The following is a 267,872-nucleotide window of genomic DNA, read 5'->3' as shown; positions in this document are numbered from 1 at the left end:
CGTACCGGCCGCCGCACTTTGGTGATGCGCAGGGTGATGATGGTGGGAGGCCGGATGGTGCAGCATACCGTTCATGGCCGCGTGGTACTGCAGCGGCGACCCGGTCCCGGTGGCGTAGTGGGCCCCCGCGTGTACCGGCGCGTGCCAACCGTGCGGCGAGGCCATTCCACCGCCACCGCCTCCAGCCCCGGTGCCTCCGCCTCCGCCTCCTCCTCCTCCGCCGCCGCCGCCTCCTCCACCACCACCGCCCGGGCCGGCTTGTTGGCGGGCTTGCTGGCTCAGGTGCATCTCCTGCTTCACGTCCGCCGGATGCGGATGGGCGTGCGGGTGCGTGTGGGCAGGGTGGGAGTGGGCGACGGCCGCATGGAGCGCCCACGGGTCGCTCGGCTGCAGCGCGGCCCACGGTGTCGCCCCGAGCCCGCCCGTCACCGACCCGAGCCCGGCCGGGTTGGGCGACGGGCTCGAGGGCACGGTCAGCCCGCCGGGATGGTGATGGGTGGCGGCCGCCGCCACCGCTGCCGCCGCCGCCGCCGACTGATGATGATGGTGGTGGTGGTGATGGTGCATGTACTTCATCTCGTTCGCGTCCGCCGCACTGCGCGGCGAGGACGTGTGATGGTAGCCGCCGCCGCCGCCATTACCGCCACCGCCGCCACCGCCGAGCGCCATGTCCAGCTCGGCGCCGGGCGAGATGTACGCGGTGGCGGCCATCCCCACCGCCCGCGGGCTGTTCAGCCCTTCCACGCTGGCGGGGTACGGCTCCAAATTGGGGCTCACTTTTCCTATCTTCCACGCGAACGGATTCCAGCCAACATCAATGCCGAGGCTTCCGGCACCGCCGACGCCGCCGCCGCCACCGTTTATCCTTTGGTGATCGATGGTTTCTGCGTTACGGGACCCGCTGCCCAACACTGTCCGCCCGCCGACGCCTCCGCCTCCGCCGCCCTCTGCCGCTCCACCGAATCCCTCCACGAGGACGAATCTCGCGTCCCGGTGCTCGGACCGCAAAGCCGGAGAGCTCCGTTGATTGGTTTTTTGGGGGGGGCTGAGCAGTTTCGGCAATCCCTCAACACATTAAACGCGGGCGCGGGCACCTCTATCGACCACTACACACACACACGTTATCTCGCAAGTTCCGGCCTACTAACGCACAGACACACGCGCACACAAGACGCAGTTAGCAACCCAAAGGAGAAGGTAACGAAACAATAAAAACAGGAAGAACGCGCACAACACAAACACAAACGCCCGCCTTTGTGGTCAACTACCAACAAACAAAAAAGGCAGCTTTTTTGACAGCTGAGAGCGATGGCGTTGCCGTTTGGTTGCAGCGGCAGCAGCGATGGCTACTACCTGGCCCGATGGCTTTCGGCACTACGGCGATCTCAGCACACACACACGCACACCGCTACTACTACACCATCCAAGTACGCATGTCTACTACCAGCGGGACGCTCGTTCGCACGTTCGCTCGCTCGCTCGTTCACCATTCGCTTGACTTTTTTTCTTGTTTGCTATTTTTTCGCTTTTTTATCTTCTTGTGGTTTAATAATATTTTCACTTGCTCCCGCCGTAAAGAGCTTTCCGGTAGAAAATGAAGGGCAAAATCACAAAACAACACTTTAATTCACACAAAACGGCTTCGCGGATTCACTACCCAGCCTGCTTCGGTTTCACTAGCTCAGATGACTATTGGACCTTGGCTGCCCTTTTGCTGTTCTTCTCGCATATGGCAAAGGATGCAGTTGCTGTGACGTTGGCAAGAGTACAGCTCATACCATTGCACACCGTTGGTATTGGGGTCTTCTGTAAACTAAAGCCTTTCTGGCCTTCGCTATCGTCCTGTGTGACCAGGTCGGAGTTATCATTCGATGGGCCACTGCCTACCGGATAGGGTCTCTGGCTGACTGCTGTGCCCGCGGTTGGGTGTCCCCAGTATGCCGGCCAATCATTTGCGGCTAACAACGAAACCGCCCTCTACTACGGCTCTACCAGTGGTCGTTGCCGCTCAAGCGGGTTGTGCAGATCGCGCCAACCAACCACAACAACAACAACAGCATCCGTAAACATTCGCCGACACCACACGACCCTGGTTCGAAGATCTCAGGCATGCAGGGCTGCTGCTGTAGACCACCACCGGCTGATGGGCAGTGTGGATGTCGATTCACGCACGCACCGGAAAACAATTCGCATCACAAGTTCACACAATCGCACACGCTTGCAATGCACGGTTTTTTGGAGAAGCGATGGGCCCGAGCTGTAACCAATATCTTTGCTTGTGTGGTTTACCCTCACACTCACTTTGCACCTTTGGCGGTTGCTTTCTATTTTATTTTTGCCGATTTTCCCCCAAAACAAATTTTGGGGCTTATTTTCACTTTTCCGAATTTTCACACGATCACACGGCACACAACACAAACGACGGCGGCCCCGACGCACTCGGTAAGCAGCTATTGCCCTCTATATTAGAGCTCGATAGAACGGGGTGTGCATATATTGTGCTACTGCTGCTGCTAACAATACAGCGGCGCCACACAACACACACGGTCGAGCACGAGTTGATGAGTAAAAGCTAGGTCGGCCACCGGAATGTGTGTTTTGTGTACGTAAACGCACGAAATTCCCGCGTGCAATCGCTTCGAGAGGTAAACTGAGACTAACATTCATCCGCAACGTTCATTTTGAACGTTGCCCGTTGACAGCACACGCACACACACCAGTGCGGCGGAGAGACCCGCCGTACTCGGTTGTTGCCGTACACGCTGCGTCTCTTTTCCACCAACCGGCAGTACGTACGCCACGCAGCGGTGGTTAGAGCGAGAGTGCACTAGCGGGCGGTTGTGTAGCGTTCGCTCGCTTGCGCTATCCTTCAACCCCTTTCTGTACGTGTGCGTACGAGTGCGCTAGGGAGCTGCGCTGCCTGCGCGGGAAAGAGACGGCCGGATGGTGTGGGTAAATTTCACCCTCCATTTCCCACTCGTAAGCCACGCCCATTGTCGCTAGCGGAGGGAGACAGCTAGCGGTGTTACGGCGTTTGCGGTTTCTTTCTCTGTACCGGCACGATGTTGACATTTTACAGGGTTGGTAACCGCGTTGCAGGGGTCGCACCACGGTTACGGGAAGCGTACGAGCAGTGGAAAGTTTTGTATTGCGATACTGGCAGAGCGGTTGCAATTTGTTTGCAATTTGCAATGTTTACCTCCCGTAACAATCGGAATGCAATAATTAGCGCCATAATAATCGTTTGTAATGTGTTTTTACTATGAAGTAAATTAATAATTTTAGAGAATTTCAGAAGATTTCAGTTTTCAATGAAGAATTGAACACTTATTAGTCACAGTTTTCAAGACAGTTAAGACACTTTTTAATACAATATTCGAAGCATTCATAAGTAAAACTATAAAGAATAATAATCGTTATAGAAGATTATTAAAGAGCAAATCTCTTTATAGCATCAATTTGTGTTGGTAATGCATACAAAGCAGCTTATTAATTCGTGTCTACTGTCATCGAGCTGTAGCTGATAAAAATGATCAATATTGATTATGAAGCTTAAACACATTTTACAAAACAAATAGACAACATGTCAAATTACTCCATTAACTACGATCCTATAAAAATTGAAATACAATCCATGAAAATACCAATCCAAACACTTTGTTGATACATTCATGGCAGATCCTGTACTGTCTTCCCGTACTACGCGTGTACGGGGTATGCAAATCGCATGCAAGTTTTGCGCAATCAGCTGTTCGCACTCGCCGTGCGGCAGCGACGAAAGGACGCAAAAGGATGGCAACATCCTTTCGGCTATGCAATGGCACAGAAGCGAGAATCGTTTGTGTTATCGTTTCTTATTCTAATCGGTTTTCATGGTTGCTACCTGGCAAAATATAGTGACACGTATTCGTAGAGAGAAAAGGAGAGAGAAAGAGAGAGCTACTGGACAAAGCTTTTCAATGAGCTCCGTTCAGGTCCATTTACAAAACCCGACTTTACTTCATTGTACCGAGCAAACGTAGCAACAACAACAACACCTTCCACCAGGCGGCTCACAACCGCCAGCAGCAGCACGACAGCAAATATTTACAGTAGCACCCCCAGCCCAACCAACGCTCACCCACTCTCCACCGGGCTCAAAAAATGTCTCATTTAATTGAGAAACTTTCCGCACACACACACAAAACCTTCCGATGCACGCAGCGCCGTGTCACACATTCTTGCCAAATTCGGTTCCTCCGCCCGCCAAAAGGCCCCACACACTCGTAATGATATCCTCTCATCAATGAGTCTTCTTCTTTGGGCTGGCGGGCGGATTTTGGCTTTTTCCTCCAGTGACCACATCATCGCTGTTTGTGTGAGTACTCCTTCCTTACCTTCACAACCCTGTGTGTGAGTCCTCCTCTACTGAGTGTGTGTCAGCTTTGTTGCGTGGGCTTGGCTCTTAATTCTACCCGAAAGGGATGAGGGTCGCGCGAACCGTGGCTATAAAATTATCTTAAACTTTATGCATAAATCTTGCACTCCCCCGAAAAAAAGCAAACCGCCAGCCAGACACACAGTGGCCAGACACGCGGCAAGTCCCTCACTCTCCAATCTCCGACTTCCCGACGACTCCAACGTGTGCGTGTGCAGTTGTCCTTGATCCGGGTACCATTTATCACCTAATTCGCGCACCAAATTGAAGATGCTGAAAGTGTCTGCCAGTGTGTGTGTGTGCGAATCCTTTGCTGCTTCATCGTAAAAACGCACACAACATTTAGCTTCCGGACGGAGCCCCACACCGAACACAATCGGCAGCAATCGGGTAGCAGCGGGCTGCAAAACATCGAAAATCGATTTATTTCGTCCGCGCCCCACCGGTCGGTCCACTTTATTGATTTCCTCCCCCTCTCCGGTTCTCTTGGAGGTGCCGTCTTGACATTAGAACAACGGCCAGCGCAGGAAGACGCAGCGTGAAACGTGTCGCCACGTTCGGTTGCCGTTAGCAACCGTGCGTTGTACGCAAAAAAAACCCCGAAAGAAAGAACGCAACCTAACACGCCGACCGACCGTTTGCATCCTTTTCCTTGCATAGAGAGGATTCGCTTTAAAAAAAACATTTGTTTTGTGGCTTGCTTTTTTTGTTATTATTCACATCCATATTAATCCACACCCCCCGAAAAGCACCCCCGCGCACCTTTTGCGGGCGCAAAACTGCCCGTTGTCTGCTTTGCTCAATCTGCATACTACTGGGAGAGCCACTGGGCAAATTATGTCGTCAACGCGTCGTCTTCGGCTGGACGCAGATCACAGACTGTGTAAGGGAGCAAAGAATCAGAAGCATCTTCCATCCCCTAGCCCAAAACCGACTCCTTCCGAATGTGAACACCGAGATAAATGGCCTACCGTTACCGGGTGTCATTAAATAAACGGCTACCAAAGGCATTAAAATAATAAACTGACTCGGCTACTTGGATGCGTTTCTTTCTTTCGCTTTTTTGCGGGGACTGACCAGACTAAAATGCGCATGCCAAAGGTGCGATAGACGGTGTTGGTAGGGATCTTGTTCCGAGATCTCCTGCTGCACTTGCAATTTTAATGTCAAATTTTGTTTGTGGAAATGTAAAGAACAAAAAATAATTCTAAAGCCACCAGAAAAAACATCTACAACATCTAGAATACTTTAAAAATAGAACGAACTACTCCATCAAACAACCATACTATCGTCTTCCGTTGTGTATTTCCAATGCGTATGCCCTCTTGTGAGCAAAACCACCAGACCCCCATCAAACTGTCAAACCGGTGCTTGGGAGCTTCCGGCTGTTTTTTTTTTTTTTTTGCTCCCCTTACCGGCTTTCCACCTCCCATAAGCAATCGACTCCCGCCACTCCCGGCGCTTGGCGCGCAATCGAGACGCGTGTGCAGAGTTCAGGAAAAGCCATAAACTGTCGTCAATTCAACCATTACGGCTCTGTCTGCGGGCAGACACACACACTGCACACACGCGGGGCAAAGGAATAGTTTGTTTGTAGGTTTATTTGTTTATTTGTATCTATTATACCGCCATGCTGCCATCCTACCGGTGGAGCGGGTGGCGATTCGCGACTGACTCCAAACAAAGGCCAAAAGGTACGAAAAACCTTCAGAAGATGCACCCCTCCCCCACACATAGCCAGTTAGTCGGCTTTTGGCGCGATATTTTTCGACAGACGATAACAAAAAAGCAACCGATACCCACACATGCGGGAGAGTACTTTGGACCGGGGGTGGGTTGACAGTGTTTTTTTTTTTTCTTCCGCACCAAAACCTGTGAACTGTTTCCATCCATCATGGGAACACTAGAGCTGTAAACAGTTTACTTTTGAAAAAAAGCATTTTTTTTTTCTTTTGGAACTACAACGCCACTCACAGTGTTACCCACATTACGCACAGAACTAAACCACGATCGGTGGTGGTGGCGATTCGGAAGCATTTGTTTCACTGAGTAGCTGATCAAACTGTCCGCTGAAAGGGAGAGTCAGAAAGGGTAGGGGTAGAGACAGTCAGTGAGCGGTGAGGAAGACGAAAAAAAGCACCTTCAGTGCAGCAGACACTGAAAACAAACTCATTTCACACCAAATACGAATTAGCATAAATTTGGAAACATACACACACACTCGCGGGTACCAAAACAAGGTGGTGTGAATGCATTCTTCACACTGGCTGCCGAGGTCGGCCCTCGGTCCTCGTCCAAATTGTGCTTTTGTTTGGGTGTGTGTATTTCTTTTTTTTTAACTTTATTTTACCTGTATTTGAGGAAAGTTTCATTTGTTGCTCATTGGAGTTAATGTTTTGTGCACAGTGAGAAACATTCTTCGTGTGTTTTTTTCTTCCAATTTAACTATTGATTTAATGTGTTGCTTATTTTCTTTGATTTTAAATAATTTTCAATGTTCTTTTTGGTTGTTTCATTATTTATTTTCACTTTACTATTCTTTTCTTACTTCCTCTTTCGCTTGTTATGTAACTGAATGTTTCTTTTACATAAACAAAACAAACAAAAACACACACTTGCTTCCCATTCCCACTTTCCCAACATCCCAGGTTCATAATAAACATATGACACCGCAGAACAAACCCGAAAAACCAAACATGAAATCCTCCACTTCATACTCACACTCTCCCTCTCTCCCATTCACGTTCTACCGGCAATGCATAAGGGGTGCATAATTATGCATAAATTAGAGCAACATTTGAACCTGCGCCGGAACCTGCCGCCAGCGACGACGACAACAATATGTGTAAGTGGTTTTGGGAGGTTTTTTTTGTGTGCGTGTGTGAGTAGTGTCGTTTGTACCACCACAAACCAGCAAGTGGCAAGTGCAATAATTGCGGAAGCGGTATCGGAATTGGGATTTGTTACCCGGGCACCAGTGCCCCGCAGTTGCAAATAAGCAAATGAAATGGAAAGAAAAATAGGGAAAAAATGAAAATGAGAAGGAAAATAAACAAAACAACACAAATAGAACACAACAATGTTGACAAAGTGGATGTCTAAACAAAGAAGCTGTAATAAATAGACAAAAGAAGCACAAAGCACAAAACAACAAAGAGGCAAAACAAGAGAAAGAGAGATCAACTAATGTTTGACACCTGTTTTTTTGCTTTGATGTGTAAACTTTCCCTACCGACACACTGTGAAGTAGGCTTTGCCTAAAGTCTGACAGTTTAAAGATCAAGATCACACCTCCAGATAGTGATCCTCTTATAGATGCACTTTTTGGACGTTTTTCAGCTAAATAAAACGTGTTTTACAGTCGAAAGGAAAAAAAACAACACTCCACAAATATATCATTAAAAATTTATGAAACTAATATATCTATTAAATTAAATTATCGCTGGACATTGCCAACCAAACAGTCACCAGGCGCTAACGTCCAACAGTTCCAACCGGGCATACAGTGCAAAAGATCAATCTGTGCAAATGTCAGAAAAGAAACTGCATTTTCTGTGTGTGTTTGTGTGCGTTTGGCTGTGCACCTCCTCTTCTTCACCTGCTTCCCCGCGACGGGGAAGGGGTGCTTTCGCGCTTTTTAATTTGGCACTGTCTCACCAACGGTTTTTTTTTTGTTCCTTCTTTGCACCCCCTTCTTTTCCTCTCCTCCTTCCCCTTTCGACAGCGTTGTTCACCCCCCCCCCCCCCGGGAAAAGGGAAAAAGAGGGAGGGTTTGTGTCGCGTCTCGCCCAGCAGCCACCAGGGCAATAAATCCACCTTCTTCCGGTAATTAATTTTCCCGCTTCTCCTTTGACTTTGCGTGTCACGTTCATTCGCTCCATCCCACCCCCGGTGGGGGGGAGAGTTTGCGTTCGTAATTCATATGTTTTGTCAAAACTGTGTGGATCGTTTCGTTGATCTGCGCACTGTTGGAGCGCGTTCCATTCCCTCACCCATCCACCACTACCACCACAAAGAATTAGCCCTTCTGTGTTCTGCTAACCATGCTGCTGTAAATGCTGTATGAAAGTTTCCCTTAACCTTTTTTTTTATAAGTGTAGTTCGGCGTTAGGTACAGTTTCACTCACCGGAAACTTTTCGCTTCCTTTCCCTTCGCGTTAAACAACTAAACAGCAACCCAAAACCGAAAAATGGAAAATCCCAAAATATACCCCTTTCCATGGAACAGCAAACGCCCATGGAACATTCCCTTGCACTCGGACCACCATTACTTCGGTGGTGAATGGGGGTTGAAAACACCAACAAAATTTTTGAAAAATAAAGAAAAAAACTTTTAACTATGTTGTATCAAATGATTTCACTATTTCCTCCCTCAATAGGTTGATAGCAATGGCCGGTTGTGAAAGAAGCCCCCTCGAGTCCCGATGTGTTGGCGGCAGGGTGTACCATTTTCGTAAGCAACCCCCAAACCTTACAACAACAAAAAATGCATGCTTTATGATGCAAGACACTTTTTTTTTTGGTTTCTTGGCCATCCCTTTGCACCGTTTGCACCGTTTTGCTTAAAAAACCACATCTCGCGCCAGTGGACTTTCTTTCCACTTTCGTTCTGCTGCTGCACTCGATTGAACCCATTTGGGAGGGAGGGAGAGTCCTGAAACAACTTGCGACCGAGTACGAGTCGTAAATAACGGGAGCCCTATGTGTGTGTGTGTGCGTGTGTCTGCACTCCAAACGATGTGCTAATGTAACGAAGACCGTGGCTGAACCATGCAATGCATCAGGTTCGTCATCCTCGAACAAACTTTCACGTTTCTTCGTTTTTTTTCTCCGTCTCCCATTCCCAACACAAATGATCGCTAAAATGCACTTCCGCATCGACAGAAGATCACGATCACGGACCACAAACAGGCGGTAGTTCTTATCTTGATGAGTATGTTCTTAAGCGATGTATTAAAAACTAAACCATAGGATATAGGGTAAAGCCAAAATTTATAATGATTGGCTCTAATCCATCCAATAAGCATTTTTTAATAAGAATCCTTAGAAACAGTCGTTTCCTTATGGGATTCATGTACTTCCCCTTTTCGTTTTATGCTGCTTCCATGTCATGGTGGACTCACTATTAGGGCGCTTCTTCAATGCGCAAGGAGGCAGGCAGTGCCGATACAGTGTCCTCGCTAAGTTTCGCCGGCTCCTTTTCGCCCCGGTACCGAGGCTGGCTCATGCGCACAGTCGTTACCTTTTCCCCTATTTCTGTTTTCGCCTGTCAATAATTTTGAATTGAACGGTGTACGTTACTGCGTACTGGAAGCGTTTTTTTTCTAATTAATAAAATTCATATAAATTAGATAAACGTTGAGCGACATTTTTACGTAAATTATTGGCTTTTTAGTCAACATTCTTTCAATTTTTCTTTATGTAATAGTTTTGGCATTAAATGTTTTTTGGTATGATATTATTTATTGACAATTTTAAGTGCTAAAATCGATTTGACCGATGAGGTTCAATACGAAAATTAAACGTTACAATTAGTAAAACAACATAATATTTAATAATAATTAATTGATAAATAATAGAATTAAAACGAATCAAAACAACAGACAGAATACAAATTTAAAGATAAAGATACTAAAATAATTAAGAAATACACACAAAGGAAAAATAATACTAAGAGAAAATAATATGTCATGTAACTAATCATTTTAAAAAATAGAAAAAAGGTAGCAGCCAATAAAAACTTAAATATAAAGTTTCAAAATAGTCTTTCTGACATAATTATGTTAAATAAACATAACAATCAATTAAATAAAAAAATGCCTAATACAACAAAATCGGAAAATGAGTATAAAAAAAAGATTATATCTTATAAAAAAGGAGAAAATAAAAGAAAAATTGTAAAACTAACCCAATACTAACAGCCAACACATCTGCCCACTTGAAGCCACTGCTAATACCATCCTGTGATACAATCCTCCTACCAACACTCACCGAAAACGCACCATTTAAACGCACAGCAACATTACAATGTTGCTGAGGAACCGACCGAGGAAGTAGAAAATCAAACAAAATGTTAGAACCTTTCGAAGGGGAAGGAAGAGAAAACAGGGCAATCGAGGACCCAACCATTCCTCCTTCCCACAACAAGGCGATGTAAGCGTCGCGCAAAATATGTAGCTCACACAGCCAGCAAGTCCAAGTGGTGTTGTGCGCGTTGCGCTGCGCTACTGCTACTGGCCCCCGCCAGTGCCGTTTTCATTTGCGCCCAGTTCAATAAAGCAAAGCCCACAATAAAATTGCCAACACGTTAGTAAAAGGGGTTCGGTTCAGTGTTTCTTCTTGTTCTTCTGTCTCACACACACACACACTGCCAGTACACACTTTCTCCACTTCGACCGACCGAAAACGAACTCGTGCGAGTGTAAATAGTAACCAAATTACTCGTTTTGCCGTTTAACTCGCACCGAAACACACCGCAGCAGCAGCAGCAGCAGCAGCACCGGGCCCCATACATTTCCTTAGGGCCAAGGTTCCGTGTTACCACTGTTACCACTTCTCAGCAAAGGACCTTATGCCCGGAAACATAAAACAAGCCACCATGCTCCGCCAATGTAGCAGCAGTAGCACCAGCAGGACAACATGTTGTGCGAGAGAGAGAGAGAGAGAGAGAGAGAGAGAGAGAGAGAGAGAGAGAGCAAAGGAAGCAAATTAAAATATACAAACTCTTTATCTGCACGGGAGGCAGGGGGAGAATTGCGGGCACGTTTGAGTTGTGCCAACTTTTCGCCAACGAACGGCTCCAAATCCAACGCAACCCATCCACACCAACACACGGCACACGGCACACGGTTTAGTCCTAATGGATAAAATATTAGGACTGGCCGGTCGTGTAAAGTTGACACGTTCAAGAAAACGCAGTTCCCGGAAGCCCGGAACGAGCCCGTTTTGTGGTTGCGGTCTCTGTGTGCGTGTGTAAGGGTAAAGTTAGTTCCCGCACTCATTAGCCGAACCCGACCCGGCAAGATGGAAACCCGGTCCGCTGTGTCCTGAAGGCCACACACTCCACACTCTTGAGCGCTTTATGAGTGTAAACTTTCTGCGACTTCGGGTTGCGAAGGACACATTTGCTGGTGCTACGACGACTACGACTACTACTACTACTACTACTTGTGCAACGGCGGTTGGTGCTAATCAAACGTTTCTAAAAGGAGCGTTTTCGCTCGCATCGACCGGAAGTTGGCCGTAGCTAACTAAACGCGGTGGAGGCGGCTCCTTGCGTTTCTCGCGTGACTACCAGGAAGTGGTGCTCCTTGTGCTGGGTAGTTATTAGGGAAAACCCGCTTCCATATTGTATGTAAAAATAGCCTTTTCTCTGCCAATCCCACATTGGCCGATCGAAAAGAAATTAAAAGAAATTAAACATGTGTAAGTGTTTTGGGGCTTGTTTTGGCGCACAACCACAAGCCTTCTTCCCAATTAATGCGAATCTTTTACCACTCTAAACTCCCCACACACACACACACACACGATTACGTTTATTTGCCATAATTTCTCCCCCTCCCAGCAACAACCTCCTTCATACGCACTTCCTGCTGCGTACTGCCTTTGCTCCTTAATTAGCATCGTATTAAATACGCCAACTGTACGCAAGTACCATACGCCCATAACCCGTAGCGTCTCGCGCTAGAAAAGCAATCCAAGCAGCAAGGTTGTTGTAACCGGAATGGAAAACTTGTAACAATAAATATATTTTCCTTTTTCATTCGCGTAAAAGTGGTACGTGGGAAAAGGGGTAACGAACAAGGGGAGATAAGTAAATGTGTGCAATATTTACGCGTTTCCTTTGCTAAAAATGGAACATAGTGTGGCGCAGTTTTCCTACCTCATGGCTCCTCATTTGCTTTGGGTAGAGAGGAGTTTCATTTAGCACGAAAACCTTGGGCTTGGGCTGCCTTTGCTCAACTCTAATAATAATGTTTGTTTTTATTGTTTTTCCTGCACAAGCAGTTAGTACATCGCCACTACAAGGATTCCTATTTTCAATTGGCGTTGTTCAAGAGCATTCAACGGCCAAAAACGGACCAATTCCACCGCGCAAACAGCAGCCAATTCGTGGGTCCAAAAATTTGCATCCCAAAATCGTATCTTTCAGGGTGTTCTTTTTTCCTTTTTCGGCACGTACTGAGCACATTTCACACCCAACGCGCTCTTATTGCAAACGCTCGCTGCTAAACTCTTTCTTTACAGGGATTAACAGCGTTTTGTTACAGGAAGTGGTGTGTGCTCTACATAACAATTAGTGACATTACATCATGTCGTTGCCCTTTTTGTTTGCTGTACATCGAACGAATTGTTTGGCCAATTAGCTCTGAATCAATACTAAGTATCGAAGGTGATTGTCTCTTTAGTGTCCTTGAAGGCTTTTAAAAGGATTGTACACACCATTTAAATGGGAAGATTTGTATGGCTACACATTGATGTCAAAAGTCTTAAGAATTTTAACATATGAATATGGCTTGATGGTTTGTGGATGAGAATTTCATGGTTTGAGTAGCATTCTTCATACTTTATACATTTATGTGAAGTAAAAATTAGTATTCTTAAATGCAGTCTCATGTTTTATTAGCTCTGTCAGATCCCATCTGCGACACACATAATTGTAATTTACACATTAAAAAGATATTAACGGGTTTAGTCCTTACTTACAAAAATCTAAAGGCTTTAAAAGTAGAGCGAGAAATGGAATCGCTTGAGCGATTGGAAGGGACATTGAAAATTGGTCTTGAACTTGGAGAGACACATCGAGCAGTGGTTGCTCTCTAAATGTTGGACATCCAACTATTGCTAAGGACCAAACAACTCTAAACTAAATGAAGAATGTTTTTATAGTATCGGTTTGTTGTTGAACCCCCAATTAAGCAGTTCAAGCTAGAGAAAGGATGACTGGACTGTGATGTTACGATTAATTTCTATTTCTTCTTCTAGACATACAATAACCACGATGATCGTGCCGTCTTTATGCTGGCTTACTAAACATATTTACAGAGTCTCTCAAGTCCAACCCCAAGAGTTTTTGGAAGCTTAATTTCCAATGTCAATGTCAGAAGTTGAAGATTTCATAACACGAAAAGTACTTTGAACGAGCTCAGATTGAGATTTCACAACAAACTTTTTGGCTTAATAGGCAGGTCAAAACAGAGTTTTAGGATAAATTGAGTACGCCAACTAAAGCACTGGACACATCAGATTCTACACAGAGCATATGAATTTACAAGAATTTGGCGAAAACATTGGTTTACAGCGGTACGTCCGAACTCTTTCAAGAAAAGTAAAGCACACAGTCACAGTTTTTTTTAAAAAGAACATATAACTCCTACATTTAATTTCACAATAAAATGCGTTTCAGCATTATTAAACTTTCCCTCTTGAGATTGTTCTCGGCCTATGCCACCCTCATTCTTTGCCCCTTGTTCTGTGCAATCGTTGCTGCAACCGGCGGGCACCATATCTATCCAGCACCGCACCCTTATCTGAACACCCCAATCAGAACCGCTCCAGTGATCCTCGCACTACAATCCTTTGATGCAAGCCCAAATTTATGATTTTCTCGCTGTCTCTATCCTCCCAAACCCCCCCCCCCCCCTCCGAAACCAGCACGCCAAACGCCACAACGGCGAGCGCATTGCTCGCTCAATTGACCACCATTGAGCGGTGTGGGCCACAATAAAAAGAAATAAACCCGCATCCCATGCAATAAAACTCCCATCCCCAATGGTAACTCCCGGTACACCTGGAGCTTGGCTTGTTTTTTTCTTTCTCTGTTTGATGCGTGCTACGGATCGATAAATATTTATTTCTCCCTCTCGCTCTCTCTCTCTCTCTCTATCTTTCGCACTCACCCGCACACACATACTACCCGCCACAACAAGCTCCAAATAACTTAATTAATTTCTCGCAGCCCCGTTTTGGGGTCGGGGTTTCACGGGATGCTCTCCCCGTGGCCGGTCGGGTGTCCCGCTAGATCCATGGGGCGCGGCGTGGCTTAATGCGTGCGCCATAAAACTCCAAAAACTCTCCATCCCCACCCCGCTGATCTCGACGACGGTCAGCTGTGATCTTCACACCCGAGAAAGAAAGCAAAAAAAACCCCTTCTACAGCGAACCAGTACTTTCGCTCCCCCCCTCACTCATAATGGGTTGCGATGCGTTAAATGTGCGTGCATTAATTTGCTGCCATCGCGGGCCCCGAGCGCCACAAAAAAAGCAACAACAAAATGACGAACGGGGTTGCGGGATTTCTTCATTGTGCGATGTGATTTAACGATTTATTGCTTGTTGTTTTTTCCGTTCTTCGTCTACAGTGCTGCGGCATATACATAGAGGCGCGTATGTGACCGATGATGAATTGCGCGGGATGACATTTGACTTCACGCACCACAAACTACTACCACGGATCGTAGCACGGCGCAACAACGCAGATAACACACAGCGCAACTGTCCCCAACCAGTGAGGAAGGAGGCATATAATAAAACTGTACACACAAGTTGACATTTTACAGTGCACTGTGTGTGTGTGTGTGATCCGATCGGAAAACTCGACAAAACAACCGCAATCCCCCTAGACCCCAATTTTTGATCGCTCAGTTACCGAAAATCATCACCACCATAAAGTTGACTTGATTTATTATAGCTTCCAAGAGGCCAAGAGCAGCGCTGGCGGGGCTTGCCGAACCGGTAACGATTGCCAGATGAAATCGAAACACATTCACCTCCAATTTCCTCCCCGTCTCGAAAGAGTCAGCCTAAAAAACTCACCACACCGAAACGATCCTAGGCACAGTGCAATAAAAAAAGCTCGCTACAAGTCCCACGAGCGTGTGACACGATGTACGCGAAACACATCGTCTGCCTCTCGATGGATCAGCGTCGAACAATTACTGTTGACCGAACAACAGCAGATGGGGAATTAGAAAATTAAAGAGCTGGATTAGAAGCAACAGAGCAACACAAAAATACTAAAGATGTGAAAGCAAACGTCCGAATCAGCACCAATCTTCGATCCGACTGTGCCGCGTTCCGCACCGAAAGAAAAATGTTTTTCTATCCCATTTTTGATGGGTGGATTTGATAAGAGGTGCGACCGCCCGGCAGACAACCAAACCCAGGGCTGGGGAAAGTGCTTGAGGGGGAGATTGTAAACGCACTCGGTTTATGATCGAGAAGGAAGATCCAATCCGATCTTTACCACACACACCAAAAAAAAGCGAACGCGGTTTTTACGATCAATAAAACTTCATAAAACACTTAGTATTTTATGTAAAGTTTCGATTTTTATGGGCAGCGATCGAAGCGATCGATCTCCGATTTCCTCCCCGTGTCGAGTGTGTCCCAGTCAACATAAAACAGGGTTTGGTATCAATATTTTTCCCGTTCCCTTCCGTTCCCGTTCCTCACCCACTTTACCAGCCCTTCCGAGCTGCATGGTTAGTGGCTCAAGCTGTTCGAGCGGCTTGGATGATCGAGGATGATCGATGGAATGTGGGAAATAACGTATGTTTTTTTGTGGATAGAGAAGCGCCTCTTGATAAAGTGATTTAAAAAAAAAATCTCTTCCAGATATGCTCTTTCTCTCTCTTTAAAATTGCATTCTAATTGTCGTTCAATTAAGCAGATTCTCCCTTGTGAATATATTAATAAAATTACGATTCTCCCCTTAACGCAGTGCAAAATCGGAAAGGGACTGTTGTTGCCTGCTACCAACGATCTCGCCTCCTACCGGTGCTAATTCTGGCTAGCTTGGGCTTTGTGGTGTTTGTGTTTTTGTTTTGCTCCTTAGTTGAACATCAAATTGCACGCAGGCACGCGCCGCGGATGCACTTACGCAGCTCTGTTACCGTCGGATTCCAGTGGCCGATGGTGCACCAGCAGGCGGCAATGTGTAAAAGTTGATGTGCATTCTTGGTTGATTTTATGATAGCTTGCACTCACACGACACATCGCACGCACTCACGCAGCGCGGTCTGCGCTGATGATTGGTTCCAGGGTTCAGGATACTGAGCAACGAACACAAACGCACACTTCATGATATGAGGAGAATGAACATAAATGATGGCATTTTTACGGCACCTTTCGATTGGTAATTATGACGCTTCAACGGAACCAGATGTGTGTGTGATAGTTGATGAGAGTAAAAAGGTAATTAATTAGATTTACCTTAAAATCGGGTGTTCATGAAATATCATTTTCATTAATTAAATTGTTTGGTTGAAAATTTATTATGTTCTTCACAATAATGCATGAGAATATAAGTTATATAGTCTAGTAACATATAAGAAGATCAGTTTTGATGGTGTTACATTTCAAAAATATGGATTTTTAGTTAATTTTCGATGAAAAAACCAACAGTGGGGTTCTTCACGATTCTAGTCAGTTTTTTTGTATGGAGTTTGACACTTGGAGGCTAAAATCATGTAAACACTCCATACAAAACCACACACAAAACTAGCCTGCTATTTTCAGTCTAGATTATTCTTGCCTCAAAGATAGAATTAGATTTGAGTAGCTGCTCGAAAACACGGTGTTGTTTACATTTACCTCAAGGTGCATTAAAGATATCACGTGGTGGAATCTAGAATCAAAGTGTATGTAGTCTAGGTGGTCTCATAGCATGTTTTTATAACCCAATTTGAATATCACTTTTTGACAGGACGGGTTGAGCTTTTGCTCAAACAAGCTTTCTGGAGGCTTGACGAACACACAAAACACTCTTAAAATCTTCATTCAGAAGCAGAAGCAATAAAAATCAGTCTTCTAAATTCATAATCACCTTGGGATAAGCCCACCTGTAATTTCAACCTACGAACTTAACACGGAAAGGGCCCCAGTGTCAGTGTGAAGCCGTCGATATAAAGCGCCAAAAAGAACGAAAATATTAGCGTAACTAATAATGCTCAAAATGAATGGCTAAGTTAGGATAATCGTACATAAATGTGCTTACCTTACTTACAAAACACAATCAGAAACATACTCCAGTAAAACGCCATTTATTCGACCTCATCGGGACTCCAATAACACGGATATTGGGTCCAAGCATGTTTTTATCTGAATCTGAATTGGTATTGTATTTTGGTACAATCTAATCAATTTTTATGAACGTCATGTTTTTTTCTATGAAAATATATGAAATTTATCATAAATTTGGGTGATTTTCGTTCGAACTATGTGCTCTGACAACGGGCCTTTCAAATATCCTCGCTGATAGACTATATAATCAGCACGCAATGTCATGTTTGTATTGAACAGTCATACCTCAACAACACGGAGATACCTCAACAGCTGGATAATAGGAGTCCCGAATAAACGGCGTCCCACTGTATGTTTAATCTTCCCGTTTGGTAATTGCTATGTTATGTGATTTTTATTCATAAACAAACAAAAACCAACTATCATTCATAACAGGAAAAAAAGGCTTTTCCACCAGCCAACCAACAGGCGCTTACCACAATCCCTTTACTTCTTTACTTTACTCCCTTCTACGGGTCTGATGATATGAAACGGTTGGTATGAAATTAAAAATTCAAATTAGATCACATCTCCTTTCGCGGGCACAACATCACACACACACACACTCCACACGTGCGTCTGCATGTGCGTGTCTGGGTGTGTACCGTTCCAGAAAAATCGCCAACACAACGAACCACCCGACACGAACAACTACAACACTCTCTGACTCTCCCCACAACCACAACGGTCAACCATCAACACCGGGTGGTCATTTAAAGCTCGATGTCTCTATTAAAAAGACACGGGAATGATTAATACACCTTACTCCCTACCCCATTGGAGCTGTGCGGTGCGGAACCCTAGACGAGAGCTCCGAATGCTGCTTTTGCATTTTCCCGTCAAAGCAGCCCGGAACGATGGACGGGGTTCAGGACGAAGTGATCGCTTCCATCACTCCTCCAAAGGTGAGATGACCAAGTGAAGATGGACACAACGATGCGTTTTTTTATTTATTTACTTTTTTTGCTATATGTACTACCACAATCCCTCGTGATAAGACTCTCCGGCGAGTGCGGCGGGGAAGCGCTGCGCTCCACAAACATGGACAAAAGCCCCAAGAATGGAACAGCTAGGTTGCTCTGTTTGTTCAGCATCGCCATGACAAAATGTCACCGGTTTCCATGGGAAACGGTCAATTAAAATTATTTGTACAATTTAATCGCCGGTGCATACATTACGCCAGATCGGTCCACCAGTAGGCTCCACCGGTCCGATCCGGTCCACCTGCGCCACCGATCCTGCACGCCACATGACATTACGCTAGCCGCCGCCAGCGGGTTTTATCGCCGTAATGAGACCAAATGAGATTTGACCTTCTACGGCACAACGGCACGGCTAATTGGTGTACTGTGGTGCTGGCGATCGGATCGGAGCGATCCGAACCATAAGGAATTGGTGGTTTTGGCGAATTTCAGCTAAAACTAAGCAATGCCGTCTCCAGCCGATCGCGAGCGAAGATCGGAGGACAGTTGGTGGAGGATTTTTAGCCACCACCACCACCAAAACTGTCACCGTCATCATGTGGAATGTGCCAACCGCCCAAAAAAGGGGGTGGTGAGGCTTGGGTGCTCGAGTTTTGTTCGCCGCAAGCCAGACGACTTCAAGTGTCCGTCGGGGATGGTTGTTGCCGCTGAGCGCACAGTGCTGGGTGCAACACACGCAACACACCACGGCAGAACAGGCAGAACAAACGGACACACACACATGCGCCAGTTGCACACTCTGATTTTCCACCTCGATTTCCATTTCCAGCCAAGACCACTCGGATCTCGCTGCAGTGTTTGCGCGTTTTGCGTGGGAAAATTAAGCTTTTGGTGCGTTCGATCCGGGACCGGTTCGGCATCGGAGCTTTCCGCCTCTCTCGGTTTCCGCCACCCGGAGGGCCTTCGCGGCTTTTAAAGAAGGGAATAGTACTGCTGCTGCTACTGCCACACAGCTTCTGCGACACACCCGAACGGGCGGGCTTAATTATGTGGAGCTGCCGCCAGCCGTGCAGCAAAGCAGGCAGGCGAGAGCATGCCGCATCTGACTAATGAGGGTGCATGTAAATGGGCAGGAATGGGCTAATTACTGACAGAGTTGTAGCTGTCAGGATAAATGAATTAATAGAAAATGGTACGTTTTCGCAGCTGAGACAGGCCGCGGCCGGGGGCGATGTGATTGAAACGCGCTGTCGTCGCGGCTGATGCGTGAAAATGAAGAGCAGCGGAATGTGGTCAGTTAGCCTGATGGCGATTGCCGCACCAAGGATGTCCTTATCGTGTTAAGACAGTGGTTATTTCACGGATTGTGTGTGTGTGTGTACAGAAGGTGAATGAGGCAGAAGAAAAGAAGGTGAATGTATGAGGGCAACCGTGTACGGTTGTTTGTTTTCCAACACCGTTAAAAATTGCTAAGATAGCACTGAATTGGGGTCATGTCATCTCCTAATTTGTGAGTTATTTAAGATAATTATTTTAAGAAAACCCCCCAATTCGATAAGCTAACAGTTTGTTAATAAGTTTATAATGCGTAAAAATAAACGCAATACATACCTCGCGAGTAAGGAACTATGCAGGTAACCTACGTCCATGGTGGTCAAACAGTCTTACGAAAAATCTGTTAATTAAATACGTACAAAAACAATACACTGATAAGATAAGACTCTAATAATGAAACCCTGACATGAATTGTTTATGTCAGTATATTCTCTAGAAAGTTGCTTAGCTTAACAAAGATTAATTGTTTTTATATAAAGAGAAATTACCTTGATAATTCAAGTCTGTCAGCGGAACCATATGCATCAACCAGGTTGTATTTCAGACGCCCAATTGACAGTTGCGTTCTGCCATATTGAGATTCGACAACGGTGTTCAAACTAAGATGCAACTCAATTTGTTTTCGTTCTTCGATTTTTTTTTACTAAAACAAACTTATATCTTGGTTCAGGAAAAACATTCAACCATACATTAGCTATCCTTATTGAGTATGCAACCAATTGGCGTTAGTTTTAATGTTGGGTAAATCTGATTCAGATTGATGAGTCTAAATGAATTTTTAAAATGATTCAATTAATCTGAATCTCGGTTGGTAAGATTCGTGAATCTCAATAGATCAAGAGATGCATAAATCTCCAAACATTCATCGAGCTTGAGCTTCTTTTTATTCTTCTTCTTGACGTAACAACCTACGTGGTCACGCCAGTCTATAAATGTTTTCGAGACTTCTTGGGAAGTATCACGCAGCCGTATAGTTAGTTTTGCTACGGGGAGACGGTTCATGCGAGGCTTGAACCCACGACGGACATGTTAGGTGGGATCGCGCAAACTCAATATTAGGAGAATCATACATCATCTAAGGGATGCCTGAATCCCTGAAGATATGTGAATTTAAATGGATTCATTAATCTTTCGATATTCACGAACCCTTGAAGATTCATGGATCTTATGGGATTCATGAATCTATGAAGATTCATGAGTTTTTTAGATTCATGATTCTTTGAAGAGTCGATTCGATATTCGAATCACTCATCACTGAAGATCCATATGAATGAATCTTAACGACAGATTCATGAAACCCAACACTAGTTAGTTTACATAACTTCTGGCTGAAATTAATCTTAACTGAACTGAGCTGAAATTCTGACTAGTGGACATGATGTTGACCAGCCACCAACTGTCAAACTCTACTTTAAAAAAAAACAGGCTAGTTTCGTGAATGTTCCCATTTTAGGAATTTGGTAAACTAGTTCCTTTTTCGGACATTGCGAAGTACACGCTACGTATCCCAGAAATTCGAAACAATTTTAAAATAGGTAACTTAATAATAATAGTTCATGAAGATACGATCATTTTCGTTATGGAATATAAGAAATAAAACAAACTTTAATCTCCGTAAGAAAACAACCCGATTCCGTTGGTACTCACACAATCCGCCCGATCATGCCCGATCGTAGCAAATAAACCATTTACCAGTCAAACTAAATAACAAAACAAATTGATCATCAATTAAGACTTTTGGGCCCTTTTCGCTTCATTTCCGTTACAACTAATCACAAACGCGGACGCCAAACAAAAAAAAAGACGCACCGCACACGAAACCATCACAATCAATCAACCGTATGACCGTCGCAATGAATCAGAGCCTCAAAAAAAACTGCAATCCCGTGCGTGCTTCTCCCGCTGTTCCAAGGAATGCTCCAGCTTTCCGAAAGAAAATCCCGAAAAAAAATCGTTTCCCTTCCATCTAAGCAGATTGACGTTTTTGTTTTCCTCCCCGTCAGGAGATGCGGAAATTTGACGATTAATTTATGGCGGCGGCCAACAAAACTTCGATCCCCCGAAGGGCTCAAACTTACATTTTTTTGACGTCCAATCGAGCCGGTTCTGGCTTCTGTTTGTGCTGATGAACCAATACCAAAAAGTAAAGCAAAAATCAATAATAAATTATGTTCTAGCTCGCCAGTGTCTACCGTGTTGGACAGCAGAGGAAAAAAAAATAACCTACACAGAACCGATCGGTCATCGATCGGAGTCGATCGAAACGGCTTTGTTGATAGCGCATTTGCTGCTGCGGTTGCTGCTGCTGCTACTGCAAAAGATTGCCGGCAGGAATGCGATGGCCCGATTGTCCGCTCTCATCTAACATCGTTCCATCTTTGATCCATTTATGATTACCGAGTTCCGAGTTCCGAGAATTGTGCCGGCCTCAAAACGGTCCAATTTATTTTTTGTACACATTTTTGTCGACATTCGGGGGGGCCTTGACGCGCTTTTCGCTTTCATTCGCGTTTTAAGGAGCTCGATGGAACTTCTTGCTATTACAGCTCACATTTTGTATCGTTATTCTACATCTTTTTTAAATACATTAACCCAGTTTCTATAATAAATCTAAAAATAATCAATGCTATATTTCGTCCTTTAGGAAAGAAAGACTAACTAACCGATCGATGAAACCAACAAAACGAAGCCAATAATTCAAATCCATGCGCCCCATTGATCATGAAACACCGTCCTTCCCCTTTTTAGGCCGCCGGTCGTTCGAAGTAGCAAAACAAAACAAAAAACTGGCCAGATAATGACAATATTCAAATATCCCGTGGCACTGGCCGAAACGAAATTATATGCTTCATTTATTAATTAAAAGTTACCAGCAGAGAGGCAACCAAAAACGGGCGCAATGCAGTCGGCGTGACTCTCCTCGCTCGCGAGTCTCTCGCCTCGAGCGCCATCACGGACACAGGCCCGGACACCAGCTGTTTGCCCGGCCAGGGCTCGGTACCGTACCAGGGCGTTTGCGTAGGTCCGTACGAAATTACAAAACCCCTCCCCCCATAAAGAGGAATAAATACACAGACACACACAGAGCAAGAAACGCGCAACAACCACCTTCCCGGCTGTGTTTTCTGTTGTACCACAGCGCGTATTCCTTCGCTTTTCTCCGCTTGGCGTAATTAATTTCGCGTGTTCTTTACGCTCGCCAAGCGGCCCTGCCAAACCTTCCCATTTTGCCCGCAAAAAAGGCCACAACCAAGGGGTGGGTAACCGGAAATCCGAAGGGGGTGGAGGGCTAAATTTATTGTAAATAGCTGCAAGGAGTTTAGCATTCTCGATTCGTAACGTATTGCTTCTGGAAGAGCACAGGAATGATAGCAAAAGAAAGCTTCCAGCCCGTTGTTTTACCAGCATAAAGAACGTTCTGCATGAAATATGCACTAATAACTATCCAATAAGGAACGGATTCATTCGTTTGCCTCTACACATTTATTAGACCTCTTAGGGTGGATAACTAAAGGGGTTTGTTCTGTAGCTAAGCTCTCGATCGCTAGATAATGCTCGATCATTTGTCATCAGTGATCATCCTCCTTTAAGGAACCCACCCACCGGGTTGTAAGTTGTAATGTGATCATCCATCCGAAAGCCCTCTAGCAGTACCATCCATCGATCCATGCAAACAGCCCTGCTATGGGAAGGACCCACACACACACACACGACCACAGACGGCGGCCATTTTGTATATCCACCAAGGGGACCAAGTCACGTTACCACGATACTATGGGTACCTTCTTCTCCGCTTCTTGTCTTTTTGCGCCTGTTTGCAAAAACTGTCACTCAATCCCGAAACTGATTAGGGATCTGGTTCGTCCACGATCGGCGTCATCCCCAGCAGGGGGGGTGAAGAAGGGTGATCGTATTACGCCGATCTCGCGGCGATCGTCTTGCCAGTCATCGTTGCGGACATCTCACAACACTCACCATCGCCCCCTGCGCGCTCGGCGGAGATGCAAAACGGATGCAGAAAAGGAAAAACCGACGAAAGATCTTTGCTTCTTTGTTTTTGTGTTCATCCGGATCAGGCAGTTCGAGACCGAGAACCAACCAATCGTGGCGATCCGTCAAAGCCGCCAAAATCGTCCCGGCGACTCGGGCCTCGGAACCTCCCGATGTCAATTCAAATAAGCATAGGAAAATTTAAATAAAATGGTATTCATCGCTGCTGCTGCTGAGGCCGCTGCGACATGCCGCTGGATCTGCCGGAGGGAACTGGATCGAATAAGGGAATTGTGTGCCCGCGGAGCGATGAATCAAAATTTTCGAAACAATCCACCATTTCTGGAATGGCAGTGGACAACGACGATGCGCAGCAGTAGCAGCACTCAGATCAATCAGTACGATCGCGCGCAGGATCACCGGTCGGTGGTGGACATTGGAGGACACAGCGTGAGCCATCTCTTACCATAAATGCTTCCCTGGGCCCTTAACGAGCTTCCCGTGGGCACTTTGCGGAATGGAGGCCACCACCCTTGCAACTCCACTTTCTCTCCACCAAGAATAAGTTCTTGATAAGTGGGGTCCAACGAGTGGGAAATAAATACTCGCCAGCTGACCAAAGGGTGTTGCACAATTAAAATAACGCGCTCCTGTGCTGAGCCTGCTCACCCGCACGATCGCTTTACGAGCTAGCTGGGCAGCGATTTTAATTCCAAACGCAATGAAGTCCCGGCGGACCTCTCTACACACACAGTTTGAAGCGGTGCGCCTTTTTAATGTGCCATTGTTGAGCGGGTCAGCTGCGAAGAAGCGTTCAAAGACCCAATGGCAATGCCTGGGAAATGGACTTTGAAGTCATCGGAGTTGGACGGACGTTCGCACACAAACACACATCACAAAAAGGCTGTGCGGGTTCGGTCGGCGGGTGAGAAGATTTGTTTGCATGGCTAATGCGTCTGACCTCTCGCAAAGTGATTGTAGTTTGGGTGTCAAAGGAAGGGTATTAAACAAACAACCTGCTTGCACCCGAAAAGCCCACTGTCTGTCAAATTCTAAGGGCTTCCAACGGGCACTACATCACTTGAATGTGCAAACAGCCGAAGCAAAGGGGCCTGTTGCCGTGTTGTCGTTTATTAAATTTTTCTCACCACCAGGCTCCAGCGATCACTCTCATGCCATCACGCCATCATAACACGTCGTCACATTCCACACGCAACGATCCTTCATTCCGGCCGCCCGCAAGGCAGACACATTCAATTCGCGCTCTATAAAAGGATTCATTCCTCTCCCTCAACCTCCCCGCACCACTTTGTGTCATTTTCCAAGGAGTCAATCATAAAAAAGCAACAGCATCCCGCGTTCGATTCCAACCCGCACGATATGGACACGCACGCATGCACGCACGCGGCCACGAATGCATTGATTACGATCACCTTCCCGTGGCCCTTTCCCGTTGGGGTTGCATCCGTTCCCTCTCCTCCGTGGAAGGCTATCTCTCCTGGCCGTCGGGGCAAGCCAGAAGGCCACGATCGTGATCGGTACCGGGCGATAAGCACACCAACCAACCACACCAGCTCAATAGGAAATATTTAGAATGCTTCTTTCACACCTCCCGGACGGAAAAGGAAACGGCGCGTCAGCCGAGCGCGCGCTTATCGCGATGGAAAACCTTCCTTTTACCTTCCTATCGCAAGCGCGCGCACACACACCTCCCGAAAAGGGTATGTGTGCGAAGGCGAAAAGGATGCAGCAGAGGCAGCAGCAGACAGTGCGGGAGTTTTGTCGTTTCGGTTTTCGAAGAATCACGAGCTGCTGCTGCTGCTGCTATCGAAATTAAAATAAAGCCCACACGAGCCCACTGAAAGAATCGTTACGTTTTATCTGGCTTCGGTAGGAGAGGTAGGACGACTTCCTTCCTTTCCACGCGGGTATACGGACGACGAACCTCGGTCGCTTCGGGTCATCCGCAGAGATCGCGCTGGGGTCCCGCGGTCTCGGTTGACTTCCTTTTTTAGGGCGCTGCAGCAAGAAACAATGTATGAAGCAGAAAGCAGCTCGCTGTATGGACCTGGGTACGTAATAGTTCTTCCTCGCGGTGTGGAAAAGGATGTGGGGAGGAGATTTTGAATAACTTTCGCCCACCCCTAAGCAGAAAAGGGTAGGTTTCGATAGAAGCATCGAAGCAAGTAAGATCAGACCAACAGAGTAAGATGACGCTCCGAATTTCTGAACTCGTTCGCAGCAAACTCCGAGTAAAAGGCAACGTGCCTTCACATTTAATCCCAAACGTCTTGTGGGTATCATCTGTTTGCGATCACCTCTTTCTAGCGATCGAGATTTTTCGGTTCACGCGACATTCTTCGCATCGCAGGGCTGTCCGTGTTCCCGCCTCAACCGGGGAGCATCACATTGTTTCCTAATAAACTCGCCAGCCCAAGACGTCCCCAAAAAAGGGTTCCTTCGTATTTCCCGCTTCAGAGATCCTTGCGCACGCATCGCTGTGTGTGATTGACAGCACCGACAATGATGGCTGCACTGTAAGGCGTGTCAGTGTGTACCCCAAACCGACGATGATGACGACGATGAGCGGAAGCAGCGACATCAAATCCGCGCGCATACGAAACAATAAGAAATTACTGATACTCATGTGTCCCGCTACGCCGCGTTCGTTCTTGTTCGAATGAACGAGTCGAACTAAATATTAAAAAAAAATCTCAAGCGATCTACAACCCCTCTCTCTCTCTCCCAAAACAAACGTTTGGAATTTCAATTTACATCCAGCAAACACGCGAGGACGAAGAACCTACCCAGCGAATCTGTGTGGCTCACTTGCGGACAAGTTCATTCACGGTGGCCCTGCGAGCAGAAGCAATTGAAATGGTTTCACTTTTTTTTACTCCCATTCTCGTTTGCGCTGGTTGGGCTCGCGACCCGAAAAAGCGTGTGCATTTTCGGCGAAAAGAGTTAATTAGTGATTACCCTTAAACACAATCACAGAAACACACACCAACCAACTCCAGCATTTTGCACTGTTTGAAGATCTATGTTTTTTGTTGTTGGCCCAACTTTCTTTAGATGTCACCAGCCGAGTGGAGCATCGCTTGGGGAATCTCCCAGAACCAAAATCCGGGGACCAATTCTTCCAACTTCGATCGTACCTCAGCACACAAGGCCTCGAAATGACAGCGACGACGACGACGACGACGATCACGACTTTGGTTGACGGGCTTGACACGATCTTCTTCTACGCGCGATCTTCTACCCCTCCCTCCCTCCCTTACTTCTTCCATTGTAGGGGGTTGGTGGAAAGCACACCAAAAACTTTGTCCAAACAACAGCTTTCGCTGGGGCTGACAGCTCGCCAAATGAGATAGCTGCACGGAGGATCGCGGAGGACACACACACTCTCCCGCTACCACACGCACGCACACGGCCGGCCCGCACTTCAACGGCATCGCATAACAAAAGAATTTTTTATCGAAAATCTTCAATTGTTTCAATATCTTCTTGCCTTGCCCTTTTGCAGCTATTCTTTCGTTTCAAAGTTGTTTTGTTTTTTTTTGCGATCAGGCGCGCGCGCCCGTGCATTTTTTTTTGATTGTGTTGCCTACTCAACTCGCTTTCTTGCTCGCGTCTCGTACGCGCGGGCCCCCTCCTCACCTTGAAATGCCAAATCGCGAACGTAGGTTTTGTGCTGGCTTGCCAGCTCTCTGCGTTGTCTCGCTGCTGCCACAGCGCGAAGCGTTTCGCCGAGACAGGATGTACCGATCAAGCCGTTTCGGAAGAAGATCCTCTCCCTCCACGCTTTCGAAACAGCATTGGAAGGTGGAAGGTGGAAACCTTGATGGAGACAGCCCGGATCCGGAATTCGTCAACGTCTCGTCAACGGGAGCCCGGTGCAGTCTTCCCTTCCTAACCTGACGGGGGACGCGAAGAGCGAATGCCTCATCAATCTTAGTTTTGATTTTTGCCAACTATGCTTTCCGTTCCGTCAGTCCCGGGGGCCGTCAGTCAGTGTCTGTTGGTGGTTCTGCTACCACCAGATCGATATGCAGGAGACGGGGTTTGCGGAACGGCAGACACGAAAATGTCAACGCAAGTTGCGATTTTCGGTCGGATCGATCCAGCCCGCGATCGTCCTGGAACGATCCCTCTTGTTTTCGGGCGCTCGCTTCACGGCCACGGCAAGACCTGTGGCGAAACATAGTGCGGGAAGAGCAGGGTGGGTAGAGAGTTGCAGAATAAAAATGAAAGAAATGTGCTTGTTTTGTCAACAGCGCTCGATAACGAATAAACATGTTACGGAACGGTTTTGGGGCTCGGACGAACGAACGGTCCGCCGAGACTCCCGTTAGCCTGACTCGCCGGGATGGCGCGACGCATGACCACGGGGCTTGAGAGATGGGGGGGGCAACAACGGATCGAAACCATTGTTACCACCACCTCCCGAAAAAAAATCCGTCCATTGCTACTGCTGCTGCTGGGTTAGGGTTTGGCGACGGAAACTGTCAATCAAACTGACCGATGCTTGCGAGATTGTGAGTGCTTTCTGCATGTGGACATCAAGGGAAAGGGGAGTTTTGGCAGGCAGCGCTGTGAGTTGAAGGAACAGTGAGATGCATCCTGTTTTACACTGTCTTTCACTGGGGGGAAGAAGAGATGCATTTTCACTGCAAACCAAACAAATAAATTGCCTCCAAGGTGGAGGCCCAATCCGATTAGATTAAGGATACGGCTTCCCGACACAGCAGCAGCAACAGCAGCGATCTCTTGCGATCTTCTGCACTGACGTGTCTTTGTAATACGTATCATTGAGAATTGTGTGAAGAAAGATTTACAGAAAGAGGTTATATTGATCAGAATTCTATCAAAGTTCCTGTACTGTTTAAATACAAGTCGGATAATAAGAATTACATGGTTGTCTTCAGATAAGGCATCCTCAGCTAGTCTTTCTTAGTAGCTGGTTTTTTTGTCTAGGCCTAGGACATCAGTCAATCAGTGAGATATGGATTACCCTTAGCAGGATAGTTAGTTCTACGTAAGGGAGAAATGGTCCACACGAAGAATGTTATTAAGTTAAGCGAAGTGACGATTGTACCACGGGATCATTACACAGAAAGTTGCATTCGTTAGAACAATTATTTACTCGCATGATCTGTTTCAAGGTTACCCTAAAGGTTATACACGGCTAGATAAATTTGTACAAACTCTTCATCCTTAAAAACGTCGCCATTGAAGTTATCCATTATTTCATGCTAAAACCAGAATGTTTTGACGAAACTCACTGCTTGTATACAAGCTTAAGACTTATCAGACCTTTATAGAACTAAAATACCTATAACGATGCCACGAATTCAATTGCCCACACTACTATGAGCTATTAAAAACTTATAATTTTATCCAGAAACAGAAAATTGTTTAAACACGCTATAAGACAATTGTAAAACTGTCTGTGTGTGCATCCGTTATGAGCGCTTCCCAACTTGTATTACCATCCTTACCTCCATCGGCTACAATCGGACATAATCCACCCGAACCATACTTCCGGCTTGCTAATCCAAGCTACCAACCACACACAAACCCATGCTCAAATGTCCGGCAAAATAGCTTCATTGAAATCTTGCATCGGATTTTCTGTAAGCAGTACAGTTTACCCCGTTTCCTTGAATAAATAAAATCCTTATCATGGATTTGGCCCTGCTGGAGAAGTAAATCCTTTGCCACTGGCATAGCATTCCAAGCGAGCCGTCTTAGTAGCAAACCAGCATAACACACCCAGGATGATATTGCGTTGCGAAACATGAAATATGAGCTTCTTCTTCCCCCCCCCCCAGCTGCCCCCAAAGCCCTCCCGAGTTCCAAAACCGGCAAAACAATCATCGAGCCGAAACGAAAGCCCCAACCTGTCTCGCATTGTGACAAACTCATTGGCTCGGATTAATTGCTTCTGGAGAGAGAGAGAGGAAGAGATAGGCTCTCGGGTGGAGTGAGCTTCTTGGCTTACTGCGATGCTACTAGCGATGCTTTTCCGGTTCCGTTTCGAGTGGACCGGCGGTTAGAGGTACGGCTAAACTATTCGACTTCGGGAACTTGTGGTAATATTTGCATGGCGCACGGTACGACGCAGAATGTCTTCAAGAAGCTAGCCTCAGAATCCAAAGCGAGACATTCTATGTGTATGTGTGTGTGTGTGCGTAGGTTATGCAAACGAAATCGGAATCTGAAAATCTTCTAAACAGGATAAGGAATGCCCACGACGAGCCGGGGAGAAGAGAAGGGACCCGTTTGCATAAGCTGAAGAAATCCGACTACACTACAAAACAAACGTACCACTGCCAGTCGAAGGCTCCCCGTGCCCGTTCGTTGGTGCTTTCTGTGTTGGCGGGCATTACAACTTCCTTCGCAACTGCGGGAAAAGTTGGCAAACGCACAAAACCGACGGGAATTTCTTGCTCCAGTGAAACACAATGCTACCAAACGATGGGTAGGGAGTTACGCACAGTCGCAGAGGGATCGTCGTATTGTGTGTGTGTGTCTACAATCGTATTATATGTCATAATTGTATTAATTAATTCCTGGGCAAACTCGGCGCGCACCTTCTTGAAAATATCCATTCAGAGAAATCAGCAGAACGGCCCCGAGCGAATGGCATGGCATTGGAAGAAGTCAGTCGGTCGGTTGAAGAAGACATTCTGTAAAGTTTACAGTGTGTGCTATTAGTGAGCTCCAGAATTGTCTGAGGAAGGTGTTTAATACAAACGAAAATAAGTTTATTTTTGAAAGGAAATTTTGATCAGTTCAGATCAGATCAAATCTCCAGTTGAATAGTATTAATGAAAAGATAATCTAATACATTAATTTTATACAAATTTTGTAACATTTTCTAAACATCCTTACAGTTTGTTTAACACAAATAAGACATCATTGCGAAACACGCAAGTCATAACATTTGCATCTTCGTATCAGGAAGTATACCTTACCACTCCGCCAACCTTTGGAGAGATTCTGGAGAAGCCCAACGACTTGCAATTTCTCGAGATGCATCAAAGTTGAATGTGTAATCTGCGGATATGCAATCCCATACACACACACTGCACACTCGCAGCTATTGTTCTGCTTGCCACAAAGACTCGAGAACTTTGCCTTTCCTTAACGATGAGTTTGGGCAGGGGATTCTTCAGGCTCCATCAACATCAAGCCACTTCCCTGAATTCCTTCAGTGGAAATCCGCTTCTGCTACACATTTGTCACACTTCAGTTGATTCGGTTTGGCTTGTGAGGTTAACATTGTTGTTTCTGTTTCCTTCACCAGGCGCTCCCTTGTTCATCTAATCCCCACACTCACTCACTCTCCTTTCAGCAAACCTATTCAAATGTTGATCGATTTCTAGTTACGCTCATATGTGTGCCCTTCTTGGAAGGGTGCCTGGTAGGTAGTTTGATTTATCGCAATCATAGAGAAAAAAGCGAGTAACTCACCGAGACTACATGTAAGACACTTCTACTTACGGACCTCCATTACCATACCAGGGATGGGATTGCCATTGCTAACCGGTATTGATTATTCATTGATTTGATCGAACATGATGCTTCCCGTTCCATCGCCGAAAGACACGTGTCACAGACAAGACGCAACCGAGAGAGAGGGCGCGAGAGCGAGCGCAGGATAGAGGGGAGTTCTTAATGTTCACACCGAGCATTAATGTTCAATCAACACTCCTCCCTTTCCAGGGAAATGATAAGCAGAACCAGAGCCCTGATCACGAGATTGTCCGCCGGTAGCATCCGCACGGGAAGGTGTTACTTCCTGGCGCTTCTCAGAAGTACTTCAACCGTCTGCAATTAACATTTCGATCGTAAACCCACGAACATCTCTGACCCACACACGAGGGACAGGGGATCGCCAATAAAAATGTACCCCGCTTGTTTTTTTTTGTGTGCTTGGTTTACGTTTTGGTTTTTGATAGGGATCTTTCCCTGTGGAAGATAAAGAGCCGTACGTACTTCGTTGTCAAGATGTCCCGTGGCGTATGGGTCTCGACCCCCGGTACAACAGCGTGATCGAGCGCGAGCGCGCGCGCACGGGTTATGAATGAATGTAGCGAATGGGCTGTGCCTTTCAAGAAACAACAAACCCCTAACGTTAGTTTGACAATGTATAGCTGGGGGTTTTTTGTTGTGTTCTTACTTGTTTCCGAAGCCATCCCAAAGCCCGTATGTTGCTTGCGTAAATTTATGGTTTGTTGACGTGCCTTACCTGGAGGAGCGGAAACAACTTCTTGATCGTAGATAGCAGCTCGCAGCTCTATGAAGGTTCAGAATGCGTTAAGCTTCATCGTACGCGATTTATGAATGAAAAAGCTTTTTTTTCCGTGGAAGTAGCTTGTTGTTCAATTGCTTATAATTTTGATTGCATTCCAGTTAGAACAGACCCTCGATAGAGTGATTTTGATGCGCACATTCCATTCTTCTTCCCAAGCACGGACCGAGAAGATGCTTCTGCACCATTCCGCACACTCATTTGCGGAACCAATTTGTATTTACGGAAACATTATCTCTTTTTCCTCACCTCCAACCGAGCTGCTGTTTTAAAATGGGCTTTTCAACCGCAATTTTAAACCTTGAACTCCGTGCCCAGACTTCACAGATCTTCGTCTGGCTGGTTGGTAGTCGATCTTCTTGCCCCTGACGATCACTCGTCCCACTCGACCCACACGGGACGATATAATAATCGTCATAAGCATCGCGTTTATCAACATTTATCATCTCCCGCTTCGCGGACGGCTGCTGTGGACGCTGCCCCTTTCGGCTGGATCGGCAACGGACGGCGTCGGTCGATTTCTTTTTGATCGATTTTCATCCCTCCCAGCGCACCACCATCACACCACCACTGCACTGCAGAGAGCAGATGCAGATTGCAAAAAGATCGCATTTTTTCGTCGTCGATCATGTTTTGCGTATCGCCAGAAGCCAGAACATAATTATCGAACCGATCATTTCATACGATCGGAACCAGTCGATGCATGGCTGGAAACACGCATGGCGGGGAACACAGGGGAGGCAAAGGCATCATAAAGCATCGTGTGCCCGTTTCCGATCGATCGATTTTAATTAAAACATGTCTCACGGTGATTGGGGTAGGTGTGTTCTCCTGGTGGTGAAACCGCGGTCTGCCGAATAGGTCTGGGTCTCCCGGGGGCACTGTGGCGATGCATTCTGGACGAGACCAGAGACGGACATGGGAACACATTCCATGGGGAGATACTGAACGGACACCATCGGCCATTATGTTACACCTATGGTACGGTTTGATGATAGCAATAATGGTGATATTGCAACGGCTTGCAACATGCTGGTAAGTTGGTGTGTTTGAAGTCCCTAATGTTGCGTGCCAGTGTGCATGGTGTAACATTCAAGTTGGGGTCAGAAATTCGAAGAAAGATCAGAAATTTAAGAAATACAAGCAAAAAGTATGTTTGAAGATGTGAAAGGAAGCCTCAGCCATTAAGACATTGTGTGGTTTCTGGTGCTATTGTCTGATCTATGCATAATTTATTGCTGATTGATGAGGTTGATGATTGATAGATATTGATGCAATAGATGAAACTGACCACTCTATACACCAGAAGATCGATTCCTAGTGTTCCCCAAGTTCGAGGAACCTACTACTACTTCTTCTTGGACATTACAGTTCTTAGTTACAACCTCCATACTGCCCGGATGTGAAACGATTCATGCATTGAGGCATGTAAGCCAAGAATTGATCTTCGTCATAGGCCTTGAGACAATTCCTCAGACCTCAGATGGAAACCCTTTTCGGGCGCTTTTCGGAACTGCTGAACGTAATTTTGCGAATTACACCAGTCGATGCATGATCAACTCGACGAAGATCACTCCAATTTAAGATCCTTTGTACAGCACGACGTGTTGCAGTAGTTGAGAGCAAAGCCTACTGACCAGCCTACTTCATTAAATTATGCACTAGAATGATAAACATTCTAAGCTGTCCCGGCCTCGATTGTCGCAACCGGATAGACCACCAACTCAAATAGTGTCTACACCATAATTTATTCCTCCTTCAACTACCATCTCCAATAGACCATCATTGCCCACTGTACCACTACTCTCGATTACCTAAGCAGGCATCTATCGTTTCCGTCTACCGCCACAACATACGATTCGCTTTGAATTGCCAAACAAATAGATGCAGCAGCGAGCCCGATCACCACCATTTCGATACGACACACCACCGCCAACGACGGACGTACAGTTAATTTGTAGCATATGCATCACACCACTCTTACCATACCACGCACGGTAGCAGGACTCTTCATCTCAATGCCTTCCGAATGAAAGGACACACACCCAGAAACGGGAACGGATGGGTGCGGGAACGGGCGAATTGCCTCGATTGCCTGGTCGTTTTACATTTCATCACCTTTCCTCTTCTCTGTCCCTGTGTCCGATCAAACCGAAACCGCTGTGAAGCAACACAATCAATCACTACGAAACAAGATCGGTCCGTGTGTGTGTCTCTTTCTTGGAGGATCCTTGGCTCTTACCTCGGCTGGCGATAAATATTTAAATCAATACCGCACCGAGTAGTGCAAGCTATTTCTTTCTCCTTCTCTTTCTCTTTTTCTCTCTCTCTCACACACACACACAAGCTACACTTTATTATTCATTTGTCCCGTCCGGAAGATGAATATTTAACGGGCAAAAGCTCGCAACATCGCTTAATCGCTCTCGATCCCGATCGATCATGTCATGAACGTTTTCGAATCGCCTCTTCCTCACACACACGCACACATTAGGGAAACGATTCGGGATCTGTTAATTTGCGCCACCGTATCGTGTGCAGAGGGAGGGACCAGCACTGTCTTTTATTTTTATTGTCCCCTCGACGATCACTCTCAGTCGCAGCAGCTTCAGCAGCAGCAGCAGTTCGCGAGAGGGAACAAATTTATTGATTAACCCCTTAGGCGTTGGCCGTCGGCTCAATTATTCCGATCCCTTAACCCGGCGTTCGGATCGTATGGGGAGGAGGAGTTTGCGTTCCGATTGATCGTGGCGGCGGCGGTGGCGGCGGCGGCGCTCGGACTCCTCGGTATAATCGAATCATATAAAATGTATGTTAATCACTTATGCATAATGTAATAGGACCGTGTGTGTGTTGACGGACTGGAATGGAGCCGAGACCGAGGCAACAGACCGATCACCCGAAAGGATGTGTTTGATGCTGAGGACAGCCCGGTTACCGGTTCAAAACGGTAGCAAATATTTTAAACGATTTTTTATTCTAGTTTTCAACATTTCAACAGATCGTTTCTTTTTTTTTTCGACTTTTTTGTGTCGCTTTTTGTGTTTTTTTTTTTGTTTCGTTCCTGTGCCGTTCTGGCTAGAAAAGATCCGAAATTCTTCCCTCCTCCCTTCACCGCTACCCTCCCTCCTGCTGTGCCTTTTCATCCTGCGCAGCTCATTTTATGCACGAAATGCGTTCAATATTTATGTTTGGGGCGTTTCTCTGCGGAACGCATTATTTAAAATTTTTATTAGCCCCCGCCGTCGTACCGATTCGGATCGGGTCGTGTGTGTGTGTGCCTGTGTCACGCATATCCATTTGGGGACAAGAGAAAAGGACATTGTTTTGTCACCATTTGGAATCGTTTCTCTTAGCGCGAGCGCTTTGTTTCCATTTTTTTTTCTGTTTCGGTCCTATTTGAATGTTTGCTGTCGATTTTCCCATCGCATCGTATTTAACCTACTGCTTGACGCATGCGTAATGGGTAATAGATCAATTTGCAATTTGGAATGGTAGGATGTGGTTGAGGCAGAGGCGACCGCATGGGGAGGAGGCTTAATGTTATGTCAACACTTCAAACGGGTGAACATTTTTATTTATCCGTTCTGCCATCCAACCGTATGCCACCCGTAACCCAACGGGTTGGTGTTCCAAATGGTTCAGGCATTTGAACTCGTATGCATGAAATTACAGCCAATGTATCTTTCTTCTTTTCAAAAGAAGAAAGCGTCCTGAGGCAAATGGAAGAACATATAAAATGTTTGTAATTTGTTTGTTTAAAAATAATGAATGGATGTTGAAAAAACCTTAAGTTTCTATTATATGTTTTGTTTTAAGTCCTATTTTTCTAATTTACTTTACCCAACATTTGGGTCCTTATTTTGCATACTGTTTGTATTGTACCTTAAACCTTGATTATCACTTCGGGCTACTAAGGCACGATCAGCATCTGTTACTATCCCCATCCGGCCTAGTACGATCCAGCGTTGTGCCTACTACGTCCAAACCGAAGTTCAATAATTGATTCCACAACCCGATCTACCCAATAAACACAGCCACAGCCCACGAGGACACGTGGCTTACATTATCTACAACGGGTGTATCTTTTCCTCCGCCTCTGTCTTCAATCCCCTCCATCTTACCCCCTTTCGGTATCAAGTCACACCTTCCTAGAAGTTCAGAAACACACACACTTCGCAGAAGATCGGTGTGTTTGTACTTGAGTTTGTGTCCGCGGGGTCCATCAAGCATCACGTTTTTACACCGCTCGAACAACACACAACACGCAACGCTTCACGCACAGCTTGGCCTTTGCTACTGTGGCTGCATTAATCAACCATTGTCAATTTTCCAATTTAAATTGTGTTGATCATTGGGCTATAGGGACCACAAAAGCCCCCAAAAAAGATCAATAACAGTTAAGTGGACACGTTGGTTGGTTGTCTTGGAGGTGTTGTTTGGAGGCACTATACCGATGAATTAGTGACCAGAGAGGACATTAATAAGAAATATCTTTGAACTCATGACGAGATAAAGAAGCGATTCATTCCTTTCGTTGTTTGAACTAGCTTTTTACCCATAATTCTTAAGGATAGATGCTCTCATTAACTATTCCCGTCAAGTAATTGACTTTCGCGGGGCAAAGCTTCTCAGCATTCCCACTATCTGATAACGCTAAATGTGACAAAATGGTAGCACGGCTGTACAGGACATACACAAACACACACCACAAAAAACAACCATGGTCCTTCCCACTCATCCGTAATCTTGCCTTACAAGATTACGGCCTCAACCACAAGCCCAAGGTCTGGCCCGCCGTATCGATGTCACCATCTTGCGCTGATGCCACCACCATCAGCCCCCGTTTCTTGTGCGAAAAGATGCGTGCGTGCACAGAGCGGTACAATTAAGTCAGAAAAGTGTACCTACGTGTGTACCTAGAAGCTCAGTGGGTTTAAGGATTTGCGCGCACAGTAGCACAAACACAGGCACAGTGCACGCATAGGAAGAAAAAAACTCCTTCCCGTTCCCTTCGCCACAAGCAAAACCTCCATCCCACGTAATGTGAAGAATGTAGCTAAATATGTAGATAAATGTCACTGGAAGAAAGAAGCGTTTAATCAAAATTCATCATCTCCCAAGCCGGGTTTTTCATGCTCTGGCCCTTTGCTGGCTGGCGGGTGTGGTATGTACAACCTGGTACACACACACACACACGCACATACACCGGTTATTTTACTTTATCCACGCTGTGCATCATTATTGCAATGGGCTGAGCGATGATGACGATGACGGCGACGCCATCGAGCGACGAGCCGGCAAAGCAAAAGGACATTTGCCGGCGGGCGGACCGGATCTCCCGGTACGGGTAAACCAAAGCGGCACCAATGCGAAGATGATGTCTCGGAGAGGGCCACGGGAGGGTCGCCCTCGTTATGCTGTTTGCAATTGGAGCTTCTCCATTCCAGTCCCCGCCCGGTTCGCCCAGTCACCGGAGGGTCGCGCGTTGCCGATGATAGGCCGAGCGCGATATGCTAATGCCGGTGCTACTGTTTAAGCCACCACAGTCCGGTCCACCACTCCACCCCTGGTGAAAAGATGGAAAGGGAAAGAAGATAGAATGCGAGAAGCCACGGTGCAGCCTCGGTGGCAGAAGCAGTTGGGGCAATTTATCATCCGGTTTTCGCTCGCTGGAAAGATTTCTGGAGCGGATAGTCTGCGTGTCTCTGGCGGTCGACGAGAACGTGTGCAGCGAGAACGAATGCACGCTGCCTTTGGTGTGGAGGAGATTGATGCAGTTTTGTAGCTTGCAGTTTGGCTCCGGAGGAGCTACGCATCTCTTCTTCTTCGGCCGTGAAGAGGAGTGTTTTGCAATGGGTTGGACACCCCCTTTCCAATCTGGTCAACGCATCGCCCATGTAACGCACTACTTTCTGTGGATCGCTTCTCTGATCGATGGCAGCTAGTGAGTGCGCGCGTTACAAAGGAGATGATGAGATGATGTGTTCGGAAGTATTTAGATGGAGGATGGTTGCTTCAGATGATCGAGAAACTCCTCCTTTAGAAAGGGAATTATAATCTTTTGCCAGGTTGAGGATGGAAGCCAGCTAAGATATTTGGGAAGGTCATCTCCCACAAATTTAATTTACTTCATTTGAGGACTTATGTGCATCCTTTAGGTCGTCTGCAATCATAAGAGAATTCAATGAGTTTTCAGATGTTATAAGTAAAAGATGCTTACTGGAATGGGAAATACGACTGACGCTAGAATATGTAGATCTATGATCTATATGATATCTTGTGATTGTTAGATGATCTGATGGGATCTTAGAATATGTGTGTTTGCAAGCAATTTTGAAGATATTTTGACAGTTTTAAGGACTTTAGAAGTTCTATTTCAACATTCTCCTATCTCTAAGATTCGAATTCATCATATCTCTCTTAAACAAGCGGGTGCGATCTAGTGCTAGACGATCCTGAAGACATTAAGAAATTCCGATCTTACTCGCACAATTTTGAAAAATTGAGTCAGTTTCTAATAAGAGTTTCTGAGTTCCACAATAAATCCACATCCACAATAAATATGTTCTAGAACTTATTCAAAATGGTTTAATAAACCTTACCTTCTAAATTAGAAGCTTTCGCATACCTCTTTCTATAGAAATCCTACTACAAAGAAGCAGCCAAGCTGCTATAATGACATCACATTACACACTCATTTAAAGACTCCCCCTGCTTACCGCTCCCATCGACCCACGCGATCCTCCCAGCTCGATCCCGCACACTCCCAACGGAGCGATACAACATAATTAAAATCAAAAACCCTCGTGTTAATTACCCACTATCACTCGGCACCGATCCACAACCAACGAACCACTGCTGCTGACCTCTCCTGAGAGCCCTCGAAAACGGGAAGGGCAGGGATGCATTCGTGGTCCTTTTTGCACCACGATATGCCCGCGTGAGCACGGGTAAGAGATCGCCTCCCGATGATCTTCTCCCTGCTGGACCGGGTGGCGTCACGAAACGGCTCCCAGCTTTCCGGGGCGATGTGAAACTCCCGATTACCACAAATCTCTAATGAGTGAGAACCACCGGCGGTGGGGGTGCCGGTTGGGGGTTTAGGGAAAACACGGTAAACGGTCACCATAGGACACGTTGCGGTCTGCCGCGCTAATGGTAGCGAACAACCGAAATCACGCTTCCCGGCACGACCTTGCGCGCGAACAACGGGCGAACAGCGATCAGCAGGCCCCGCAGTCGCAGTCTCAGTAAAATCTGATAAATTACCAAACTCCAAACATTCTCGTGTGTGTGTGTGTGTGTGTGTGTGTGTCTTCCCCTCCCTGCAGAAACGAAATGTGCGCGCCCAGGCCCCGCAAATCATCGGGCCAACATCTTAATTTCCGACTGCGGCCAATGAAACCTGAGCCCTGTGGTCGTGTTGTGCCAATGTCTCGCGTCGATCAGCACAAGATGATCTGCTGCCGTAAATGCGGAGCGCACGCGCGATCGCCCTTTGCGAGCTGCTAAAAGGCGCAAAGCCTGACCATGCGCATCGTCGTACGTCGTCGTTCCCCACAAACGCCCGGATAATGAGCCCGGGAGGGACAGTTTCGTGTAATTAGTACTACTTACCGGTTGCCACCGGATGCCTGTGAAGCCGTCGTGGTACGGTTTTCACCTTGGAACATGGTTGGAAGCCGTTGGGATTGCTTTTAGGATTTTTGTATTTTGTTTTCCCCTCCCCTGTTTTGGAGGATCTTCTCGTGCTTCTTTGCGAAAGTGTGATTGTGCTCTTGCGCTCTCTAGCTAAACTATTTATTAATCTTCAAGCAAAATCCGGTTCGAAGGACCAGTATTGCAGAATGTTGCTCTCTTTCTCGATTGATCTGCCCCGGAAGTTAATAATAGGTAAACCAACTACTAACTCACTTCACCAGCAAAGATACCTCTCTTCATAGACCTTGGTTCGTGTCTCCGTTTGTGTGTGTGTGTCTATTACCTATTGAGGATGCTCCCCAAAAGCACTTGGAAGCACGCCTCTTCTGGACATTAGTCTGGTCAGTTTCTCGCGCAAAACTACCTTTTGCGCTCCACTTCCAACCACATTCGTGCGCGCAAGCACACGGTGCATCATCCGCTGGAAAGTCGTGACCGAAAAATGCACACACCAGCCTCCCCTCCCCTCCAATAAGCTAAGCCCCCATTTTTGTGTCTCCACTGACATAACTTTCCCGTGTTCATGTCCACTCCTCCTACTTCTCCTATCGTCCTGCTCTTCCCAACAAGAAATCGATCCGATTTCGTTTCATCATTACCCAAAGGGCCGTCCGAACTGACCCGAGAGCCGGCGCAGGAGCCTTCTTCCCGGATCTTTACGTTCCTTCCCAGTTGCCAGTTGCTGACCCAAACCTTTGAATACCTTTACGCTCGCGCGCCACACCAGCCGCGACACGACGCAGTAGTATAAGCGGGGCGTCCGGGGGTGCTCGAGAAAGTTGGAAGACACAATCGTATTCATATTTGGATACTTGTCGACTATTATAAATGTGCTACTGGTATTTTTCTGCCACCGGGTACTGCTGCTGCTGCTGCTTGCGATAATGTTCACGAAATAGCACTGCGTGACCTGTCCCCCCGATCCGGCCTCTGTTCTCGAGACACGCCGCAAGTCGGCAGTTGTTGTTGGCGTTACACTTTATTGTGCTGACCACCGACAACGAGTCGGCCAGTACCGAGAGCGAAGGCTTAACGGGGCTGGTCAGTTGACCGGCAGACCACAGCAGGATAAACAGTTTCGGTGCGTTTCTTGCACTGTTGTTGTACGGGATGAGCTTCGTTCCGTCCGAGCTTGTGGCGCGGTGTGGACTATTGATAATGGCCAATGGGGTGGATATTGGTTACAGTGTTTAGCGTATGTTTTGCCTATCTTAATTCCCATTCAAAATGTATGGTTTTCTTTTAAATTTTTCATCGGTCAAAGTCTCATTCTGTTCTCTTGTTTTAGTTCAAAGAAAGGATAGCTTCCCTCATTTCTTTTTTGCCGTAACTAGTCTTAGTCGTCCGCTATTAGTGTGGCTCACACCAACACAAACAGATGGACACGGAAATTATGATCACAGCGCGCCTGCCAACAAAGCACCCTTCGGGGAGCAGGATACCGCAGCAACGCGGGACATACTCGAGTTGCTCCCGGTGCGCCGGTTTGGACTATTTTCTGCACCACACGATTCGATCGTACTCCAACCACCGCCACCGGGGGACCGTAAACAATCAATTCAACGTGCAAAAGACCGATCGGACAAACAGGAGCTATGGGGCCTGAGGTCTGAGCCACAGGACTACTACACCGAAAGGAAATAATCGTAGCAATTGTTTGTTGCTACCGAATTACAATATCATGTGTTTTATGTCGTTCGTGGCGTTCGTCGTTCTTCTTCTCCGGCGTCGTGTCTCCACCGCGCAAAGAGCGATCGAAACCGCAGCATAATGCTCCTAATATTTACCACCGAAGCCCAGCTCGACGGCTACGACGACAACAACAACGGCGACGACGACGACGGCGACGACTACTGCACGCAGGCGATGAGCGGACAATGTTTAATTCTTATTTGGATTTCGTGCACCCGCGCGCGTTGTATGTTTTTTTTTCCTCCTCGCTCTGTCTTGTTGTGTTTTGTCTTTTCGTTTGTTTGCTCTCCAACAACGCTCCAACGAAAGCGCACCGATTGCTGCTGCACCGCGGTTTGAATATGATATTTCGAAAGTGGAGCTCCCCTGTTGGTTTTTTTTTCGATCGCGTTTTTTTGCTGGTTCATGTTCACTAATGCACACGAGTACGAGTCATGATTTGTGACTGTGGTCGACACTGGCTACCGAATGTGTTTCACGATTGATCTAAAAAGTCACACGTCGTTAAGAGAAGAAGAAAAAATAAGCTGCTGAAAGGTGCGCAGGTTAATGGGGAAAAGGTCACACGTCCCAAAAGGGGTTTCCCTTAAGGATGGCACGAAGTGCACGAAATGTGTGTACACCTCACGGGCGAAAGTGTAAACAGTTTTCTGGTTTTGGTTAGTGTGTGTGCCAGAACTGGATGAAGGATTAAGCAAGACACTTAAAGAGCCTGATTAACTGCTTTTCTGATTGTAGTAGAACATAGTCCAAATTACACTTCTAACAGAGCGAATGGCAAGATGTTGTATTTCATAGATATTAATGGTTAAATGTAAATCACAGAGCGATGCTCGTCTGGATCACTGCAGGTCTTTGAAATATCCCGAGAAATTTAACCAAACGAAACATTTAAAAGTAATTATTAAACCAAAAGAATATACAGCATTAACTCTCAAAAAAAATTATTTAGAGAGAATTCAGAATCTAAAAAAACTGAATTGCCTTCATTGAATAAAATCGAACCTTTTCCGTACATTTTTGTACATTACGTTCGAATCCAACAATGCGATACTAGCGACACCTGCACGTTAACCGTCTAAGCGCCTGGTAGTATGCAATTTTCCCCACAACAGCAAACTCATCAATGTATGCAATCCGCATAGCAAGCGTGGGGAAAGTTGCGTGCAAACCATGCTGCGTGCAAGCAGACCACGCGCGTGGTAGATTAGCACGTTTGCGTATTCACCATTATTTTAGGCGTTGCTCTGTCTGAGGCATCGGACATGATCAACAAACAAAAAATTCTGTTCGATATGTGGCTCAGCAATCACATTCGTTGTACCAAATGATGTTTTAGAAAAGAAAATTAAGGAAATTACTGTGTCTTCAACGGTTTTATGTAGAATAACAATGAAATTGATTTTGGGTTATTATTTTGTCTAAAAAGGATTTTTTTTAGGATTTTGTTAGGAATAGTTATTCTACCAGTTTTATCCTTGTTAAATATCAATGAAATATAATTTAAATAAAACACAACTACTCTCAGTTTTAATCTAATTTATGTTTACCCCTGTAACACGTTCTAAAGCACATCTAGAAGACCAACATCAATCAGATCGCATTATCACACGAGGTTCTACAGCCATACTTCTAGAAACAGTTCAATCCAGTCCAAAACAGACTATGGCAAACGCGTCGCCCTAATTAGCAAGTAATGATACGGAAACGTTCGAGCCCAAAAGGGCACCCCGACAGCACTACCAGAACGGCACTATCAAAAAATGGCGCGAAACCAACCAAACAACTGCGTGTCCCCCTTCGCAACGCAACGCTCACACCTTTTATCAGAGAAAACGCACACAAACGCCTTCAAATGCAGCGCAACACATTTCACTCCCTCCCCCTACACTGTTGCTATGGGTTGCTAATCAAAGGAAGCATAAACAGTTTACAAACAACAACACTACCACGCAGAGCAGAAAATCGCAAAACCGCACACACAGGGCGACACAGTAAGCGGAGACGCACACCACACGGAAACGTTTTCTTCTCCAAAGTTATTCGAGTGTGTGTTTAGAAGCATTTTGCAGCACAACAGAAACGCCTTGAAAGTGATGCAAAATTAAAAGTGTGAGATAGCTCGCGCGCGCGTGAAATATTGTGCCAACCCCCGCTTCAGGTACTTTTCCTAAAGGGTTGTGGGAGTATTGAAGGCGTTTTTTGTGTAGTTTCCGGGTGGCAAAAAGCAAACGAAAGCGCACTGCTGTGAGGTGTGATGTGTTCATTTGCTCGTGTGCAAGCTCGCTGGGCTCGACGAGCATAAAGTCTGCAAAGTAATTTGCATTTTTCGCTCCACGCGACACATTCGGCATAGTTTTCAAGTGTAACAATTATTTATTGCTCCCCAACCAACCAGCCAACCAGCCAACCGACCCGGCGCCCCAAATGCGCCGCCAGCACCGAAAGGGCATGTGCTTGTGCATAGTTTTAATCGAGCAGTTCGGTTGAGCAGGATTTGTGTGTACTTTTTCTGCACTACTCGCTGCACCACCGTGTACCGTCGTGCCGTAGCCTACCACGATGGCCCGATGAGTAGTACTGTTGAAGAAAACTAACGTTGCTTGCTGCTAGTTAATGTGCATTATTGCATCGTTTTCTCTGTTCGTCCTTTCTTTCGCGCAGTGAATTGTGTGACCCTGGATCAACCACAGGCACAACTGATAGAAAGGAGCGGAAACAATAAGCGCCTTGAGACACGGGTTTAAGCCTTGTGTCGTGCCCTTCGCTACCGGCCTGTGTGCCCTGTTCAACCCAGGAAACGAATCGAAGTGAAACTTTGTTGTGTCATCGTATAGTGAATAGTGAAAATAAACCCCCGCTTGTGCGACCCGTGCAACCTGTGACCATGCCAACGGGCCCCGCGCCTCTAGTGGCGCAGAAAAAGTGTGGCCCACCGAGCGGTATCGGCAAGCAGGAAGTGACCCAGCTGCTAGAGCCAAACTTTCCCGACCATTATCACCATCAGCATGCGTCGAAGCAGGACGCCAAATGGAGTAAGCACTCCCGCGCCCAAGCACAACAGCAGCAGCAGCAGCAGCAGCAGCAAGAACAGCCCAACACGCGCAACATTTACACCTGGATCAGCGCACCACGTGCCATCTACAACAACAAAAGACTGATGCGTATGAGCAACGACCGGAAGGGGTATGTTATTTGCAAGTTTTTGGATTAAAATACTTCATTTTTGATGTAGTTCTAATGAAAATTAGCGATAAAATTGTCCCTAAAACGGGAAACTTATTTCAATTTGGTACGTCTAAAGCTTAAACCAAGGAATCCAAAAGACTAATTTCCTGTATAATATTAAGATGAAAGATGATAGTAATGCAAAATTTCTTCAGACCTATAAATACAAAATATTACCAAATTAATCCAATGTTTGCTGACAGCGTTTATCCTAATTGTGGTAAACATTTCTACCATATTTTTCCTATGAATATGTCAATTAATTGATTGGGGACAATGCCACTTGCATACAAATATCTTGGATTTTAGTCAATTTTTAAAACTGCTCGTTAAGCATTCTGAAATACAACCGGTTTAGTACTTTACTCTTCTACCATTTTAACCTTGTTGGCAAAGAACAAATACTGTTGAGCTTTGTATCATGAGTTTTCTAATCCATTTCTAAATATGGCTTTTGATTGACTCATGTTGAAGTATTCATTGTGTTTGTTAAAGCAACCCCTTCTAGCCCAGGTTGAAATTGTTATAATTGTCCAAGCGACAACTTGGAGCGACAAAACATGACCTATTTCTAAATGCTATTATCGACAGCATACATATTTAATCTGAATCATATGTTTGGGTTTCATGAAAACTTAACCACAGATAGGCATTATAAATATCGATCCTGCCAAGCCTATAGTCAAGTCATAATGATAATTTGGAAGAATTGGGACAGTCTTTCGTAAGTCTGAAAGGATGTAAGTTTATGTACAAATCTGGCGACTGATTTTGTAGTGATTTAAAACGAAAAGTATTTAACATTTAAATAGACGGTACTTTCCACTAATTTATGCATTTCATTAAAAATACTATTAAATTACTTGTTTGCTTGAGCGTTGACCGTAGCTCAATCAAACTCACTTTCAAGCCTAACTAACGTTAGCCCATATCGAACCATGTCCATGCCCTCCGCCCTGCTGTGTAGTTTCCAACCATCAGCAGCAACCGTATAGTTAACGTCAACGGCCCGGGATCCACTGCTCGTCGAGCTCAATAATTCATCAGGAACCAAAAATTACCCCTAACAAACTAATTGCGTGGTTCCACCATAAAAAAAGAGAATAAATTAAATGCCGTACAATGACCCAAACACGACAACTCGTGTGGTCGCTTATCTGAAAAAGGCCTGCCCTGGTACATCTTCGATCTTTGGATCAATACTTGGCACGCAGCCTTTTGACGCACTTTTTTCCCTCCAGCTATAAAGGACTGGGCTATCCTCACATTGTTGCTACTTTGGCAAGACTTGTACGACACAAAACGCAACAACACAGTTCCTTAAATAGTTCCTCTTTCCAGCAATAGAAACGAAGTTGCAGGAAATAGTACAAACACATCCCAAATACACACACACATACAACCCAAAATGTCACACAGCGCTGGTCATTAGAATGTAACCTTTTGCGGTTAAAAATGGCCTGGCCACTTTTCAAGACCTCGGCCCACCTCGGGAGAACCTAGTTTTGCGAAAAATAGTCCCTACAAAGCCGGAACACAACCTTTATGCTCTGCTCCGGACCGAGAATTTACTGGTGCGCCTATTTCAGGTCAGGCGAAAAATGTCACCACCAACAGTAGCAGGAAGGGCAAAACATTTGTAAAGCGGACACGCCGATGCTTGTTGTTCCTTGTACGACGAATTTGCATCCTGCGCCCCTGAAAAGTTGCCCACAGGCCGGCCGGCCGGCCAGCAGTGCGGCAGTGATGGGTGGCTGCAGCTCGGGTGTTGGGACCCTGAAATGGCCGGCTTCCGGTTGCAGTCAATCAGCTTTTTGCGAAAACCCTGGCGATGTCCGCGGCTGTACTTTAGTAGACGGTTTTGCTAGACGACTCTTAGCAGTATGTTTGGCGTTTTTGTTCTTGGTACATTGGAATAATTACAATGATGTTGGAATGTCTTATTGCGGATAGGAATCTAGATCAAGATTGCTGTTTCTGTAGGCCATTGGTAAGGATTTTAAAGAACGTGTCAAATTGAAGAAATTGATACAAATGAGGTCCACTTAGGGGCGATCCCGTGGTACTGTCGTCAACTCGAACAACTTAATAACATGCCCGTCATGTGTTCAAGCCTAGAATGGACCGTCCCCCCGTAGCAAGGATTAACTATCCGGCTGCGTGGTAAGGAATAAAGTCTCGTAAGCCTGTAATAGGACGGGCATGTCCGCGTAGGATGTTACGCTAAATAGAAGAAGAAGAGAAGAAGAAGGAAGAGGTCCACTTGTCTGGATATAGATTCAATTTTATAATAGAATGATAACCATTGGTAAAGAAAATTGTTTCCCAAGTGAATGTTTTCATACTTTCCACTGAAGTGAAGAAGTGTTTGGAATTGAAATATACAATCCCAGGATCTTGAGGTATATCTGAGTACCTAAAGTTGTAGAAAATGGGACACTTCAAAACTTTAAGCTTCTTTTCATCATTCTTAAGCTGTTATTATTAACATGACTGACTTGGATAGAAAGTTCCCCCAAAATTCTTGGACATCGGACTTCTGTTGTAGATTATTGCAACTTATTAATACCTAAAACGCATATAAATACAACCAGATTCTACCGAAGCTTAGTTAATGTCTTAGTTATAGATCTTTGATCTCATACAGCAGGATATTCTGTCAACACTACTAAGGCCTCTTTGCGGTCTATGCAGGATTTGAACTCATAACGGACTTTTTGTTCTCTCGTGCGACTAGCGACCGTCCCTTAGAAACAATCGCTTCTAGGAAAAGCCCATCATAATAGTGGCGTTTGTTGAAGTTGCTTGTCGGAATATAAATATAACATCAAATCCATCATCACACGCGCCACCAAGTGTTTTACATGATACACCCATTCGACAACATGCCCATTTGCCACGAACAGGTCAGAGCCCATTTCACAGTTGTGTGTCCCCTTGAAGGTCAAGGGTTTATTCCACCAGCAGGGTTCGGCTGTGTGTGGCGCTAGTGAATCTACTCCACTACCTAACGAGCTAAGACGGAGTTTCGGAGTTCAAAGCACTTCTTGCCGGGCGGGTTTGTAAAGCAAATCTCACTCCCCATTTATTGGTAGGCGGCGGTCGCAAGCACATTCCACTTTCGATTTCCATTTTCACCGGAAGCGAGCAGCAAATAAGAAAACTCATCGTATAGTAAGAGCAACGGCTCTCAGCACCGTGTGTCTGGATGAATCATTCACCAGCGCCGGATCCAGCGGTCATTTGCGGTCATCTTAGACCGACCCCAGGCCCAGGTTAAACGACCTCCCCTGGGGGTGTATGGCTAACCTTGAAATTAATGATATCCTGTCGTGAGATAAAACGACCCGGCCGAAAAAAGGCAAATGCAAACAAAGCCAATATCCCGTCGCTATTGGATGGGGGAGGCGTGAATCACCTTTTGAGTTGTTTTATCGGATTTGCCGAATCTTCACGTAATACACACATAGAACCCTTTGGAATGGAGCGTTCCCGTTGGTCATGAACTTGAATTCCTTCCACTGTACGATCCCGAGCTGGTACGATCGTTGCACGCACCTCTCCGGTCAGGCAAGTAACTTCCATTAAGGAACCGACCGGAAAGGATGCAAAGGAAGGAAGTGGCCACGGTACACTAGAGCTGACGAGAGCTAGATTGCGTGTCCATCGCCAACTGTCGCCTTTTTTGGTACCAAGTGCCTGCCGGGTCGTCGCGACGAATTTATAATTGCCCCGCGGTTAGATATGCAGACTGGCTTATGTGAGCTTCGTCGAACTCATTGTCGACTCATTTCCGTTTCCCGTTTTGTCCACAAACTAGCTTGGGCAATTCGAAGTTATTGAAGTAACCGTAACAACGTACATTGAGCTAACGATTTGGTGCTATGTTCTTTAATTAATATCTGAACTGCACGATCACCTTAGTTAATCTCCGCTCTACAGCATGATTTAGTGTTTGGATTGCCGGATTATGAAGCAATATTCTTGTCGTTCTACAGGTTCTCTTATGTACTTGGATCGATACAGCTTCTAACCAGGCACGGTGGTTCCTAATCCTTCCAAACTTCTTTTAATCCGTTCTGCTTCTTCGGCGTGACAGGGCTGTCGGATGACAGCAGAGAGTTCCTAATTATATAGCGAGCTGCCCATATAAACATTCGTTGACCGCTACAAAACGCCGGTCCTTTTGGGAGCTGTTCTACAGCACTGGGAGAGGGGAAGCGGTTTATCGTTGCGGACCGACAAACGGACACACGCGAACTTGCCATTCGGAGCGGAGCGAAGTGGTCGGAAGACGCGAACTCCAGCGCACGAACACACATACGCACGAGAGTATGTGGCCATCGTTCGGCTTCGGGGAACCTCTAATGGACTACTACTGCTACTCCACTAGCCTGACCCAACCTCTTCCCTGCTGAAGCCTGCTGCGCCAACAGATCGTGAAGTGCTGATGAAAAGCGAAAGCATACGATGGAGAGCAAATAATAGCACTAGCCAGAAAGGGAAAAGCCTCCACAATTTCCCTGGTGGACCGAAGAGTGGACGAAAGAAAACCCATGGGAAAGGGAAATTCCAGAACGTTTGGCTATGTACAACACCACACACACACTGACCACATAGTGCCTTTTGGAGCGAATAGCGTAAAGTTCGCTCTCTTCCGTGGGTCATTCGTACTCGAATCGTTGGCCAGTGCGGTTGGATTTTTGTGTCGTGGACCATTTGTTGAGGACCCACACCCCAAAGAGCTAATGCTACACAGCAATGGCGTGCAGTGATTATTGGTGAAGTAACTCTACCAAGCGTCGGTGGCAGCAGCCGTACCGCGAAAACATGTTGTGAATCCTTGGAGCAAGTCCTCCGTTCGTTCGCTTTCAAGTGATAAGTTATTTAAACATCGGCTGCCTTAATTTACCCTCCCAGAAGGAACTAGATATAGGTCAGTCGTGAAAAAGGTCTCCTTCACTTCCTTTTAGTGACCGCGTGTGTATCTGTATGTGATGTTCAATGGGTGTAGTGAATAATTTTCGTGAAATTAACCTCCGCGATTAAGCGTAATCATGTGTGCCCAAGTGTTAGTCACTCCTTCTTAAATAATGAAGCTCCAGACCCGCTCCCGTACCTCCCGGATGTGTTAAATTATGCAAACAAAGCGGAACTCAAATCATGGCAAATCAAGTTAACTAGGCACCTGGTACAGTAATTGCGCTAATACAGCGGTTCCAGTTTAATAAACCAAAAGATGCCTACACTGTCGGCCCGCCACCAGCCGCCGGAACAGCAGGAACTAGTCGAGCTGGAGAGTCCCGCGTTTGCGATCGTCTCGAGCGACCACCATTCGTACCGGGCGAGCAGCCTCGGCAAACCGAACGCGATCGTACGCCCGCTGCGACACGGCCGCGACCAGCGCGAGGTGATCGAGGGCCAGCACATTGTGCACAACCTGCACCCGGACTACAAGCTGCTGCACGAGATCGAAACACAGCTGAGTCGGCAGAACGGTCGAAATAAGGAAAATAACGCACAGAACAACAACAACAGCAACGGTAAAAGTGATCGTGGTGGTGATCCGGCGAAACAGGAGCAGGCAGTACGCGGCAACGGCCACTACGCACCGGGTGGTGCGATCGAGATCGAAAAGACGACGCATCAGCAACAGCAGCCTCATGCACATCATCGTGGTCAGCAGCATGAGTTTAGCCGCGAGCTGGACGCCAAGCTGAGAAAGCTGCAGAACGACTCGTCGAAGCGATCGTCCAAAAATGTAGGTTTTTTCCAAGATTTGTAGATCTCCAAAATTGCACTTTAATATGTCCCTGCCCTGTCACAAACTTCAAAAAAGACCCCTAAAAAATGTCATTCAATTGTCTAGCAATGACGTGGTCCATCGCTTGCTTAATCAACGCCATTGCTCCATCACGTCACGTCTCTCTCTCTCTTTTTGTGGTCGCTATTAGTAGTGGTACTGCCGGCGTGAAAATGCTTTTGTCCTGTATTTCAAGGACTCTTGGCCAGTTTCACACACACACACCAACATGGACGGTGTTGGTGGGGAAATAAATATGAAATTTATCACCCCGGTTCCATCGGAACTAATGGTAGGATATTACGCAAAACAGGAAGTCGATATTTTGTCGACCTACGTCGTCACCGTCCCCCAAGACCTCCACCATGCCTGCCGGGAATTGTTCAAGGAGACACACGGCTGTGTGTGCACCACTTTAAATGTTTTAAAAGCTCCAAAGCTCCCGTTGGAAAATAATGATTTGCCCAGCAGTGCTGACCTACTGACCGGATGGTGTCTGTGTTTGTGTTAGTCACCATTGCAAGTCGTCCTTTGCATGCGGTTAATTGCAGGGGATGTTAAGGGGGACCCCCCCCCCTCCCTCCTTCTATGACTAGATCACTTTCGGGTGACGATAATGATACTTGAACACCCTTTTGGAGAGACACATCAAGGAATGAACCTGTCAACCTGTCGGAAAATAAAAAACAAAAACCTCCACCGCTGGCTTTCTTCAATCTTCACTCACTTCACAGGGCAGCACGCAGGAGGTAAACACCAGAAAGCGTCCCCTCTTCATCACAACCGTCCCGAAGGGGGTGTTCCTGCAGCCGACCAAAGAGCTGCCGGCCCTGCTGCCCGGCTCCAGCCAGCGACGGCTGTACGCGTTCGAGAGCCGTCCCCGGATCCTGACGGCACCCAGCCTCAGTAGCAACCACCACCCACATCACCAGCACAACAACAACAACAACAACAACAACAACAACGACATCAATCATCCGAACCACAACCATCCGGGCGAGTACGTCTGCAAGCATGGCAGCCACCATTACGGGAAACCGATTGCGCCAAGGATATCCCATCTGCCGCCCGGGGAGGCGGAAACCGTCCGGAAGGTGACGGTGGCGGACCTGCAATCGATTGTGGCCAACAGTGGCCACCAGCAGCAGCAGCAGCGGCCACACCAACGCCCGGCAAGGTAAATTGGCTTGAGGTTGGGTGAGGTTGGATCCTGTAAATAGAGGAGAAGGCGTAGTATTCCACCTGCCCAAGGTTAACCACTTCCACCGAGTTGGTTCGTTAATGATTTAAGGAACTTTCTCACTACTCCACACACACACACACCTCTTACCTTAAACGTTTGATATTTAAGGACCGAAAACAACAGGGAAAATAAACAATAAACAAACACACTACCACACAACACTAGGCTGCGTGTCACTCTCTCTTACTCTCACACTAGAAACTCCTTGGTACTATTTCCTGTATAGAATTACGTGCGGTGGCCGCAAGAGAATAGGTACCAAAGAGGGGAAAGGGTTTGAAGTTGTTTAAAAATTTGCATAAATTTTCATTCTACATTAAAAAATATGCCATCATAACAGGGAGGGAGGGTGAGGTTTGGACAGGTTGGTCATATGGCGTGACCTGTATGGCACATATAGAGAAGCCTCTATGCAGTAGTATAGTATTTCAGTACCTTTACCATCAACAATTTCTTGCCACTTGAAAAACAAAACACGTTTTAGACGTAACAATTCAATATTTTTGAGTCCCAAGTCTCTCAGGTACTCTCAAATCTTACTTCAACTATGATTCCCACTTCTAAGGGTCATACGCAAGAGATGTCCTTGAACGACAGGAATTCAATTTCGATTTACTACAGCTCAAGCTGTTATGGTAAAATATTCAAATCTCTCAATCCATCGATCGGCCGCGCGCCAACATGCTGTACCTCTGTCGACCTTCAGTTGCATTCGGAGTTTGCCGCTGGCAAGCCCTGGACGTGGCCCTTCTCCAGACTAGTTCTTCAGAGTTGTATACGCACCATCACACCACACTACAGCAGTGGAGCTAAAAATGTAACCAATTAAATCGTCAGAGCTCCGCAGTACCAGGTACAGCACACGATCCCGAAATAGGTCACCCTTTTTTTGCTATAAGGACCTACGAGCGGAATTTCCAATCCCTTCAATCCCCCACCAATCGATAGCTAGTGGATTAAGCATTCAATAATTAATCACCCATCGATGCACCAAACACCAACCCCTCTAACAGGGAGCCTCCTTTAGATATTGAAACTCTGGAATCGATTCCTTTTCCAATGGCTTGGCGCTTGGAAGCTAGACGTGCCACAAACAAATAGGCTTGCTGAAAGCAGTCTTTCGTTGCGGAGATCTTTCCTGCTAGATATGGACAGTGTTCTCAACTTCACTTCCATAGCTCTGGGGAAAAACGAGGAGAGTGCAACATCGTGGAATCGGCTCCCGCTTTCTGGGTCAAGCGACTAGAGGCTAGAGGAGTGATAAAAAAGGATGTTCCAAACAGTCTGAACGCCGGCCGCCGCATGCAACAAAACCGACGAGGTAATGTGGCAAGCAAGCACTGTTAGCACTGTTGGGACCTAAACTTCCAAGCAAATGCGGTATTCTAAAGCCTTTAAAGTCTAGCCTTTTGTAAAACACCAGCAGCATTATTGTCTGAACACACACTGAAGGAAAACCCCCGAAAGATAACGATTTATCTATGATGTTCAACCACTTTCCTCCGATATGCAATGCACCCCCTTTAGCACCTTCCTTTTAGTAGGTCAGTTGAGCGATTCAGGAAATCGGGTCGAACGAATGGTCGTTGGTTTGGGAAGGGGACTCGCTATATGATATCTTCCCAGGGAAGGGTGACTAATGGTCATTAAACCCTGTTGGCGCTCCAACACTGTTAGCGAAAGGTCGATAGTTTCTGGTGACAACGTTGAGTTACACAGGCCCATAGGCCCAGTGAATCTAGAACCTACCATATCGCTGAACCGTTAACGGCCTAATCAAACCAAACCAATCCCGAACGTACGATGACTCCATCGTACTTCAGCAGAAATACTGGAAATTAAAAAGAAAATCATTTGGTTAAGGTACCTAATTGGAACCCTCTTGTTATACCGCAAGTAATGCGAAAAGTGGGCAAATGTGTGGGCTTATTGCGGAGTGGGAAGTCTGATTAGAACTCATTTTGTTGTGAAGCAATTAACGCAACCTTAGGTGAGTACACACATACGAAGTGGAACGATTTGCTTCTCTAATTGCTTCATGTTTAATGTGGCTAATTACACGTACCGTGGTTTTTCTGCTCCAATATATGATGTGATGTAATTTATGGTAGAACTCGCTTCAAACTCTCCTTTATTAGGTCCTCACAAGTTCTGTGGATTTATAAGAATGCTCTGCCATTCTTTTGCGTTAATTAACGCAAAAGGTACATGGAAGAAACTGTAATTTTAATTTAATATTTGGCAAAAAACATTCTCCACAGCACCACGTCTTATCGATTGGCTAGCTGGCAGGGCGCACCACCCGGGCACTCGTATGATGACTTTTCTCCCCCCAAAAAAAAAGGCCTCAACTCCTACTCCCAAGCTCAATGTCCCCGCGCGTATCGCGTGTCTATATATTGTACATTTACCGCGCTGAAAACCATATCTTTCTCTCTCCCAAATAAGCTCCAGCTCAAGTTCTTGCCACTGCCGTTATATGTAAATCGGTAGCGAACGAACGAGCGCGTCTTCTCCGTCCGCTTGTGACCGTACGCGGGTCATTCGGGACGATGGACTCCAAACTGCCCCAAACCCATCCCCCCTACACTAATTGAGTCCCCCCCCCCTCGCACACACACACACATATAAAAATCTCCTCACGTAATGCCCAACCAACGGGGAGCATTCACCTTTCGAGTGGTTGTTTTGCGTAGGCGCACACTAACGTGATGCGTAATCGTTTGCGTAAAGAAAATAACCCCTACAAAGGAAGGCGAAAAGGCCATGAGGGGGTGGAAAAATAGAAGAAAAAAGGGAATGTAAAAGCAATGATTTTCATAACTGTTTCACTTCTTCTACAGAGACCAACAGCAGCAACAGCAGCAGCAACAAAATGGAGCCTATCAGAATGTGATGCATGATCGACGTGTCGTCCGGGGCAGCAATTATACCTCAACGAGCAATTTGCAAGTGGTAAGTCCACCTTCCCCCACCCCCTCATGATTCCATTTTTGTTCCAAAGCAAACCGCAACACACGTAAAGTTTGTGTTTGAAGCCTTGTTTTGAAGCGCGTTCCATATTCTATAGAGTATTGCTTTATATTGTGTCCTTACGAGTAGATTTCTAATACTAAAAACCCTCTTTTGCTAAAAATTCATCCTCCTTTCTCTATCTCTTTCTCTCTCTCTCTCTTTTTCTATTTCCCCTTTATATTGTTTTGTCTCTGTTTGTCTGTCTTTTGTTACTTTCTTCTATCTTTTTTCTCTTTTCTGGCGTATCCTTTCCCCTTATGTCCCTTTTTTTCCTTTCTTTCGTCTCTTAAAACCACCCGTACGGGTCGTTACTTGTTATCTCATTTCCTTCCCCCGCTCAGGGCCATGTTAACAACTCCCCTAACATGCCCCGGTGGAATCCGTATTTCGGTTACGCTGGTCTTCTATCAGGAAAGGTGAGTGTGTGCGCCATCGTCACCGATTGAACGATCGGCCGCAACAACAACAAAAAAAACACCGGCCTGATCGTGATCGGTCGCAGTTTAACGTTTATTCTGCTCGCCCCTGTTCACTTTCTTTACAAGACGTTTTGCTTTCATCTCACCGTTTCTTCGTCTTCCTCTACTTGTACTTCTTAATCTTGTACAGTTTCGCGTAGTGGAAAATCGAATCGTTTTTTCACGCTTCAAGCCTGTTTTTTTTAAATAGTTGAACTTTTTTCCGTTGCGCCTTGCAAAAACTGCAAACGATGTTCGCCACTGAATGCTGCCAGCAAGAGCCCACCTGATACAAGAGTTAGCCACCTGTCACATCTACTAGTTCCGCTGTGTTCAAAATGCTCTCATGCTACACTGCTTTGTGTATTCTTTTGCTCTCATTCCATTCGAATCGACCCTTTTTCGTTAAGAAAATAAGTACATTGTATAAAATCGGACACCTTAAGATTCAAATGTCCCCTTGTTTCATACAAATAATGACTCCGAAAGATGCCTTGGACATATGTTAAATATGTAAATAATCCATGTACAATACCCAACAACTCGTTTAGTTGTTTGTCCGTCCTCCCTTTCCTCCCAAACTCCTAATCCTTTTTCTTGTTTTTTATCTTTTTCGTTTTTAAAATCCTTTTAGTTAGACGTCCTTCCAACTTACTTCCCATAATAAATTGATTATAGTAAATAATTTACTTCTCAACATTCTGATCCATTTAGTGATAGAGTAAAAGTGAACATTGAAATGTAGTTTTCCTTGCAAAATAATAAATAAAGTCTTGATAAAAGATGAAAGGATATTATTTTTAGAAACAATTTGCGACATGTTTTACAATAAAATATTGCCTTTAACTCTGATCTTTGTCATTCCCTGACAAACTTCAAGAATTAGCCAGGACCGCACCGGGACGCAAAGGGTTTTCCAAGTCTATTTCGAATGTAAACGTTGTTATTCATCGCGTGCAACATGTTAAACCGCATTAATCTTATAATTCATTTCCATCACAATAATTTTTAATTCCATCAGCATGATTTTCAATACAACTCAAGCTGGATAGAGTTTGACAGTTCTTTGTTATGTGTTGAAAATCTTGTGTTGAAACTGAAATTTCTTTTTGAAGCAAATACACCATTTGACAGCTGTTGGAAAACATTTTAGATGCGTTGAATAATTATGTACATATTCGAAAGTGACTTGGAAGAACCTTAATACACTTTTTTCTGGCTCAATGTTTTCAATTTGAACAGCATTATTCAAAACTTGCAAGATGTTTTTCAACTGCTGTCATTATTTGGGAAAGCTGGGCTGTTAAGAAAAAAATCTCGCGCGATTGTTGAATAATGTCGTTCACTTTAGAAACTGACCCGGAATACAGTGTAATAATATATAAATTTAGTGTAAAAACTTCTATAATGAGATATTACTTCTTTTGACGCTATATTTTCATTTAAAACGTATTCAATTGAACTTATTTAAAACTAAAAAAACCCATTCAAAGACACTCGATCACTAAAAGGACCTTTTTAAATAAGCACACTTATTGCTAACGCTCTAATCAACCCATTTTCATGTAAAATAAAGGTACTCTTATCAAGCACTTTGACACCTTCTTTTCATCACAGATCTTCATCGAATAATTTGCAATAATCTTCTTTATATACTTTCCTACTATTACCCTTCTCCCGGTTGAATTCACTCACCTGACTGTTTGCTTCACCGTGTTCCGCAGGGCGATGGCGACGGTACGCAGAAGGAGGCCGAAGCGCGTCGCCGCCAGCTGCTGCGCAAGAAGTACGTTTCGCGCAACCAGCGTGGCATCATCGGTACACCGCCACCGGTTCGCGGCCGGCGGCACGAAACCGTCCAGACCGAGAAGTATCTTGAGGAGGTATTGCACCCTGCAAATATGTATAAAAAGAAACAATGTATAATTAAGTTGTTTTATCCAAACAGCTCTTCCTGCATCCGCCCGAGCTGGATGCCGGCTGCCAGACTGACCTGTTCCTGCACCGCGCCCCATCGCCCCCGTACGTGCCGGCCAAGACGGGCTGTGACGCGGCGACCGAAATCCTTGACGGCGAGCTGTTCGATTTCGACACCGAGGTGCAGCCGATCATCGAGGTGCTGGTCAGCCGGACACTCGAACAAGCGCTGGTGGAGGTGCTGCACGAGGAAGAGATTGCCGAGATGAAGCAGCAGCAGCAGAAGATACTGGCGCTGCGCGAAGCCGAACTGGCCGAGCTGCGCCGGCTCGAGCAGGAGGAACAGAAGCGCCAAACCGAGCGAGACCGGCGCTTCCTGCAGGACAAGATCGCGGCCGATCTGGACCGCGAGATGCAGGAGCGCATTACGGCGGCGAAGCTGCTGCAGGGCCGGCTGGACGAGATCGTGCCCGAGGTGCTGGCCGCCGTCGACCGGATCGAGACGGAGAAGGATCGGGCCGAGTTCGAGCGGCAGATTACGCCCTGGCTGGCGAAGGAGGTGGCGCACGAGATTGGCCAGTGGATCGATGCGAACGCGCTGCTAGAGGGTATGATGATGACCGTTTGGGCCTTCCAACGTGGCTTTATCCATTCCCCCCCTCTTTCTTTGTGCTCATTTCAGACATTATTCGAGAGATTTTACTGCACAAAAAGAAGCTCCTGCAGGGCGACACTGCAGGCGACACTGCCGAACAGCCACAGTACGATGAGGTCGATCCGGACGAGGAGGTGGAAGACGAACCGGAGGCTACCGGGGCGGTTGACGAGGAAGCGGGCGAAGATCCGGAACAGGTAGAAGCGGTGCCGGAAGAGGTAGCGGCGCCGGCAGAGCAGGAAGCTCAAAACGGTGATTCCGAGAAAGTAATGTGATATGGTGTTTGGTGTGCGCTGGCCGTTGGTTGCGGCATGGATGGTGTAACGATTTGTCTGTAAAAAGAAGAGAAAATGTTCACAATGCTAGAAAAAGCAGTTGCAGTGGTGTGTGGTAAATTCTGACTTGGCATCGGACCACAAAGCAATGCAACGACAAAGCCCATTACTTGTTAGTTGACGAATCTTTGGAAATGTGTAATAAACTACTTCTTTGTTTCAGTCCATCCTACCCGTACCGTGTGTGGCCGGTTGATTTAAATTACTTACCCTTCATCGGCAACCGGGACCTGGACCGGATTATCTTCCGTCGTTCCTCCGGCTTTTGTTCGATGACGATAGAAGTGATGACATTTGTAACACATAAAACGACAATTATAAGTTATGATATGATAAACAATTATGCTAACCATATCCACAATTTAACAACAAAACACAGCCCACATCCTACACAATACGAAATAAAACGTTATTTTTCACATTACCACAAACATAAACACACGCACACTGGTCGTTTCCGTTCAGCTCAGCAATGACGTTTGCTTGACAACGCTTTATATGTTGATAATTTTCTTGCTTCCTTGACGTCACTAGCCACATACATGCCATGTATGAGCAGGAGATTGAACGGCCTATCAGCAGAAAAGTGTGGTTAGGGGTTCCGGTACGGCCTGCTGATTCCATGTATGACGTGCCCTATTCATGTCATGTATGAATGAGAAAATATTATAATTTTTTTGAAATTATTATTTTTTGTTTTTTTTTTTTGTTGTGTACTTTCTCTATTTGTTTGTAATTAGAATGCTTTAAAAGAAAATTAAAAAAAAAATCAGCACATTTTAATTCCAATTACAGTGTGTTTCTCCAGCACTGTCTCATGAAAACAGAACTCAATTATGAAGTTTAATATTTAAGGCCTCTTAATTAGCAGGAATTTACCAAATTACCGGCTTATTCAGCTAGATGATTCCTTTCATTATTTCATCGGATGTCATTCATTCCCTCACTCAATAGTCTACTTTCGATTCATACATGGAGGCGTTAAGAAGAATGGCACAAAGAAAAGATGAAGACATCTCCAAGATTCTGCCTTTTTCCTGCCATGTATGAATGCTGCCATGCCATGTATTAACTGCAACCGGACTTACGAACATGATAAACAAACCGGCTTTCTGGGTAGTTTTCACAAAGGGTGCGAGTAGTTTATTATTAACAAAATTTTATTTCCATTTATCGTAGTGCCTACACGCTACAGAGAGGGTAATTCACATAATTCAGCGCTAGTGCATACTCGATAAAATTGTATTGGGTTTTACTACCACGTACGTAAATCTAAGGTTATTCACATGTATTAAGCTCTAACGGATCGGCACGCAAGCACGACCGACTCTCGCGGGAAACGTTATCCCCGTTCACCCTAACCTCAACTGCTTCACGCCTAGACTAAAACCTGACATCTGCCAGAAATTACCAGAACTAAACAGGGCCCTTTCCGCAAACCGCACTCCTCCTCCTTCTTCCCTACAAGGGAGCGAATGAAGCGATCACAACAAAATCCGAAAACGACTCATACATGACACGGCGAAGTGTGTGTGTCATTGCAGCCTTGTTTCACAGCTGTTTTCTTGTGCCTGTGGGAGTTTTCTTTTCGCACTATTTGCCTGTTTAAATCAAACAACAACAAAAAACTAACGACCAACATTATAAAGAAAAATTATAAGAGTTCGAGACAGTGGCAAAAAAGCGAAACAAAAAACTAAATTGAAAAAGGTAAATGAATATTATCTCTAAATGCTACTACATATCTTAAGATTCCACCACGTCATCTTGTTCGTATCTCAGCATATTTTCTCTTTTATATTGAATTGAAATTTACTTGCATTACGTTATACTGCAGCACACACATTTTGTGCCACCGAGCTTTATCACTGATGCTGCACTTTTAACTTCGAATATCAATAGTAATATGTACTGGTGTAGTAGTAGTGTAGTAGCAATGGTAGTTCTAGGAGTAGTAGTAGTAGTGATAGTAACTCGCTGAGTAGTTTTATTCGCCGTTCTCAGCCGGCTGGCGTTATAGCTGTGTCGTTACCACCTTGCTCGCACTACTATCGTTGCTGAGACGGGGTATCTTTTGCCGCACGCTACCGTCCTGCTGGCTGCCCGCCAGCTTGCTGCCATTCCCATCCAGCAGCCGTTTCGTATTCCCCGTCCCACTATTACTATTATTGTTACTACTGCTGCTGTTGCTGCTGCTGGAAGTGGTCGTGGAGGTGGAGGAGGAGGAGGAGGAAGTTGCTGCTTTAGTTGTTCCTCCCTCCGTGGAGCTGGTACCACCATCCTGCAGGTTGTTGCCGCTGGACGACGACCGGTTTATCAGCGACTGGCCGCCTAAGCGCTTAAAGTTAATGATTTTCTTCGAACCGATCGGTTTGACGGTCGGGCTGCTGGTAATGATAGTTTCGGCGGCCTTTCCGTCGGTGCCCTTGGCCGGCGAGGAAAGCTGCTCATCCGTGTCGGGCGTCATGTCGAACGCACTGACAAACTCTTCATCGTGTTCCATCTCCTCCTCCTCGAACTCGGCATCGTTTAGGCTGTCGTCGGGATCGATTATCAATTTACCTATAGTGAGGGCGAGATAATTCGATTCAATTCATTCACAAATCACACACACACACACACACCCTTACCATTTAGTGTAGGTAGCTCGATCGATGGCAACGGCGGCGCACTGGGGTCATGTTTATCGATCAACTCTTTGATGAGGTTGGAAATGTCTTCGCGCTTTTTCGTCACCGTGATGGTTTCGAACCAATCCTGCAGCTGCTTTATCGGAAGATGGTAGTCCAGAATTGGATCCTGGGGGGAGAAGCGAGTGAAGACAGCAAACAATAGTTAAGTGGCTTGCTGCAATCGTAGCTATCGCACTTCCGCTCTAACTTACCAGGAAAAAGTGCTCCACGTACTGTAACAGATACAGGCCGCAGTCGGTGTAGTTGTTCTGCTGCGGTACCTTCACGCAATGGCCGGGCATGTTGAGCTTGTTGAACTGCTTTGCTGGCTTGTCCGGCATCTTGGCCCGGTACTCGCACGTTAGGTAGTCGCGCAGTGTGGCCACCACCCGGCTCCTGGACGCTCCGGTCAGCGAATCGAAAATTAAAATGCACGGTCTGTAAACAACAACAAACGGTCAGTTTTTGCCATAAAACAAAAATGCCATTTTCGGCAACGGTCCACCCTCCCCACACTTACTGCTTAATCGGTGGTCGACCATCGTCGGACGGTTCGTCGTCGCTGTCCTCCGCATCGGTCGCCAGCTCGCTCTCGTCCCCGTCCGCTTCGTCCCGCTCGCACATGTCATCGTCCGCCAGGTGGATCGATTCGATCTCGCGCTTCGACACGGGCGTTATCGTCGTGCTGCCGATCTGCATCGTCAGATTGCGCTTCGAGCGTGGTGCACTTTTCGGCTTCGGTTTCGCCACGGTCGACAGGCTCGGTGCCGGTGTGTTGTTGCTCGCCGTGACCGGGCAGTCAAGCCCGGGGAAGCAGATGATGGCGAGGAACCAGTGCGACTGCTCGTTGATTGGAATGACGATGAACTTCTTGTCGAAGATGTTATCCTTCTTCGTCCAGTTGGCGACGCGCGCGTGCCGCTTCTGGGCCGCCGACAACCGCACGTCGCCCCTGTCACCGGGCGGCCCCCGCTGCCGGGTCGTGAGCGTGGTGAGCCGGTTGTAGAAGAACGTGCTGAAGATGTGCACACTCTGGCGCTCCCCGTCGTCGAGCATTTCCAGCTTTAGGTAGTTCAGGTAGAAGTCGATGATGATGTCGTTCAAGTACTGATCCTTCGCCAGGCACAGGTAATCCTCCGTGTTGATCGTAATGCCGCCCGGGCCGGGCGGATAGATCAGTATCGTGCGAATTTCCAGCGAATCGTTCGTATCGTTCGAACCGGACCCGTTCGCATCGACGAGCGCGTTCGCGGCGCTGGACGTGTTGGACGAGCGGCTCGATGAACAGCGCAGGATCAGCTCCTTCGCATCGCGAATACTGATCTCCTCGAGCAGATCCGGGTGGAAGATGTTCTTTATGATGGACTTTGCTTCCTCGCTAATGCTGTCCACCAGCAGGATGATGCGCTTGGTTAGATCGTTTGAAGCAATTTCGGGGCGGAAACAGGGCACTGGAAGCGCAACCAAGCGTATGTAGGAATGAGTGGATGATTTTACTTCTTACCCTCTTTCCGGAACTTACGTTTATCCGAGCTGGGATCCATCTCGAGATGCTTGCGCACGTACGCACCGCCGGAAATGTTCGTGTATAGAAATATCACGTTCAATCCCTTAGAGAAGTGTGTGAGCACCTTCTTCATCTCGTTCATTTGCAGATCCAAGCTGACGAACTCGGTCGGGCGCTTCACATTCGGTGCCACAATGCGGACGCCCTTGGAGGAGATCGTAACCTGCAGCGGCACAGCAATAGAACAGCAAGAAACAAAAGGGGTAAAAACGACGTTACAGTGGCTCAGCCAGCAGAGGGAAACAGACTGAATGTTTACCTTTTCATTCGCCTCATACTTGAGTGTGCCCACCCGTATGGTGCTGCAATCTATTTGTGTTATCTGCCCATCGGGCAGGTTCTTCACGTCCGTGATGTCCAACCGAGGCTTGTCTGCGGAAGAAAAAGAGAACACAGAGTCGAACACATTTACAAATCGATCCATTGGCAGTAGCCGAAAATGAACATTTTTTGTTCAAAGCCGCGGCAGTTTTCCGTGACCCCATGCGTGTGTCTGTTGATTCCGCTACTGTTTCTATCAACATACGCCCAGCTCGGACAGGCTTACATCTATCCACCATGTCGATCCAGCTAGGCGAGGCTTTCCCGTTGTACAGACCAATCGTGCCGTGGGTTTTCACCGTACAACAAACCACAAAAAGCAACCAATGTTCAACGCGGCGCGTCTATGCCTTTTTGTTCCGAGCAACACCGACCGACAGAGCGAAACAAAATTGCGGACGGTAACTGCTGCGTATGTGGGGAGTGCTGTACGCTCACTACAATACGGTGCGATACACGTTAAATTTTACTTTGTTTCACGCGACGGCTGAAACAATCTTCATTATCGTGCACTTGTGCAGCAATCTCGAAAACGTGAGTTTTTCTTCCCTTTCGCTGTCTAGCCTAGCTCAGCCGGACACGCCATTACGGCTTTCATTGCTCGCTGTCAGATTTTCATCCATCGCACTTGACAACTGTGGGGAGGTGAGTTTTTTCATCGGGCTCTACGAAACAGCTTACCAAAACGTCTACTAGATGGCGCTCGAAGCAGCCACTTTTAAAATTAACCGCTCACCGGGCAAGGGTTTGGTTTTTCGGGAAAAGGGTTTTAAAAAATATGTTTTCTACATTTTAATTTCAGAAAAAATGCCAGTAATTTGAATTTAAGAAAAGCATGTATTATACACTTACCATTTACGACGGCGCTCGTGTCAGCCTCGTTGTGTGTTGGTTCACATGGCAACGGATCCCGTTTAATGGACTGTGACGAAGCATTTGCCTAATGAAGATTGAAGAGCACCAAAGAGAACAATGCAAAATTAGGTAAGAACTCAAAAACCGTCCATTATATCATACCCCACACCCCTGATTGTAACGAACCCGTACCTTCGAGGAACTATTCACCGCTGTTTTGTAGAGTGTTTTCGAGCGCTCGCTCGTCGACGTCTCCTCGTCGTCACTGCTCAGCGTAAACACGGGCGGATCGACGTCCGGATACTTGGTCGCCACGCTTGCCCGGCCGCCTCGGCCCCGCCCGGACCGTGCCGAGCCGCCCCGGCCGGACCGCAACAGTATCGTGTTCATCGCTTGCTTCTTCGCGTAGATATCGTACTTGTTCCGCATCGATCCGCTCATGGGCGTGGACGTTACGAGCGGCGGTGGATGGGTGCCACCCGGCGTCAGGGCGGCACCCGGCGTCTTGTCCGGCTCCGGAATGCGGCGCGGTGACTCGGTAAAGATCCGCTTACACCGCTGGCATTTGGCATGATCCAGCCCGGTGTAGCCGCAGGAGGCACACACCGCCAGGAAGCCTTTGATCAGCTTTTGCTTCACCTCTGGGCCCGCGGTTTCCGGCGTGGTCGTTTGCAGCAGCGATTGCATCGTGCCGGACGAGGTAGCGATCGATACCGGTGTGCCGAGCGATATCGTTTGCCGGTACGAGTCGGCAAACCGTGATATCACATGCTGCTGCTGCTGCTGCTGTTGCTGCTGTGGTTGCTGTGATTGCAAGGTAATCATCATTGTTTGCGGCTGCTGAATAACGCATGCTTGAGGAATCATCGTCTGTTGCTGCTGCTGCTGCTGCTGTTGCAACTGTTGTTGCTGCTGCTGTTGCTGCTGCTGCTGTTGCTGCTGTTGTTGTTGTTGCTGTTGCTGATGCTGCTGCTGCAACATAGGTTGCGACTGATGCGAATGATTGTTCAGCTGGAACTGGCTGCGCAGCGTAATTTCCGCCTGCCGGATCACTTCCGCCGTTTCCGATTCGCCAATGCCAACCGTGACGATGTAGTCGACGTCACCGCCCGGGTTCGAGATGCACTGTATGTTGCTGTCTGGCGAGTACTGCACCTGCACCTGCTCGAGCAGATCCTGCACGGTGCAGCTTTCCTTCGGCAGGGTGAACGTGATCAACCGCTGCTCGCCACTCTGCAGGATAACCAGCATCCGGGCGCTCTCGCGAAACTCCGTCTCGCCCGTCTGCGGCCCGATCGTTTGCACCTGCCGGAGGGTAGTGGTGGGCGTCACCTGCTGCAGCGTGCCGGTTTGCAGCTGCAGCTGGGTGGCCGGCTGCACCATGCCCTGATTCTGCAGCACCTGCGCGGCGGAAATGTGAATCGGGCCCTGCGGAAGCGTGATCTGCGGCGCGGACGTTGCCATCATTGTCGGCTGCGCTTGGGGCGCCTGTATCGCTACCATCTGGCGGCCGACGGCTCCACCCCGCTGGCGGATCATCATGCCACGCTGCGGGGCACGGCCGCGACCCTGCTGGCTGAAGCCGCCCCGGAAGGCTTCCTGCTGCCGCTGTTGCTGCTTCTCTTGGAATGTGCGAAACTGGGCCGACGTCACCGTTTGACCGTTGGCGAGGTGAATCAGACTGTTCGGATCGTTCGTAACAAAGGACAGACCGTTGGTGGTGGCGACCCGTTGCTGCTGCTGCTGCTGGTGCTGCATTGTCGGCTGCTGGGTGTGAATGGTGTAGATCGGCCCGGACGTTCCGGCAATGGAGAGAGTTCCGGTGCCGCTCGAACCCACCTCATCGGTGCCGGACCGCCGGGGCAGTACAGCAGCCTTAATGCTATCCTCCAGGTCGATCATCTCACCCGAGCCGGTCTCAGATGTAGCAGCTTCCGGTTCCGTTTTCACCACCACCGCCGGTTTGCCCACATTGTACGGATGGACGACCGCAGTGGCTGTCCCGCCCGTTGCCGGTGCTGTGCCGGTCGCGGTCGACACTGTTGTCACTGGCGAGCCAGTTGCACTGTTCGGTTGCTGCACGATCGATGCTAAGCTGACCTGTAGCAATTGCGGTTGCATTTGTTGCTGCTGAGGCTGCTGCTGCTGTTGCTGCTGTTGCTGTTGAGAAATGGGAATAGAAGTTTGTCCCGACGTTGGACCCGCGTTGGTACGATGCATGACCGTTAGCCGTGGCGGTGGGTTTTGGTACGTGGCAAGGCCCCCCGCCTGCGGTGTTCGGTTAATCGTCAGGAGCTTGGCGCGCGTATTCCCAACCATTACGTTCCGTGCGGTGATGCCTTGATAAACGGCGGTTTGCTGTGCCGACTGCTGTGCGTTCACTGCCCCACCGCTAACCGACGTCGCGACCTGGGCCGGTGCGCGTATCTGTGTCGTGATGATCTGGGTCGTCGTCGGTGGTCGTGGACCGCGCATCTGTACCGCGTTCACCGTGGCCATGTTGGCGCGCGGTTGCCGTGGGGCAGCCGATTTCACCCCACGTGGACGCGTCAATCGGGGGCGAAGCAGCGTGTCGGCAGTGCCCGCTTTCGGCACCGCGGATTGGGCCAGCTGTACTGCCGCGACCGTGGTTTGCGTCTGCTGCTGCTGTTGCTGTCCATCCTGTTTCAGCGCCTGCTGCTGCTGCTGCTGCTGCTGAACGGGTTGTTGCTGCTGGGTAGTAAGCATGGCCGATTGCTGTACCACGTTGCTTTGCATCTGAATCGGTTGCTGCTGCTGCTGCTGCTGCTGCTGCTGCTGCTGCTGCTGCTGATTGAGCACAATCTGTGTACCGCCAATGTGTTGCTGATTGGCCGTTTTCGTTACTAGGATACAGTGACGGGATGCACCTGGATGGAGCTGCTGCTGCGAGAACAGCTGCTGATGTTGCTGCGCAGTGAGCGTTAAAGCGCCCTTGCTAAACACACGTTGCTGCTGCTGTTGGGGTAGTTGTTGCAGTTGAATCTGTGTAATTTGTGGCTGGGAAGGCTTCGGCTGCTGCTGATGATGCTGCTGCTGCTGCTGCTGTGCCTGTTGCTGCTGTTGCTGCTGAACGGGACCACCTCCTGTTTGATGAATCGTCGACAGTGAAACGATCTGCTGCTGCTGCTGCTGCTGCTGCTGCTGCTGCTGCTGTGGCTGCTGTTGGGATTGCAAAGAAATCTGATCGTATATAATGTGCTGCGCGTTGGACTGGTCAGTTTGTTGCTGCTGTTGTGGCTGCTGCTGCTGCTGCCGTTGGATCAGCTGTGACGTGCCCTGGGACTGAAGTATCACCTGTGTCGGCTGCTGGTGGGTGAGTATGTGCTGCTGCTGGGTCTGCTGCAAGCCCCCTTGCAGGGCCTTTGATTGATCCGTTTGCCGGATTATGATGTGCTGCTGGCCGTGGCGCTGTATTCCCTGCACAACCTGCACCACTGGATGGTGCGTGATTTGCTGTTGCTGTACAGGCGATTGATGTTGTTGCTGCTGTTGCTGCTGCTGGGGCGGCGGCGTCAACTGTTGGTGCAGAATTTGCTGCTGCTGTGGTTGATGTAGCTGCTGTTCCGAAGCGGTTTGCATCACATGCAGCGTTTGCTGCGGATCGAGCAAGGGTTCTTGCGGTAAAATATTCGACGCCTGGACAAGCTGCCCGGTGCTTTCGTCAGTGTAGTAAATTTGCTGCTGCTGCTGCTGCTGTTGGAGAGGGGGTTGCTGCTGTTGCTGCTGCTGCTGATGCTGGAGCTGTGTTTGCTGGGTGGCCATAGGCGACTGCATGTACGTGTCTGCAACCATGGACGTGTTCGCCTGTCCAAGATAGTTTGCGTCCTGTATATGCTGCTGGTGATGCTGCTGCTGTTGCTGCTGCTGCTGTGGAATTTGGTGCGCTGTTTGATAGACACCACCGATCAGCTGCACTTCATTCGGTTGCTCCTGCGAAAGAATCACTTGCTGCGAGCCAAACTGTACATCGTCGCCCATCACCAGCTGGATTCCGTTGTCAATATTTATCTGCTGATAGGCATTCTTTAGTTCGTCCTGCTGTACAATCTCATAGTATTGTGCCATCTTACGAACGCCAACAGCGACCAACAGCTGGCCTTTATCGAACTGCTGCTCGCCACAATTCCGTTTTCACGCAACACAACAATCTCGTCGATGGCGGCTCCCCTTTCGCCCCGCCACACAATCACGCTCTAAAATGTTCCATTGTTTCGGTGGTGCTCTTACACTGCTACACTTCAACTCACAAACTATCTAACAATCGGGTATGGTAAAACAAACTTTTTTTTTTCTTTACAAAATCGTTGGCAGCATAAAACGTTGGAAGGGTGATTTCCAATTCAAAAACAATTCACCCGGCTGATGTAGGCCTAAAACTACTTGCGACACCGCTTTTTTTTCTTCTCTCTATCACAGCCAACAAATCCTCATTCTTCTACGAACGACGGACGTGCGACGGGAGCCAGCAAACGGGACAACACGCAAACTGACAGCTCCACGCCACGATGCCCTCTGGCGGCCGAACCAGCAACTAGCAGCTCCGCCATTCGCGATGACGCTCTGGAATGGAGTGATTGACACACACACACACACACACGCACGCATGCAGGCACACACAAAGAAGGGAAAGGAGTCGAGCAAATTCTGCGAAGCAATCGTTTTTCTTCCCTTTTATTGTTGCACTTTACTAATCACAATCGGTTTAATGTTCATATGTACACTCACACGCACAACACTTCACACATTCGGGACAAGGAAGGAGAGCATAGCAATCTTTTCAACGCAAATTATGAGAACTGCCCTCAGAAAAAAGGCGTGAACAGGAGCTCCCTTTCCCCGAGCGTTGTTCCACCTTACTTCCTCGAGCCCTATGGCAGCTTTTCCACGACGCTCAATTACGCACTTTTCACGCTTTACCCCAGCCCCTTTATTTGTTTGTATACACAATTTGCTATCATTCCATCACAAAAGGGATCACTGGTGATGGTGGTGGAGGGGAGAGGGGGAACGCTAGTGGGACCACTAACTGTAGAGGGACCACCACGGCTACCAAGGGACCACTGGCAAACACACATTCACTCACACTTGGCAAGTAAAAGCAACATTTAACTTGTATTTCATCACCGTCTGGTGGTATTTACACTTTTCAGCCCAAATCACCCGAATTAAACACTACCAAGTAAGCATACGCATGAATATTCACAATTTTTTCCGCAGAATCAAGCAATTGTGGCTTTCACTTGGCTTGCAAGACGTGCGTTCTTGCGTACGTGTGTACGTATGTGTGTGCGTGTGGGCGCTTTTTGTGTAGCTGTCACTTTGTTTCGAGCAGGATGCGTGAAAACCATTCGAGCTCGAATGCTGGTCAAAGTTTTCTAAGTCAATTTTGAATTGACCGTTGGTTAAATATCATGGAATGAACTTTGTTTTCATAGTAAGACGTACACAAAGTAAAGTATCGAATTGAATGTAGCATTTTAAGTTAAATTACTTAATCTTTTAGCTGAAATCGTTGCATCTGTTATGTCATTTTGTAATGGACAAAAGCACCAACACGCATTTTATAAAGGCATATTTAAAAAAAAACGCGTACTGTATAGGGATGGTTAGTGTGTAAACGTGTCTTATCAAAGAATTGAAATAAAATCAGTTCATTTCATGTTGGGTTCATTGGTTATAAATTTAACCCTGAATTAAACTTTCTCCTTACGAGTCCTTTATTCATGCTTATAATTAATACATAATTTCTGTTCACATTTGATTAGAGCATATAAATGAGGGGAGGAAAACAATACAGACAAAATTATATAGCATCTAAAAAAAAACAAAACGGGTACGGTAACTTCCTGATGCGCGTACCAACGTTTCCAGCATACATTTGCCCTTTGCGATCCGATCGAGCGGTAAAGCTATGAGACACACTCAGCCGTGCCCAACGCTAAGCTGTTGGCACAGCCACAAACTCTCTATAAAGAGCTTTACTTCTTCCGTTTCAGCTCCTCAAACCGGCGCGACAGATCGTCGAAATCGATCTCATCGTTATCGTTCTTGTTTTCGTCACCGTCCGGTATGTCCGGCAGATCCAGCGGCACGTTCGGCAAGGGCGGGAAGTTTAGCTCTGGCGAGAACTTCGACCGGGGTTGAGGTTTCGGTTTGGTCGAGTTCTGAAAAGTGAAAGAAAAACCAATTAAAGCAGTGTTTAGATGAACTATTTCCCAAAACAAAACGTATGAAACTTACCTGCATGTTATCATCCGGACTGAGCGAGGAATAGGACGGTGGTGGTCCGCTAGAATCGCCTGTTGCGCCTCGCTCTTCGTTCAGAAAGTTGGAATTTATGTTCAAATCCTTAATCTCTTCCTTCTCCGACGAGTTGGGCGGTATGTTGTAATTGAACGGTGGTGGTGCGGAAGCCGCACCGAAATGTTGACCGCTCGGGCCAGCCTGCAATTGATTCAAAAGAAGATAAGCATCATTATCATGTTAGCTCATGCGATGAATCATCCCTCCAATCTTACCGGATACTGAAACGGAACGGTCGGCGGTACGACGGGTAGCTGTGGAATGGCTGGCGGATACGCGACAAAGCCTACGTTCGGTGGCGAGGTCACTGCACCACCTCCGCTGCCACCACTGCCACCACCACCACCACCGCCTCGGTTTCCCGATCCATTGCCACCGGAAGCACCACCGGAACCGCCGTCCAGATTGTTCTTGTCCGCCAGATCGATCAGCACACCGCCGCCGCCGCCAGCACCGTCAATCTCCCCATCCATAATGCTCGAATGGTCGTCCTTCATCACGAGCGGGTCCGGCTCGTACTCGACGTTAAAGATCTTCGCTATCTCGATCAGATACTTCTCCACCAGCAGCTTCGGCGGGGCCTGTATCGCCAGCTTGTGCATCAGCTTGTCCGACACCTTGTGGGGCGGGATGGCGGCGCGCACCTGCTCCGCGTACGGTTTGCCGTACTTCAGCGTGAATATGTCCGAGCACAGCTTCAGCTCCTGCACGTCCGCCTGCAGGCGCGGCGCCACCCAGATGATGCTGCTCACCGCTTCCTCGATGCCCTCGTCCAGCTCCTTCATCTGCGTGACCAGCCCGAACCGGGCCAGTATCAAATCGCAGTACATTTCCACGATCTCCATCGCCTCCACCAGGTAGTCCTCGCGGATGATGTGCTCGACCCGGATGCGGGCCCGTTCGGGCTTGCCCGCGACCAGATAGTCCGCGATCTCCTTCCGCGCCTTCTGGGCCAGTTCCGTTTTTTTCTTCTCCAGCAGCTTGAGCCGATTCAGCGCCAGCCGCAGGTTCGTCTTCAGCTTCGTGTAGTTGGGCGCGCTGGAGAACATGGTCGAGGAAATGCAACAGCCACAGACACTTTAATTAGTAACTTTTGAGGTAAATGAGGGCTGCGCTGCAAGGACAATGTTTTTCTCCCCTCTCTTGCTCCGTGGAAATGAGTCACTCTGCGTCTTTGTTTTTGTTGCGTTTCGCTTTTGACAGTTGGGGTTGATAGAGCGTTTGACAGACAGCCAGACACGTAGCATTTTCACCGGGCAGCACACAGGTTGACATTTCGCGGCGTACCGAACCGCTGCACTGTGCCGATTTTCCACCGCACAACCTCCCAAAGGGCGCCTTTGTGTTGATCTAATCTCTCAAAAACAGGGACCGCCTTCGCTGTGCGACAGTTAAAAAGGGCCGAGGAGGGAGGGAGACGAAATCCTGCATGAGCGAACCTCCCGCCCGTACACTTTTGATATAAATATTCGGCCTGCTGTCAAAAACGGCGAGAACGAAGAAAAGGAAAGCACGAAAAATATCGGCAAACATAGCAGGAGGAGGCGGAGGAGGAAAAAAAGTGATTTCGTGCAATAAAATTTCAACAAAAGCTTACATCCGGTCCGGACCAACGCGGCGGCGTGCGATACAGCCCGATAGCCAGTGCAGTGCGTGCGTGCGTGTGTAGTTCGACGGTGAAGGTTTGTTGCACGGTGCCCGAGTTCCTCAGCCAAGTTGGATGTAAGTACCAGGGAGCCCAGGAAAAAAGGTGGTGGTGGTGATCCCACTGCTGCTGCTGTTGGTTTTTGCTACTCATCACCCTTTTCGCTGCCCAAACCCATTCCGTTGCAGCCCTCTTCCGGTCGAGGATCGGCGGAGCTTCGGGGGCTTCGCTGCTCTGCACGGGTAAAAACTCCTCCCCGCTGCTTACCCCGACCACCCTTCCCTGTCAAGTTGGCATGGGCTGTCTCTAATTCAACCCCGATGCAGATCGGTCTGTTGCATGCTGGTTTGTGGGCAAGAGTTGGCAATGGGTGTTGCTACGATTTTATATTTTCCCATACCACACTCAAGGGGTAGGAAGGGAAAGGATGGGGCAGCAGTGGTGGTGGTGGTGTAGTAATTCCTTCGAAAGTAAAGGAAAAAGAGAGAGGAGGGAGGGAGGTGTTCGGTTGTGGCATACACGTCTTCTGTTGCTGCATTGGTGTATGTGTAGGCATTAGGGCAGATTGCACCACAAGCGAACAGGGGGGGGGGGTACCCAAAAAGGTAAATTAATTTCGAACTTTAGTTTCGGGGAATGCAAGTACATCCCCCCTCGCAACACCCATCTCGTGGCATCTAGGGCTACTTTGATCATTGCTGTTTGTTGGGCTGGCCGACGTAAAGGCGGAAGTAATTGAAGCCTCATCGTCAGGGATTTGCCTGATTTGTCAAGCCCCGTTTTGTGACTTTCTAATGTGTGGCAAGAGTGGCCGCCCTACCCGTTTCGATAGATCTTCGTGCTTGTTGCCCCTTCGCTACCCGTAGCCTTTCACCGAGCGGGTGTGTGCGTGCGTTTGTGGATTGCCTAAAATATGACTAATAAGCAAGGAGCACCTTTAAGTGCATCATCATCGGAAATGCATCACTGTTAGTACGAACCCGGGGAAGGCATGGGATTATCTGATAGTCACGGGAACGTGTGCGCCTCTTGCCGTACGAGCCGATAATTGTTCCGGTTTGATTTGCTTATCTGTCCTCTCGAAAGAGGCGTGGGAAGGCAGGGACCGCCACACACAAGGAAAGGATCCCCGTTATCGATCGTACCTTTTTGTCGCACAAGCGATTCTCCACCTTTGCTTGATGTGCGTTCTCATTGCCACCTTCCACCTACTTCCAGCCCAACAAAATGGACAGTCCGTGTGAGTCGGAGAGCTCACTCGACGGGGGAGCGATGCTCCCGCCGAGCCCGGTGTCGCGGGAGCAGCTGCAAAAGCGCATCGAAAGTCTCACCCAACAGAACAAGTAAGTAAAACGGGTAAACTAACCACACTGTCCCCCCCCCCCCCCGGATTTTGCTCATCACGCATCTCGTTTGTATCTTTTGCTCAGGGTGCTGAAGGTAGAGCTAGAAACGTATAAAATTCGTGTAAAAGTCATCCAGGAGGAGAACCGTGCCCTGCGCCAAGCGTCAGTTATCATCGTAAGTAAACACGGCAGCACGCCCGTTACGTGTCACGCCATCTTAGAGCGGTGGGGGAAAAGGCGGGGGGTGTATAAGCCAATAGATTCCGTTGTATGATGCACACCCTCCCCCCAAACCCCCTCTGTCAACTCTGCATTGATGCATTGATTTCCGATTAAGGAGGGATGTGCGTTGGCAGAAGCGGGAGAGTTTGTTTGTCATTACGCTTATCTCGCACCCGTTCCGTGCTTCTTCTTCTTGTTATTTTTTTCCCTCCCCAGCAAGCGAAAGCGGAGCAGGAGGAGGAGTACATCTCGAACACGCTGCTCAAGAAAATACAGGCGCTGAAGAAGGAGAAGGAAACGCTGGCGCACCATTACGAGCGCGAGGAGGAGTGCCTCACGAACGATCTGTCCCGCAAGCTCGACCAGCTGCGGCAGGAAAAGTGCAAGCTGGAGCAAACGCTCGAGCAGGAGCAGGAGTGTTTGGTGAACAAGCTAATGCGCAAGATCGAGAAGCTCGAGGCGGAAACGTCCGCCAAGCAGAACCATCTCGAGCAGCTGCGGCGCGAGATGGTCGAGCTGGAGAACACGCTCGAGCAGGAGCAGGAAGCGCTGGTGAACAAGCTGTGGAAGCGCATGGACAAGCTGGAGGCGGAAAAGCGCTCGCTGCAGATCAAGCTGGATCAGCCGGTGTCCGACCCGACCAGCCCAAAGTATGGCCAACGCCCCATTTGTGGTTTTAAAACAATTTCCTTTTTAGTAACCTATTTCCATGCCTTTATGCCTCCCGAAACAGAGAGATCAGCCATCATCGCAACGAGAATGGCAACGACACGGCCACCCAGCTGACCGCACACATCACCAACCTGCGCTCGGAGGTGGACCAGCTGCGCAGCAACCTGGCGGCGGCCGAGAAGGAAAGTAAGGAAAAGACGCAACAGTTTGCGCACGAGGAGAAGTGCATACGCGATGAAAACAAGCGGCTGCAGCGCAAGCTGCAGCAGGAGGTGGAACGCCGCGAAGCCCTCTCCCGGCACCTGTCCGAGTCGGAATCGTCGCTCGAGTTCGAGGACGAGCGGCTGTTCAATGAGAACGTATCGGCACTGGCGAGCCAGCGCCCGATCAGCCCGGGCGGGCTGACGCGCTGCATCACGTGCGGGCAGCTGGTGAGCCGGCGGGCCAGTGAGCGGTTTATCAAGCCGGCCATACCGCACGGACTGAACACGTCGGCACCGAATGTGCTTTCCTCGCATCACTCCACCGGTGGTGGTGGGGGTGGCAATCTGTTCCCACTGCTCGGTGGCGGAAGCGGTGGCAGCACCGGCGGCGGTGGCGTTGGTGCCGGCTCGCTCAACAGTAGCATCGGTTCGTCCGCCTCGAACAACACTAGCAGTAATATCTCGTTCACCGGCAATACGTCCTTCGTGCAACCGGCCAGCCCAATGGATACCTCGATGTGCAAGGATTAAAGTGTCCTGCGACTGTGTGGCTCGCGCGCAGGATAGAGAACCAGGTTGGTAGCAGCAGCGGCCCGTTCTTTCCCCCTTCCCTTTTTATCGTAAGCCGGGGAAGCCCAACAGCCCCCGGTGCACCGTGTGCGGATATAGGAAGCACATTTGAAACTGAAGCTTAGCTTTTTCGTCCTTCAAACGCCGATCGTCGTCATAGCAGCAGCGTCGTTACAGGGTTTCGCTGCTACACGACTGAACCGTGTCCGATGTGCAACCATACGCTTTTCCTCTAGAAAACCGTTTGCCGCAAAACGATATTCCGATCGTGTATCGTGAGGAATGGTGACAGTAAAACAAAACGCTGCCTATATAAATATGCATACACGCTTTTCCAAAGCGGATAAAGATCAGTTAGAAGTTAGCGATCGCGGCACACAACCCAGCAGCAGCAGCAGAAGAAGAAACCCCTCCAATGCACGATCTTATGCAGAGTGAATGTATAACTCGTTCACGCTTTTTCTATTCTTATACTTTTATTTTGTGGTTTAGATTTTGGGTTTTTTTTTGGAGGGAATTTATAGAAGCAAATCATTCAGTTCGGCAAACAGTTCGCAACGGACAACTGTTGGTGGGATCGGTTGGGTGTGCAAGAGAGAGACCTAGTACGGGAGTAAGGAAAAGCAACAAGGACATACAAAAAAGGATTAAAAACACGTAATATTTCGGATACTAATTATTGTTAGAGAACACTAGAAGCAGTAAACGCAAGTTGTTCGCATTCATACAGGATGGAAAATGTTCCTCGCTCGCTAAGGAACCTCTTCTTAGCGCCGTATCGCGTACGATGAGAATGAAAGAGACAGAGAGAGAGAGTGTGTTTGTGGAGGTTTGCGTCTAACCATGAAACAGGTGAATGTGCGAACGCACACTCAACACGTGCTTCAGAGTAGCTAATCTAGCTAAAGACAGAAAGGAAAAGAAGCAAAAGGAATTTAAAAGCGAACTTGAGCAGCGCAGAAGCGATAATTTTGGAACTGGAATGGGAATTTCGAAGTGATAATAGTAGTGGAATTATTTTAAGCAAAAAAAAAAACAAAACCAACCCGTTCGTTCTGTTACTAGTTGTCATAAAGCGTTGGAGAACGGTTGGATGATGATCGGATCGGATTCTTCCCTATCGGAGGGGGTGTCGCCCCAATCGAATGGCACGAAACCAGCAACATATACCGAATTTTTGAAAGGTTAACGCAGGGGGGAGTATAGTTTCTCGATGAGTTTGGCGGGGGGAAACAAAAAGCCAGCATATAGCTAGAACATTGAAGGAAGCGTAACGCAAAAGTACTTATAGCATAACCGATAGGAAACGGGATCATCGTGATCATCGTGCACACACAGACAAATGGGATGATTATGTAAAAGTCCTATTTTTATGTTTCGTGCTTTCATTTTCATCATAAACTAAACACAGAGCTCAATATGAAAAGAGATACAGAGAGAGAGAGTAGGCATAGAAAACCCGTTCAATATGAAATGAGCAGTATCAGCAAACCTATTCGCTCTCACATCAAGAGAAAATAGTTGCCGTTTAGGCAGCCACTATTCAGCAGAACCCAGTTGACAAAAGTGTTTTGTCCGTCTCTCTCTCTTTCTTTTTCTCGACGCATTCGCTGACTCTCTTTCACACGATCCTACACGCTACACGATGGAAGTGTAGGGAAGTACGGATAGAGCAAGGGGAAATTATGATAAAACCAACGAATAGAACAGAAAAGAAAAACACGATACAACGTCAATGCATTATAGATGTTCCCATCAGCGCCACCATGAATGGAGTGCACACAAAAACCACAAACATAGCATATAAAACACAGCAAACGTCTTAGGCTAATATGGTCAACAAAAGTCAGTCAGTTAGTCAGGGGAGTGTATACTAAAAGTTGCAAAACTATTAGGACTGCATTTCAGCAAACCCTACAGAACGCTCACTCCACATTCACGAAACACACTCAAAATAGTTCCCTTCTTCTCTCACATCAACTGTTGTTGCCCGCTGTTACACGTTAGTGTTGCGTAGTATAGATAACCGGAGCTGCGAAATTTATCCCCCCCATCCCGGCAAGGATCATACATGATCCATCCTTACTATTGCTGAATGTCCAATCAAAACAATGATCGTGGGTGTAAATTGTATATGTTCTGTGTGTGTGTATATGTCAGTGCACATTATGGAGACAGAGAGGCAAACAAACGGGAGAGAGTAACATCCAATACATTATTTAGCAGAACAAAGGTGGGCATTAAAAATAGGCAAATGCAGCGAGTTGCTGTATGTTTAGGATGAAATGCAATCTAATGATGATGGTAACGCAAAGGCAAGGACGTTCACGTGGCAGGAGCTATTGCGAGAGAAAGGAAACCTAGAATTACATACGCAAACACTATTTACAAATATCTATCAAACAAGACATGTTTAGCTAACACACTTCTTAATCGGATATTCTTCTTGTTCTATTTGCGTATGTGTGTGTGATCTGGTGGTTGATTATAATCGATTTATTTGTCCCTTTTTTTTCTTCGATGCATTATCATTCATTATACTTACCTGTTTACTCCACCCCACCAATACCGGGAAACGAGTATCCCTGCGTTTAGTCAGACTGATCGTTGTTGTTTCCAACTTCTATTGCCTTATTAACTCGTAACGCTCGTTGATTTTTTTACGCTTGCGCGGCTGTTTTTCTTTGGAAGACGTGAGAAACGATAATCATCAAACTCGTAAGGTAGAGCGTGCCCACCCCGGCTGCTACCACCATGATTGTAGGACATACCAGGCAAACAGACAGACAGATAAAGATAGACAGGAGGGAGTAAAAAGCGTACATACTGTGTTCGGCATCGTTTCGGCCATAAATGTGATTCCTGTGTGGAGGAAAGCTATTAAAATTAAAGTTAAAATTATGAACACTGTAAAGGTGGAAAAGTGGTGGAAAGAGCGAACCCTCTGTGTAGGTGAACGTGAAACTAAGACATGCACCACTGGTAATCGATCCACGTTCCGGAGCAAAAAAGTTATTAAGCACATGGTGTATGTGTGTGTGTGTGTGCGTTGGTATGGGAAGGATATTTGGTTTGAATTTTGCCACCGTTGCGTGTGCCCCACTTCTCTTAACAAGCGAGCAAAACCAGGCATATAAGCAGGGATCGATCGGGGCGCAATGGCAGAATTTCTACATTATATTAAGAAAGCAGCTTACTGTGTAACCATTCTTATCTTTATTATTACATTATCCTTATTATATTATGACATGTATTGATATATTATTTTCCAAAACTGCAACAAGACGAATGAAAAATAAATAATGGTAAATAATTTGCGCTTTGTGTTGGTTTTCTTTGGGCTCGGGTCGGCCGAAACGGAATTAATATTAGAACTGTGCATACCGAGCGGTGCATCAGTAATTGCCTTAAACCAATTTCAGCATGGTAAAACGACTTAAAACAGCTTAAAATATCTTTAACGCAGCCATTTTGGGTCGTTCGTTTTTTTCCAATTTCATTTAAAACGCATTTTATTCATATGCTTTAAAGCTGCATTAAAGTATCGTTGGCACCCTTAAGGAGCAGCAAGGCTTCTGCATGTGGTGCAATTGCGCAATTGGCTAATTAATTGTACTTTTAACGGTACATCATTAAAAAGAGCATAAAATACTAAATGGTACTCCTTTAAATGATGTTTTACTCTTTAAACATCGTCAAACAGATAAATTTATTTCTTAAAAACTTGTATCTCCGCCCAACTGTCCGGACTCTACTGTATTCGGGAGAAGTGAACCATGCTCCATCAGTGTGGCCAGATTATTTTGGCGGTTTTCGGTAGGCGCATCAAAATTTTATCGGTAGTTTTCGGTAGGTTAAACGACTGAAAAATCAAATATCTGTGATTTTCGGTAGGATAAATGGAAAATCGGTAGTTTTAGGGCGGTCATCTGTGAATCGGTAGGCATATAAAAAATCGGAATAGGAATACAGATAAATCGGTATTTCTGGTCACTCTGTGCTCCATAGTGACATGCGTGACAGACACGAAAAGAAAAACAAACATACATGCGAAAACATCCCCACTACTGTACGTGCCTCTGTGGGCTGGGTATTGTGATTATTTCTCGCACAGCTCGCGGAGCTCATTCACGTAAATCAGTGCAAATATAAAACATCTTCCGCTCGCGCAGTTAGTTCGTTCCAACGATTGGTCGCGCAGTAGAAGGAAGTGCGTATCCTGGTTGTGCGCTCCGGGATTGTGGCGAAGAAGAACAAAAGAACGTTGAAAGAAGCATTTTTTGCAACGTACGGGGGGTAAAAAAAACCTGAGTGAAAAGTGTGAAAAGGTTTACGAATTATCGCCCGCAAAGTTTAGCTCCTCAGCTTTAGCGGTACCGAATTGTTTGCGGAAAGAAAACGAGTGCGTGTGTTGTTGGAGGGAGTTTTGTGCTTCTTCACCCCTTTTCACAACTGCAGATACAACGTGCTTCAGCAACAAAGGGGAGGGGGGGATGGGAGTGTGAAAAACACCTAACTGCGGACATTCCCCGTTGCCAGGTGATTGCGTTGTGTGTGGCGTGTTTGCTTGGATGCTGCGCGTGGCACTGGCGGGCGGTGACGAATACCGTGTGTGATTGTGTCCGGCTGGTGTCCGAGTGATTGTCAACACGGAGCAGTGTGTCCCCACGGTGTGTCGCATGGGAAGCACATTCCCTTGTCCGAAAATTGTCCTCTTCCCGCGACAAACAGCACCTGCGGAAGTGTGTGAGAAAACGTGACGTGAGTACGCAAGAGCTGTGTGCTGGTGTGAGAGGGAGAGAAAAAAGTGAAATTAACCTACTTCCACGGCCGCGAACGTGACGCGTGTCTGCGTGTGTGTGTGTGTTTGTATGCGGTTCGATGTCATCACAAAAATATGCATACGAGATTGGGCAACTGTTGAAGAATTTGAATGCGACCACTAGCAACATACCGCGAGAAAATAGCTCCACCACAGCAACCATGCCAGCGGACCAGCAGCACACTCACACCAACCCCACCACCGCTCACGGCGTGCTCGGCTGGAGTTGCGAAAACGTAAGCGACTGGGCGCGGAAGGAGGGCCTGTCGCGGTGCATCATCGATTGGATTGGCCGGGAGGACATCGATGGGCGCTGTCTGCTCGCGATTACCGAACAGGATGTGCACGATCTACCGCAACACTGTGCCTCGCCGCTGCGCTTTGGCGACATTAAGCGCTTCTGGTTTGCCACGCGGCTCCTGCAGCGGCAACATTTGGCCACGACGGGCCCGCTAGGTTTGGCGGGGCTGTGGACGCCCGACTACAGTATGAACGATATCGCCTCCTCCGTCGGACACCATCATCCGATGCATCATCAGCCTCACCACCATCAGCAGCAGCAGCACCAGCAACATGCTGGCATGGGGACGCCCCATCATCATCCACATCCGCATCCACATCATCATGTGTCGCAGCACCATCATCACCATGCCGCCTCGCTGCTGTCCAGCATGGGCACCAGCTACGGTTCGGTCGGGTACAGCTACAGCGACCTGGAGCGCATCTCCCCGCCAATGTCCATCGACGGGTGCGCCACGTGCATTCAGCCGGAATTTTTCAAAACCATGATAAGTTTAGGTACGTACATGGGGAGGGGGAAGAAGGGTACAGTCTAGTGATGGGAAAAATGAAGTTTTTGTCAGAATCAATTCTGGCTAGCTCTAACGTTTTCTGGAATCGATTCCGGATAGTAGGTCCGGAATCAGTTTCCGGAATCGACTTATTCTCGGAAACTTCTTATTTCAATTCAAGAACTGATTCTTATTCTGGAGCTAATTCCTGGAGCTAATTCTGAAGTCAATCCAGATTCCGTTACGGGGGCAAATTTCGATTCCCAAGTCAATTCCGATTCTGGAACCGATTCTGAATTCGGAGCCGATTCCGAAATCGATTCCGGAGTTAACTCCAGAATCGGCTCTAGAGACAACTCCGGAATCGACTCCAGAGTCAACTCCAGATTCAGAATGGGCTCCGGAATCGGATTCGGCTCCGGCTAATTCCTGGAGCTAATTCTGGAGTCAATCCTGATTCCGTTACGGGGGCAAATTTCGATTCCCAAGTCAATTCCGATTCTGGAACCGATTCTGATTCCACAGCCGATTCCGAAATCGATTCCGTAGTTCACTCCGGAATCAACTCCGGAATCGGCTCCGGATTCCGAATACTGTATCGGAATTGGGTAGGTCCAATTCCAAGCTCCCACCGCTAGCACAGTCGATACGGTCAATAGCTGCATTAAATCCAATTGGCCGAAGAGAAGGGTTGCGGGTGCGTGCAATTCCCTTTTTATTTCGCATGCAACCAAGAAAAGAACATGAGAGAATGAAACTTAATTGGAAGAGGGCGCTGCAATGTTTCCCCTTTTGCTTGTATTTTGTTTTTTTTTTTTCCGCAGCGCAGTAGCCCATGCACTGCATCGTACGGAGCATTTTTCAAAAGGGAAATAAGGGAAGACAGACTGTCTGACCACGGTGTGCACGCGTGTGCGCTACTTGGATGTGCGGCACGATCACCACTCCCGCCACGGACACAGGGTGGTGGTTGTACGACCTATTAGTCGAACGAATTGAAGGCTCTAATTCAATTTCCTCTCCGGCAGCAGCACGCCCGCTGTCTGTGTGAACCACGGTGATGTGATGCGCTGGTGTCCGGGGCACAAATGGTGCTCTATTTAAGCGTTCAATCGAAGGGAATCTCCACCGCCCTGTGTACAGCGCCTACCGAAAGTGCACCAAAGTGGTTGGAAAATGACACTTTAGGTCGCGAGTTTAGAGACTATTTCCGGCACCTCGTGGGTAACATACGGTTCTACGGAGGAAAAGGACCGAATCATTTCAAGGTCCAAAAAGTGATTCCGTTGGTTGGCTACCGTTTCGAAATGTCGAGAAAGAGGAAAAAGCAAACGCATTCGGGCGAAACGATAAGAATAGATATGTAGCCAGCAAGAAAATGAGTCAGTGGCATGATATTTTGGGAACTCAGCTTATCACCCTTCCTCTCCCAAGTCTCATCATCCCCACCAACTGGACCTCTGCACAGGATGATAAGCTCTCTTTTTCTCTCTCTCTCTCTCTATCTTTTTATTGCTCAACCTGTCTACCTAGGCACACCGTTTCGCTTGTACCTTGTGCCCGGTCGTAGGGTGCTACGATTCCAAAAATCATTAAAAATGCGATGCACCCTAAAGCCTAAACCTTGACATGGCTAGTCGTAGAGATAGGTGGGTAGGCGTTATTTGATCGAAATCCAATCGATTGGGGCAACCGGTCGGGGCCACAGGGCCGATAATCCGGTCCCCGGTATCGAAGGCAACAACAACCGCAAGCGCGGAATTGTTTATTTTTATTTGTTGAATTTATTGCACCACACAAAGCCGTGTGTGTGTGTGTGTGTGTGTGTGTGTGTGTGTGTGTGTGTGTGTGTGTGCAATTGAGCGTACAAATATGCAATTTGCCTGATAGCGCAGAAATAGAGACCTAAATGCAAACGTTGTTGGTTGATTATTTGCTGCAATGTGGACTTTAAGTGCGTTCAGTGAACTTTGGAAGGTTTTTGGTTTGCTATTTAAACGTAACGAGCATTTAGAAATCGATTGCTTGACAAAATATGCCCAAAACCCAAGTCACCATATTAAGCTTTGCATTCATGCTATATTCTTTGATTAATTATCGACATCCCTGTGCTTGCGTCAATTGCCGATTTTTTCAAGACAAAAAAAAACCTCGCAAAACCTGATTGCGGTTTGGTTGTGTGTTCTAATTACCGCCAAGGGAGGATTACCTGTGCAAGATTAGCAACGCCTCGGCCCTCGGCCGGTTAGTTGATAAATGAAGCGGGAAACAATTAACTTCGCACGACCCTCGCCGTCTCCCGAAACGCGATGACGCGCGTACACGTGCTTAAAAAGAAAGATGTAATTAACGTTCTGCGCAAAACTTTATTTAAAAAGCTTCCTAGTTAATCGATTGTCAAAAACCTTCGCGCTCCGATAGCGTCAGCAGCGCATCTGGAACGAATTGCTGCAAAACGATCACTCAGCGGCGTGTGCTTTTGTGTGTGTGTAGGGTAGTGATGTGCTCTTTGGAGCGCACCAACGACTCCAATCAGACTCCGGCTATTGTTAGTCCGATTACGACTCCGGCAAAATCCGACCCACTAGTTCTGCCCGGAGTCTCCCGGAGTTGTTCGGAATCGTCCGAAGTCGTCCGGAGTCATTCGGAGTCATCCGGAGTCATTCGGAGTCGTCCGGAGACATTGGGAGTCGTTGGGAGTCGGCTGGAGTCGGCTGGAGTTATTGGGAGTCGGAATTATCCCGAGTAGTCCGGAGTCACCTGGAATCGGCTGGAGTCATTAGAAGACGGCCTGAGTCGACCTTCGAAACAAAGTACTCCAACAGATTCCGGACGACTCCGGATGACTCCGAACGACTGCGAACGACTGCGGACGACTCCGCACGGCTCGGGATGACTCCGACTCTCAACGACTCCGGCCAACTCCGAAAGATTCCGACGACTACAAACGCCTCCGGACGACTGCGGACGACTCCGAACGATTCCGAACAATTCCGGACAATTCCGAACGACTCAGGATAATGCTGGACGGACCTACCACCCATAGTCGATAGTGAAATTATCGGAGTCTGATCGGAGTCGGCTCCGGATTTTTGCCAGCTTTACCCATCACTAGTGTAGAGATCTCCTTTATTAATTTTGCTCACGTGCCCGCTTCAAACGACGATCGCCCCAGGGCCGGCTGCTCCTCCAAATCGTTCAATCGCCGCCTGCTTAGGACACACCGCCGAATGACGCCGCGCCGATTGTCGTGACGACCTTAATTCGCCGCTCAAAGACGGTCTAGTATGCGCTGTGCGCATTAGTGTTTGGACGGGTGGCGTGGACAGGGTTACATATTTATTTTCCTTCCCGATGCCACCCAAATGGAGAGTGACGGATCGGTTTTGATCGGTTTGGCGGTACAGAAAACATTACTCCTCTCTCTCCCCTTTTCCCTGTGATTGTGTGTTTGCGTCGTTGCGAGCTTAATCAAATGTTTATATCAGCAGATTGCGCCTTGAGATGGTTTGAAGAAAATGGAACACACGAGCTACAATTGTATTGGCAGAAACACACACACACTACCATCAATACGAAATGTCCGAAGGAATGCAATTGTTGTAAACAAATGCGCGCACCCGCCGGCCTCGGCTGCTCTCGCTCTCACCGTCTATCGATTGCCAATGAACGTGTCGTGCTTGTGTGTCGAGGAGGTTCGAAAATAGCCCCACTGTGGCCACCCCGGCGAATTTCAAAGTGCAAAAGGAAGATACGACACACGGTGGTGGCTAGCATAAGACGTCAGCGATGTTAAAGCACACTTCCCACAGCACAGAATCGCGAATTCTGAGGACGCGTGGCCACCCGTCGAGTGCCCGTTCCAAAGTCCAAACCAATAGTGCGGTGAGGAGGTAAACGCTTTGTTCGGTGTCTAACACGAGATGTGCCGCTGTTACCGGCTGCTGTTATGAGTAATGCTTCTTCTCCCTACGGTCGAGAGGCGGAAGAAAGCACGCGCGATAAGATAATGATTGCTTGGCGTTGTTTGAGGCAAAGGAACTCCATCGACTCGGTCACCACCAGTGACTGTGTGTTTGTGTGGGATCATGATATTTCCAGTTTATTCACGCGCACATGGAATGATCGTTGCCGTCGTTGTCGTCGCGGTGTCATGGTCTTTAGGGCGGGAAATCTTTGTGTTTTGTTTTATCGCAAACCATCGCGTACACCCGGCTTCTTACCCAAGGGATTAGCGCAGGCAGAATGCTTTGTCTGGCTTGGTTTTTTGCTGTAAGATTGATAAGCCGCCGTCTCGATGCTTTGTCGTCCGTGACAGGCACCGTAAAGTTCATGAGGCAAATTTCGATTGTAATCTTGTGCCTTGTTAATCGGGTTAAGCAGAAAAGCGGCGTGTGAGAATTTTTAATTTCAATGACAAAAAAGAACTTTGAAATTGCCTTTTCCGAACATGTCTTTCCTGGAAAAAGGGCAATATGTTAACATAAAATCTACAACATGCCATTCTATCCATTTCAAGCTTAACATGTTGAAACAGTTAAAAACACTCCTTGTTATGTTTTCAGTTCGTGGAAGCAAGCAATTATCCCCAAAAAACATATCTAATTCGCAACCGTTCGTCTCATCTTTCATTGCAAAGGTCCCGAGACGCATAAGAGCCACCGTTTTTTGTACCGACGGACATGCATTGCATAACAGCCGTCACTGTACCGACGGTTCAGCTGGGGAGGCCAGAGATGACGATAATAATAAAATTATTCGTTGTGTAAAACAACGACTCTTTTGCGTTGAACATTTCCTTCCACTTATGACGTAGAGAAAAGAGACAAAATGGGGGAAAAGATTGTAACAAAAACGCCCCAAACACTTTCGGATGTGACTCAACCGAGAGGTGCCTCAGTGCCTCACAAACAATTTCCACCTCTTCTTCCAACAGTTTTGTTGTGTGTGTGTGCAATTATTGCACGGTCTTGCGTCCACTTTCACCCGCTTTTAGACCAACAGCTCCAAACATCTCGTAAAACGTAGCCAATGATTTATCCCGCAAGAGCTAAAATGCCGTGTTTTTACTCCTTTTTCTTCCCGCCCCCCGTTTACAGGATACGCCTTTCTCGTTACCTGGATCACCGCATTCGTGATGGTGGTGGTGCACGAGCGGGTGCCGGACATGAAGAAATATCCACCCCTGCCGGACATCTTCCTGGACAATGTGCCGCACATACCGTGGGCCTTCCACATGTGCGAGGTAACCGGCACGATACTGTTCTGCATCTGGATATGCGTACTGGTAGTGCACAAGCACCGGTAAGTAGACACCCGGCGTCAGCTCTATGTGTGTGTGACCTTGTGGGTGGCGGTGGTTGAGGTTATGCAAACAGTTGGAATGGAAATTGATTTTTGTCATCCTTTTTGCTGCTGTGTAGGATGGTGCTGTTGCGCCGGTTCTTCGCCCTGGCTGGTACCGTGTTTCTGCTGCGCTGCGTAACGATGCTGATTACGTCCTTGAGCGTACCGGGAACCCATCTGGAATGTACGCCGCACGATCACAAGTTCGACGACAGCAAGTGAGTTGAGCGATGCACTGGTTGAATAGGGAAGCAGGGAGTGGGAAAGAACTTTCAGAGTGTGTTGCTTAATTATTCATCCCGACGGGCTTAGAAACTGCTCTATGAAGAATTTCTCGCTTAGAATTCCCCCTTCTTTTAGAAGTTTAAAACGAACATTCTCGTTCAATATAATTTCATTCTATTCACACTGTATCTCTCTCTCTCTCTCTCTTCTCCAGCGTGCGCATAACGGAAATGATCTATCTGCGAATCAGCCGTGCCTACACCATCTGGAGCGGGCTCGGCATGTCCATACAGGGCGTCCGCACATGCGGTGACTACATGTTTAGCGGCCACACCGTCGCCCTCACGCTGCTAAACTTCTTCATTACCGAATGTACGTTAGCTCAACACGCACGCACGCCTGCCATGCCGTGTGTTGGGTAATTGGTCGATCCCCATGTGCGTGCTGTTCTAATAATTCGATTCTTTCCGAAAATAGATACGCCCCGGAACCTGTACTTCCTGCACACGCTCACCTGGCTGCTGAACATGTTTGGCATCTTCTTCATACTGGCCGCCCACGAACATTACTCAATCGACGTGTTCGTGGCGTTCTACATAACCTCGCGACTATTTCTGTACTATCACACGCTTGCTAACAATCAGGCAAGTGCTTTGTTTTGTTGTTGCGGTGCAGTTGTGTTGATGATAAATCGTATTGATGAATTGTTTTTTTTCCCTCATTTTGTTTTTACCGCCCCACAGGCCCTCATGTCGCACGATTCCAACCGTACACGCATATGGTTTCCCATGTTCAGCTACTTCGAAAGCTCGGTCGACGGTATCATCCCGAACGAGTACGACACGGTGTACGGCGTGGTGTACAAGATCTTCGCCTGCGTGCTGTACGTGAAGGACGTGTGCATGCTCACCGCCCGCCGGTTCTGGATCACCAACATCGACGGGCCGGCCGGCGTACTGAGGACGAAGGTGGTGCTGCTGCAGCACCTGCACCTGCAGCAGAAGCAGCAAGGCCATGCGCAACCACCGGCATCGTCCAGTGCCGGCGATGAGACGGATCTAGCCGGCAACGGGGGCAAAGGCGGCGGCGCGGTGGAACCGAAAGCTACGCAGCTACCGAACAATCTCGACAGTGCGGCACAACCGAACAACAACACCGGCAGCAAACGTACGCCGGAACGAAAGCCCGTCAAGTGTAACAACATCATCGGCGCGGATGTTGACGTGGCCAGCTTGAAGCGTAAATCGTTCGGCAACATTAGCGCGACGCTGCCGAAAAGTGTGAACGAATCTTTGAAGCTGAACAACAATAATAACAATAATAACAACATTAACAACTACCATCTGCCTTCGGCCGCCGCGGTAAGCAATGGCAATGGGACTGGGAGTGAGGCGAGTGGACCAAAGGACAACACCAAGAAGGAGCTGTAGTGCTTCGTAGTAGCGCGTAGTGTTACTACAATCGAGATCACTTTACTGTTGCGATGAAGAGGCTTCGTAAAGCTTCCTATATGCGGTGGGAGCTTTCCCTCCACGGTAGTTACTATTAATTTAATTTAATTATCAGGGGTTACACTAAAGACATCGTTTATTCGTTGCATTACTCGTAGTGAGGGAAGAAACGGATACATACTATAGTCTGTAATGTAGTGTACTTCGTTTGCTGTTATATCTATCATTGGTTGCGCATAAACTGCTGTTATAGATGTGAGGAAAGGCCAACAGTATGTAACGTTAACGTTGTTAACCAGCCACCGAGCAAGTGTTGACATGAGGAAAAACCTTTTCGGATTTTTCGTACAAACGATCAAATAGGAGCCCTGCAACAAGGTGTGTGGTTCGATCGTAACAGAGAGAACTGGAAACTGTTTGTGATATTGTTTTTCATTTTTTTTAAATCAGTTAGTAATGCCGTCAGCCATTGCCCGTTGATTTTCGCGAATGTTGGCCGTTCGTTCGCGTGCGCGGTTTTATCTTCATCCTCGTAGTTAAATCCTCATGTTTCCATGTTGTCACCAGTTCGCTCTTATTTATTGTCATTCCGCAGGTTGATTTAAGTGTGGAAGTGTTTTTTGTTTGTTTTAGGATTAAATATGTATTACTTTTATATCTACTTGCGTCCGCTAGAGGCAAACAACTAAGAAATCAAACATAGTACCGACGATTTGTGGTTTGGTGTAACAAGAAAGATAGAGAGAGCGTTGCGTTAGACTGTTAACAAAAGTTAGATACTTTAACAACTTCTCAAGTCCAGTGCAGCATTATTGGGTATGAATTAAGGCAAAATGGGAAGCTTTCAACCGGCGTAATACTAGTCGAGAGTCTAGTGCGATTGGGCACTGATATATAACACAGAACAGAAGTAATAGTTCGCTGCTTTTCTTTCGCAGTGTCCACCCCTTCTCTAGGTAGTATGATAAGAACTTATTCCGTCTGACACAACTTTTCATGCTGCAGCCTGTTGCACCATCAGTAATTCGGTAATGCGTAATGTGATCTAAAACATGGATAGCCAAGCTCTTCCCTTAGGCTTTACTTATTGCGGAGCTGCAGAAGGAAACGTTTAGAAATTTCCACACATTTCCGATTTAAGCAGAGGCTGAACCAGAACGATGCCAAAATTGTAATTTACAAACGAACAACAAAAAGAAGGGAAACGATTTGTTTTTCCCCCCTAACTCTTCCTTGCTCATTTACACAGATTCCAACTTCTGCTAAAACTTATTCATACTTTACTTACCGTGAATGAATTCAGCAAACGCACACGCGCACAGACACACACACCACTCAACTTACGAAAGCAATAGGAGCTTGTAATGGCACTTCAGGAATCAAGAATAGGATACCTTTTATAAAAAAATACTCCATCTTTTCTCGTGCGGGCAGATACAGTCGAGCAGAAGGAAAAAGCGAGAGATTGTTTAACGAGTAGATTTTCCAACGAATCGAGAAGAAAATAAGAAATACAGTTGCTTCAAATATTTGACTAATTGAAGATAAATCTTTAATGACATAGTATTTCTAATCAGCATTTAATCCGAATTTTACATCATTTTAAATGCTGATTTTATTTCAATGTAATCTTTCAGAAGTTCAGTTTGTAGTGCATCAAATTTAACGAAGGTTGGTAAGGAATGTTTGGATTTATGTAACTATTCATCCTTTTCATGTGTACTGATACTGCTCCGACGAAGAATCAATACTCCTGCTACGTACGATATGTTTCACATTCAGTGCCTCATCAAGATCTTGACATATTACAATGCTAACATTCCATCCGTTATTCTCTTCTTGTTCGCTACTCTCATTCATATTGTTATCCTGATTCTGATCTTGTGATATTTGCTCCAATTGTTGCTGATAATGCTCCAATTGTTATCCTCATCGTACATTGCTGACGTCACAATCATCATACTCATCATGATCGTGACATTCGACATTCTCATTCCAATAATTATCCTGATCCTGATCGTGTGATCTTTCGCTGATTACGCTCTAATTGTATTCCTTCATTAGGATCTGTTTGCAATGATAACATTCCAGCCTCTTATCCTCTTCTTGATCGTGACCTTGTTCGCTACGCTCATTCTAATAATTATTCTGATCCTGATCGTGTGATCTTTCGGTGATCATGCTTCAATTGTTTTCCTCATTAGGTTTGTGACATTGTTCACTACTCTCATTTTAATAATTATTCTGATCCTGATCGTGTGATCTTTCGCTGATCATGCTCCAATTGTTTCCCTTCATTAGGATCTTGACTTCGTACATTACCGATGTTACAATCTTCATCCTCATGTTGATCGTGACATTGTCCACTACTCTCATTCCAATAATTATCCTGATCCTGATCGTGTGATCTTTGGCTGATCATGCTCCAATTGTTTTCCTTCATTAGGATCTTGACTTCCTACATTACTGACCTCATCTTGATCGTGACATTGTCCACTACTCTCATTCCAATTATTATCCTGATCCTGATCGTGTGATCTTTCGATGATCATGCTCCAATTGTTTTCCTTCATTAGGATCTTGACTTCCTACATTACTGGCGTTACTATCATCAACCTTATCTTGATCGTGACATTGTTCACTACTCTCATTCGTCTCACTATCCTGATCAATACAGTTAGAAATTATGCTGCTCATGCTCCATTCGCTTTCGCTCCAGACGCTGCTATCGTTCCAATCTACCTCATCTTGTTCCTCCTCTTCCTGATGTATGCTAACGTCTTCATTCCAATACACCTCGATGGATACATATTCCTCACCACGCTCTTCCAGCTCTTGCATAATCCAATCAGATTCGGTCTCTCCATCTTCGTCGTCAATAAAATCCCCATGTTCTAGTTGTTCTTCTGCGAGCCCAAAACATGGACTAGCAGGTGCTTGGCAAATGTTATCAAACATTGGTATGGATCCTCTTCCGATTTGGCTTGTGTACGCAAGTGACTCTCCAACGCCCCGTGGATTAAACTCTAGAATAAGATGCAGCTAAACTGGAAACAGTGCTTTTCCGAAGCTAGAGTTCTGATATCAGTATGAGATATTTCAACAGACCTTGGTTCAGACGTTTGGTATTGGCGTTGTTTCCGATTGTTTGTTTATATTCAAATTCCCAACAGCAGATCTTGGCCACACGTACAGGGTGTCTCTAAGAATGCAACCAATTCTTTATATTTAATATGGCCAATAATACATAATAATCATGTATTAATTTTCATCTCCATTATATTTTTAAACATTTTTCATCTTTTGCAACACTATTTTGCAAAAAAGGGAAGAAAGAAACGGAAATTCAAATTCAAAATCTACCCATGGCCGTTCAACCACCAGCTGTAAACCAATCGAACTGCGCAAACTGTCAAACCGAACAGCAAATGCAAAAAGGGCAAAGAAGCAGCACGGGAAGGGAAGAGTTTCGGTTTGTTTTTGGTTTCGTTTGGTTCACTTTCGTTTCAATTAGCAGATCAATTGCAGTAATTTGACTATTTAAAGGTAATGAAGTGTACTATTCGTGTGCTTAAAGTACCCGGCAAGCGGTGTGATTGAAGTGCAAAACAGTTTCATCGCTTTCGGCAACAAATGGCAACAAGTGACTTTTTGCCCTCGATGATGGTGGACCGACCGTCCGTGAGTGCCGCCGTACGCCGTCGAGGAAAGCTTCTAGATTAATAATCTAATTACGGAATTGGATCGCCTTTCGTGCATGCGATTGTGTAAGCGTGAGGCAAACGGTGAACAATCTATAGGCTTAGACTCCAGATGCGGATCGTAGGTGAATGCTGCAAAAACAGCAACAATAGGAGTGGGTCGCCGTGACACCCGGTTGCCGTGCTGGGTAGTGTGAGGAGTGGTGCGAGGGGAAATCATATGACTGGCGTGCGGTTAGCACTACGTAAGCAAGCGAGCAAGCGAGCAAGCGAGCAAACGAGCATTTGTTATTGTTTGTTATTGCTCCACTGCACAACCTTCCCCCAATTGTTTGTGTCCCGGTCTGCGGACGATTTTTATCCAGTGGAAATAGACGGAGATAGAAAGAGAGAACAAAAAAACATCCATCGCATGATCGCGAAAACAAGTTGCTCCAAATGATTACACCGGCCGTTATTGGACAGGTGGAGGGTGGAATTTTTGAATGAAACCCCCTGCCCTCCCACACACACACATTCGTGCATCCGATCAGCATCCAATCAGCTAACACTTTGTACCCTTTTTTTCCTTTGTTCACAGATAACGAAACGACGGTACGGTGTGAAAATGTGAATCAATCGGCTTGCCGGCACGAAAGAAAACACGCGCGCGTAAACCCAAACCACTTTTTGCGGAAGAAGTCACCGGAGGAGAGTCGCCGATAGATTAAGCCCGACAACTACTAATTGGACGGAGAAGGAGCGGATAGGATGGAGGCGGTGGACGGGCGAAATAGTACACCCGCGTGACGTACACCGAAATCACCCTCCTCTTCTTGGCAGGGCGCAAGTGTGCGCTTGCGCCAGTCTGTAGCGAACCCTCTTCCCGCGCTAGCAAGGCGTTGAGAGAAGGGTTGGTAGCAGGTGGAGCTGTTTGTGCAAAGCTTAACTTTGCAACGTAAAACAACGCCAACGCCGTTGCGGTGGTCGTCAACGAAACGGGCAACGCGCTGCGCCTGGTGCCAGTTGCGTACGATCGTCCAACCCCGACGGAACAGTGTTAAGCCGGCGTTGCGGTGCTCTAAAGGGGAAGGAATAGTAGTACGAGAGTGTAAGTGTGTGTGTGTGTGTGTATGTGCCGTATGGTACACAAAATAGAAGAAGGCGCCACATACCAAAACGCCAGCACGGTCACGCGTGTTGATGATTTGGGACGTCATTTGGCGCAAATTTCGTTGTTGGTGTGTGTCACTGTTGTGTGGTTGCAAATGATAGGGAAATTCGGCGATCGTTAGTGCGCGGGTAACTAGATGTGAAAACTAAACCCCTCCGTTCGGGATGGAAATGCTTCTACCGGCAGTGATACGGCCCGTCAAACGGGAGGGAAATAGTTGTGTGCAGCTGGCCTACAAAATGGCTTGTAAATAGTGATGAAGATGTGAATGCACTTTGCACAACGTGTGAACCAAACCGATAGAATTCGATGTCGGTGGCAAAAATTGCAAAAAAGTGGCTGTGAGTGCTTTTTGTTGAAACAATTTCCCCCGTGTGGTAGAGGGAGAGTGAGTGGAAGAAACTGCAGCGCTAGCGGAAAATCAGCCAAACCTCCTCTCCGATTCGTTGTCGTGCCTGCCAATCGAATCGAGCCGGTCGCCCTGGTTTTTTTTGGACTATAAATATATGATGGCCCTGTTCAACAAGCTGCTATTCAACAAGAAACGAAACACTAGCTCATCGTCGCAGAAAACAAGCCCAGGGTAAGTTTGGCAGTAAAAGGAGAACGCCCGCGTGTGGATGCCCTTTGCAGGAGGGCCAGTGGGGTTTTATTGTGCATTAGGTAAAGTACGCAAAATTGATGTCATTTTAGGTGAGATTTGATGGAACGTGATAGCAAACGTGAATAGTGGGAAGGTTCCAAAACCGAATATTCGTACCGAAATGGAATCTTGTATTGAGAAACCGCATACTGCGATGTTAACATGTTTCATCGCCACAGCTTCCCTGCTTCAATCGTCTCAGTGTAGTGCGTAAAGTTGAGCAAATTAATTGGTTCCCGTGTTGCTGTTATCACCAACGTGCCCAATGTGACACGCCCGTGGCGTAACAAACGCGGCACAGTGCGTAACACAATTAAAATTGCGTAAAATGACGCACGAACTATGGGCCGGAGGAGTAAGGGGGAGGGGGACTACCAAACCGACGCGATTTTATCATACCGGTCGGTTTGTTCCTCCGATAATGAAAATGAATGTTCTCGAGATGAACAAAACGCTTCTACAAAAGTGCGTAAGTTCACCCAAGGTATGCAAAGAGGTACCTTCAGAAAGAGTAAGGAAGAAAAAAAAACACAAAAAAAAAATATTGGCATATCCCGGCGCGTTATTTATCTCTTTTATTCATAAAACCGTCACGAAACGGTCGAGGCGAGAGGGCGTGCTGTGTGGTGCCGCTTGCACACTGTGTTGTGTTGTGAAACGATGACGATGCGCGAGTCACGAGAATCAGCCCATTCTTGTCTCTGCCGTTCGAGTGGCCGGCGGCCGCCGTCTCCTATCTCTGTCTCCTCCGATCTGTGTTGCCTTTGGCTCACACAGGTGTGGCGCGCGTATGCTCTTTGGCCGGCGTGTGTGAATCGGTGCGCTGTGTTGGGGCTTCCCTTTTGCCTCATCACCGGGTGCAGATAAAGACGCGCATGATGGGGCACGCCGTGTTCCGCGTTTCACTGTTTATTCGCCACAAATGCGCATTGGTGCATTTTTCCCTGCATTCAACAACGCTCAAATGGAGCTTGATATGTTTCACCTAAACGAATTGTGCTATGCATAACAAAATTCATCATTAATTACTGTGCATATCGACCCTAATCAAATAATTTCGTTTTAGAAATAATATTTTCAACGATGCTCATGTCACTTCCGGCTCAATTCAACTGTAAACAACCGTCGCTTCACAGCGCACCATCGCTGGATATGAAAAACATCACGGAAGAACGGTTCAGAATGAAGATGATTTTACGCTTTCTTTCTCCCGCGACTCTGTCACGCCGTCCAAACCCGTCTTCTACTAAACCGGTACAATCGGCACAAACGAACGCTCGAACAACCGCAAACCCGTGGTCGGGTACGGGGAGGGACCACGAAAACCGAAAAATCACGTGCTTCTGTTCGCCACTCATGCCCCGTCATCTACCGGCAGACCTTGCGCACCCCTTCCCCGGTTTGGCGCTGATCAGTCGTTGATCGGCTGTCATCCACCATCGCTCCCCACCCACCCACTACAACTATCACGATCATCTGCGTGACCATCCCCCAACAAAAACACCCCGTGCATTTATATATTCGGACGTTAGGGGGTGGTGCTGCTTCTTGCCTTTTGCCTCTTCTCGCGCGTATTTCGCGATGTTTACTGTGGGCGCGTTGCGCGATATCTCGTCTATTTGTTGTTGTTGTTCCGGCCCCTCGCCCCGTTTGCCCACCGAACGATACGGATTGCGGATATTATTTTTAGCGCAACGAAACCGAAAACCTCTGCTTGTACATTGCTCGGTCCAATGCGTGAATGTGGTTGGGCGAGTGTGTGTGCTTATGTGGCGTCAGTGCACGAGTCACAGGAAGGGTCACAGTTTGGCGCTAAGGGGGAAAAGAAGAAAGATCGTGTTAGATTAGAGCGAGGGGTTCATTTTTGGCGCGATCGGTCGCCTACCTTACCTGGGGGCGGTGTTGCATGCGCGATCGGCTTCCACGTGCACACGGTTTCGATCGCGTATCGATCGATTTGGTTGCTTTCGCGCACCCGTTCGGTAACTCTAACCGCTTCGGTATGATTTGCGTCATTAGAAACGAAACTCATCGCTCGTGGATGACGGCCGCCGGTGCTTTAAATTGTTGTCGCGTCCTCTTTGCATGAATGAATTGTTGTCCCGCCGTGGCATCAACACCGATCGTCAATCGGGGGTTTCGGGTCCCGATGATCTACACACGCACAAATAGAGCCCGATCAACGATCTTGAACTTGGCCACGTTGTGCAACCAAAATAGTTGCAACGCACGCAAACAGCCGCTCCAATTGTTCTGATCAATCTAAAAATAATGCAAAAAAGTAAAAAATAAAAAACAAACCCTCTCTTTGATCTTTCCACATCCTTTCCTCGTTGATGCGGTCGGGATGTGCGTGATAAAATAGCTTTATTTGGCTTTTATGTTTACAACCTCCTCCGACCCGTCTCGTCCACTTCCCACGGCTCGGCTGACCTCCGGACGCTGTACGAGAAACAGTAAAGTGTGTCGTGACACACCGTGTCTTAAGCGGCGGTTAGTGTTAATTATTGCTTTCGCCAACGAAACGATCGTCACTCGGCGGTCACAAGACCTCCTGGCGCATCACACCATGGGCGCGTGCTTCCTCGTGTGCGGGACGGTGTGTACTTGCGTAATGGTGGAAAGACCGCAAGCCGTGGCTTGGACAATCCGAGAAGGAAGTGGACATAGGCGCGCGCACGAGACAAATGGAAAATGCGTCCTCCGAACAAAGACGCGTTGAAAGGTGTCTAAGAGACAGAAAAAACGGGAAAAAAGGCAACAAACGGCCGCGTATTCTTTCTCCCACCGTGGCCATCTTCTGCTGGCGACGAAATAAATGGGGCCAAGGGGGCAGCAAAAATTCGCATCGGCATCTTTATTTTATTGCGATGAACCTTTTGACGATCGTGCTTGGTGGCGCGAAGAGGAAGGAAGAGCGCGTGATGCGGGGTTCTATCGTGCTTTTTCCTTCGTTTATTCCGCGCCACAAGAAACATTTCGAATCTTGTGACCAGATTACGTTCAAGCTGCACAACCGCACAACCTGCAGCGGGTGGCGTGGGGAATGCATCACGGTGTCAATCATGAAATCGTGACGTTCGATCGATCATACCAAGCAAGCAAGATCGCCCTTGCGGTTCTGTCACACATTCCGTCTCAGCAGCCGGTGATGCAGTTCCGGTCGCATGATCAACGCGATTCGTGGCGGGAAGGCACGTTGACACTTAAAATAGGACACATGTACGGGGTGCGAATGCCCCCGAGTCGGTCGTTTCCCGGCACCCACCCATTCAGTTGACGCGTTCATTCATTAAATGATGCAGTTTTTTGTTTGTATGTGCAGCCAGCGCACTGTCTGTCGATCGATTCATTGTTGCAAGGGATTGGGTGTGGATCGGAGTGTGCTTGTTTTTAGTAACAAAAATAGTGTCGTGAATGAATCGCGGGGGGAGAAAGGGATCTGTAGCTCGTCTCGTGGTTCAATCATGTGCTTTTGTGTGTCTCTTGCTTTTCGTTCAGCAGAACTTTAACGTAGAACGTCATCAGTGTAGGGGTGTGCTGTATGAATCTTTGAATTTTTAGTCTCGAATTGAATCTAATCGAATAATTAAGATTGTTTAGGGATTCACTAATCTCTACAGATTCGTATGAACACTTACTCAAACTTGATGTGTCAAACTTGTTTGGTTTGTCTTTTCTAGTACCCGATAAAAGTTTTAGAGAGAATTGTTAATCTTTAGAGATTGACGATTCTTAAGAGATTCATGAATCTTTCAAGATTCGTGTCAATGTTCAGCGATGTATGAACATTTAGGATATCATGACTAAGTATATTATTATTATTATTATTATTATTATTATTATTATTATTATTATTATTATTATTATTATTATTTGAATCAGTAGATATTCATGCATATTTGCATGGTTACAAATCATTCGAAAACCATGAACCTTTGGAAGTCTTTATGGGGTTTTCCAGGAGTTCTCCGAGCTGTGGGACACTTTATTGACTCTTTCATAAGTGAAATGAACTTAATGTAATGGGAATTGGACTCTAACGTTGTTGAAAATGTCCAATAAGAATGTCAAATGGTGCCATAGAGTCCAATTTCCAATGAAGTTCATTTCCAATAGGAAAGAGTCAAAGAAGTGTCCAACAACCATGAGAAATCCTGGAAAACCCTGTATGCATCTCAACAATAGAGGTTAAGATTAATTGAACCATTTTGAGGATTTATTCCAATTCATGTATCTTACCCATCTCTACATCTCCATGAATTACCCATCTCTACAACTATGCTCTATAAAATGTAACAATGCTACACATTGAGCACGTGTTCTAAATTCTAATTGCTAAAAATGTATCTAATGTATGGCAAAATGAATGAGTGTTAAACAAAACAAAAAAAGGAAAAAAGGTAGAAACCGCTTCCCCATTCAAACATTTACTCAACAACAACCGCCCCCTCTTATCAACGGGTGCAACGCACTCGATGTAGATGAGGCGAGATCGGGCCTAAGAAGCTATTATCAGCATCTCATGTGAGCGAGACTCACACCTTTCGCGGTCGTCGCACGCGCTTGGGCCATCTATTTTATCTGCGAGCTTACTTTTTATAGCAACAATCAGCACACAACCACCCCGCGGGTTGCGGGAGTAAAATTCTGATTTATTGGTCCCGCTGGTGCTCCCGCTGCAGAAGCGAGGAGAAGGTATGGCGGTGGTCACAAAAATAAACGATTATCATTTGCCTGTTTGCTCTAATCCGGCTCACTGCGGATGGCTTTCGGGAGGGGCGGCAAGGTGGACAGCATAATTCATAGCGTTGAGCGTGTTCTTTGTGTTTTTACTCACGTGGACTGGTTGTTAATAAATTAGGGGTGGGTCAGAGAATAGAGGGTGGGCAAAGCACCGAGTCATCGTCATTTGGCAATCTCTCCTGGTTCGTGTTGTTGTTGTTTTTTCCTCCGTTTTTTGCTTTACGACGACAAGGATCTTACATAAAGAACGTTTTATTGATCGTGTCGGACGATAAGCAGCTTTTACGTATGTGCCCGACTCACGTGCGTTGTTTTTTACCCTTCTTATGATAACTTCCCTTATGTTTTTTGTGTTCTTCTTGTTTTGCTAACGACCGAGTCGTGCTGTCTGCAGTGGAAATCGAACCCCCAATGTCACGCGACATTTAGCACATGCTGTGCGCTTAACTCCCCGATAGCAGGATCTAATCACCCGGACTAAATGATAAGCGTGTGCCACTACCAAAATTCAAGAATTAAGTAAAAATAACAAGATTAAACAGTACATGTATGTCTTAGAAACAAACTAAAACCCCCCCAGTTGAATGATGTTTAATCACAAGCACACACACAGTGCTTACACAAAAATAACCGATCGATCATTAGCGCAATCTCTTATCGAATTTAGCGCTGCGTTGTACCTAATCCAGCCCTACAAAAAAAGGGAGAAAATTGGATAACGCGTCCAATTTATCATCGATGCCGATGGTGTTTGATAATCAAACGCGTAAAACTTCCGACAAGCAACGTGTGCATGGTGTTTGTCTGTCACACACACACACACAGAAGTTGGCGCGTTCAATCACATTGCGCCATTAATCCCGGTACCGCCCAGCCGATTGGGGGTGGCCGAAGGCGGTTGGAAGGGACCAGCAAGACCAAGTCATGTGACTGTAGTGGAAGGAATTTCGCCGCGTGACTTTGGAACGGGCAAACGGAACGAATGAAGAAGAAAGAAACGGAACGAACGAACGGCGGTAAATAAGTGCGATCGTGCGCCAATGCGCGTGCGCCAAACGGTTGATGTTATTTTGTACTGTGGTTTTAAGAAAAGGGGGGGGGGGGGGTTGTATGCCACGAGTACTTTTTTAATTATTAAGGTTGAGATGTGGTGCTGAAATGTATAAAAAGATCCTTTCAAGTAGAGCTTATATGGGTCAAAGTGTCTAACAAGTCACCGCGAACGATTGATGGGTAAAGTTGGCAAAAATCTGGAGCTGCCCAGCATTCGTTCGGAATCGTCTGGAGTCGTCCGGAGTCGTTCGAAGTTGTTGGGATTCGTTCGGAGTTGCCGCGAGTCGTTCGGAGTATGGGTCGTCCGGAATCGTCCGAAGTCGCCCAGAGTCGATCAGAGTTGTCCGCAGTCGTCCGGAGTCGTCGGTAGTCGTCCAGAGTCGACCGGAGTTCAAATCATCCGGGGTCGTCCGGAGTCGGTCGAAGTCGCCCAGAGTACATCAGAGTTATCCGGAGTCGTCCAGAGTCGCCTGGAGTTGACCGAAGTCGAAGTCATTCGGAGTCGCCTGGAGTCGTCCGGAGTCATCCGTAGTCGTCCAGAGTCGACCGGAGTTCAAGTCATCCTGAGTCGTCCGGGGTAATCCGGAGTTGTCCGGAGTCGTCCGAAGTCGCTCGGAGTCGATCAGAGTCTTCCGGAATAGGCCGGAGTAGGCCTTCGAAACAAAGGCCTGTATACGAAGTGCACGCGTAAAGTAATATACAAAAAACTCAACGAAATGAAATACCTGATCACAAGCACATTGCACCGGACGACTCCTGTTGACTCCGACCAACTCCGGTTCCGACTCCGGACGACTCTTGACGCGCCTCCGAACGACTCTGGGCGACTTCAGACGACTCCATACGACTCCATACGACTCCAGACGACTCTAACTCCGGGCAGAACTAGTGGTTCGGATTTTGCCGGAGTCGGATCAAAATTGTGAGTGCGTTCCAAAGAGCACATCACTACCGCGAACACGTCTCACTTGAACCTTGCCATCGTTGATACGATCGCATTTTTGAGGCACGTACCTTCTATCAGATTGATAACTTCACTTGGTTCCCATCCCTTGTCGCCCTTTTACAGCTGTCTTCACGACAGATAAGCCGTGGTCGTGTGGTCGTCGTAATCCTCCCAATAACTCGCTGATGTCTTATCATTGCCTCCCCACTGACAGTGGCACCAATCCAGATCAGATTTTTATACGAAGCCTATAAAACAATCCTGTATCTAAAGGGTGTTTGTTGGTGCGAGCGTGTGATGTGTTTGATTACCTTCCTAACCATTGTTCGTCTTCTTTCATTGTTCCCCATTCCCGCAGACAGTTCCCGTTCAGCGCGGACCAGGTGCGCATTTTGGTGTTCAAGGAGTGTGATATCCGCGGCCGGAAGCTCCTGTTCGACTCCAGCACGGTCGAGAAGGTGTCGTCCGATAGTAACAGTGCGGCGGCAGCGGCCGCCTTCGCCAGCGATCATCATCCACCGTCGGTGCCGCAGGTGCAAAAGTGCGAACACTGCAATGTCGTCTACCGGGTGCGGAAAGTAAGTGTGTCGCCCCCCGAACAAGCTTCTTCAAGCTTTTAGGTGCTAACGGTACGCAATGTCTCTCTTGTTGCAGCATAATGATCCTCGCAGCGAGGCAGTACTCAAGACGGAGATTAAGCAGTTCGAGGAGATGGTCTTCGGCTCGGCACCGATCGCGTTCCGGGGCAGCAGCTTCAAGGTGCACTGGCTGAAGGCACCGAAGACGCTGATGTGCTCGCTCGTATTCCCCACGCCGGTGTACAATGGGACGAAGAAGTCGTCCGTGTCCACCTACCCCGGCTCGGAGCTGTTCATCAATGGTAGCAGTAGCGGCAATGCGACCAGCGGCATTGGAAGCAGCAGTGGCGGCGTCGACTACAATCCCTCCGTGAGCGATCTAAGCTCGATCGGGACGGGGTCGTTACACTCGTTCACGGTGAGCTCATCAACCGCCACCCAGCACGACCCGTCGCTACTCCACCGGCTGCGACCGGTGCTGCCGGTTGAGTTTTGTAACTTCGATCGGTTTGCCGATCTGCGCCATTCGTCCAACAGTGGTGTCGACTCCGGGTACGGTGGAACCGATCCGTGGGGCCTGTCCGGGTCGGGCTCTTCGCGCCATCCGACTTCCTCGTCGCACCGGAGCAGCCTGTCCTCCATCTACAGCGACTTCGATTGCATCCGTCGCATGAGCACGGACAACTTTAGCGTGGACATTCCGCCAGCGCCGAACTGTGTCAGCCTGGAGGACTGCCACTCGTACGGCAGCTTTCACCGGCGGGTGTCGAAGAATCTGTCGACCTCGTTCGAAAACCGGCACACGGTTGCGGACCACGTGGGCCACCTGGACGAGCTGGGCCAGATGATGGCGGGTGGTGGTGGCGGTGGTGCTGGTGGTGGTGTTGGGCAGCATGCAGGTGCGACGGTGACCAGTGCGGCGGCTAGTGATGGATGCGTGGTGTCGCGCAATCGTCGGAACAGTGAAACGATGGAGCTGATGAACCGACGGAAAGCGTACAGTGGGGAGCTGCTTTCGACCGCTACCAACTACCAGGGGAAGGCGCCGAGCAGAAAGCAGCGGCTCGGGGTGGCAGTTTGCATACGGCTGAACGAGGTGATGCTGCAGGACACGGACACGTTCTGCTCCGAGCACATGACGGTGTTCGAATCGATCCTTTGCCGGGTGCGAGTGGCGGTCGAGAAGGCGTACATTCGATGGCGATTGTTTTTGCAGGTAAGCGGGCTGCTAGAAATGTGTTAATTGAGAAGACATCAAAGCTCAAATGTCGTTTGTTACAGATCATGCTGGGAGCCTGGCATTCGACGCAACAGTGGCTGAACGATCTCTTTACGGCACCGCGGCTTAACAACCCAGTCTGGTTGACGCTCAGCAGCAGCACGTTAACCGATCGTAACCTTACCTCACTCGCCAGCACGTTCATGAACGATCTATGCTCGTTGCTGTCGTCAGCCGATACGAAGGATACAAACTTGTAAGTAAATCCTTAGTTGGGTTTAATAATAAACATAAACTGACGACTCTTTTTTCACGGGCAACGTGTTTCTTAATTTCAGCTTCATCAGCACCATGATCACTGCCGTCCTGACGCACCACCTAGGATGGGTGGGTACGATCGCGGCAATGACCGCCACGGACGATTCGTCCCCCAGCAGCAAGCTCGATCTGATCAGGCGGGAAAAGATTCGCATGAACGAAATTACCGCCAACCATCCGTACAGCGTGCTGTGGGCCCAGCTCGGTGACCTGTACGGTGCGGTCGGCTACCCGACCAAGCTCTCGAAAACCATCATCTGTGGCAGCTCGCAGCTGAGCAACACGCTCGACAAGATCCTGAACGTGCTGTCGTACTTTATACGCTGCTGCGAAATTAAACGCACCGTGTACGTGGAGTCGTTCGACGAAGCGAACGTTCGGACCGCCTTCATAGCGCAGCGAGCGAACGCAGCAGCGGCAGCGGCAGCTTCAATGTCAGCTGAAGGCATGAAGGATTTAAAAGTGCCTGTTGCTGAACGATCGGCTGGAATGCTGCAACCACCAGTGGTGCCCCAACCACCACCACTGCTCCGTTCGGCCTCGTCCGGAATGGTGCGGTCAGCGACGAGGATGAAAAATTTAGCCTCCCTAGCCGGTGGCAGCGAGAAGGATATCTCCCAGCATACCGCCACCACCGGGGAGCTTACGAGCGCTATCAGCCCAGCAAACGAGGAGGTACAGAAAGCGCTAAAGAAAAACGTGATGAATGACATTCCAAACGTGCTGGTGTACCGGGACTCGCGCTTCGTCCGCCAGGAGCTGCGGATAGGCAACAAAAGCATGGACACGGGGCTGGTGATGAATGCGCGCGAAAAGCAGTACCTAGAGGCGCGCTATCAAATCGGCAAGGTGGCTTTGCTGCAGCCGACCCAGGCCGATCCCGAGCTGGCACAGGAAGCGCTCGTGCTGGAGGCGGAGAGCGAAGGTCGGTGCAGCGCGGACGGCGATGATCGGGAGTCCGTCCGGCTGTCCTACCTCATTACCGAGAACAGTCTCGGGCAGGTGGGCTCGTCGGAGGCGGCCGAATCGCAGCAGCGACTAATCTGGGGCGTGGAGAAGACGAAGGAAGGCATCGCGTTTGAGCAGCTCAAGTACATCAGTCTGCTGCGAGGGGACTACCAGGTGCAGAAGGACGCGGTCAGCGAGAAGGACCAAGGCGAGCCAAAGAGCGAGGTCGTGTTTGTGCTGGGGGAAAATGAGATGCTGAAGGACATACACCGGAAGGCGGGAACGCCGGACGATGATGTGCTGAGGCCGCTCGGCATGGTGCAGCCGCTGAAGCACTGCTGCCGGCAAAAGTTTAACAGCTTCGACCGGTACCGGAAGATTGCAGCCAACTTTCTCAAAAGCCGTAACCTGCCCGACTATCATCTGTTGGAGCGCGGCAAAGGACAAGCGCTCGGGGAGCAGGAGCCGGAACCGGAGGCAGCGATCAGTGTTGCCCCATTGCCGGAGCTATCGTTTGGTGTGATAGACCCGAGCAGTAGCAGCAGCAGCAGGCAAGCGGGAAAGCCCGAGTGTGCCGTCTGCCATCAGATACCGACCGTGTACTGTCTGCAAACGCCAACAAACGCGTCGGAAATGGAGTTTATTGGAGAGCTGTCGCCGGACGGAAGCCATAGACCGTACTGGAGCGGTCGGTCGGCACTGCTGGAGCAACTGACAGGGGGAGAAACCATCCCGGAGGATGCCGCCTGTACGACAGGTGGTCTTCCTTTGATGCGCGAAAACATTCCACTCATTGTGCTGCCGGGGCACACGATGGCTACGCTGGACGAGAACGATGAGCTGCGGGCGAAGCATCCGGGCAGTATTCTGAAGCTGATCGACATTCCCTTCCCTAAGGGTATGCGAACAGCGGCCGCCGGTGGACATGATGAGAATAACAACAGCAACGGTACCGGTTCGGGAGGATCCGTCGGAGGTGGTGGTGGTGCTGTTGGTGGTAGTCACGGTGGCAACAATGCCAGCAGTGCTGGCAGTGCAGCGGGCGGGAACAGTGGAGGACACAGTGCAGCAAGCGGTCACCATCACCACACGTCCGATGCGACCGGCAGTACCGGCAGCGATAAGACTGAGAAAGGTGTGCGATGCTTTCGTACCGGGTTTATGCCGTCCCTGTTTAGTCGCATCACCGACCACTACATGCCGGATATGGTGCTGCAGGCAACGACGGCACCGCCGGCCCAGTGGGAGGCAGCGCTCAAGCGCGATCTGCACCTGGCCGCCCGGTTCACGCTGTACGAGCAGCAGCTGACGGAGAACAATGCCATCATCGCCAACCTGGACACGCACGAGGTACGGTTGCTGTCGTCGCAGTCGCTCGTGGATGGCGACATCGTCGGCATGTCGCAGCTGGTATCGTCCATGCTGGAGGCTGTCAGTGCGATGTGGTCCGCCGGAATCTCCCCTTATCAGGTAATAGGTTATGCCCACCAGCACACGGAAGAAGAGTTTGTACCTAATTTCGTTCCTCATTTCTTCCAGTGCATGGCGTTTATTGAATCGAAACTGCGCGAGCTCTACCTGCAGTCGGAAACGATCGCGAGCATCATGCTCGCGACGGACTTCTGCACGCTGAGCTCGATCACCACCGCCATGGACATCACTGCCAACGATATGGAGCTGCTGCTGTCCGTTGCGTCGGTGCACACGCCCGAAGCCACCAAGCGGTACCGCGTGCTGATGCGCTAGAACGCGCCCTAGAAAGGAGCTTACAGTTCTGCAGAATGCAAATGTGATATTAGGTTAATCGCTTAGGGTAGAGTAGGTACGCAACCAGGTACGTCATTCAAAGAGAGCGGACGTATCTGGAGCGGTGGAGGCCGACGTGTACCCATCGAAAGGAGAAAGTCCAAAAAGGATGTTGATGAATGAACAGATCCCCTTGGGGATTATTTCGAGCAGATGCTATGATATTTTTGCAAGTCAGCTCTCTCTCTCTCTTTCCCTTTATTTCATTCTCCCAGTGGAACCTCCTTATCAATTGTCATATGTATCGTTACGATGTAAAGTGGATTAGACTGTAAGGAAACAAGAAAGGTGTAATTTCTGACCAAAAGTTGTGATTAGAGCGTGTAAAAGTGTATTGCAGAGCAATATTTTCATCCCAAACGGGGATGTGCCTTGGAGCGGCAGGTAAGCCGAAGTTGTGAGAGCAGGTATAAAATGAGACTAAGCTTAGCTAGAGATAGCGGACCCTTGACTAGACTTGAGCCAGAGGGTTTAAAAGACCCAGCCGACATTTGTCGTTAGCAAACGTTTAGCCATATAATGCGGGCGCGTGAACTGAAGCCAGCGAAGAGCAATGAGATATTTATTGAAGTGAAATTTGCAATAAAATCTTTGTAAACAAATTCAAAACCAATTTCCTTATCGTATTCGAGTTTTATTCAGCAAAGGGGGTAGGTGTGTAGATAAATAAGTTTGTGCAACTGGTCTCACGTGGCTTCGTTACTGCTGAATCACTTCCTTCTGCGGTTCCTGTGCGGTTTCGCTTACCGCTGGCTCTGCCACCAGCTCTGACGCAGGATTGCGCTTAATTTCAATCACCTCGATGTATGGGCTGTACATGGGAGAAAGCAAAAGAGATTGTTAGAAAGCATGCTGCTACAGAAAAAACACTCTCCAACTTACCTCGGCTTGGGAAGATCCTTGTTTGGGACGGCCGATTCCGGGTTGAAGAACGTTCGCAATCCAGTAATCCACTGCGGCACAATGTCGGCCTCGGCCTGTGGAGCGCTGGCAGTCGTGGCCTGGAAGTCGTTCGTCAGCACAACCGGCACGGGCGTCGTTTCGGGCTCTCCGTTCAGCGCATTGGTCGCCCGGTACAGCATGTACTTGGCGTACAGCTTCGGCTTCTCGAGTGCCTCACTTGCCACCCGCCACGGGTAACCGACGGCGTACCGGAGCTGCTCGGCCACGTTCGACATCGCATCGCGCGACACATCCATCGCGTTCTGTGCCGTCCGGTAGACCTGATCCTTTGCTTCCTGCAGTGCTTGCTCTTCGCGCTCGACCAGCGTCTTCTGCGCTTCGATCGCACGGGTCAGTATGGCGGCACGGGCACCGTACTGTGCGCCCACGATCGACACCACCACCAGCAGTGCCAGCAGCGGGTGGAACCGGACTCTTGATGGAGCTGACATTTTGAGCACTTGGACTGGGGATTCGCTTGTGCGGGAGCTACTGCAACTGGTGGTGCTGCTGGTGCGGGTGTGCTTCAGTGGTTAGCCTCGAGTGTAATGCGAGCAATTGCCGATGGTCGTATGCTTATTTATAGGCACATTAGGGCTTAGACGCTTTGCAAGCCCCGCCGGGTGACAGGTAAAAGGTAGAAAGGTAGAAACGATTAGAACCGGAAGCATGCGGGCACCACCAATCAATCACGCACCACTCACCCAAAACACTCCGGGAGGGCGAGAAAAGTCGGTCCGGTTTCGGTAGTAACTCAGCTGCAAAGGTCAGGTAGAGAGATGGATGGTAAGCACCAGTCGTTCTCACATCGCATCACGTCATTCCGAGGTGGGTATAGTTCCGCCCGGGTGAATCTCGAGCTCGCCGGCAAACACCTGACGGTGAGATGATGTGAGATGAGCGGGAGAAGGTGCGAAAAAAACAACAAACGAACATCACCTGGGGGATGATCATGGTGGAGCTTGATCTTTGCATAAAATTTATCACCTTATCGGCAGCCACCGTCAGTCGGCATTCAATCTTCAACGCTACCGGACGCGTCTGGCTTGTGAGGCTTTACAGTGATTCAGTCACCTTCAGGCGTGTCTGATCGTGATCGTGAGTGCAAAAAAGAAAAGAAACAACAACGAACAGCAAACCAGTGTGATCCTCGCGCGCAGTAGGCGGATTTCCATTTAGATCAATGTCAACGATGCGCGGACCTTTGAAAGTGAGTTGAATCCGTTATTTTCCGGCATGTCTGTGTGTCTTTCTCAAGAGCGATCTTTGCATGATCTTTGTTGATCACGGCGAAGCATTTCTTATTTCCTGGATCGTTCTCATCCGTCAGGTGTTGGTGGATTTTGTCGCATAAAAAAAAACAACTCCTATCCGCAGAGCGGTGAAATTTGATCGGTACGGGAGTTAAGTTTGCAATTTATACGATAATGATGATCATCATGCTGTTCATCGCGAGAACTTGTCTTGGGCAGTATCAAACCCCCTTAGGGGCTTTTTGGAATGCGACAAAACATGGGAGGAAACCTTCTTTCGGTCCTTCATCAACATTCCGGTTAGCGTTCTGCCGTTAATTGCTGATCGGGGTTTTGGCAGCCGGCGGCAATTGCTTAACCGCTTACGGGCCCAATGCTGTGAGTGCTAACAACTGCGGCAAATGCGGCATTCAAGGGCATTTGCATACAGTGCCGTACGGTGTACGGTACGTCACCTGCTGCTTCGGGCAGGGTTTTGCAGGCGCGTACAAATGGGATCTGTTTTCTTCTCGAATTTTGCACGACGAGAGCTAGGTTTTTGCATACAAAGTGAAAGTGCAGCCGTGCACGTTATGAAACGCATTCCTGCCTTGGGTTGTAGTTTTCACTGCTGTGGGGAATTTGGCTACTAAACAGTTCAGAGTTGCAATGCTATGTAGGAGTGGGATATACGATCGGTGATGATCTGTTCAGGCTTTGGAAGTTTTTGTTTTTGTTTTTGTGTTTTTTTAAAAGATAGATTTTAATGCCCCTGAATACTTCAGTGTAAGGTGTTGAATTTCTTTTATAGTGGGATATACGATCGGTGATGATCTGTTCAGTCTTTGGAGATTTTATTTGTGTTGAAAAAGATAGATTTTAATGCCCCCAAATACTTCAATGTCAGGTGTTGAATTTCTTTTATAGTGAGATATACGATCGATGATGATCTAGTCATACTTTGGATGATATTTTTTAAAGAGTTGAATTTCTCTTACAAAGGGGATATACGATTGATGATGATTTTGTCATATTATAGATGATATTTGTTTGAAAAAGTTAGTTTTTAACGCCTCTAGATGCTTCCATGTCTGAGTTTAATATCTCTTAATGTAGGATATACGATCGAAGATGATCTTGTCATACTTTGAAAGTTAGATCTTAATGCCTCTGGAAGCGTCAATATCAGAGTAGCATTTCACTTTAAAAGGGATTTACGATCGTTGATGATCTAGTCATATTTTGAATGATGGTATTTGGAAAAAAGTTAGATCTTAATGTCACTGAATGCTTCATAGCCAAAGTGGCAAAAGGATCTTAAAATGAAATACACAAGCACACACGATGATTTTGTCACATTGTTTGCTAATATCTTCCATTAAGCACTTCACATGAATCTCATGAACGGTCGTGAAACTCTTGGGAAATCGTGATCATTGCTCATCTCAATGTTTGTTAAACAATTTCCTCCTTTTACCTGCAAACACTGACACCATTTAACCTGCAGGACACTTTCAGCGAAGTTTCTAGAGGCGCGAGAAAACTCCTCACGAACCTCGATCGCGTGAAATGCAAAAAAGTGTTCATGCGCATCATCGGCACGACTGCATTAAACCCGACAAGGTGGCTGCATCTTACCACCTGAGTGGATTAGTGGAGGAGCACTTTTAGGACGCTTACTAAACGCTAAATTACTTATGCAAGCAATGCTAATGGAGAAAGGATTTGCCTAATGAATAAAAAGAAAAAAACAGAGGAAGAAAAAACGCAAGCAACAAAGTGTTGCTTTCCAATCGTTGTGTTGTGCAAACGTTTCCCATCATGTAATTAACACTCCCCGATTTATGCAAAATGCTTGGTGCTTGGTGAAGATTGTGTCATCGAGCGTGTTTGTCAAACAGCTTACAGAGTGCTTACAAATCATACATCTCTATTAAACCTGTGTGCTTTTGTCATATATTGTGTTTTTAGATGTGTACGATCGCCGTGTCCCTGCTGGCGGTGGGACTTGGTACAGCGGCACCACAGTCCGGGCAACCGGTGGCCGAGTACCCGAACGGTGCGTTCAACGATCGCGTCCCCAACAACGAGAACAATCAGCAGTTTAAGGAGTATGCCGAGTTTCTGACACGCTTCGACGATTGGGTCACCGGAAAGAAGGTCCCAATCCCGGCCGACCCGGTGACCGATGCGCTGCATCAGGATCTGCCCCCTAATGTGCCGAACTTTGCGCAACTGCGCCCGGTTCGCCAACTGTCGTTGGCCCAGTTTGATGACCCCGTGCCCCAGGGCAGTGAAGCGATCCCGGAGTATAACGAGTACATTCGTGTGCTGACACGATTCGACCCCTACGTTACCGGCCAGCGGGACGGGCATGCGGTGTTCAAGCGCGAGGACAAACCGGACGGTACGCTTATCAGCAGCGAGAAGACATTCGGTGAGCAGATCGAGGATAAGGTACCGGAAACGACATCGACCAGCGCCGATCCAGCGTACGGTGACTTTATCAAGGAGCTGAAGCGCTTCGATCCCTGGCTGGTCGGGCATAATGTGACGATCCCGCACAATGCGACGGCCGACCAGGTCTGGAACAGTGGTGAAGGCAAGGCGAATTAAAGGCGATCAGTATTATAGCTCTGCGATCGAGAGCAGCCCGAGCGTTTGTATATAAGCATGTTATCCTTGAATCTATCATCCACTGCCAGAAAGGATTGCATGAACTTTATAATAAAGTAAATAATTTGGATTTTGGAATAACGGATGGGTGCTGTATGTGAGACATCTGCAGTGCCAGGTACTATCCGAACTTTGGTAGATTCTGTCAGGTCTTTCGATTATATCAACAATGGTACCTGTCCGTTGAGTAAGCGATAGTTTGGCATGAACTCGGTGAGTAAAAAAATGAACTCATCGATCGATCGATCACTTTTGCTTCAGTTGCTGCACGTGCCGATTTGGATAATGAGGCGATTGTTGACCTTTTAGTTAATGAGTTAAAAATAGAACACAACGACTGATCGTGGGTGATTGACCGTTGATCAGAACAGGTACACCAATATGATGGACTTAAGTGGAACACTGATCAATCTGATTTTTACTGAATTTTGCGTGTAACATCTTCCATAAGATATTGGAGATACAAAAGTCTGGAAGTCATGATCAGTCATCCAACATCCATACACTAAGTCCAATCATTTGTAAATTCAATTCTGTGATTTAATCTAAGCTAATTCAACTTCAGCACATCTGGTTACCCTTCAGCATCGCACGGAATTAACCTAACACGCAGTCTGTTTTACAGTTTGATTACTCACGCAATGGCCGACCAAAGGCAAAGTCAAAGGCAAAAGTATGTGAAAATGATTACAAACCATTACGGGATGCCCCCCAATGGAACTGGAACTGGACCCAGCTTTGATAACAGCTGACCTCCAGCATCATATGTCTTGATTATTTCTACCTTCCATGGAGCGGCTCACAGCTGAACGCGGTGCGATCGGGTCGAACAATTGGAATATTTTTGGAGGCCGCTATCAATATGCTTGTCATTGTGTATATTTTGCGTTTTGTACTAAACTTTACTTACACAAAAAAAAATCGTAAACTACTCCGGAAAATCCTTTGAAAACATTAGCCTTGAGAAGCAATTAATCGTCTCGGTGAATCCCACATCGTCTTCCGGCAAAACAAAAATTCCCCTTCCGCGCGATGTTTGTTGTTTTGATTTGCTGCACCGTTTTTTCGAATACCAATCAACGCTTGAGATAATGCAAAGCGTTAGCTGCATTGCAAACTACAACTAGCCAGTGCGCGCAGCTTGATCACTATATAAGAAGGTATTCAGTGCAACGGTCCCAGGAAACTGATCAGTCCGGCCGGAGACGCTGCACAGTAAATAGCTCAGTACAGTTTTGTGAGTGAAGCGAAGTATAGCTTAACATTGCGCCATCATGACTAAATGGGTAGGTTGCCAGTGTACATTGTTCGATCCGAGCTCCGGAAAGACGCCGATCCTCAGTGACAGTGAACAGTGATTTTCAACGTTTTTTTGTCGTCCTTTTTTAGGGACCTATTTTGTTGGCGATCTTTGTCATCGTGGCGATTGTCGCCGTTCAAGCCGACCATGGTGGTGAACACGGTGGTCACGACGATCACAGCAAACATGCAAAACACCACGGATCGGATTCACACCATGGCCACGGAAGGGACGGCAAGAAATGCGATCATGGACATAAACATGGAAAGGATCATGCTGCGGGACATCACAATCACGATCATGATCATGGTCACTCGCACGGATCGGATCACGGGCATCAGGATGGGCACGGACACTAGGGGAACTGTGATCATGCGGTAAAGAAAAAACTTTTTTGATTATTTTTCAAGGCATATAAACATTCAAATAAAAAAAGTATTTAAAAATGTACCAAACCAAGGGATTCTTGTTCATTTTTCATATTTCGTAATTACATCTGACACAATCTTTGATTATTTCTTGGTGAAAGTACGATCTATCCCCGTATTCGTTGATCATCAAACCAGATTACAGGAATTGATTATAGATGGAAACTATTACTTTAATTTTAGACCGATCATCACGTCTCAGAGATGAGAAATGTGATAGAGAGGATGCAATAGACAACATTTTGGACACAAACTTAGTTCCTTAGTTCTGTTTCCTCGTTGAGCATACCAAAAGAAACTGCTTGGTCAGATCATTTAGCAGATATGATGATTTACGTTCAGTCACCGTTTTATTTACTGTCTTTTATTAATATATACCAAACCAGACTGTCCAGACCACCGTTGGCAAGAAATAACTATCCGATTGCGTGGTCTATTCGTGGACTAATACGTTTCGGAAGCATATATAGGCCAGGATGACTGCGCAGGTCATCACAAGGTGGATTTATTGCATATTGATTCATTTGTAATCCTTTGTATATTTTTTCCTTAATCATTTTACCTCTCCAAGCCTTTGTATTGTCTGAATCGGGGTGTCCATCTAAACGGGATACCTTTATCTGTCTTTCAGTAGTAAATTAACCGAACCTTAATAATAAACTTACTCATTGTTAAACTACAACACAAATTCGAATGAGCCTGTGTGAGACGTTTTAAGAAAAAACTTTATATTTGCTGGACTCGTCGTTTGCCAGCGTTGCTAAGCGCCTAAAGGTATGCAATCGAATACTTTAATATTATCAACAATACCCCTTACTGTATTTTATATCCAATTTTTCAATCGATGTCTGTTCTGAACTCGATACTTTTTTTAAGATATGATCATCTACAACATTTTCTACTTCTTTTCAATGTATCATTTCCGAGACATTGTTAGATTCATTCAAGAGTTTCATTTCAAACGAGCATTACGCTATTGATCATTATTATGCTCGATCGAGCGCCAATTGTAACTGTAGGAACTGCGGCTGCTGGCGCTGCCGAAATGAAGTCATTGATGATGCCCGATGAGAACCTGCGACCGGCCGAACCGAGCCCTGGGCCGGGCGAGAACTATAAAAGAACGCACAATCTGCCGGAGAGCGATCAGTAGCGAACAAGCGAACGCGTCTGTTAATACATTTTGGAGCAGTTTGTACGAAGGTCGTGTGAAAGCATAAGATGGCAAAGTTTCTGGTACGTTGTGTGATGCTGTGTGTGAAGATGAAGGAAGAATCTTGGACCGTTTTTATTCTCCCAGTGAAAGGATTGTGATCTCTAACGTGTTGTCGTTTCTTCGCTTTTTACTCCAATTTTTAGATGTCTTCCCTGTTTCTGGTGATCGCCATCGTCGCGATGGTTAGCGCACAAGGTAAATATTAGTGTCGATGTGCAGAAGCAATCCAGTGGATGAAACTGACTAAACAAACGTAACATTAATTGCTCTCCTTTGCTCTCGCTCCCTATCTAATAGGTGGACACGGTGGCCACGATGATGGACACGGACATGGCGGATTTGGTGGCCAGGGACACAATGGCGGTGGCCAGCACGGAGGCTTTGGCGGTGGCCAGTACGGAGGATTTGGAGGTGGCCAGCACGGAGGATTTGGAGGTGGCCAGCACGGAGGCTTTGGCGGTGGCCAGCACGGAGGCTTTGGCGGTGGCCAGCACGGAGGCTTTGGCGGTGGCCAGCACGAAGGCTTTGGCGGTGGCCATGGACAGGTGAACGTACACGGAGGTGGTGGCCAGCACGGAGGACACGGCCAGGGCTTCGGAGGACACGGGCAGGGCTTCGGAGGACACGGCCAGGTCGGTGGTCACGGACACGGCCATCAGCATGGTCATGGTGGATACAAGTCTCACGGCTACTGAATGAGTAAAGTTTAGGTTTGGTGTGTTTTCTAAGGGATAAAATAAATTGTGATTTGAGTGTACATATGATATCGTGTTTTGTGTTTCGTTTTGCGTGTTTGTGTGTGTGTGTGTTTCTAACGTTTTAATGAGAATGATCCGGCGTGCTAAGATCGCATCGGCGAATGATGGAGCGCACTACGCAAAAGACGCCGTAGCTTGATCTTTGCATCAAAGCAAACAGTTGCACTTACCAAACAGTGGAAATTCCAAAACATGTGTAGGGTAAGTGTACCAATTATGGCTATAGCACCAATTATGGCTATAACGAACACTATTTTTGCTCTAAAACAGTCTATTTGCATTCTAAAACCACGGAAGGATTTTTCATTTCAATTATGAACATTTTAATACATTTGTGCTTCATTAGTTTCATGTTGGTCACTTCCGTTTGTTAATTATCATCCTTTTAAAATGTGTTGCCAAGATTTTTGGTATCTCTTACCATTTTGCTAAGAGCAGCACTGTAGGATATTAGCGATTTTCAAGCACCTAACCATAATTTTATCTCAAAATCATCATTTTGGTGCAAAATATTAGTTATTTAACGACTACACATCAAAATCTACCAACATTTCATCGAAAATATGTCTTTTTTCTGTACGTCCATAGTTGGTACATGCTGTTGGATGGATGCTTTGTTGACAACTGTCGTTTTGGTCGTAGCGCGTAGTTTACGTGCTACGATGCTACATTAAAGTGTTAATGGCTGGTATTATTGAATCCGCTCGTAGCGAGAACATACGGCGCTCACATGAAATTCTAGGGATGGCAACACATTTCTTGAGCCCGGTCCTACAACGCTGCGGTGAATAACTGTAGCAACTAGTGTTGGGTCATACGATTCATTTCACGACCCGACCCGGAATCGGGTGCAAGCCAGTCGGAATCGATTCCGACCCGTGGGTGCAATGAGTTCGGATCGACCCGAAAGATCAGTAGGTGCGAGAAAGCATAAGCGACTCCGACCCGTTGGTGCAGCGAGTTCGGGTCGGGTCGGGTCACGGTAGGTTCAGTTTGACCCGAGGGTGCAGCGAGTTCGGGTCGACCCGATAGATCAGTAGGTGCGAGAAAGCATAAGCGACACCGACCCGATGGTGCAGCGAGTTCGGGTCGGGTCGGGCCACAATAGATTCAGTTTGACCCGAGGGTGCAGCGAGTTCGGGTCGACTCGATAGATCAGTAGGTGCGAGAAAGCTATCGGGTCAAGACAGGTTCAATCCGACCCGACCCGAACTCGCTGCACCATCGGGTCGGAGTCGCTTATGCTTTCCCTACTGATCTATGGGACCCGGGTCGACTGAACCTACCGCTCGCCGCATGCTTCTCTCGCACCTACCGGAGTCGTTGCACCCACTGAACCTACTTGTACCTTTCGGGTCGACCCGAACGACTCCAGGTCGCTTACGGATGGCTCCGACCCGATAGGTTCGGGTCGACCCGCCCATCACTAGTAGCAACCATCTAGTACGTTAGGAAAATGAGTATCGGGACGTACGCCGCCGCTACGAACGGATTCAATAATACCAGCCAATACCAGCCAATATGTGTTTTAAGCATCATTTATTTGTAAAGTGTTCGAATCAGTAATCAATGGAATAATCAGAAGAATGTAATCGAATCAGTTTCACCAAAATAATGCAGTTTCGAAAGACTTTCATACGAAGAAAGTGAAATCTGAACCCGCTTTTGTCGCCTTATTGCCAAATGGCTGATCGATAGTTAGTGCTAGTCTTGGCCAAAAGTATCTTGGTCAGAAGATAGTTGAACTATGGCTACGATTGTGATATGAGTGATATGAAGGATTGCCAGGTGTATGCCCAAGCTCGGTGTCATCATAAAGGTGTACGAAAGTGTTTTTTTAGAATTAGCCTCATCAATTGTGCGATTAATTGAGCGTGGATATCAATACAACCAGTGATAGAAAACGGATATTTTAAAATGTTAATTTTACGTATTTAATGGTGGTTACATACTTATATTGGTGCAGTGAACTTATTATTACTTGATTTCAGTTAAAACAATGTCACAAAGTAATTTTTGGTGTAAATATCCACGAGTTTTGGCTTACAACCACAATTGGTACAGCTATGGCGAATTGCTAGGAACACTATAGCCATAATTGGTAACTTGAGATGCAATTTTTAATCGAAATTTTCTATTGTTTCGCTAAACATTGAGTCAAAATAAAAAATACTTTCGTGTAGGCTACATAAAACCATAAAGAAGTTTGAAATTTTACCCAATACTTATTTTTACAGGCGTAAAATCGGTATCTTGATGACATATTATAGCCATAATTGGTACAATTACCCTATTGCTCACTAGATTTTTCCTATTCTAACACGTCTTATTAGTCATCAAGCACAACCAAGGACATATTGGTTGATGACCCAGAGGCATTGTGTTGCACTATTAGTTCAGAACACAATACAATAAAAACTTGTAGCTTGTAAATGCGAACACCGCTGAAAAGCCGTTGATAAAATCTTATTGCGTAAGACATATTTATGGCGAAATGTTCCACCATGTTTAGCGTATTTGTAAACAACTGTCTTACCCACCATACAGCCACAACACATGCACCCGAAAGGCAAAACATTCTAATCGCAACCAGTGACACGGCAGAGTCTATTGCCACCGTATTCTTTACCGCACAAAAGGGCCTCTTCCCCCGCCCAACAGCGCACATAAGAACGTGTTTGTGAAGTGTTGATAAGGATTTTTGCATCTGTTTTACTGTTTTACGTGTTTATTTCATTCATTGCGACCGGTTTTTTTTGTGATGCCTTTGGACTCGCAATAGTTCGAATGATCGTGTTTCCATCCCCCACCGATCCATTCTATTTTTATGTTTTTGCTTGCTTTTTTGAGACTCTATTTCCCCGGGGCTGGGAAGAACCCACTCCGAACTAGAAACCTCCGAAGTTGTTTGTCCGTCCCAAGCAATACCCTGTGTGTGTGTTGTCATCCTTCCTCCACCAAACCATCCGGCCACCTCATCCGGGGGGTTGATTGCGTGTAATCATATAAGATTGTGCTGGTTATGATGATGAACTGGTTGATCCTCTCCGAACCCAAGGCCCTCCACGAGGAGGCCCAAGCCCGCGCGGTAGGAAGTGGCAACCAACACAACCTTGCTGCCCGATGGGCGAGCCCTGCATCTACCGCTGCCGAAATGAAGTCATTGATGATGCCCGATGTGAACCTGCGACCGGCCGAACCGAGCCCTGGGTCGGGCGAGAACTATAAAAGAACGCACAATCTGCCGGAGAGCGATCAGTAGCGAACAAGCGAACGCGTCTGTTAATACATTTTGGAGCAGTTTGAACGAAGGTCGTGTGAAAGCATAAGATGGCAAAGTTTATGGTACGTTGTGTGATGCTGTGTGTGAAGATGAAGGAAGAATCTTGGACCGTTTTTATTCTCCGAGTGAAAGGATTGTGATCTCTAACGTGTTGTCGTTTCTTCGCTTTTTACTCCAATTTTTAGATGTCTTCCCTGTTTCTGGTGATCGCCATCGTCGCGATGGTTAGCGCACAAGGTAATTATTGGTGTCGGTGTGGTTGGAGCCGCTAGAACGCGAAAACAACGAAATAATTATAGTGTAGAAACACTAACGGTGCTAAGTTGAGCTCAGAAACAGATTTCAAATGCCTTGTTGCAGAAGCAAACCAGTGGATGAAACTGACTAAACAAACGTAACATTAATTGCTCTCCTTTGCTCTCGCTCCCTATCTAATAGGTGGACACGGTGGCCACAATGATGGACACGGACATGGTGGATTTGGTGGCCAGGGACACAATGGCGGTGGCCAGCACGGAGGCTTTGGCGGTGGCCAGCACGGAGGCGTTGGCGGTGGACACCAGGGAGGCTTTGGCGGTGGCCATGGACAGAAGAACGTGCACGGAGGTGGTGGCCAGCACGGAGGACACGGCCAGGGCTTCGGAGGACACGGCCAGGTCGGTGGTCACGGACACGGCCAACAGCATGGTCATGGATACAAGTCTCACGGCTACTGAATGAGTAAAGTTTAGGTTTGGTGTGTTTTCTAAGGGATAAAATAAATTGTGATTTGAGTGTACATATGATATCGTGTTTTGTGTTTCGTTTTGCGTGTGTGTGTGTTTCCGTGTGTTTCTAACGTTTTAATGAGATTGAGCCGGCGTGCTACGATCGCATCGGCGGATGATCTTGCGCGCTACGATCGCATCGGCGGATGATCTTGCGCGCTACGCAAAAGACGCCGTAGTTTGATCTTTGTTTACCAATGGTTGACCTTGCACGAACGGTTTACAAACATGGGATGAGAATACCTTTGCTATAGCTGACAAGACCAGGGAGGCTGTTTTGGAAGGGTCGTGTTTCAAATATTTGTGATCATATTTGTATTGAATTTTTTACCTATTTTTGAAGGAATTATAAGCAAGCTTGCCGAGGATCGATCTTGACCATGGAGGCTGTTTTGGAAGGGTCTTGTTTGGAATATTTGTAAACAAATTTATTTGTATTATTTGTATTTTTGTAGGAGATGTTGCAAGCTTGCACGAGGATCGATCTTACGAAAGGGCAATGATAACATTAACTGACGCAAGCAGCAAGTACAACTACGCGTCCGCCTCATCCAGGCAATAAAAATGCAATCCAATGCACTGTTCTTACGTTTAATGAGATCGTTTACGTTGAGATCGTAAAAATGCCATGACATGCAGAACACAACCTCTGCTTGGGTAGGGAGGCTGCCAAACATATACAGAGCCCCTGGCAAAGCCCCTGGCCAAGCGATGGTGCCTAATTACAAGCCTGAACAGATTACCGGAAAATAAGCCGGTCGGAATTGTGCTTCCCTCTTCTGATGATGCGTTGATTGCGCTTCCCTCTTCTTCCTCCTACGGAAGATAAGAAACCAAGAACGAGCGTCTGCGTAAGAACCCGCCCATAAGAACAAGATTTTGGATGCTGTCTGTACACAACAACAAAAACAAAAAATGTAAGCTAACCAGCTCAGCCAAAACCGGTTAGACCGGTTCTGTTTTATTACTTTCGTTTGCTAAAATAGCAAACATTTCGGACCTCCTGAGTGATAGAATTATCACTGTGCCGTGCCCGTTGCTTCTTGTACTTGTTATCGCTCCATGCAAAAGCCAGCCAAGCGATTTCTGCCGGAATGAAAGTGATCTGGCATTAGTGTCGCTCGCATCCGAAAGCCCCGTTTGTGGGGGGTGTACGTTTGTGGTTCACCTGAGTGCTTTTTCTTTTTTGACGTTATTTTACCGTGTTTTTTTGGGGCGAGATGGACAGGTTGGAAAATGCGCGGATACACAAAAAAAGTGTTAGGAGAATAAAACGTTCGTCGCTTACGGTCCCACTCAAGTTCGTCAGTCTGTTTTGGTTGCTTAGAAGGGGCTTTTAACCGTAATTTATCTTGACAATAAAAAGTTGAGCTCGTTCTGCAGGGTTACTCACTGTATCTCGTCACAATGGCATCCGTCGTGATATGTCGCAACATGTCGTAACGAAATCAAGACTGATGATCTTACATGATGGTGTGACAATGTTTATTATTTATTATTCTTCTTCTTATACCTCTTCTTCTGCTATTTGGCGTAATTCATTCTAATTGGTAACTTAATTCCATACCACGCAGTCGGATAGTCAATCCTTGCTACGGGGGACGGTCCACTCTAGGCTAGAACGCATGACGGGAATGTTACTGAGTCGTTCGAGTTGACGACTATACCATGGGAAGTATATTGTTCATTGATTAGTATTGTCCACCTTAAAGCCAATATTCTTATCCTAATCCTAATCCTAAGCTGACAAAACATAAATTAACACAGTGCCTGTACCTAGGAAGTAGGAAGGGGAGAATATTGAACAGAATGTAAGTATAGATAACCGAAGGATACCAAGGAAGAGCTGAAGTCAAAAAAGTGCCACAGACTGTTAAAGCGTCAAAGAGAGACCAGAACCATGGGATCGTTTGAACCATATCCTTTTATGTTTCAAGAAAAATGGAACCCATTCGCAACGGGAATGCGAATGGAGTAACATAGAGTAAGCAACCCTGCAACGGGAATGCGAAAATCTGGTTTGATAATTTTAGTTAAGCACATTTTGGGAATTTCCAGGATTTTTGAATTTTTGCACGATATAAAAGCGAGCAACGATTCGCGGCACAGATTCACTCTGCTTCTAGCATCATTCCGTTTCGATCCTACGTTCAAAGTAAGACTCCTGCCAACATGAAGATTATTCTGGTAAGTGTTACGTGAGATGGTTACTGTATTCAAAAGATCTAACTTCTGAAAACTGTTTGGAATATAATTTTCGCTATTTTCTTTCATCCTACAGCTCATTTCTGCATTCGTCCTGCTCTGCATACAGCTGGCTAGTGGAGCTCCCTATTCCACGGCATCCGCAAAAGCACACGCGTCCTCACACGCTGGAGGCGTATCGATTGTTTACTCGCCGGCAGCCTACGAGGAGAGTGCAGATGTGATAGTGTATGGTGGCCATAGTGGCCACCAAGCGCATAGCTATGCCAAAAGTTCTGCTCACAGTGTAGTTTATTAATCTCACGAAAGACATGGGCACGTTTATTAATCTCATGAATGACCATGGATATGAAGATTGAGTAGTTTGGCGCATGCTGTGCCAAGCTATTTGCATTGTTGATTAAAAATGTCAATAAAACGCTAGCAAAAGGACTTACCTAGGTGCAAAATATGAACTTTAATTTCTTATTTTAATGTGGTGAAATAATCTAGCTAAATAAATGGCTTTCCGGAAGCATCCAAAAACTTCATTACATCCTGCATTTGATGACTGTACCAATGAGCTATCAGTTAAATAGTAAGTTAGGGAAACTTTTGACAAGGTAAAGAGTCACATTCAATAGGTTCATATTTGACCCGTTTGACCGGTCCCATGGTAATTCTTACGACTCATGTACGTCATGGTTTCAAACCCCGTATAGACTGTGTTGGTAAGAAATCGCTGAAAATTAGACGAAAAGCTTTAAAGGACTTAAATACCACAATTAACATGTGGCATAGTCAATGCGGTTGAGATCTTTCCAGAGCTTGATTTGAATTTGTCAAAACAATTGCATACTTTTAGGCTCTATCTCTCTTCAACAACCGCTCGATGGTTTCATTTGAACATGACAAGCCAATTGCATACTTTCAGGCGTCAAACGCTAAATCTAACTCCAACGGTTATTAGAACACATATGCAAACAAACAACGCCCTTGTATGGTGCACACAGTAAACTTTATTTGAAATGTGATTACAATGAAGAAGAAAACTTAAGTATGATACACATCGACGTCCGCTCCTACAAAACTGGCCCAATATCTGTGTCAAAGGGATCGGCGAATCGGCACTCAACGTCTGCTACGCCGCTTTACCATGCGTTCCAGCGGTTTCCAGCGGCACCGGCGGGCCATCCAGCGGCGGCACCACGTCCAGCCCAGCTGTTATAGCCAGCGCCAGCGGCTCCATAGCGGTTCCACTGGTCAGCACCGGCACCCCAACGGTTGGCGGGATCGTATCCTGAAGAAGAGACAAGTTGGTAGAGAGAGAAACACACCACTTTAACATTGGTCCACAGTCCGGTAGCAAACCTGCGCGGCGGCCAGTGGCCATGTCATTACGGTTGTTGTAGCCACGGTTCCAGGCGTTCGGGTGGTTCCACGCACTGCCATGGTTCCACGAGCTGGGATGGTTCCAGGCGGCCTGATCGCGGCCCCACGTGTTCTGTCCAGCGTTCCAGGCGTTCGGGTTGTTGTTCCAGGCCGACTCGGCCTGATCCAGCCCATCGGTACGGCCCTGTTGGCCCGGCTTGCTGTTGTCGGCCGGTGCGGCACAGACGGCGGCCACCAGCAGCGCACTGATCAGCACAAACTTGAACATTTTCGTTGATCGTAGGTGGGTGTTACAGTGGATCGGGTAAATTGACACTGGTGAGCTAGCTGAGCTGTGCCACTTGTTACTACTGAACTGTTTGTTCAACACTGAATGAAAATTACGCTAATTGGTAAGCTTTATATAGGTGGGAAGCGTCGGTGTGCAGTTGCAATCTACCTCGGGAGGGATTGCGCACCCCGCGGTACACTGAGCCGTCCGCGCTCATCCGTGTGACGTTTCCGTAGGCTGTTGGATGGGTTTGAAATATTCAATGCCACGGAGAAGGAGGAGATCTTTATTCTAATACTTATTAGCGGACCATGATCCGAGCGCACCGCAGCACTGCACCGGCTGCGATAAACCTACGGGAAAGGTTAAAGTGAACCGTACGATCGAGCCGTATCGGCGTGAGGCTTTTCCAGCAACCACCAACCAACATCATTTGCCCGGCATCCACATCACATTCGGACCGCCGGTGTCCGAAAAGAACACAGCCACAGTGAGCGCAGTCATGGCGGTGGCCTATTGCCACACCGCTCCATGCTGGCTGGGACGATAATTTAAACTAATGCTTTGGTTTATTTACATTATTACACTTGCACACGGCGGGATGACTTTTCACACTAGACCGTGCATGTGTTTGTGACGGTATGCACCGCAGATCGTGGTTCATTCATCATCCGCAGACGGCGGTTAATGTACATTCGATTAATAGTTCACCAAATAATTAGCCGCACATTATCAGCAACGAGGGTGAAAGAGGGGTGGATAGGGGGCAAGCATTTTGTTTTACCAGTAAACGGCAGGAGTATCGATTATGCTGCTCGCGCCGGTGTTCCTGGGTTGGAGGATGATCGTTACCGGCTGCTCAGTGCGCCACTGCATCCGGGCGAGGTGGGATCGGGCAACAAATGAGGAGGAAATGATTGATGATGCTACCATGGCCTTAAGGGTGAGGAAGGGCCTCTGATAGGGGTGTTATTAATTCTAATTTAAATTGTTTCACCGTTCTAACGAGTGGTATAAATCATAGCTGATGCATGGACACTTCATAAAACTGTGTACAGTTTAGAACACTATTTTTTTACATTAATTGTAATATTCAAGGGAAGTACATTTGAAACACCACCTATTCAATGTAACAGTTTCAAATGAAATATGCTAACGATCGTGTAATTTTTCAAATGCAACCAAATGTCAAAGCAATCTAGCTGCCCGAGGATGCGGCACTGCGCTCTGCGCTTAGCAACGCGGTGTAGCGCTGCTCCATCTTTTGCTGGCGTAGTACGTACGTAAGCTACGCAGGAAGCTACTTGCGCGAGCCCGAATGTGTGACCTTATGCGTATTTTAGCGCAAACGCCCTCGCGCAGTGCCCGCAGTGTGTATCGATCCTGATCGTTGATCTTTAATTAGCTCGTACTTATTATTTTTTCTTCTTCTATATCTATGTCACCACTGTTAGTAGCGAGCGGACAGCAACCCGGACCGGAGAGCATATATACAACTGCAAGACAAATAGTAATCGGTCGATTAGCATAAATGATGCACGCCCCCAAGGGGTGGTGGGCAATAAAAAATAATACCAACACACAAAATATGAGCCATCTTTGGCATTTTCGCTAATCGCTGTTATGACTGGGTTGCAGGGTGGGTAATTAATGGGAAGCTCGGCGTCTAGTAGCTTAGCGATTAGACAATCCGGACACAAAATCAGCCACAACAAACTAAGATTGCACCTGTAGGGCACGGCCTGTGCTGTTCAAGGGATTATAAAAAGTGTCGTTTCGTTTTGTGGGGGTTGTGGGGTAGGATGTGCACGGGGAAGCATACGTTCAATGTGGTTTGATAAGCTATATCAAATGAGTTTAGTTTGAAGCTTTTAAGATAAAACGAATGACCTAATGTTTATTTTTAATCTGCATTGTTTTTAATCTGCAGTAAAGAATGGGAAATATGTACATTAACAGACATTTTGATGAGTAAAGATAAATGAACAAGATTTCCAGGTTTCCAATGAAGATTTGCGTGTTGTTTGAAGATATTTTTGAATTCTTTTTTATTTCGTTAATGATCTACATGATCTGAATGATCAACATTCGCTCGCAGGTCCTAAGTTTCAGGATTTCCAAACTATTTGGAATAGGGCCAAAAACCGTTTTAGTACATTCTTATAACAATCGATTATTCCAAGCCTAGCGATACCCTACGACAAATTTGATGGATAATATATGTGGTAGCTTGTTGCGGTCAGTAGTGTATTTTATAGATGCAGGGGCTCATACAAGGTCGGACGGCAGCGTATCCCAACCGGATTATTTTGCTGTAACAAGGGCTTAGTATCCGACTGCGAGGTACTAATAAGTCACTGCAGCCTATATAGGACAACATTTGACCCCGTAGAAAATTACGCTAAAAAGAGGTAAGAAAAGCAGAAAAAGCGATTCAAACGATAGTCAGCCTTTCCGAAGCCAGGAGAGTCATATGATCGGCATAATAAAGCACTCGCCGTACAGCTAGTGTGTATCGTTGTAGCGCCTATTTCTTAGTTCCTTAAGCAATCTAAGAAAAAGGCACTATAACGATACACTCTAACTGTATCCCGTACCCAAACATTCTTCTGAGCAAAAGGCGAGCCTTCCTGTTTTTTGTCTCATACATATATGTGATTATTGAACGTCCGACGTAGTTCAATGCAAGTGTGATGTAGTCCAACTGCGATCTTTGCGTAATGTAACGTATAATTGGAACATTAAATGATCTGAGCTTACTTACGAATGATTTGAGTTCACATGGTAACCATGTGGATTTTTTCAATTAATTTCGCATGACGATAGAATCTCGTGTCACAGATGACATCAATCATGCGTACGTCCCGTCACCGCGCAGTGGAGATCACCGATGACACAGAAGAAAGACTACCAGATCTGCAAAACTAAACTGTTTTTGGCGATAAATGTTCAATTATCGTGCCATCACATACAAAGACGCACAACTCCGTCACCACGTGGTACCCCAGCTGATGATGGCTATACAACACCGAATTGTTCTAAATAGATATCTTTTATCTTGATTCAGTTATTCTCTATACGATTATATCTTTACAAAAAATGCTCACCTTTTCTTGAATCACCAGAATTTGAGCGCTTTGGACGAGGGTTTAGATCCAACAGCGCAACCGTGTGCCACATGTCCATTGAGCGCAGATCGTTTATTTTCAAATTTGAAATCGAATAATTTCAGTTCAGTGGCTTATACCAGCTGGACCGTTGCAATGAACAATAAAAGATAATAAATTTGATTCAATCATTCATTTTCGTGCAAAAACATGAAATATCACTTTTAAAGATGAAAAAATGCTTATCAAAAAGGGTTTAAATTGAATTTTACTGAAAATCTTTCGAAACGCGACCAACGATTAGGCGCAGATACACAGCCCGACGTGCCAAACCGACCGGTATAAACACGCTGATATCGGCTGTCATCCGCATGCCGATGCTGCAGTGGTAAACAATCGTGCGTCGCGAGAAATCTGCAAAGGCGAAAAGAATTTCTATCGAAATAACAGGTAAGTGTAGTGTTTTTCGTGCGTGTGCTGTGTAAAAATATCCAAAATCAGTCCACAAATGGCAGTACATTATTATATCACCCCACAGTCGGCGATTCGCGCGGCCAACCGACACCGTATGCCTGTCGCACTGGCAGATCGACGCCCTGGTGCCGATTGACCACCACTGCCTGCCCGAAGCATTGCCTTTTTTGGGTTGATCGTGATACATTAAAAATTATATATATCCAGTTTTCGTGTGTGCGGCTGCAAAATTTTTGACCGGCCGTGCGCGCATTTGCATTTCCGACGGTGACACGGCGTGTGTGTTTACGGGTTACGGTCTCGGGTAAGCCAGCAGCTGCAGTGTTGCGGTGCAGTGTGGTGTGTGCGTGTGTGCGTTTGGTGTGGGGAGGCGTTTTGGCAAAAAGGCTTATCGCGTTGCCGTGGGTTGGCTGCTGGCTGTCTTTCTTTCCCAGTGTGGTTTCGTTTTTTGAAAAAGAAAGGAAACACAGTGCCAGTGCTTGGCGTTGTGTGTTATAAACAGGGCCATAACCAGCAGCAGTAGTCTCGTCCCGTGCTGTGACACGGCCCATTTCGGCTTATCGCTCGGTGTGTGCGTGTGTGAGTTTAATTTCTTCTGGTCGAGTCACAATCGCATCTACCCCGCCTTAAAGAATAATGCTGCCAGGAGAGCGAGAGGGAGCGGTCGGCACATAAAACATAAGACGGCCACAGAACACAGTGCGGGCATGATGATGATGTGAATGGTGCTTGGTATGTGTGTGTGTGTGCGAGTGTGATTCGGTCACTTGCAAAGTGAACTTCGTCCGTGAGAAACTTGTCTTCGATCGCTGGCTTAAAGTGTGCTGCTGCTGCTGCTGGTGCTTACATGTCCCAACCCGGTCCCACCGGTTGGCCACGAGTTCGGTGCCCCCTGTGCGTGCGTGCGTGCGTGTGGGAAGTGGGCAGACGGGATCTTACGGGTGGTGCGCGGCCCAAGCGCGGCCCCAAGACGAGCATAAAGGCAAAGACAGGCAGGCAGGCAGGCAAGCGTAGCAAGCAGGCTGTGTGTTGCCAATGTGTGATTGAAAATCTTGGCTCCTCGGATACGCATATCCCATGAGAGTGAGAAGGAGAAAGATAGAGAGAGAGCGTAAGAGAGAGAAAGAGAGTGATCGCGCGCGACCGTCGTACATATTTTTGCGAACAAAACCCATAAATACACCACGAAGGGAGGAGGATCACGTAATCCACGATCGTGTGTGTGTGTCCATGGCAGGATCTTTTTTTTTTGTATGAAAATGGTTTGACGAAAAAACGCATTTGTTTTTTTGTTGCCACTCGCTGCGGTTAGATAGGTTCGAACGTTCCTGCAGGATCTACTTGGGCGGGGGATGGATGGTTTCCGTTTTGGAGTGAATCAGATCGAAAGAGATTAAAAGGCCCTCTTTTGAGACACGAATGTACGGGATGGTTGGTTCAGAATGGTGGGGGCGAAAAAAAAGTAAAAGCAATCAAGTGGATCGCAAAAGATGTAGACAGATCGTGCGGCTTGGGCTGGAACTCGGATGACCATTCCCCATCGGTGAGGTCGGAACCATGCGCGAGTCAGTGCGCGAGTGGGCGGTTGTTTCGGGTCCGCTTTTTTATTATTATTCTCTACTTGCATCTGTCCCCTCCCAACCTACTGCCAACACCCCCCGGTTCCCAAGTGAACCCAAGCAGACCAGGCGCGGTTGTCGCGGCAAGTGGAGTTTGAGAGTGAATTTTACAGCAAGAGACCCTTGCTTTGCTGCTGCGTGTAAAGTGTACGTTTGTGCGTGTGTGTGTGTGTAGTACGTGCTGAAAATATTTGACCAAGGTCTGTCGTCTCCGCGTGCCGCGCTGCCAACAAGTGAGAGGCGCGCCAGGCGCGAAATCGGTCGCCCGAGATGCTCTACGCAAAGGTTGCTGCTGCTGCTACGTATGCGCTGCGCGTCGAGAGATATTCTGCGCTCCCTTGGGGGGAGTGGAGGGGAAGGGGAGATTGTCGTCGGTTTCGGTGTGTGTGTGTTGAAAGGCAAGAACAAGGGAAGGGAAGGGCAGGCCGGTTTGTCGCACGTTCCCAGCAGAGTGTCCGTGGAAAACTACTTAACTAATGAGGTTCGCTGCTTCGCGCGACCAAAACCCCGCGGGAAGGAACGTGTGCAAGATAATGTTTTTATTAAGCGGGTTATTTTCTGCTTTTCCCCTCAGCAGTAGTGCGGCCTTTGCGCTTTGGCCAGCAGTAGCCTTCTCCGGCTCGTACGTGCGTGTGTGTGTGTGTGTGTGTTTGGTAAGAAAAGAAAAAAAAACAATTAGGTCAACCCAACACGGTCGACTCATCCGCACGACCCGGGCCGGGACCACCCCGTCTTCTCCAAACGATAGGTTCGCTTTGCCTTCAATTGTTTGATGTTTTGGTTGAGGTCTCGTCGTACGTTAAAACAATTCTTCAAAAACCGCGGCTTCAAAGCAACCCAGGCCCATGGCATGGCCTGCTTGACTTTGCTGTTTGCTTTGCCGTTTTGGAGAAAGTTTTGCATAGAATAAGAGCTCCGCCCTCTCGCTCTCCCTTTCGCTGGTTTCGCTTCGAAAAAGGAAGACGAGACCGTTGTCGGTGTGACCTTCGTCAACCAGCCAACTGGCCAGCGGTGTACAAAATAGGCCAAACCGGCCAGTACCGGAGAAGAAACAGGGTGTGGAAGAAACAACAATCGCAAACAAAAAAATGGCAAAACAGCAAAACGGTCAAACACTTTGATTTCACTAGCTTTCCCGCATTCTGGCAAATAGAGTATGCGAGAGACAAGTGGAAAGAGGAAAGAACACAACGGTTCGCTTTCTCTCAATAGGCTCGCCGGCAGCTTCGGTTTGATAGAGGAAGATGAGATAAGACGGCAAGGTTTAGTATAAAGAAGTGGGTGTGTTTCCTTTTGAGGCAAGGCAAGGCGAAATTCAGGTTAGTTCTTGAAGATCAACTTGTAGGATTGAATGTTACTGTCTTCAAAACATCCGTTTGAATTCATTGAAAAGAAGTGGAATATCTGTAGAAACGATAAGAGTGGTGAAACCTTTCATTTGTGGTTCCATTACATGATCATGATCTTCAAAGATTTATGCATCGATAAAGAATAATTAATCGCTAGAAATTCATGAATCTTCAGACATGGACGATTTCCAAGGTATTGAATTTTCACGATCCCGTGGTGTGGTGGTTAACCCGCTCAACTTAACAAAAATGTCCGTCGTGAGTTCAAGCCTCGCATGGACCTTCTCCCCGTAGCAACCGGCTACGTGATATGCTTGCTGAGAAGTCACGAGAGTCTGTATAGACATGAATGAATACGTAGCTCGTTACACCAAGAAGATGAATAAGAAGAAGCTTAAGTTCTATGAATCTGTTGAAATTGATTATTCCCTAGATATTCACGAATGTTGAGATCGATGTATGTGTCAAGATTCATGATTTTTTTTTCAATCGAAATTTAGGTTTATTGATTCTTTGAATTGAATTAGTTGAATGAATCTAAATCAGATGCAACCAACACTAGAAAAAAACCGTTTAAAATGATGTATAATTTAAGTTATAAATGCAATTTAAAACGTTTGGATGTCCTAAAAATGATGCCAGACAACCTATAAATGCCCTAATAGTCATGTCCTACGCGCTGAGAATGATACCGAACGATCAACTTGGGCGTGATCTTTCGAACGGGGTGCTTTACAGGGTTTTCCAGGAGTTGTCATAGCTGTGGGACACATTATTGACTCTTTCCTATGTTACATGAACTTAATGTAATGGGAATTGGACTCTATAGCATCCTTGTTGAACAAATCTAATAGGAATTAGCAAGGAGCCTGTCCAAAAACGGTGCCATATAGAGTTCAATTTCCAACACATGATGTTCACTTCCAATAGCAAAGAGTAAAGGAATTGTCTCACAGCTATGAGAATGCCTGGAATCCCCTGTAAAGCAGGCTCCAACTTCAAATTGCTTTAAAAATACCCTTCTTTGGAGGACATGCAAAGAGCTCATTTAATGTTTGACAACCAACCCAACCCCTAGGTCTAATAGATTAGTGCACAAAAAGAAGAAGTAGAAAGACGCATCCAACCAAACCGAATGCAGCCGGTTCTTCAATCAATAAAACATTATCCGACACTTTCCACCTCCATCTCTATCGCCGAGTGAGTGTGTGCTAAATACCGCGTCATCCGCTTTTCCAATGCGGCATGCCAGTTTTTCGCTGTGCAGCACCATCTCTTCTTCCTCCCACGCCGAGCATGATCTCTACAACCTGATGCTGCTGCTATCACGCAGGAAGATTGCGCATTTGGTGTTTGATCCACACCACCCCTGCTCACCGCGCACGATGGGAGGAAAAAAGTACGTGTTACTGTGCCACACGCTGCTGGTAGGTGTGGATTGTCCATCCGTGGTGCGTGTTGTTACGGTTACGGGCGCAGTTGGCTGGTGGATTATATATTTAACAAAAAAGAAGAAAAAAGCAAGCCAATGTTTTAGCGCCCGCCCCATCCATCCGATCCCCTGTCTTTCGCCACTGTCCTGGTTGGTAAAGATGAAAAAGTGTGTGAACGCATTTCGGGCGCCGGTTTCGTTTCGCGTATTGATTGCAATGTGTAGAAAATGAGAGCAGCAGCAGCAGCAACCACGGTACGAGCCACCATCCAGCGTGTGCGTCCGGATGGAAACTTCAAATACCCGGGTGTGTGTGTGTGTGTGTGTGCGAGTGTGGAGAGGGTTTCATCCGGGGTCTGGTCCGATAGCCGGTCGGCCGGCCAACCGTGTGTGTGTCCGCCAATGCAGATGAGATTGCGCTGCAATTGGCCCCGTACCGGTGAAATTGTGTGCAAGATACCGGGCACCACCACCACCACCACTTTCGCTTTGATCGATTTTCCCGACCGGCGCATTTCGTACCGCAATGCCGACGAAACGACACGACGATGGTCGGCCAGTGTCAGCTGTTTTTGGAAAACGAGCCAAAAGCAGCCAAAAAAGCCCTTAGAAAATGTGTCTCTCATTGCCTGTTGTCGTCGCAGACACTCGCAAAAGACCGTCCAAAGCCAGCTCCACGGCCTGCTGCTGTGGTAACGTACGAAAGAAACAGTACGCTTCTCACAACAATCTCTATTCCCCTGTGGGGGGCTGTGCTGTATGTGACGACGGGCTGATGATATCATCCGGTACATCCGGTTTTGTGAATAATTCGTCGATATTTCTACCACGGGAGAGGCACAGCGGCGCAGGCGGAGGAGACCGTTTGGCGGACGCACGCACACTACGAAGCCGCACAAACAGCCCGATGAAGAAGAGGAGAAGGAACCACGTACACGAGCGTAAAGATTCTGCATTTATAATTCTTGAGATCGCATCGTTTTTGTTTCGCGTGACCATCCTCTTACTCATTCGGTATTTTGTACACTTGCAGGAACGCACCCGACTGCCCGATTGACGCGAGTTGAAGATGAAACTCGCTGTGAACGTTTCTACGGGGGGGAAAAAAGCACACATCCCCACCGCGTCCCCTCCCCGGTGCGTTGTGTGAAATGTGTCAATCGTACTTTGCCGCCAACTGCTGTCAACTTCTACATTACACTGAGCAGAGCGGCAAACGAAAAGGGCATAATTCATGATTTTTTACCCACATACAAATAACTCCTCATCGCCGGCTGTGAAATGCCAACGCGAAGGTCAGATTATTGCTGCTTCGTCGACGACGACGTCAGCCGGTCTGGTGAGGTAAAATGCTTTAAATAGTATTCGCGCGCGCCTTTTTGGAACACCCCTCTCCCACCGGGTGCACGACGACCGTTGAGCCAGTTTGCTGAATGGAGAAGATCGAATCGTTCGTGTTCTTGGTGCTGTGGGGTTGGCAAGCCCCCACCCCAGTGCTGGAGTTGAGAATTGAAACGAATCGAGCAGCAGTTCGCTAATAAGACTCAGTTCGGTGCCCAGTTACACAGCAGCCCCGTCCAGAAAATTAGACCAAAAAACCACCCCAAACGCGCATCATCGAAAGCGTGAGCGTGGGGAATTTAATCGTTTTATCTATCCGATAACGGACGCCCCGAAAACTGCACTCCGTAATCGCTTTTATTTTTATGTGGTGTCCGAACGCCAATCATCGCTCGCACTGATGTAATTGGAAAAAGGATGAGAGCCGACTTGCTTCACACTTCACTAAAGTGACACAGTGACTCGCGGATTGTTGTGAGAGACAACAAAACACCCACCCCTCTCCCAGTGCCAGTAGCATTCGGCAGTTCGAACCCACACCCCGTTCGAAATGAAAGTGAAAAATGCCCACAAAAATGCCCCATCCAGCGCTGGTGTGTGGCGCTTCGTACGATGGTGGTGGTAGTATTTATGCTACTTTTCTTTCTGTTGTTTCTTTCTTTCTCTCTGCCCATGCCACTTTGGTTCGGTTCGTTGGAGCTGGAAATCCACCGCTAACAACTCGCTGTTTTACGCTTCTGCAAACACAGTTTTGCGGCATTAATGGGTGACATGCGGGGCGCGCAATGCAACGACAAATGCGCGCGGTGTCGCCATATCGCCCCACCATCACCACCACGCGAAAACACACAAAACACAACAAAAATCAAATACTGCTCCCCCTTTTTCATCCACCCCATCCCCATCCCGATAGGTGTGATAAGCAGCAACACACCTGCGGTGGATGGATGCGGATTTTGTTTGGTGTACGACGCAAGGTTATGGAACGGTTTGTTGTAGTGCGATTAAAAATACATCACCGATCGTCCGCCGATGAAGACATTTTAGTAGTTGGTTGCAGTGTCGTTTCGATTTGCCCCGCTTTTTGTCTCATCAACCATCAACCAAACCAGTGTGTCTGGGGGATCTTATATCATTACGCGTTCGGGTCGCTTTTGGGGGATTTATTTTGCGATAATCATTGCGCGCGGCTCTGTCTGTTCCGCTATCTTGTTGGACGATGAAAATAAAGCGATAAGTGTGGCCACTTTCGATTGCAAACAGCAGTAGAAACAGTAGTGGAATGATTTAACATCGGCTGGTGTCTCGCGTCGGAAGCGATCAGTACCAATTAATTAACTGAAGGGCGGGAGAAAGGCGTTCTGTTTTGTCGCGCAATTCGTCTGTCTCGATAGGGGGCTGCTGTGAGAATTATAATAACTTACGTGATATTCATGCAAAGGAAAGGCGTAAAGAATGATGCCATTTGGGCGTGGTGTGTGTTTATGAGTCATTTATTGCTCCATTATGGCCGTCCAAAATGAGTACGAGTCATAATTGATTGTGGCGCTTTGTCTGGCGAGCGCGTGAAGGAATGAATGGAATGTTGGAAAAATGTGTGTAGTATGTGTGTGTGTAGGATATTATTATATTTATCGAATCGAATCTTCACCGAAAAAGTCTGATAACTGATTTCAATTTAATGTAAGCTTCCAAAAATCGGTTCAAGGATAAAGTTTGATTTCAATGTTGCAATTATCGGCCTAGAACACTTCCACAGTGCCCTTCCAGTTTCCCGCTGTAAATTAACTCATTAAACCTTGAGTTTGATGAGTCATTTGCGATAAAAAAGAACATCGTTAGTCAGACGGAGGGTTGATCAGGGAGGAAAAAAGGGCCAAAAAGGCATTAACGGATATGGCTAGTTGGTGGTGGTGGAGTCTTATCGATTGCGATAATATAAAAAAGCACAAAAACAAACACACACACCGAGTTCTGAAGATAAGGCTCCTTTACCCTTAACCCTGACAGCAGTGGAGGGGAAACCTCCCCCCCCCCTTCCCTAAAGCAAACAGTGATAACAGTGGGTGGTGGATGGCAAAAAACTGGAACCTTTCCCCCCCCCACTTCAAACTCCCCTCCACATCATCCGTTTGATTAGTTAGAAAAGTGTGTTCGATCTGGTGCGAGTCCGGTAAAGGAAACTGCGAGCGCGGTTGCGTGGCACAAATGTGTGGTGTGTGTGTGTGCTGCGCATGAAGAAAGCGCTTCTTTCCATTGACCAAAAAAGGAGTGCCGGATGAAAGACGGCGGGTTTTTTTTTTGGTCCGTTGCACGGGTTTGATTTTTCCAATTCATCTGCAAACGTCATCCCACAAAACGTGCGCCTTTTTGTGTGTGTTATCGTTTCGGTGGACTTGGTGGACTGGTGCACACGGGCGGAAGTAACGTTTAGTCAGTGCAAGTGCTTCCTTAGAAAAGAAAAAATATGAAAATTATTTTTTTCCTCTTTTCAGTTTGTGATAACGTGCAAAAGTAAAAGAAAAGGGCTTTGAAGAAAGTGAGTGTGTGTCTTGAATTTAAAAATAAGTGCTTAAAGTGTGGAGCACACAGGTGGATTGTTGTGTTTGTTGCCGGTTGTGTTTTTTTACAAGTAGGCCAGTGTGTACGTGTGTGCGTCTGTGTGTGTGTGTGCGCGGTGTAAAGGAAGATGTCGTTTCGTGTGGTGAGAAGCTCCAAGTTCCGGCACGTGTTCGGCCAGGCGCTGAAGCGCGAACAGTGCTACGACAATATACGCGTGTCGAAGAGCAGCTGGGACTCGACGTTCTGCGCGGTCAATCCGAAGTTCCTGGCCATCATCGTCGAGTCGGCGGGCGGCGGTGCCTTCATCGTACTTCCACACAATAAGGTAAGTAGTGGTGGTGCTTTGCGTGTGTTGCTATGGTGATCTTTTGGGCCCCACTGCTTCCAGCAGTAGGCCTAGCAGTAGCAGTTTTTCCTTAATCTTGTGCTAGGATTGGTAAGGGGGGGACAATGGGGAGGGGAGAGCAATAACGCATTCGATGCACGCGCTACATTGCAGTACGTCCGGTGACCAAAAAAAGTCTCCCCATCCCCCCCCCCCCCCCTCTTTTCGTCAACACGCGCGCCTTTTCGGCTTAGCAATTTCGGTCGGTCGGCTGAGAGAAAAGTGTGTGCGCGCGGCCCGCCGGCACCAAAAATAGCTCCTCCATCGGCGATGCTAATTTTAGAGCATTCTTTCTGAATTTAACTGCGATTCGCAGCGAGCGCAAGCATCCCACAGAGAGAGGAGTGTGTTCGAGGGTTTGCTTGGCAGGGGTAGCTAGGCTAGGCGACGACGACGGCTAACGTATCGGATGTTGGGGAAGGGCACGGTGCAAAATCCTACATTGAGTCATCGTTCCTCCCATGCGTTTTGGCGAGGCAGAGGGGAAAAGAGGACCGAAGATGTTTTCACAGCTCTCATATGAGATAGACCCAGGCCACAAGTAGCACAGGCTGCTGTGTGCGTTCGGGTTCCTCTTGCGCGAGATCATCGTGCGTGTCGTATGCGTGTCGTCGTCGTGTGGCGCGCGTGTACGTGCGCACAAGCTTTGCGGAGGGGAAGAGCCCCGAGTTTTCCGGTGAAATCGCATCGTCTTTTAAGTGGATTTTCCGGCCCCGGGGGCCGTGTGGTCGTGATGTTTTGCTACCGGCTGCTCAATGGGTTGGTTTGGAGGTTAAATGTTGTGCGTTCTTGATCGCTTTCGTCATCAGTCTTCAGTCCCGCTTGCTCCACAGCGGCTGGTTAAGGTTAGACAAACAGGCGATTTGGAATATGGTCGGATCGGATGGAGTTTTTGCTCGATAATATCGGAGAAGGGTTTATTTATTTTATATTTGGAATTTATTGAACTCCAGTGAACTCAACGATACATTCGGTCCGCAGCGTATGGTTTGGTGGAATTCGTGTTGATTCCACCGTGTTTGCTTTATAGAGGTTAAACAAACACTACCCTAATGTTTGAAGGTTTGTCGAGTTTCTGGAATAGCAATAAGCTGTTGTATAAATGTATTTTACATGAGAATGAGTATAAATGATCGGTTACATTCCAATAATCAAGTCAAACGGCCAATATCTCATCACAAAATTCCTCAAAAATATGCAACCTTTAGATCTAACTGCTTATTATTACTGAAAAATTCGCCTAGTAATAATACAAATAGACGTAGACGTAGAATTCTACAGGATGCTCGGTCCCTGGCTGCAGCCTCCCATCCATGTAGACACCCGATCTTGCTTCACTTGATCTAGCCATCGAGTACGCTGTGCTCCCCTGCGCCTCGTGCCGAACTGGAAATCGCTGTCGAACACCTTCTTTTTCTTCTTCTTTGCTATGTGAGGTTACATCACCTTCCTGGACCTTTTTCAAACTATACAGCTCTTGAAATATGACATTCCAACCTCAATTGGTTTAGGACCGGCAACTTAGGCCATATATCCGTCGATCACCTTCATCATAACATGCCCCAACCGTCGTATCCTGCCAGCCATAGCCATTTATCCTGCACGCTTCATGACCAAACACACCGCGATAGGACCATCTATCGGAAGGATGCGTCGCTCAAACACGCCCAGAGCGTTTGTATCTTCCCCTCGAATGGTCCAAGACTCATGTCCATAAAGGACCAGCGTACGAATCAATGTGCTAACATTTCACATATATCATACATATAACATATATCTAACGTTTCGTGCGGTCTCAAAGTCTTCTGGGTCTCAGCAGTCGGTTCTCAGCGTGCAGTTCTGCTGATGTCGTTGTTCGTAGTAACGACCGTCCCGAGATAGCAGAACTCCTTTACCATCAGGAGATAGTTGCAGTAATCTAATACACTGCTTCTCAGATGGTCTGAGTCTCCGGTAAGCAGGTACTTCGTCTTCGTCGCATTGATTCTAAATCCAATTCTTTGCTGCTTCGCGTTTGAGTCGGGTGTACGCCTCACACATCTTCGTTGTTGTCCTGCCGATGATGTCGATGTCATCCGCGAAACCAATAAATTTGAGAGGATAGTGCCGCGCGAGTTCGAATGACACCTTCATGTGGTACCGCTGCATGGTGTTCCATAGCTCATTCCTGTCTATGCCGCCTTAGGCCGCCTTAAAGTCGAAGAACAGGTGGTGCGTAAGGATCTGGCGCTCTCGCCACTTCTGGAGGCTCTGCCGTAGATCTGGCGGATTTGCCTCCAAGAAATCCCAGCTTGGTAGCTGCCTACGAAATTTGTGTGCTTTTAATTCTTCACAACAGGATCTGGGACAGGATCTTGTTGGCGACATTGAGGACTGTGATGGCACGAATGTACTTAATTGAGTACCTTAAGTATGGTGCTGACATTGAATAATTGAAATCAGTTGTCCTTAATGTTAGTGAATAGGCTGCATTATTGGTACTGCATGTGCGTAATAAATAACATTTAGTTTAGAGTTTAGAGCACTACTTACAAAAATGAAGAAAATGGGTTTGTTTGAGCTTTGCTAAACTTGATGTTTTGCTCCGAAGTAAATGGTATATTTATCGATATGTCAAGGCGATATTCCGATGCGTGGTACTCTATAGGAAGCTGCAAAGAGTTAGCACATATCTGGTGCAACGTATAAGAAAAATAAAGGTGCAATTCAGAAACAAAATACGAAAATAAGACTTGCGGAAATAAAACAGGAAGCAAAAATAATGCCTTAACACGTACATTTCTGTTCAGTACCGATCTTGATGGTCCCTACCAATCAATTTTTCTTTGTGATAAATTTTTGCGACGGAATTCTGTGTGTCACAAACAATTTACAGTTGAAAGAATGAAATACAAACCGTCACGAGTCGCAGAAGACACGTTTCGTTGGTATAAATGTTATTGTAAACACGACCATGTACAATTCTACAGGAATTCCTTATCCTTATCACAAAGATGGTAACGGAATCGTAACGCCCCCCCCCTCCTCCAACACCGTTCATATTCATCCAACCCAAGAAGGTTGTTTACTTTCTGTCGCGCAAAACAACAACTCTCTGGCCGGTTTTTATGATTTATCCATTCACAAATCGACCACACGCCTCCGTACTGAGCCAAGATCAAGAGAGAGAGAGAAGTCAAAAAAAGGTAGATTATTTACCATTTTAATGCTTGCACATGTGGGTGGCTGCAAAAAGTCCGCAGCACACACACAAGCACGCCTTTTGGCTGCAGTTCAAATGTTTCAAATATTTGATCATCTCGCCACCTTAATCCTCCTGCCACACTTCCGCGCTCTGTCGCACGATCGACCGATCGAACAGGACGGCACACATGCGTAGGGAGGGGTTTGGGGAAGGAGCGCTGGGTGGGTACACACACTACACAGCACGCGTGGTTTAATTATGGAAACACGCGACAAATGAGGTGGCGCGTACACACATGTAGAGAGCGATTCTATAAATTCTTCCCCCATCAGCGTTTTCTTCTGCTCAGATGCTGGTGCAGAAGGAAGGGAAGACCAGCACGATGGATGGGGACGAAGGATGCTCTCGTGTGTGTGTGTGTATCTCTCGGGAGGGCAGGTGCTGTTGTTGTCGTTGCGCGAGGATGATGGGCGACCACGTGAGTGATCGCGTTTGATTGGGACACGACCGCCGTGGTATATGACCGTATAAGGACCGGGACTCGCGCACGCTCCGAGAACGGGAAGGAGGGGAGCCCCCCCCCCGCATTTGGCGTTAAGAATTAATTATGCGGTTGGCCTCTCATTAGCGTGTGTTGGCATTAGGGCAACGCGTTTGCCAATTTTATTTTGCAAAAAAAAAAAAAAAAGTAAAGTCCCGCGTGGGTGCCATTTCCTTTTTTTCTCCACGAGCTGCTGAGGGTGCGTTTTGCGCACGGACCGCCCTTTGTGTGCGCTCTGGAGCAAGAAAGGGCGTTCTGTGTTTTGCGAGCTGGAAAAGTAAACATCCTTCCCCATCCGACGTGATCTACCATGCGCCAAACGATCGTCGTGTGTGTGTGTTTAATGTTTTTGGCGTAAATAGCGCAACGAGTTTGGAATTGGTTTGGCCGAAAAGGAAGGTGTTTGCCAAGCTCCGTTCGAGACGCTCGGCGTTGGAGATGTTGTTCGGTGCGAAGGCGTATAGAGGCGTATCTTCAAACTGGCCGATCGCGACCATTCGTGTATCATTCGTGTGCAAAACTATTTTTAAAGACACTTCTTTTTTTTGAATGCACCGATATTTTCACACTTTACCGGCTGGCGTTTGTTTTTTAGTTTTTGTGCGGGGGGAGTAATTTTCCTGCCTGCAGAGATATGCCAGCGAAGTGAAAGATCATCATGTTTTTTTACACGGTTGAACGGGTAAGTAATCGAACGCGGTTTGCTTTCAAACTGTGTCGATCAAGTTTTACGACTGCGTACGCAAGCGTAATCGTGAACCGTTGAACCGTAAAGATGGATTACTAGCGCAGAAGCACGCGAAGACGAGGGATCAATTTCCCAATAAATCGATGGTGTCATCAGTCCTGCTGTAATCATTGTTTTCGGAGTCTTTCTTTTTCCTCTCTCCCGGGAAGATTACAAACCTTGAAGATTAAGCTTTGTAGAGGCCTGTGAGCCAAAATTTCGACCGAACAACTGAGTGATAAGTCCGTTTAATGTCTTCGCAATGGGAATAAAACTCTTCCAAGCGCTAATTAATGTGAAAAACAAGCATCGATCATCTCTCACTGACTTACTGCTCTGGTAGTAGTGATGGTGGTGGGTGGAAATTGAGGTCACCTCCCGCTGAGTGTGCGCCACGGACTCAATGTCATTCTTTCTTTGGCATCTAGAGAACGTTTTTCCCTCGTTCGGAAATGAACAAAAAAAAAACCCCGCATCTCTCTGATCTGATTTCTTCTTCTTCTTCTTCTTTTGCAGGTCGGACGAATCGCGGCGGACCATGCACTGGTCGGTGGACACAAGGGCCCCGTGCTGGATATTGCCTGGTGCCCGCACAACGACAATGTCATCGCATCTGGGTCGGAAGATTGCGTCGTGAAGGTAAGTCTCGAAGGTGGTTGGAAGGGAGGACAGGCGGCAGCAGTAGAGGTTAGGGATGAGCACGCGCGGTCAAGGTAGTGGAGAGAGGATTCGACAGCAAAACAAATTCAATGCCAGCAGGGCATTAGTACAAGGATAGGACGCGCAAGGAAAGGGACACGATAGATTAATGTCTTGGACGACCCAGTTTTAAACATTTTTGCTATTTATTAGGTGTATAAATAGATCGCGACCTTTTAGTGCGTTTAATTGAAGTAGGGTCCTTCTTTATTGGACCTGTGCATTGATTTTTCATTAATGTTTACCTTTAATTAATTACCAAATCATGAAATCAAATCATATTGCATACATTTAGGCGCTTGGCCAAGGACGTGAAGAGATAGTGTTTTGTAAAAAATAGTAGATACATTTGGATGATATTTTTATACGCTTTGCTGTCTTTTTGAGCCATAATTTTACCATATGGTAGTGTAATTATACAAACATATCAATGGATAAAATATTTTATTAAGTTTGCCAATCGAGTTACTTCGGTGGCGACCCGCCTGAAGGTATGCAAGTTGCTGTTTTAAGCGAGCCTTATTTTAGAAGTCTGTTAAAGGCACATTTAAGTGGAGATTCCTATTCAAATGCAAGTAAATAAGGATTAAAGTGCTTCAAATTTCTCTTCTTTCGCTTGTAACATTGCAGTTTATGCTATTTATCACCCGATATAGCTTAGATTTGAATAAAAAAACTTCATTTAGACCTCTCAGTCATCAGTTTTGTTCTAATAATTCATCCCATTCTGTTGAAACTAATTCTTTCTCCCATTCTCCTGCTCCCTCCCCCCCGGATAGGTATGGCAAATTCCAGACGGTGGACTGTCCCGAACGCTCACCGAGCCGGTGGTCGATCTGGTGTACCATCAGCGCCGCGTCGGCCTGGTACTGTGGCACCCGTCCGCGCTGAACGTGCTGCTGACCGCCGGCTCGGACAATCTGATCGTGGTGTGGAACGTGGGTACGGGCGAGGTGCTGGTGCGGATCGACTGCCATCCGGACACGATCTACAGCGCCTGCTGGAACTGGGACGGTTCGCAGCTGGTGACGACGTGCAAGGACAAGAAGATCCGCATCCTGAACCCGCGCAACGGCGAGGTGCTGAACGAGGCGCTCGCCCACGAGGGCTCTAAAGCGACCCGGGCCATCTTCCTGCGGCACGGGCTCATCTTTACCACCGGCTTTAACCGGTCGTCCGAGCGGCAGTACTCGCTGCGCGCCCCGGACGCACTGGGCGACCCGATCGTGATGGTCGACCTCGACACGTCCAACGGCGTGATGTTTCCGCTGTACGATCCGGACACGAACCTGATCTACCTGTGCGGCAAGGGCGACTCGGTCATCCGGTACTTCGAGGTGACGCCCGAGCACCCGTACGTGCACTACATCAGCCAGTTCCAGACGCCGGACTCGCAGCGTGCCATCGGCATGATGCCGAAGCGGGGCTGCGACGTGAGCACGTGCGAGGTCGCCCGCTTCTACCGGCTGAACAACGGGGGGCTGTGCCAGGTGATCTCGATGACGGTGCCGCGCAAGAGCGAACTGTTCCAGGAGGATCTCTACCCGGACACGCTCGCCGACGAGGCGTCCATCTCCGCCGAAGACTGGATCAGTGGGGCCGATGCCGATCCGCAGCTTATCTCGCTGAAGGTACGTATCGGGGTGTGTGAATGTAACGCCACATAAAAGACTAGCCAGATGAAAGACGTTTTAACAAAAGCACAAGCACAGCACATTCCGCGGGTGGTGGTGTAAAGCACAACATCAAAAACCCGTCCATAACCCCTGCCAGAAAACACAAAACATGCCTTAGTTTGTAAGCTCCCGTGTACCGAACAGTAGCGTTAGAACATCTCTCTGAAACCCGCTGAATTAGGATCGCGTCTTTCTCGTGCAGGGTGGCTACGTGTCCCAGGCCCAGAGCACCACGCTCACCGTCACGAAGAAGTCGAACGTGCTGGACAAGATGGCACCGAAGAGCGGTGGCCCGAAGACGCTGTCCGCCTCGACCGGCGGTTCGGCCGGTGCGTCCGCCAACGGTTCGCCGGTGACGGTCAACAATGGAACGTCCGGCGGCGGCGGTGGAAGCACATCGCCCGCCAACGGCACACAGCAGATCACAATCGGTGGCGTTTCGGTAAGTGTTCTTCATGGCAATTGCTCATTTAGGAAGAAGATCCCTAACACTTTTTCTCCGTCTCCGTCCGGAACGCGCTTTTTCAGGAGCAACAGTTCGGCGAGCTGAGGACAAAGTTCGAGGAAGAGTTCCGCAAGCTGAAGGCAATCATCGTGAAGCACGAGAACCGGATCCGCTCGCTGGAGGCAACGGTCAAAGCGATGACCGACCGGGGGCTGACCGAGGTGGACGGTGCCGGGCTCGCCGCACCTGCCGCCACGACGGGCACCTCGTCCTCCCCAGCACCCGCCTCGTTGCCACCTACGTCCGACGAGACTACTGCGCAGCAGCAGCAGCAGGTCGCGGCAGCAGGTGACGGCGGTGGCAACTACCGCAACTCTACCCTCGAGCCGGACGAAGTCTAAGAAGGCTGTTGAGTAGGGGGAGAAGAAGAACGGACGGACGGACGGACATGGTCATCAGCGCAAAGGTGACGCATTAGTGACGGCACTGAGCTTCCGTACTTTTTGTTTTTTTTTTTTTTGTACTAGAATGGGTACTCCCACCCACCCATCAGCCTTTCAATGCTGCGGCCACGGGAAGGGAATGTGGTGTACGTGGAAATTGTAACAGAGAGAAAAAAATGCGCAACAAATCGCCAACACATTGCATCGTGTGTGTGGTCCTATTGCTGTTGTGCGGTGCAGCACAACGAGGAGAAGGAGGATGCAGAAGAAGAATAAGGAAGAAAACAAAACACAAATGCCTTGAATATGGATTTAACATACAAAAAAACTATATAGGAACCATGCTTAAAGCAGCTGCGATAAGGAAAAGGGAAGAGATTTTGTATTTGTAAACGTATGTTTTTTATACATATACACAGCTCCATACTACAATTACTAACCGATTTTGCCTATCGCTACAGAGCGTTTCCCTTATCCTTCCCATTTTTGCAAACCCCTGTCGTCGATATCACTCTCGCTCTCTCTCTCTCTTTCTCTCTCCCTCTTTGTACGCGTAGTAGTTAAGGGCGAAAAAAAAAAAACGAAAACAAAAATCAGCTCCCTCTCGCCCACACTCCCGTCGGTATTGGGAGATAGGGGGGGAAAGGAAATTTTATAACAATACACATATTGTGCGTATATATTATTGCCGACATAAGCCGAAATGGAATGGAACACACGCAACAAAGCATTAAAAAAGCCGCACACAGGTCGGTGGTTTGTGGCTATCTGCAAAGGAACCGATCCAAACACCAAACACGAACCGGAAAGCCTTCCCAGAGAGAGAGAGAGAGAGAGAGAGAGAGAGAGAGAGAAAGAGAGATGGTGCGCAACAAACCGCATCTCTTTAGTGCATCATATAACTACACCGACGGAGAGGAGAAGCGGGTAGGATAAAGGGAACGATAGCTTTCGAACTGAACAGAATGGACGAAAAACAGCAAACATCAACATATTAACACTAAACATGGAAACAGAATAAATAAAAAAAAATAAAAAAGGGAAGGAAAGGAACGAGAACACAGAAACATTATAAAAACACATTTACAAACACACACAAACAAGTAGTAGAGGGGATAGTCGCGCGAATCGAATTAATACTTATTATTAAATTAATTCTTATTACTTGTTTTTATGATTAGATAAATCAAAACAAAGATAGAAGAGAACGAGAGAGAAAGAGATAGAAAGAGAAGCGAGATCGAAACAAAGCAGCAAGATAACGGATGAACAAAACAAAACAACAAAAAAAAGGAAAGAGAAAAACCTTCGCGAGCAAAAATGATTGTAGCTGGATGGATGATGAAGCGGAAAACCACATACAGAAAAACAAAGGTGTATTAAGTATTTTAAGATGAGAGAGCATTGGGTTGTTGTTTTTTTTTATTCACTTGCTTTTCTTGAGGTATTGAGGAATGGATGAGAAAAAAACGAATTCCACAGAGTGAAGAAGCTTGGTAAGTAAGTTTGAGCAAATAGTTTCGGATGCAATAAATACATAGGGTTTACCAGGTTAATAAACAACTGTCCACATGTTAACATTACAGCCTACTACGTACATCTTACAGGGTTTTCCAGTAGTTCTCACAGCTGTGGGCACATCCAATAGGAATTTGGAGGGTTGGTCCAAAAAGGGTGCCGTAGAGTCCAATTTCCAACATATGAAGATCACTTCCAATAGGATAGCGTCAAGGAAGTTTCCCACAACTATGAGAATCTCTGGAAAACCCTGTAGTGCTGCTGTGTTGAATATTCACAGGAGGCAATTGCACGTGGGAAGTTGTTTATTGACCTGATAAAACCCTGCAATGAAGCACATAAACACCTTCTAAATATGTTTTAATAGATTTAGATGTATAATATGTATTCTCTTGTAATCATTGTTGTGACACAACACCTTATTTCTCTCCTTAAACCTTTTTTTCTCTTTCTATCCGTATATTTTGCTCTACAACACCACCTTTACACCGCTAAACCTCTGCTAAAGCATCTCTGACGTGCGTGTCTTGCTCGTTCTTTTCTGTGTTGAACAGCACAGCGCATCATCAGCTATACAACAAAAAAAAAAAAAAAAACGCTACGCTGTTTCGTTTCGTCTAATTTTTCCTTCACAAAGAAATCTACTCCTTCGCAAGGGTTTTGGTGCGCTCTGCTCTGTCTAATGATTCGAAATATGTATAATGAATATGTACGCTCTCTCTCTCTTTCGTTCCGTTGCACTCTTTCTGCCCTTCCTATAATCACACCTTGTAGTATTATTCTGTCACTTTCTCTAAGGTAGTAGGTGCTATTCTTTCTGCGAGCATTTTTGTTTTGTATTACAGCTTCGGTTGAATTGGTTAGAAAGAGCCTGTTTTAAGTAACTGTGCCCTCTCTTCCTTCTCTCGGGGCGCTGCTCTTCCACTTTCGGCTGCTGCTGGATCAGACAGACAGAGCCCCCGTCCTGTTATTATCGCTTTTTTGTTGTTGTGTATAGAAGAGCGAGTAGTTTCTTTGACTGTTCGTCGTTCAAGTAAAGCTTTTCAGTAGTGAGTTTTTGTGTGGTTTTTGCAAGAGATTTGTGTACTTTTACTTCTTCTCTCTCTCTTTGAGAAGCATTGTCTTACGCTGGAACGTGATTTTTTCATTTCTTAGTGTATCTGCTAAACGAAGCGTTTTTCTATGGGGGGCCAACCATCTACACCATCATAAAATCCGCGAGCTGCGATCGTGGTATAGCGATTTCTTTGAACATATTACTACAATGATGATGAGCACGGATGAGTAGTAGAGCCGTTAGTAAGCTGCAAACAATTGCCCAATCTTCTTGAGCATGGCAACAGCACTACCTGTCCACTACTTCTTTTTTTATTCTTTTTTTTTTCTTGCGAATTTATAAATGTTTTTATTAGGCTTTAAAAAACGTAGTAGGGAGAAATGATGTTTGGGCACAGTGATTCTGCATGCACCATAGCAAGCAAAAGCAAAGGGTATATTAACTAGCTTTGCTTGCTTTCCAAAAACATAATTCAAAACTACGCAATTTTTTAATGAAACAAAATGATCATATAAAAAATGTGAGCAGAGAGGGAAAGAGGCACGATGACGATCGATCAACCTTCGATAATGGGGGAGGATGATTAGGGAGTATTATACGAGTACACTTCCATGGGAAGGAAGGGGGGGAATTGGTAGGAATTGAGGATGAGACTTCTGTTGATATACTAATACACAAATATAACCTATGCTCCTATGCTCCTGGACATGGTTTTGTCCTTTTGACCTTTTTCTGCTTATTTAACACTCCTGCTGCTGCTGCTGCATTTGCCCTAACACGCTATCACTTTTGCGCTGAATTTCCCTATCATAATCCTATACTGTTCTGGTATCTTTGTATCGTATTTTCCCTATTTGTTTACTCTCACACACACACTCACACACACACATACTCACTCACAGTCATTCGCACATTCGCTAATTATATGTTTATTATTAAAAAAACAGGATGAAAATTTGTCTGGATTGTTTGCTTTTTTACTTCCCTTTCTAAGATTAATTCTGACACCCACATTTGATGTTGGAAAGGTTAGAATAAAGCTATCCCTTTTTTACAATTACAGTGTGACGCACGTTTTGTATGATGATTGTTTGTTAAAAACAGGGGAAGCAAATTAAGTTAGTAAAGTAAAAGCGGAAACGGTAACACAACAATTATTGCAATCGCCACCTTTATCTTTTCGTACATTTTTTTAGCACCTTTCTGTTTCTGTAAGTGGTTTCTCCTTTCTTTGAACAGTTTGTTGAACAGCAATCAAAGGATTTGAAATTTGATTTCCTATTTAATAGTTAAAGAGTTGCTGCTGTTGTGCCTCAGTGCGCCAGCAACAGCAGCATCTCGTAATTGAAAAATCTAACTAAATCAGTTGAACTACACACACACCTTTTCTTTAAATACACACACACTCACACATACAGATTCGCGTAAACATACATACACATACACATCATAGCCAACACATTCGTACATGAGGTTTTTTTCTTCTTCTAATAAGTGATTTTGTAACTAAATAGACACCCTCACACAGGTTGTATGGGTGAGATTAATATAGAGAGAGAGAGAGATAGATAGGAAAGATAACAGAAAACTACGACAGATTACAAGCTAACAACTACTACCACCAGCTGCTGGTTTTTGGTTTTTGGCCCGTTTTTGTTTTGTTTTTTTTTTTAAATGATCAATTGCAAAAATACAGTCCCTACTATTCCCTACCGTAGAGCTTTTCCCTTCTTTTTATGCTTGTTCCCTGTTCTTGTTTAAAAAAAACCCCTATACAAAAAAAAACAAATAACGTAACATTTTCCCTACTATGTATGTAGTATCACATATCCCCTATCGTAAACCCTATCCTTGCTGCTTTGCTTTAATTAATACCGACGATCCCGACGAAATACCGCGACTGAGTTTGATATAATACGACGAGATAAATACGCGAACGCGACGAATACGAACGATGACGACGACCACGACGGCGGAAAGACGGAGAACGATCACACGGATTTACACGACGAACACGGTGGCGGCGGCGAATAACGGATGGTGCGAGATTTACGCGAGTTTTACCCGAATTTGTTTCACGTTTACGACCCCTTATTACTTAATTCCTTATTAGTTTATTACGCGACTGACGAACCGACGAGAGGATTAGTTGCACCTTTTTGCTTTGTTTGTTTGTATGTTGCTTTCGTTTTGTCTATTGGTTGTCTGAGAGGAACGACGATCCGATATAGCTTTTTGGTTGTGTGTGTTTTCATTTTTATAAGTTAAATGTTATTCACATGGTTTTCTGTTGCACAAATCAGTTAAGTTCAGTAAAACATAAGTATAACACACTTTTAAGCTGCCTACAATTGCACATACACACACATTTTTAAACGAGTATTTTTTGGCCATTTTGGGCATTGAAGAAAGAAAAACGAACAGTTTTGATTTTGCATGCACAATATCACACAACAATGATAGAAGGGGACGACTGCCTTCGGAGAGGCATGTGTGTGCGCGTACGACTTTGTTCCACATTTTGATCGGTATATGTGTTGCTCACATCCTTAACTTTCCCTTCGTTAATTTTCTACAGCTAGATCAATCCTTACACAGCCCTGGGTTTTGTTATGCGTTAAATTATGTAGGTTGTTTTTGTTTTGTTTTTGTTTCCTGTTTTCTCTATTCTGTTTTATACACACTACAACAGCGCTCATCGCTGTCCATTATTCTAAACACGTGCTGTGGTTTGAAGCTGGTTTTTGGCATTGGTTTTGTTTGATTCTTTTTTCTTTTCTTCTTTGATTCTAGCGTGCAGGTTTCGGTTTGGTAAATTAGGAACAAGGAACTTTCCACTTTTTGTATTCATGCAACACTGAGCGAAGATGATGGAATATTTATGAAGATGATTATGTATGACGTATCAGTAACCATAACAACAGAAAACAAGCGTTCCCACCACTAGAACTTAAAGGCCGTGCTACATTGATCGTACTCCATAGCGTAATTTCGATTTTCACTAGCGCATCTGGCGGCGGCTGGCTGAAGCATTTTGCCAAACAATTTGTAGCCGCTTCAGAAAATATGTTATTTTTCCATGTTTTATATTTAAACTGGTTTGGAAAAGCTATGCAATTGATAGATAAATATGTTGTGCATGTATTTCAGCCATTTTCGCATCAAAAAACGATGAAAAAACAACTTAAATTTGAGATCTGGCATGACCATTCCCTCGACGACCAAAAAAAGCTTCCACCAGCTTCCGCCAGATGCGCTAGTGAAAATCAAAATTACACTACGGAGTACGGTCAAGGTAGCCCGGCCTTAAGGTACGCGTGAGGAACGATTGGCAAAAGGGAATAAACAAATGAATGAGCGTTTAACAGAACTGCAACAACAGGTTATTTAAGGAGTAGTTTGGATTTAGTACTAAATTGTTACTTTTTCTATAAAACGCTTTACAGAAGACGAAAAACCTTGCATGGAATTAAAATTGAGAAGAAACGAGGCGTCACAGTTAAAGCAGGATAATCGTATAACAGAACTAACACACAAATACAACAACGCATCACAAATGATGGAATTAACAGGGGTTTCCCTACTAGTAGTTAGCTAAGCGTTTTTTTTTATCTCCTTTCAATTTTCAGTTCTGTTTGCTTCTCTGCAGCTGCAGGTGCTGTGGGGGGTATGTGTATGTTGTGTTTGTATTGTGTGTGCGTATGTTATTTTGTGCGCATGGGGAAACGCACATATGTTTTGGATTTCTGGATTCAGTCTTTTTAGAGTTTCTGTTAACTACTTGCCCACACACACACACACACACACACGCTGGATGAAGAGATTGGCACACGGGGGGGGGGGGGGGGAGCTTTGTATTGCAAGTTTGTTTGTTTCTGTGGCTGTGAGATTATGTGTGTTTCTTCTTTTTCTATGATAACTTGTGTTTTGCATTTGTTTTGTTTTCTCTCCACATGTGGTGTTTGTTGTTGCTGTGTGTTTTAAGCATTGTCTCTCCTGTTTTCTTTTCTCAATAAGGCTTTGTTATCTCAAGTTTGTCTTTCGTTTTGTTTTGCTAGTGTTTTCTTATTAATCTTTTGTTAATTTCACCAATTACGAGTTACTTTCAAGCTAGTAGTACAGTTTACACTTCTCCTCTCATTTTCTAATAGTTTGTGGTTTTGGTTGTGTAAAGTTCCTGTTTTTTTTTTTTGCAGAATGGTATCAGTGTTGCAGTAAGTTGCTTTAGAATACTTATTATCATGTTTTTGTTTTGCTTGTTATGCGCTGGAGCAATAAATAATATCTCACTATCACACACTAATGGCACCACCACACCCACGCGTCTCAAATAGTCTGCCTATCTACAAACACTCACAAACACACACACACAAACGCATACGCGATCTAACATCTCTCTGTGCGCACTACACTTTGAGTTTTGATTTGTCTCCCTTTCTTTGTCTAGGGCGGCAAGGATTGAGTTTTGTTTTTTGTTTTATTTTGTGCATACCTACTAAACGTAAAACCAGTCGAACTCTCTTGTGTTGTGTGTTAGTACTGTCTTGGGTTTTTTTTAAAGATAATGTTTTCAGACTTGCAATTTTCTGTCAATCCCACGGTATGTTTGATTAGGTTTTTTCTTCCTTTTTCTTCCGCACAGTAGACTTTTGTTTCATTATATACTTCAGTTCTTGGCTCAAAGTTACTTTAATTAGTTTGTTCCTTTCGTTCTGATTTGATTTCTCTGTTTGTTGAAACTAAATCATTAGTAAGTTTTGTAAAGATAGCAGAGTACTTTCAGTTGTGTGGATGTACAACTAACACGACACCCCATAATAAAATCAAGCTAAAACAAAAACCCAATTTGTAAACGGATTCGTTTGATGCAACGTTTTCCCCCAACATTCCCCCTAAACACACCGGACACGGATTGACGGATAAATAACGCGACGACGAAGACGAATAACGCGACCGAACCGAACCGAACTCTGTTTCATTTTATCTATTAAACGCGACCCGCGACGATTACGACCCGATATAGAAACGCGCGCGAAGAATTAACGACCCGACCCGGATTATGCTTTTTTGCGAAACGCGACGCGACGAATGCACGATTATTTGGCCCTGCGCTAACTGCCCTAACCTTTGCTCTGTTGTCCCTACTGTTGTGCCTTACGTATTTGAACTCCTTGTTTTAATAATAATATCACTTTCTGTTTTGTTGCCCTGTGTACCCTACTAACCTTCTTCCCCATGCACTCTGACCCGGTAACTGCACCGATTCCAGAACTAAGGGAAAACGCGTTTGACACTACTTACACGACACGATCTTTTTGCTTTTAATTGCTGATTGCTGACCAAAAACAAAAAACAATACACAGCGAACAACGTTTCGTTTAATCTCTTTAGCGAAGAGGCGAAAGTTCTATACAGATATGTGCACACGGCACGGCGCAATCGAAGATGATTGTTTGGATTGGATGTGTGTATGTTTGATCTACCGTTTTCAACTCCGTTTCAGATATCGGAAATCAGAAAACATTTAGCCTTTAGCAAACGCCTTGAACAACAAACTACACGCTACGGAAAAAGTAAGCACTAATGGCATTTTGCTCGCAATCATACTCATACACCCCATTCACACACGCTCTCTCTCTCTATCTCAGTCACACTGATTCCCTACATAGTATTGTTTTGTTTTGCCCTAACATTATCCCTATGCTTGTGTACCCTAATCTGAGTTAAATTGGCTTAAAATTGTCCCTATCAATATTAACGCTTCCCATTCTTTTTAATCTCCTGCTGGCTTTACTTGGCAATGTTGGATCTGTTCCGTTTTGGTATGTTTCCGTTTCCGCTGCCTCACAACTGATTTTATCTCACTCCACCCGTCTGACCCGGGGGGGTTTGTTCAATAATAATGCTACCGAGTACATGATGCACAGCCCTAGCTTCTAGTATAAGGTTTGTTGTCCTTTCTGTCTCCTACTAATAACTCATACCCTACCCAGATTGCCCTGTGTGTCCTCACAACGAAACGAATTTTCCCTATCGACTTTGTTTGGATACCTTTGTGCCCTACGCTAGTTTTACCCTAACACACACACACCCTACATGTAACGTCCAGAAGTCTCCAGATAGGAGAGTGTGGCGCGTTCTACACACCGTATTCGAATGTAACTTATTTGGAGTTCTTCCTACCGTACTATTGTTTTGTTTTCTCGTAGAGGAAAGGATAACGGAGGGAAGATTGTTTTTTTTTGGGGGAAGATGAGCTTATGTTGAGAGGGAGGGGCGGGAAAGGTATGAAAAGATGAGATAGCCCGGTTTTAAACGAAAACGAAAGCTGTCGCCCACATACACATACACACACGTACATGCTTACACACAGACGACGGGGTGTCGGTGGTAAAAATGAGTTGCAAAAATAAAAGCCTCTACTTTACAACCCGAAGCTGCATGCACGTTGTACCGCGTGCGTAAACGACAACCACACCCGGGGGGACACAACAAGTGTTGGATACGATGATGAGGGGGGAAATGGGCTAATTACTATCGTAGAAACAATAGCGCGTGGAGAGTGGTGTGAAAAACAATTTATAACACAATTACACGGAGCGCGTAACAATTTACATGCAATAAGCTGCGCGAGCGTTGCCGGTTTTCCGTTTTCTCTTTCTACGATATTGTGTGTTTAAAATATATAATACACGCCCTAAAACAACTACAGCAAAACTATGTGTTCATCCTACGGCACAAACTAAAACAATAAAAAATAAGCAGAAGAGAACGGAATGTTCTCCGCGTGGTGTTCATTTTCTAATCATTATTGCGCGTTCCATGCTTCCATGGTAAAACCGATATTAAATGACGGATATCATTGCATCAATACACGCTTTTGGGGGCTACGTTTTAGAGTAGAGAAAATGAGCGATTGATTGATAGCCTCGCCTTCCTTTTTTGCTTGTATTTCGGCTGAGAGATGAACGAAAAAAGAAAGGGACCTTATGCCCGGGGTGTTATATTTTACAATCGAATGTTTCAACGCATCCATACGGCCAACGTCATTCCCTTTCTGTAGGGTTTTCTGTCTGCATTCTATCTGCAAACCCCCATTTATCATCCCCCATAGTTCGAAATCTTACTTTTGTATCATGAAAAAAAGAAAACAAACTACTTAATTCCTTTTGCATCGTGCAATGGTGGTTGGAGCATCGAGGGCTAGTATAATTTCAAAAAAAAAAAACAAGCCTACAATTTGAATGCATTGTTCACAACTTTGTTGATAAAAAAATATACAAGCTCAGCTGATTATTTGGCAGCTTTTGTCAACTCGTGGCAGAAGAATATGTGCACGGTATGTAGCTAATACGACCCATTCGTGGCCGTCTTTCTCTAACCATTCTTTAAAAAAAACAATCATTATCATCCGTGTTGACAGTTCCATTCGTGGATGACAAAAATGATGGAAATAATAATAGTAGCATTTGCCCCATTATGTATATACACTCACCGCTCCCGCGTTGGAGAACCTTTGTGTGGCTGTAATGTTTGCGTTTATGGAACGAGCGATGCAATGCTGCCGGTGCTTAGATGCTGTACATTACGGCCAGCCGCTCGCTCAGCTGGGGCGGGAACTGCTCAACGAAACGGGCCCAATTTTCTTCACCAACCTGCATCTTAAAACCGTGCAGGATCTACAAACGGAGAGCGCGTTAAATTAGCAATCTTTTCTCAGGAGCATGCGTTTGCTAACGATGCCTCTGCCATGTACCTTTTGCAACATTTCATGTAGATCCTTCTTCGGTGTCATCCAGGAGGCGGCGGCATCGCAGAAGAAGATAAAATCCGGCACCACGCCGACCGGGTTGACCGTAATCATCTGACACATGCCACGGAAGGCCGAATCCTTTTCCTCGTTGTCGCGAATGTTTCGCAGCGATGAGCACCTGCAGCGTTTTATGGGGAGTGTAAAAACGAATGAAATAAGCGAACTATCCACACACCACACAGAGGGGAGTAGAGCGTCTCATCGTTACGATAACGGATGATGTTTAAACGCACGAATTAGAACCGCGGTAGCCGCGGAAAGGCAAAAAACGACACACGTGTAACAAATTTGCTTTTTACAATTAAAAAAAGAAATAAATAAAACACGATGAAACATTTACACTAACAAAAACGCACCAAAACACGCGTGTGTGTGTCGAGTTTTGGGAACAGAAATCGATACACTCTAAGAGTAGTAGTGGGGAACGGGTAATTAATTAAGAAAAAGTGGACCAAAAAACACAACGAACAATATTGCGAAATAATTTAGTTACACACCACTGTCGCACAAACTGTTGCAATGAGGGGGCCACTTCTACGGGGCACACGAGACCTAGACGCCCAATTGTTATCGCTGTACAGGAAAAGAAAAAGGAGAAGAGAAAGAAAACGAAACAAATAGTAAAGAATATGGAAACATGAAGTGACAAACTTATGTGCAGAATCGGCAGCGTTTTGAACCGGCAAAGGATCCGTTTGCGTAGTATTACGATTGAGGTGCATGGATAACCGAACAGGTATGAACGGCCGATTATGGTTTAAGCGCTTGTTACTTCAATCTATCTGTATCTCTAGTGCATTTTTTTTAAAGTTAATTCTTATCTTTACATTATTCTTCCTAATTTCATATCGTTTACATTTTAAAGCTTCTTGCTAACTTGCGCTGTTGACATACTAATTATCGCCACCGTAACACAGAAACACGCGCGTACACACAAACAAGTATGGTAAATGAAACGAACGCGATCGTAGTTCGTACATTCTATTACAAAACCTGGCAAATTGGTAAGCAAATGACATTTACAACAAAACATGAAACACAGATAGAATGGGCCACGGCAATAATAATATTCACACGCAAACAGATACTGAGATAAACAGACAAAACTGAATTGGACAAAGCTTGCTTCGTTGCCATATGTTTTGGTTTGAATTGCAGGGGTTTTTACTTGATATCGCAAGCGTAGCATCGTTGAACGCAACTGCAGCATTTGACAGGACAAGCACATCAGTTGTTTTCAGTGCTTAAGACAACCATCGCACTTGATATTACAAGCGCGGCACACAATATCACAATTCCAGTGTTGCGGATTCAAGCAAGGGGTTCCCAAGTCAGTTTCGAATGTAAACATTGTTATTTGCCGCGTGCAAAATGTTATTCCACATCGATCTGACATTTCATTTCCATCAAAACAATTTTTAATTCCATCAGCATGATTTTCAACTGAATAATAAAACGCTGAATAGCGTTTTACAGTTATTTGATTGAGGTGTTGAAAATCATGTGTTAAAACTGAAATTTCATTTTGAAGCAAATACACAATTTGACAGCTGTTGAAACACATCTTGGATGCGGTTAATAATTATGTGCACATTGGAAAGTGACTTGGAAACCCCTTTAAATGTTGCTACGCTTGTGAAATCAAGCAAAAAATCCTGTATTTTCCATCAATGGTAAAACGCAAACTGTATAAAGGAAAACGCAAACTAAACTACTTACCAGTATTTTCCAACAGTGTCTTGGGGGTGTTGGTATTGTTGATGATTTCAATCAGCGGTGCTAACACCATCGGAATGTACGGCTTCGTATCCTCCACTGTGCAAATGGGTAGAAAGATAAGCAACAAGTTAGCTAGCCGTATCGCGCACAACTGCACATTCCTTCCCGTTTCCTTTCACTTACTCAGCTTGATGCTGATCTCGCCAATAGCCCACGTCGCGTTGTTGCACACCGAGATGTACTCCGGGTTCAGGTTGTGGCCCAGAATGGGCAAAAAGTCGGCAATGTGTGGATGCACGTGCTGGAAGCAAGCCTTGGTCAGATCGCCTAGCAACGCAAACGACGATTGGCGAACCTAGAGGGACAGAACAGTTTAGAGATAACCACTTTTTCTCTTCTAGATTGCTGGATCAGGCCTTACCTCGGGCATCGAGTCCTGCATGCACTGGTAAAGCAGCTGCATAATGTTGCTGCTCGACACCAGCGACTCGATGTAACAGTCCAGCCCCTCCGCCAGCCCGGACAACAAATCCAGCGCCACTATCATAAAGTCCTTGTCCGGCTGCTCGAACTGGCCCGGGCTGGTGGTGCTGGCCAAATCCTGGTTCAGCGTTTGCTGTATCAGCGAAATGCACCGACGATAGACCGGCTCCGAGTAGGGCAGAAAGCCCGAGTGCAGCGCGGTGGCAACGCTGGACAGACACTCCAGCAGCGGGAACAGATCCTTATCCTCGTCCTTCAGATTGTTCCACTTCTCGATCAACGGTGGCATCAGCATGCTGATGTACTCCGGCTTGTTCAGATGGTGGCCGACCGAGTCCGCCAGCGTACCGATCGCGTCGTACAGGATGAGCAGATTCTTGTGCTGATACTTCCGGAACGCAAACACGAGCGTGTCGAGTATGAAGCCCAGGTACGGGACCAGCTCGGTGCACGCCTCCTCCTCCAGCGTGGCAAACGCGGAACAGGCCGCCTCCTGGACGCGCTTGTTCGCGTCCAGTATGCGCTTCAGCAGCTCTTTCATCAGCGGCTTCAGATACTGGTCGTGCGGCTGGCTTACCACCCAGTGGGCGTAGCGCGACAGCGTCCAGCAGGTGATCGACCGTACCAGCGCCTTCTTGTCCGACAGACACACGATCAGGTACGGGATCAGCTCGGGCAGATGCGGCACCATGCCGTTCATGCAGCCCTCCGCGATCGCGCCCAGCGCCAGGATGCCGCTCTCCTTAATGACCCATTCCTCGTGGAACAGGGTTTCCTTCAGGATGGGCAACAGGATTGGCAAGAAGTCATCTTTGAACACATTTGCCAGCACATCCAGCGCAGCCGCACTACACTTGCGCAAATTCCAATCCGACAGATTGCTATCGTCGTCCATTTCGTCGTACGGATCGTCGATGTCTTCGTCATCGTCATTGCCCTCCATCGCTCGGACCGCACCGTCCGCTCCGCTCGCACCACCACCGAGCGACGGTTTCTGGGTGTGTGTGCGCGATTTGTGGAATCGAGGTTTAATGTCTTCCTCCCGGTCCGGGATCATCTCATCTTCCTCCACATCGCCCTTCAAGATGATGATGTCGATGTCGCTGTACTTCATACCCCGCACGAGCACCGGCACCAAGCGGGGCAGGTGTGGCGTCAGCACTTCCTTGCAGATGGATTGCTCCGCCAGCGTCAGCCAAAACTCGCACGCTTCCAGCGACGTTTCGTCCGAATCCTGCGTCCGGATCAGCATGTACTCGATGATGCTGTTCATGTGCGGCATCAACCGGTCCATGCGCACGTCCAGCAGCATCACCAGCCCGCGGCACACGTTCTTGCGCACCTCGCGATCATCATCCGACGACAGGTGGAACAGATTCTCGATGAACGTGTCGATGTGCACCATCAGCGCCTGCGTGCGGTTGATGATGAACTGGTTGATGCAGGCAATCGCGTTCGACCGGATCTTCGGGCTCGAGTGGCGGAAGAACTGCAGAAACTTGGGTATCATGATGTTCAGCGGCCGGTTGAGCGCACTGCTGTCCAGCACGTCGGCCGAGTCTTCGCAGATTTTCTGCAGCGCCCCGAACGCACCCTCGCACACACTGTAGTCCTGCGAGTCGAGCATATCGCACAGCGTCGGCAGCAGCTCCGGCCAGTTCTGCAGTCCGCCCTTGTTGGCGATCGTGGTGATGAGGATGCCGGCCGTCGCCCGGATCAGCGGCGACGGGTCGCCGAGCGCCATCAGACACTCCTGCTTGATGTACTCGATGATGGCCGGCTGCAGCTCGGTGCCGTGGATGCGGATGTTGTTCTTCAGTATCAACCCGGACAGCGATCGCGTCGGCTCATCCTCGGACGTTAGCTTCGTCAGCACGTAGATCAAATAGTTGTTAAAGTCCGGATACTGGTTCAGCTCTTCCAATTTCTGTCCCAAAAAAAAACAGGATAGAGAGTGGAAACAAAGAAGGCGGTTAGGGAATTGGTCGTTAAGCAGTTGCAACATGGCTGACAAGTGTTTTTACGTACCAACTGCACAGCACGCTGTACCATGTTGTCCGTTGATTGTGACTGCTTCAGCAGTGTGATGATCTGGCTCAGGCCATCCGGCTGCGGTTCCCACGACATTTTGTACGGCACCACGAAGGAAGCAGTCTCAGCACCGGAGCTTCTCTATGATGCTCACACACACACACACACCCGTTTGGTTTTGCAGGGCGGCTCTGAAAGGACGTTTGCCCTTGGGTTTTGTGCACGTCCTGCTCTCCGGCACTACGCTATCACAGGAAAGCTATTTGCAAATGACTCTCTGTGCAACACCACGGCCTTGGCGAGTAGGGAGGGGAGCACGTTTCCGAAACTGGGATGGCGAAAAGATCGAACGCAAATTCGCACACTCGGCAAACTTTGCACCGGCCGTGTCAACAACACTGTGTTGCTAATTCTCCGCACGCTTTGTCCGTCCCGTCCGGCGCGTACCGCGAACACTCTCGAAGCAAAACCACACTTGAATTAAGAAACAAAAAAAAAAGATGTCGCCCCGAAGAAAATGCAAGGCTTGCTTGTCTGAGGCAGCTGCCTGTCCGCTGCGCTGTGTGTGTGTGTTCCTGTGTGCGGTGAATGCGAATGTGTATGCAGGCGCACACGCACAGCGAGACACACTTTCCAAATCCTTTGCAAACTACCACGATTTCGAGCGGGGGGGTGGGTTTTCCACCGTTTCGTGCGTGTTTCGCGCGTCGGGAAATTAAGTTCGCCAGGTGCAGTGAAAGTGATTATAAATCTGTGGAAAATGCTCCCTTTTTTCCGCCGCAAGAATTTCACCTTTTTCCTTTCAACGCGGGCGACTGTCAATCCTTTTTCTGCTGATGCAAGGCAGTGTGGCCAGATTATTTTGGCGGTTTTCGGTAGGCGCATCAAAATTTTATCGGTAGTTTTCGGTAGGTTAAAACTCAAAACTTAACTTTTAACTCAGTTAGTAAAAAGTAAGTAAAAAGTAAAAGCGAAAGAAGTGTTAAGTGGGATGGGTGGGGGGATGTAATGCGCAAAATGAAACTTCCATCTCACGAGAATATGCATCCTTTATCTAAGATATAGATTAGATTTGGGTCAGCGGTTACACAAATGAAGGTCTTTCTGAAGTGTCGATGTGAAAATTGTACTGGGAATTCTAAGCCAAAGAAGAACTAAGATGCACATTTTTTTCTCAGTGGTGGCAAGTTCTTTTTCTTGGGGCTCCACCCGACCGCTTAGGGCCGCAGCAGTGCTCCATTGGATACAACTTTATCGCACGTGCTGTCATTTGATTTTCGCTGGATTATTTAGATTGATTTGATTGTTTGGCTGAGTTTTAAAGTTCAATGATTAAAAAAATTTAAATTTTTTCCTTCAAATCCTAGATATATATATACATCAGTATTTCTGGCCACACTGGTCCACAGGTCAGGCGAGCTTTTGGCGGCCACCGTCGCAAAACCGTCGCAAAACGTCAAAACTGGCGTCGCATGTACTGCAAACCGACGTCGCCAGCGAGCGAAACTCGCAACGATTTCGAGGCGCTGGCGACGGTCGTTTTTGACGTTTGGCGAAGGTTATTGTCCTTTCGAGCGAGCTTTTGCCCTGCGAGTCAGTGTGGCCAGATTATGTTGGCAGATTTCGGCAGGAGCACTGTTGAGAACGCAACCATTTAAATTTAATCAATTATTTTAACGATCAATTTCTTTTAACCCTACTAGCAAAGATAATGAAAAAGTGTGCGAATTTTATAAGTAATGTGTGTGGTTTGAGGAAAGATTGAGTGAAGCTATGAATTAAAATATGCCTTTGTTTGCCATAAATGTGATAAAATATTTATAAATCAAGTTTGATGTGTTAAAGTTTTTCTTTTAATTCGGGTGCATCAAGTCCGTGAGAAGGGAAGCGCACAGCGCGCTACGAAAGAAACGATCGGGAGGGGGTTTCAGCACCGACAAACCGACGTGAAACTGGCGTTACAAAAGTGTCCCACACGAAAGTACTGTCATTTACCAGTGAGGCGATCACTTCTGTCAAAGTAAGCTCTGTTCACTGCTGCTTCGATGTAAACAACTTTTCTAAATACAAATGGCGAAGGAAGTGTGAGGCAAGATTTTGTGAGAATTTTTGGACAAAACACCCAGGAAAATCATTTTATAAGTTTCCAAATCAATGCAAAAGATGTGAGAAGTACATAAAACAATACGCATTGGAATTTGCGAAGAAAAACAAAAAGGGGATTTAGCAGTTTCTTCTCTGTGTCAGTGTAGTAAGCGAATCATTATAGAGATGGCGCTAGTGTTTAACGTATTTTCATTTGAAATCAGGAGACAACTTTTGAAGCTCATTTTGTTCGAAGTGTCACGTCGGTTTGTCGGTGGTTTCAGTGCAGCGCAGCGCAACTTGCTGGAATCAAGTGGGGTACCAGTTCAGCGCAGCGCAAGGCGAAAGAAACTGAAAGGAAGGGGTATGAGGAAAATACAATGAAACAGCGCGAGCGAGCGTTCTTTTCAGTGGCACTCACTGGCGCTCTGCCTCGTGCATTTTAAAGGCATGCAATAGAGCGCATTCTCTCCGTGAAGGCGCTCCATCCGCCATTTTTAATTTTCAGCCCAAAACAACGGACTTCGGATCCGATCTTGGGCCGGACCCCCACCGTGTGTTTGTACCTACCCCTCGACTGAAAATTTAGTTCTCTTTGTCTGTCAGGTGAGCTTAAACCGCGGACAGCAATATTCAAATTCAAATTGAAATAGTTTTCTTTGACGAGCAATTCTCGGAATCCCCACAACTGACATGTTCTACTTATTAGGAACGTTAAATTTTAACGGATAAAACTAAAAAGTGCCAGGTAAACAAACGTGCATCATCGCGATAAGTAACAAATGAGGATAGCGATCCTTGAAACAGCAACCCAAGCGCCACAGATTAAGCTTAAACGACTGAAAAATTAAATATCTGTGATTTTCGGTAGGATAAATGGAAAATCGGTAGTTTTAGGGCGGTCATCTGTGAATCGGTAGGCATATAAAAAATCGGTAGGAATGCAGATAAATCGGTATTTCTGGTCACTCTGTTCGACACACCGCCGAGGGCGATTGACGTTTGTGGCAACGGAAAAGTTTGTTTACGTGTCGGCCGGTCGATATTTTGCATGAAATAGCGTATTTTTTCCTCCAACACGAAAAGGGCAACGGAATCAAGGTGGCGAACAGCAGCAGCCAGGGAAAAACGAACGAACGCACACCCGCCACACAATGGCATCGAAGTTGGAAATAAACATCCGCAGCTTGATAGCACAGTGCGAGGAGATAGTGGCGGTCGACAAACAGGACTGGCGGTTGAAAAAGTACATCCGATCGCTGGACATCATGATCCAGGAGCTGGAGGAACAGTTTGAGTAAGTTTTGTGCGAACCAGAGGGTGTGTCGGACCCTTCCACATCACAGAACATAACACTAACTGTTTGCCGTTTTTCATCCAGTAAACCGGAAGACAAGGTTTTGGAGGACTATCAGAACCGCTGCACCGAACTGAAGCAAGCGTCCAGCTACGTAGAACCAACGCCGGAGGAGAAGCGACGCCTGCGAACGAAACCGAAGGCCACCGATCCGGCCGGAGACGATGTGATGCGCGAGGTGCGCCAGTTTCACGACCAAAAGTACGAAAAGGAGCTCCGCAGCGAGCTGTTCAATGGGAACTTTTCGACGATACGGCGGCGAGCGGGCCAGAAGGTGGCAGAAAATCTGGAACAAACCGTGAAACAATACTCAACCGAGCAGGAGCGGCTTGCGGAGGATATGCTTAAGGTGGGGTGACGTGTTGGGCGTGTTTTATCTGCGAGTTGATAAGCTAACGCTATGTCTTTTCATTATCTTTCGCTCACAGTTAACGAGAAACTTAAAGGAACAGACGGAAACGGCTGGAAAGATCCTGAAGAAGGACACCGAGGTACGGAGATGGAGCTGGAGCTTCCGCTTTTTAAGAAGGAATAATCAATTTAACCATTTTTATTGCAGATCGTTTCCAAGTCTGCCAAGCTAACTGACCAAAACACATCGTCGCTAACAACCGAATCCACCAAGCTGCAGGAAAACTCAAAGAAAGCCTGCAAATGCTGGATGTGGCTGATGATAGTATTCGTTATAATAACGTTCATATGTAAGTAGTTTCGGCACAGTGGAACATGCTGAATTTTAATAACTATTTTTCTCTCTGTTCTTTTACAGTTATGGTAATGTTTATGAAAATAATGAAAAAGAGAGTTTACTAAAGCACACTCCAGGAGGAGTAGAACGATTGGTTACGGGGACACAAGACGAGCAAGAAAAGACACAACGCATCCAAGTAGGCCGTGCGCACGTGTTTGAGCATAGCAAGAATCAAAAACCGTTGCCGTTTTTCTTTTTCGTTTGTTTTGTTGATCAGTATCTGCATTTTTTTGTTTGTTGCTTATTGTAAATTTTGCCTTTATTGCGCGTGTACGAATATACTATAAAACAATTTTTCTAAAATAGCTTGCCTTTTTCTCTCGTTCCCTTTTCTTTTTCACAAAAAGTGTGATATACATGAGGTACTGTTTTCTTCCACTGTTGGTGTAGCATGGGTGCCGCAATGTGTGGAAAGCCTGTGCGCAAATTACAAATGGGAAACTTTATTCTTCTTAACACAATAAATTCGACCGGAAGGTCCGCCCAGCGACGTGGAAGACCGCAACAAAACCGCCCGCTCACATGCCGTTGTAGGCCGGGCCGCCGCCACCCTCCGGCACGACCCAGTTGATGTTCTGCGTGACGTCCTTAATGTCGCACGTCTTGCAGTGGATGCAGTTCTGCGCGTTGATCTGCAGCTTCATGTTGCCGCCCTCGTCGTTCGCCACGTACTCGTACACGCCGGCCGGGCAGAACCGTGCCTCCGGGCCGTCGTAAATCGTTAGATTGTTCTTCACCGGCACCGTGTCGTCCTTGAGCGTCAGATGGGCCGGCTGGTCGCCCTCGTGGTTGGTGCCGGTCAGCGCCACCGAGGAGAGCAGATCGAACGTCAGCTTGCCGTCCGGCTTCGGGTACTCGATCGGTTTGCATTCCTTCGCCGGCTTCAGGCGGGTGTGGTCGGGTGAGCCGTGGTGCAGCGTCCACGGTTCCCGCCCGCCGACCAGAATGCTGAAGCCACTGTACGCCACACCGCCAAACAGGCCGAGCCCGGTGTGGAAGCTGGGCCGGGAGTTTCGCACCTTGTACAGATCCTTCCACACGTACGATTCCTTGATGCTGGAAAATAAAAACCGAAAATATTAAAAGCCGCGTTGCACGCACCGCAAAATCTGCCCCACCACTTACCGATCGGGATAGTCCTTCGGCTCCAGGCCCGCCTTTTCCTGCGTCGCACCGGAGAAGATCGCCTCGCAAGCACTCTCCGCCGCCAGCATGCCACTCTTCATCGCGTAGTGGCTGCCCTTGACGCGCGGCACGTTCATGAAGCCGGCGCCGCACCCCACCAAACAGCCGCCCGGGAACGTCAGCTTCGGAATGCTCTGGAAGCCGCCCTCGTTCAGTGCCCGCGCACCGTACGCAATGCGGCTGCCGCCCTCGAACGTGCTGCGCACCTTCGGGTGCGTCTTGAACCGCTGGAACTCCTGAAACGGGCTCAGGTACGGGTTCACGTAGTCCAGCCCCACCACGAACCCGACCGCCACCAGCGGCGTCGGTTCGTTCAGATGGTACAGGAACGAGCCGCCGTACGTGTGCCGGTCCAGCGGCCACCCGATCGTGTGCTCCACCAGCCCCGGCTTGTGGTTTTCCGCCTTGATCTCCCACACCTCCTTCAGCCCGATGCCGTACGTTTGCGGGTCGTTCTCCGCGTTCAGTCCGAAGCGGGCCATCACCTGCTTGGACAGGTGGCCCCGGCAACCCTCCGCAAAGATGGTCGTCTTCGCGTGCAGTTCCATGCCGCGCGCGAACGTATCCTTCGGCGCACCGTCCTTCCCGATGCCGACGTCCCCGGTGGCGATGCCCTTCACCGAACCGTCCTCGTGGTACAGTATCTCCGAGGCGGCCGTACCGGGGTAGATCTCCACGCCGAGCTCTTCCGCCTGCTGGCCGAGCCAGGCCACGACGTGACCCAACCGCACGACGTAGTTGCCCCGGTTGTCCATCGGCCAGCCGGGAAAGATCGGAATGGGCAGCTTGGCCGACTCGGTGAGGTACGAGAACTTGTCGTGCGTGACGGGCGTGTTGAGCGGGGCTTCCTTTTCCTTCCAGTCCGGGATCAGCTCGTTCAGGGCGACCGGATCGAGACAGGCGCCGGACAGGATGTGGCCCCCGACCTCAGCCGCCTTCTCCACGAGACAGACGCGCAGCTCCTGGCCCTTCTCCGCCGCTAGCTGCTTCGCCCGGATCGCTGCGGAGAGACCGGCCGGACCACCGCCCACGATGAGCAGATCCGCTTCGTCGACGAAACGCTCCATGTCGACCTCTGGGGGGTGAAAGAGGAAAAGAAGGGGGGGATGTGAAGGTAAACGAAGTGGCAGGCACCATTTTCTCAACTCACCTCCCCATCGTGGATCCTTATCCCGCGGGTGAATCGTGTAGTGGGTGGTGATTTTCGGGAACTGTGCGGAGGCCTCGGAATAGTGCCGAAGTTGTGGCCGCTGGAGCAGTGTTCGAGTATCTGCGGAGAAAGTAAGCAACGACCATGTCTCAATTACGCCCGATTGTGTAAATCAACTCTAGCAACAAGTAGGCAGAGCCAACCAGTCGTCTTGACAACATTCGCGCTACGTCGACCAAGGTCAAAGTCCAACTGTGCAACTCGTGGGTGTGGGAGAGCGGGAAGATGAAGGGGGGGGGGGAGAGATCGGCAAACTGATTCACTTTATTTCACTTACACTTGGCAATGTTGAGCATGTTTCGAGCCATGTTGTTCGTATATGTACGTTCGTCCTCACAATTCGAGCCAACAGGCAAACACCTTTGTTTTTTTTTTGGTTTCGTTATGTAATTAAGCAGCCTTCCTCTACTGCGAAGGCTCCAATTCTTAAACCTCGCGTGCAGCGGATAAGGGAAGCGTCTGGAACACTCGCGGAAGTTGGTTTCGCACTGTGTCGAATGAAATCAAGCACCAACAACACCTCAATTGATCTCGCGGCTTTGGCGCACCGATCGCAAGGAAAGTGCGTCCGCTCGGTCGGTTCGCTTGGGCGTTCGTGCTTTCCGATGGCGGTCGTGGTGTAATCGTGGACTTCGGGCTGACCAGCGATTGAAGCGGTTCCAAAACACAGCTGAGCAGCGACTGTGTTTTGTTGATTGAAAGGGAATGATAACTTCTTCTTCTTCCTGTTCGTGTGTTCTTGGCCGGTTGCAAGTTGCGACGGCCGTCGGAATCTCGCGCCCCACTGACCTTTGCTCACTTCGGGTTCGGTTTAGGATTTGGCACGGAAATGGGGATCCTTTATTGTTTATTTACATGATACTACACTTTTTTTTTAGTGTCGTGCATTTATAATTAGAAGAAGCGAAGGGAAAATGTATTTTCCTTCCCCCACCTGGCGTGCAGCTGTCAAAAAAACGGTCGAAAGGGCGCGCGACGTTTGAAACGTCTGATTGAAATTTAAACTCACGGCTGTCAAAACCGTTACAATTATTCTAGATGTTCGGTTTTGTACGTTGAAAACTTCGTTTGGTATTTAAAACTAATTATATTACAAGAAAGTATGTAAATGTAGATGAAAATGATGAAATATGACATCATAATTCCTTCCCTTTTTTGTATCCTTTACCATTAATCAACATAGAGAAAAACCAGATTTTCAGGGATGTCAAACACGGAGCCGGCTTATCAAAAACCAATTTACAAGGATCATCAAAGCGACAAGCCGACAAAAGGATACACCGGCTCAGCGGATGCCGACAAGGACAAGAACCATTTCAATTGGATCCTTACAAAATCCAGCAAACTAATGAAGATCCTAGTTTTCTCACGTTCATTCATAAAATTTTGAGTCATGCTTAGAAGATGCTTAAACATATGGAATCTTCCCGTTCTCAGGGAAATCAAGGTCATAAGCATGAGTAATTTTGGGTCAAATGCACACTTTTTAACGCGAGACAATCCTGATCGGTACTACTGCACTTGTCGCGGCCTCCAAAATGCCGACAAACGGGGTGCCTCAATTAGTTGCGCCTCAAGTGCGGTGCGCGCGTCCGTACGCAAAAGCACTTACGCACATGGTTTGCGCGGGGCATGTTGTGTGAGAAATAAAACCACCAAAAATTTAAACTATACCGCGCGACAGACGTCACCAAGTGGATGCTTCCGTTGGGTGTCCGTGTGCTGCTGCCGCCGCCGCCGCCGCTACCGGTGTGACAAAAGCCGCAACCATCCCGGCAACGCGCGTCCTTGGGTGTAATTAGTAGCACTTAAAATTCAATTACACCCGTCGCGACGCATTTGATCCACTTGCAAAGGGAATTTGTGACACACTGTGAGACGAGAAGAGCGGGGCGAAATAAGTCAGCCATTACGAGAGGAAAAAAAGGTATCCTTTCCAAACACAAATTCAATCATGTGTTTCGATTTTCGTGCGTATCCTTCTTGCCTCATGCGTAAATTGATGGCGGACATTCATGGCACCGCCTACTAAGCGACCGGCCCGGTCGGTGTGTGTGTGTGCGTGTTTCCACTTCCGATGGGTTAGTGTGTTTGTTTTATTGGCCCTTTTGCCGGTACACGGCCAGACAGACACATGGTGCACGGTGCACGTCCCACGGTGACCATCGTTAGGACCCCATTAATCACCTTTGGCCAGGAGTGCAGCCAGCCCAACGAGACAATCGCTGCCGGCCGGCCCGTGTAAATGTGTTGTTAGTTTTTCTCCAATCCCACCCAGAACCGTTATTACCGCACGGTCGCGGTCATCTTCTGTCCGACATTTCTTCTGTGTTTTTGTTAATTCTTTCCCGCTTACCTTTTCCCCCATTTGCGCTGTGTGGGCTCTACCGTTGGCCGGTTAGGGGTACCCGGCTTTCCTTCCTTCGGTGTCTCATTTCGTGCCGTTTCTCGCAAGTCATAATTATAATATTTCACCGCCTTGTTCGTTTCGGCCCTTCAAATGAGGCGGAGAGAGAGAGCGAGGAGAGGAAAGGGGAAAAAGGTTGATCCTCAAACCATTTTTGAGACGGCCGGAACCGTAAGCACCACCAACGAGGGTGGGGAGGGGCAACGGATTGGGCGGCCGGGGCGGAAGAAACGATCCTCAATTATCCGTGGACAGGACCTGACAGAATGACTTCCTGTTTCTTCGGATGATTGTTGCTGCACCGTCTGGCACCGTTTACTAGGTCATCCGGACGGGGAGGTAGATTGTTGGTTTTCTAAAGTTTGTTTGTTTTACAGGTGGTTGAAAATTGGGAAGAAATTGCTACGGCATGAGCAAACAAAAAAAAAAACAGAAAAGAAATGAAGTTGGATTTTAAATATAAATTGATTTTTTAGTTAATTTTCCGTTAAATTTCCTCCAGTGCCTGGTGTGTCCTAAGACTTCCTTCACCCATGTGCGAGTGCATTCTGGCGATCAGTAACCCAAAAAACACCTCACAAAAAGGGGAAAATAAAACATAAAACAAAAAGGGACCCACGGGGTCTTCGTCTGGCTTCATTTTTCACGGGCTCTTACCACCCTCGGCTCCCATCACCGATCACTTCCACCGAGCAGAAAAAGGGAGAAATTTAACAATTATTCCATCACCGTGGTAATTTTCAGTTGTGAACGATAACTTCCCAAATTGTGGCCGGACCCCCCAACGATTGACCGTTGGCAAAAATGAAATATTCTCGGCCGGTTCGCTTTTTCCGGCCGTTCACTTGGGCAGGCGTTTTTTTTATTTTGGTTGTTTCTTCCCCTTCGGTTTGGGGTGCCTCCCCGTGGGCGCCTACCACGACGGCGTTAAGGTCTTGTTAGTTTGCCAGCGTAAGGCTTATCCTGATGATGTCCTGCTGGGCACGGAGCAGAGGATGTGTGCGACTTTGGGATCTTTATCGTATTTATCCCTCTCTTCGCCCCATCGCGATCGCTGTTTGATCGTGTTCGAATCGACCTTTTTGTAATAGAGTTGCTGGTCTTGGTGACATTTGGGCGTAACGTTTGGGGGAGGGGAGAAAGAATAGGCTTAACGATTATCTGAGCCGTAGATAGAACGTTACTGATAAGCGTTTATTAATTTGCCCTTATCTATCGATACTTGGCGTACGTGTTGTGCCACACGGATGGAACGTAAATGGATGTAATAAATAGTGGAATTTATAACACCAATTAGAAGATGGCAAAACTAATCAGAATAAGGAAGGCAAGAATTCAAATCATAAAATACAAATCTAAAACGGATTATTAGGTAGAATGTACGAGAAGAAACTGGTCACAGTGATTAGAGAAAAATGGCAAAACATGGCGGAAAAGTTTCTCTTTATTACAGTTTTTATCGCAGAAAAGCCTTGACGAACCGATATCATAAAATTGACATTCCTTACATTCCATCACTGCATCGGAAATGCCTACCTTTTTGAGGGCACAATTTCGCATCAAATGCTACCGTTCGGAGGTTTTTCCCCCAGCCGGGAATTTCCACTGTTTGTTTATTTTGACCTCCCTAATCTCACTGTCACAATTGTTTTATTATCTTCCGTTTTTTTCTAGAATGACTTCATTGCCAACTGCACCATCTAGCCCGCATTCCACCATGTTACACTTCCGGTTTCCGGTTCGACCGCAGCGAGGATATGTGCAGGCACACCTTCTGTGCAGTTCTGTGCAGAGACGTCCTCTCATTATCACTACCAGTGGTCCAACAGTGCGCAAACAGCTTTACTTTATGACAAGGGCATGATTACAGGACGCACGAGGCCGAAGGGCCGGACAAGCAAAAAACAAAAGCACTTGTCCCTTACCGGACGAAGATACGCCTCAACAAAAAAAATCCGGAAGACACATAACAGGCGGCCAGCGAAGAACGGGCATACCATGGGGGCAGATAGGATAGCGCACTGGCACGACACAAGTTGGGAATTTGAAACAAAACAAACAGCCGGTCGGTCAGTCAGCCAACTCAGCCAGCCAAGCCTGCCGGACCCGGCGAACTCTGGCGCCATGAAGTGCAATTTTCAAATTTGAGAAAACTAATACCTCTCAAGTGGCTTTGTTCACATATTTTCTGCCTGACTTTTAACACTCGCTGAACCGGGGGTCTTGGCGGGGTCGGGATGTGTTTTTAGATTTAGCAATTCCTCTACTTTTTGTTGTTGTTATTGTTGTTCGTCTGCCTTTGTGCCACTTGCATGCTGTGCTTCCGCTTCCTTCCTATTATTTGTGGCCAGTTTTTGGTGCTCTCGTTGCCCATTTACAATATCTGTGCAGACGGTTGTTTGTGACCGATATTGGTTTTAGCAAGTCGGGTCCAGGGTGAGAGGAATTGATGGGTTTTGTGGAATTTCCAAAACTCGTCCCAAACGCCCCGTCTCCCTGGCGTGTGTGTGTGTGTGTGGACAGGGCTGTGAGGGGGATTATTTGTTGTTGAAAGGTTGTATTATTTATTTCGTGACCGGGTGGGTTGGGCCTCCAGTAAAGATAGGAGTCCTAATTTTAGCAAAACCCACAATCAATTTCACCGCTAAGTTTTATTTTTTTGAGCCATTAAGGCAGAGACACGGTCGCTTTTTGGCAAATTGGTTAGGGGCAACAAGGAGGGAAAAAACAAGCATATGGAACAGGCATGAACGATAATATTGTTCGAAAGGAATGTTATTTTTATGATTCTGCAAGAATGTGAAGTCAACAAGGTTAGGACGCGACAGTTTATGCTTAAAAAGTTACTTCCTGCACTTTGGATTGTGGGAAATTACGGCGCTGAGGTTGTGTTGGCCCTTTAGGAATGTGCACGTGTGAGGAGCAAGGAATGAAAGAATGAAGTGTTTGTCGCCGCAGAAGCTCTGCATGGAAAAACCAGAATTAAATGAATGGAAAGATTGTAGATGGTGGTTTACCTCGTTGAATGACTTCTTACTTCCAATTGCCGGGACTGTAACAAATGTTAAAATAAAGACTGTAAGCATAAGTTATAAAAAAATTTTGGGAATTGGATTAGAATGAATTAGAATTAAGATGATTTTGGATGTGCTAGATCAATCAGCTCGCATACAGAGTCATTCAGAGACAAGGATAGGGTCTTCTAGAAAGATAGAATTTTACGAGTATAGGTGAGGAACCACTCAAGGTGCCTTTTTTAAACATTTGACAGTACAGTTAGATTAATGTTTTCTTGTGACTATCAAAGTATAAATAATTATAAAAACAATATTTTAGGTGTCGTTACAAGCTAGCCAATCGCTCGATTCGTTACACTGTTACTAGTTATATGGATTCTATAGCTACTCCTTCCTGAATTGACGGATGGTCTAATGTTGAGATGCACTTACTTCTTATAAGACAAGATGTGTTTCGATTCCCATTTGTACCTACACCAAAGTACAATTAAATGGTTTTATGTGGTTTTTTAACAGGTACATTTGAGCCTCACACATAATCCTTTATTATGTATGTGATGAGATCAATCTCGTGCTCAATCGTAGTCGTCGTAAATGTCTTCAATCAAATATTTTGCTAGAATCCTTGTAATAGTAATACATGTTGTGTGCGAGTGAGATTGTTTAATGCTAATGTTTAATGATATGAGCATTTTTATATCATCTTTTAACCTGCTTACTTTGTGGGTTTTCATTTTTGCAATCGATCCTTTCTTATTGATCCACTAAATCCAAGGAATTTTAATTCAGGCCACATTTAGGTCGTAAGCTGTTATTCAGAATATCTTATTTGTGGTTAAATACACTTAATCTTTTATAGATTTTGCTATTAAGAAATAAATCTCCTTTCCTCAAATCGCATATGGAATTTGATCCTCATATACGAGATAATTATTCTAAGGTCCTATGCACTAATTTGTGCTAATCTAAGGCTCATCATGATTGATTGCATTTGTTCATCTAATATGCAGCAGCAGAATCAAAGCATAGTTAGTTTCGTTGCGGATACTTTTTCTGATGCTTCCGATCGCGCCTCTGAATCTTTTGAACCTTCCCAAACCAAACAGCAGAACGTCCTTTCGCTCGCCGCTGTTTGCCATTGGCGTCATCAATTGTCCGCGCGCGACACATGTACGACACGATGCTTATCTTAAATGCCTTTTGGCTTTGGCTCCGAGATTTGTCCACCCCGAGCCGGAGACTGTGCAAGCCACAGAAGAAGACAAGCAGAAGAGCAAGGAAGCACCAAAGCGCACCAGAAAGATGTTTGTTCCCACCACACCAACCAGAATAAAAAGGCCCAAGCGCCACTTGGCGCGCAGTGAAAAAGAGGGCCGCCGAGACGGCCCAAAAATGCATGCAGCAGGCGAAAAGGCTGGCCAAAAAGTCAAATAAAGCGGAGCAACGGTGCACACGTCTCCGGCGGTAGCGGTAGTCTGCGTTGTCGCCGCGATCCCCTGATCCTCGAACACCACTGGCGACAGTCTTCCCCGGGCAGCCGTAGTGCCCCTTTTTACTTTGGTGCTTCTTTCTCTGTCCGCTTCAGTAAGAAGTTATGCATATTTGTTTAAGTGTTCGCCCTCTGTGTGTGTGTTTTTCCTTCGGCAAACGAGATCAACCGTCCCACTGCGTTGCAAAACGGATTTGATCGGACTATCGTGCGAAGGCATCGGGCATCTTCATGAATGAGCCCGGCGGTGGGTTTAAACACTGGCGAGCGTGGCCATACGTCTCGCCAGCAATACGTCACACTTGACCCCCGGGCTAGAGCACGCATCGGGGGTGGTCGAGGAAGGAAGCGACAGAAGACAAACGACACAACGACGATGCTACAGTAAGATGCCGTGCCCGATACCGATGACACATGGAAGTGACCCTTAGCAAAGGGAGAGAGAGAGAGAGGAAGAGGGAAAACACGGATCGTACAAAGCACTGCTGGAAGCTGGCGGCAAACGTTGGTCGGTCGGTTAAACACACACACACACCATGCTGCTGCACTTTACCGTTTCGCAAAACAGCAGGAACCGATGACAGACGATCGGTGCTGATCAATGGGTGTAGCGAAGGGAAAAAGCCTTTCCACCGTTTGTTGGCACCATGAATGAGTTTTCGCATGGCAAACGGGAATTAGCATAATTTTTGGGAACTAATGCGCCCAGCGGGTGGCTGTCTGTCGTAACCAATTCCGACGATTCCGACGTCCGGGAGCGTCGTCTGTCCGGGATCGGGATTGGGATGACAGAGCTTAGATCGTGCTTACTTCCACGTTGTGATGTGATTAGTGGCAAAATCGTCAGCGATCGTCGGTTGACTCTGTTGTACTATTGAACGACCCAAACACCATCATGATCGTCTTCCCCAGCTAGAAGTTGTTAATGATGTGTAAACACCGCTCCAACTACGCCCGGTAATGATAATGCCTGCCTGCCATCGCCGTTGTGCTATGCCGATTTTTTCGGAGCCTTTTTTGGGGGCGACATTACCAACGAATTACCGGCTCTTCTTCATTTGTCCGTGCGCACACTCCCAATCAGCGCTAAAATTGAGCCAAACTGCAAAGAGTTGGCCTTTCACCCGCGCCACGGAGGACCACCTAGATGCGAGCGACGAGACCCACATGCCACCCGTACCGGTGCTGGAAAGTATAGCAGAAACGAACGATTGGGGACCTCTCGCCCAATTGGGGCTCATTTTAATACGCCTCTACGCCGCGACTGTCTTGTTGGACCGAAAATTAGAGAAAATTAGCTTAACGATGGCAGCGTAACGAGCCGCAACCGCAGTGTGGCAGAAGGGCAGAAACCAGGGAGACCTTTGGGCAAATATGCACCATACCCTACCCTTCTTCCATCCCCTTTTATGTCTTCTAAAAGGTAAGTAAGTCATTATTTTCTGTCTCTCCCCATTTACACCCCGTTTGGAGTGAGGGCTGGTGTGGCGTGGCGCCCTTTTTGGGGGGTTATTGGAGGGATGGTGAGACGCTAATGGGGTCCCGGAGCTCGGGGTCCCGTAGTGTGATGTTGATGATCTATCTGCCTAACCAACGATGCCGCAGGGTCCCATCATCATCGTCGTTGTGGCTTGCTCGGACCGCCATGTTACAGCGATCAATTCGATCGTGAGTGTGTGTGTGAGCGTTTTGACTTGCGTGTGGCCTCTGGGATATGGGGTTTGAAGCTAGGCGCCTCCATCAACGAGTTTCCAAACCTTTCCCCTTCGCGATCACCGATTCGCTTGACCCAGGTGCCTAGCGGCATCCTTCCAACACTGTGCTCTGTCTCTCTCTCTCTCTAGCTCTACATGATGTTTTGCTAATCAACCCGGAATGACGGAGGCGATTTTCCATCCATTTCATGCCGCGCTGCGTAATCGATTTTCGACGGAAGTTATCTCTGGATTATTCTTTTTTTTTTGGTTATTCACCGAATTCAACCGCCAAAGCTACGGGTTTGAAAATGAAAACACAAAGAGCGAGGAGGGGCAGCAAAAAAACAAAACAGCCACGTCATAATCAAAATGTGATAATTACCAACCATTGAAGAGCGCGCGAGATTTGGATCGTAGACTGAAAGACCGCGTTAGGGCCGTTGCAGGAGGGATTTTGGAGTAAAACGGATAATTGAAAATTAGAAAATTGAAAACAGATACAAACGGGTGCGTGTACGTGGTTGAGTCCTTGCCATCCCCGACCGTACAAGATCACATCCGGCGTGAGTCTGAACCTGTCAACAAAACAAGGGTAAAGCCGCCAGGTGGGCCGCCCCGTCCTCCGAGCTCGTGCGCTAATCATTCCATTTCCTGCACTAGAACACATTTTCAGGTTCACCCCGTGTGCCTATGTTGGAGCCCGAATCAGCGATCGCATCAGCTCCGTCTTGGGTGATCCAAGATACTATCACGGCTGATCAAGTGAAGGCTCCACTGCATGTGTGTGTGTGTGGTTTTTGTCTTGTTGTTGTAGGAGCCTACAGGGCAAAATATGATCATAAAAAAGCAAGCTGCAGATTGAATAGAGCGAAAGGCAGCAACAACAAAAAAGGTCTAAGCCTGTGTGGAGCCATCTGGGGATCGTTGGGGGGAGGCCCAAGATAGTATAGATTGTGGCAAATGGCACGTGCTACGAAAGGGGAAGAAACGTGGCGGATAAGAATGTTACCAAATTTATCAAACATGTGCTACACGGCTGGTTTTATTGATGCGTGAAGGCCCCGGTGGCCCCCAGACCAGCGTAGGATTCGGCAGATTTCGTACCCAAGATTGGGGGATAACGAATCAATATTGTCGTGTTTTAGGCGAACACGATGATCTTTGGAAAAGATATTTCCGTGTGTTGTGAGGCGTTTTGAAAAGGAATTTTATCACTCCTAGCATTATTTAGATGCATGAGGGGCCTTGTGAGGCCCCAAGCCAACACCCAAGACAACAGAAATAACACTCTCTTTCTCTTCTGTTGTACGTTAGGCTGTGTTTGCTTCCCAAAACCATATCAGATGCTCCTTATGGGGTCGACTAATAGTTAAAGGTACTTAAAAACACGTTCCGCTATTCAGCTAGCACCGGCAGGCACGTTCCCTTTATTCACATACACATAACATTGTGTATCGATTATGCACGCCTATTGTACGGCCGAGCTTTGAGCTTGGATGCTAACTACGGATAATTATGCTGCCAGAAAAAAATAGGCAGCAAATATCTATAATCTACCCTGACCGATCAGAGCCCAAAGGGTAACCATAAACCGGGCGGAGGAAGATGATCATGATGATGATGGAAGTGGCCGTACAAAATCTATCAAGCAGAATAGAATGCACTGTAATCTCTCTCTCTCTCTCTCTCTCTCTCTCTCTCTCTCTATCTTTCTTTTTAAATTTCTCTTGTCCAGAATTTCCATCAAACATCATCAACTTCCTTGGTGTTCTCTCAGTGCGATCGTTGATCCGCTGATCCAGCAAACCTAATGCCTAACTACCAATTTAATACGGCTATTACGAGGATCGTTTGCCCTTTCCTTGTCCTCCCTTTCTCTCTCTGCCTCTCTTGGGTCAAAGCATCTTCCGTTTGTTTTTTGGTAAATAGAATTTCTTTACCAAATCCCGACCCGGTTTATTTTGTTGGTTTTGTTAGCATCTAGACTACGACCTAGGGTTGTACGGGGTCTTGGACCGGTGTGTTGTTTAGTTTGCGTGTTGGTTTTTCGGTTTTTTGCATACTCATAGTACGATCATAAATCATTTCATTCACCTCTTTACCAAGCCGAGCGAGTCGAGTGCCGAAGATCCATTCAAGATCGATCGCTTCGGGACCAAGTGGATGGTTTGTCGGCAAAGCCAGGGCAGCGGGGGAAGGAAGGGAACGATGCCGGAACGAATTTCTCCACCGTCCAAACCGTCATCCGTTTCGTCATTCGCAAACAGTCGAAACAGAACCAAAAAAAACGACGAGTGCCCAACTGGCGCCAACGATTAATGACAGCGATACGGTTGGTTTAGTGCAGAAAATGAAGCATCCTGGCGTCGGGCTGGTACTGGCGTCAGGCGCGGCCACAAATCTCGGCAAAGAGTGGTGAACCGTTTTTTCCCCTCTGTTTATTTATTTGTTTTTTGCACACATTCAAGTTGGGGGAAGATCATCCCGTTTGTTTGAGACAGTTTTTTTTTATTACCGTCAGAGATTCAGCGGAAGAGCTCCAAACAGACCGAAAAGCGTTGGGCGGACAAGATCCACGGTGCTAATGAAACGGTTTGTCGCTTGTCGCACATTCCCGCACATACCGGCGGGAAATGTGTCGAAAGAACATGGGAACATATTCTGTGTGTTGTGGATAACCGACACGAGCGACGACGGCCCTGATGACAGCCGCCAAGCGACGACAACGATCGCGGCAACGATCGCGACCCCTTTTTTGCGCGGCTCGCCAGCACGGGAATGACATTTATCGGGCTGGTTCTATCATCGTGCCGTATCCATAGCGAGAGACATAACTTTGAGTTTTGATGGACATTTGTTGCAGGTTGTTCCGGGAAGTGGGCTTTGACGCAGCCTCACAATGGGCTCAATACTTGGAAGGGAAGCGTTGGCAGAGTTTTAGCACTGTGGCCTGTGTGCTTGCCAAGGGGATTTGGAGTGGAGTGCAATAATGACTTGCAGATGGTGTTGATGGTTTTGATGCGCCGTAGTCTGGAGCAGAGTTCCTAAAAGTGAAGTTGCGTCGGATGGATTTGCTGGACCAGATCGATCCGATCTCCTTTTCTTATATTTTTGCCGATCTTCACGATTCGTTGTCTTGATTTATGAATGCTTCTCATACCTGCGGATGAAATATACCCCGTTCGCTTCATTCATTTGCATTCATTCACAACAAACGCTCGACGAACTCCTCCTCCCGCTGGAAGACACAGCCTAAGTGGACATTAATTTATCCAAATTAGCAGTTTGCAACGAGGGGAAATATGTTCACACCGTGAATTTATTTTAATATCTTTTCCATTCCCATCAACCTGCCCCAGGATGGCTAGTTCACACGGTAAGCGCGCGAATGAAGTGGATCTGACCGGTATGGTCCGTAGAGGATTGAATTACAATTCGATGTTTTCTAGTCCAAATAAACTCCACAAATCCCGATGTTCGGAGGCTCGTAGTTTCGAATGTCCAGTGACTACCGCTGAGCTCCTGGGAAGCGATAAAACACGCAAACGGAATTATTACCCCCTGGAATGGTCGAACGACACTTATCGGGAGATTCGAGAGAACCGTCAGCGGCGGAATCTAGCCTTCAGAGGAAGGAAAGGCCTTTTCCGATAAGCCATCAGGAGGTTCGGAGTTGAGGAATTGATAATTCAATAAAATTGATTTTAACGCCTTTGCTTATCAAGCCCGCTGGTGACTCGGAACGCGATCCACCTCGAGGTGAAGTAATAATTATGCGTCTGCGACGCATCGTCCAACGCTATAGAGCCCAATGCTGGATCGTAAACGAACCATAAAGCAATAAAAAGAAACGCCCGAGAGCCTCCCGACAGCCCGGTGTGGAATCTCAACTCCACCTTCACCCGGGAGTGCGTGTTCCACTCCTGGTTTATTGATGGGTGAAAAGTGGTGTTTTACATAAATTTATCGCCCCACCGTAGGGCCTTCTGGCTGAAGGCACACAATGGTGCTGATGATGGTTTTATGGAGACTTTCTACAATTCTCCGAAAAAAGTTGTGGTTGTGACGCGTCCGAAGCGCGAGTGTGAGGGTGATACTGCTGAGCTTTTGATATGACGAGCCGTGGTTTTGACCAGTAGTCGGAACCGGGATCGAATTCCAATTTGATGGCGTGCGTGACCTTGGCCAGTGGACCGCTCATCCTTGCTGCCGTGGTTCGTGGTAATCAGATACCGGCTGGGCGTCTGTCACACAGCTCGCCAGTACCAGTATCGAATCATTTCGGGAGTCGGCGTCCAAATGCTCCGTTCGTTCCAGTGATCGCAAGATTCCAGGAGCTTCTTTCTCAAAGGGGCTTGGGGGTGACGAAAGATCAATTTCCCACGAATTGAGAACCTTTCCTTCGGGTCGATCGATCGATCCATCCATCCATCTCCCGTGTATATGCCGGTTGGTGGTGCAGCACAGGTTTTACGCTCCTCCAGAACCCAAGCCCATCCACGGTGGACAGTTTAGGGGTTGGTTCGCAGAGGAGAAAAGCTGTCAGAAGACAAGATTTTAAAAGTCAGAAAACTCGAGTATCTTCATGCTGGTTTGAGCTTGTAGCAGACGGTGGCTGGGAGTGTTAGAAGCGCTTAGAATTCGTTCTCGGTTTGGCGCAGTGGCGCAGGGGGCGCAGGCGAAGGATTCCGGAGACACCTTCGCGGTTGGTAACGAGGATCTTGGGAGCCTCCAGTCCGTAGTCGAGCAGAGCTTTGACACAGGTCCACACCGCACAGTCCGAACTGATCCGTCAAATGATCACTGACGCGCGTTGCCATGGGAAAATGGGGGTGCAGGCAAGGGATCAGGCAAAAACAGGCACACTTTGATTTCGGAATGGTTGGAATGCTGGCGAAGGAACGATCAAGAGAGCAAAAGAGAGAGAGAAAGAGAGAGAGAGAGAGAGAGAGAGAGAGAGAGAACCTTTTTTTCTGGATAACAAAAAAGCGAATGAAACCCAAACAGCAAAGGGCAAAACGATACAACTCTCGGCCCTCGGGATCTCGGCGCTGGCAAAGCAGTTTCGGACGACACCCTACACCCCCGTGAAAACCCTGATCCCAGCACTGCTCAGTCGGGAGAAATGACATAGACACGGCTAATGAAAAGTAGCTCGTAGGCGCCATGCCCCATGCTGTGCGCAGACAATGGACTGTTTGTTCTTTCGATCATCAACAGTGAATCGGGGCCGGGGCCGTAAGCGGGCCAAACCTCCTCCAGCGTCTTCGGACGACACGATTTATCGTTTTGAAATTAGCTGTCAAGCTGGTTGGTAGGATATTCCGGCGCGTCGTCGGGATGGTGTGTGTGTGTGTGTGTGTGTGTGCGTCTCTCCGCAGGGACTCTCCGCTCCGGAGACCCGGACAGATTCCAGGCAGATCGATATCAGGCAGCAGCAGCGGCAGCATCGGCTCGGATGCTGTTTTGTACACGCTCACGTTCAAGTTGCTAATTTTGCCACAAATCCCAAACCGGGGCCGGAAGGATGAGCGGACTCACACACAAGGGGAACGGATGACCGAACCGGGGTGCGTGTGTGTGTGTGTGCCGAGCTTCATTACCGCTGGATATGTAAATCATCTCATCTTCGTGAGGAGTGAAAGGAGCAAACACAGAAAAAAAACTCCCACTTTTCTACGAATCCCAACCCCTTTCGCTGGAAGGAAATGAATGGTGAAATATTTGTCAATGAATTAAAGCATGGACCAGTGGACGGAGCCAGTGTGGCCGTAGCCAAGTGGGAAAGTTAATTTGCTTCCTATTAGCACCAGATCGGGGCGATCTCCGTATCGTAGATTTGGGGCTTATTTGTTTTCGCTGAATAATGGGAGTTTAATCAACGGGAGTTATGAGCTAACAAATTACAGCTCAACGAGGGTTCAGAGAGGGGAAGACCAAAATCTGGAACCAGAGTTTTGGAAGGTTTGGACTTTGGTGGAACGTTTTAGAATTCTTATGCGAATGATCGCATACCAAACGATCATGCGATCTCATGAGCTTAAATCAAATCTGCTATTTTAAATAATTCAGAACGGATTAACATTCAATTCAGCGACCGTTGACTCATTAACTAAATGTACGGTTAAGCGTTATTTCAACCACCGTGAACGATTTTCAATAAAAGCTTGAAAGCTCCAACGACGCACATACAAAGCACACCGTTGCTAATGAGATCGTCTCAATTAAGGTGTTTGCTCACGTAAATCACTGTATCCTCCCCGTTTTGCAGACCTTCAACCATCCATCCACTTTGCCAAATAAAAAAAAACCCAACCACCAGTTGAAAGGGAAAGACCAAAACTGCCCAACAAAGAACCGTTCCGTAATAATAAAGTAAACCCAGTGATCGGCCCCGGTAACCGTTAATCGGACCACCAACCTCGTACGGTCAGCGCGTAGAAAGCAAACAACAACAACAAGAAGAGGGAAAAGACATTCGTTTGGGAAAAACGATGCCCGATGGTATTTGTGGAAAATCGTACAGCAACAAAAAACAGAGGCCTTCGGTCAAAGTTATGAGACGCACGCACACGAGTCTGTGGGTTGGCTGTATGGCGGGCTTTTCAACATTTTTGGCGAACGGGTGGCGAGACGGGGACGTCCTCGGACGATTTCATGCTCTTGAACAGCTTTGGCTTTCAGCGACGCCAACACGCCGGTACGCCCCGTTTGCCTGCCTAACCCCGATGGCACTAGATTTGCAGTGCAGTGTAACGCCTTTTACGGGGGTTTTCTGAGTCTTGGAAGTGGCGCCTGGGGTGAAAGGGCAATAAATTTGACCCAGGGCAAGTGCAAGTTATGATTACCGTTGTGACACGACGTCCTTTTGGGGTGTCCTTAGTGTTGGGTGCTTGTCTTCAAAGCAAAGGAAATTAATTGAAACGCTTCGATGAAGCATGAAGCATGTTCCTTTGTGGTTTCTGTCGCCCTTTTTGGATGTTAGGTATCAAGCATAAGGGTTAAAATTGAAGTTATTTCTTCCGATGACCAGCTGACGGTGTGGATTAGCGGAATGTCTTCCAAACTTCCTAACCACGATCCTCTAAAAGCATTTTTTTAAAAACCGAACTGCCCTTTGATTGTGCGATGATGTGTATCGTATTTCTTTTACCACTCTGGTACCGCACTTTTACCGAAATAAACGACACAGGAACTAATCTTCTAACGGAGATCCCGCACGGATGATAGTGCCACTAGGGCATTAAGCCGGGAAATCGAGATGTTGCATAAGACCGCGCTGCTGACGCCGCAGGACATCTCTACGTTCCAGACGGAACAGGTAGTTCTGGTCGGCAAAATGCGGCAAAAGGTGAGAGATTCACCAAAAAACCTCTTTAAGACACAACCATGAACAGCAGTCCATTTACACCTCGCCACAACAGACGGTTGACAGGGAAAAGGCGAAAAGAATTGCCTCCGATCGCGGACACGTTTTTTACACTTTTATCTAGGATACAATTTCGAAAAACTTATCTCATTGCCGGCATGTTTCCTTTTCGATAGGTTTTTCGAGTGTGTTTCCCGTTGTTTCGTTCGTTTTGGTCGATCTTCGGGTCGAGCACGTTTTCGGTGAAATTTAAAGTGAGTATGTAATCGATATGACTCGATCGGGCTGTGCTTCTGTGATCCTTTTCGGATGGTTTTTTTTTGGGTGACGGACGCTGCTCCACACATTTCAGCTAGCTTGGAAAGATACGTAACGGAATGTAGCGGGATTTCTAGGGCTAGTTTAAGGGTGCATTCCCTGGCTAGGGTAGGTGGAAGAAGAGGAAAACTACGCCGCCGAAGGTGTCGCCGAAGATGTCGTCCGCACAGAAGCTCACCGAGAGGAGTGCCGGGGTCATAAATTACTGGGCGCAGTGTCCTGGGAAATGGGTCGTCCTTCGTTGCAAGTTACGATAGGTGCAGATGGAAAAAGAGGGAAAAAACTGAAACAGGTTGATCGTGCGTCTTTATGTTGGACATGAAGCATAGCTGTTATTTTACGGAGGAATTTTGGCTAAAAGATGTGAAAAGGATTTAAAGTGGTTGAATTTTGTTAGAGATAACCTTCCTGTTTTAATAAACCCCCATTAGGAAATGATATCTTCTTGAGCTTAAAGCTTGGAAGCACGTGAAAAGATATGTTTTCTTACTGCAAAGAACAGGTTAAAACACACATCCTCATTGCAAAAAGTATAAGTAAAATTCCTTTCCAAACAGAGCGGCAATCCGCGCCATTCCGTACCATTCCGCAACGAACAATCGATCACAATTGATTTCCATTATTGCTTCATTGCCTCGTCCAACCGTGTCGTACCGGTCCCGTTTTGGTGTGTGAATTAATGACTCTCAAGCCTCCCAGCAACCTTCAGCCGAGCATTCCGAGCTGCAACAAACAAAAAAAACCTTTCATACTTAAAGCGCCCCAAAGTAAGCAAAAACGTCCATTAAACTCGCTCCCATGCAGTGCATCGAAATGCAAGTAAAGAGGAAAATTAAAAAAAAGTGAAACAGTTAAAGCACGTGAAAATGAGCAAATGAAAAGGATACCAACCAACCTTGTGGGACCGGATGTTACGTTCGGCATGGGCTAGGGGCTGGTCGGTTTGGTACACCGGGTACGGAATTTTGGTGCTTTTTTAACGCTTTCCAATAAACTGTCGCACCTTTCTCCCATGGGAGGATGTTGCGCCTGCGAGGTTCATCGCAAAACGACGTGAGAGTAATTTTAAAACGTACACAGCACCCCAACAATTTGTCAACTGCAGTGCAGCGACACGTATCATACATTCACAAGGGGTGTGCCGTACGGCCGTGTCATCAACACCAGCAGGAATCTGCTGCTGAAGGATGAAGGTGCAGGTTGGAGTCTCAGTATGGTCATACGGGGCAAAATGGTCTCCTTTTATGGAGGTTAGTATGTTATTACAATGTGATGATATTTTGCGCTTTTCCATGGATGTTTCAAATTCATGAAGGATGACATTTATAGGATGTTTTAGCGAAGAAATTGATAGTTGAAATACATTTCAACCAACTAGGACAGCCTGGTGGACAGTACATAATAATAAAAAGGTACGAATGTAAATCATTTCATAGTAAAAATCCATTAATGATTACTTTTGAAACAGTATGATCTTCTTAAATTGCCTACAAATTCGTTAGCAAGATGTTTTATTACAGTTTTATGAACTATATCTATAACATTCTATTGCAAAAAGTGGGTTGAATTTCGTTGCCCATATGATTTGTTAAACAAATGAATTTAATGCTTAATTCTCTGGTTTTGTTTAAAGAAGTTCGATCGTGTCTTATCGCTCTTATTTGTAGCCTGCTTGATTGCAATCGCAATGTAGGTTATCCGTTTTGTTGGAATCGCGCCTGTATGAAAATTGACGAAGGATAGTTTTATAAGAAGGTTAATTATATTATTTCACCTAAACTATTTTCCTCTTTGAAGCATGGTTGAAATTAACAATTAATATATCTGTATACCTCAACCAAGGGAAAACTACTTATGTTTACTACTGTTGAAATTAGTTCCACTCCTTAGCATGGCCATATAACCCCGTACTCTCTATCCTGCCACTCTGGTCGTATTTTTTTGACGGTATTAAGCATTATTAAAATTGGCGGTTGCACATTTTTATGCTTCACTTTCTCAAACCAGCATCAAGCTGTGCTTGCCTGTCTTATGTGCTGCTGAGGTTCATTAACAAGAACTGGAAGTGAGCGATTTTAAACGAGCCTTCCTAACTCGATCGCCCCTTTGATACTTCCCCCCCACCCCTCCAAAGCCAGGTAGATGACGCTTTTATCGCGTGAAAATCTTTCCCCTGCCATCGTTAGAGGCGGAAGTGGTGCTGAGTGCGTTTTTTTCTTTACTTGTTTTGGTTTTTGCCCTCGTCATGGTCACGATCGCGATCGTGCGAGCTGGCGTGCGCGCGAGCGCGCACATACAGACAGCAGTCGCAAAGGGAAGGCTCAAAATGCACCCGCGAGTGGCAATCCCGGACGCGCCTCATCTTCCGGACGCCAGTTAATTATAATTTTCATCACCTATACTTGTTTCGCTTTCACAGTTCGACACCTTGCGCCGAAGGTATTGCATTTGATTTTTAGTGATCTGCTCTGTGACGTTGCTGTGTGTGGAGGGGTTGTTTAGAGTTTCCCTTCTGTGTGTGTGCTCGATATCGCTACCCCGCTCAAACGGTAGAGCGCCACCGCACGCACATGTTTGAGCAAGCGTTGGTTCGGTTTCGGTGGATGAAACCATCCAACAACCAGCAAGCTGTCGATCAAGTAATGGATACATCTGTGGCTATTGGTGAGGTGGAGGATGGAGAGGGATGGAAGGGCTGTTAATGATAATACTTCTTTTGCGAGCAAACGCTGATCATAGCACGCGAGCACTGCTCAACCCTTGATGGACAAAGTTACATGCTTAAAGGCTTAAAAAAGGGAAATAAATGTCCAGTAATAAGTGACATATTTCAAACTACCGTATATGAAGTTAAATACATTTCTTTAAATCTTTAATAGAAAATCTTATTTCTGCTGGTAATAGGTCAAACTATAGGTTTAAAATAATATAAGCTCCAAAATAAAACAAACACGCACCGGGCCGGGGCATCAATCAGCGTGCACGATCACACCCCGCGAGCACGATGGCACGCAAATGGTGGCAGGATTTCTGTTTCCTTTCCCTGTAGATGTTTCACCCCCTTTATCCCCCCTCTCTGTCTGCCCTGTGTGTGTGTGCGTGTGTCTATTTTGCTGGATCGAAATGAGGGAGGAAGGTAACATCACACCAAGCCGGGAAACGAACCCCGAAAGTGAGCGATCTTCGTGCCGGAGCGACAGCGTCGGATCGAACCCCGTACTGCCTGTAAGTGCGGTGAGTAGGGGAACCAGAAGGGAACGGAGAAATATGTTAAAATCCACGCATGTGATAATTATACGTTTTCATCTCCACTTTTCGAACTCCAATACTCCAATTCAGGCGCGTAATGTGTATATAATGCTGCCTCATCAAACAGACCAACCCAAGCGCACCGGTACCGGCACGGGAAGCGAGGCACGGGGGCTCAAGATCCTGCAATCTGACCGGCCATCGATCCGATGTGTGATTCTTGACGAGCCCGGGTCGGGGCTACCCTGTCTTGATTGGAGTTTTTTTGTTTTTTTTTGTTCGTTTCGCGGTTTCGTAGCAGTTTACTGCCAGCGTTCATTTCACTCGGGGAACCTTTGGATGTTTGGATTTTTGGGCTTCGCTGCTGCTGCTGCTGCTGGTTGACTGCTGGCGCTTTCACGCCGGTGGAAGGGAACAACCACAACAAAATAACGCGAAGAATAGAACGAGCTTCTTCAAATGATACACTTTATGCTCACACTCTCCCTCTCTCTCTCGCTCGCGCCCTGCTTGTAAAACCGATTCTTTGGCCCTGCGAGGCCATGGCTAAATAGATGGTGCCACAGGCTTTTATCCCATGCCATGGACGAATGGGTCAATAAATACCTGCATGAAAATTACCTTGTTAGGTTGCATGAAAACTTATAATTTAACACATTCTCGCTCATCGATCGCACCGGGACCGCGCCGATCGCACGGGTGATCTTTTAGCGTTTGGCGTTAAAGGCAATCAAACAAGGGGAAGGGGGAAAGTGGCATGGTAGAGAGCCATGGTTGGACCCATGGTATGGTTCAGCAGCAGTGCGAGAGTGCTGGAAGCGTTAGCGGGCGCGACTACAGTCACGCAGCCATACTTAGCAGCTCGTAAATGGTGCATTGGAAGAACAAAACCAAAAAAAAACGGGCAATTATTTTCAACTTGAAATAAAAAAAATCTATACAGGCACAGGTAATATAGGGAAAGGTATTTTTACGGTAATAAGACACCTTACTGGAGACAGTATGTAAAATAAATAAAGCTTAAAATAATCATTATTATCAACGGGCGAGCAGACAAGGTCAAGGAAGCGTTCAGCAAAACGTGCCAGTCCGCGCACAAACACCGGAAGGAGCGCTAAGGTAAGCTGCGCAAGCAAATTGATTTTTATTAAGTCGCCACCCTCTGTCCCCTCGGTGGCGAAAGTTCAGTTCCCCCTGAACCCAAGGTAGCAGAAAAACAAACATACCATTTTATAAATTACTCCCCTTTTTGCAATCTTTTCCCACCAACTGGGTGCATAATAATTATTATCGTTTACGAATCGGCTTTGCGCGAAAAAAAAAAAACGCGATCAGCAAGAGAGTGAGAGAGAGTGCGCAACCGAAGGATAATTGTACGTTTTGCACTGGCCATCGTAAGCAAAGCATCCTTGCGCATTGAGGGGGAAACGCACACACACACACTTCTTTAGCACTTTCGGGGCGTACGAAATCGAGTTGGCAATGGCTTTCCAGCGTTGGGTAATGAGCACTGGTGGTGATGGTGCAGCAAACGATAAGCGATCAGTTGCCAAGGACAACTGGGGTGGATGCTGCGGTGATTTGCATATTTCATCGTTCGCCCCTCAAGGATGCACCCAGCCTGGATGGTGGTAAATGTGTGAACAGTTTCCGCAACGGTGCAACAAAACTCGTGTAGAGCACCATTTGGCGCAATTGTTTGTCAGGAACATCGCCAATGATCGTTTAACGTACAAGAGCAGCAGTAAGGGGGGAAAGTATGTGTAGAAAAAATAAACATTATGTGCTTAAAATCAATTTACGGTCAGTTACATGTTAGCCTGATGGTTGGCCACTCTCTTACCTTGTCTTTTCATTACACGTTCTTTCCCCGGGTCATCGTTTTCATTTCTCCCGATCTTCTTGCCGGTCCGAAATCAAGGCAAGGGACCATCGAACACGATCAATCCATCATAAATAATATCTAGATGCCATTGACGTTAACACATTGACGTCTTGGCGCTCCATTTGGCCAACAAAGTTGAGCGCGCGAAGTGGAAGGCAAGGCAAAACTGGAGAAGCACACACGATAACAGGATGCCCCATCCATCGCTCCCCCACCAGCATCTCCACAACTTCAACGCCTTGGGGTTTTGCGCAAGGCCCGGTGGAGATCCCTGCACAGTGGATTGATATAAAATTGGGTTCAATTTACGATATTGATATAATTAGTCCGGGTGATTCATTGGCCGTGCTTTAAAAGACTATCATCATCGTGCCCGGTTCGTTTCTTTTTTTTTTGTTTTTGCTCCTTTCGCTGCACGTTCACGCCCCGGTTGCGCATTCCCGGGTGTACCGGGCGACTCACGACTCTTTACACTCTCCCTACAAGCTCTCCGCCGGTCCGCTAATGACACACCTTGCGCCGGGAAAGACTGAGGAGAAGATGCTGCGTGGAGCCCGTCGGAACGGTTCGACGGGAGATTGATGAGTGTATAATTTCCAGGCGCGACAGGTCCCCTGTCTTCGAGGCACATCGGTTTCGGGCCGGGTGACGACGCGGACTGTCGTTAGATATTGGAGGCCCCGGCCTGGCAGCAACAAAGATATGGCAGCGAGAAATGCTTTCAATTCATATTTAAGCTGCGATCTTCCCCCATCCACGGCTTATTGGCGGGATAGTGTTTTGCGTGTCATTACGCCACCCAACGTCAAGGGGAAAAGCGCGCTGCACAGAGCGATCCACAGGCGAGGAAAAACCCATCAGGAGTATCGGCTTACACACACCAAAATATCACCACCATGTGCCATTTCGGCTGTCCCTGCTGTACATACGTTTTCCGTGGCAGTACTCGATCGCTCGGGACGCGGGCACGATTTGGGTGGCGTGCAATCGGAGAAGGCGCCAACCAACATGTGTTCGGGCTGGGACAGAGTGCGCCGCGTGGAGGGAACTCTGCTTGGACTGCGTATTTCGGTATGTCAGTTCCCAGGAATTTCTCTCTAATTTTCGGGTGGTTGCTTGCAGGGAAAGGGGTAAACTCTAAGGTAGAAGATCTCTTGGCGCTCGGGTGGCGTTGACGTTCCGACTTCCCCGAACGACGGAAACACTTGTGCCAACGTGTTGGATTTTTTGTTGTTGTTTTTCTGCTGGAATACAACACAACCCCGGAACATGCAGAGCAGAACAGCAGTTTGGTCTAAATCTCATCTCGAGAAAGACGAAAGAGAGACAGAGAGACAGCAAAGAGACTGCAGCATTCTGCAACGCGTAAACATAGAACTGCTTGTTTGGACAACGATCTTTAAATTGGACTGTGTGTGTGTGTGTTTTTGCGTGTTTGCCATAGCCTGTGGAGAAACAAACTTATGTGCGCACACGGTGTGCACGTTTGGAATGTCGGCCACCGGGGGTTTGCCTGTATTTGCTGGCATGTCCGGCCCGGTACAACAATGAACCTGGTAGGTATAAGCCAAACAAATAAAAAAAAGCTGCGAAAAAAGGCATCATGGCATTCAGTCGCAAAGGGCGAAGGCGCAGATGGGATGGCGTGGCATAATTTGATTGAAAAATTTCCGAGAATTTCACTTCGGATACTGTGCAGTGGCGGAGATGCAAACGATGCTGTGCTGGCCGGGCGTGGACAATGACGAAAGCAAGGGGAGAGATGAAGATCAAGAGGATGATTGTGTGTGCTTGATATCATCATTTTGGTCAACTTCACTATGCTCAATGGAGGGTTGCAGTAGGCTGTGGAGCCATGACTTGAGGAATTTTAGTTTAATTTAAGACAGTTTGCTATGCATAGTTTGAAAACTTCATTGCACGCTAATTAGTGCATCAATTCCACGCAAATAATGTAATTTCATTTCAAACGGTTACACTACTCTACAACTGTTCCTGGGGCCCCCGTTAATAGTCCAATTATATACCACCATTATGCACTTGTTACCTTGACAACCACTTTATGACCAAACGTCAGTACGCAATGCTCCCTTTGTTGGCCGTGTATCGTCTGCGCTGGCGAACTGACCAGTCCAGCTGCCCTTCTGCCTTGGAAGCGAATGCCCGTTGTGCCTGCGGGACAGCTAAAGCAACAGAACAGAACGAAACTCACGCTATGCATCCTCCTGCTTCAATGCCCCCCACTCCCCACTCCCTCCGTTTCTGGCTGGCGTTTGGCAATGGGCCACACTAAACGAGATGATGATGATCACTTTATCTTGCTAAAAAGTTGTTAATACCATTTCACAACCTTTTCACAACCCAGCCAACCAACCAGTCGTGCGTCTCCCCTTTTGCGTGCTGATCGAGATAGAACGTAGGACGCAGCAAGCATTGCGGGGAAGAAAATGAAACACAAAGATACAGAAGGCGCCTCGAAGGGCTTGTCCGAGAAGATCTCGTTCCCTGATCCCTGTACCCGCTAGGCCTGCTCGGTTCGGAGGGGGAGCATTGGGAGCCACGGATAATCGCGCCCAATCTTTTCGAACGGCACGGCACGGCTTTGTGGAAAGAGGGGAAGGTTGTCTCGTAAAAAAGGGAACCACAGGACTCGAACCTCGTTATTGTGTGGCTCGTTTCTTGCTCTCTTGCTCTGTCTTTGGTTTAGGTCTCTGGCAGGCTGGAGCAGGAGGGCAGCCCTCTTGCGCCGCGGTACGCGTCATGGATGCGCTTGTTAAGAGGGTGAAATTCTTGGGAAGTGCCTTCTGAATCACCGGCGAATGGGCCGTCGCCGTGTGCGTTCTGGAGACCACCAACAATTCAATAATTCATTATTATACACCAGAGAACCAACGAAGGGGCTCTCTCTCTCTGGCTCACTCTTGCGCGTTCTAACTCATGCGACGGCCTCCCATTTTAGAACTGACGCCAGCCTGAAGAGCCTCACGCCGTACCTCAAATCCATCAAACTCCCCTAACAAGGTGAAGATATTCGGGCTGATCGTTGGGCTGCGCGATCGTTTTACGAGATCGTTCAAACTGGCAGACACGGACGTGGAATGACGCGTTTTCCCAGCGGCTCTCCGGAGCAGCAGCTTGACCTTAGCGCGAGGGCATCTCTCGGGAAACGGGCACCTCTGTGGCCTGCAATGCTGTAAGGTTGCGGGCAGGTCGGTATAATTATAGCCCATAATATCTTCATTGCGCGTCCGTCCGTATTGGCGGGGGAAACGTGATTATGATTAGTGTTAATTGTGACAAGTCCACAATGCAGCTGTTGTCATGGAGGGTCATGGGCGATCGTGAAATCAAATCATCCCATCCAACTCTCGGGACAACCTGCCAATGCGCAGGTAAACATTAATTCCTGCCGAAAAACCGGGTCGTCGATGGTGATCAAACGGTTGAGCCTCACAAATGAGCAGGCACCGGGAACACGTCCACCGGAGTTTAGTGCTTCAGGGGGAACGGCTACATTTACGTACATCTTGCCGCCTATGCTTGGCTGGGGTTCTTATTGGGTCATGTAAATTTTTCGGGCCGATAAGCTCGGTTTGCGGGCGCTGTTGCTTCTTCACGCCAAATTCCTAGAAATGACACAACCTGCAACGAAAAACGGTCCCACGTACCTTCAGGCGGGTTTTTGGGTGCCCGAGCAACTGGTTGCATTTCCATTCACTGGGTGACACTGGCAGGGCTGAATGAAGTTAACGATGGCAAACGGAAAATATTAAATTAGTTTTGATGGTATGCATTATTCGGGAGGAGAGAGAGAGAGAGTTGTCGTACTGATTGTTCCTGGAAATGCATGAAAGTTTCTAATATTGTTTAAGGTTTATGAACAACGTTAGTTCATTGATGAGGTCCAAATTTGTAGAAAGAAAACTGAAGAGTTGGGTGGTCTTTAAAAAGGTTGAAAGCATGAACCTACCTCTTTGTCTCATGAAAATAACTCCTTAAAGTTAATATCCTTGAGGAAACAATAAAAATAAAAAATCAAGAGCTTAATCGGAGCAGATCCTATTTCCCAACATGCCAACATGTCCTGAAGTAACGGTGGGAAAACAAACATTTGTTCAGAAAGTTTGGTACCATTTAATGGCTTGTTAGGGTTGGCAGGAATTAGCCGGCAGACCGCATCCGACCGCATCAGGAAGCTCCAGCAAACAAAGGGGGAAAACTGTTGAAAATCCCGATAACATATGTGATACTTTAGGAGCCTCGTTTACCACCCTTGAAGTGAAGAACAACCCAAAACACCCCTTTGAGATCCTTTCGGACCTTAGCGCAGCGATCCTCCCCGCCTCCGATTCAGCATTCCTGGCATCAAAAATGTAGGTCAAACGAAAGGCGAAGGCCGAAGGATTAAAGGCGAGGATCGATGGAACGTGAAGCTCACCCGAGGCCATTTCAATCTCCGGCGTCTCCGGCCGGGGCTGTTGCTGCTGGTGGCTAGAAATTCGGATAATTAAAATATTTTCAACTATGGGTTTTTCCCTCCTCTTGGTTCCCTCGGTGCTGATTATTTATAACGATACCCGATGCCAACAGCCATTTCGAAAGGTGTGGTCCAGCGCATCTAGGCAGATCATTTTCCTCAAAGTTTGTGTTTTTTTTCCTTCCAGCTTTGTTGGGGTTGGGGTTTTGGGAAAGCTCCGGATACGGAATCGAGGATAAATATTTGTTGATTATTAATAAAGGAAACCGTTTCCCTTACGGGTGCGCCTGGCGCCAGCCGAATGTGTCTTTGACGCCACGCCGGACGGACACCGTGGTGTGCGTTCGCCCGCCCGGTGCAAGCCTTTGCCTTTCCATCCCAGTCGATCGATCGGGTTGATCTTTTTGATTAGCTCAAATCGAATCGCGCAAGACTTGGCGCGGGACAAATCGAGAGAAAGAGAGAGAGAGAGAGAGTGAGAAAAGCAAAAGCGAAACGAAAGACTCGGTGTGTAGCGTGTTTTATCAGATTGAAATGGACCGCTTGCTGCCATGCCAAGTCAAGGCCGATGAAGCCGATTGGAGTAAAAGAAGATAAAAAGAACTAAGAACCTCTACGCACGAAAATCAGCGACGGAATGGAGGCGACGAACGAGAATCCCTGCATCTGTTCGAGTGTGGTGCTACGGCGATCGCTTCGATTAGGACGAGCTAGCGAACGAACAGCAGGGTCTGGGGCTGGAAACTCACCCCGAAACGATATAATGAAGTAATTAAATTTGTAAACTCTCCGCCCTTTCCGTACGGCAAGACTGTGGGGGGGGGGGGGGGAGGGTGTGTGTGTGTGGGGTGGAATGCAGAGCGCCAACCTAAAACCCAAACGCTGGCGTCGAGGTATCCCTCGAGGGGTCTTCCATGGACGTGGCATGTTTTCGTGACGCGTTTCAGTGCCGCAGGACCACCACCATCACCAGCATTCGGTTTGGGGAGTATTTTTTTTTCATTTTCAATTTTATTCCAGGGTGAGAAAACACGCTGATGGTGGACGTTGGATGTGTGTAAATGTGGAAGAACAACCGAAAACAAGATGAATAGATGGGGAGGAACGAACGAACAACGCTCCATCTCCAAACCGAAGACGACTCCCCCCGCCGTGTGAGCGTGAGGTACTGCGCGAGACAGTCCGCGGACAAGAAGCATGAAACCTGAACAACACAACACACAAACACACGCACGTAGCATTTTGGGAGGTCTTCGTCAGATCCGTTTGTGCGCGGCGTTGGCTTGGTTGGACGTCTCGGAGTCGCCACGCCAAGCGCTCGCCGTCGTTGGCACCAGGTATTGTTGTGCTTTTTCTTCACCTTCCCGGTTAATGCGTCTTCTCGGGAACGTTTCACAGGCTTGTACGCTGTACGCAGTCGTCTCGATGCTCTGTCGCGTGTGTTGCAGGGAAGTTCGAGACTGCGTTCGAGACCCCCCTGTGCTGTGGACTGCGGGATCCACACCCCTTGTGTTGTGGTTATGTTTTGTCTGCTGGGGAGTCCGGGATCTGCTACGCAGTGGGAAGTGGGCAAAAGGCAGAAAGGTAGATCAAGGCTGTTCGAAGCTAGTGGAACAAAATGGTGGACCTGATCGAACGATCGAATGGCTGCAGCTATTTTGTGATCGGAAGAAATTCTACATAGTTTTCAAATGAACTGATGCAACTAGAATGCCGTTGTTTGATATTCTTGAAGAGTAACTACCGACTGGTTGCTACCGTTAGTGCTCCTTGGCTGTAGAGAGTGACACTCCATCAGGTAAGACCTTGTGTTACTGACATTTAACCCGCACACGTCAAGCGAAGTGAAGATGCAACCAACTTACCAACAGTTGGTGAATGGTGCAATAGGTGGTTACCGTTCCACTCATTGTTTGTTGAACCTCTAATCACCCTTTAATTGTAGGTAGCTTGCTAAACACGCCAAACCTTTGCCCTTCCCTCCCTACCAACAGCTGTAGGGGATAGTATACCACTTGCAGCCCCCAAAAACCCCACGAAGGTCACAGCAGTAAGTAGTGCTCGGTGTAACTTCACCACCGGGGCTGTTGAAGTAATGTGCGAAAGGTATCTAATTCTTGTGCGCGATTTCGCAACTGATGGTTCGGAGTGGATCAGTCGTTCCATTTTCAGTCATTTCGGAGACTGGTACACGTGTTTTGATCGAATCAATCGTACAGCACGTGTGGCTGGTGGTGACGATGATGCGATGCACTCGGTAGTTGAAGGTCTTGGAAGGTTTCTTTAAGACATTTTGCAATTGGAATAGCAGAGGGAGGAGGTTTTCGAAGTACTAACAAGGCACCGTTTTGCTTATTGATCGTAAGTGGTTAATGAGTAGTATTTTCGCGCAAGACTAGTGCGCCCTCTGACCTCAACGGGTGTGCTTTCTCTATTTGCCAATAACAGCTCGTTGCGCTACTCTTGAAATTAGAGCATTTTGATGATTCGGTGGGCCGTCTCATTACACTCTCGCTGTAGTTGAAACAGCTGAAACGAATACAAAAACACTCCTCCCTGCGAATTAATTCGTTTATTTGACGATCAAATTGACAAGCAGCCAATGACATCGATCAAGCCAATGACAACGAGGATCGTCATCGACACCTTCACCAAACTTTACGGCGCCTGTTGTACCGGGACAGAGCGTGACGAACGTCGTCCGTATATTGGGCAGTGTGTGAACTGATTTACACATTTTCACACGATCATCGTTACGGTCAATTAGCATTCGATGGGGGTGACAATTTTTGACACAATTTTCGGGGACGTTTAGTGTGACGCTCGAGCATTCCGTAAAAAAAATAATACAAGGTGCCAAAAAAATGATTAGCACAAACGGTAGCAAATACGTTTCGTTTACCGTAGCTGCATGATCAATTTTAGCAGTAAAGTGCGAACGATCAACAGTGATCGTTACGGTCGCGTCAGCGTCCCGACACTCGCAGTTGGGTGTTAATGTGATGTTTTGCGTGAGTAAATAAGGCATATTTATATAATGCGGATGTTTTTTCGGGTGCGATAAACGGTTGCTCGGGTGATGCGGGCCAAGTGCATCAGTTGCAATTGGAAATTGGGATGTGCCTGTTGAGCACGTGATTGAAGAAGTATGCACGAAGAAGCTATTGTGATGCACAATTTTGATAGCAGGTGTTACAAAAAAAAGCAATATCAATAATACGTCACAAAGTTGTTAATAAGGTCGTTATTTTGGAGGTGCTTCAGGTGATGGTCGATCAGTTTATCACCGTCCCGACAGATTGTCCCTGACCTCGACCGTACCACACCATCCGCTATCACTCTGGAGCGTTTTTAGAGGGAGTCAGTCCCTTATGGATGTAGTAATAACCACAAGTTAATCATCCATCGCTGCCGCTTCCAGCATGGCCACAACGATCGTGACACACAGCTCTTGTGCAAAGATGGCAACATATTTCCATGACAATCGACGATCGTTCGCTCGCTCCAACACGTGTGCGCGTGTGTATGTTGTGAGACGTATTGATTTGGGTAATAAAAACAGCCATAAATTTCTCCATCTTTCAATAATTAACTTCTAGCCACATGACGTCGGCTTTGGAAGGATAGGAGTGTGTGAGTGAGGGCCCCCGATCCGACTGGGGGAGCTAATATAGACAGAAAGATTCCAAAAAAATTAGTCCCCAATTCGGTCGAACGCGTCGTCGTCCGTCCACGTCGTCGGTTTTTATGATGTGTGAGGTCTCAAACAATACTATCGGCCCCGAAAAACAAAAACCTCCCAAGCTCAACAAGCGTGTGAATGCGCTCAAAACATGCGACAAAAGCAGCCCGGTCCGGGGCCCGGGCCAACCGACCAACCAAACAAACCCTCCAACAACCAGACGTTAGCAGACCGGCACGCCAAAAGTTGTTAAAACGCTTGCCAAAATTTTGTTTTACCATAAATTATGTATTAATTAGCAGCGTGTATTCGTCGTCTGTGTATGTGTGTGGTTCGTTTGGTGCGGTGGTGCTTCGGGACGAACAAAAACATAGGGAGTGAATAATCGAACAGCACTCCGCGCGATCGGTCACATTTATTTGCATTTCAATCGAAAAAGGTACGAAAACTAATTTTCAGAGTCACCCGCTTTCCTCCTCGGGGAGACCTCGTCTCGGGACCCCGGGCCTTCGGTTTAACGTTTAATCGCTGCTAGCGGTGAATAATTTATTGGATCCATCAATTTCCGAGGGATGGATCGTCTGCCCGCTCGGTTTCGGGTCCAAATATGGTCGCGAAACGGGCTTTCCGAAGAGGGGGATGAAGCCTGTGACGGGTGCTGATTTTATGACTTAACAATTCGTTAACATTCTCCTTCGGTGTGGTGTAAAAACACACACACAGCCACACAAACGGTACACTTTGGATATCCTCGCAGTTTAAAGCCCCCGCAAGGAATATCAATCGTCAGGTGAGGTCGTCATCAGGAAACGGGATGGACGGGAATTTGGACCCCCAGCGACGATTTTATCGCTGTGAGATTGATTGGGGCCGGGAAGCGCTGACATGAAACGGAAAACACCGCAACCACTCTGTGACACACACATAAAGCACCAAACGAAAGGTAAAACAGTGTCAAACATAACGCTTGTGCGAAATTAACGCTTTTCCCTTCGTCACTGTGGATGTTGGCGTATGAGTTTTACACGTGCCTCCAGACAGTAAGGTGAAATCGAAGGAAGTGTGCTTTTTTACGGTGTGGTATTACTGTCGATCAAATCTCTACTCGAACGTGTAAATATACGAATTTGAAGTGCAAAAACATCGAATCATCTAAGCCTATTGGATGGTGGCTTTCTTCAAGTACAACTTAAGGCATTAAATGAACAACAATCCCGGAAGCAGTATGCGCCAAACTGCCCATTGGAACTGCTTCCGGTGAGTTGAAAGGGCATGGATGGGTGATGGTGATTTCACTTTCCCGTGCAGAGCTAATAAGCTGTTTTGGGGAGAAAAGATATACAAAACATTCAATTACGCTGAGTACGCGTCGATTGATTTGTTTTCGTTTCGTTGCGTTAAATGGTGTGATCGTTTTATTCCAGCTTTGGCGACGAGGTTGAATAGATCGTAGCATCAGCTTAATAAAAGCAATGGATCAATACTGAGTGAAGAAGTGATGGATTGAACAGATGAATTGTGAAAAACAAATTTCAGATTTAGGTTTCAGTTTGTATGGTTTTATAGTTAGTTTTACCTAATATTTCGAGCTTTTGATTTCTTGATAATGGGAGCTTTTACGATATAGCTGTTTTATACGGAGTTTGACAGTTTGGCGGCTAAAATCATGTCAACATTCCATACAAAACCACACACAAAACAAGCCACAAACTAGAGTTTCAGTCTTGATTATTTCAGTAGGACAAATATGTAAACAAAAGCCGATTTGTCGCAGGCGCGATCAGGTTAGCTCATGACAAATTAATTGTTGTTGCTGAAGGATAACTGTATTGTGTCAAAAAAGGTAAAATTTTGTTTGGAATGACTTTTTTAAGTTTAATCAAAGTACTATAACTCATTTCAAAATAGACCAAAAGCAAACAAAACAATTTTAAAATGCATCTTTGTTTGTATATAATTGCTGAAATCCAATATGGCGCACCGTAACTGTCACTTGGATACAATGATGATGGATGATAAATACCGTTCTATTGGCAGACTAAGCATTCTGGCTTAAAATATAGAAGGGGCCAATATTAATTTTGTTTTTAGCTTCTTAGTTGTTTTTGTTCTGTTTCATTTTTTGTTTAATTTGTCTTGTTAAAATAAACTGACCTTGTTGTGAACTTTAACATGATTTAAATTTAATATTTTTTTAAGAATATTCGAGTGGTTTTATCCTGTGATCTTCAGCTTACTTTTCATCTTTAAAGCTGTACATGAAGAGTCGGGTTCGAAGGGCCAAGCATTTCCGATATGAGACGCTTTTACAAACTCGATTTTGAACTCCATTTTCATCGTAAAATATCGATAAGGTTAGGCTCGGTTCAGTCATTACTCGCGCTTAAACTCCACCAACGCCAGCCCTAACTACTACAGCGATTCTCGTTCGTTCGATGATTTGGTGAAAATTTCCAACGGTGCAGTTAAACACTTTCATTTCCTTCGATAGCCACGAGTAGCAAACAAGATGCGAACTACCTTTAATCAATATACTTGATGCTCGCGCGTGCCTCGGCCCCATTAATCGATATTCCAAAAGCTGTGAGCCTCGGTAGGGTAGGGTAGCACGAGGGTGTCTGAATGATTCCGGATGACGATTCCGCGCGCTCTTGAGCACATCACCGACAAAAGTACGGTAACTGGGAGTAGTTCTAGGCTTTTATTTTCTATTTACACGTCCGTTCTTGCCCTTCGCTTTGGGCTTCCTTTGGAGCAGTGCAGCCCATTTGCTAGCACCCGAATCCGTTAGCTCGATCTTAAAAGCACTCGTTAAGCGACCGATCGCGATCGTTCTACGCGCTGGAACGGGAAGTCGCTCCCCACAAGCAAAAAAAAAAAACAAACCCCCCTCCAAAACAACCCCTACATGAAGCAAACGAAATATCCGCTAATGTGTATCAATGCTCCGCAACCACTCTTAATCGATGGCGGGAAGTGATCGAGAATCGAAGCGCTTCGCCAACCCAATGGTGGCGAAAATCGTTTAGCTCATCGGCCGAACTAGCGCGCACGTGGCAGACGAACGGATTGAAATTAGAACGCCCGCAGATCCCGCGGGAGTACGCATTTAGTGTTATTTTTCTCGGCAGTTCTAGGCTTCGATGGCAATGGCCCCTTAAACACAAAAAAGGGGTTGAAGGTTTTATTACCCACCACTATTCACTGCACCAAACGCGCACCGGATGCAAGCATTTAGTGGGGATGCCGTCATGGCAATACACCGGCAAGGGAGCGATATTGCAGCTCGATCGAGCTCGATCGGGGAACAAGCTCAATGGAAAACGGTTCTCTCCAATGACGTCGTTTATTTGTGCTCGGGTAATTGGAGGTGAGTTTTCTGCTCACCACTCTGCTGCCGTGTATTAGTTGTATTTGGGTAAATTGCCGTTCCAGAACCGTGATCGAACCGTGCTTGCTGATGGTTCGAACTAGAACGGAAACATTACCGCTCTTTTGATGCGTCTGTTTAGCACATTTTATAGCGCGTGTGTTTGTGCGTTGATTAAATTGCTTTGTGTGATTGCTTTCTGGGGGATGGAAAGCTTCTTTTCGGCCGTGACACTTTAACCCGACGTCTGGCTATTTTCCAGCGTATGCACCAAACAGACCATGTGACATAAAAATTCCAGTAGCAGTCATTAAACACAAACCCAAAAACCCAAACTATGTCAACCAGGGCCCGTGTGCGTCCCCGTGTTCACATTTGTCACCCGGATTGTGGCAGGGAGGTGGAATCATTTCAATGTCAGCAGCAATTATCACATGTTTTTTTTCTTCAAGGGTCGTTTTCGTTGCGTACAAAAGCCGAGAGAGGGTGAAGGAAGTAGAAGAAAGGAAAAAAGCAAGTTCACAATCAGTCTCCGGGACCGGGGCAATGTGCAGAAGGCGTACAAGCAAAGCCATTCCAGCAAATGTCTCTAAAAACTGAATCGAGCCCTAAAACGATAAGCAGACACAGCCAGCGGTCGGGCTTTTGCCAGTGCAGACGGATGCCTTTTTTGCCTTCTGGCTCACTGTATCTCTCTCACTGTTTTACAGTAAGTGTCCCTCGTCGGAGTTTTGGGCGCAAAAAAGGGCGCCTGGTTTTCGGCTGCATTCGGTTGCATCCTTTTCCACTTGCGCGCGCGGGGCCCCGTCTCGCATTACCGGGCACGCATCGGAGCCCATTTGGAATTGGTACAGAACAGTAAAGTGGCGCCTAAAAAGTCATAAACTAAGTAACCGAGCGAACGGTACCACTCTCGCAGGCGGATCGGTACGTGGTTTGATGCGCACGGCAAGTGAATTGATCTCGTACCGAAAAGGAAAGGAAAAGGAAGCAAAACCCACTCCCCATCGCACACGTCCATCGCGGATACATGAAGGTGGTAGATTAGATCGACCGATACAGCGCGACTGTCGAATGGTTTTTTTTAGTTGTTTGTGCATCCCTAGCTAGCGGCCTTTTTCTTTGGTACGATATAAGGTACTGGTTTACGTGCGGTTGCGATCGTTTTACGGTGGATCAAGGGAAGCAGATTTCATTGCGTTTTTATCCCCCTTTTTGAAGCGGAACATCGTTCGGTACACGTGCTGCAGGATCGCTCGGTGGTCTGGTTTGATGGGTGGAATTTTACTGCCCCTTGTATAATTTGGCATGTAAATCAAGTAGAGATTAGTTAAGCGTAATTAATAGTTTCATAATTTTAGTACATTTTTATCGTACAGTTGGGTAAGGCAGTAAGGGAGCAATAATGTTTTATCATTGTGTTGGATTTTCGTTTTTACTGCTTTACCGGAAGGCTGATTTTTATTGCTCAACATCAATTTCCCGATAAAATAACAGTCAAATGTGCTTGTCATAATGATCTCTTTTAATTTTTTTTAACAAGACCCCATATTATCCAGTCCCAAACGTTACTTAGGATCTTCATAAGATCTTATACAGGCTACGAATAGCTTAAGTTTGATGCTTCTAATTCTTTTAAAAGTAATATGAAACGTTTCACTTAACGGTGGTACAACTTCATTGTTTTAGTTTTAATATACGATAACTTCTATAGATCGTTATCTTGTAATGTATCGCCCATGCAATCATCGGTTCCCCATCAATTGATTGCTTCCAACTAATCGCTTTATTTGACTTGTTTAGAATAATTCTTAAAATCATTATGATTATTCATAAAATAAAGCATTTAGCAACATTTAGATGGTTTATTTATTTTTATGCGCACTCGATGCTCTGGCTGATTTTCTTTCAAGTGCCTTCAATACTTGTTTGAGCTTATAGAGCTTATGGAGTCAGCTGTACTACAATAGTAACTCTAAGCTACTATATATCTAAATGAACTGATCTTTTAATAAGATATAAGTAACGGTATGAATTTTACAAGAAATTGTTAAACATCTGTATGTGAATGATCGTCGTTATACTCCTGACAGGATGAATTAGTATGAAAAGTAGCATTAAGCTACAAAATCATTTGTTATTTCATCGAAATTTCTAGAGCTCAGTATGTAAACAGTATGTTTAGTATGAACTCTAGAAATTTCTATGAAATAACAAATTATTTTGTAGCTTAACGCCTATACATACATTCATCATGTCAGAAGTATAACAACGATCATTCACATAGTCGGAATGAGTAAACTACTCTTTTGTGTTGTTGGGAACTATTTCACACATGAGTATGATTTGTAGTTACTACACGATTGTTCAAATCATTGAATTGTTAATTATTGTTTGAATTTGTTTCACGATGTATTGAAAGGATTTAAAGGTACTATAGAGTTGGATCAACAATAAAATTGGTAGAATATACCATATATTTGATTAAAAACATATTCAAAAGACGACAAAACTCCATTAAAAGAGTCACAAAATCTCGGTAAAATCCGGTAGATTTACGGAAATTCAAATATTATTACAGAAAAAAGCCACAGCACAATGTAATTTCTCTTCCTCATCGAGATCTTTGAAGACACTCTCTACATAGAACGATAATTCACACCTGTATATCCCTGGTCAGCTCGATACGAGTCGATCAACACCCTAGGTACGTAATGTGAACTTTACTATACCGCCCGAAAACAATACCACAGGTCCCAATGCTAATGACTTGCCGTGGAAAGCCACTCGAAACGTCTACTGCTACCCCCGGAGCAAAATGTTCGGGATATTAAAGCAGAGAACGATCGTCAAAATCACTACCAAAAACACAGGTGACAATTGGGATTAAAACAAATCCAGCCCCTTTTAGTGATGCCCCCTTTTGGACAGCTGCCAGTACCCCTGGACCAATTCCTTCTGCTGCAGATGCTGCTGCTGCTCGTACTTTGAAGTGTCGTTGCGACCAGTTACGATCTGCTGTCCATGGCAGCGCGTGACCCAGTAGAGAAAGGTGTAATTGTTTTATTGCATCGGTACTTGAGATTTTTGCACCCATGTACCATGGCGGGACCGAGGCCGTAAGGATTCTGCTCGAAAAGGTGCTTGAGAAAAGCTGGGGTACACGCCGGTTAAAGGTAGCCCAGGCGCGTAAAATCGCTCACGGGTACGTATTTTGATGAATCGAATCCTTGCTGGGGAAGCCCCCATTCAAACGAAACTGGAGGCTGGGAATTCCAGACCGGCCATCAATGCGAGGCAGGCAGCCAAAATGGACGAAGCATTGTTGTGCGACTCCTCCCCAGACCCTTTTGTATTGTGTGTGTGTGTGGTGCCAGCAGCAGTAGTGTGTGGTGGTTTTGCAGTGTGTTGAGTGTTTCTAAGGGTAGCGAAAACAGGAGGCTTTGCTTAAGCGAACAAGTGCGTTTACTCTGCGTGCTAGATCAGAGGGGTAAGCGAGAGTACTCGGTGGTGGTCGAACGCTTTGGGATATTGTAATGCGGCGGTAGGGAAAAGGTTAGGGGAAGAGATTTTGAAAGAGATGTTAGAAGTTGAACGATGTTATAAAACATTGTCTTTTGAAATGCAAATTACCAAGCAAGTGATGAAATAAATACCGCAGAAAGGAAGAAGTGTTGATGGTGTTAAGTTACAAATAATTTTATTCAAATTTGATTGATTTGATGAAAAAGTCTTCAATGCGCTTAATTTCTATATAAACAATTCTTTCTATCACTAAAAAAAGAACGAGAAGCAAACAGAACAGATTTTCCTATTCCTTTTTATTTTTCTCTTTCTCCCCAAATCCTTAAAGAAATTCTTCATTTTAAAAAGCGAACCACTCGTTGCCCCGCCTACTGTGTGTCGCTACTGCACAGGAAAAGGCGAAGAAGTGAAATAGAAACCCCCGCTCGTTGTGCCATTTCACTCACTCACACAGCACTCAAAACCCGATTTTCAACCCCTCGGTGTGATGGTATGTGTGTGTGTGTGTGCAGCATAAGCAGCATAACTGGTTTACCGCACACGATACGGCAACGCTGCTAGGGGGTGCCTGCTGACGAGCGACACGAGAACTTGTTCGAAGTTTATTATCCGAGCGAACCTTCAACCGTGCGGGTGTGTTGCGTTGTGCACTGCGTGTCTTGAAGACTTTTTTGTTGTCGTTGTTGTTGGTGGTGGTAGGTAAAATAACAGAGCAGTAGGAAGAAACAAAAAGTTAAGACACCATCATCATTCGAACGAATAACACGTTCTCTAGTGTGTTTGCAGAAGTTGCTCAGCTGAAGGTGAGAAGTTGTGAACACGTGAGTTTGCGTTCAAGTGTATTGGAGTGCGTGTGTTTAGCGCAAACAGAATCGATTTCTAAATGAAAAAATCAATGCGTGTACATCAGTTGAACTGAAGACTTACTAGTGAGAAGAACGAAAATAATATAAAAAAAGCTGTGAAAGTGTAATTGTGCAAAACCATAGAAACAACCCGCTAACCCCGGGCGTGTGCATGTGCGAAGAATTACAAGTGTCACTGGAGTGCAACGACTGTTCCAATCCCTCCAGCAGTAGTTGTGTGTTGCAAGTGCATTCACTGCTGTTCCCCGTGCCCCGGTGCTGTCCTACCAGAAACAGAAACAAAACATGACCGCCGATCTAATGGATTTACGGATGCACCATCACCTAGCGCTGCAGACGGAGTTCTACCGGATGCAGATGCAGCGTTTGCCCGGTAAGTTGGGGACCATTGGCCGCGAATTGATACATCGTTTGGGGTTGATTGACATCGGTTGGGGTGGGAATTAGAGAATTAAAAAAAACGGAAACCCTGCTGCACATTGCAAGTTGGATTGGCTTTACTTAGCCTATCCATCATTCGGACGCCTTCGCGCTTTGCCGAAAGCTGCACCGGTCCTGTCTGTATGTTACCCATTGCAAGGGAAACCATAGGAATGTTAGTTAGAGGGTTTGGGTAAGAATAAAATGCCACCACACGTGGGGAAAAAGAACGCAAGCTTACTCTCACTCTCGCTCTCTCCACCATGCGGGTGTCCATCTTACCGACGGCATCGGTTTGATCGATAATGGGGGAAAGGATTTGCAATTTCAAGCCATGCTATGGTACGCCAGTAGCGTTTTGTCAATTATAATCGTACAACACATTCATGGCAACAACAATCACAGCTGCAGCAGCAGCAGCGCGTGAACGATCAATTAGCGCGAGGTGGTGTGCTTACGGTTCAATTATGTTATCATTGTTTAAACAACTGTTTCGAAATTTGCACATCTTTTTTGTGCCACTTTAAATTCCCTTTTCCATTGCGTGGATGAGTGTTTGATGTTTGTTTTCAATTCAATCTCTTCGCGACCGCCGGTTTTCTTTTGAGTTAATCAACACGTTCTCCCCCATTTCTATTTGCTGTACCCTTCTCGTACACACATACACACTCTCCACATAAAGCATGCACATAACAAGCGTACCGAATCGGGAATATAATGACGTAAATATCGTAATCATTAGCACCCGCCAGGCTGGACAGAATCGATCGGGATGGGGGGGAAGCTGGGCGCTGAAGCAAGCAAAGCACAGGCGTTAATCGCTGCCCGTGTTGGAGTCATCTCACCATAGCCTTTTCGTTGTTTTGTTTTTGCGCCTTCCGTTCCGTGTTCCCCCGCGTTTGGTGTTGGTTTTCTCCCGTCGATCGACCCAAACAAACAAATCAAAACTGTAAAATGAGTCAGCAGCACCGCTTTCCCAAAAAGAAGAAAAGAAAAAAAAACTCAGTGCACTAATTGTCCATTTTTCCGCTTTTCTCCATCTACCATCCCTCAGATCCGTACCCGGCGATGCTGCCAGTGCCAGCGCCACGGCCACTGATGATACCGCCACGGTACAACGCGCTGCCGGACGTGGACATCAAGCTGCAGAACCGCGATCTGTGGAGCCAGTTCCACAAGATCGGCACCGAGATGATCATCACCAAGAGTGGACGGTAAGTGTCCGAGAGAAAGCGAAAAGGGATAGGGATTCGAAACCCGGCCGACGATCACACGGGCCGGCAATTCGGTGGCGCCAATTTTTACAACCCGACGACGACGACGCAAGACCTTGACCGGGTGCAGCGAGCGGGCCCTTAAAAAATGTGTTTTCTCCCTCTTTTGGTCTACCGGGCAAGAAACCACTTCAATGATGCGTCCGTTGCAGTGCCGATTGCACCAACAAACTGAAGGGAAAGAGTCAACGAAACTCACAACAGAGCAACAACCAGAAAAGAAACAAAAGAAAAACCGTTCGAAGCTGTCACTTCCTTTTTGCTCGGTGCAATCTCGGTGGCTGGGCTGCAACTGGCCGCAGCCAAGTGTGTGCTACCCGACGGCCGGAGTCCGACACCCCTCCCCCGCTTCACGGGATATTACAGAGACAATAATCATAATTCTTGTGTCTTCTCTGCTTGCGCCCTGCCCGGCCCAAGTGGAAAGCTTCTTCTTTCTACACTCCCGATTGCATCTCGCTCCGGGTGTGAAGCTCCGGACGCCCGGATTTCGGGACGATCTTCACCAAGATCTCGTCTCCCACCCCAGGGGCACACCCCTGGGTTCCTATTCTGGCTTGTTTGCTTCACACGTTTTTGGCCGTTTGATTTTTAATGTGTTTTATTGGTGCGCTTCGGTTGGTCGTTTTTTTTGTTTTAGCACGCTCATAAAAAGAAAAAAAACACGGCCAAGACCTGCCCAGAGACTGATCAGCTCGCAGCCGTTGATGTTGTTTGACGTGCGGCGTTCTAGACGTTCTGCTTTGAGTGTCTGTGCTTGTTGGCTTTTTTTTTTTGGTGGAGTGAACGAAAACTGTCTGCGTGTTGCGTGTTTCGACCGAATTTCGGTGTGCTTATTCTTGCAAATGCACCCGGAGTTGTTGCATTCTGGTGCTGTTTGCCCTTTACTGGCGCCAACATTTGTTTGTTTGCCGGCTCCGGCCAACACGTAGCTGTCCGGAATTGCCCTTCCTTTTCCCTTAAAAAAAGGTTCGGGAAAGACTGCGAGAATGTGGCAGCCTTTTGTGATGCTAATATTGTCCATTTCGTGCTTTGTTTTTGTTTGATCGCTCATAAACTCGTCGATCGTGCGAGGAGTTTCGGCAGAAAGATCACACTTTTAATCAATTTTGGAAGAACCAGAACCATTTGTTCGTCTTCACGCAAAAATAATACGAAGAACCAATTCCTATTTGTTGACGCTGCAATAATCAAAGTCGTTAAGAACGAAAGCTTGTTTGTGTCTCCCCTCCCCACTTCCCTGCTGGTGACGACGATACTGCTTGAAGCTTCAGCCGAGCTCGTAAAGACGACCTATTAGCACACAGTTGGATCATCCAACTTGGATGTTGCTTTTGTTCGTTACCGCCGCATGTCATGTCGCGTTCATGTTTCCAATCCTTCTCTCTGAACTCTACCCCCACTCCTCTGTCATCTCTCTTGCACCGCGATCATTCGGACATTCGGAACGAACGAAGTGTTTATTGTCAGATGTCCCAGCAGGGAGTCTGTGCTGCACGGACCTGGAACCGGGGCCCGTCTTTGTCGTTTCCTTTTGGGAATTGGTTCGAACCGTCGACCGCTGGCGCCTTGGCCCCCGATCGAAACCCGTCGAAACGGAAACCTTGGATCGATTATTATCCGTTTCACACGATCACCAGGGTCCTCGTGCGCAGTGTTAGTGTGTGTTTTCTTCCTCCTTGTTTTTTTTGCTTTGGTTTGATGCCCACTGATCCAAAATCCAGAGCAGGTTGATTTATAATCGATTCAGATCGATCGACAGGTTCGGTTTGGCGGCTGGTCTTTCTTTGCTGGTCCTTTCCTCCCGAGCAGAGGATCAGTTGCCGTCGTCATCGCAAAAAACACGGGTGGAAGAGAAATCGAATCGAATATAGTTAAATTTTGTTTTTACGATCACTCACAAATCATAAAAGCTCGTAAAAGCGCCCGTCGTCAAGGGTCGTTTTGTAAGGGGAGCCGCTGTTTCTCTATCTCTCTTTCTTTCATGGTGGAGCCCTCCGTCCGCTTCGGTCGGTGGAGGCAACCGGGTTGGCCAATAAAATTTAATTAAGCAAAACACACACAGCACACGCAGCCGGGACTGGAACTAGTTTCAATTCGTCTGCTTCCTTCTCCCATGGTGCGATATTTTGGGTACGGAATCGATTGAACTAAATTGGTTATTCGGGTGGTCGTAAAAGCCAGAAACCGGGCGTCCAAATCAAATTGCGCCTTTTGTTTCGTTTATTGTAATTTCCACCCAACACTCCAGAGAATAACAGAAACAGACATCAAAGCAGACGCATCCTTCCCGTTTGAGGGAAACCAAACCTCGTTCTAGATAGCGAAAGTTGTAACCGGTTTTAATCGTCTAATTTTCCTAACTTTTTTTTCTCTCTCCTTCCAGACGTATGTTTCCCTCGATGCGTCTTTCAGTGAACGGGCTGGAGGCGGAAGAGAACTACTTCATCCTGCTGGAGATGGTCCCGATCAGTGACTGTCGGTTCAAGTTCAGCGGATCCCAGTGGGTACCGGCGGGCGGTGCCGAACCGCAAAGCCCCCAGCGCATCTACTTCCATCCGGATGGGCCAGCACTTGGGTCGCACTGGACGTCGCAACCGATCGTCTTCAACAAGGTGAAGCTCACCAACAACACGCTGGACAGTAATGGCCATGTAAGTATTGACGATCACTAAGCTTTTTTTGAAGAATGCATCTGGATGAATATGTTGTAGCTCGGTTACTTATGTGAATGTTCTTTGCTTTTCCTTTTGCTCAACAGATTGTGTTGACCAGCATGCACAAATATCAGCCCCGTATTCACGTGATCAAAGCCTCCGATGCTACCCAAATTCCGTGGGCACCCCAGCAAGCGTTTACCTTCCCCGAGACGGAATTTGTCGCCGTTACTGCTTATCAGGTTAGTTTCAAACTTTATTTTATTCACAAATCATATTATAACCCTGCAAAATCCAATTGAGGATCAACTCACATGTCCCAACACGTCTTCTGAACCTAACCATCATCTTCCTTTTGTTCCCCTGTTTTGCTTTTTTCCGTGCAGAATGATCGCATCACGAAGCTGAAGATCGACAACAACCCGTTCGCGAAGGGCTTCCGGGAGACGGGTCAGTCTCGGTGCAAGCGCAAGGCCGGTCTGCTGATGTCGCCCGACTCGGGCCTTGGAAATCGCAGCTCGGAGGAGGAGGATGAATCGGACGGCCAGGAAGCAGGCCCGGAAGCGAAGCGTCCCCGTACCAGCAGCCTTGCCGGGTCGCTGTCCTCCCTCGACGACAGTGAGCTGTCCGTCAGTGATGGTTCGTCCAGCGGTACCAGCTCGCCGCTCGTCGTAGATGACTTCGGTTCGCCTGTGCGTCCTTCACCCTCGGCCGCCGGTGCATTCTACCAGAACCATCACCCGGGCTTCGCGATGCAGGCGGGACTATTCCCCACCCAGCACCATCATCATCAGCATCACCATCAACTCTCGCACCCAATGCTGCACCAGACCGGCGGTGGCTCGTGGATGGATCTAATGTTCCCGTCGTTTGCGCGTCCCCAAGCTGCCGGCTCACCGCACGGTCTAGAACCGAGCGCGCTGGTGCAGGCGGCTCAGCAGCTGCAACAGTTTGCTCGGCGTGAGTTCCTTCCCCTGCCGGTTCCATCGCCCCGCACACCGAATAGCAGCAGCAGCAGCAGCAGCACAATCAGCAGCGAAGATGATAGCACGAGCAGAAAGCAGCAGCTTCCACAGCACACGCTACCCTTCAGCATCTCCGCCATTCTTGGGCACGACCGGTAGAACGATCGTCATGGAGTCAATGGTGTGAATTGTTTGCCCAAACAAGAACACCGTGGTTGGCCTGCAGAGAGGAAAACGTAAAACGCAATGGCTGTGATGGCAGCGGGATCATCATCCAGGAAACTCTCCCCTCTCCCCGCAAAGGAAAGCTAAGCCCTGCGGAAAGCTCGAGCAAACATCTCCATCTCGTGGCGTGTGTTTGTACTAAGTGTCTGTGCAAACGGTGTGCTTGGAGCTTGGAGATCGGTGTCGAGCGGCGGCAGACACAGCACCATTTGTTTTGCGTTTGTTTGAAGGTGTAGAAGCAGAACGAACGAGCCTAACAGGGCGCTCTGCAGTGTGAAAGGTAGAAAGTGCTACAAACTCGTCGTTTCCCCAACCCTCCCCCTCCCCCCCCTTTGTGCAATTGGATAGAATGAAAGCCAGCGATGGAATGCGATCAACAAATCTAGTGATGGAGTCTGTCCTGCAAGTTCATTCTACCTGACATTATGGTGATACTTGTACGATCGATCTACATTTCTTGCTCTCGAAGAAAAATGCATCCAACAAAGGCTAGAGCCATGGTTATGGTGAGTTAGTATGAGACTGTTAATTATTTTTAAGGCCAAATATTCATCGGACCTCAGGGAAAGTAGCAGTAGTAGCTGTGTACGATCCTCATCCTTTTTGTTTCTATCGAAAGATTACGCCTTTAACTGACCAAATGGTACTTTTCGTTTTCTTCGGTTTTAAGCTAGGCAAGTTTTAGCGCATCATTAAATTATTATCTTAGCTACTGTATGAAGTTTAGCTTTAGCAGGTGTTAGGAGGCAATCAGATGAGTTTAGGGTGCGTACTGTGTCACGCCATTTTTACCTGTTGTGTTAGTGTGTAGGAATGTTTAGATTCAAAACATGAAACCAGTAAAGATGTACATTGTAAGCGAATATCTCATTAGAAAGTAAGCAAACCCAACCAACGATGTAGAGCGAGAAATAAATGGAAAAATGAAATTATAAAACCTAATGCTGTGTTATAAATTGATTATTTCGTGGGACCTGGGAAAAAACTGAAAAAAATTGTTTCAGATCAGATATCCCGATGTTCTATCAGCAAGAATGTTAAGCTCGCTGCGCTACAAGACTGACACCGAACAGTTTCTTCTTCTTCTTCTTCTTCTTCTTCTTCTTCTTCTTCTTCTTCTTCTTCTTCTTCTTCTTCTTCTTCTTCTTCTTCTTCTTCTTCTCCTTCTTCTTCTCGTTCTTCTTCCTCTTCTTCTTCTTCTTCTTCTTCTTCTTCTTCTTCTTCATGGCAGGATAGTTAGTCATTTGTATCGGATGCACGGTCCATACAGGACTTGAACCCATGATGGGAGTGTTATAAGGGACCGTTCAACGTTATATTTTGCAGGGTTTCTCTCTATAAGTGCAATACATTGCAAAAGTATCAACGCTTGCTTGGATTGGAATGGGATTTATAGAGATTTACAACATGGAAATTAGAGCTCACGGAACCGAGGAGACTAGAGCAGCGATCGGCAAAGTGCTCTCGGATCGTCAGGATCCTCTACATCTTTCACAATGGCTGACATTAACAGAGGATAGAGCACGGTGTGAAACGAACTTGATACTCCAACTCCGCTCCAACTTGTATCTAAAATCACCCTACAAAAAACAAACAAACACACTGAAGACCCCTTTTTAAAAAAAGCCATGTATGTCGGCAAACTCACTTAAAGCAGGCAGCAAACGTTGTTGATGATGATCTTAAGAAAACAACAACACGCATCCAAACAAAGCGTCACATGCATAGCGAGTGCCCCGGGCCCCATGGTTTCTTGGTGGTCTCCTCCACGTGCCACGAAAAACACCACCGAAACACTCGTTCATCTTAATGTCTTTCCCTGCTTTAGTTGGACGCTCAAAATGGCGCTCGGTACACAGTGGAGTGCACAGCAACAGGTCGTAACATTGTTCCGGACGCAGCGCAGCGCACAAGAGCGATCTTTCAAGTGACACATCTTTCACCTTGCCCAGGTTGGTGGTCTAATGGTAATCGCACGAGACGGAATTCGGTAGCACTCCTGGAGTGGAGTACGATGGAACTATGCCACCGATGGAGAACACTTGAGACCCTACGAGAGAGGATGAGGGGGGGAAAACGAACCCGAAACTCTTTAACTCCCTTTGGGTGGTAACCACCTAGAGGGTCTAAACAAAGCCAGAGGAAATTAAAGGGGGAATCGGGGGAGATTCATTTGATATTTTCCTGCTTCTTTGGGGGTAGTTTGGGAATGTTTAGATTTGTTTAGACAATGCGGTAAACCGCTGGCGCTAACGGTTGCGCGTGGTTAGGTGCGTTCGTTGCGCGTGCATTGTAGAGGACGCAGGCAATGAGCAACACGTGGCTTGGAACGATTTGTTGTGGTTAGGATTAGTATGTTAGGATTCGGATTTCATTTTCCCCCTTTCCTCCGAGTGTGATGACTTCCTCATTCTCCCGCGGTTTGAATGTTGGTGCGCCGGTGCAACAGTTGAGACGAGCCAAGACTCGTCTTGAGGATTCAAATTCAACACATGTTTTGATGCCAGTTTGTCCTGTGTGCTCCAACACAAAACTGAAACGATAGCTTCAGAATGATCGCGGCAGGAAAGGTAAGCATTCCAACGTTTCTTTTTTTGTTATCACCGTTGTGTATGAAACCTGAGAATAGGGTCTATAAGAATTTTGAAACACGTGTGGTCTGCCAACGGAGTTGAAGAAGCGTAAAAGCGCTGTGCATACAAAAGGAGCATGGCACACTGACAAGACAGCACCTCTGGCGTGACAGAAGTTGCCGTGTGATAGCTTCCGAAAGTAAGCGAATACAGCCTTATCGGGTGTAAATATTATCCCAGCCAAGTTGACCGAGCGCTTTTGGCAGTGAAGTCCTAGGCCGTGCTATCAAAACTACCACTGTTTGCGCTCGTAAGTTTGGGCGTCTCATACTTAGACGATAAAATTCCTGACCGACTGCCCGAATTATAAGCTACCGGTGTAGCACAGCACGCCCAGAAAACGCCGAGCAAATATTAACCCATAGTCACCCAACGCCAAACGTGCAGTTGGTAGCACTGCATGCATGTACCGTGCTGCTGTTTGCACTGTGATATAAGCACCACCAGGATGCATACAACGTGCGAAAAGCGATCGCAAACGGTAGCCAGGATCTGGGCTGGGAGGCAAAAGGTTATCAATCGAGTGGGCTTATCGCATCGGGATTGCTGTTGTTTGTGGAGATTGTGTGAAGTGGTTGTGGTTTGGAAACCGGTGGCAATGTTTGCAGTGCGATAGACGAACGGTTAGAAGCACCACGGTTTACCTTCTAGCGAGTGATTTGTAGCGTTTAAATGCATCTTCCAGAAGCAACGATCAAGCAATAAGGCTTAAAGAGGGCTAAAAATTGATCTTCCAAGAAATCTTGATCAACTCCTAATAAGGTAACGGCGTAGCTATTCGAACACTTTTGCTCAGCAATGCTCCAAAATGCAATGCACGCAACAAATTGCAGTCACTTACGTCAAATACTCGAACGGAATCACTTTCTGTTTCCGTAATGTTGCAACAAGCAGAATGTTAATCGATGCAGGCAATCGTCGCAAGCTCTTCCATTTCCACGGGAATTTTATCCATGCATCTTGATCGACCGCGATCTCGAATACTCAGAAGTAAAAGAAAGCAAAACAAAAAAACACACAATCGTGCAAATTTCCCAAGTCCGAGAAGCAGGGTCACAAAAACGAAGACGATCGAATTAAACTTACAAAATTTTACAAATATTATTCGTCGGGTTTTCGTTAATGCTGCAAAAGCCCAGGTCCCAGCTCCTGGCCGCAACCGAGCTCATTTATGCGAACCACGCCCGCCACGCGTTCGCGCCAGGGGGAAACATTTCTCAGGAAATTCGTCTGGGGAATTTCGGTGTGTTTCGGCGTATTCGGAGCTGGTCCATTTGGGGTGCTCCATGCAGCCATTTTAAAAATGTGTGGTTGTGGTTTTCCTTTCGAACGAAGCACCCGGTTCTACGAATTTCGCACCAATTCCAGCAGCACGTTTCCACATGTGTCGCCACAGCAGGGACGATCTGCAGGAGGCGCATCCTACGCGTCCTACGCATCCAGTCAAACCGCATTTGAGCAAACGAAAGATTCCCGCGTTTGGTGTCTTGTTCCGATTGCTTTAAATACTCGTCTGCAGCTTCTGGTGCTGCTGCATTCATCAGCAATCCGTCCAAGGGGGAAGGTTAAGTATTCGTTTTTGCCACTTCGAACATGATGCTTGATGGGGTTGCGCTCCCATCGACAACAAGTGTTGTTGTTTTTCGAGTTGAATTTTAGCACTCGTCACAATCCGAATATCTTGCTTGTAGCAGCCCGTTAGCAGCGCTCCTCACGGATACATCAAATCCATCATTAATCAATCTTCAGCTTCCAAATCTCAGCAACTACGTTACGCACTCGAACGTGGCTGAAGTATCCACACCCCCGGGGGAGGGTGATAGAAGGAACAAGAGCACCATCGTTGCCACATCGTTTGTGGTGAGGGTTTTTCAAAAACCCGAACAAAGAACAAGAAAAACAAACTTACCCCGGCTTTGCAAGCATCCACCGCAAGTGGGCTTAAAGGTTCGACGCGTAGCTGATGCTCTCCAGGCGGAACGAATGCTGTCGAACGGATTGGCTTTTTTCCTGCGCTCAAGCCTTCTGCGCTCTGGCAGCGTGATTGTTCAAATAGGAAAAATAAATTTACACCAATCGTCGTACCTGTGTGTGTGTGCATATGGATGCTTTTTTCGGGAATAACTCCTCACGCCATTCTCACCTTCCACGATGGTTTTTGGGGGAATGATCATGTTAGCTCAAAGTCTGTTGACTTTTACAATAACGAAGATGGACTTTTGTTTCCATTTTTTTTTGTGGAGAATGCAAGATAGGAGACAACCACAACTGACAGGGAGAGAGGGCAAGAAAACTGAGCTTTAACGCAACCACGATAGAATAACTTTGTCCGGGGCTAGACAACTCTAACCAGCAACGGGCAACCAGAGTATCAACTTTCTCAAACAATTCCCATTTTGACACTCACCTTCAACTTCCTTCAGATCGAAGAAGGCTGCAATTCCCCTGAACCAGCGCCTGCTAGATTTCCAGCTACCAGCTACCAGCGACAGCAGCGCGACCAACGCTCTGAGGTGTCAAATTTCGTGCTTTTACTCAGCTTTGATTAACAGGGATTCGAAACCCGTTGAGTGATGATGAGACCCCGGGGGATGGTTGTTGTGAGGGATATTTGAGGTACAGAGACTACAGAGGAAAAAAAAAGGAAAATGGAGCTGGTTCTAGTGCTGGGTCGTTTTTTCAACGCTCGATCGAGCAGTGATCGTGTTCGATCAAGCGTTGATAGAGCCTAGCTTTTCACCCGGGGGATGTCTTTCCCTTAAATATAGCTTTTCGGGCAATGAAACAGCAGTGAGTGAACGCAAACAAGTGTCTTTTCACCTTTTTGTTTTTTCGGTCGATTACAAACAACAGAATCCATTACGTATTTTCACGACCGGCCATCGAGGGAACGGGTAAACAGGTTGTATTTTAGAGCCAAATATTAGTCTCCAGCTATCTTAAGTATACAGAAAAGGTTTCGGTGGAGAGAAAGGGTGGCCGGTGACTGCTGGTGGGGGTGACTAATTTTACACCTAAGCGTTTGTCTCACCGTCCATTGTCGGCATGGCATGGCAAGTCGACAAAAAAGCTCGTTCCAGCTTTCCCTTCACCGAAATTCTTGTGATCACGTGAGCCTGTGCGGGGGTAATAATTTTCGCCCACCGTCTGTTGTCTTCGGGGTTCGGGCGAGGATTAAGGTCGCGTGTAAACGATACAATCTTTGTGTACAGCGGCGACACAGCTTCGATAAGCCTCTCCAGACTTTAGGTAGAATGCGTTCGAACGAGCGGGTTTTGGAGCACCAAAGACTTTGTTGCCAGCGCGGTCTACAACGATGATCTCTCGCTGGCAGATGGTCCCGCACATCCCAGGACAGGGCAAAATGGCAACAGTTGGTTGAGAAGCAGCAGATCGTACGAGCAATCAACGGGGCCCCGAACACGAAAGCCTATGCAAGGATAATGGTAGAACGGAGCGATAGAAGATATGGAAGACACCGTCATCCAAAACCACACACCGTCCTCTCTAATGAAAGCGTGCGGAAAAGCGAGGCGAGAGCTGCTTGAATGTTTGTTTTAGAAATTGGTTTCGATCGAGCCTGCGATCCTGCCGCCAGCGTGTTGGGACGAATCTGGTGCTCGCTCTCGTGTGAATGTTTGCCGTTGGGCGCCGTCATGGCAGGTGTCTATGGGTGAAGAAGAAAAGCAAAAAAACAGAACACACACACACATGTGCATTAAGAACAAACCACTAATGGATGGCATTCGGTACAAAGTAAAAAAACGCTCGTATGTCCAACCCTCACCGCTAATGTAGAGGAGTGAAAATGGCGACTCATTTTCGGGACTGTGGCTTCACTCTCCTATCCACCATCCGGTGCCGATCGGTTGATGGGGGGCTTACTTTCGTTGTCTTTTTTATCGTGCCGAACGATCGATCGCACCGATCGATCCCGCCCTTTGATTGGGCGCATGGCGGCCGGCTGCCTAATGTGTGTGTGAAAAGGATTAAGGCCGGGGCCCGGGCAATCCTTTCCCCACCTTTGTGTGTTGCGCCCCGGACGCGGTTTTGTTGCGATGTTGGTGCGTTGTGTACGTCCATCGCATCGCGCGATGGGACAGTGATGACTTTCCGAAATGAAAAAAACAAAAACCAACGCTAATCCTCTGTTCGGTATCTTCAATCAAACGCTTCAAACATAGTTTTTCACTTTGACAAAGACAAACGGTATCGATGCAGCTTTGTGTGCTGTTGTAAAAATAGGCTTAAAAAACGATCGAGATCGAGTTGCCAAGTTGATCTAATGTCTCAATTTTCAAGGGCATAAAATTCTTTCGCCAATATAAAAGAGTAATTAAAGTTACTCACGTGATCGTGATACATTTTTCCAATAAGAAAATAACAATCCCAAAAACACACCACAAAACATGTTTAAAATGTACGAAAAAGCACTTTTATTCTCACTCGTCTCAAAGCGTTTTTTTTATTTCCCGCGGCGTATTTTCTTTCCATTTTTCCCTGCCCGTACATCGATCCTTTCCAGCAGTTACTGATCGTTTGAACAACCAGATTCGCCCATCATTCATTCGAATCGCGAACGTCCATCGCGTCCAGTGTCAAATCTGGTTTGGGGACAGTGTCTGCAATGTGGTAATAAAATTCCTTGAGTGATTGTAATGAATATTAAATTGCAACGCGCTTCCTGATGTGGCCATGTTTGCACGGCGCGACTGGTGAGGGACTTTTTGCTGCCTGTGCTTTCCCGTACCACGCTGTTTTTTTTGTTGTACGCTGCCATATTAGATCACGAGGGTTTTCACCTGCGACAGCGCTGTCAGGACGAGTTCTGTCCCTTGGAGATACTCAAGATTCAACACGATCGAGAGAGAGAAAGAGAGTCAAGTGCCCAGTTTTGCGTTTGGAATTTGCTGTCTCGATTCATTAGCTTATTCAATTATGTTGATGAGCGATGGTGGAGAACGATCGGTATAGAGAGGGCCCAAACAATGACGAGGCAGACGACGCACCAAACGATCGAGCAAGTGTCTTGGTAACTAAAAAGGGCGAATTAATGTGCACTTAATTAATTTGTGTGGCATGTTTTGTGTGAGCCTGCAGCTCACATGCATCCGAAAGTTTGATTGTTCGAGCGTCAGTGTGTGGTTGTGTGTCCACAGCAGAGCCTGTGCCTTCAACAACTCTCTTTTCATCTTTAAAACGAAAGAAAATAGCAATAAAAAAAAATCAGCCAAACGGTGTGAGAAATGCTCTCAGGATACCTTGTCGAATACCGGCAACTGAAGGTACAGCAAACTGATCGAGAGAACCTGTTACGAATTAATCAATTACGTTGTAAGGTCCCCAGTGTGGGGTGGAGAAGAGTATGTATTCCCAAAGGGATCACACTCTGGGGTTGAAAGAGGAGAATAAACAGAAAAACCGATCGAGAAGATAACGCAACAGACCCAGCAGATCGCTCCATAGTCGGAAGTTCCTCCGTTCCCCCGGCCCGATGGGCGCCTTGCAATTTGCAGTGAAAGCCCTCGGGAACGGACACGGTGAGCTGGGAAAATTTACACGAAAGGAAAGTCGTGATTGAATTGAAAACGTACTCGCATCAAGTACGCCCAGTACAGGAGCAGCAATGTGCTCAATGCGTTAAGGTGTGTGCAGTACTCTGTATATTGTAGGTTGGGAAAGAGCTGAAGCCGCGATCGGTTCATAAAACCGTTTTACACACACCCCCAGTTTGGTCCGGTTTCCTCCGCCGTAAAAACACTTCAAGTACCCATTTATGGCCAGCTCGTAAAAGTCTAAGTACCGAAGCGTAAACAAATCCTTCCTCCTTCTCGCTGCTGGCATGGCGTTGTGGCCGACAAACTCCACGGCTTCTGGAGCAAACCAAAGCAAAGGTGAAGGGATCGGAGGTGCAAAGCAACGGCACTGCCCCGTTGTAGGTCCTTTTTCCCTCCCGCCGATCTCTTCCACCCGTGTGTCCGAAACTACAATGCAGCAGCATAATCGTCTTAAATAATTTCATTAACATTTGCCCATCTTTGTCTGTCCCTTTGTCTGTTTGGACGGGGTGACCACACACCCTGGAGCTGTTGGGATTCGTGCCTGCCAGGACTTTGGGTTCCACTTGTTTCTTCTTCTTCTGTTACCTCTTACTGGCACAGTGTCCCAGTGTCCTGGCTGGCGGCCTGTCGAGCCTTAATAAGCGACGTGGCGGCAGACGTATTATGCTAATTATTATATTGCACCCAGCCAGCCCGCTCTAGGCACTCATTCGTCCTCGGGTGCGGGTAGCTCGGTCACTTGTGAAAAAAAGGTTAGCACTTGACAGCACCGTGCAGGAGCACTGGGATTGGGAAGATGTTGTTTACTTAAGCGATCGTCTTAAGACGCCAGCCAAAGCCAGCCCTTCGGTCGGTCCGGTGCTGGTTCTTGCAGGAATCAGCGTGTCGTGTGTCGTGCAAATTCTGATTGTCTGAGTGTTGAGTTCGAAAAATGAGTTTGGATATGAATATTAAAAATGATTTATTGGTAGTAACAATTATTGCTATATAAAAAGAGGAATGACTGTGTACAACAAATGTGTTTAAAATTCGTCTGGGACAATGTTTCCAATTAGTAGGAAATTATTTTGGCGTACCATAATGACACACCAAGCCCTGGATTAATAAGCAAAGCATCATAAACGAGAGGAGGTCTTTAATTCCATAAATCAAAAACTGTCCTTAACATTGAGTCGTATTTGAAGCTCTGGAGGAAAACGAAAACCACATCCCAAGCCATAAGCGCTAATAAACTACAACCATGGTATCATAAAAAACGAGAAACCTCGAGCTGCACCTCGGATCGATAGAATATGGCCATTCAATTTATACGTCCATGTTGAGCGTTTTTAATTGATTATGATGTAGCTCAGCGAAGTGGACAACAGCGACAAAAAAAAAACAACGCACTCCCAAGTCTTTCAATGAAGTTCACCCTCCTCCCAACCCTTCCCCCTCCCATGTAAATGCTTAATGTGCACCACGACACCTGCGTGTCTGCGTGGAAGAGCTGCCCAAGAAGACGACGAACCCGCCACGGCCGATGAAGATGAGGCACGATAATGTTTCCCGGGTGAGTGTTAAAATTTTAGCACACAATAAAAACCACCTCACCTCGGTCCCGGTTTGGAACCGAACTCAAACTCGTTGCACCATCAGCAGATGATCCCGGCCAGTTCGTGGGGGGAGGGAGCAAGAAAAAAACAAAAACCCCGGGCTTGATGATCGTTTCGCAGCGAACGTCATAATCATCCTCACATGCAATCACACCCCGTGTGCGTGCGCGTTTGGAGAGGGGTGATTAAAGACACACACACGGACGCACCTTTTTGAGTTCCGCCCCGGGGGGGTAAGGTGGGGTTGGAGAGCATTTTTGAATCGTTTCGTTCAATCAACTACAAGGTGTAGACGTGACACAGTGGGGAGTGATCGTAAAATAAATTATTTTTGTGATTTTTTTTTTCGCTAGGGACTGTATTACTCCGATCTTTGAGTTGCAAAGAGGAAGTGTTTTCATTCAAAAAAGCATTGGAGGCAAAATGACATTAGTTGAAGAGATTTCTGAACTGCACCGAATTGCGTTCACCAGCCTGCCCGGTGCGGGATTTTTATTAATTAGCGTTCAATGGCGATGCCTAGGAACTAGACCTCCCAGCATGGTGCTGGTGGCCCGGAACAAACTTTTCAATACGCGATCGCGCGTTTGCCACGTTGCTGTTTCGGTCGCAGAGATGTGCCAGATGGGCTTAGTCATGGGCTAGCGCGAAATGCGAAATGTAATTATCATTTACGAGCCCGCGGCCTGGACTGGAGGCCTTTTACGATCTGCAAGCCTGTGCTAATATGGTCGATGATTGATTTTATGGTCGGACGGATAATTTATAATTCATTTAATGCCTTTCTGCCCGGACGGCAAAGTGTGTGTGTGCGCGCGCGCGCGCGGTGACGCGATCCCTTTGTCCAGTTTTGGGGCGACGATGCTGAGGCCGAGGATGTTTTCTAGCACCTCTCGTCTGTGCTGGGGCGTGTGGGCAACGATCGACAGTGCGGCTAGCGGCTATCAAATTGGTCGCTTTTTCCCGCCTCGCGCGGAATGTTTCTCTCGCTGGCGAGTGCAGTGGGGCGCAGTGCTGTCCGCAGTGCGCGCGCCCAACAAGGGGTTGGCGTAATTTGATGCGGTGGCTAAATACGGAGGCTGTGTTATCAGCGCACGCATACTCTCTCTGTAGAAGCCATGACGGGGATTGAGCCCGGACAAGTTTGCTTTCCCCGCAGCATGGCCATGGCCAAAAGCGGGAGCGTGGGAAATATTTGTCACCAATCAAAATGAGGCGTGCTAGAGGGAGCTCATTAACCCTTGAGTGCATGTGTTGTAATTACATTGGAGTGTGTTTTGGTAGCCTTTTCTCAGGAGGATCTTCATTTATTTCTGTATGTTTTTAAGGCTTTGCAAACAGAATATTAAAAGCTTTCAATACAAGGAACCATCATCGCAATAGCACTGGGGAGTTTTATTTGGAACGATTTCTGATAACACGATTACAGCGCAATTAGATCAACGCTCTCGTGCAGAAACCCGCCCGACCACACCGGACGCTCAGGATCTGCCCATTAGCGATTTCACTAATTGGCTCCCGCACAACTGCACCAGCCGCTCCCTTTCCCAGTGTGTGTGTGTATGTACAGCTAGCAAATGCCAACCGATTACCGGTGCCACGACGAATTCCGATCGCCTTCCGATCGCCGCGTATCACGACGCATTCGCGCATGACTGCACCGGACCGCCGACCGTGCAGGGTGCCGCACGGAACCGCTCAAAAGTATCAACGGATGCAACATGGGGCGGGAGACAGGGAGGGTAAATTTGCAACAAAGTGCATCCGTGTCGAAACGTAGCTCTGTCAAAGTCGCCGAGACCGGCGTCTCGCGGTCCTAGCCTTCCGACACAGGCGAGGAGGATCTCCGATCGGTTTCGGAGTCGGATCGGATCCAGGGCGGTGGTAGACAGCGACAGCAGAGATCGGGACTGACCCCAGCTCCCTGTGTGCCCATGGGACGGATTAACAAGGCGGTCAACATCAAAGCAAAAGCCGGAGAGGGGCCGATGCGATGGGTCCGCGTGTTAAATTATTCAATCACCTTTTTATATCTTCACCTCTACCACCAGTTGAGGCTGCCCCGGTGAGGCTTCAGTCTGTGGCCCTTCGGGTATGGAGCATCCTGAGGTGGAGGTGGCGGTTCAGATGAACAGAAGGGGAAGGCAATAACAACGAAGAAAATCCAGCAACAACAACAAAAAACCATGTTACAAGCCGGTGAATGTGTCGTTGGCAGGGGGTTGGTTTTGTTGCTGTTGTTGTTTTACTTTATCGCTGCGGCAGCTTCTCGTCAACTTGCAAACGGGCATCATGCCCGTAAGACGCGTAACCCGTGAAGACTTGCGAACGCTTGGTACGGAGGGAATACAGTGGAAGGGGTATCTCCGTTCCGAAGATGTTGTACGGAGGATTATGTTTTTAATAAAAATCGATGCGATAGAGCATTGAAATGAGTAAAGATCGTTGTAGGATCTTCGATCTTCGAGCCAAAGACTTGTTTATTTCCAAATAAGATCTTATAAGTTTTTTGACTTCTTGCTTGAGATAGCTTCTAAGACTTGAGATTGGTTTTAATCGATCAAAGATGCACGTTCTTGCTGAAATAAAGTCTGACTTTGAGCCATCAGCTTAATAATTGTAAGATATCACTCATTCTTCGAAATAAATCATAAGCTTCGCTCTGTCTCCAGAAGATTCGTTTGCCGATTCTATTGATGCATTGCATAGAGATTCCCCTCTCCCAATCACCAGCAATAGATCTAGAGCGATCTTCTAAATCCTTCATGCTGGTATCGTTCTTTGAAGCACTCACACAGCACTGAGTTTCCCTCTTCCCAGTGCTTGACTTTCATCACCGCGACACCGGCTTATGTCTCTTTTGCGGGCGGGATTCGGTAGCTTCAAACGCGAGGGCCCCCGTATATCAAAGCGATCATTACCGCGCCCGACCAACGTGTCGTTGCTGGCGGGATTGTGTGCCGACCGACTTTGGCCCCGACGCCGGGCGGTCAGGTGAAGCGATCCGCATCTGAGTCCCAACCGTTCTTAGCGGCCTACTCTGCTCGAGTGCTCGAGTGCGCACCTACGAGTGCGAGGTTCGGCAGCTTACCGACGCCCGTCTCAAGTCGCCGGCCGCCGCCGGCGGGCCTTGGGACCCTTGAGCGGCCCAGATATCCGGGGTAACGCTCAACACTTGCGTGTCGCGAGATGTCGGGTCGGGCTTTTGTACTCTCTCCAGTACCGTTTTGCGGATTATCCGTCACGGGGATATGCGCGTGGCAGCATGTTCGGTAGGTTTGGGTTTGGGTCCTACGAGCCGGTGCTAAGCGGAACGAAGCGTTCGAGATCTATCATTGTAGCATTTCGAGAAAGAAGGTGGCAGCTTGTAGCATAAATGGAGGACGAACAGTCAAGAGATAGTGGCAGGGAGATCTAGCGATTGATGCGATCGGTTTGTAGCTATCGCAAACATATAATTGCTCTTTATTTCCACATAAAAGTATTAAAGATCATAACAAAATGCAAATTGGACTTTATTGTATCTTTTGCATCTGCTCCAAGACATAAAAACACATATTTTTATATAATTCAACGTGGTTTGGGCTCCATTTTGTTTAGCTTTGGAGTGATCCTTTGCTGCTCGCCGGAGGATATGAATTCCCTCTTCGTGAAACGCTCGCTTCTGGGAGCCTTGGACCGAAAAGCATGGGGCGTGAACTACATGCTCTTGCCACGTTGTCCTAAAACAACACAACCTGAAGAGAGAAAAAACAATCTACATGCATACACCAACGAAAAACCAACCTCAAATCCGCCATTTCTGCCGACGGCGAGCGAGTTTTCGATGCTTTTTCGATTTATGTATTTATGAGAAACGAAAAAAAAGGCTCCGATCCGAGGGCCGAGCGACATAAAATGCGACCCCACGTTGCGTTCGCGCGAAACGGCGGTCCAATGTGGCCAATCGGTAACTGGTTCACCCATGAGAAACCCTCACCCAACGATTGGATCCGCACGACGCACGCTGCGGCGGCGCTGAACACGCGTGCCCTAAGCGCGGCGCATTGTAGCTCCGCGTGTGCGCCCCAGGCTGTGGCAATAAAATGGTCATCCGGGTTAGGTTTCCAAGGGGCCGGCTCCTTGGCTGGGGCCCAGCCCGTGCGCCATAAAAGCTGGTGCCATTCATTCGCGCGCCCGTACTCCAAAAGCCAGCCTGGGTTGGGTGCTTTTTCTGCTCTTTAGTTTGGACCGTTTCATTTCCGGCCTCCAAACGATCCCGCACAGAACGTCTTTGTATCCCTGTGTATGCTGTCCATGGGCTTCTGCCGCATCAGTCGGCTGTTTTCAATTAAGCTCGCTCAGCATCGTCCGAATCGAATCGTGTGGCGTCCCCCTTGCTGCCCATGGCTGCCGACGATGAAAGTGGACGATTCGGCCAGCGCGCCTCTCGGCGCCGTCGCAAAGGCCGTTCGCGGGCGCAAGTTTTTATTTCACCCGACCCCTCAACTCGTTACGGCGATGATTAGCCGAAAAAACATGAATCGAAACAACCAGCCCGCTATTCATTTATTAGCACATAAATGATGAGCACGGACGGTGTTTGATGGACCACCGATGATGATTCCCCGATCGGCGCCGCCACTGCCCTCGCGTTTGATGGGAAAGGCCTGATGAGCCCGAGTGTGGGTCTCGTTTGGTCTAGGTTGGCTTGTTTTGTAGCGGGACATCTTTGGCGTTGCGAATCACTTAATATTCCCGATTTCATCAGACGATCATTGACGATCAGCATACCGTGGGGTGGGGTTCGGGGATACGTTAGAGTTGGCCGACAATAGGAGAGTGTTTGGTGTTTGCGGTTGAGCTTAGTGTAAAATAGGGTAGACGATGGCTTGAATACTATCGCAAAGCACACGCTTAAAAGGATGAAGAACATTCCCAATCGTGTTACCGTTTCATTAGTGACAGTTATTTTATAGCAAAGGCATTTGGATTTGATCCTATTTGTTAATGTCACCTAAAAAAATACCTTTCTATTGAAATGCGCCCTGCTTGCAAAAGATGATCATAAAAAAATGATCATTTCAAGCATCGAACGATGCTTTGATTTATGCTTCAGTTTGGTCTTTGATATTTTAAAAGCTTTTTATGGTGTTTGCCGTTTGGTGGTAAAAATGCCGTCGACACCTAAAAATAAAGCTCATCATATAAGCGTCCAAATTTTTGGGTAGAGGAATGCGGCATTAGAAAACAAAAGTTAGATTGTGACTCCTTCCCATTGGTTAAATAGTGTCGAAATGTGAAGGCTACTTAAAGAATGAGTTTAATTAGTTGGATCTGTTTGACATACAACAGGATGAATCAGTTGGAAGTTTGGCGTCCTTTATACAATCGTATGACTTCCAAATTGAATAAGAAAGTAGTCAATACAGTCAACTCTCTCTTATTTGAGAGGCGATGGGACTGTCGAATAAGAGGAGTTTTCAAATTACAAAGGTTGAGAGTGAATGAAAGGTCCATACAAACAAGAAAGAGACAGAACATTTAGTATGCAGCCTTAACTGTTGCTATACGAAACTGCACACACGATTGCCAATTTGAGCATACATCATTCAATAACCATGGCAACACCATACACAAATAAGAGGGGTATAGATTTCAGAGGTTTTATAAATTAGAGGGACAAAAATGTACTGGAAATCAAGGGACTGTGGAAAATGTTCGAATAAAAGAGGTTTTTCAATTTGGAGAGGTGTCAAATAAGAAAGGGTTCACTGTATTACAGTTTTACTTTCCTAACTGATGTTTTCAATCAGTCTTTACTGTTGATTTGCAACTTAACAGCTATACAGAAACGCTAAACACAATTGAAGAGGATCGATCGCTGCGGGTTACTTCATACAAGCTAGAGTTTTCATAAATTCAAAAAGTGTCATTTGTGCTTCTGTACAATATGACAAATCATTTGTTAAAATATGAACGCTTTGTTTAGTTTATAGTTTATCTCTCATGTTGGTCTGCTTCCGATTGGGTACGTCGTGACGAAGTCCACTCAACAATAATTCTTCAGGATACTCGATCCCTGTCTGCAGATTTTCATCGAAATAGGCATCCAATCTACGGCAAGGTCCTGCTTCAATTAATCAAGCCAACGAACTTGCTATATACCTTGTGTCTTACAGCTCAGTTAGGTCGAGATTCATCCCTCGTCTCATCAGGCTTTACTTCAACGTACCAAAACAGGTGGTTCGGGGGATTGGACGCTCAGATACGTCTAAAGCAATCCTACTGACTAATAAAACAAATTAACAGAATAAAATTGTCTATAAAAAAGGCATTGATTTGAAAGGTGTGATTGATAGTTTAAAATCGCACAAATTAACATGGGAACATCGCTAGTGCTAAGAATTTCACAGTTGAAGCTAAATATTAACTTATTAATTGGTGAAACATTAGTCTTAAAGAAGAATTATTATGTAAAACATTCAAACTTAAACATTGATGCACTGAATGCTGCTTCATCCTCCCAGGGATAGCCATCAAACAACATGCGGCAGATAAGATACGAAGCGCTATGTGAATTTGAAGTTAAACGTTTATTATTTATTCGTCTTTTCAATTCCATGCTCGTGGTTCATCAATCCATAGTCCGTATGTTTTATTTCACTCCAAATTATTCACCTCTAACCGCTCCCAACTCCACACTGTCCCGAACGGGGTCTTTGGCACCCGTTCACACCATGCTTGTGGAAGGGTCGTGATGCCTCAACAGGAAGCAATTATAACACTCAACATTATTCCCTCAACAATAGCATTAACCCGGCAGACACCCTATACAAGAAATAGAGTCATTCCCGAAATGCGAAGGTTACGAAATTCAAACGACCCTTTGCACTGCCTCCCCTTCCTCCATCACGATACAACGGAACGATTTTCCGTTTCGTTGCGTTTGTTTTCCCCACACCTTTGCCAACACAAGTATTCTATCCGCTCCCTGCTAGTTTCTGCTTCTATTTTTTTTGTTTTCGAAACATCATAAGACCCAGCCCCCATCATCACCCCTGTCACGGGGTCTACGGCCGTTGGAGAGGTGCCTTGCCGTTCCCTACCCCAGCTTGAGCGATCGTGCGCGCGCGCGCGAAGATAGTGATCATAGCATAAACCACACCTATTAGCGAAGTAGATCGACCAGAGATCGACCGCGTCTTGGTGGTACTCTCCTACCCTCCAGCGTTGGCTAAATAGTGTTTTGTTGCTTTGCTTCGTCGATCGTTCACATGGTGAGACCTCCCTGGAAAGCGCTTCAATTGACCATTTCCGGTGTCTAGCGGAGTGTGTGTGTGAGCGCGCGCATAATATTAATCGATCGATTCTATTTTATATGGCAAGGAATTCGGAGCCGATGTTTCGAGAACAAGTGTCGTTTCACAAGGGCAAGTGACCGTTCGTTCGGGAATCGGTTTTGAAAAGTGTGTTGCTCCTTTCCCAGCCCGTTCTCACCCGTGTCCCGGGTGCGTGTTTTTGGAAAATAGATTTTTCGTCCCTCTCCTTTCTCTCCCTTTTTCCATGAGCCATCAGCACCTTGAAGAAAACCCGTTCGGTGTGAGTAAGTGTGTCTCGAGCCTGTAGGACCGGAAATTAAAAATGACCAAAAAGACAAACCCCCCTATTGCTCAGCTTAGCGGTACCTTCCCAACAACGTGATAAACTAATTATCGACAAAAACCAAAATGCTATCAAACTGCAAAAAAACAAGCCGGTTCCAGGCCTGCTCATCGAGCAGGGCGGCCCACAATTTCCTGCAACGGGCTTTCGGGATGATGGTGATGATGGTCGCGGGAGCAGCAACGAAGGGTAGACCCACGTTAAGTGACCGTGAAGTCGTGAAATCGATGTGTTTCAATTTTACGTTGACTCATCACTAATAGCCCTCGGCCCGGGCAAGCAAAGGAACGAAAACAAACCGGGAAACCAAACGGAGGTTTGATCGGACGGATCACTAGAATGAATATTAATTAAATGTGTTTCTCTGCGGTTTGGAGCCGATTTTTATATCTTAGTTCCACACCCCGCCCCTGGCTGGCCGGTCTTTTGCTTTGTTCTAATAATTTTGTGCGGTCGTTCATACGATCGACTTCCCAACGATCCTTGCATTTGGCTTTACAATACTTTTCGGCTGATTTCTGCGTCCGAGCAGTGTTGTGTCCCTGTGTGGACGACTAAACGAAATGAAACGAAACAGGTTCCTTTGCCGGGAATTTCTGAATGAAACGGCAAAACGATCACGGCCAAAGTGCCGACTCCCTGACGACGATGAGGCCGTACAGGGAGGTGATCTTAAGAAGTGGGGAAAGCAAGCACAAAGACACACTCACTCGAAAACCAAATCAGTCCAATGGGGTCCCAATGGCCGGCTCGCCGACTAGATCGGTTCCTATCGATTAGCTAACCACAAACGTCCATCCCGCTCCGGTCCCGCTCTGGCGGTTCGATTTCGGTTTATTGCCTATCGGCTTCCCAATAAAAATCAGTGAATAATGTGTGAAGGCAACTTTTGACACCTCGTTCGTCGCGTACAGTCGCGTCTCGAGCGCTTTTTTTTTCTTTCTTTGGGCTTACGGATGCCTACAGGACGGTTCGGACGCATTCCCTCGGGGCAACCTTTTTCCCACGCCGACCTACGCGGCTGTCTGTGGGCTTGTGGCAGGAGGAGCAGCAGCAGGAGCGAAAGAAGAAGGATATAATGGAGGTTTTCGTAGTGCCGGACCGCAGGGCGGGAGGCGGATGACATGGATTGCTCTCGGAGCATGGCTACCGTTAATGCCGGTGACACGACTGCTGGGTGATTGTATTTTTTCTTAGCTATTGTTGTATCCGCTGCTAGAGGTGATGATGTTGAGAGGGTTGAACCGTCGCCGCAGTCGTCGTCACACTCGTCGTTAACGCATCATGAAAGCGATGTAATCGAGAAGATTTACTTGCCTCACCCGCCGGGAGGGACACTTTCAAACGCGCTGGTTGAAGGGTTTACGGCGTAGCGTTTTATCATGTGTTTATTCCCGCTTTTTTGTGTGACTGATTAAATCAAGATCCTATAGGTGGATGGGAGTGGTGTTTATGTGATATTGATGTGCATGCTGAGCTGTTCCATGTTCACTTGTTTCACTGGGTTCGCTTTACTTTAATTACTTTGTTATAGCTTCAAACTGAAAGAACATTCTGAAGAGGTTGGCACATTGTTTCGCTTCTTTAGCTGCTGCTCTTGTTACCGTTCTGAATGTATCACTGAAGAGTATCACTGCAGCTTAGAGTGCCATGCCAAAGCTTACAAGCTATCAGTTAAGACGCTCAAAACCAAGATCTCCTTAGCGTGCGACAGACACCGCACTACCATTGTCGTACACAGTGGCTCCTGTTCGAAACCACCCGCAAGATCGGGGTGGACCACAAGGGCCATAAGGGTGACCGCTTCCTCGGTCACAAAGGAACGGCCAAACAAATGCCTTTCAACCCCGTAGCGCATGTCCGAAAATCCGTAGGAGCCACTCTCAGAGCCTGCCTCTGGTTGTCTGCTTTCTCTTTGAAAGGCTTTCCCCGGATGGAACTGCCATCCGTTTAAGCTGCCGGGCCAGCCGGTCGGTCCGTCTAATCTGCATTAAACTGGATTAAATTCTCGAATTAACATAATAATGATATCTGGCTCCGTTTTCGAGTGGATGTTCATTATTTCGAGACAAAGTCCTCACTTGAGAAGGACAAGAGGAACACACAAGGGAACAAGGGCCCATTGGGCCTACACAAAAGGTGAAGTGGAAGACACAAGACGAACGATCCCATTTTGGGTGCGTGCAGTTTCGGAAGGGATAATCGGGTGGAGAAGGTTTTCTAAGATCCTGGTCCTTGGTTGGTTGGAATGGCTTCCGTGCCGGGGTTTGTTCCCCGAAAACCGACCGAGCCGCTTACCGAGGGCCCAAAACCCACAGTGGACTGGCAATTATTTGACAAATTATTTGCCAAGTCCTATTACGCGTTAAGTGGCCTATGAGCGTCCTTATGTGCGGTACAAAGCACGGGTCAAACCAGATCAGCCTCCCGGGTGCACCGTTCTTGTCCAATGCGTCGTGAAGTGGGCTTTACGGGCTGGGCCTGGCGATAGTGGCTTTCGCTCAAGTGGCTCGCTTTTGTCGCGTGGGGCAAAATATTTGCCACGCACAATGGGCCAACGATTGAGGGTCTGAAGAGGCTGAGGAGCCAGAGGCAGAGACGGTTCCTTGTTGGTTGTTGATCTCCTTTAAGCAATCGCGTACACAAAACGGCTAAGAAATTGTTGCCAATTGTAATGAATGCCTGCTGCTACTGCTGGAATGAGAACTCGGAAAGAAACGAAAAGACTCACCTGCGCTAAGCGACGAACCTTTCGGCGTAGAATAATAAGATGCATTTACGGCTAAAAGGATACCCGGTAGCACCAGATCTAGTTATGTTATGGATCATGGTTTGGGCTGGCTTTTCGGATGCTTACGGTGAACAACAAGAGCGAAACCGATACGTTTCGGCTCATCTCATCTGCTCTATTTTGTAGCAAATTTATTTAGCTATCTTATACGTCTACCAACACAGCGGGAGGACTACGAGTACACTTTTTGCACGAGGAGTCGTTTGCGAGATCCTAAACGAGTATCACGAGTATTTTTGCAGGAAACTCGCAGCTATAGTAAGGCACTTGGTTCCACTTGGAGAGTTGTACTCTACCTCCCCTTCCCCACTATAGGAGTAGAATGGAGGCAATGCTAAAGTTGATTTTCCGCTCTGGATCTCCATTCGGGTCGGTTGGATCGCCGGCCGGATCCAGCCGGTGATGATGCGATACCGCTTCCGTAGGGCTCGATCCTTGAGCGGCGACTCTGATGGCGGCCGGTCGCAGAACCGTTGGCTTCGGGGACCCTTCCGGACTGTCCGGACGTTGGGTACGCTCGCTCGCGTCACAATCACTGCCGCTAGTCTGCGGTGTCTGCACGCTGAACGCCGACGAACGATCGTGATCGGTCGAGTCCGGGTTGGAGTGGGCGGGCGATATGATCGGGGCCGGAATTTGACTACCGGCGGGCGACAGCAGTGACCCGGGACCCATCGGTCCTACCGGTCCGCCAAACCCAGGTCCCGGAGGTTGCGCATGGTGCGGATGGTGATGGTGGTGATGATGTTGCGGATGGTGCGCCTGATGAGGATGCGGATGCGGTGGGTACGGTTGATGGTGGTGGCGGGCAAAGTATGGCAGCATCAGATCCATCCAGCTCGGGTTAAACATCTGATTGTACTGACGCATCAGTAGCTCGGGAGAGGCGGGAAACGGCCGCAGCCCGGCGGAATGGTGCAGCCGGGGATGATGCATCGGTGGTCCGGCACCCTCGTGCACGGTACAGTCGGACGCCGGCGAACCGTTTGATCTTGGCCGCTTGATCAGGTCGTGCAGGTCGTGGCGATCCTCGTCGTCTGTCAACTGCCCACCGCCTCCGCTGTCGCCTCCTGCCCCACCGCCACCGCCACCAGTGCCCGAAGACGAAGAGGAGGAGGACGAGGAGGAGGTGTTGTTGCAGCCCATCTTTCGCTTGCAGCGCGACTGGCCCGTCTCACGGAACCCTTTGGCGAACGGGTTGTTATCGATCTTCAGCTTCGTGATGCGATCGTTCTGCGAGAGGGAGAATACAAGACATGGAGAGGGAGAGAGCGAAAAAGAAAGGGTGGAAAAGAGGAGAAAGAAAATGTCAAAAAACAGGACCATCTCAAGAGGGCATAGGGAGTGAGAAGAAGTACAAATTCTACGCATGTCGATCGCACTTTGAACGTGGCGCCACCGATTCGGGACGACTTTATCGCGCAAAGGAAGAATGTTCTGCTGGACGCAAGAATTTATTCAAAAATTTTCTGGAAAGCTGTGTTAAAAAGAGAAGTCTTCATGAAGAATTGATTCTCTAATATTGGTTGTTTGAACAGTCTGATCATTTTAACTGTGTAAGAATAGGTTGAATCATTGGATTCATTCTGCAACCAAAGGATCCCAAACATTAAATTTAGTTTCTTGGATGCTCCAAAACATGTTTAGTTAGTTTACCAAAGATCACTCTTTCTTTAACCTGTTAATTACTACGAGGATAATCTTAGAGATACTTCGTTGTCTTAGAATGTCTTACTGTCCTTTCTATAGCTCAAAAGATTATTTTTACATTTAAATGCCACATTTTTTAATGCTCTAAGAAGAAGGCTCAGGATTTTCTCTACTACGACAGCAGCAACAACAGTAACAACAAGCGATCCTTCATCTTTATCGATCCTCAAACCAGTGTGCGCTCGTAATTAAGATCTTTAACAGGTATTAGCGTACGTCTACAACAGAAAAAAAAACCCCAACCGTCCCCAGAACCAATCAGTCATGCTCAATGTCTGCTGATGCTGGACGGCCGTGTGTCGGGTCGTCACCAGCCCGCAACCGATAACCAAATCGGGTGACACGCGGCCGATTCCGGTTTCAATTTGCCTTCGAACCGAGCCGATTCGCTCGCGTTGCGGGTATCATGTTGGTTTTATTCTTCCTTGCTTTATCTCCTTCCGTCAAAACCCTCGTCCAATCCGAACAGGATCGGATCGATCAAACGCGGCCAACGCGGCCCGTTGTTGGGCGCGTACATCAAAATTGGATGTCGGCGGCAGTAACACGGCCGCCCCGAAAGGCGTAAGCCGATCGATGAAAGTTGTCGCTCGTGGTCGCATTTTCGCCGCTACAGCCGCTTAATGGCGTCCCGGTTCGTCCGATCGGCGTTGTTTACTTTAAATACCTTCCCCTTTCCCTCCCCCGTAGCTTACCTGGTAGGCCGTGACGGCAACGAACTCCGTTTCCGGGAACACGAACGCTTGCTGGGCCGCCCAAGGAATCTGGGACGGATCGGACGTGCGGATGATGTGAATTCTTGGCTGGTACTTGTGCATGCTGGTTAGTACAACCTGATGGAGAACGGAGAACATGGGAGGAAATCAAATGCAGCACAAAATTAGTATATAGCCCAGATCAAATCGACGATCACTCTCCTCGTGTGGAGTAGATCGATTACGCAGGACAAACTAAAAATCCAAAAAAGCACACTTACGTGACCATTGTTGTCGAGCGTGTTGTTCGTAAGCTTCACCTTGTTGAAGACGATCGGCTGGGAGGCCCAGTGCGTGCCGAGCGCCGGGCTGTCCGGATGGAGGCAGAACCGCTGGGGGCTTTGGGGTTCGGCCCCGCCCGCCGGCACCCACTGGGAGCCGCTGAACTTGAACCGACAGTCGCTAATGGGCATCATTTCGAGCAGCACGCAGTAATTTGTGTCCGCATCCAGTCCGTCCACCGTCAGCCGCATCGAGGGAAACATTCGTCTGGAGAATGGAGAGAGTGAGAGGGAAGCAAAAGAATATTTTGAAAAATAAGATCCGGAAGTTGGTGAAAGATAATGATTATGAGGGAGGAAAGAAACGAACGGAATGGGATCACAGAACGTTGCCTAATTATTGGAATCGCATCCACATGTCAACTGGATGGTGCTAGACACAAAATTGAAGGTATTAGCCGAGCTTTGTCCCCGTAATTAACAGAATGAGGCGTTTGGATGCTGCTCTTCATAAATTATTACTCGATAAAACAAATAAATCTTTCCACAAACAAGCGTAGGAGATGGGAACCCAAACCAGAGCTTGGAATGTTTCGTTACTATTAACAAGCTTTTTTTCCACCAGCCCGACCTTCATCAAAACGCCCGTCAGCAGGTGATCCCGATACCAAAACAATTATCCTTCCGTTTGGGGCGTCTGCCAAAGACTGCCAATTTCTCCTAAATTTATAACGTAATTTAATACAAAACCTTCGAACGTCAGACTGCGAGGCCGAACGACATGGAAGCTGTTTGCACAACGTGATCGTGATCGTCGCTTCACCAACAAGACGTTTGCCATATCTCTCTCTCTCTCTCTCTCTCTCTCTCTCTCTCTCTCATTTGGCCAATATTCTTCAACGCCTTCTTGTAAAGAAATAACAACCAAACAAAAAAGGCTGCGCGACGAGAAGGACGACGAGAAAAACCAACAAAACCCGTGCATCAGCTTAACGAGCTTCGATGGCTTGCTAGGCGGACGGGGAGGATCTTTCCCCGGGAGGACACACATGGTCGTTTTCTCGCTGTTGTGTTGCGGGCACGAGTTGGCAACAAATACGCGCACGTCACCCATTTGGTTGTTGCTCTCTCTCTCTCTCTCTCTCTCTCTCTCTCTCTCTCTCTCTCTCTCTCTCTCTCACTCTCTTTTCCAGGGCCGTATAATTTCAGCTCTCTTGCTAAATTATTATTTCATCGCTACAAATCAATTTTAATGATACGTTTTCACAAATTTTCTCCCGCACACAGATGTTGCCACGGCCGTTGGACGAAAGGGAACTGAACAGAAGCCATTTCTGGTGGAAGGGAAGGCTTTTCGTCAGCTCGACGGGGCTCAACGTTCAGGGACGGGGCACCACGGTGGCTCCGTGGGCCCTTTCCCAAGCTCGCTTTTCCGATCAAGCCCGTACAAGGCATGAAACAAGGCGTCATTGCTGCAATTTTGGCTTTTGTTTACCTTTCGCTCCACGGAAAAGATGCGAAAAACGGTTTTTGTTTTGCCACTCCCAGATGCTCCGTTTTTCCCTCTTCCCGGTTTGCATTTGCATACAGAGAGGAGAGGTGTAATGAAAGGCAGTCGCGATGTGCATCCCCACAGGACGGAAGACCCGCTGGACGATCCACGCAGAAGGGATCAGAAAAACGGGGGTTTTCAAAATGAGATTGTTTGCTTTGTTTCTTTGCCCTCTCGCTCTCCCTCTCCCGTCGGGGTCGTCGGCGGTGGTTTCAGTCTCCTGCATCGCCGGTGGACACGGCCCATCGGGCACCGCGTGTTTTTGTTGTTGTTGTTGTATTTGTTCGAAGGTTCGTCTCTTCCACCGAATGGCCACCATAAAATTGCACCCTGGCGCCACGGATGGTGCGCATAAATCAAAACCACAAACGGTCCCAAACCACAACCAGCGCCAAACGGGAGGATGGAGTGGCAAGGGTATTCTTCTTCCCAGCGAGATGTAACGTTGCTGATACGCCCGAACGTAGAACGGTGGATCGTATAATATAGTCTAACAAATAGGTTTGTTAGTTTTCTGTCTCTTTCTCTCTCTCTCTCTCTGTATATATATATCTCTCTCTCTCTCTTCTCTGTTACGCTTTGGGTCGGTTTGAATCGCTTTCCTGTGTCTGTGTTTTATCTTACGCTTAAGTATACCCACGACCTAGACGGAAAAACGGTACCAGCTTGAACGGCAGTATCAGGAAATTGTACACACTGTCCGTGGTACATTGTAGCTTAGTTGATTGCATCAAGCTGCTAATTTGCTAACTGGTATTAATGTACAATTTCATACGATTTATTTACAATCATTAGAATGATGCTTTACCCCATAAATTGTGAACCTTCATTCTATATAATGCTGAAGCTTTCGTCTCCCCTCAATGAAGCTGACAGCTCCAGCAATGCTGCTATAATAGGCAAAGCCATAACCACAACATAGAAACTCACTCACGCAGACACACACACTTTTATCTCACCACCCAATTGACGCTAGACACTTGATACCTGAAGCTTTCTAGCTCCCGTTGTTTGCTTTTTTCTCCTCTTCTTCTTCTTCTTCTTCTTCTTATTGATAACTGTAATTTCTACATCATTTAAATTGTAATACGATCCGATTTTGCCTACCAACACGACAAGAAAGACAAGCCGCAGCAGAGAGCTGGGATGGATTTCAGAAATGCTTTTCCATCAGTTCTCGAGACGTTCGGTTCGGACCCCGGCGACAGTCAAACTCGTAGGCAAGCTTGCTGGTAGTTGATTGTCAAAGCTTTAACACTACGTCCCGTTTTTGGGGGACGGAAGTGGCTGCAGGCTACGCTGAATCAAACAATCAATGGAATAGGTTTAGGATGTTTTCCCCAATTTAAGCTCTATGAAACTAATTTGAAAAGAACGGGTGGAATATCTTCATAATTTTGAAGCTAATATTAGTATGTACAGTATTCACACAGACACAGACAGTTCAAGAAATCTAAAGATATCAGACAGATAATATTTTTTCTTGGAAATCTAAAATCCAGTTCTACATTAATTGTTTATCAAAACTCGTTAATTTCCCAACTCGTAAAAACCCAAATAATTGTCTGATTTTGCACACCGCATTCCTCGAGTCCACATAACTGCGTAACTCGATAGCAGGCTGTACGTATGAACGTTTTTAACTTTAATACCAATTCTGGCAAGAGCACACATAACATTAAAGAACCCAAGGATTGATAAGGGAATAATATGTTATCAATTCAATAATTCAATTCAATATCAATAATATGTTATCAAGCAAAATTGGAATATGTTAAAATATTTTTTTCTATTGTTTTCAAGGAATTGTTATTTAGTTAGCTGATTACACTGCCAGCATAAGATCGAACATCGAAACAAGTGCAGGTGGTAGAATTATACTAGAAATTGTTTCGTTACCTATAGAGCCATTAATTCCAATTGGATGAGTAATAAATTACGGTAACAGCTAGAATTTCTTCTCAAATCTAAGCGATGTTTTCTTATAGCCTTTCTCCAAGCCTTCTCTCCTAAAAACGCCCATAAAAACGCTCAAACTTGGTAGTAGCTTACTGGAACAAAATGAAGGTAAAAAATAAAACTAGACAAGATCGCTTCATGATCACAGCGAGGAGCAACCAGAAAAAAACAGGAAGCAAAAACGGACGAGCTTTTCCCAACTCGTTGCAATCGGCGCTGCCTGATTAAGTGGAACAGCTTTCAGCACACCAGCAGTGCGGTGTGTACAATTTATGAGCAGCACATAAAATCATCCCTACACATTCTTAGCAGTGGTGATGTTTTTGCAGCAGCCCGGGAACGTCCATCACGTCCACGTCACGATACTCGAGCTCGACCTACAGGAGATGATTTTTTGCTGTTGCTGTTGTCCATTTGCACGCAATACGCCAAGTTCAATAAAAAATACATCTCCTTGTAAGGTCCACAGACCGTACAGTAGTAGCCTTCACAGTGGTGTGCTCACACACAAACAGTGTCCCTTGCACGTACCACCTGAGTTAAACAAAAAATGAAACAATTGAAGCAACCCTGTTTTTTAGCTCCATAGCGATCAGGACACTGCAGCAAGTGCAACAGAAATGCACTCCTCACTCACTCACAGCGCGGCAGTGAGTGGCAAGTTAATATGTCAGCCCCTGCCTGATGGCGAGGTGATGATCGTCAGCTCTTTTTCAATCGCGATCGAACGAGATTGGCCGCGCGCGCGATCGTATGAATTATGCATCGGTTTGGTACGTGTGTACGCGTTGTGCAGCAAATTAGCGATACAATATAAAATCAATCAGTGTGCTAGACAGCTTTTTTGTTGCTGTGCGCTTCTTTTCTAGTCGGTTGGAACTTTCCTTGAATGGGAAAACGGGGTGGCCGAGAGCGATCGCCCGTTGGTCTCGCGTTCCTCGCGCAAGACGCCACGTCAAGCCTTTAAAGGTACGTTTCTGTAGCGAGCCAGCTGGTGGTTTGGAATGTGCATTTGCTAATTGGGGAGCTGGCCGGGCAGCTTGGTAAGCGAACGGTTGCGTCTCGGTGCACACCCGTTAGGTGTTTCTTTTTACAGCCGCCTATGGTTTAAGTCGATCAGAAACCATTGATGAGATCGATGTTGGAAGTAATGAAAAGTGAACTATTGGAAGCCGGTGATTCTCCCTTCACTAGCTTAAGGGAAGAGATCAACATGTGTTTCCATCCCAAATCGCTTTAGACAAGAGCAGATCGTTATACAAATAACGCTCACCACAAAGGCCAACAATACAACAATTGATACAGATCACGGTCTGTACCGATTTCGGCTACAGAAACGAACCAAACAATCACACACAACAGCATTAAAAACGATTTCAAACAATAACGACTGCACATTACAGCCAGCCCCCGGGGGCTCATCATCCCCCATTTCTAGAAGGAATGTTCGATTGTGCCAGCGTCGGGCCCGGGCGAGCGAAGCGTCTGGGTGCCTTATTTTCTCTCCTGCACATTATTTCGAAGATGTAATTGCTTCTCATTAGCAAGTGTGGAAAATTACATACAATCAACACATTCGAATTACAATTACCGGTGATGATTTGGTTAGAAGTAAATAATTGTCTGTTTACTTTTGGGGGCTTCTCTACCTACCCGCTCGCAAACTCCTCCACATTCCTTTCCCAGCCCAGGTGCTGATAGTACCCCCGATTCTGGCTCAACCTCAAGGGTGCAACTCCACACACCCCCGACGATTGCTCCCCGACGAAAGGGGGTGGGTGAAATGCGCAAACAGCGTAAACAAACGATCACCTCGAATAAGCCACACAGACAAGGGCACGACCCCTCTCCTGCCTTTACCCCTCTCTCTCTCTCTCTCTTTCTCTCTCTCGTCATTTGAATTGCGTAGGCGAGCGGTGGCCGGTGAACGAGAGCAGCCGCTGCCAGCCGGACCGAGGCCGTAAGAACAATGAATTCAATCAATCGAACGAGCGGGTATTAAAGTTAACTACCGCCCTCTCTCTCTATCTCTACCGGCGAGTAAAGCTGACCCACAAGTGGGGGCAAAGGAAAATCAGCCACCTATTATCCGGCAAGGGGTAGAGGTGGGCGGAGGCTTGGAGCCGATTGAGGTGTCAGGGAAAATCAAACAAAATCAAAACACCCAAACGGACGCCAAGCGAAGCATTCTTTAACGAACGCAAATCACCCAAGATCGCTGTTGCACGAGGTGCTGGGGAAGATGAAGAGGAGGAGGAGGTGAAGGAAAGAGGAGACAGGGGGAGTGAGCCAAGCCAAAACCATGCAGAGCCAACCAACCCTTTAACAACCAACTCTTGCTGATCGAGGCAAATCAAGGGGCGAAATTATTGGATATTTTGTTTTACAGTTCTCGCGCCGTGTGTGTGTGTGATGCCTTGTTACGAGTGCGTAAAAATTTTCTCGATGATCACTAACAAGCTAGTTGGGCTCGTGTTTTTTTTTTCGTTGTGATCCAACATTTGTGGGTTTTTTGAATGATTTTCCTTCGCGCCGTAGGAAGCGTGTTTGGTGGTGGGGAATGGGACGGCGATGGTGTCGGTGATTATGGACATGGACATGGCCGGAGGAAAACAAGGGCGCCCGTCATCATCATCATCATCATCAGCAGCAGCATCGTCATCACAACCACACACACACATCAACACGTTCTTGATGGGCGTCCTTCAGCCTCCACCTTCACAATGATCTCGTGTGTGTGTGTGTACAGTTGATCCTCTGCCAAGAAGGGGTTTTCTGTGTTGTTTCGCTTTTGACAATCAACTATTATTTTAGGCCACATAATTATGCAAGTGTGTTGAGGTACGCGTGATTATGCGCCAACAAGACGCAAGAGGGAAACGAAATCGACCCCCTCCCCCTCCCCTCAAAAAGAACCAAACAGCGGCTTTCGATGATGGTTCGGTGCGGGAAAGACTTGAACGGGCGCACAAGCGAGAAACTACCTTCTTGGTGGCAGAACACACCGCTGGAAAGGGGAAGAGAAGCGGGTAATTCTGAAAATTGAAAAATTAAAAACACATTCCACCACTGCTGCGGGGCATGGGATGGGAAAAGCATGAGAAAGGGGGGATGGCGAGAGATGAAGGTCCGAAGGCGCCCAGTGTGTCCCTCCAGTGGGTCGTTTCTGCAACGCTCGGCTCCGGTCCGGGAGGCGCCAACATGGTAATAACATTTTATATTTCTTCTCCTTTCCTTTCTTTCTTTCTTTCAGCTTCATTGATATTTATCGTTTTTCGCGTCCCTCCCCCAACTCCCTGGGGGTGCAATCCGCTGCTTCCCTTCTTTGGGACACCATGCCGGCTCTTCCCTCAATGATCAGAGGCAGCTTCATTCACGGACCGAGCTTCAAGCTCCAAGCCAAACACCCGTTGCTCGTTATCCGCCGTGGCGACCGGCGGCAGCAGCGGGAGTCACACCAGCAGGTTATGTTTTATATGTTTTTATGTGTGACCATACGTGTGTGTGTGTGATTGTTTTCTGTATGGCTCTCCCGTTTGCCACACTAGCTCATTAGCTCACGAATGGGAAGGAGCGAAACCCATCTCAACCCCATGTTGGCCTCCGTTTTTTTTTTCGTTTTTTTCCAGAGAGCTTGGAAGTGATCCCCATAGTGATCGAAAGGGGTGGGATGGAGTGGAGGATCATTTTTTCAATTCAAATTTTCCCCTCTTTGTTTTGTTACACATCATCAGGTGGTCTCCCGTCCCGGGATGATTTGGGCGCATTTTTTTCGCTCCGTTTTATTCTTCTTCTACTGTTCTCCCACTGGCCGCAACATAAATCAAATCTAGTATGCAGCTTCACTCTAGTTGCGGCCCTGCGTCTGTGAGAAACAAAACATAAAACCATAGCAAACGGTTCAAGAACGGGCGCCACCAGCAGGATGGTTCAATTCGATCCACACGGGACACGATCCGTGATCGGAGTGGGCTGCAGCAGCAGCTTCTCCTCTTCACTTTTCGTCCCAAACGCTAACGGTTTCCGGTAGGGGTTGGCGAGGCTTTCCCTTGCAAGCCAGGGAGTGCGGGAGTGAATTTATTGCCCGGCGCCGAGCTCCGTGCCATGCCCTTAGCGCAACTGTCAAGCGCTCGAGCGGGGATAATGTGGGGATACGCCACTGTGGGGGGAACAAATTTCGGGTGGGTTTTGGTGCGTATAATTTTATTACGTGAAAAATGCGCCTCGCCAGCGCCACATTTATCACGCGCGCGCGCACGCGTGTATTTGCGTTCGTCGCTTGATTATACACATTTACGTGTCAGGTACGAGATCGGTCTCGATCGTGAGGAATTGTTAGAACAATTTGTATGCTGACTATTTTCTTGATTTGTGCCTTTGCTTTGGTTTTACTGTCTTCTTGAATTGTTTTCAAAGGAAGGTTGTTGGTTTGCCTATTCACTGATCGGTTGTGGCACGCTGATTAGTGTTTGATCGCTTTCGCACTATTGATAGAAATGTTTTTTTCCACCACACAGAAGAAGCAGAAGGAAAGAAGCTAGTTTTTAATTTATGTTGACTCTATCAAATTAATAATCACTCATAAACGAGCGCAATTGATTGCGACCGGTCGAGGAAGTGGAAGCTTATTACACTTCGGTAGCCATTCTATCCCTGCGAGCTATCTCGTAAGTGCAATAATTTATTCATACTCGCGAGCGGTAAATTGAAACACGGGATTGATGGATTGATAAATTGCACGCCAGCACGAATCGGATTGCAAATACATCGCGCGCCCGGTTAGGCGAATGTGCCGTACCGTGCCGGTTAGTCGTCAAGCCACGGGAGGGCGTTATTGTTATGATCGGTCGACACGCACGCCCAAAGCGATAGCGAATGCAGTAAAAGCTGTAAAAACACCACTTTATTATACACCGCGTCACCGCACTCATTAAATGGGTGAGATCGTAAATCACGATAGTGGATGCTTGGGTACAATTATCCAATAATACGATCCAATACGAGCGGCTAGAACGATTTTACGGATAATGATTTCTAGCTTTCTAGAAGCGGTTAGGCAGTCATAATTAAAATGATTCTTCCACCCCAACCACAAGCAACTTGTTTGTTGTAGGAAGGCAATAAATATTGCGTTGAGAAAGCAGTTACAGGACCTAATTCTGTTTGAAAATGGGGTTCAAAAACCCGTTAGAAATGGAAGGAGAATTACCCAAAACATAACACTTTGCATCGATAAATAAAAGCCACACCAACTGTTCTGGGCACTTGTCGCTTTGACTTCCTTTAAACAACCTGACTGCGCTACTTCCACACGATTCGGTTGCGATCATTCACAGCTTTTAACTGACACCCACTTGTACAGTACTGTCAGCTGTTTGTCCCAAAACCTGTCACCTTGGAGCGATCGCTCCTCGACCCGTTTTGCTTGCTTGATCTTGATCAGCTCAGTTGAGCTTCGTTTATCGTGTTTTTTTTAGTTTACAAGGAGATGTGAAGCGAAAAAACGAACATCCCATTTCCCAAACCAATATCAAGATCCTGCCAGGACGGGGTCGATCGCACCACTTGATGTCCCCGGTTACGGTTACGGTTATGTTCCCTGTTTTCCTTCACCTCGGGTGTGTAACAAGCAGTGTTGCGGTGCGATTAGGGAACATCCTTTACACATTCGCGTCACTTGTCAATTGTTTAAATTGTCATCCTAACGGTAGACACACACACAAACCACGCACACCGAAGGCCCGAATGCAAACGCAAGTGTCAGTTTCTGTTTTACAGAGCAGAGCAGAACCCGTGTCCATCACACGACACGACACGATCGTTGTTGGCGCTGTCTGCGCGATCCCGAGACGCCCTTAGGAAAAAAGGGGCCTAGAACGTCGTCCGAATGCCGTCTGGCCGTACGGGCTGTTCTAGTTTAGGTTACGTGTAAAATATTCGGGCGCCAGGACCACATGCTGACCGAGCAGACGGACGGCGGGGCCGTCATATTTTCCCAGGCAACGCGGGCCTGCAAGGGTCTGCAGCACCCGAGGGCAGCCGATGTCGCTGCGTCAAGTGGTTTCATTTCTCTCATTTCAATCTGGTAGGGACGTACGCGCGTCTATCATTCATACTTGCTGTCTTGTCGCTCGGGCTTGTAGCTTCCCGGGAATAAGAAACGCCGCGAAAGCAACGCCCTGCCCTGGGTGTGATCGCTATCGAACCGGGCAGGCAATAATGTGTGATAAACTTTACACTTGTCGCTGACCGTGCGTGCGTGATGTTGACGCAAGTGGCTAACATCGATGTCCTAAAGCCATCAATTTATAATAGGAAAAATTTCTCCTATGGGATTCGGTGGAAGCTTAAAGGCGCCAACGGCCAACGGGACAGGCTTGTTAGACCCGGGAGGGTTACACATAAATGAGAGCTCCCTTGTTTTAGGGTGTATGTGTTTTGTTTTAACATTGGACCCAATGCCGAGCACTATCACAATATTGAATGTTGTGGCATTATAGCGAGCGCAGAGAGGGGGAAAAGATTTCTTCCCACTAATTATAGGTTTTCAGGATATAAATAATCTCATCACACGGATCTTTCTACGCCACAGCGCGAAACACAAGGAGCGAGGATCGAGCGTTATTTGGTAAGGGATTACTCTATACCATTTCGGCTGGAGAGCTGGGTGGATTTTGATTAGTGGCTTACTTCGTTCCGCGCACCAGGCCGTAGCCGATGTTTCGGTGGTTTTAAAGGTTAAAGGTTTGTAAGGGGCTGGAGAGCGAGAGAGTGAGAGTAATTATAATCTCGGATCACTGCAGCACTCACACTGAGCCGTGATCGGGGCCTATCGATGGCTGGATATTATTAAGCGGAATGGAGCGATGATATGGGCTACCCTTATTGTCTTCGCATCTTTCTCCCTATCTTTGTACACAAATGTGGCTCGTAAAAGCTTTGTTTTGTGGGCCTGTCGAGCGGTTGGGAATTTTGGTGCTTTGGTCTGTCATGTGTTTAAAACACAACATATTTATTTGAAAGCATTGAGCAGATTGTAAAAGTCCTTGAGCGCTTGCGTTATCTTAAGACTTTGTCTGACACCTTGCACTATTTTGCTTCATGCAAATCATGGGAATGGATTGGCTTTGGCACCCACAGCAAAAAGCGTCTAGTTTGAAGGACTTTGTTATGATTTTATGAGTGCTTAATTTTCATAAACATTCTTTCGGTCGTTCCAGTAACCATTTTCGGGTTTTTTTCTGTCGTTGTTATGCTTCAAAGATTCTCAAAGTTTGCAGATACTTCAGGAAAGGCACTAGCCAGTGCTGTCTCACCATTCCCTACGGAAGAGCACCATTTACCATTAACATATAGCACGTTTTGACTTTTCGAAAAACATCTAAACGTTGACAAACAAACACTGTCTCCGCCGGTACTCGGAGAGGGTACGCAAACGGCGGCGCAGGTTTTCACCGTGCGTCCATTGCGCTGAGAAACGAAAACAAAAACAAACGGCCCCACGGACGTACCCGGGCATCCTTTGCAAACACAAAAACTTGAGACGAAATGCTTGTGCTAGTACTTGTTGCTTTGGTTGACTTGTGTTGTTGTTGTTGTTGTGCTCGACGACTTTTAACATCCGTCTCCGTCCAGCTCGTGAGCTTAGAACCAACGTGGACGTGCAAAGATGAGAAAAAACGTCTCCTCAAGTCACTGGAGACAGCACAACAGCACACGATTCCGGAACAAACAAATGCTTCGGGGCGCCAGCCAGCCAGCCAGCCAAATAACCAGCCCGTTAACCACGCAAAACTGGCAAAAAGACAGAGATAGAGAGAGAGAGAAAGAGAGCGAGAGAGAGCGAGAATCTTGAAAGCGGTGTGCAGGAAGGATACAGTACAAACACAGATGGCGCCAGAACCACATCCGGAGCGGAGTAAAACAACAGCGTTTACATGCCAATTGAGCAGCCCGAAGGGTCTGGGACCATCGTGCCGTGCCGTCGGGGTTTTGTGTGTCTTTGCCCTCCCTGGTGGTTGTTTTTGCTGGGCCGGGGGATATTTTTGCTAGACAGCGTAAGGACCTTGGACGCAAACGTGTGGAGAGTTCTGTTGGTTGATGCTATGCTGTACTTGTACATGCGAAACCTTCATCTTGGGTACTTTTGAACCATTATGGGGAGAGAGTGGACACTATATATCACAAATTTTATATGGTTTATTTGATGATTCATTGCATGAATTTAACTAAGGATAGTATTAATCCGGTAGTCATAGATACATAAAATATCATGACTTTATGATCATTGGAGTTTGGGATATAAGACCCAAACCTCAAACAAATATACAATTTAATACTATATAGCTTCAGCTTTTTGACATTTACTGTTATGTTTGGAACTAACTCTGGTAGCAACTCTTTGATGATCTCCATAATAAAGACATATTCCAATTTCTATAGAGATTTTTTTTCAAATTTGTTGTTTGTTATTATAAATTTACCTTTTTTACGACTTTGCAAGTTTAATTGATGAAGATTCTGAAAGTTTTCCATTTACATCATATCGAATTTTGGCATTGATTCGGGGAAAGATGGAAGAGCAGAACTTAAGAAGATCCTTAAGGTCCTATGTCGAAGTTATTTAGAATTATATGTTCAATTGAAACGTATTGACTTGCTGAACGAAGTCTATAACTTATCTGAATGCAAAGCCTTTACAACAGAAAGAACAGTTCTTAGATGGGAAACAATCCACATCCAATTTTGTTGAAGTCAGCTAGGCACTAGTTATATGCACATATTCTATGAACTTCCCTTTATATATGTGCTAGTAAGAGGCAACATTCTATACAATCTCCTTTGCTTAATCCCCAGCTCACCCACCTGTACAGATCATCCAAACCTGATCTGCGCCTACTACTACCAAACCACTTACCGTCCACTTTTGGTGATGATCATCTCGGTGCCGATCTTGTGAAACTCTCGCCACAGCTCCTTGTTCTGCAGCTTCAGCTCGACGCCGGGCAGCGAGTAACGGGGTGGCAGCGCCATCGCATGCATCGGTGGCACCGGAACCGGCAGCATCGTTGGGAACGGATCTGAAACAGCACAGTAAGAAAACGAGATGAGGTGAGAGAAAACTCCCGTAGCCTCCGCCAGCTTCCAGTACAATGACAACGGTTTCTAATGTCCTATTCCGGTGTGGCGTCTTCTTTGCGCGAGCGCGCCAACCCCCACACCGGAAGCGAAATTAATTCCGCTTCGTTATCCCGTCCCAGCGAGGCGACGGTGGAAGAGAAATGTGTAGTAGAAATGGGGAAGAACATTAAATAAACATAATTAGCCCAATTCGATTAGCTCTCTAGGATCTCTCACGGCGCGCGCGTGTGTGTGTGTTTTCGGTACTGCTGCGTTCATGGTAAAGCTTTTGAGGATTGCAATGATTTTCTGCCTTCTCACGGCATTGGCGGAAGAAATGCGACGAGTGAAACGTCGGCCAAGGAGAGGAGGTCAAACTCTCCTACCGATCTAAGCAGGCGATGCGGGATCGAGGGTTCATCGCTGGACCACCGTCGCCCAGGGCCTGGGGGAAAAAGGGCTAGACAGCAAGGGAAGGGAGGGAAGAAAATTGAGAAGCTCAACCAGTTTGTCAGTGCCCTGTCAAGATGAGGTTCGTTAGATGTTTATTTCTCGAAACGTCAGCTCCCTTTCCTCCTGCTTGCCGTCGTGCCCTCTCTTGTTCATGCTCTTTTGTTTCAACTCACCCAAGACTGTGGTGGCCCTGTGTGTGTGTTTCTGTGTGTGTGTGAGTGTTTGTCTTATTTTTTTGTTCGCATGTTTCTTGCGCCGTCGTTTGTGCGCCCCCGAAAAGGGATTATGAGCCGTGAAAATGGAAATTTCATAGTCATTTATTTCGAGAGGAACGAGGAGCTGTGTGTGCTGGTGTGTGCGTGTGTGTGTTTTAGAGGAGAAAGAGAAGAGGAGAGTGATAGATGTAAGAGAGAAAGAGAAGAGAGCAACGAAGATTCGTCTCACGCCGATCGCCCAGACCGAGTGTGGCAAGTGTCCCAGCGGCAGTGTCCAGAGAAGCAAGAAGAAACGACCCCAGAAGACGAAAGGAGGAAGACAAAAAAATTATATCATTAATTCGTTCTCGTTACACAAGTCGTGAGGCTTTGGCGCCGCCGATTTTTCAAAAAAAAAAAAAAGGAAACATTCATATCCACATTCCACACCGCCGTCTTGGATCGCATCTCGCGGTTTTCGCCCGTTTGTATCTATCGCCGTCTCGCTTCCACTGCTCCCGCTGTCCGTTCGAGGCAGTAGTTTCGTGTGGCAGTTCTTTCTACGCTGCATCCTTCGTAGCGGGTCAGCACACCGCAGACGCCGGCTTTGGGGTCTCGGTATCAAAGTCTCCACCACACCACCACGAGCAGTATTATCTTCAGCATCATTCAACCTCCACCTCCATCCACGACACCCGCAAACGAAACGGAACGAGCCCCAATGCTCCGACCAAGCGCGATCGTGTGTGTGTTTGTATTGCTTGGGTTTGAGGGTTTGGAAGGGAGAAAGGAATAATTCTTTCAACACGCTCCCAACTCGGGAAGGGAGGGAAGGGCCCAGCATCATGAGCAGCAGGCGAAGATGATTAAGATCATCGTTTGTTTTTCTCTTTGTTTAACATCACGCGTCCAAAAAGCGTTCGTACGGGTTGTTGTGGGTTCGTCTCTTGGATGTTGAGTTTCGTTTCATTCGCTTATTCAAACTTTTTTTTGCACAAGATTGTGTTGGAATGAATGCTTTCGAGTTGGAAATTGAAGCATTACACATTAGGGCAGGTTGGTTCTAAAAATTGGCTAGACCATAATGATGCTATTGGAAATCTTCATTCTGTGTGGCAATTCGGATGATGATGGTTTGGGAATTAGAAAAGCAACATTTCAATATCGTTAAATTGTGTTGAAATGAAATGTTTTAGCTTAAATAGACAAACTGCATGGAGAGCCTCATTTAAAACATAAAGACATCTGATTCATTGGTTATCTACATTTTGTCTTATTTTAAAGCAAAACGCAAAGAAATACAAACAAACAAACTCATTCTAAACGAAACCCAAACTACTCAGCTCTGCCTGGCACGTTTCCTATTTAGATTGTTAATTTAGCTATGATTGAAATCGGACACGAGTAAAAGAAGTACGTGCCTTGCATGGTCCGCGGGCGCACGCACGCACGCGTTTCGTTATGAATGGGTATTTTTTATGTTTTGTCCACCGTTTTTTTTTTAGTCCACCAAACGACCAAAGGGAAAAGCCCATTTCGCGAAAGCCCATCATCATCAACATCATCCATCGCGCAACATCGTTGCTGTTGCGATCGACGACGGTGGTCCCCGAAGTTTATGACGCTTATGATCCACATCCGGAGGTCCGATGTCACGACATGGCAGAGCGTGGCAACGCTTTCACACACCTTTCGACCGAGGGCGCCATTTTAATGGCGAGCTTGTTGTGTCTTGCTGCAATGAGTGTTGAAGTGAAAGGGCACGGGGGGAGGGGAAGTTTCCGCTAGGCCTGTGTATTAAAAAAAACCCTATTCCAAGAGGTGCTAAAATTGCTTTATGGTACTTTCTGTCGCGCTAAACAAACTGTCGTACGGCAACCCGTAACGAAAATTAGGCGACGAACCCGGAGCACACAATGAATGAACCCTTTTCTTCGGCGGCCGATCTCCGGGTGTTAGAACAGGCGAGCGAGCGTAAAAGAGGAAACAATTGTGTGACATCTGTTATCTAGCAAATAGTAAATATTTACCGAGCAGACTACGTGGTAAGTAATGCGGAGGCGCAATCGTCACGCATCCGTAGACAAACGTGCTTGGGTGGGGTGGAGGGACAACGTGCAGCGAGAAGCCGACGGGGATGCATGGGGTTGGTGAGTGATTGCAGTGCTTAAAATGATTAAACGTGTCGATGGAATGCACAGTGATGTGTTGTTAATTTATGTGACCTGTGCGTGTGTGTACGCCTTGTTTTCCCATTGAAGTCATGTGTGGCATCTTGTTTTCTTATCACCACTTGCCATCCGCCTCGTTTGCATATCTAGACCTCCCGGGTTGAAGATTATCGCACAGACGGGGTATATGATTTAGTGTTTCCTTGATAGGGATATGATGCACTTTTAACTTGTTTTTAGCATATTTTATATTGCAACGGCTTTGCTGTGGCTATTTATAGTGGAATTGTTGGTTTTGTAGCGATCATACAGCGCTATATTAAATGTTGTTAATCGTTTTTCTAATTTAATATATTTTAACTTATTTATAACGGATGATCTTATAATCCAACAACTTTACTTTTTAATTTGAAACACACTCTAAATTATGAATTAAGCTCTTCAAATGAACTCCATTTTCAACTTCTGTATACTTTCTATTCCACAAAATATAACCTTACACTTGTTGTATCCCTTTTTGCTGAACTATTCCTGCAGTGAAACGGCTGTAAAGTGCATCCTTAACCCTTATTTCTTGTCTGACACCTTTGTCCAGGTATGTAGGCGCATTTTTTCCTCCGATTATGATCTTGATGTATGATTTATTATTTTCACCATAGAAATGCCTTCCTCTTGGGACATTCCTTGTTAGCGCCACTCGATCGTACCCGCATCAACTGCCCATCGCCGATCGTCCTTTCCCAGTCCTTGATCGTGCAAACGGTGTGACGTCAACGGTGACGTCTAGATCGATCAACCTGATCCTGCTGTACCGTGCGGGACAGGAAAAATTGACGGATTGTCTTCCAGTGGAATTAATTATACCTTTCTCCAGTGAGAGATGCATATACCTCCGATTCCTGCTAGCTTACGCCGTATCACCCACACGCACCACATGGACTGGACACGGTCTTACTCTCGCGCACACAACATGTGCATCTTCGATCGATATCATTAATCATTTTGTCAATTTTAGAAACAAAGAAGGGACTGCTTACGATCCTGATAGAAATACCTTTAACAAAAAAAGGACCTCGTCCGGTTTCATCACCATCATCAAACATCATCAGAACATGCTCGCTCGGGCCCGAGGCAACAGATTGGTCGAGGTTCGGTGGTTTCGGTGGGACTAATTTTCTAAAACAAACACAGCCGTTAGGAGCACGATGCCGTTGTGGGCCCTGCTTGTTACGAAGGGGAATCGAACAAATTTTCCAACTGTTTTTCCCCTCGTTCCCACCCGTGTGGTTGATCGTTCGTTGATGGTTCTGTTGAATGGATCGGAATCTCATAATGATGCGTTTTGCAGCGGACCAGAGAGGATGCAGTTTTCGGGCATCCTTTCGACCGCAGCGGGGAGGCGGCCATCATTTGTCAGTCGAACGCATCTGTCAAGCAGCTCGGCGCACTCGATCAGCCCGTCAGCCGTATCGTGTGTGCGTGCATTCCCATCGGTTCAATTTTCCCCCGAGAGCTCAGAAGCTGACGACTGTTTGGGTTTGGTGTTGGTTTTTGATGGGTCCGGACTGTTTCGGACTTAATTTTCCCCCTGGGCTTCTTGGGATGTTGGGCAGGCAAGAGGGAGGGAAACCGCACCACGAATGCGTCCTAATTGGCAGCATCTCGGGACTCTTTTTTGTTTCTTATTGCTTTCTGTTTTTTTTGTGTGTTATTTTTCTTACCTGGTATCCGTTGCAACATTTGCTGACGGTAGATTTCGTGCGCAATGTGCTGATGCATGCGCAAATCGATCAAATCCGTCATGGTGGTCGCCGTTTGTTGCAGTTTGTTGGCGTAAATTTATTTCCTCCTTTTTTTAAGTGTAACTCCCTGTTTCCTTTTGTGCGGTTTTTAGGTTGTTACACTAGCATTGTTGGGTTCATTTTTTCATCTCACCCAGTGTAATTAGCACTTTAACACTTTATTTTAATTCTTTTGGAGGTTTCTTTTTCTCTCAGGGCACTTTTTGCTGCACTTCATGACAGTAGTTTTATGGGTAGATTATTACAGCCCTTTTTTCACATAAACCTTCACAAGTTTTTCTCACTACAAGTTTTCATTTCCATCTACTAAACTGTTGTTTACGAACTGCACAGCAACTGGGCGCTCATGGTTAGTCTTGATAAACACAATTCTTCGATCAATATGTGTTATTTGTTGGAACGATACACACAAAAACGTCACTGCAAAGCACCAAGCTAATCGCTAAGTGGTTGACAGTTTACGCAGTGAAACAATGGGCACAAACACACGTGCCGCATTTCGTAGCTACAAAAGCCCCGCGAACGGCGAACGCTTCACAGACAAATACGGCAGGTTGGCACCGACCGACCGTCCAACCGACCGACCGACGTCCGTAAAAGATGGATTAAAACTAAAATTGTTCGTGATTCGCGTTGATTTTGCGTGGGAAATCGTGCTAAGGAAGGGAGAAGGGTGCGCAGTGTAGTAGGGCCTAACGGCGGGCCGACCGCGCACGGAACGGAACGGAAAGAAAATGGAAGAAATTTACGCACACATCGACAGCGGGGAGCGCAGTAGGCCACGCCTTTTGCGTCCGGTGAGTACACTGCAGCACTGAAACGCCTTCTTTGCGTGTGGAACAAAAATGGAGTAAAGGACGCGACGGTCCCCCGCTAGCGTGGAAGCGTCGATTGGAAAATTGTCCTTTTTTCTGAGTTGTGTAAATAATTTTGCAGTAAATTATGATGTTGTGTAAAATGTGAAATTTTAGAGTATTTTAGCATCATAAAAGTATTGAAGTTTTAAATAGATCGTTAGATTTGCTTTTCTTTTGGTATTTAATGACTTTTATTATAAATTTCATGTATTTTTAAGTGACGTTCAAATATACTACGCTATCAATAGAAAAAAATGGAGAAAAAACCTTCCAAAGTAGATATAATGTTTCATTTCAATTTGTGTGCTTAAGTTGAGCATCAATTGAACATTACTCCAATCAATTGAACTCTTTCGATAACGATTAAATCGACATTTATTCTACTCTGGACCTGAAATAATCCATTCGTGACTGAAATTTGTTCTTAAAACCAATAAAGCTTCCTGATTGATTTATGACCATTTTTAATGCCAACCTACTCGTACGGAAACTCAATTAAATGGTACCTGTCCGACCGATTTTTCTAATCTTTCCATTTTAAATTTACATTAAACATGACGATCTCTCCCTCTCATCATTTCACCAAACTCAATCTATTTGACCCTTGCATCCTTGACGCAACCCTACACACACTGGACCATATCGGTGTAAAAGTACATTAAAACAGATTTGCGCACCGACGATCACGAGTGAACGATCGTGTCACCTTGTTCGGGTGTTTTTTCCCCTCCCAATCGTCCTCAAAAAACATACCAAATCTGCACGACACATTAACCTGCCTCGAGGAGGGGGAAAGAAACGTGCTCACTCGATTTATCAACGACACGATCGGTGATTTATGGCGTTCGTTATTGCTTTTTAATTAAACTCCCTTTGCCGGCCACCCGGTCGTACCCAGTCTTGCCCTTGTGGCAGCTTGCAAGAAAGATGGCACTCTCTACCACGTTGCCATTTTCATTAGCATCATCATGGGATGCAGTTTCTATTCCGCACATCATCACAGCAGTTCCAGCAAATTTGTTTCCAACTGCACACAATTAGTCACCGAGCCGCGAGGAGGGGGAAAATGAGGCAAAACGGGGGAAACGGGGTGGTTTTTTCAACGGGCGGAAAATTAGTTCGCTGCTCTTGCGAAAGCTAAAACGCTAGCCGCCGCGCAATCGATGCGCCCTCCCGTGCGACGATCGTCCATTCGAGTGCGCTCCGGGGTTTGCACTCGAGTGTCATGGTTTTGGATTTCAAAATTAGACACCCATTAAGACGCAAATTTCCTTCACCAAACCCCCTGCCCTTCCCTTCATCTCCTTCTCTCGTCTAACGTTCAAATGGCGTTAGTGTTTTCTATGCTGCGCCGAACACTTTTCCGTTTTTCCGCTTCGGCGGTTCTGATTTAGTCTTGTCCCAAACCACCCGAACCAACTGCCACCACCACCACCGTCGTGCCCGGGGAGGGGGTTTGAAGATTTAAAAGCTAATTTTACTTATCAACACATTCGGGCGTCGTTAGTTACGAGCGTTTCGCTTTCACAGTTCCGCCCCGGTGCACGCCACGCCAAAAAACAACGCGCCCCCTCCGCATGAAAGGTGGTGCGCAACACGCGACCACCAGTCGCGGAACACACGCGCCCGCACACACACACACACACACGCTCTGATGATCTGATGGTGCGATCATTTCCTTTCATCCATCCATCCATCCATCCACCATAACGACAGACGACAGACGGCGAGCGCGCGGGCGCTGGCAGCTCAGCGGACCGAAACTAGGTGGCAGGTTGTCTCTTTCCTCTTGCTCCACGCACCTTGCTTCGCTGGCTCGCGAGGGAGACGCGAGAAACGAGTGACCGAAAAGCTGTGTTTTTGTTACCAAAAATAACACTCTCCAAACGCGAACGACATGCAGGTCTCCCTCCGCCCCTCGGTTTAGGGAATTAGGTAAAAGGGTGCATTAGGGGTTTTTGCTTATCGCGTTTATTATCTACAGACAAACAGAAAGCGGGGTGGAGGTAGGGCTATGGGAAGTAGCAGCAATAATGTTGTAACGTCGATAGTAACAGACCCTTCATTAGCATATAAATCACTTCAACCGATTGGGGGTGTTTGGCGTGATTTTGAGCGAGTATTTGTTTGGAGGGAATAATACATAAAATTCTTACATTTTTTTTAATTATAAACCTACAATTTCTTTCATTTCACTTCCGCTCAATAGATTCTCTTCTATAAACCGATTCTAGTAACGCATGTAACGCACGTTGGTTTTGTTACTTCCTGGCTACTTGGATGGGTAGATCTCTATGCTGAGTTTTTAAAACAATTCATGCAAGGGAGTGGTTCATTGACAGGGTGACGCGTGAGGGTCGGTTGGTTTGAACCGGGATAGGTTTGCTATCCGTTTCATGATTCAAATGGATTCAGATACCTTTTGTGAGCCGGAATAAAAAGGAAGTGGCAACGGTTGAAGAGAAATTTTAGGAATGGTTTGAGTATGGTTGAGGAACGGTATGGGTTCGCGATCAATTATAGGACCAGTATGGGTTCTGTAACTGTTCTACGATCGCTATGCATTGGAACACAGCTTCAGGGATTATAAGATCAGTCATAGAACCATTTTGAGTTTAGAAATAGCCCCAGGACTCCATACCAGTCCTGTAGAACTGATACTGATTCTAGGACCTGTATGATTTTGAGATATGCTCTAGAATCAACATGGGTTCGGCATCATTTAAAGAACCAGAGATCACTTGAGATCAGACCCAGAAATCGTATGGAATCGGAATCACCTCTAGGTCTGGTATAGATTCGGGATCAGTTCCAAAAATATTATGGGCTCAAGATGTCTACCAACTTTCCAGTACTGGTAGGGGTTTAGTATCAGTTTAAGGTTCAGTTTAGGTTCCGAAGCAGTTTCATGGTTTAGTTCTAAGTTCCAGATTCGGTTTGCGTTATAAACCACATCAAACTCCAAAGGGGATCAGGTGGAAGATCAATATAGTGACAGGATATGTTCCACGCGCTGTACGAATTCAGGATCAATTCCAAGGCCGGTATGAGATCAGGATCAGTTCCAGGAGCAGTATCGGCACAGGATTAGATCTAGATCTAGATATGAATTCACGATCACTTACAATGCCTGTATGGGATCAGAATCAGCCCTAAGATCAGTTTAGGGTATCATTTGATGTTTTGCTTGGAAATAAGTAGCAGTTCTCTTAAATAACATTCAACTGCTGTTAGTGTTTTCATGGAAAACGCACTCCCTGATGTTATAATATACACTTGAAATTATATTGTTTAGACCTGTAACTGAGCTAAATGAACTAGTTTCTAATAAAACTGTGGAATATCACTGCCATCCATCATCACCAGCTTCCCATGGCAACGCAGCATCAGCTGCTGCGATTTCGATTTTATGCCCTCTCCCTACTGGCACAATTGCGACAGGGATTGGTCGTAAATCAGGCACAAAACGCCAAGGACATTGCCATAAAACGCGTCCACAGCAGGTCCTGAACATTGCTTTAATCAGGCTAGCTAACAATTATAGCCCCTTTTGGAGAGGCTTGCTGGAAAACTCACCTGCTCCGTCCGGCTGGCTGACAGACTGGGCCACCCCACCGCCAAAAGTGGGGAGTGGAATTCTGACATCCCGCTGGCATCGCTTCCGGACACACAGCGTGCTCCTTGTTCTCTCTTTTTAAGTTTTTAATTAGCCTCATCAGTAGCATGTTCCGCTTGTTTCTCTGTTCCAGAATCAGAGTGTTCTCGTGTGCCTGTGTGTGTGTGTGTTTTTCTTCATTTTCCTTGCACCCGATGTTTGTTTTTCAACGGCACAAAAGGGATTAGCTTTCTTAGAGGTCCTATGCTTGTTTTTTTTTTATTTCGACTGATGTTTCGCTTTAATTGATGCAATGTGCGCGTGTGTCGTTTCCCTCCACCAGATAGTAAGCCAATAAACAAACAAAACCGCTCACACACGAAAGATGCATCCAGCTGGTTCGCTCCTCGGGGAGGAAAACAAAACCTCAAATCTACACACTACCATCTTTTACCCATTTTAGGTGGTTTTCTTCTACTTTAGGAGGTCCGTTCTTTGCAGCCGCGTTCGCTTGTGGCGTCCCCTTAAAAAGTTCGATGATTAATTTATCTTCTACCAACCATCTACACCACACTGTGTGTTGCTCCTGCTTGCTTAACTCGACTGAAGCGCCCATAATTTATGTTCCCGGTGGTGGATTTTGCGCAATCCCGCATAGAGTGTAAGCCACTTACACTCCCAGTCTAGAACGTCCAAACGATCTAAGTAGCCAAGAAAAAAAAAAGTAATACAGTTCGCCGGCAGCCACTTGATCGTGAACAAATTGTGCGTGATCGTTTGAAGTTTTTTGTCTACTGCACCAACCCCCACACACTTCACCATTCGCGGGACGCTCGCGCGCACTTTGATCTCGGAGGGCGCCATAGGGCGGTTCTCTTTTTTGTTCCTCGAGAAAGACTTTCGCCCTCTCGCACATCGAAGATCGTAACCCAATATACCACGCGGGATGATCACTTTCTTCTTTCGAAACACTTCAAAAAAGGGTGTGCGTGTGTGTAGTAGAAATCTCTGCGCCTACTGCGACCACCGCCTGAACGCACTTGTAAAAAGGAGCGATTAGTGGTGGTTGATCGTAAAAATTGTTTGCTTGAGAAAGTAATTGACAAATGTCTCAAGTACTTTCCCTGCTTACTGCTATTACACGCACCAAGATTATAGGAGGCAGTAGCAAATAGAAGTGGATTGCTTTTTATTATCAATACTAATAATTAGGATCGTTATGTTACCCGCTTTGTCGCATGCGCCACAGATAATGGCGGGCAGGTGGTGATCGTTTGCTGGTGCCACCGTGGCAGATGCCGCACAGAAGCCATGTGCTGCGATACATCTGTGCGAGCCTTTCCGCCCCAGAACTACTTCTTAATCGTGCGTGAAGGCAGCAGAAGGCTTGAGATAGACTGCCGATTCTAAAGTGTGCCTGCAAAGACGCTAGCGACGTCAAGAGTATCAAGTTCGGAGTTAATCGCCAAGGACTAGATATAGGGCCTGGTTGGTTGGTTGGTTGGGACACCCTCGCTGATGGTTTTAGAAAATCCCTCCAGGGGCTTTGTGTTTTTTTTTCTCTCCCCCTCTCTCTCTATCTCTCCCTTGCTCCAGTTTATTACGCAATTCCGATTATCTCTACTGCTCGCTCCGTTATGGAAAGCGTTACGGGGACGCACTTCCATTTTTGGAAGGCCTTCCAAAGCCGCTCGACCCAGCCCTCACGGCTGCACGAACACGATATTAGAGGTTCCGGTTCTGCTGGGCAGATAATTGATTATTTCGTTAGCTTGCCCGGGAGCATGAAAGCTACACTTCAGCTCGCGTTGGTGATAAAACCTGTGTAGGACGCCATATTTTCTGTGCTCCTTTTCTTTTCCGCTGCTGTGTTTCTCTCTGTTGTGGCGTTGTTCGTCAAACACTTTTATTGAACCACGAATGGGCCCTGTTTTTTTTTTTCGTGGATTATTACTATTATTTCATTCCGTGCGCTGTCTGCCTGCCTGCCTGACTGCTCTGCTATGCGCCACATTCGTCGTGAAAAAAGGCGCTTCAAAGACGATTTACAACGATCGCGATAAGTCTCCACCGGGGAAGGCGTGCAGGTGGTGACTCTATTGCCCATTTTTTTGGTGAAGGAGCGAGAACGACGGCAGGACGACAAGCTCAGCCAAGCACCACGGGGCTAATCATTTCGAGCCAGGGATGTTCGGTGTGTTTGTGTTGTTCAGTAGGATCATTTATATGATCATGATCATGTTGTCATCTATCGGTGCGGTAGCATGACACATTGTTCGACAGCTTTGCGCCAGTCGTGCAGGGGGTAAATGTGTGCACGATCACGGTCTTTGATCGTGCACGATCGTGGGACGGGTGGAAATTAATTCAGAATTTTAAAACACATTTATTCAAATTATCTCTTGTATTTTGAACAGCTTTTGAGAGCCCATTCCATCCAATTATTGGTCTAAAATGCAGCCTAATTGATTAATCAAAAGTTTCTTTCAAACGAACACGTTTGAAGTAGGTTTAAAATTCTTCCGAAGCTTGAGTGTTAATAAACAAATTTATTCTGCATCTTCTCGTCATTAGCTGGTGTCGCTTAGCTACTTAAGTCTTGCCATACTGCCTGCTTGCAAAGGCTGAGCATACAGCTCTTTTTTTCTTAATTTAAAACCTGCAATGAGCCGTACCGCGTAAACATTGCGATGCTCTACTGCCACATATGCTTCATCCGTTTATTTGCGTTTTTTGTTATGGGTGCTCTTTTTTAATGTTTGCCCACACACAACCCAATGCATGCACACATGTTGTGTTGTGCAGAAGTGCTTTACGAGTTTTGCCATTTGGATAAGTAGTGCAAACCAACAACAACCAAAAAAAAAAAATTGCACAAATGTTCCATAACGCTGCTGCTGACAAGGGCTCATCGGGCGGACCTAATTTTAAGAACTCGCAGATCCCGCAGGCTAGCTGGCTGGCTGACTGGAGTCTCTCCTTCTTTTATTTAACGACCACGGGTACGGGGCCGCCCCCGTCCCTGCGCGGCCAAATGCACCGGAACGAAACGAATGTGGCCACAAGCGACGACGCGTTTAAAATGCAATCATTTTAGGCGCCACCGAGCGCCGTAATAAATTTACTTTCCGGTCCGTAAAAATGAAACACAACAGCCAACACACAGCCTTTATTGAGAGCAGCGCAGGACATGGGCCGTAGGGGACGGAAAACTGAGGAATAGGGAAAAAGGGAAAAAGCAAAAAAAAGGCTCACCATATTGGCAAACTGCAAACGGAGGGATGAGAGCACTTCGGGAGCACTGTCTGGTAGAGGCGGTCTCTTCTTAGTCCACATGAGGTTTGGTGCAGTCTCAGAATTTAGTGTGGGAATGTTGCTTAGGAAAGAGTCCCTGTGAGAGAGACAACGAGAATTGAGAATGCATTTTGTGGGATTTATTATTTGTTTTAAATTAATTAGTGAAAATCTGAAATGTAACATTTTTTCCTACAAATAATGTTAAAACCATCGATTAAGGGAGGAGAAGCTTGATTTTTACCATTGATATGTGCCTGCACCATCCACCACGAATCCCTGCGTTACCATGACGACGTAACGGCGACACAGACCGACGCAACGACCGAAAGGGACGATCCCGTCTCTTGCAGCAATCTCACAGCAAATCCTCAGCCTCTTTTTTTCGTCTTCTTACGCCCGGTAAGAAACCCGAAACGAGCACCACGATCAGGGGTGTGTGGTGTCCCGGGTGGGGGAACCTTTCAACAACTTTATGAGCCTTATCTGATCTGGTATCAACACGCATCAACCTGTTTTGTCGCAAGACGCACGCGGGGTGAGCGCACACGCAAACGGGCTTACTGGTTACTGGTCGTCGGCCGCCGGCCAAAAGGAAACCGGCAAGGACAAAAGGCCGATCTTTCGGCCGAGTGAGCGTGTCTGGCGCGCCAATCCGAGCAACCGTGGCGGATTAGGGCGATTTACATTTTCTCTGTTCTGTTCCTTCCCCCCCGCAACCCATGTCCATCCGATCAAACCCGAGCCTTGAATCCTTGCCAAATCGATCGATCGATCGATGATCGTTCCTGACGCTGATCGATTGCAGGTGAAATACGACATCGAGCAAAGGGGGGAAGAGACCACGAGGCCTGCCCAAACTCTGCAAACGCATTCCGCGCCAGCCAAATTGATTTATTCTCAGCCACGAATCGGACGACATGATCACTGGCATGGAATGTTTTCGCCAGTGGACGGTTATCATTGCTATTCCTTTCATCCTTCCTGCTGCTGTTGCTGCTGCTGCTTCTGGATGCTGGAGCGTTGCATCTTATGTGTGTGTGTTTTTTTTGTGTGCTTCACTTCCTTGGTTTTTGTTGCATTCTGTTCACCGTGCGAACTGCATTTTTGTTGGAAGATGTCGGCGTGTCCCTTTTTTCGGAACTTGTTGACAGTTTGTTACCAGATTAGAACGGACACACCGGGCCGCCGCCACCGCCGCCGTACAAGCAGGATGCCGACAGCGACATGCGCCAACCAAGCGGCCGCTGTCTGTTTGGGCGCACAGCGTGGGATATCGATACCGACACCGGTCCCATGCTGCGGCCCATGCTCGGATGATGCAACGACGGACAAACCGCCAAACAAAACGTACGCCGTACGCCCGGAACATGATCGACCGCATGATCGATCGTAATGCGTTTGTTCGGTTCGTGCTCTTATGGTGGTGACATCCTTTTGCGGGATCGCCAAAAAACGCACGCCGGCACAGGTAAGCGGGCGGCTCGGTTTGAAAGCAGCAGCGCAGCATGAGGCGCGCCTGATTTATGGCGTCCTAGAAGCTGTGTCTGTTTTTGGGGGTGAATCTTCACGTCCTACACACAACTGTGCTAGGGCAGTGCCGGGCGTGTTGGCCGAACATCAATAAGGTGTAATAAAGTGATTGCGCGGAAGCTACCTAGCAGCTCGCTCGGGACGTTCGGGGTTCGGGGAAGGATTAGCTGCACGCGGTGGCGGTGTAGGGTTTGTCGGTACGGAATTGTACAAATATTTTCGACAATGCCCTTGTGACAATGCGCCTTCTGGGCAACTGGGCAGCTGGGCTTAAATGAGACATTAAACGCCCCCAGTTTTGATGATTGATAGCGGGAAAGTGGTAGCAATTGGAAGGGAGACGAGATGGGCGTGATATTCAGGGATTCAAGGATTGATGCTAGAAGCTGGAAAGATTATCTGATAGAACGCAGCAGCTTTGGGTATAAGATCTGATCTCTTCGGTACAATCTGAGCCTACTAATTGGGTCCTTTCGTTAAGATTGAGCCTCTCATAAAAAATTCACGGTGGAATTAAACATCAAAACTTTTAATATTGATGCTACTGTTGAATTCAAAGTTTCAAGTTAGTTTTATTTTATTGTAATTTACATTCTTTGTCTCCACCACTTTGCAGCGTTTGTTGAATTACTTTTACAATACAAAAGTTAGACTGCTTACTTTTTTAAACATGGCACTTCAACCTTTAGAGCAGAATTCTTCATTTGCTCTGCACAAGAAAGGCCGCTTGAGAAATAAAATGAATGCTAGCTTACAGTATCGTAACTAACGATAGACATCTGATAGATCATTTTCAATTCAGATCATCAGTTTAAGATTTTTGGAGAAATTTTATAAAAGTTTCTTCAATTTCACAGTGTGACGTAAAAAAATACGAAATTTTGCAATCACTCTTCTAATATTCCTGATTATGTGACATGAATTGATGAATTTAGGAACACATAGAAGATTCAGTTAAGGCCAAGGAAGCTAGATGGACCTCAGGTTGGTCTGTGGTTAGCGTTTTGATCACCATAATCGATGGGAATTTCTATGAGGATCTATCAGGATCTATCTATATACCATAAAGCCATTACGGGCTAGTCTTTAGTAATATGAAAAAATATGTTCATAAATTCTTTTTAATTCTGACAAGAAACTCTTTGGATATGAAATTAAAGCAATTTTCTTCCCTGAACAGGATTTAAAACACAGCAAAAGCTCGTTCCTAGAGCAAGCAACAACAAAAGAGAAAATGTTCCCAAACACTCAGCTCCTCTTGTGGATTACTTGGCAGTTTTGTGTTCCTAGTTGTGTTTTTGCGCAGTGAATTTGATCAGCTACTTTTTATTAAATTCCCATCGCAGATTGAAATTTTTCCGACAATCGCAGAAGTTTTGGCCACAATCGCATAAGTTGTTGTAATTGTCCAAAGAAATGGGTAGTTGATGATTACTTCTATGAACACTTGTTCTTTTTGACTGTGAAATGTGATTTTTTTTTTCAAAATAAACACGACTATCCAGCTAGCAGTAATCTGGGAAACGAGCGTGTAGTTAAGAAGTATGCACCAACTAGAAACACAAATTAGGAACTTGGAGGAAATTATAGCGGAAACGACTTTGCATCCCTTTGATTGTATATGTTTGACGAATACGATATCAAAACAATCTCTTTCGATCATATTTAGACATCATTTTTATTCTACAGTGAGTTGAGATTGTCTGAGAAACGATCGCTAAGCTACGATACGATTACCACAGTAATCGAAATGAAGAACGTCACCAGACAACTGTAGAGCATCCAAAGCATATTTTTAGGTTGAAATTTGAACGCATTCGTACATCAAATTCTATATTTTTATGGCTTTGGATGTATTTTTGGGAACAAACAAACAACACAACCATTGCATTGCATCGTATGTGCACACACTGCTCTACCATAGACACTTGACACCTGATTTTGCCGTTGTCAACAAAACGACAGAAAAGACAACACAATCAACTGCTGCTTACTTAAGACCCCTTTTGCAATACCCATTACGGCTATATGTAGGTCATACAAATAACGATCGTTTATGTTACAACAGCAGCGACGACCGCTTGCCCTGCTTCTGCTCATCCTGCATGTTTACAGCACGATAAATCAGAACCCCTGAATGTCGACTCCCTTCGGTGCAGACATTGACACTGACCTAGCCCGCTAGCCTAGCATAACAAGCTGATAATTCAATAAACACTAAAAACCCCGGCCAACCCTGGCAGACCACACACACACACGTGTGCTCGTGCGCGCGCGAGCGCTCTAATACCGTGGCCATGGCCTTAGGAGGTTGCGCTCGCCTCATCGTCCCATAAACGGACGATTTTTTAAAGTCAATAAACAGCTTGTGGATCATTACTTTTTTGTTTTTGCGGAAAGGGGGAAAAAACAAATTCATACCGTCAACGCAGCAGCGTGTGGCGAAAAGGGTTTTTGAGCACAGGATTTATGTGCCTACTTGTGGCCACCAGAGTACCACCGTTTGCTAGTACGTTTTGCTGCTGCTGATTGCAACCATATGCGCGGTTTATGTTCCTCTTGTTGGCGAAGCGCGTCTTCCGGCATGTTGCGGCATGCGTGCAGCGTCATATAAACGAAGAGAGTGCCATAGTTCCCACTCGACGCACTCCAGATACACACCCTTCACCCGGGTCCAGATCGGAATGATGGTAATCCTCCTTCTCATCTCATGCTCGGCATCGGCACGCGGGATCGATTTCTAAAGCGAACCGCCACGAAAGTTCCCGGGTGTGTGTGTGTGTGGGTATGTCCCGGTTCGATCTCATATTTCAATATTAATCATATCTTAACACACACACACACACACACGGCAGTACTGGAATCGCGCGAAGGGGTAGTTAGTGCCGAACCACCTCCCACTCTTCCCTTCATCCCTTTTTGCGCAGCGCGCACGGTCGTTGCACGGTTCGCATGTCAGTGGCGCCGTCGCTTGTCAAGGAGCGTAGGATCTGGTGCGCAGCGTAGAGCAAAAAAAAGAGAAGTATTCGGTAACATTCCGCGAATGCTTGACTAAATGCTCACATTAATTAACTCTTTCGGAGGGTCTGTGGAGTGTGTGTGTGTGCGGTGTGCAGGGGTCTCTTTTTATATGTCATCTTGCATCTACTTTATCGTGTTGGTTCGTTGTCGACAGCTTCTGGAAGTGTGTGTTTTGCTTAAGAAGTTCCCAAGAGATATTCCTAATAAATTTCCAATTTTATTTAGAAGAAAAACGAATAAATAGAGCTATTCTTATCTACTAAACACCTGAACAACCTTTTCAATAAATGCCATTTTATTCACAAACTTCTTCCCTTAATCACGAAGTTGCAGTTTAAACTGCACCCAAAATGTGCATCGATACTGACTTGCATGCAGTGCCGTAAGGATCACAATGCTCCTGACTCCCCTGACTGCTGACAATCGCATTCAGGGTGGCATTCCGTACGCAAAGCATCGACCGAGAAAACGGAGACAAAGCGTGCAAGTGCAGCGAAGAATGCATCGTGGACGGATTTCGGTCAGCCAACGGAACCCAATTTGCATGCACAACAACAGTATCTTGTTACACCCGATAGGAGCCCAGGCACGGGAAACACACACACACACACACACACACACACACATACAGAAAAGCATGAGTAGAGTGCCGGCAAAACTGCTGCAAAGAATTAGACCACCCTCTTGGGGTCACCACCACCACCACCACCACCACCAACGTGGAGTAAAGAGGAGTAAAGAGCTAACCGAAAAAGTGCATTCGGCGGCACTACAAAGCCGGTCGAGGCTCTCGAGGAAACGTTGTTTTTTTGCTGCTGCTACAGCAATGTTGCCGGTCGTTCCTGTTGCAAAACCGGCGCCTTTTAGTAAGTGATACCTCACGGGGACGAGAGGAACAAAAAATGCGGGTTGAATGGAACCCCGAAAATCGATTGGATGTCGGGGCGCTTCAGTTGGAGCTGGCTGGCGCTTGCGGAAATATCTTCTTGTCGGTGTTTTTTGGTCTCAACGTGTGTGTGAGAGAGAGAGGAAGAGAAGAAGAGCAACTGTCGCTCTTAATTTAACTTCTGGCCTCTGGTGGTCGCATGGGTCAGGGTGGGACCGAGCTCCGAAGCTCATTTCCTGCTGGAAGTGGGCTTTTAATGTCAACATTGTCCGCGGGCGAAAATGAGACATTTATTTGGGGTTCGATTGTTTGATTGAGCGATTAGTTGGAATTTTTAAAGAATTACACTAAAAATTGGAGAAGAATTGATGGAAAATCTATCTAAGGTATCTGGAAGGCTCTTCTTAATTCAAGGTCCTGTTATTGTAAAATCAAAACAACTGCAAGACACACTTCAAGAGGTAGTCAATATCGTTTGGAATCAGCAATCATGCTTGCAACGAGTGTTTCACCTTCACCAACCAATCTGAAAAGAGCAAACTGTCCAACCACGTCCAACACGTGACAGCCACTCACCCATAAGGATGCTGCCCATTCACAACTACCGGCGATACGATGGCGATTCAAGTGGGTGCTGGGGCGCGTGTCCAACACGGGTTTCCTCTGTGCGGGTCAAAGTTTATCTCCTTCGGACCGATGGATTCAAAAGCTCTCGAGTCGCGCGCGCGTAGGTCAATCTGCTTCTCGTTTGCTTCTTGCACATCGATTCGGCAGCAGAGACCTCCAGCAGCAGCAGCAGCAGCAAGTGGTCAACAGGTTCAGTTCATTCTTGCTTCCCGAACGACCACAAAAAAAGACCACCACCGGTGAAGGCCACCGTCGTAGCCTTTGGAGCCCCCGGAGACGATCCGGAAACGTAATTAATTTTGATAGGCTCTTAACGGTAGGTACACCCGTCTGGGGTCTTTCGTTTTTTGGAGAATGAGTTTGGACCTGTTCTTTGGAGCTCATTTGATGCAAGGAGAGGAGTAAAGAGACTTCATCAAACGACAGTAATTTCTTAACACATTTCGAGCTTTTTTTGGGTTTGGGGTGAAATGTGACAAAAAACTCGCTCGGAAAAGAGAGGAAGTTGGTACAGTGAAGGCTATAAAAGACGTGGAGTCATTGAAATCGTTGGATTGCCTCTTTTTTAGTGGAAGAAATCTTAGTAACTTTAATGTTCTATATGTTTTACACATAATCAAATGAATCAGTTGCTTCTCGGACGAGGAGACCCACCATTTACCCGCTTTTATTTGTCCTTCACTGTAAAGAAGCGATCGTTCCACGTGATCATGGTTGCTAGATTGCTTTCCCGCACCCATCCCTTCCCTCCAATAACCACGCCTGAAGAGTGGTTTTGTCTCGCTCCGAATGGCTTCGTTTGCTCATTCGCCTTTTTCCTCTTACGACCCCATTCGGCGGGGTCATTCCGAGCGCGTGTGGGCACCCAACGGACAACGGACACAGCCGGCACAAGACAGTTTATCGGTCCTCCTCTTCTGTCGGTCCTCCCCTCTCCCACCAAGCTCCCACTTGACAGACATGTCAATGGGAGCCATGTTTACCGCACAGGGCTAAGTACCTGTGCACTGCGACCCCGGCCCGCTGCCAACCCGGGGAGTTTGTAAGACAGTGCCAGTGCCATCTCACACACCGGAAGGCTCGCGAACGGCTTCACGACTTCTGTGCTGTTGGTGAGAGGCGGTGGTGAGAAGGGGAACCACACAAACAAATCGGAAGAGAAACAGCCACCCGACCAGTCGATGGCTCGCGAATGGACGGGCCCAGGCGCTCATGATCACATAAATTTAGCTCCCCAAAGATCGGCCCCCAGGTTCACAGCGAAAACAATCTGCATCCGTTGGTCGGTCCAGTTGGTTGAAAAGTCGTGAAAATTCTCCACCCAGCCGAGCGGCACTGGGTGGGTCGCAACAGGAGCGCCACTGGGAACACTGGGATAATAACGCTCGCCGATCATGCGTGAGGTCCACATGGGCGGAGGATGGAAAAGCGTCGCTACTATTGTTGCTGTTATTGTAATGTGGCCACAATTTTTGCGGCAGCCGAGGCGAGGCCTGCGTCCGTCTCTGGGTGGTTTTTGCGACAATAATGACACAGCGCGATTGGCGATCGCGCAAAGGGGAAATTTGAAAGGGGCCGGGTTCGATGGCGCCTCCGGATGGGGCGGTGCATTTGCTTTGATGTTGAGGTTTACGCTGCCGGTACCGCCGATCGCTTGGGTGGGGTGCTGGATGCGGTAACGGTGTATTGATGAAAGGACAAGGAAGCGGCTGGCTGGCCGGTTGCTCACGAAATAGGCGTAAGTGCATTTTAGGTACGATTTACGTGCGGGAAGTAGAAAAAGGGGAGTTGGGTAGATGAGACATAGTAAATGAATTGGGTAAAAGTATTTAAATAAATGGCCAAAGATGATGAAAAGGAGAAAAATAAAATGATATAAAAGTAAAATAATATAAAAAATCTATAAAATATTCTAGAACGTAAAAGACAATAATAAGTCATAAAAACTATTTGAAAACAATGAAAAACACGAGAAACAATCAAAAGACGTCAACTACATGTAAACACGTTCGGATAAGACAGAGTTAACAAGACAAACAAATTTATTTTAAAACAATGGAAAAATGACACTGAAAAAAATGAGACAAAAAGATTAAAATAATAAAAAATATAACAAGGAAGCGAATTGAGTAAATAAATAAGTTGAAATATAACAAGAATAAAAAAAAGATAAAAAATAAGAAATATAATACATTATAACACTAAAGTATAGAATAATCTAATGTGATATGGAAAGAAAAAAAATAAAAATACGAAAGAAATGGTATCAAAAGCAAAAGATATTGTATAAAATATTTCAATGAATGTTAAGGGAAACAGAAGCAGCAATTAGAGTGAAAAATAAATAAAACATGTGCGAAAACTAACTTAAAGAAATGAAAATTAAATAAATTAAATTCCATTGATTTAAATGTGAAACAAATCCGTTAAAATGTTCAAACAGCTTTATTTTACTAAAATTTGTCTCTGTTTTAGTGTTGTATAAAATTTTATAAATTCAAATAACTTTCTATTATATCAGAGCCACCTAAAGATTCTCATTATGTTGAAAACAGCAGTTAAAAAGCGTGTGAAACTTCCACCATTATATTACCGTTCTCTTTCACAACACTTCCAACCGCTCACACAGCACGGGAGTGTCACAGAGTCATGGTAATACCCGATTACCCCGTCTCCCCTCTGACTAATTACACTTATCGCTTGTTCGATGGCGCGTTTGGAGCTTATTTTCACAGTCTACCGTTGAGTGTGCGGTCGTGATGCTCCTGAGCAGCAGCAGCAGCACGCCTAAGCAACCGCTTATATCCCATTTATAACAAAACATTAATTTCCGAAACTGTTCAACCGATCTGTGCTTCCGTTCTTCGGCCGCCACCACCAACAACAACAACAAAGACACCAACTAGTCTAGGGGTGACATCAATATACAGCTCCAAGCTTCTGTCGCGTCGGCGGTCGCGGACTATCTTCCCTACACTTTGCTCCCACCGACAAGGGAGCTGCACCGATTGCGCTCTGCCCCGTCCCGGCAAAAGGCTTCCGGAACGGTGTTCTTCAGTCGGTTGAAGAATAATGCTATCGGGGTGCTAGTTAAGATAAGCGCGAAATAAATGGAAGCCGACGCCGCGGCCACCACAGCCTCAGCAAACGGTTCCCTGTGTGATCGAGCGAAGCGCGAAGGAGCCCAAACAAACAAACGACCAGGGACGATTGGTGTGTGCCTATTGGGGTTGGTTCTTCTTTCTACACAGAGTGTGGGACAGTTTTTTTTTTTGTTCGACCGTGAATGGAAAACAGTTGCGTTAATTCTGATTTATTTAAAGTTTCAGCATAATGTGTAGAAATTGCTACAGTTGCTGAGCCCAGGGGGAGAGGACATCTTCCGCGGGCACATCTTAAGCTAACCCCCTTTCTTATCACACGGCAAGACCTCCCTAGGAGCAGGGCGACCCGTTATCAAGGTATTTCGTTTTTCTCTTTCGAAATAAAAATTGAGATTTAAACAATCATCATAAAACGGCCAACCGATTTTTTTTTCTTGCTGTTGGGATAAAGCAGCCCCACAGTCATCCCTAGTTTATGGCAAAGTGTCGCGACGCGTTAAAACATATAAAATATAATCATGTAGATTCGGTTTCGCCAGTAAACAAGCTTGCCTAATAGCGAGGCGCGATTGATGAAAGAAGGCTTTAGGCCCACAGCCTACTATAAGACGGGAGAGCTTTTTTTTTGTTCGAATCGCTCTTCTCTTGAGGACGGACTTAAAAACCAACGAATCTTCGGAAGAAAAAAATCCTTCCTTCAGAGCATCCTTTGATGAGCGGTACACGTTCACCCGATCGACGTCATCGTCTGTGTGGTTGTTATGTATCGTTAAAAACCTGTTAATACGCGCATCTTAAGCTCGTCCCGGCCCGATAGAGGCCGGGCTATAAACCCAATTCGGTTGCATGTGAGGTGTGCTCCAAACGTACGGTGAGAGGTACTTCAACAAACCCCCTTTCCAGACGACATGCTCGTCACCGCAATTGCGACCAGTCCGCTGGACCTCTTCGGGCCCTTCAGGCCCTTCAGGCGGGATGGTATATTGGTCGTAAAACTTAACGAGCAACCGGAGCTACACCGGCCGCCGGTGTTCGGATGGCATTATAAGTATCACCCAAGCGCAAGAAATGATGCGCTACCTTGGTGTCCCGGCCCATCAAACGGCTCTGCTTGGGACGGAGCAAGGCAAAGATAGAGGACATTCAAAGCGAACCTGAGAACGATGCTGATAAAGAGGTAAAATCGGTATGGTCGTAAAGTCCACTCATCGGGACTCGGAGCGGGTCCAAAGAGAGATGATAGAGCGAAAGAGAGGAAGATCACGAGAATCCTTCTGTGGCCTGGGTCCGGCGAAACCGTGGGTTCCCGGATTTTTTATCCAACAAAACTCCTGTTGCGTCCCGCGTCAATTCCCAAATCGTTTGATTTACCTTCCGCTTCCATTGGGAGAAAGAGATAGTCCGAGAGCGGTAATTTCCCCCGCCGGGTTTCGGAGGGAAAACGAATGGCCACAGCGACAATAATGGAATCCTTATCTAAAGCTTCTTGGCTACTGTTTAAGGTTTTCTCGGCTTCCATTTCACTTTGGAGATAACCGTTTTTGCCGCGGCGGATCCTCGCGGCGCGGCATCCTTTTGCTTCCGGGGGCGCTGCATAACGCTGCGGGCCGCGTTTCGAGTGCTTAGTGTGACTCGTTCTGTGCCATATTTCAACCCACCTTCCCACCCCCGGCTCCCTTCACCCTTTGACCTACAAACGCTCCACCCGAAACGCTCTTGACGCGGCAATCTAATGCCCGCCGATTGTGTAGTTGTAAGTTGTGCAGGCGGCACACTTGGTTTGATCTCTCATCTGGTGGGGTGGGGTTTGGCTGGTCCTGACGATCGCGACCACCGCACCACACACGCGCACGATCACGATCACTCGGTATGTCGTCGTGGTCGTGGTGGCGGCAAACGTTCTTAATTGTAGGACTGCTGAAGTGGCATGAGAGGTTATGAGATGCCGTGGAAGGTGTGCTTATCGCTCGATGCTTCGGACACCCCGGTTTGGGAAAAAGGGTCAACTACGCGACGGCTTCCGTGACTAATGGTGTCAATCGAGTTTAGAGTTTGATGCCGCACCATTCAACGGTACCCTTGGGACACCATCGGCCGGACGAGAAAAAGGTGATAATTGACCCGAAATGTTACCTCAGGTTTTGCTCTAGATTGGTGTTTTGGTGTTCTGGTTCTGGTTTGGGAACAATTTCATTTCGAAACCCTTTCGGAACCTTATCGGAATGACCCAGAATTAAGTGGCTGCTTCAGTTCTAAGCGAGCTCAAAGCATTGAGTTGAGAATTATGTTGTATTTGAGGTTCATTAAGTAAGGTACTTGTAGCTAGGAACTAGTTTTTAATTTGGGTAGACACTTTCTTAAAATATTGAAGATCACTCGATCGGTAATAACTCTTCCGACGATTCAATAGACAAGACATTTCCGAAACACGCCTTCTTGGGTTTACAAGTTTACACATGTAGATTCCTCTGTTTATGTCTATAAATCAAAAAGGCAACTCCTACAAGTACAAGCAATCCATCATGCAATCCTTTCCCAGCAATAGCCCGGAATCCTTCGTTCCGCGAAATACTTCCCCAAATTTTTCTACAAAAAACATCCAAACAAACAACATGCACGATACCGATAATTAAGACCGCCTAATGTAACGTTTAATGTGTTCCAATTCATTCCGGCTGGCTCGAATTTCCTGTGCACGGGGATCGCCCATTAGTCGCGTTCGCTGGTAGGGATCGTCAATTAATCAGCAACTGCTGCTGTTTGACACGGTTGACAAACTTCCAGATCAGTGTGCTCCTATGTGGAAGCTAAATACGCTAAAGCCACACGTGTGCAGCGGTTCCTTTCTTCCATTACACGCCTCTTTAGTTGTCGCCAGTACGATCCCCACTGACGCCAGTGGAAACAACCCATAAAAAGGAGCTTCCTTATAGATGTAAAAAAACAACAACAACACGGGACGCAAAAAAAGAGGACACAAATCTATCACATCGATGGGTGAGAACAGGGAAAACACTAACCCAAACCAAACCTACAAGACAACGGAACACGCTGCCTCAGACACGCCCCTTGGCGTTAAAGGATGTAAATGCAAATGATTTTATGGCTTGCTTTCTCCCGAAGGAAGTTACCAATAGACAAAAAAAGGATCCTACCCCCGGGGACCAGCATGTGCCGTCGTAATGGGACACCTAGATGGGTTACGGCTGGGTTGGTCAGTCGTTGCATTGCGTCGGGAAGGGACAACGGGGCCCCTGGGCAGTCGAGGGGTGTTGTACCGCCAGCGACGGCGACAAGTGTGTCTAGCCAACTGGGGCGCGTCAACCACTTGTCGGCTCGAGGAGACAGGACACACGGGTTTGGTCAGTGGAAATGGTTCATTGAAATAGTCTTGAGAGATTTGTGTGTGAAGATGACCTGCAAGCACTGAAAGGATCGTGAAGTGTTTCTAGTAGTAAGCTAAAGCTTTAGAACTTCTACAAATTGTGCGATCGTTTGGTAAATCGCATCTCGATCACGATCTTATTATTTAACGATTTATCTTGGTTGCTCTGGGCCTACTTCGATATGTCAGGGCAAAATTGCATTCAGTACTCAATCGCGAGCAGGCCAACAAGAGAGAGAGAGAGAGAGAGAGAGAGAGAGAGAGAGAGAGCAATAGACGAAAAGCAAAAAAGAAAAAATACAAACACCTCCAAGCACTAAGCTTTATAATTTTGTAATCTTCAGAGGATGTTTGGGGAATGATGATGTTCGCAACGTATTTGACTGTAAAGTATAGGCCATTGCAGAATCTAGAGGATCATCTTAAATGCTTCCAGTTGCTTGCATTGCACATTCACAGATCAGCACAACTTGCTGAATCGATCAAGTTGGCAACAGATCTTCAGTATGCCCTGCCAATGAGTGTATCCTTTTCACAGATCCTTCTCCGCCTTATCCAGCTTCGAAGATCACTGATTGTCTTTGTCTCCGAATTTCCTAAAGCATCACCTTGATAGGGCATATGCAATCCCTTCTCCACACCTTCTCCAATTATATCCTCCATACCATTCCCTCCGTTGCATTCCCCATGTTCTTCAACACCGCCATAGATATGCCGGAGAATGTATCGTTCAAGCTTGGATTGAAATCCAACTTCTAGGAGACAAGGAATGGCTTAATTTAGAGGAAGAAATACAAGATTGTAAGTCACCTTGTGTCTGGGTTTTGCCTGGGCTCGTTGAAGGACTGTAAATTAGCAGTATGTGTAGGATCTCCATCGTTAATGGTATTTGAGAAAGAGGGCTTACAAGCAAGAACAAGATGAACCAGCTGGAGCAGTAATGATAGTTACTAAAGCATATCTGATGTAGAATGTATGCATTCAGCAATAAGATCCTTGTTTAAATTCGAAATAAATGCAATGCATGAAACGCTTTAAGTGTAATTTGATATCTACTACTCAGAAGATAGAAAGCACTAGATGGATGTTGCTTAACAAAATACATAAATAAGTTTATAATTTGAAGTATAATATAAACCTAAGTCTCAGCAGAAAGATCAATCTTATCACTTTTGTATTTCAAATATTTCTACTCATTCATCTAATGCCTTTCAGAGACGCACGTAGACATTCGTATGAAGCCTCATCCTCATACCACACCCCTTAATATTATTCAACTTCATCCATTCACATAAATTCCAACTCGATAATTAATTACCCAATAGAGCAGGCTTGCTTCACAGCTTTCGATACTCACCTTATTGAGACATTTTTCAGCCGATCGTCGTATGGCGGCAATACAATCCCCTTTTTCGGTAAAAGACCTTACGGCGAATTCTCACACCAACACCAGCCCTCTCCCAGCTGTTGCTGATTTATTTCCAATCACCAGTAAACATCTAACTCATCCTGAGACTCCCAGGGGTGGCCCAACTCTCTCCCAAAACACAAACCCGAAGCCCGATAAGACCCACCGTGCACCGGTTCATTCTCTTCCCACGGCCTTACCGAGTGAATTCTTGGTGGATTTCCACACACTCACCTTTCTTCCCGAGTGCCCTCCGGCGGGGCAATTAGCTAATCTCGTAACATTTCACATTAATCCTGTGGGACCTGCACCATGGCCGGGATTTCGGGCCCTGCTCCCGCACAAATGCTCCCTAAACAAACACAAACCAAGCCCAAAGCGCCCGAGAGCAATCTTCACGGTGGTCGCTTGCCGATAGTGCAAAAAATATAAACAAGAAGGGAATGAATCTCCCAGAGGATAAGACACATGAAACGCACCACCGTTGGAAGCACACTACCGAAATGCCGTTTTCGTCTTATTATTGGGATAAATGGAAAATTAATTCAATTCCTTTATCAGCCAGCGATCCTCGCCAGCAGGCGATCGCCCGGACCACTCCTCCGTGAAGATGAACGGAGTTTGGAGTAGCGTGTAGGAGCACCCGAATCCAACAGAAGTCGTCGTTTGTCGTCATAAAATAACACTTAAAACCCGCTAACCTCCCTCAACCCAGCCCAGTCCAGGCGAACTTTCGTTGCGATGCCTTTGATGCGATGCCGACACACCGATGCCGATGCCAAAAGCGGAATCGGTCTGGATCGGAACCCAGACCATCCGGTAAGCACCAACCCAGTGGCGGCCTGTGTCTAGTGGAGTAGAAATAGATAGATAAAGAGGCAAAGGATGGTCCACCCTTTCCTATTTTTGCTGCCCACCAAAACAAAAAACCCTATGTCCACCACTGTGCCGTACCACTGTGTGTTTAGCTTTATCTAAAAAACTTTTCAAAAATAATATATTTGTTATACCCATCTCCCATCTCCTCCATGCTTCGTTTGATCTTCCCATGTACGAAGTGGACCGAGCCGTGATGGGAGCGAGGCTTTAGAGAGAAAGGAGTTAAAATAATGTATTACTTTGCTGATAAACTTCTGTTTGGCGGTGGATTCTACGTTGCTCTTTCGGCTGCTCGCCGGCAAGCGAGCTGGTTAAGAGGTGGCAAATGGTGGCCATTCGAGCAACAGC

At 46.8% G+C, this 267,872-nt stretch overlaps 19 protein-coding genes and 1 long non-coding RNA gene across 30 annotated transcripts in view; 11 read left to right on the top strand and 9 right to left on the bottom strand.

Annotated features, from left to right (window-relative positions):
• LOC120908660 (POU domain protein CF1A) overlaps positions 1–1,070 on the bottom strand; it is a 1,976-nt gene extending 906 nt beyond the window's left edge. The window contains exon 1 of the mRNA XM_040319882.1: positions 1–1,070. This exon is cut by the window's left edge and continues 906 nt beyond it. Coding sequence (XP_040175816.1) covers positions 1–711 — 711 coding nt within the window. The 5' untranslated portion in view covers positions 712–1,070.
• Positions 1,071–49,358: 48,288 nt separating this feature from the next.
• LOC120896323 (bromodomain-containing protein DDB_G0280777) lies at positions 49,359–58,269 on the top strand. 2 transcript variants are annotated; one of them, XM_040300344.1, is made up of 7 exons: positions 49,359–50,432; positions 51,209–51,651; positions 54,561–54,672; positions 55,074–55,148; positions 56,915–57,073; positions 57,139–57,715; positions 57,790–58,269. In XM_040300344.1, the coding sequence occupies exons 1-7, from the start codon at positions 49,911–49,913 to the stop codon at positions 58,035–58,037; spliced, it is 2,136 nt and encodes a 711-aa protein (XP_040156278.1). In that variant the 5' UTR covers positions 49,359–49,910; the 3' UTR covers positions 58,038–58,269. The 2 variants fall into 2 exon arrangements, with proteins under 2 accessions (XP_040156278.1, XP_040156280.1); XM_040300346.1 differs by lacking the exon at positions 55,074–55,148.
• Positions 58,270–59,214: 945 nt separating this feature from the next.
• Positions 59,215–68,800, bottom strand: LOC120893488. Its single transcript, XM_040295410.1, has 8 exons — positions 63,705–68,800; positions 63,510–63,597; positions 62,596–62,708; positions 62,292–62,499; positions 61,290–62,220; positions 60,982–61,207; positions 60,728–60,896; positions 59,215–60,659 (listed from the first exon to the last, which is right to left on the bottom strand). Exons 1-8 carry the CDS (start codon positions 67,596–67,598, stop codon positions 60,112–60,114), a joined length of 6,177 nt encoding a protein of 2,058 aa, XP_040151344.1. The 5' UTR covers positions 67,599–68,800; the 3' UTR covers positions 59,215–60,111.
• A 426-nt stretch (positions 68,801–69,226) lies between these two features.
• Positions 69,227–71,028, bottom strand: LOC120908419 (IST1 homolog). Its single transcript, XM_040319384.1, has 3 exons — positions 70,052–71,028; positions 69,774–69,977; positions 69,227–69,697 (listed from the first exon to the last, which is right to left on the bottom strand). Exons 1-3 carry the CDS (start codon positions 70,883–70,885, stop codon positions 69,512–69,514), a joined length of 1,224 nt encoding a protein of 407 aa, XP_040175318.1. The 5' UTR covers positions 70,886–71,028; the 3' UTR covers positions 69,227–69,511.
• Positions 71,029–71,166: 138 nt separating this feature from the next.
• LOC120908418 (coiled-coil domain-containing protein 6) lies at positions 71,167–77,741 on the top strand. Its single transcript, XM_040319383.1, has 5 exons — positions 71,167–71,558; positions 72,700–72,824; positions 72,912–73,002; positions 73,266–73,699; positions 73,783–77,741. Exons 2-5 carry the CDS (start codon positions 72,709–72,711, stop codon positions 74,453–74,455), a joined length of 1,314 nt encoding a protein of 437 aa, XP_040175317.1. The 5' UTR covers positions 71,167–71,558; positions 72,700–72,708; the 3' UTR covers positions 74,456–77,741.
• Positions 77,742–78,559: 818 nt separating this feature from the next.
• On the bottom strand, positions 78,560–83,996 carry LOC120893375. The gene is made up of 3 exons (XR_005738126.1): positions 82,317–83,996; positions 79,317–80,148; positions 78,560–79,228 (listed from the first exon to the last, which is right to left on the bottom strand). It is a non-coding gene; the product is annotated as an uncharacterized LOC120893375 (long non-coding RNA).
• Positions 79,345–88,678, top strand: LOC120893374 (sphingomyelin synthase-related 1-like). Its single transcript, XM_040295201.1, has 6 exons — positions 79,345–80,114; positions 85,207–85,411; positions 85,531–85,671; positions 85,893–86,050; positions 86,156–86,322; positions 86,422–88,678. Exons 1-6 carry the CDS (start codon positions 79,376–79,378, stop codon positions 87,106–87,108), a joined length of 2,097 nt encoding a protein of 698 aa, XP_040151135.1. The 5' UTR covers positions 79,345–79,375; the 3' UTR covers positions 87,109–88,678.
• Positions 88,679–90,548: 1,870 nt separating this feature from the next.
• Positions 90,549–104,853, top strand: LOC120893503. 3 transcript variants are annotated; one of them, XM_040295440.1, is made up of 7 exons: positions 90,549–90,675; positions 91,411–92,566; positions 99,730–99,949; positions 100,026–101,165; positions 101,231–101,424; positions 101,507–103,904; positions 103,974–104,853. In XM_040295440.1, exons 2-7 carry the CDS (start codon positions 92,490–92,492, stop codon positions 104,178–104,180), a joined length of 4,236 nt encoding a protein of 1,411 aa, XP_040151374.1. In that variant the 5' UTR covers positions 90,549–90,675; positions 91,411–92,489; the 3' UTR covers positions 104,181–104,853. The 3 variants fall into 3 exon arrangements, with proteins under 3 accessions (XP_040151374.1, XP_040151375.1, XP_040151376.1); XM_040295441.1 differs by lacking the exon at positions 90,549–90,675 and adding an exon at positions 90,732–90,896; XM_040295442.1 differs by lacking the exon at positions 90,549–90,675 and adding an exon at positions 90,971–91,075.
• Positions 104,835–106,198, bottom strand: LOC120893505. Of its 2 annotated transcripts, none has more exons than XM_040295444.1 (4): positions 106,122–106,198; positions 105,880–106,057; positions 105,123–105,787; positions 104,835–105,051 (listed from the first exon to the last, which is right to left on the bottom strand). In XM_040295444.1, exons 3-4 carry the CDS (start codon positions 105,632–105,634, stop codon positions 104,940–104,942), a joined length of 624 nt encoding a protein of 207 aa, XP_040151378.1. In that variant the 5' UTR covers positions 105,635–105,787; positions 105,880–106,057; positions 106,122–106,198; the 3' UTR covers positions 104,835–104,939. The 2 variants fall into 2 exon arrangements, with proteins under 2 accessions (XP_040151378.1, XP_040151379.1); XM_040295445.1 differs by having other exon boundaries at positions 105,887–106,057.
• An 87-nt stretch (positions 106,199–106,285) lies between these two features.
• Positions 106,286–109,175, top strand: LOC120893504. The gene is made up of 2 exons (XM_040295443.1): positions 106,286–106,392; positions 108,386–109,175. The coding sequence occupies exons 1-2, from the start codon at positions 106,366–106,368 to the stop codon at positions 109,028–109,030; spliced, it is 672 nt and encodes a 223-aa protein (XP_040151377.1). The 5' UTR covers positions 106,286–106,365; the 3' UTR covers positions 109,031–109,175.
• Positions 109,176–110,240: 1,065 nt separating this feature from the next.
• LOC120895409 (urease accessory protein UreE-like) lies at positions 110,241–110,840 on the top strand. Its single transcript, XM_040298751.1, has 2 exons — positions 110,241–110,376; positions 110,480–110,840. The coding sequence occupies exons 1-2, from the start codon at positions 110,365–110,367 to the stop codon at positions 110,747–110,749; spliced, it is 282 nt and encodes a 93-aa protein (XP_040154685.1). The 5' UTR covers positions 110,241–110,364; the 3' UTR covers positions 110,750–110,840.
• Positions 110,841–111,451: 611 nt separating this feature from the next.
• LOC120895407 (holotricin-3-like) lies at positions 111,452–112,798 on the top strand. The gene is made up of 3 exons (XM_040298748.1): positions 111,452–112,054; positions 112,178–112,229; positions 112,332–112,798. The coding sequence occupies exons 1-3, from the start codon at positions 112,040–112,042 to the stop codon at positions 112,727–112,729; spliced, it is 465 nt and encodes a 154-aa protein (XP_040154682.1). The 5' UTR covers positions 111,452–112,039; the 3' UTR covers positions 112,730–112,798.
• Positions 112,799–116,001: 3,203 nt separating this feature from the next.
• On the top strand, positions 116,002–116,860 carry LOC120895408 (glycine-rich cell wall structural protein). Its single transcript, XM_040298750.1, has 3 exons — positions 116,002–116,137; positions 116,261–116,312; positions 116,514–116,860. Exons 1-3 carry the CDS (start codon positions 116,123–116,125, stop codon positions 116,789–116,791), a joined length of 345 nt encoding a protein of 114 aa, XP_040154684.1. The 5' UTR covers positions 116,002–116,122; the 3' UTR covers positions 116,792–116,860.
• Positions 116,861–120,025: 3,165 nt separating this feature from the next.
• Positions 120,026–120,802, bottom strand: LOC120897015 (bifunctional endo-1,4-beta-xylanase XylA-like). Of its 2 annotated transcripts, none has more exons than XM_040301593.1 (2): positions 120,398–120,802; positions 120,026–120,326 (listed from the first exon to the last, which is right to left on the bottom strand). In XM_040301593.1, the coding sequence occupies exons 1-2, from the start codon at positions 120,684–120,686 to the stop codon at positions 120,178–120,180; spliced, it is 438 nt and encodes a 145-aa protein (XP_040157527.1). In that variant the 5' UTR covers positions 120,687–120,802; the 3' UTR covers positions 120,026–120,177. The 2 variants fall into 2 exon arrangements, with proteins under 2 accessions (XP_040157527.1, XP_040157528.1); XM_040301594.1 differs by having other exon boundaries at positions 120,428–120,802.
• A 3,364-nt stretch (positions 120,803–124,166) lies between these two features.
• Positions 124,167–142,072, top strand: LOC120900302 (coronin-1C-A). 6 transcript variants are annotated; one of them, XM_040307157.1, is made up of 7 exons: positions 124,167–124,246; positions 124,335–124,574; positions 132,507–132,898; positions 137,927–138,049; positions 138,889–139,740; positions 139,988–140,227; positions 140,314–142,072. In XM_040307157.1, the coding sequence occupies exons 3-7, from the start codon at positions 132,701–132,703 to the stop codon at positions 140,629–140,631; spliced, it is 1,731 nt and encodes a 576-aa protein (XP_040163091.1). In that variant the 5' UTR covers positions 124,167–124,246; positions 124,335–124,574; positions 132,507–132,700; the 3' UTR covers positions 140,632–142,072. The 6 variants fall into 6 exon arrangements, with proteins under 6 accessions (XP_040163091.1, XP_040163045.1, XP_040163081.1 ...); XM_040307111.1 differs by having other exon boundaries at positions 139,967–140,227; XM_040307147.1 differs by lacking the exons at positions 124,167–124,246; positions 124,335–124,574 and adding an exon at positions 124,641–124,837 and having other exon boundaries at positions 139,967–140,227.
• Positions 142,073–147,388: 5,316 nt separating this feature from the next.
• LOC120893853 (transportin-1) lies at positions 147,389–156,135 on the bottom strand. The gene is made up of 7 exons (XM_040295992.1): positions 155,292–156,135; positions 153,202–155,190; positions 152,964–153,135; positions 152,781–152,876; positions 151,559–151,634; positions 151,005–151,179; positions 147,389–150,927 (listed from the first exon to the last, which is right to left on the bottom strand). Exons 1-7 carry the CDS (start codon positions 155,388–155,390, stop codon positions 150,820–150,822), a joined length of 2,715 nt encoding a protein of 904 aa, XP_040151926.1. The 5' UTR covers positions 155,391–156,135; the 3' UTR covers positions 147,389–150,819.
• Positions 156,136–158,363: 2,228 nt separating this feature from the next.
• Positions 158,364–159,792, top strand: LOC120894665 (vesicle transport protein USE1). Its single transcript, XM_040297385.1, has 5 exons — positions 158,364–158,676; positions 158,761–159,085; positions 159,165–159,227; positions 159,296–159,437; positions 159,506–159,792. The coding sequence occupies exons 1-5, from the start codon at positions 158,534–158,536 to the stop codon at positions 159,547–159,549; spliced, it is 717 nt and encodes a 238-aa protein (XP_040153319.1). The 5' UTR covers positions 158,364–158,533; the 3' UTR covers positions 159,550–159,792.
• Positions 159,793–159,906: 114 nt separating this feature from the next.
• LOC120894664 (electron transfer flavoprotein-ubiquinone oxidoreductase, mitochondrial) lies at positions 159,907–162,756 on the bottom strand. Its single transcript, XM_040297383.1, has 4 exons — positions 162,160–162,756; positions 161,823–161,942; positions 160,613–161,747; positions 159,907–160,543 (listed from the first exon to the last, which is right to left on the bottom strand). The coding sequence occupies exons 1-4, from the start codon at positions 162,188–162,190 to the stop codon at positions 160,006–160,008; spliced, it is 1,824 nt and encodes a 607-aa protein (XP_040153317.1). The 5' UTR covers positions 162,191–162,756; the 3' UTR covers positions 159,907–160,005.
• A 36,170-nt stretch (positions 162,757–198,926) lies between these two features.
• Positions 198,927–205,703, top strand: LOC120897468 (T-box-containing protein TBX6L-like). Its single transcript, XM_040302395.1, has 5 exons — positions 198,927–199,606; positions 200,708–200,867; positions 203,314–203,581; positions 203,689–203,826; positions 203,971–205,703. The coding sequence occupies exons 1-5, from the start codon at positions 199,519–199,521 to the stop codon at positions 204,706–204,708; spliced, it is 1,392 nt and encodes a 463-aa protein (XP_040158329.1). The 5' UTR covers positions 198,927–199,518; the 3' UTR covers positions 204,709–205,703.
• A 19,401-nt stretch (positions 205,704–225,104) lies between these two features.
• Positions 225,105–245,523, bottom strand: LOC120897630 (T-box transcription factor TBX6-like). The gene is made up of 5 exons (XM_040302642.1): positions 244,855–245,523; positions 240,113–240,275; positions 227,685–227,952; positions 227,404–227,541; positions 225,105–226,231 (listed from the first exon to the last, which is right to left on the bottom strand). The coding sequence occupies exons 1-5, from the start codon at positions 244,934–244,936 to the stop codon at positions 225,308–225,310; spliced, it is 1,575 nt and encodes a 524-aa protein (XP_040158576.1). The 5' UTR covers positions 244,937–245,523; the 3' UTR covers positions 225,105–225,307.
• Between the last annotated feature and the right edge of the window lie 22,349 nt (positions 245,524–267,872).

Source organism: Anopheles arabiensis, chromosome 2, assembly GCF_016920715.1.
Source record: "Anopheles arabiensis isolate DONGOLA chromosome 2, AaraD3, whole genome shotgun sequence".
In the NCBI taxonomy this organism is placed as follows: Eukaryota; Metazoa; Arthropoda; class Insecta; order Diptera; family Culicidae; genus Anopheles; species Anopheles arabiensis.
Note: the sequence above shows the minus strand (reverse complement) of the source record. Positions and strands in the feature narration are given on the sequence as shown.

Bases quoted from the DNA above. Each gene is read 5' to 3' on its own strand.
- LOC120897015 (XM_040301593.1), bottom strand. From the start codon at position 120,686: ATGTTCAAGTTTGTGCTGATCAGTGCGCTGCTGGTGGCCGCCGTCTGT. The intron at 120,327-120,397 runs GTTTGCTACCGG...TCTCTTCTTCAG, and splicing joins GGCCACTGGCCGCCGCGCAG to GATACGATCCCGCCAACCGT.
- LOC120897630 (XM_040302642.1), bottom strand. From the start codon at position 244,936: ATGACGGATTTGATCGATTTGCGCATGCATCAGCACATTGCGCACGAA. The intron at 227,542-227,684 runs GTAAGTGTGCTT...GTTCTCCATCAG, and splicing joins CGCTCGACAACAATGGTCAC to GTTGTACTAACCAGCATGCA. The intron at 226,232-227,403 runs GTAAGCTACGGG...TCCCTCTCGCAG, and splicing joins TTGCCGTCACGGCCTACCAG to AACGATCGCATCACGAAGCT.
- LOC120893374 (XM_040295201.1), top strand. From the start codon at position 79,376: ATGTCATCACAAAAATATGCATACGAGATTGGGCAACTGTTGAAGAAT. The intron at 85,412-85,530 runs GTAAGTAGACAC...GCTGCTGTGTAG, and splicing joins CTGGTAGTGCACAAGCACCG to GATGGTGCTGTTGCGCCGGT. The intron at 86,323-86,421 runs GCAAGTGCTTTG...ACCGCCCCACAG, and splicing joins ACACGCTTGCTAACAATCAG to GCCCTCATGTCGCACGATTC.
- LOC120894664 (XM_040297383.1), bottom strand. From the start codon at position 162,190: ATGGCTCGAAACATGCTCAACATTGCCAAGT. The intron at 161,748-161,822 runs GTGAGTTGAGAA...TTCACCCCCCAG, and splicing joins TAAGGATCCACGATGGGGAG to AGGTCGACATGGAGCGTTTC. The intron at 160,544-160,612 runs GTAAGTGGTGGG...TTTATTTTCCAG, and splicing joins CCGAAGGACTATCCCGATCG to CATCAAGGAATCGTACGTGT.
- LOC120893853 (XM_040295992.1), bottom strand. From the start codon at position 155,390: ATGTCGTGGGAACCGCAGCCGGATGGCCTGAGCCAGATCATCACACTG. The intron at 153,136-153,201 runs GTAAGGCCTGAT...CTGTCCCTCTAG, and splicing joins TGCAGGACTCGATGCCCGAG to GTTCGCCAATCGTCGTTTGC. The intron at 151,180-151,558 runs GTGTGTAACTAA...AAAACGCTGCAG, and splicing joins CAACAGTTTGTGCGACAGTG to GTGCTCATCGCTGCGAAACA.
- LOC120893505 (XM_040295444.1), bottom strand. From the start codon at position 105,634: ATGTCAGCTCCATCAAGAGTCCGGTTCCACCCGCTGCTGGCACTGCTG. The intron at 105,052-105,122 runs GTAAGTTGGAGA...TCCCATGTACAG, and splicing joins AAGGATCTTCCCAAGCCGAG to CCCATACATCGAGGTGATTG.
- LOC120897468 (XM_040302395.1), top strand. From the start codon at position 199,519: ATGACCGCCGATCTAATGGATTTACGGATGCACCATCACCTAGCGCTG. The intron at 199,607-200,707 runs GTAAGTTGGGGA...ACCATCCCTCAG, and splicing joins GCAGATGCAGCGTTTGCCCG to ATCCGTACCCGGCGATGCTG. The intron at 200,868-203,313 runs GTAAGTGTCCGA...CTCTCCTTCCAG, and splicing joins ATCATCACCAAGAGTGGACG to ACGTATGTTTCCCTCGATGC.
- LOC120895408 (XM_040298750.1), top strand. The intron at 116,313-116,513 runs GTAATTATTGGT...CCTATCTAATAG, and splicing joins CGCGATGGTTAGCGCACAAG to GTGGACACGGTGGCCACAAT.
- LOC120894665 (XM_040297385.1), top strand. From the start codon at position 158,534: ATGGCATCGAAGTTGGAAATAAACATCCGCAGCTTGATAGCACAGTGC. The intron at 158,677-158,760 runs GTAAGTTTTGTG...TTTTTCATCCAG, and splicing joins GAGCTGGAGGAACAGTTTGA to TAAACCGGAAGACAAGGTTT. The intron at 159,086-159,164 runs GTGGGGTGACGT...TTTCGCTCACAG, and splicing joins TTGCGGAGGATATGCTTAAG to TTAACGAGAAACTTAAAGGA.
- LOC120895407 (XM_040298748.1), top strand. The intron at 112,230-112,331 runs GTAAATATTAGT...CCTATCTAATAG, and splicing joins CGCGATGGTTAGCGCACAAG to GTGGACACGGTGGCCACGAT.
- LOC120900302 (XM_040307111.1), top strand. From the start codon at position 132,701: ATGTCGTTTCGTGTGGTGAGAAGCTCCAAGTTCCGGCACGTGTTCGGC. The intron at 139,741-139,966 runs GTACGTATCGGG...CCGCTGAATTAG, and splicing joins CGCAGCTTATCTCGCTGAAG to GATCGCGTCTTTCTCGTGCA. The intron at 140,228-140,313 runs GTAAGTGTTCTT...GCGCTTTTTCAG, and splicing joins TCACAATCGGTGGCGTTTCG to GAGCAACAGTTCGGCGAGCT.
- LOC120893503 (XM_040295440.1), top strand. From the start codon at position 92,490: ATGATGGCCCTGTTCAACAAGCTGCTATTCAACAAGAAACGAAACACT. The intron at 92,567-99,729 runs GTAAGTTTGGCA...CCATTCCCGCAG, and splicing joins TCGCAGAAAACAAGCCCAGG to ACAGTTCCCGTTCAGCGCGG. The intron at 99,950-100,025 runs GTAAGTGTGTCG...CTCTTGTTGCAG, and splicing joins TCGTCTACCGGGTGCGGAAA to CATAATGATCCTCGCAGCGA.
- LOC120893488 (XM_040295410.1), bottom strand. From the start codon at position 67,598: ATGGCACAATACTATGAGATTGTACAGCAGGACGAACTAAAGAATGCC. The intron at 62,500-62,595 runs GTAAACATTCAG...GTGCCGCTGCAG, and splicing joins AGTATGAGGCGAATGAAAAG to GTTACGATCTCCTCCAAGGG. The intron at 61,208-61,289 runs GTAAGTGTGGGG...TGTTGTTTACAG, and splicing joins GGTCGACCACCGATTAAGCA to ACCGTGCATTTTAATTTTCG.
- LOC120896323 (XM_040300344.1), top strand. From the start codon at position 49,911: ATGCCTACACTGTCGGCCCGCCACCAGCCGCCGGAACAGCAGGAACTA. The intron at 51,652-54,560 runs GTAAATTGGCTT...CTTCTTCTACAG, and splicing joins CCACACCAACGCCCGGCAAG to AGACCAACAGCAGCAACAGC. The intron at 57,074-57,138 runs GTATTGCACCCT...TTATCCAAACAG, and splicing joins CCGAGAAGTATCTTGAGGAG to CTCTTCCTGCATCCGCCCGA.
- LOC120908419 (XM_040319384.1), bottom strand. From the start codon at position 70,885: ATGTTCTCCAGCGCGCCCAACTACACGAAGCTGAAGACGAACCTGCGG. The intron at 69,978-70,051 runs GTAAGATTGGAG...AATCAATTGCAG, and splicing joins CCGTTCCGTTTCAGTATCCG to GCTGGCCCGAGCGGTCAACA. The intron at 69,698-69,773 runs GTAAGTTTCATA...TTCACTTTTCAG, and splicing joins GTCCGGATGATAACATGCAG to AACTCGACCAAACCGAAACC.
- LOC120908418 (XM_040319383.1), top strand. From the start codon at position 72,709: ATGGACAGTCCGTGTGAGTCGGAGAGCTCACTCGACGGGGGAGCGATG. The intron at 72,825-72,911 runs GTAAGTAAAACG...TCTTTTGCTCAG, and splicing joins AGTCTCACCCAACAGAACAA to GGTGCTGAAGGTAGAGCTAG. The intron at 73,700-73,782 runs GTATGGCCAACG...CTCCCGAAACAG, and splicing joins TCCGACCCGACCAGCCCAAA to AGAGATCAGCCATCATCGCA.
- LOC120893504 (XM_040295443.1), top strand. From the start codon at position 106,366: ATGTCAACGATGCGCGGACCTTTGAAA. The intron at 106,393-108,385 runs GTGAGTTGAATC...TTGTGTTTTTAG, and splicing joins CGATGCGCGGACCTTTGAAA to ATGTGTACGATCGCCGTGTC.